The following is a 288,358-nucleotide window of genomic DNA, read 5'->3' as shown; positions in this document are numbered from 1 at the left end:
AAAGGCGCTTGAGGACCATAAGTTGTTACAGCCTCTTTCAGCTGCTTCACAGTTTTGAAATCTAAAGCATGGTAAATTTGCTGCCCTCCTGCCTCCTCAAACACAGGGCATGCCAATCTTTGAGGTCCTGTCTCAGGATCCCATCTATAAAATATGGGGGTTGAGGGCCACCCAGCATATGTTGTCTCCATAGTGGAGCTGTTGGTTGAATACCCTCTGGTGATAGAAAGGGGTTAGTAGCAACCTCCCATTGTAATTTTTCCCCTGATAGCCCTTCCTTCTCTAAACTTTCTTCTCCTGTCTGATTAACTTGAGAGACTTCTTCTTTTACTTGATTTAAAATGTCCTCTCCCTGACTAAGCAAACAAGATTGTATCAACATCCATAATGGTAATGTGCCAACTGGCAAAGTTCCTGGGCTTTTCTTTTTTATCTTTTTTAAATATTCACCATGATGGTTTCATTGTGATGTTTAACAACTCCTCCTTAAGAAGACATGGGCTACATTTTTGTATCGTATCAACGTATGCCCTAACTGTTCTTGGTTTTACTGGGGTGCCTCCTTCCTCTAGCAATTTACTTAATACTCTTTTGGTTTGTTTTTTAGTAATTTATGATCCTATATTTCTGCTACAAAGATAATGCAACCCAACAAGATAGCATAAAATGAAACCGAAACAAAATGAGACAAAAACGGAACAAAAATTCATTGTTTCAATTTTTCTATCTTGACAGGTGCATCCAAGGTCTATCTCTATCTCTTCCTCAGGGGTGACAACTTTTCTCCCATCCTATTTATTTCTAGGGACAGGCAGCTTGAAACAAAAAGGAAACAAAATGAAAGAAGATTACACTGTTTTTTGAATGGCGAGCAGTTTACCTTATCACTTACCCTCAGGCGTTCCCCGTACAGGCCACCATATGCCATAGTCCAGCTGGGCTGCCTAAGTCCGGCTGGGCAAAATAACTGAGAGGTGACAAGCAACTTGAAGGTTGAAGCACGAACTACTTTATTGCAAGTGAACTCAGCAGGAACTGAGTGAGAACTCAAAGTAGCGGGCACCCAAGGTAGCAGGAGCCGCTTATCTGTGGGACAGCAGAGGTACATATACCCAACTAATTACACACAGCTTAACTTAATTAACATCCTCTAGATACAGCAGTCAGTCATTAAGGAATCCTCATCATCTTAATGGCTCGCTGGCATTACTTCACAAATCACTCCTCCTGGCAAAGTGCCAGGCGCCATCTTGACTTGATTTGCATCCCCTACAAACCTCATTTATTTTTTCCAAATATTATTCATACTCAGCCAAAGGCTGGGGCAGTGAAAGTATTCACTGGTAGCTCCAGTTCATGAAAAGCAGGTTTTTATAGCCATGCTCACACTGGCATGGTACAAACTTCCTATACTCCTGCCCAGTGAGCAGAGCATCAAGATCTCATTTGTGCCTTACTTCATTTTGCTAATGAACCAGTTAATATTTATAGTGGCAGTGCATATAAGTAGTGGGAATCCATCCAGTATTTACTAGTGATACTAATATAATGGGAGGTTTTGCAATCACATTACACCTATTCATGTAACTGGATTTAATTATACTGGTAATAGTGGGAATCTACCTATATGTTGATCCCATGATAAACATGCTGGCTATTTTAAAATAACCTTAGAGAAAAAGATAGCATATGGGTGATCCAGAACAGCTAATCATACTGGCCCCTGGGACTTAAAATCATATGTCTGGGTTATGAAAATGGAGCTTTTCTATAACAAGCCATTCATTCCCAAGCCCATCTACAAATGTATATTGTCCTAATCATTCTGCAATAGAATTTATATATTTCCTAAATAGATGGAATGTGAAAATGTCTTGTCAGTGCAGTATAAAGTCTCTAGAAGTGGTGGAGCATATATTTTGGATTGGTCTCCAAGAATTCATAAGAGACAGCTACATCAGAATTCCATGACTAATGGAGGAATTTTTTTGTAATGTCCTGACTTTCAGTCATGGTGGCATGTAGAAAGATCTGTGGCATTGAATAGCTGCCTTGGATTTTAGCCATTGTACATATGGTCCTGTACCTGACATTAGAGACAGGAACTGCAAAGAGGGTTCCTGCTATGGTCTATGGGCCTCTGTTCTATCTCCTTGTGTTTTAATTTCCAGAAATTTAAGAGTAAAAGAAATCAGAGAAAAATATCATATAACTTGCACAAGATGTAATCTGATCAATTGCATCACCAGATATAATAAAGAGAATGGGTACTCATTCTTTATCAACCTCCTTTGTTTTACTCCCAGCTAACATTTCAGGGACATGGTATGCTGATAATGGAGTTCAAGTATTACAAGAGATGCATGCCCAGTTAAGCAGACCCTAGAGCACTGTTGGACTTATTGTACTTAGAGTAGTTGCTTTAATATCTTTTTTGGCTTCTACAATGACAGCTTCTGTGGTATTATCTAAAAATATTCAAAGTGCTCATTTTCTTAATAATTTGGCTCAATATACTTCCAAAGCCCTACACCATCAGGTAAATATTGATAAAAAGATTGAAACTAAATTAAATGTTTTGAAAGCTAATGTCATAAATATTGGAAATGAACCTGCCACTCTCAAATTTTAGCAAAGGCTTAGGTGCCATGCAAGCTATAAATATGTCTGTATTATTGTGGCCAAATATAATGCTTCCCAGTGGGATTGGGAAAAAGTCAAAAATCACTTCATGGGCATTTGGTATAGTAATAATAATAGTCTGGAACTTATGGAGTTGCATCATCACCTCCAGGACATTCAGGAAAGCAGGATCAATCTCATACATCCTGCATCACTTGCTGAATAGATACTTTATGATTTAAATGGCTTTAATACTGGAAATATGTTGAATCATTCCATATGGTATATTTTTGGAATAATAGCTGTGCTACTAATTCTATTTGGGGTTATAAGAATAGGTTGCAGTACATTCTGAGAAGAAATTCAGGAATTCCAAGTATCAACACATCATTTGCACTTAAAAAATAAAAAGAGGTCAGAAATGTTAAGAGTGGAAAATAAATCATTGCTTTGAACTCCATAGCCAAGCACAGCAAGATGCCACTTCTGAGAATCTTTTAGTATCTGTGTGCTGAAAGATTTGCAGGTGACCACTGTTAATGGGGCAGATTCCATGCCTGGCACAGAAATTATGGGTTCCAAATCAGACCAATACCAAGTCTGATTCTCCAACAGGACCCACTTTTTTGTTTACATTTGAGTCTTTGTGTTTATTTCTGAGTAAGTCTTATAATTTCTAGTTTTCCTAATCAGACCCAATACCTGCATTGTAACACTGTTCAGTAGCCATACTGGTCATGGGGACACAGGGGTAATGTATAGAAAGAGATCCTGTAGGTCCAAGCATTTCTGGAGTTGCATGATAAGGATTTGTAAAAGTCAGGAACTAAGTTGAGAGTGCCAAAAGGTAATGCCTCTGGTGTTCAAGGATAGACACCAGAAGAAAGGGTGTAAAATGATTTAAATCTTTAAAACAAACCAGCACTGTTTCTCAGACTGGCCCAAGGCAGCTTTAGATCATCTCACTGTGAGTCAAGGACATTAGCCCTATGATGGGGGAAAAAATTCCCAAAAAAGCTGCCCGGACTGTAGAAAAATGGCCAAAGAGAACTGGCCTCTGCCCTACCTTCCAGCTCCTTTTGCTTATGGGGGATGGGGGATGCTGGCAACAAAGGAGGTAGCAGTGGGTCCCCATCAATGTTGGGGACCTGGGGACAGGAATAGGCTCTCTTTTAAGATCCAACAGACACCCCATGTGGCCAGTGGTGGCCAAATTATACATGTTATATAAATACACACACACACACACACACATATATAACTTTGTGTTGCTCTTTAAACTGAAATAGAAATCTAAATGTATCTTTGAAAAGTAATGAGTATTAAGTCCTTGCTTAGCATCTGTATGACCATATTAAGTGACACCTGCCATTTTAAGGAAACAGTCTTACTTTCCCACCCAAGGACATTTCTGAGAAAGGCTTCACTCCCTCATAAAAACTCAATCCTTAATCACCCACATTAGGACCCACCTGGCTCTGGTTCCTGAGCCTACCCCATAAAAGTCCCAAAACTCAAGCCTGCTTTACCTTTCTCTCCTATAAAGAGATGGCCTTTATTTGTCAGCTATGACAAATAAACTCTCATATGTATCTCTGCCTGGCCTCCATCTTTCATTTCTCACTTTCCCTTTAATGAGAGAGCTGATCTGTTTAAAGATGACATTGTAAAACATGGAAATATTTTGCCATTTCATCCACAAACAGAAAGTTAGAAGGTATCATAGCCTTTGTTTGATTTATCTTTCAAAATTAATGTTGTATTGTGTTATTTGTCAAGAGCCCCACCTTATCCAAAATAAGACTCTGCCTCTCACCTTACTCCATGATTAAATGGCTCCAAAATAGGCTAGATTTCAGCTCATTTAATGTTGTGTTCAAAAGATCGATTTTTGTTATAAAAATTACTGTTATCTCCAAATTACAGGGGATATAATATAGAACTAAGTAAAGTTCAGGATTATAGAAATCTTTTTTTTCATTCATAGATATTACACAACTTGAATTTTTCTCTTTTAATTTTACTTGTATTTCCCTTGTAAATTTTATGACTGTTGCTTGTTAGTGTTTTGCAGTGTTTTGTTTGTAATGTTTCTAATAAAACAACTTGAGTTAATTTAAGATAGTAATTCATCACCTAAAGGACAGATAGTATGCAATGCTGACTTTCAGTACTATCATTAACCCCAATGAAATAAAAGGAGCAACTGTAAACTTATAGATATTGAAGTTATAACCTGTATTCCCACTTTAAAACTGGTGACACTGGCCTGCCAGATGTTTGAAACAAAAAACTTAGAGCCCAAAGTCAAGGAAGTAAAAGGTGCAAGGAAAAAAGCAGCCAACGTTTTGACCCTTGCTTCTAAGATCAGCTACCCAGAGAACAACAGGACCCTCTCTGGGCCCTGCTACTCTTGTGAGTCACTCAATCTGCTTATCTGGGAAATCAAGAGGACCCTAGAGAAGAGGAAGAGGAGTGAACATTATGCAAAGAGAAGGAACACAGGAGAGGGAAATGTCCCTGATGCTTCCAAGAGAAGCCAAATATGGTCAGCAAAACCCTGACCCATCCTGGCAGATGGCACCATGGTACAGGAAAAATCTAAAGGAGCCAAGAGGCTTTACACCATCCCAAAGAAGGATCTGTGAGGAATCTCAGCTGACACTCACTAAGCAGTAAATAGGAACATGGTTGGTTTTGACCAACTTGGTCTTAAACACATGGCAGGAGAGTATAGCCTAAGCACAGTCCTACATTAATATTTAAAAGGAAAAACAATGGTTTTATAAAGTGTAACTTAAGATGTACACTTGTGTTATCCATACCAAATTTAAGTTAAGCTATAAAGGAAATGTTCTTGTATATAAGTGCCTAATAATAATCACAAAGGACACTAGAATCACAAGTTTGTCCTGAGTTAATTTGAGCTTGATCCCATAGACCTACAAATCTCCCTAACTCCTATATTGATAAACTTGATCTGTTTTTCACTGACACAGTTATGACTTAGGTCTTTGTGATTTTCAGATACTTGCTGAAATTCTAATTGCTTTTGTACTAATTGTTGACAAAAAAGTAATGTTTTTCTGTCTCATGCATTATTGTCTAGCATGATCCCTGCCCTTTATATGCCATGTCTAGTCACTTACCATCCAGCATGGTGGAAGTCTTGGACTACTCTGATACTGAATACATAAAACTATCCACATCCCACCTGATAGAGAATGAGGACTTTCAGTTTCTTCACCTATCTTCCCACTCTTTCAGTAAGAAGCATCTTGGAGATGTATTCACCCATTTATCCATAGAAATGGAATGTAGGAACTGACAGTGGGGAACTATAACAGTGGTCCACTTTATGCTTTGAATATAGCCCTTGCTGCTCTGCTACTGCAACTTATTTTTTAAATGGACACGATTCTTTCTCTTACTCTCTCCCTACTCCTCTTTAATCTCTGTCCCATGCCAATCTTGGGGTAAATGGGATAACTTTTCTTCCCCAGTTTAGGCAGATTTATCTGTTCTTGAGTACATAGCCACCATAGGAACAAAGTAATCCACACTTTGAGAATGGCACCAGAAGATCTCCGAAACTACTCTCTCCCAAATTAGCAAGTGAATTACAAGTGCAACAGAGAACATTTGAAATGTAGTCTTTGAATCACCTCTTTAAAAGCCCCCTTTTTCTGCTGATGGGCAGCATCACAGCCTCTGGGACAGGAGTCCACTACGGTTCTCCTTTGGTAGCAAAGCAATAAAACTTTTTCCTTTTTCTCAGTACCATGTCCTCATTATTGGATTGACATTGGGAACAAGGATGAAGCTTTTGGTAAAGCAAGAGTAGATGTCTTTGTCTTCTCTTGTGCTTACAAATCAAATTTCAATATTCTGCTATTGAAAATGTTGTTAGCTATGGACTCCTCATAAAGGACCTTTATTGTATTGAGTTTCATTTCATCCACACCTAAATTGTTGAGAGTAAACAGTGATTTTAAAAAGATGTTCATTTTTGTAGGATATTGATTTTGCACCTGTAGAGATGATGAAATGGCTTTTGTTCTTCCTTCATTAACATGATATATCACATTGATTGATTTGTGGATATTCACTATTCTTGCATTCCAGGGATATATCCCACATGACTAGAGTGAATGGTAATTTTAATGTGCTGCTGAATGTGGTTTGCTAGTATTTCGTTGAGGATTTTTGAATCTATGTTTGCCAGAGGAATTGACCTGTACTTTTCTTTTCTTGTTGTGTTCTTTCCTGAAATTGGTATTAGGGTAGTTGTTGGAATAACTTTCAGTTTATAGCTAGCAGCTAGCAGCTAGCAGCTGTGAGCAGCTCAGAGTGCTTGAAGAATCTACACTTGTTCAGGCCTGATAGGAATGCCTGCAGGATGGGATGCTCTGCTCTAGCGAGCCGTCAGTGAAACCACATCCTTAGCACTTGTGGTTAGCATTGCCAAGCTGCCAGGCCAGGAAACTGAGAGCCAGGAGCTTCAACATGGAACTTCTAACTTAGAAACCCCCTCCTCTAGGGACAAAGACCCTTCCTGATGATAGCAATATTTAGAACATCCTCATAGTGTGGTTACATTAGGCATAAGATGATTGGCTTATGGACACTATCTTGCTTGTGTATCATTAATGGGCACGCCCCACTGGAACCTTATAACAATTGTATGTATTCCAAAAATAAACTGAGCTACTGGACAACGACTGAGGTGGGTCTCCAGCCAGTTCTCTCACCAGCTCCCAAAGTCTGTGTGTTGATTCCGCATCTCTACCCCGCCCACCCCAACACACACACACACCCTGTGACAAGGTAGCCGAGCAACTAGTTGACCAGAACCACAGCAATTTGGCGCCTCAACATGCCTGCTCGCACCCTCACACCTCGGGACTGGCCATTCCATTGATTTCAGGTAAGGATTCAGGTAGGATTTTGGGTAGTAGACCCCATTTGTGTTTGTGTGCTGTTGATTCCTTGAAGGTGAGCAAGGAACCCCCTCCTCTACCCCCTTTCCTTGTCCTTGTCATACCGTTGTTACCCCGAGTTGAGGCACACACTGTCATAAGGTTTGGCATCACCTTATGACCCTTCTTTCCCCCTGGTTCACCTGGCAAATTCACATAATGGACTGGTCCTTGTGTGAAGGACAGTTTTCTCTGTTAAAGGGAACACCACTCTGGAGACACCCTGTGGGCATATGGCCTTGATCTAACAAGTCAAGGAAGTCTCCCACTAAGCACAACACATTGGACCCTAAACACACTCTTATTTGTCCTACTTAGGGACTTCCATGTCTGATCCGTTGCCCCTGCATGTGTGCTGGGCCCCTACTTGGGGCATCTTCCTCCTTATTAGTGCTTGGCTTAGTGTGATTTTGTTCATCCTTGAGAGACTTCAGGAGGCCTCTGATAGGTCCACCAATCAGTCATGGGCAACCTTCCCCCCATTCAATGAGACCCTCAATTAGCTGCACTGAAAGCACTGCTTTCTCAGCTTTTGGTTTCAAAGTGAAACCTAAAGACTTTGATTAATTCTGGCAGGAAGCTGTCCTTTTAGCACCCTAGATTGGCCCTGAAAACATATGGGATCCACAAATTTGAATAAGAGTCTTATACTCTGCAAGAAAGAAGGAGATGCATGAGGGACACATTCCCCCTGCCTCCTTCATCCCGATCCTTCTTGCCATCATTGCCAGCCTTCATGGCTCTTCTGCAGAAGAAGTCATCAAAAAGCATAATGAGTCTTTGGAGGACAAAGAAATGACTCTTCTGGCCTCTGCCTCAAGTGTCATTGATTCAGATGAGGACAATAATTTGAATGAGGATGAGCCTGATGCTTTACATTGGGAAGCACACCCTATAAGACCCTCAGTTCCTTAGCACCCCTCTGCCGAGGAGGCATACCTGTAAGGTACTCTGCTCCTTGTCAACCCCCATGTTCTCCTCATAACACTTTACTCACCTTTCCGGTGAGTAAAGCTTCTGATGCAGAAAGTAGATCCTGGGTGCCTACTCCCTTACCATATCTGGCATTACTGAGGAAAGCTTCTCAGGAGTCTGGGCCTGACTCTCCTTACTTTGAGGAGATATTAAGACAATGGTCAAGTCAATTACAAACCTCCTATGATTGGATGAACCTTCTCAAGGCATGCTTAACTCACCCACAATTTTTCCAATGGAAAGCTTCCTTTGAGGAGGAAGCAGAGCAAATGGTGAGGAATAATCTCTCCTGTGGCATTGCCATCACTTTAGATATATTGCTGGGTCATGGTGCCTATGTGAGCCCACAGGAACAATCAAAGATTAGCAATCTCATTTACTTTGACCAAGTTAGAGATATTGCCATGAAAAGTCTTAAAAATATTACACCTCCAAAATATGAAGAACTCTTCAGAAACCTGATCCAAAGTCCCCAGGAATGGTTCCCTGACTTTTTGTCCCAAGTTACTGAGGCAGTTGGGAAGTGTATCCAGCCTGGCCCGATCCAAGATTCAATGGTGAAGCAATTGGCATGGGAGGGAGCCAATGCTGAAACTAGGGCTGCAATTGCCCCAATACACAGTGAATCCCTCTCTAAATGGATCATTGCTACAAAGGAGCTAGCTCCCTCTACAGGACCCATCCAGGCATTGACAGCTGCCATTCGCACACTAGAACTAACAAAAATAATGAACCTTCATGGCAAAGGTCTGATATCATTTGCTTTGGCTGCAATCAACCAGGTCACATCAGAAGATTCTGCCCCAGGAATAATAGTCCCCCAGACCCCCCGCATCCCAAGACTCTTTGTCCTATATGTAAAAAAGGGTTATCACTGGGCAAGAGATTGCAGAGTCAGGCCTTTAAACTCCCATCGAGGCAACACTTAGCCCCACCAGTAAGAGGGAAGAAACATCCTCAAATCCATTGGACTCTGCCCATTTTGGACACCAAGCCCAGAATGACTCTTATGCTTGATGATGTCCCTATTAAAGGCATAGTGGACACAGGGGCTGATGTTTCTATAATAGATTCCAACTCAGCATCCAAGATTATGAAGTGAAGGACAGTACTGGGTCCCCAAATTCAGGGTGTTAGTGGGTTACAAACCACCAGGAGAGTCGTCTCCCCTGTTATCTGGCAGGACACTGATGGAGAGAAAGGTGCCTTTTATCCTTTAATTGCAGAAGTCCCTAACACCTTATGGGAAAGGATGCTGTCCATATTGGAGGAAATGGATGCTGTCATAACTACTGATGATAAAGCCCTTTATGATGAAATTATGATACATGACAAAATAGGACTGTCAGGGAGGCCAGTGCCCCCCCAATTCTAGGGTCCACTGTTCCGCTGACCACTAAGGCAGATCCCATCCCCCTGGAATGGGACACCACAGATCACATTTTGGTGGAACAGTGTCCTATCCTAGAACCCAAATTAACAATTCTTAGGCAACTAGTTCAGGAGCAATTAGATCTTGGGCATATTGAACCCTCCACCAGCCCTCACAACATGCCTATCTTTGTAATCCCCAAGAAAAATGGGAAACATAGGTTACTTCAAGATTTAAGGCCAATAAATAACCATATGAAAAAGATAGATTCATTTCAATCAGGTATTCCTCATCCAGCCAGCATCCCAAGCAACTATTTTATTGTTGCCATAGACCTCAAGGATTGCTTCCTTTCCATACCTATAGCACATCAGGACAGACCCTTTTTTGCATTTACAGTGTGGGAGCCTAACACCATGATACCTGCCCAGAGATATCACTGGACAGTCCTCCCACAAGGGATGAAAAATCGCCCTCTAATATGTCATTTCTTTGTTTCTCATGCGGCCAGGCCTCTTACACAGCATTGCCTGGTCATACATTATAGGATGACATATTACTTGCTCATGCAGATTCTGATAAATTGCAAGTCTGTCTTAAGAAGTTGAGGTCTAACCTTGACACTTTGGGCCCTCACATAGCCACTAATAAAGTGGAACATTCTGCCACATATGAGTTTTTGGGCTACAGAATTGCTGCAAGAATACAACCCCTTAGACCTAATTTGACTATTAGACCTCAATACTTACTCAATGAGTTGCAACAGTTATGTGGTCAAATCAATTGGCTCAAGCCTTTTCTTTGTTTGCCTCTGGATGCACTAATGCCTCTGTTTGACTTGCTTAAAAAAGGGAAGGATCCTTCCTCCAAGATAAGGCTCACTCGCAAGCAGAGACAACTGTTCAAATGATCAATGACAGTCTCCCGAGGTTAAAGACCCATAGATATGACCAGTCAAAACCCCTGTTAGGAATAATACTAATGACTTCTGGAGCACCACTTGGCATTATATGGCAAGCCCAGGGACCTCTATATTGGGTGCATCTGGCCTGGAATGAATGTCTTAAAATCAGGTAGGCTAGAAAGTATAATTCTTGTGGGGCTAAAAGTAAAATATTACTGTAACAAGATTTTTCACACAGAGCCAGACACCTTGGTGTTACCATTAACACACATGAAGGTCTCAACACTCCTACAGAATAATACTCTGTTTCAGACTTTACTGTCTGACTTCCCTAGACAAATTGATATTCACCTCCCTCCTGATAAGATGCTCCAAACACTGCAAAACATGGAGATTACAACTCTTAAGCATGCATTCCCTGCATCTCAGCCCATACTTTAGCACCATGTGTGTTTACCAATGCAAACAAACACACCTTTGGTATTATTCTGAAAATTCCCAATAAACAGGACATCTCCCTGAGTGGTGCTCAGGCTCAGTGCAACTGGGAGAACTTAGGGCAATTGCCGCAGTCTGGCTGGGCACAAAATCACGAGCCACTCACAGCTTTGTAGATTCAAACAGCAATTCTTTATTCCCGAACTCACACCGGCACTCTACAAACACGTTCTGGGGGAATTCACGTTCCGGGCCCCAATCATGTTCTGGGCAAAATCCCAAATACTCTCTGAATCCCCCGAGAACTCAAAGGGAACTCAACGGGAACTCAACGAGCAGGCGTGCCTGAGGCAGCAGGATACGCCCTATTCCCAGCAGGGTACATCTTAAACCTGGAACCGCCCTAAACCCAGATTGTCCTAAACCGGGAACGCCCTAAACCCCGATCCACCCTAAACCCGGATCTGCCCTGGTCCTTGAGCAAGGTCACCTTACATGCAATGACACTGCAAATGACCTGGGTCATGCCATGCGTCATTCTTACTTAGCAATGGCCCTCAGCAGGCAATCATACAGGCACTCCTTGTGAGTGCAGACACTGCCATCAATATTTTTTTCAGATAGTAAGTACTCTGTCCATGTGGTAAAAGCAATTCTCTGTGCAATTTTTAGACCCACAGGTAAGCCTATTGATCAAGCTCTCCAGACCCTTAAGGATCTTACGGAAAACAGGAAACATCCATGGTTCATCTCACATGTGAGATCCTCCATACTGGGTTGCCTGGATTCATTGCTACAGGCAACTCTCAAATGGACAAACTCATCTCCAATGGGTCTAATGATGCTGTACTGCAGGAAACTGATGCATTTATTTCCTGCTGTCCTGTGTCATTAGACTTGCTGGAGCAAGCCCGCATCCTCCACACTAAGTTTCATCTGTCTGCAAATAATTTGAAGGCCTTGTTTCCTGACCTTACAATGACACAATGCAAGCATCTAGTCCAGGCTTGCAAGAATTGCACCCCTCTGGTGCCACTTGGACCTCTGCAACCACAAGGAATAAATCCTTGAGGCCTCTCCCCTAATAAAGTTTGGCAAATGGATGTCACTCACATCCCCTCCTTTGGTAAGCTCAAGTATGTCCATGTTATAGTGGACACTTACACCAAATGTACACAGCTTCAAATGCCATAAAGGCAATGAAAGCAGCAATGTTAATGCTTGGGGTGCCTTGGTCTCTAAGAACAGACAATGGACCAGCCAATACCTCACAGGAGTTCCAAAATTTCCTGGTGTCCTGGAAGATTTCTCACACAACAGGCATTCCTTATAACCCACAAGGGCAAGCTATACCGGAAAGGACTAACCAGACACTTAAGGAAACATTGCAGAACAAAAGAATGCTCATATATTAGATCCTCACCTTGCATTGATGCATGCTCTCTTTGCCCTCAATTTTCTTACCTTTGACTCAAGTGGGATAAGCCCTGCATACAAGAACTGGGGCTCCTTTCCCTCCCTGACTCTAGTCCCCCTGGTATGGTGGAAAGATCCACTCACTAATGCATGGAAAGGGCCACACCCTTTGATTACCCAGGGTAGAGGCTTCACCTGCATTTTTCCAGAGGAAGCCTCTCACCCCATTTGGGTACCAACAAGAAATGTCAGACCAGCCACCAATAGGCAGGCCTTGGAAACCGAGCCAAAAGGAGAAGAAAAGATCATCACAACCTCCCCACCTGAGGGATCACAAGATAACCTGGGGTGATATCAAAGCCCTATCAGATCAAGCTCAGACCATGTCACCCTCCGGAGACCAGAGCCCTGGTACTCTCTTCTTGCTTATGTGTGCAGTTATAACCTGCAACTCACAGGTAAACCACACAGGTAAGTATGGAGGAAGAAAGGCTCTGCCTCATAACTCAAGGCCCTATGCTGGCCTGTCCAAGAAAAGTGGACACACTTCAAAGTATGTCCCATGAGGGAAAAATTGCTTTGCAGATAGCTATAACTCATGAATGGCTGTCTGTGGAACAGTTCTCTAGTGGAGAACCTCTAGCACCATCTAGTGGCAAAAACCCTTCAGTGAGTAAAATACTACGCCACTGCAATTTAAAAAACATGAGAGCAATCCACGCTCAAGTAATCGTGATCAGGATGTTGTACATACTTCTCTCTCAAATCTTGCAGAATGCATCCCAAGGACAAAACTCAGGAGGACAACTGGAGCCCCCCGGATCAACATCATCATAAGGCTGTGGTCCTCACAGCCACAAATGCAATTGCCGCTCTCGTCAGCTCTTCTGCACTCAACCAGAAGGATCTCACTCAATCGACTGGAAACAACTTAGGCTGTTGCTGGGACTTTAATTGGACTTTCCCCTTCTTTTGCATCAACACAGAAAAGGACCCCCTTTATGCTATTGTGCAACATTTTGTCATTCAGCCCACAAGTACATGCTTGGTAGATGGGGACACCATCTCCCAGGATTCTTTTACCTGTTGGTTTGGATGATACTGATATTGCCTTTCTTGTTTGCTACTAATGTTTCCTCGCGATGTCCAGTTACATCTGACCCAATAGCAAGGCACCCTTTGAATATGTCACTCTCACTTGATCATTCATGGGCCTTTACTATATTAAGGGATGTGTATAAGGCACAGAGTTTGTGTCAGTCTACAATTTGCCTTCACAATGATATTCTTTGGGAGCCAGGAATAGGAGGCATTATAGGTGTTTGGCCACTCTCCTTAGAATGAGAATCAAAAGTCATCTCTGTCAGTGATCTGCATGTGGCATGACCATGCCCCCTCATGTTAGAGACCCACGTTATTGGCCCCAACCCTTTCTGCAGAGATGTCCACGGAAAAATTTTAAGGACATCAATGAAGGTATATCTCTAAGAGCTATATCTTGGAGAGATTGTCTCTCCCTTTCCAGACCCTATTTCATTTCTGATGAGCTTATTAGTTGGTCCAGACCCTATATAAAAGGTGGACAGAGAATGGGATTTTCAACAGAAACAAATACATTAATATTTAAATATCATACTGATTGGATAACAAATGCTCAAAATACAACAGAAAGACAGGAGACTTTTTGCAATTAGGCAAACAATTGTTATGTGGTGCTTACAAATGTATAGACATCAGTCCTATTGTCACCATGGATGCCATTTGGTTTAACAGTTCTTTTGAGAAACCCTCATCTAAACATGCTACTAACATGTATGTGTTAAGCCACCCTTCTTCTTTGTAACTTCCACTCAAAATCACAAAAATGGTCGTCTTAATTGTGATGATTCCCAGTGTGAGTTAACCAATTGTTGGAATTCTTCTGTTAAGACAGTAGTGCTAATGAGAACACCCTCCATGTTATGGTTTCCAATGAAGGATGACTCCTCCATTCAAGAGGTTCACTTTACAAAATACATTTCCCTTCCCAGAGGTAAGCGAGATTTGGGGATTATTGCTACCATTATAGCTGCCTCCCTCACTGTGGTCACAGCAGCTACCACTGCTGGTGTAGCTTTGACCCAGTCCACAGCAAATGCTGTAACAATTAATCAGGTAGTGCAGTGCTCCACTAAAGCCCTGACCACCCAGGAGCGACTAAACCAGCACTTGTGAGGAGGTATCTTAATGTTACAACAACAGATTGACCTAATTAATGAAAAAATTTATATGCTTCAATTGAATGTTAGAGTACCCTGCAGTCCTCAATTTCTGTATGTTTGTCAAACCCCTGTCTCCGTAAGAAATGTAACAGAAGCTTGGCTTGAACTAGCAAATAGACTTAAGAGACCTTGGGATATGACTTTTAGAAATTTCACTATGACACTGCATGCTCAGATACTCAGCCTAAATGAAACCAGAGCAGAGATAATTCTTAACCCCTCAATCTTAAAGCGACTATGGGATAAATTGTCAGCTTTAATTGACCCTATTAATTGGATCCTCACTGTTTTGGCATAGTTTTTCTTGTTTTAGTACATATTATTTTAAAATGTTTCCAAAAAAGGCTCAACAAAGTAGAAACAAAACAAGCTATGGTAGTTCATGCATATAAGGAAAATAATGATTCCCCCACAACTGTATGGATGGTGGCTATGGATAGGATCTAAGTAGTACCAACTAAGGGCCAGTTTTCTATGAGGGATCATGCCCTGAGTCTTAGCACTGCTATCCTTTTCACCTGTATCTCTCAGCTCTGTCACTATATTACTGTTTGTCTGTCTATGGCCTTTTTCCTTCCTTCCTGAATGCAGCCTCACCAGCCCAGTGCTGTGAGCTGGGACCTCCATGGAGAAGAAACCTGAGTTTCCTGATCCTAAGGTAAATGCTGGCATGGAAGCCATGAGGGCATTATCTACCTAGGAGACAGAGAACCCTCTCGAGGGCAATGCCTTGCACACTCCACATCACCCTGTTTGGACTCGGTTAGTCAAAGATGGATAAGATTCTTCAAGGGAGGAACAACCTAAGACAGGCACAGCCACAGAGGTGCCATCAGGAGAAAACTTGGGGGCCAACAGAGGTGAGGCCCAGAACCCCACCCCCCACCTGTGCAAAGGCCTAAGTCTTCACCCCTTCTGAGAGAGGTCTCCTGCCCCATGGCTGCTTTGCTCCCCATGCCCAGCTCAGATCGTGACCCAAGTGAAAGAGACCTAATCAGCAGCGGCTGCCCTCTCAGCACAGCAGGAAACAACTGCAGCTACAGGAATGGGCCAGGTTGGAATCTTTCCCCTTTTCTTTTTCTTGGTTATTTTCCCTTTTTCTATGCTTTTCCCTCTTCCTTTCTTCTCTCATCATGGTTCTCCTTCAGCAACAAATTTAATAAAAAGGGAGCAAATGTTGGAATAACTTTCCGTTTACAGCTAGCAGCTAGCAGCTATGAGCAGCTCGGAGTGCTTGGAGAATCTGCACTCATTCAGGCCTGATAGGAAGGCTTGCAGGATGGGATGCTCTGCTCTAGCGAGCCGTCAGTGAAACCACATCCTTAGCACTTGTGGTTAGCATTGCCAAGCTGCCAGGCCAGGAAACTGATAGCCAGGAGCTTTAGGAATGGAACTTCTAACTTAGAAACCCCTTCCCCTAGGGACAAAGACCCTTCCTGATGTTAGCAATACTTAGAACATCCTCATAGTGTGGTTACATTAGGCAAAAGATGATTGGCTTACGGATACTATCTTGCTTGTGTATCATTGATGGGCACGCCCCACTTGAACCCTATAACAATTGTATGCATTCCAAAAATAAACTGAGCTACTGGACAATGACCTGAGGTGGGTCTCCAGCCAGTTCTCTCACCAGCTTCCAGAGTCTGTGTGTTGATTCCGCGTCTCTACCCCACCCCACCCACCCCCCGTGACAAGGTAGCCGAGGAACTACTTGACCAGAACCACAGCAGGTAGTGCTGGCCTCATAAGATGATTTTGTTAGAATTTCCTCCTGTTCAATTTCTGAGAGAGTTTAAGACAATTGGTATATAAGTTGGGCTTTAAATGCTTGGTAGAATTCAGTAGTAATGACATCTGGGTCTTGCTTTTTATATGGGAAGCTTTAATTACTGATCAGTGTTCTTACTTGTCATTGGTTTATTCGGAGTTTCTATTTCTTTGTGAGTTAGTCTTGGTACATTGCATGTGCCTAGAAACTGATGCATTTCCTCTAGGTTGCCCCCTTTGTTGTCATGTAATTACTCATAATATTCTCTTTGCATTTCTGTGATATCAGTGGTAATCTGTCCTCTTTCATTTGTATTTGTTTATTTGTGTCTTCTATATTTATTCCTAGTTGAACTAAAGGATTTTCAATTGTGTTTATCTTCCAAAAAGCTAACTCTTAGGTTTTTTTTTTTCCTATAGTTTTTTCATGCTCTATTCTACTTATTTCTGCTTTTGTCTTGTTTCTTTCCTTCTCCTCACTTAGGTGTGGTTTTGTTAGGTAGGAGCTCAGGAACAGCAAGATGGCAGAGATGGGTTATTAGAAAGAAACTACTGGAGGAAGAGACAAGGAGATGAGTCTTTTCCCAATTTACAATAAATCCCATTACCATAACAACATCAATCACAGGTTCAGTATATTTTAATATGACCAAAGAGTTTAAAGTGAGCCATATTTTAATCAGGTTTTCTAAATAAACCAATGAGGGATGTGTTTCACAATATCCTAATCAGGTATCATAAAGTAACCAGTGGGAGCCAATGGCATGAGGTCTCCAATCAGGTCTATGTAGGGAAGAGAATGCCTGACAGCTAAGTATATAAGACACAAATTTCCAGAGATTGGGGCCTGGAGCTCCTCTCCCCTTTTTGGTTCACTTCACTCTGCCTAATGAAGTGCTACTTCCACCTTCACCTTCAATAAATCTGTACTTTATTACTTTTATATGTCTTTCTCAGTTCTTTGTTTGGGACACTAAGGACCTGGACTGACATGGACACCCTGACAATAATATTTTGACCAGGATGTAAGCCCCTTTCTGGTGACACCCCATTGCAGCCACATAAGTCTACCTATCTTTTCTATCAGGATTTCTGATAGTATCACATGCAGACTGAGGAGCAATGGATGACCCCCAGGGATGCTCTTGATGAGAAATCACCCCCTTCAGAACATTGGGAACTCGATATCCTAGAGGTGTGGAGATGCTGTGACCTTGCCAAACTCTACAGTACTGCTCAGTCTCTCACATATGCTTAACCTGGCCTTTTGGGATTTGGAGCTTTATCATTTGTGGTTTTTAATCTCATGGTGAGCCTGTATGCTCTCCCTCCAATTCTAAACCACTTTCTTGCTTATAATGTCATGTCAGAGCTCTTGGTTCTTTGCCACACTCTCAGTGGGCATGGGTCAGGCAAGGTAAAAGCCAGTAGAGTGCCTGTCACCTGAAGATCCCATGATAAAACAATTAGTAGTGAGCTGCAGTTAGACTGAATCTGTGCTGGACACAAGGAAAAGCTCACCAAGGCAGGAACACTGTACAATCATCCAATTACCCCAACTTCATGCCATTTCCAAAAGGAGATTAGGTGATTCAGAACTCAACATGGCACTGTCTCCACCTCTTCTCCTTCCCAATATTCGGATCCTTCCCAAACTTCTCCTGCCTCCTGTGGAATTTTGCTCCTTCTCTGTCAATCACTTCTCCTTGATTGTGGGCATCACCTCCTCCATAATACCTATTGCCTTTTCTTTACATGTTTATCAGAAATTTACTATAGGGGATGAGTGTTAGCTGTGAGTGTTACTCATTTCTTTCACTATGAGACAAAAAGAACAGACCAAGATAAACCAAGTCTTTTTCCCCTGTGTTTAATAAAACTACAAAAGGTAGGATAGGGACAGTTCGAATACCATTTAGTGACCCCTCACAAATAAGTTTACTTTTTTGGCATCTGTATGAAGACTAACACCACTGGAAAAGAAAGAAAAATTATCAAGGTGAAAGAAGCAGAGAAAAACACAGGAAAGTTACATGGCCTGTGGAAAGGGGTCACATTAAATCAAAAGCATATATTCAAAGAGAAATGTTGTGTCCCCTCAAATTGGTAGAGGGTACTTTACTCCTGGACATAGGAATTCAAAAAAAAGTATTGCACACCCAACATAAGGGCCAGAGTTATTTGGCCAGTAATGTTAGTGTGGTATTTCTATGGGGATACCTGGGAAATAACCAATGTGAGTTCCCTAATGCCCCAGAAAAATGCTTTGGGTGGAATTCAGGGCCTAAATTATAGAACATAAGAACACTTTTCTAGGGCTAAGAGACTAACTTTGAGGTACAGTACGGGCTTCACATACACAAAGCCTAGGTTCAATCCCCAGCACCACCCAAAACAAATCAACCAAAAAACAAAACCCCTCTTCTCTTCCAGAATAGCCAATATTTGGAAAACCACCTCCATTTCACAGAAATCCCTGCTTGGACATATCCTCTGTCACTGGAAATGATTCAACTATAACAATTTGAAAAAACAATTCCTTTTTAAAAATTAATGTGTGCTGCAAAATGCATTAGGGCCTACAGATCAAGGGCCTCTGAATGAAAGCCAAAATTATACATCATACTACAACTAGACCTCTATTTCAGGAGATAAAGTGAGTGGTAAGAAGTCCTCTGCATCCAACCTTTTATAGCCCTACACACAAATCTACTCCTATGCAATGACAGGATATCACGTGGGGCCCCTATGACAGCTTCCACAAATCCCGATGTCCTGGATGAACAAAACCAAGCTCCTATTTCTCGGGGGGAACATCTATGACAACCTCATCAATCTCTTTTGGTCAGGGTTCCTTATTTTATGGTCTTTGACTCTCAGGCTCAAAATGGCAGCTTTCCTTACTGCTTAACTTTCTACCAGATATCTGTCTCTCCAAGGCTTTCATCTGAAATGTAAGCTGCATAGGGCAATTGTCCAAAATTGGTTTGGGTACAGAGGAAAAGAAGTGTCACTTTTAAATTCAAGCTGCTGTGTAATCTAAATGGCCATCGTATCTTGTACTCTGTGATTTTGCTCTCAATTTCCTACCAAAACATTATAGGGAGGGAATTTGGAAAGATCTCATGTGTTTAAGTGTTTTTTACCTTAAGAACATTTACCTGAGGATTTCAAGGGCTCCAACATTCTTTCAATATAGACTGACTCTACTTTGATCCAAAATTGCACTCTTGTCTGATAAAGATGTTCCACATGCAACTTTACTAGAATAATTATAGCTATGTCAATTTTTCCCCAAAATGTTTGTAATTGCTTTTTTAGCTCATGTTTTTGTGATGAATTCACATTTGAATCCTGTACACCTAAATTAATATATTTTGTTTTTTTCAGTCTTATTTATACAACCATAGTTTTTTTTTTTTTTCTCTACTGTTTTCCCTCTTGCTATCTTTACTCAGAGGTCAATTATTCAAGAGAAAGCTCAAAAATTCTTGTTTTCTTTTGTATTTTATGTACATTTATGCACAGTTATGTATGGTCTGGGTGTCTATATATATATATATATATATATATATATATATATATATGTTTTTGTCCAAATATCACTTACATAGTACCAAAATTGGAATGTAGATAAATGTCATTAAAAGGGAATAGATACAAATACCTTTTAGTTCATGTGACTTAAACCTTCTAGAAAAGGGGTTTATTTAAAATTGTTTAGGTCTTTAAAATTACACACAAGGTTTCTTAGGTGGTCAAGCAATTAAAAGATTGTTGATTTCTATAAAATATTGGAAGTGTAGTATCCATGTCTTCTAAGATTTTTTTCAGCAGGGATTGGATGGCTAATAGTGGCAACTATGCCTCTCTGATATCTTGGATTTTACCATTAAAACTGAATAAATTAGATTCAACATAAGTGGGATTAATCTTCATTAATGTGTTTTTTCAAGGAGACATCTGATTAAGTTGCAAAATCAAAGTGCTAAATCATTAACTGATACATATAAAATCAAACACCTTGAGTTCTTAAATTCCAAAAGGTAATAATATATATTTTGATTTATTAGATTTGACTTTACAAATTGGTAAATGAAAACATGTTTAAGATTGCTTTTTTTCTGGATCTTCACTAAGAGTAAGGTTACTTAAAATTCTAACAGGTGTAATTCTATATGCAAAGAGTACAAAAATATTTCATTTGTGTTTCTTTTAATGTATTGTAAATGACATAAAGTATTTCATCTTATTAGAGGAGTAATTTTAAAATTATTGAATTTCATAAAAATTGTTTCAGAATATAAATTTAAGATAAGGTCAGCAACTAGGAGAGAGATATAAGAAAGTTCTAGATATAGAAATATATTTAAGTATAGAAACTAAAAGAAATGTTTCTGAATGAGAATGTATTTTGCATGGTGAAATGAATAGGTTATAGTGGGTCTAAGTAAGTTGCACAAGATTTGTGGAGGGTAAATTTCAAAAAGGCTTGTGTGTCATTAAGTTGGATATAATTATCACAATCAGTTGAAGTTATTTAAGGTTTTTTAAGGTCAAATGCATGAATATAAACAAAAATTTAATACCCTATGTGTTGAAGTAACAAGGTTTTCTTAAAACATTAATCTGCTCGAGCCATGTCAGATCAGGCATCCCTGACAGGGTTGAGCCTCACTCTCCTGGTCTGTTGTATATAGCTTTTTCACTACTGTGAGTGGAAGATCTGACAAGAACAATTTTAGAAGAGAAAAAAATTATTTGGGGGAGATCTGAGATAGTAAACTAGACAAGGTTACATTTCTGGGTTCACTGTGGAACACAAAGAAAGCACACAGGCAGCTTTTCCACAAGATGGGTGAACAAAAAATAATGAGGGTGGAGTACCTTACTTGAGCCTAAAACTAGATTTTCAAACCTGAACAGAGGCATAGGAGATTGGATATAATAAAACATGGAAAAAACTCCCCAGTGGCAGATCAGAGGCCACAGCCAGGTCAGAAGTACCAGCCAGAAAACTAGAGAAGGAAGGAATTTTACTAAAGGAGCATAGTAGAGGGATAAGTGAATTAAAGGAACCTGCATTTTGGGGAGGCCAAAGGCATGTCTGGATATGAAGTATTTAGAGATCAAAGACATTGCCCAACAAACCTGAAGGATGCACTGCACAACATTTGTGTGTTAGTAAAGAAGTTACCAACTCTCCAGGCAGCATGTGGTTGACAAGGGAAGAAAATATTTTGCAGCTGCAGTGTAGGAGCCAGTAACTGAGGAAAACAATTCCTGGAAAACCCGAGTTTGGTCTGAAATACTAAACACACACTGCACAACATAGGGTGTGCTTCAGTGACCAGAATAAAATCAATCATGGAGAGGGGTTTACACAGGGGACCACTGGTCATAGAAATCCACCTAGCTCTACCCCTCTCACTCAAATATGGTGCTTGCAGGACCACCTTGGAGAGACACATCAGACTGAGAACTCAAAATTTTGTCAGTTGGAGAGATTAGAGACTGAACATAAGACCTCGAAATGTGGGGTCCATATGTGGTGTAGGAGACCAAGAATTGGCTACTCCATCACAAAAGTTGGACACAGGGGAGCACTGGGGTAAAGTCTTCCAACATGGACCAGCAAGTACTGGGAAGTGGAGTTGCACTTATTTATAATCTCCAGACCAATTGGCATTCAACAAAGAGCATAGAGCCCACCTGAACCTAAGCTCTGCCTTCAGGAACTCCACTTATAAGATTACCTCTCTCACACCAGCAATCCAGAATGTGAAACATAGCACTTCAGAAGACCCCACCTAAAACTGCTGAGAACAGAAGCTGAAAACATTTTGAATTCCAATGCAAAATGAATTTTTTAACTTTTCATTATTGTATTTTTTGTTTCTTCCTTTTTAAAAAAATTTCTTTCTTCAGTTTAATTGTGTCCTTGATGATACATGATATTTAAACATTTTCATATTTGTTTTGTTTTCATTTCTAGCATTTTTGAAGCCAGGTGTTTTACATAAATTAGTTTTTTTGGTTTTTTTATTTTAACTCTTTGTATATATTTTATTATCATGCCTGTTTCCCTTAAATTTCTCTTTTCTTCTGCTAATAGCCAGTCTGTATTGTTCTGTCACTCTTCCTTTAATCTTTTACTTCTGTCTTCTCTCCTTCTCCCTCATAATCATCACATCCTATATCAATTTTGTTCTTTTCCAGTCTACCATTTGAAATTGTAAACCCTTTTTGCAAACTTGCAATTTTTATTGTAGGCAATAACAGATCATGTCATATGTGTTTTATATTAATTAACATTATAGATGTCATAATAAAAACTATTTGGTTTAATGCTATATACTGTTTGCATTGGTTGTTGCTATTATTTGTCTCTCTCTAAAAAGTGAGGTACAGGAATCATTCAGGGACACTGTAAGTCCATAGGGTAGAAACTCTACTACCTGTTATCTATACTGTAAGATGATTAGATGCAAAAACAACATGAAAGAGAAAGAAAACAAATCTCCCCAAACAAACCAAGATACAACAATAATGAAGTCCATTGACACCACAGTGGAAGAAATGTCAGAAAAGGAGTTTAAAATGAACATAGTTAAACTAATCTGTGATGTGAAGGATGATATAAATGAACAAATACAGGTACCAAAAGATTACTTCACTAAAAGGGCAGAGATTTTGAAAAATAAACCAAAGGGAAATCCTCAAAATGAAGAAAACAATAAACTAAATTAAAAATTTAATATAAAGCATCACCATCAGACCAGACCACTTGAATGACAAAAATTCAGGCAATGAGGACAAAATATATAACCTTGAAAATAGAGTTGACCATGGAGAGAAGGTGTTAAGAAACCATGAACAGACTTCCAAGAACTATGGGATAACATGAAATGACCAAATTTAAGATTTACAGGATAGATGAAGGCACATATATACAAACCAAAGGAATGCACAATATTTTCAATGAAATAATATCATGAAATTTCCCAAATCCAAAGAATGAAATGTAAAATCAAATTTGAGAGGCTTACAGGACACCAAATGTGCATAATTTAAACAGACTTATTTCAAAGCATATTATCATGAAAATACATAGCACACAGAATAAGGATAAAATTTTAAGGCTGTGAGAGAAAAACATCAGATTACACGTGAGGGGAAACAAATAAGGATCTCAGCTGATTCCTCAATCCAGACCCTCAAAATTAGCAGGACCTGCAAGAAGATGGACGTCAAACAAGAATCCTACAAGAATCCAGTGAAATTAAGCTTCTGATTTGAAGATGAAATAAAAACCTTCCATGAAAAAAAATATTAAAAAGAATTCACAACCAGAAAGCCTGCAATACAGAATATTCTCAACAAAATATTCCATGAAGATTAAATGAGAAAAAAAAGTGAAAACTAGTGAAGGAAGGAATTTTACTAAGGGAATAGTCAACCAAAGGAGAAAATAAATCAAATTAAAAACTAAAAATTAATCATAATGACTAGGAACATAAATCATATCTCAATAATAACCTTGAACATGAATGGCAGGTTTCATTAAAAAGCAAGACACAACAATGCTATCTCAAAGAGACTCATGTTATAGGCAAAAATATCCAGACTGAGTGTGAAAAGATGGGAAAAACATACCATTGACATGGATTGCATAAACAATCAGGAGTTTCTATCCTCATATCAGAAAAAGTGGACTTCAAGTCAAAGTTAATCAGAAAGGACAAAGAAGAGCATCTCATACTGCTTAATGGAATAATACATCAACAAGACATAATGATCATAAATATTTATGCCCCAAACAATGGAGTATCTGGGTGCACCAAACAAATCCTTTTCGACTTCAAGTATCAGATAGAACAAAACACAAAAATATTGGGTGGCTTTAACACACCTCTCTCACTACTGGATAAATCCTCCAAACAAAGTAAACAAACTATAGAACTAAATAATCCAATTATTAATTTAGACTTAACATACGTAGACTATTTCATCCATCAATGAGGAAATGTATATTCTTCTCAGCAGCACACAGGTCCTTTTCTAAAAAAGACCATATCTTATGCTATAAAGCATAAAGGTATAATTCTATATGCAAATAGTACAAAAAGATCTCAGTTGTATTTCAATTAATGTATTGTAAATGATATAAAGTATTTTATCTTATTAGAGGAGTAATTTAAAAATTCTTGAATTTCATAGGATTGTTTCAGAATACAAATTTAAGAAAGGGTCAGCAACTAGGAGAGAGATATAAGAAAGTTCTAGGTATGTGATATATTTTAGTATAGAAACTAGAAGAAAAAATATTTCTGGATGAGAATGTATTTTGCATGGTAAATGAACAGGTTATAGTGTATCTAAATAAGTTGCACAAGGTTTGTGGAGGGTAAATCTCAAAAAGGCTTGTGTGTGATTAACTTGTCTATAATTAACAAAATCAGTTGAAGTTATTTAAGGTTTTCTAAGGTCAAATATTATTGCATGGATATAAACCAAAATTTAATTCTCTATGTTTTGAAGTAACAAGGTTTTCTTAAAACATTAATCTGCTCCAGCCATGCCTGACCAGGCATCCCTGGCAGGATTGAACCTCACTCTCCTGATCTGTTGTTGTGCACAGATTTTTTTACTACTTTGACTGGAAGATCTTATAAGAACAATTTTAGAGGAGAAAAATTTATTTGGGGGAGATGCAAGATGGTGAAATAGAGGAGGTCACATTCCTGGGTGCTCTGTGGCACATAAAGAAAGCACACAGGAAACTTCTCCACAAGGTGGGTGAACAAAAAAAAAGGGAAGAAGAATACCTTACTGTAACCTAAAACTAGATTTTCAAAGCAGAACAAGGACATAAGAGGTTGGATATAATAAAACATGGGGAAAAAAATCCCCACTGGCAGAGCAGATGTCACAACTAGGCCAGAAATACCAGTCATAGAGGTTCCTTAATAAGCATAGTAGAGGAATAAGTGAATTAAAGGAATCTGAATTTTTGGGAGGCCCAAGACATGTCTGGATATGTAGCATTTAGAGATCAAAGACATTGCCCAACAAACCTGAAGGATGTACTGCACAATATCTACGTGTGAGGACAGAAGCTACCAATTCTTCAGGCAGCATGCATAAAAGGACAAGGAAATGAACCATTTTGCAGCTGCAGTGAGGGGCCAGGAACTGAGGAAGCCAATTCCTGGAAAACACAAGTTTGGCCCAGTAAACACACACTGCACAACATAGAGTGTGCTTCAGTGACCAGAAAAAAAAGTTGTACATGGAGAGAGGTTTATACAGGGGACAACTGGTCATAGAAATTCACCTAGCTCTACCCCTCTTACTCCAATCCAGTGCTTGCAGTACCACCTTGGAGAGATGCATCAGGCTAGGAACCCAACATGGTGGCAGTTGGAGAGATTGGATACTGAACACAAGACCTGGGAACATGAGATCCACAGATGGTATAGGGGACTAAGAAGTGCCTACTCCACCCCAAAAGTGGAAACGAGGAAAGCTCTGGAGTACAGTCCTCCATCATGGACCAGCAAGTACTGGGCACTGGAGTTGCACTGATTTATAATCTCCAGGCAAATTCACATTCAATAAAGAGCCTGGAGCCCAACTGAACCTAAACCTGGAGCCCAATTAAACTTAAATCCTGCCTCAAAGACAGGATTAAATCTGCCTATAAGTTTACTTCTCTCACACCAAGAATCCAGAATATGAAGCATAGCACTCCAGAAGACCCCACCTAAAACTACTGAGAACAGAAAATGAGAATATTTTTAACTCAAACACAAAGAATTCTTTAACTTTTCATCATCATATTTTTTTGTTTCTTCTTTTTTAATTCCCCACCTCAGTTTAATTGTGAACTTGATACATGGAAATTTATATATTTTCATATTTTTTCTCATTTCTAGCATTTCACATGTTTTACATGAATTAGTTCTTTTTTAAACTAGACTGCTTGATTAGTATATTTTAGTTTTGTTTTGTATTTTTTGTTTTTTAAATTTTAACTTTTTTATTGTTGGTTGTTCAAAACATTACATAGTTCTTGACATATCATATTTCACACTTTGATTCAAGCGGGTTATGAACTCCCATTTTTACCCCATATACAGATTGCAGAATCACATCGGTTACACATCCACTGATTTACATATTGCCATACTAGTGTCTGTTGTATTCTGCTGCCTTTCCTATCCTCTACTATCCCCACTCCCCTCCCCTCCCCTCCCCTCTTCTCTCTCTACCCCATCTACTGTAATTCATTTCTCCCCCTTGTTTTTTCCCCTTTCCCCTCACTTCCTCTTGTATATAATTTTGTATAACACTGAGGGTCTCCTTCCATTTCCATGCAATTTCCCTTCTCTCTCCCTTTCCCTCCCACCTCTCATCCCTGTTTAATGTTAATCTTCTTCTCATGCTCTTCCTCCCTACTCTGTTCTTAGTTACTCTCCTTATATCAAAGAAGATATTTGGCATTTGTTTTTTAGGGATTGGCTAGCTTCACTTAGCATAATCTGCTCTAATGCCATCCATTTCCCTGCAAATTCTATGATTTTGTCATTTTTTTAGTGCCGAGTAATACTCCATTGTGTATAAATGCCACATTTTTTTATCCTTTCGTCTATTGAAGGGCATCTAGGTTGGTTCCACAGTCTTGCTATTGTGAATTGTGCTGCTATGAACATTGATGTAGCAGTGTCCCTGTAGTATGCTCTTTTTAGGTCTTTAGGGAATAGACCAAGAAGAGGAATAGCTGGGTCAAATGGTGGTTCCATTCCCAGCTTTCCAAGAAATCTCCATACTGCTTTCCAAATTGGCCACACCAATTTGCAGTCCCACCAACAATGTACAAGTGTACCCTTTTCCCCACATCCTTGCCAGCACTAGTTGTTGTTTGACTTCATAATGGCTGCCAATCATACTGGAGTGAGATGGTATCTTAGGGTGGTTTTGATTTGCATTTCTCTGACTGCTAGAGATGGTGAGCATTTTTTCATGTACTTGTTGATTGATTGTATGTCCTCCTCTGAGAAGTCTCTGTTCAGGTCCTTGGCACATTTGTTGATTGGGTTATTTGTTTTCTTATTGTTTAATTTTTTGAGTTCTTTGTATACTCTTGATATTAGGGCTCTATCTGAAGTGTGAGGAGTAAAGATTTGTTCCCAGGATGTAGGCTCCCTATTTACCTCTCTTATTGTTTCTTTTGCTGAGAAAAAACGTTTTAGTTTGAGTAAGTCCCATTTGTTGATTCTAGTTATTAACTCTTGTGCTATGGGTGTCCTTTTGAGGAATTTGGAGCCAGACCCCACAGAATGTAGATCGTAGCCAACTTTTTCTTCTATCAGACGCTGTGTCTCTGATTTGATATCAAGCTCCTTGATCCATTTTGAGTTAACTTTTGTGCATGGCGAGAGAAAGGGATTCAGTTTCATTTTGTTGCATATGGATTTCCAGTTTTCCCAGCACCATTTGTTGAAGATGCTATCCTTCCTCCATTGCATGCTTTTAGCCCCTTTATCAAATATAAGATAGTTGTAATTTTGTGGATTGGTTTCTGTGTCCTCTATTCTGTACCATTGGTCCACCCTCCTGTTTTGGTACCAGTACCATGCTGTTTTTGTTACTATTGCTCTGTAGTATAGTTTGAAGTCTGGTATCGCTATACCGCCTGATTCACACTTCCTGCTTACAGTTGTTTTTGCTATTCTGGGTCTTTTATTTTTCCATATGAATTTCATGATTGCTTTATCTATTTCTACAAGAAATGCCATTGGGATTTTGATTGGCATTGCATTAAGCCTATAGAGAACTTTTGGTAATATCACCATTTTGATGATGTTAGTTCTGCCTATCCATGAACAGGGTATATTTTTCCATCTTCTAAGATCTTCTTCTATTTCTCTCTTTAGGGTTCTGTAGTTTTCATTGTATAAGTCTTTCACCTCTTTTGTTAGGTTGATTCCCAAGTATTTTATTTTTTTTGAGGATATTGTGAATGGAGTGGTTGTCCTCATTTCCATTTCAGAGGATTTGTCACTGATATACAGGAATGCCTTTGATTTATGCGTGTTGATTTTATATCCTGCCACTTTGTTGAATTCATTTATTAGCTCTAATAGTTTCTTTGTAGACCCTTTTGGGTCTGCTAGGTATAGAATCATGTCATCTGCAAATAGTGATAATTTAAGTTCTTCTTTTCCTATTTTTATGCCTTTAATTTTTTTCATCTGTCTAATTGCTCTGGCCAGTGATTCGAGAACAATGTTGAACAGAAGTGGTGAGAGAGGGCATCCCTGTCTTGTTTCAGATTTTAGAGGGAATGCCTTCAATTTTTCTCCATTCAGAATGATGCTAGCCTGAGGTTTAGCATAGATAGCTTTTACAATATTGAGGTATGTTCCTGTTATCCCTAGTTTTTCTAGAGTTTTGAACATGAAGGGATGCTGTACTTTGTTGAATGCTTTTTCTGCATCTATCAAGATGATCACATGGTCTTATCTTTAAGTCTATTGATGTGGTGAATAACATTTATTGATTTCCATATATTGAACCAGCCTTGCATCCCAGGGATGAATCCTATTTGATCATGGTGCACAATTTTTTTTTATGTTTTTGTATCCAATTTGCCAGAATTTTATTGAGGATTTTTTCATCTAGGTTCATTAGAGATATTGGTCTGTAGTTTTCTTTCTTTGAAGTGTCTTTGTCTGGTTTAGGAATCAAGGTGATGTTGACCTCGTAGAATGAATTTGGAAGTTATGCCTCTTTCTCTATTTCCTGGAATAGCTTGAAAAGTACTGGTATTAGTTCTTCTTTAAAGGTTTTGTAAAACTCTGCTGTACACCCATCCAGTCCTGGGCTTTTCTTCGTTGGTAGTCTTTTGATGGCTTTTTCTATTTCCTCAATTGATATTGGTCTTTTTAGGTTGTCTATATCCTCCTGACTCAATCTGGGTAGATCATATGACTTAAGAAATTTATCGATGCCTTCATTATCTTCTATTTTATTGGAGTATAAGGATTCAAAATTATTTCTAATTATCTTCTGTGTTTCTGAAGTGTCTGTTGTGATATTGCCTTTTTCATCCCATATGCTAGTAATTTGAGTTCTCTCTCCTCTTCGTTAGCATGGCTAAGGGTCTGTCGAGCTTATGTATTTTTTCAAAGAACCAACTTTTAGTTTTGTCAATTTTTTCAATTGTTTCTTTTGTTTTGATTTCATTAATTTCAGCTCTGATTTTAATTATTTCTTGCCTTCTACTTCTTTTGCTGTTGTTTTGCTCTTCTTTTTCTAGGATTTTGAGATGAAGTGTGAGATCATTTATTTGTTGATTTTTTCTTTTTTTAAGGAATGAACTCCAGGCAATGAATTTTCCTCTTAGAACTGCTTTCATTGTGTCCCATAGATTCCAATATGTTGTGTCTGTGTTTTCATTTATCTCTAATAATTTTTCAATTTCCTCCTTGATGTCTTCTATAACCCATTGATCATTCAGTAACCTATTGTTCATTCTCCAGTGATGCATGATTTTTCCTTCCTTCTTTTATCGTTGATTTCCAGTTTCATTCCATTATGATCAGATAAGATGCATGGTATTATCTCTACTCCTTTATAATGTCTAAGAGTTGCCCTGTGACATAATATATGATCTATTTTTGAGAAGGATCCATGTGCTGCTGAGAAAAAAGTGTAACTGCTTGATGTTGGGTGGTATATTCTATATATGTCAATTAAGTCTAAGTTATTAATTGTATTATTGAGTTCTATAGTTTCTTTATTCAACTTTTGTTTGGAAGATCTGTCCAGTGGTGAGAGAGGTGTGTTGAAGTCTCCCATAATTATTGTATGGTGGTCTATTAGATTCTTGAACTTGAGAAGAGTTTGTTTGATGAACATAGCTGCACCATTGTTTGGAGCATATATATTTATGATTGTTATGTCTTGTTGGTGTATGGTTCCCTTGAGCAATATGTAGTGTCCCTCTTTATCCCTTTTGATTAACTTGGGCTTGAAATCTATTTTATTTAATATGAGTATGGACACTCCTGCTTGTTTCCGAAGTCCATATGAGTGATATGATTTTTCCTAAACTTTCACCTTCAGTCTATGTATGTCTTTTCCTATCAAATGCGTCTCCTGTAGGCAGCATATTGTTGGATCTTTTTTTTATCCATTCTACTAGCCTGTGTCTCTTAATTGGTGAGTTTAAGCCATTAATATTTTGGGTTATTATTGAGATATGGATTGTTCTTCCAGCCATATTTGTTTATTTATGTTACTTAACATGGTTTGTTTTTCCTCTTTGATTATTTTTTCCCTTTCCTGTACTACCTCCCACTGTTGGTTTTCATTGTTATTTTCCATTTCCTCTTCCTGTAATGTTTTGCCGAGGATGTTTTGAAGAGATGGTTTTCTAGCTGCAAATTCTTTTAACTTTTGTTTATCGTGGAAGGTTTTAATTTCATCTTCCATCCTGAAGCTTAATTTCGCTGGACACACAATTCTTGGTTGGAACCCATTTTCTTCAGCATTTGGAATATGTTGTTCCAGGATCTTCTAGCTTTCAGAGTCTGTGTTGAAAGATCAGCTGTTATCCTGATTGGTTTACCCCTAAATGTAATCTGCTTCCTTTCTCTTGAAGCTTTTAAAATTCTCTCCTTATTCTGTATGTTGGGCATCTTCATTATAATGTGTCTAGTTGTGGATCTCTTATGATATTGCACATTCAGCGTCCTGTAGGCTTCTAGGATTTGGGATTCTGTCTCATTCTTCAAGTCTGGGAAGTTTTCTCATATTATTTCATTGAACAGATTGCTCATTCCTTTGGTTTGGAGTTCTGTACCTTCCTGTATCCCAATGACTCTTAAGTTTGGTCTCTTTATGTTATCCCATATTTCTTGGATGTTCTGCTCATGGTTTCTTAACAGTCTCACTGAGCTCTCTATGTTCTTTTCAAGTTGAAATACTTTGTCTTCATTGTCTGATGTTCTATCTTCTAAGTGTTCTACTCTGCTGGTAGTATTCTCATTCGAGTTTTTAAGTTGGTTTATTGCTTCCTGCATTTCTAGGATTTCTGTTTGTTTTTTTATAACCTCTATCTCCCTGTATAGTTGATCTTTTGCTTCTTGGATTTGTTTATGTAATTCATTATCGAAGTGATCTTTCATTGTCTGCTTTTGCTGTCTAATGTCTTCCTTGAGACTCCAGATCATCTGAAGCATGTAAATCCTGAATTCTTTATCTGATATTCCATCTGCTGCAGCTATTACCTCTTCTAAAGTTGAGTTGAACTGCATTGCTTGTGGTCCTTTCTTTCCTTGTCTTTTCATACTGCTCGCGTTTCTTTCTGCTTGGTGAAACTGTTCTGTTATTGAATTTTCCCCCTATATATTTATATTGCTCTTGTATAGTTGCAAAGTCTCCCTTGCAGGGGCGGGCGGCGGCTGTGCTCCTCCTCCAATTGGGGTGATCTGTCTATCACGCCGGCTGGCCACTGGGCCCCTTCTCCAGGTCGTGTGGTCTGCCTACCTTGCAGGCAATGGCTGGGCCCCTCCTCCAATAGGGATGATCTCTCTACCATGCTGGCGGGCTACTGGGCCTGTTCTCCAAGTTGCAGGTCTGCCTACCCTGCAGGCGCAGGTGGCGGCTGTGCCCCTCCTCCAATTGGGGTGATCTTTCAACTAGGCCAGCGGGCCGCTGGGCCCCTTCTCCAGGACACGCGGTCTGCCTACCTTGTGGGTGGCAGCTGGGCTCTTCCTCCAATTGGGGTGATGTGTCTACCACGCCGGCGAGCCGCTGGGCCTGCTCCGCCAGTCGGTCTCAGGTCTGCCTACCTTGCAGGCACGGGCAGCGGCTCTGCTCTGCCCCTCCTCCAATTGGGGTGATGTGTCTACCATGCTGGCGAGCCGCTCAATTTTAATTTTTTGCCTGTTTCCCTTGAATCTCTTTTATTCTGCAAACAGCCAATCTCTATTGTTCTATCACTCTTCCTTTAATCTTTTAATCCTGACTTCTGTCCTCCTCCTCATAATCATCACATCCTATATCAATTCTGTTCTCTCCCTGTCTACCATTTGAAATTGTAAACCCTTTGGCAAACTTGCATTTTTTATTGTAGGCAATAACAGATCATATCATTTCTGTTTATTGTGTTAATTAACATTATAGATGTCATAATAGAAACTATTTGGTTTAATACTATATACTGTTTGCATTGGTTGTTGCTATTATTTGTCTCTCCCTAAAAAAATGAGGTACAGAAAGTATTCAAGGACACTATAAGTCTATAGGGTAGAAACTTTACTGCCTCTCATCTATACTGGTAGATGATTAGACAAAAAAAAACAACATGGAAGAGCAAGGAAAAAAATCTCCCCAAACAAACCAAGATACAACAATAAATGATGTCCATTGACACCACAGTGGAAGAAACATCAAAAAAGGAGTTTAGAATGAACATAGTTAAACTGATCTGTGAAGTAAAGGATGATGTAAATGAGCAAATATAGGTACCAAAAGGTCACTTCGATAAAGAGAAAGAGATTCTGAAAAATAAGGCAAAGGGAAATCCTCAAAATGAAGAAAACAAAAACCAAATTAAAAATTCAATATAAAGCATCACCAACAGACTAGACAACTTGGAAGACAGAATCTCATTCAATGAAGACAAAATATATAATCTTAAAAATAGAGTTTACCATGGATAGAAGATGTTAAGAAACCATGAATAGACTTCCAAAAACTATGGGTTAGTATGAAAACGCCAAATCTAAGATTTATCAGAATTGATGAAGGCACCAAGATACAAACCAAAGGAATGCACAATCTTTTCAATGAAATAATATCAGAAAATTTCCCAAATCTAAATAATGGCATGGAAAATCAAATTCAAGAGGTTTACAGAACACCAAATGTGCATAATTTAAACAGACAAATACCAAGGCACATTATCATGAAAATGCATAGCACACTGAATAAGGATAAAATTTTAAGGCTGAGAGAAAAATATCAGATTACATATGAGGAAAAAATACAATAATGATCTCAGCTTATTTCTCAACCCAGACCCTCAAATAAAGGAGGACCTGAAAGAAGATTGATGCCAAACAAGAATCCTACATTCAGTGAAATTAAGCTTCTGATTTGAAGATGGAATGGAAATCTTCCTTGACAAAAAAAAATTCACAATCAGAAAGCCTGCAGTACAGAATATTCTCAATGAAATATTCCATGAAGATGAAATGAAAAAATAAAAGTGAAAACAAGTAAAGGGAGGAATTATACTAAAGGAATACTCAATCAAATGAGAAAATAAATCAAATTTAAAACTAGAAATGAATCATAATGACTGGGAACATAAATCATATTGCAATAATAACCTTGAACATAAATGGCCTAATCTCATCAATCAAAATACATAGATTAGCAGATTGAATTAAAAAGCAAGACAACAGGGCTGGGGATGTGCCTCAAGTGGTAGTGTGCTCGCCTGGCATGCATATGGCCTGGGTTCGATCCTCAGCACCACATACAAATAAAGATGTTGTATCCTCTGAAAACTAAATAAATAAATAAATAAATATTTTTAAAAATTCTCTCTCTCTCTCTCTCTCTCTCTCTGTCTCTCTCTCTCTCTCTCTCTCTTAAAAAAAGCAAGACAATAATATGCTATCTCAAAGAGACTCACATTATAGGCAAAAACATCAACAGACTGAGAGTAAAAGGATGGGAAAAAATATATTACTGACATAGATTGCATAAACAACCAGGGATTTCTATCTTCATATCAGAAAAAGTAGACTTCAAGTCAAAGTTAATCAAAAGGGACAAAGAAGAACATTTCATACTGTTTAATGGAATAGTATATTAACAAGACATAACAATCATCAATATTTATGCCCCAAACAATGGATTATCTGTGTACTAAAAACAAACCTTCCTCAACTTCAAGAATCAAATGGACCACAATACAAAAATACTTGGTGGCTTTAACATATCTCTCTCACTACTGAATAGAACCTATAAGCCTATAAGGTAAAAACTGTAACACATGGGGGGAAAGGTACACTCATACACTGCTGGTGGGACTGCAAATTGGTGCAGCCAATATGGAAAGAAATATAGAGATTTCTTGGAAAATGGTAATGGAACCACAATTTGACCCAGATATCCCTGTCCTCAGTCTACACCCAAAGGATTCAAAAACAGCATACTAGAGGGACATAGTCACATCAATGTTTACAGCAGCACAATTCACAATAGCTAAACTGTAGAACCAACCTAGATGCCCTTTAATAGATAAATGGATAAAAAATGTGGCATATGTACACAATGGAATATTACTCGGCAATAAAAGAGAATAAATCATGGCATTTGCAGGTAAATGGATGGAGTTAGAGAAGAAAATGCTAAGTGAAGTTAGCCAATCCCAATAAACCAAATGCTGAACGTTTTCTTTGATATAAGGAGGCTGACTCATAGTGGGATAGGGAGGGGTTGCACTGGAGGAATGGACAAACTCTAGATAGGGCATAGAGGTGGGAGGGAAATGGAGGGAGCATGGCGTTACAAATGATGATGGAATGTGATTGATATTATATCCAAAGTACATGTATGAAGACATAAATTGGTGTAAATATACTTAGTATAAAACCAGGGATATAAAATATTGTGCTGTATATGTGTAATAAGAATTGTAATGCATTCTGCTGTCATATATAAATAAAAAAAATTTAAAAAAAAGAAAGTTTGAAATATATATATATATATAAATTTTAAAAAAAAACTGTAACTCAACAGATCCACAGTGCTATAAGGGAAGACATATGGACAGCATGAAAAAACAAGTTTATTTGGGAAGAAAGTGCCCCAAATAAACCAAGATACTATATTATTAGAATCCATGGCCAGAACAACAGAAGAAATCACAGAGAAGGAGTTCAGAATGTACATAATTAAAATGTTCTGTGAATTAAAGTATAATACAAGAAAGCAAATATGTACAGCAAAATATCATTTCAATAAAGAGCTACATAAACAAATACAGGAAGCAAAAGATTACTTCAATGTGGAGATAGAGGTTCTAGGGTAAAAATGAACAAAAACACTTGAAATGATAAAAACAATAAACCAAATTAAAAACTCAATAGAAAGTACCACCAACAGATTAGGTCCCTTGGATTAGATCACTAGAAAATGAAGACGAAACATATAATCTTGAAAAGAATGTTGACCACACAAGGGAGATAATAAGAAACTATAAAGAAAACACTTAAGAATTATGGAATAACATAAGAAAACCAGATGTAAGAATTATTGGGATAGAGAAATACATAGAGGCATTAAAGAAGATGGCCGCTGCATACGGGGGTTGCTGAAGTGCTGAGCGTGGTGCTCAAAGCAGCGGCTTTAATAGAGATTTCGCACAGTCTGTTAGAGCTTCTTTCACCATTAATCTGTAGCGGACCACTTTGCCAAGGAGCAGGAAGAACAAAGAAATCGAAAAAGAGACGCTTGGCTGCTCAGAGCCGCGGGCGCTTTGCTCCCATCTGCTTCCTCTTTCGCTTTGCTCCGGGCAGAGAAGCTGAATATGTAATCAGCAGTGGATTGTAAGTACCCGAGGCAAAGAAAGCTCAGTGCGCCCCGCCCTTTTTTTTTTCTTTTTTTTTTTTTTTTTTTTTTTTTGAATATTTTTTATACAGGGAGAGTTTGTGGATTGGAATTGTTGGCGGGGCTGTGGTTTCTGTGCCTAAAATCCACTCCGCTGGAGCCGCCATTTGCTTTCTGCTTGCTGTCTTGATGGCTCTGTATACACTGTCCGGCAGCCGCACCTAGAGGTTGGAGCTGGGCTGCGTGCCGAGCCCTGTCCTCCGAAGGCTGGACTGCAGCCTCGAGCGTCTCGGTGGCCTGTTTGCCGCTGCACCTTCGGGCAGAGCCTGCTCTGGGGTCGTTCGGCACCCCACTGCCAGGGGACCCATGCTCCGGAGGAGGGGGACGGAGAGCCGCGGCGGCAGCCACTTGGGCCCCTGGGGCCGGGCACCGGGCTGAAGAGCTGCGGAGGCCAGGGCGGCTCTGCTACAGTCGCAGACAAGCGCGGCGCTCGTGAGCGCGGCCCAGAGACGGAGGCGACGGCGGCAGGGTTTCATTTCTAGAAATCTGGACTGGAAACAGAAGCAGCAGTTTGTATAATCCCAAGAACTTGCTTATACCAGGAAGCTGTAAGGGCAACATGAACATCATTGATGAGATGTAACATGGTGGCAGACGCAGAGAGATCAAGTCTCTGACATCTTCAACTGCGCGGGCATAGGGAGCCGTAAACTGTCTAAGTGCTGTTTGCTCAGGATCACTAGGCAATGCTGTGCTGACGTGGATCTGGGGTGTACAGGCTGGGCCCCTCAGAACACACACACAGAGCCCGAATCGAAGGCAATTAAGCTCCGGTTCGCCTGCTTCGTGTGACTCAGCACTAACAATCCCGCTGAAATAATTGGCCGGCCCTTAGGAACTTACAGAGGTAAAAGCCAACCGAGCCTTCATAGGCAGTGGCCACAGGACTGAAACGGGGATTGGGAGAGACAGTCAGGACCCACCCGTTGCATTGGTCACCCGGCAAAGGGAACAAACGGTCACCATTTGCATGGGATATCACCATGGCAGAGAAATGGCGTCACGGGCGGAGGAGATAACTGCATTGAAACCAGCGCAACAGGTGTGTAATCCCCTAGTCATCTCTCTCCACACAGCAGGGAAAACTTAAGGGCCACTCCCAGCTCTCCTGTGAACGCAATAACCAGACCAAGGGAATCAGGAGTGGCGTGGGACTCGCGGCGCGGAACTCCCGGCTACCGCTCCCACCAGTGCTGACAACTGAGGTCTCTTGCACCAGCTACCGGGGGCGTGGCTACAGGAGGGCAAGCAAATTCGCTGGGGGATCTCAGCCCCAAGCTCTACAAACTTAGGGTCTGAGGGAGGCAAACAGGGAGAGTGAGCCCAGGTGTTCATGAAAACAGTGCTCCCAGGAGCAGCAGACCTGGCATGCAGCCAGTATTGTGGTGAGCGCCACAGGTGAGCACGGCCTGGCTTAAGGAAACACAAGACAAGGCCCTAGACACTCAGGATTGGAGACCCGCCCAGTCTAGGAGAAAGAGCTGCTGCACAGTGAATGGTTCCCACCTATTGAGAGGAGAAGCTTGGCCCAGTGGGCACAGCTCCACCTACTGGAAGAGAAGTTAATAGAACTCTAGGACTGCATTTATTATTATTATTATTATCATTTTTTTCTTTTTGTTTTTTTTCTTCTTTTTCTTTCATTTTCAATTTTTATTTGTTGTTGTTCTTTAACTTTTTTCAATGTTTCTAATTTTTTTAAAATTTTTTTATTTTATTATTATTATTATTATTATTATTTAAATATTAATTTTCATTTTTTTATTATCATTATTATTTTTGTTAAAAAAAATTTTTTTTCGTCTTTTCTTTCTTTCTTTCTTATCTAATCTTTGTTATTTTTGTTTCTTTTGTCTTTTCATTTCTTTTCAATTTTCTTATTCCCCCTTCCTTGAATTCTACCTGCCTACTCTCATTCTCTTTAGTGACTTCTTCCCTTCTCTTCTAATATCTTTCCTCCCAAGCATCAAATAAATTTATAAGAGTAAACAGTAACTCAGCAGTCAAACAGAACAAGAAGTAACATGAGCAGCCTAAAAAAGCAAGGAAGAAAAGGAGTACAAACAATGAAGGACAGCCTAAATATTCAGGAGGACCTAGAGTCAGCAGAAAAATGGTCATATAAAGAACTCAAGGAATACCTTAGACAGATGGAATGGAACCTTAAAGAAGATACGAGACAGCAAATCCAAACAGTGAAAGAACACTTTGAAAATGAATTACATAGACAGATAAAAGAAGAAGTTAAGCATCTTTATCAGGAGATTGAGATTATAAAAAAAAAAACCAAACAATAATTCTAGAAATGAAGGAAACGATAAACCAAATTAAAAACTCAATTGAGAGTATCACTAACAGAGTGGAGCAAGTAGAAGACAGAACATCAGATAATGAAGACAAAATATATCATCTTGAAAAGAGCCTAGCCAACTCAGAAAGGCTGGTTAAAAACCACGAGAAAAACATCCAAAAGATATGGGATAACATAAAGAAACCAAACCTACGAGTCATCGGGATAGAAGAAGGTACAGAGATTCAAACCAAGGGAATGAGTAACCTGCTGAAAGAAATAATTACAGAAAACTTTCCAGATATAAAAAAGGAAACGGATATACAAATTGTAGATGCATACAGGACACCGAGCACACAAAAATCACAGTAGACCAACGCCAAGACACATTGTTATGAAGATATCCAATATACAGAACAAAGAGAAAATACTAAAAGCTACAAGAGAAAGGAGGCAGATTACATTCAGGGGTAAACCAATAAGGTTAACAACGGATTTTTCATCACAGACGCTGAAAGCGAGAAGATCCTGGAACAACGTATTTCAAACACTGAAAGACAATGGATGCCAACCAAGAATTCTGTATCCAGCAAAATTAAGCTTCAGGTACAATAACGAAACAAAAATCTTTCATGATAAACAAAAGCTAAAAGAATTTGCAGCCAGAAAACCAGCATTGCAAAGCATCTTGAGCAAAACACTACACGAGGAAGAAATGAAAAACAATAACCAAAACCATCAGTGGGAAGTGCCTCTATAAAGACAGAGGGCGGGGGGAAAGCCAACCATGGAGAAACAAACTAAATTAAAAAAAAAAAAAAAGAAGAAGAAGAAGATAAATAATCAAACATGGCTGGAAGTACAAACCATATATCAATAGTAACTCTAAACATTAATGGCTTAAACTCTCCAATAAAGCGACATAGGCTGGTAACATGGATTAAAAAAACAAATCCAACAATATGCTGCCTCCAGGAGACACATCTGATTGGAAAAGACATACACAGGCTGAAGGTGAAAGGTTGGGAAAAAATATACCACGCACACGGTCCTCGTAAGCAAGCAGGGGTGGCCATCCTCGTATCGAATAAAATTGACTTCAAGACTAAATTAATCAAAAGGGATAAGGAAGGACATTATATACTGTTAAAAGGAACCATTCACCAACAAGACATAACAATTATCAATATTTATGCACCAAATAATGGTGCTGCGACATTCATAAAACAAATTCTCCTCAAGTTCAAGAATCAAATAGACCACAACACAATAATTATGGGTGACTTCAACACACCTCTCTCACAATTGGACAGATCCTCCAAACAAAAGCTGAATAAAGAAACTATAGAACTCAATATCACAATCAACAACCTAGACTTAACTGACATATATAGAATATATCAACCATCATCAAGTGGATATACTTTTTTCTCAGCAGCACATGGATTCTCCTCAAAAATAGACCATATATTATGCCATAGGGCAACCCTCAGTAAATATACAGGGATGGAGATAATACCATGCATTTTATCTGATCATAATGGAATGAAACTGGAAATCAATGATAAAAGAAGGAAGGAAAAATCCTACATCACATGGAAAATGAACAATATGTTACTGAATGATCAATGGGTTACAGAAGACATAAAGGAAGAAATCAAAAAATTCTTAGAGATAAATGAAAATACAGACACAACATATCGGAATCTATGGGACACAATGAAAGCAGTTTTAAGAGGGAAATTCATCGCCTGGAGGTCATTCCTCAAAAAAAAGAAAAAACCAACAAATAAATGAGCTCACACTTCATCTCAAAGCCCTAGAAAAGGAAGAGCAAAACAACAGCAAATGTAGCAGAAGGCAAGAAATAATTAAAATCAGAGCGGAAATCAATGAAATTGAAACAAAAGAAACTATTGAAAAAATTAACAAAACTAAAAGTTGGTTCTTTGAAAAAATAAATAAGATCGACAGACCCTTAGCCATGCTAACGAAGAGAAGAAGAGAGAGAACTCAAATCACTAACATACGGGATGAAAAAGGCAATATCACAACAGATACTACGGAAATACAGAAGACAATTCGAAATTATTTTGAAAACCTATATTCCAATAAAATAGAAGATAGTGAAGACATCGATAAATTCCTTAAGTCATATGATTTGCCCAGACTGAGTCAGGAGGATACTCACAACTTAAACAGACCAATAACAATAGATGAAATAGAAGAAGCAATCAAAAGACTTCCAACCAAGAAAAGCCCAGGACCGGATGGGTATACAGCGGAGTTTTACAAAACCTTTAAGGAAGAATTAATACCAATACTTTTCAAGTTATTTCAGGAAATAGAAAAAGAAGGAGCTCTGCCAAATTCATTCTATGAGGCCAACATCACCCTGATTCCGAAACCAGACAAAGACACCTCAAAGAAAGAAAACTACAGACCAATATCTCTGATGAACCTAGATGCAAAAATCCTCAATAAAATTCTGGCGAATCGGATACAAAGGCACATCAAAAAAATTGTGCACCATGATCAAGTAGGATTCATCCCTGGGATGAAAGGATGGTTCAATATACGGAAATCAATAAATGTTATTCACCACATCAATAGACTTAAAAATAAGAACCATATGATGATCTCAATAGACGCAGAAAAAGCATTAGACAAAGTACAACATCCCTTTATGTTCAAAACATTAGAAAAACTAGGGATAACAGGAACTTACCTCGACATTGTAAAAGCTATCTATGCTAAGCCTCAGGCTAGCATCATTCTCAATGGAGAAAAATTGAAGGCATTCCCCCTAAAATCTGGAACAAGACAGGGATGCCCTCTATCACCACTTCTATTCAATATAGTTCTCGAAACACTGGCCAGAGCAATTAGACGAAAGAAATTAAAGGCATAAAAATAGGAAAGGAAGAACTTAAATTATCACTATTTGCAGATGACATGATTCTATACCTAGAAGACCCAAAGGGGTCTACAAAAAAACTACTAGAACTAATAAATGAATTCAGCAAAGTGGCAGAATATAAAATCAACACGCATAAATCAAAGGCATTTCTGTATATCAGCGACAAAACTTCTGAAATGGAAATGAGGAAAAACACTCCATTCACAATATCCTCAAAAAAAGTAAAATACTTGGGAATCAACCTAACAAAAGAGGTGAAAGATTTATATAATGAAAACTACAAAACCCTAAAAAGAGAAGTAGAAGAAGATCTTAGAAGATGGAAAAATATACCCTGTTCATGGATAGGCAGAACTAACATCATCAAAATGGCGATATTACCAAAAGTTCTCTATAGGTTTAATGCAATGCCAATCAAAATCCCAACGGCATTTCTTGTAGAAATGGATAAAGCAATCATGAAATTCATATGGAAAAATAAAAGACCCAGAATAGCAAAAGCAATTCTAAGCAGGAAGTGCAAATCAGGCGGTATAGCGATACCAGACTTAAAACTATATTACAGAGCAATAGTAACAAAAACAGCATGGTACTGGTACCAAAACAGGAGGGTGGACCAATGGTACAGAATAGAGGACACAGAGACTAATCCACAAAGCTACAACTATCTTATATTTGATAAAGGAGCTAAAAGCATGCAATGGAGGGAGGATAGCATCTTCAACAAATGGTGCTGGGAAAACTGGAAATCCATATGCAACAAAATGAAACTGAATCCCCTCCTCTCGCCATGCACAAAAGGTAACTCAAAGTGGATCAAGGAGCTAGATATCAAATCAGAGACTCTGCGTCTGATAGAAGAAAAAGTTGGCTCTGATCTACATATTGTAGGGTCGGGCTCCAAATTCTTTAATAGGACACCCATAGCACAAAAGTTGATAACAAAAATCAACAAATGGGACTTACTTAAACTGAAAAGTTTTCTCTCAGCAAGAGAAACAATAAAAGAGGTAAATAGGGAGCCTACATCATGGGAACAAATTTTTACTCCTCACACTTCAGATAGAGCCCTAATATCCAGAGTATACAAAGAACTCAAAAAATTAAACAATAAGAAAACAAATAACCCAATCAACAAATGGGCCAAAGACCTGAACAGACACTTCTCAGAGGAGGACATACAATCAATCAACAAGTACATGAAAAAATGCTCACCATCTCTAGCAGTCAGAGAAATGCAAATCAAAACCACCCTAAGATACCATCTCACTCCAGTAAGATTGGCAGCCATTATGAAGTCAAACAACAACAAGTGCTGGAGAGGATGTGGGGAAAAGGGTACTCTTGTACATTGCTGGTGGGACTGCAAACTGGTGCGGCCAATCTGGAAAGCAGTATGGAGACTCCTGGGAAAGCTGGGAATGGAACCACCATTTAACCCAGCTATTGCCCTTCTTGGACTTTTCCCTGAAGACCTTAAAAGAGCATACTACAGGGATACTGCTACATCGATGTTCATAGCAGCACAATTCACAATTGCTAGACTGTGGAACCAACCCAGATGCCCTTCAATAGATGAATGGATAAAAAAAAAATGTGGCATTTATACACCATGGAGTATTACGCAGCACTAAAAAATGACAAAATCATGGCATTTGCAGGGAAATGGATGGCACTAGAGCAGATTATGCTTAGTGAAGCTAGCCAATCCCTAAAAAACAAATACCAAATGTCTTCTTTGATATAATGAGAGCAACTAAGAACAGAGCAGGGAGGAAGAGCAGGAAGAAAAGATTAACATTAAACAGATACATGAGGTGGGATGGAAAGGGAGAGAAAAGGGAAATTGCATGGTAATGGAGGGAGACCCTCATTGTTATACAAAATTACATATAAGAGGTTGTGAGGGGAATGGGAAAATAAACAAGGAGAGAGAAGAATTACAGTGGATGGGGTAGAGAGAGAAGATGGGAGGGGAAGGAGGGGGGATGGTAGAGGATAGGAAAGGTAGCAGAATACAACAGTTACTAATAGGGCATTATGTAAAAATGTGGATGTGTAACCGATGTGATTCTGCAATCTGTATTTGGGGTAAAATTGGGAGTTCATAACCAACTTGAATCTAATGTATGAAATATGATATGTCAAGAGCTTTATAATGTTTTGAACAACCAATAAAAAAAATTCAAAAAAAAAAAGAGAAATACATAGAGTTACAAACCAAAGGAATGAACAATCTATTCAATGAAATAACATCAGAAATTTTTCCAAACATGAAGAATGAATAGGAATATCAAATACAAGAGGCTTGCAGGACATCAAACATATGAAATTACAAAAGATCCACATCAAGGCACATTTAATGAAAATGCCTAGCATACAGAATAATGAGAATTTTTTTTATTTTTTAGTTTTGGTGGACACAAAATCTTTATTTTTTTATTTTTATGTGGTTCTGAGGATCGAACCCAGAGCCCTGCACATGCCAGGCAAGTATGCTACCACTTGAGCCACATCCTCAGCCCAAGGAGAGAATTTTAACAGCCATGAGAGAAAGGATTCAGATTACATATAGGGGAACAAATTAGGATATCTGCAGATTTTTCAACCTAGACCCTGAAAGCTAGAAGATCCTGGAACAACATACACCAAGCTCTGAAAGCAAATGGATGCCAACTAAGAATCTTATATCCAGCAAATTTAAGCTTTAGATTTGATGACTGTAGAGAATCAGATGTGACTGCGTTACTATTACTGCCCTTGATGGAGTCTGCCTGCAAATGGGATATTCTGTCAAGGTATAGATAGGTAACAGCGGACATGCTTGAAAACGAGGTGTCTGCTGTCCTTGGGAGGACTTGCCTGCAAATGGGATGTTCTGCCAAGTGGGCTAGGAGGGCGCTGAGAAAAATTTTATTATCTGTTCTTAACAAAGAGCAGAACTCAACATACTCCGGGCTGAGAATAGATTAGCCATGAGAAGCGGGTCACTTCTGATTAGAAAGTAAAACTTCTGTATGCTATGTTTAATTAGCTGAAAGACCTGATTTATTGATGTTGGAAGGCTGCTTCTTTGTTCACAATACTATAAAAAGATTGCTTGTACACAATAAAGGACTTTTTTCTGCTGCTGCTGCTGCTGCTTAGCTTGCTCTGCTTCTTCTTTCTTTTCCCATGCTGACCTGCAAGTGAATTACTGCAACAGATGACAAAATAAAAACCTTCCATAATAAACAAAAGGTAGAAGAATTTACAACTAGAAAGCCTGAAATTCAGAACATCCTGGCAAAATATTCTATGAGGAGGAAATGAAAAACAACAATGAAAATCAGCAAAGGGAGGTACTACAAAAAAAGAAAACCCAATCAAATGAGAAGCCAAGTCTGCCACGCAACCAGCACTGGCTTCATGAAAGAGGGTTCAATTCATGATTAAACACTAGGGAGTTTTAAATTAAAGAGACAAGACTCTTATTATCTTTAATATAAGCTCCGGGATGGCTTCTCCTAGCTCCTGCCTCCAGCTACCTAATGTGGTATCAAGGTTTACAGAAGAAACTAGCGAGAGAGAGACAACATGCTGGAGTGAGCTTTTATTGGGGAACAAAAAATTCAAGGGAAAAATCCCATCCAATGAAGGTTAAGGGGGCAGCATCCCAAGGTCAGGGGTGACAATTGGGTCTTCAGGACAGTGGCCAGGCATGCCTCTGCACAGACAAGCCCTAGGACCTGGAAAAGAGTGGGGAAAAGCTCTGACACAGCTGTGTCTAAGCGCCTCTCACCCAGCCAGGGAGGTAACTCAAATCACATGTGAGAATGGCCTCCCACATATTTCCCCTTTTTTCTTTTAAAAAGCAGGCAATGATTTACTCTCTTTTTTTTTTAAAGAGAGAGAGAGAGAATTTTAATATTATTTATTTATTTTTAGTTTTCGGCAGACACAACATCCCTGTTTGTATGTGGTGCTGAGGATTGAACCCAGGCCGCACGCATGCCAGGTGACCACGCTACCACTTGAGCCACATCCCTAGCCCTGATTTACTCTCTTGAGTCTCTGCACTCTCACTCTGAAGACTCGCCATCCTATAATTACAACACAAAAAACAATTAACAGCAAAGAGAACAATCCAATAATGTACCAGGCCAAGTGTTTAAGAATATTTCCAGGGCTAAATCCATTTAATTCCTTCAATATTTGATTAGCCAAAGAAGAAGGATCTGAGAAATCAGCTGTATTATTTTGAATATTTTGGATATGATGATCGAGTTCCAAAAGATCCAAGCTATTATTATTATTTTGCCAAATACCCAACAAATGGTTCTTAACCTTCTCCCAATCCCAGAGAGAAGCATTGTACTTGGCAACTGTAACACACATATTTATAACTTGTGTGGCACTTAAGCCTTTCTTTAAACTTTAAAGCCAAAAGTTCATTACCTATATTTATAACAGTCACCTCTAAGGTGTTTAATTTAGTCTCAATCCTTTCATCAATATGTATTTGATTGTGCAGAACCTTGGAAGTATTTGGGGCTAAATTATTAAGAAATTTTGCATATTGAATATTTTGAAATAAAGTTATCGAGGCTGTGACAGTGGATGCAATCAAAGAAACCAAGGCCAAAACTCCCACAATTATAATTCCAATGGCACATCTAGGTCTCGCTAGCTGGGTATGAATTCACTGTAAGATGTGAAAACCAGCATCAGCATACCATGGCTCTGAAATATTAGCAGGCAATAAAACAAAAGAGGGCTGATGAAGTACCAGCACTCCTTTTCTTTTATTATATCTAGTAATACAATTGGTTAGGTTACATTTGTTACATGTTACAACATATCTGTCATCTATCCATTTAACTTTTACATTTCCAATGATTAAAATGTAAGGAGACTGGACACAGGCTAATAAGCCATACCAAGATCCTTCCTTACAGCTCTTGCCAACAAAATTTGGTAAAGGCTTATCTGTAAAATGAATTCTGAGGCAGCAATTAAGCACCAAACATCTTTTTGAATATCACCCTCACTGTAAGTCAAAATATTGCTTACAAATCCTGCAGGTGTCATAGCAGAATTTTTTTTCATAATTGTCTCATCAATTTTTTGGAGACTAGTCTAAAATATACTCATACCTTTAGACACCTTATGTTGAACAGGAAAAGTATTTACACAATCTATCCATCTAGGAAAGGTGCCAATCTCACTTGTAGAACTATTTGGACAATGAGGTATTCATGGAGGTTTTGCAGAAATGACTAGTTTGTTATGGGAAAGTCCCATTTTAATAACTGATCTAGTATAAGGTTATAAGTCTCCATAAATAGTATGATAGTCAGTCTAGGTCTTCCAACCACTGTCTTTTCCTCAAATGATACTCATTTGAGTACTTTCATCGTGGGACCAACACAAAGGTAATTGGGCACTGTAGCCAGAATAATTAAATCTAGTCACATGATTGGGAGTAATATGAGTATCTGTAAATCCTCCCATCATGAATGAGTCAATAGTAAACACTGGAATAGATACTTCAGTCCACACTGCTGGATGTACCAGGGGTGGTTCTGGGAAATACATACAGTAAGTGTCTGCTTGACTCCCTTTTACCTAACAGCTCAACAGAGCAATCACTGTAACTACGGAGGCGTTTCAGCACTGCCAGATACCGTGTGCGGCGTAGAGACCCTTTGAAAAGGTTGCTAACCAAGCCTTCATGAAATAGTGGACCAGAACTGAAACCAAGTCTGGGACAGACCAGAGACAGGCCAGACCCACCCCTCCCATCGGACACTCCAGCAAGGAGTCTGGGGCCCACCATAGCAGAGAGCTGACATCACCAGAGTTTGGCAGATGGGATCCCTTCCCAGTGAAATCGCTTCAACAGGTGTGTGACTCCCATCCCCACCAGATGCATACAGCTGGGAAACCTCAAAAATCTCGCCCCAGAGCTCCGTGGGTGTAACTGTAGGGGCCAAGGGAAGCAGAGGGGACTCCCAACACTCAACTCCCCCTACCACCAGCGGTGACACCCAAGGCCTTAGCCACCAGTTCCTAGGGGCATGGCCACCGAAGGGGTCCAGACAAATTAAACTGATGGTTCCCAGATCACCTGCTCCACAACCTTGGGGTCTGGATGAATGACAAACAGAGAGAGTGCTCAGTCGTTCAGGAAATAGGGCACTCAGGGGGGCTGCAAGTGTAACTAGATCTGTGGAGATCGCCTCCAGTGAGCGGGGCCTGGCTGGCTGGCAGGAGGAAGGGGGAGAGGGGCCAGAGAAGAGAAATGGCTCTGGACTAACAGGATTGGAGAGATGCCCAGTAGGGGAAGAGGAGCCGCCTTACAGGGATTGCTGCCAGCACATAGAGGGCAGAAGCTCGGCTGGGAGGGCACAGCTCTGCCTACTGGAAGACAAGAAAATAGAACTCTAAGACTTCATTTATCATTTTTTTCTTTTCCCTTTTCAATTTTTATTGTTCTTTCCATTCTGCTTTATTCTACCTATTTTTCTCTCCCTCTTTCTCTTTAAGGACTCCTTCCTTCCCCTTCCCCCTAACTTTCATCCCAAGCATTATGACTTTTCATTACATGTAATTTTCTAAATGTAAATAGGTGAATGTTCCAAGACTGTCTATAGGGCTCCTAAGTACCTAGCTATTACCAAATACCCTGATCCATTCACCTATTAATATCCCCCTTTGGTAGAGCAATCTTCCAAAGGAGACAAGACATACTAACCTTCACACCATCATAGCACCCAACGTAAACATAAAGTCCTAAGACCAAACAACAGATCACTATATGCCTACAGAATCCATAAGCCTTTTATGAATTGAATGAATCAGCTTTAAATTACAATAAAGCCCAACATCTCTAGATATAGTCTCCCACCTCAAAGGAGAGACCACAGAGATATACAAAACCAAAACAAATTTATAGGAGAAAACAGAAACACTGTAGTTACATAGAGTTGGAAAGTAACATGAACACCATGAAAAAACAAGGGGAAAGGATTACAAACAATGCAGGACAACTTAAATTTACAGGAGAACCTAGAGGCATCAGTAAAATGGACAGAGAAGAAACTCAAGGCATGCCTGACTCAGATAGAATGGAATCGTAAAGAAGTCATTAGACAGAAAGTCCAAACAATGAAAGAATACTTTGAAAATGAATTACATAAGCAGATTCAAGAAGCAAAAAATGAACTCTACCAGGAGATAGAGATTTTTTTAAAAAATCAAACAGTAATCCTAGAATTGCAGGAAACCATAAACCAAATCAAAAACTCAAATGAGAATATTACAAATAGACTAGATCAAATAGAAGTCAGAACATCAGATAATGAAGACAAAGTTTATCAATTCGAAAAGACTATAGTCAATGCAGAAAGGCTGGTAAGAAACAACAAGCAAAACATCCAAGAGATATGGGATGTCATAAAAAAAAACAAACTTAAGAGTCATTGGCATAGAGGAAGGTATAGAGGTCCAAACCAAAGGAATGAGCAATCTGTTGAATGAAATAATTTTAGAAAACTTTCCAGACATGAAAGATGGAATGGATTGCCAAATCCTGGAAGCCTACAGGACCCCAAACATACAAAACCATAATAGACCAACTCCAAGACACATTATTATGAAGATATCCAACATACAGAACAAGGAGAGAATATTAAAAGCTACAAAAGAACAGAGGCAGATTACATTCAGGGGTAAACCAATTAGGTTAACAGCTGATTTTTCATCACAGAGGTTGAAAGCAAGAAGATCCTGGAACAACGTATTTCAAACGCTGAAAAATAATGGATTCCAACCAAGAATATTTTATCTAGCAAAATTAAGCTTCAGGTTTGACAACGAAATTAAAATATTTCAGGATAAACAAAAGTTAAAAGAATTTGCAGCCAGAAAACCAGTACTGCAAAGCATTTTGAGCAAAACACTTCAAGAAGAGGAAATGAAAAACAACACCCAAAACCAACAGTGGGAGGTAACTCAGTAAAGGGGGGTGGAATAACCAAAGAGGAAAAACAAGCCAAATTAAAATAAATAAATAAATAAACATGACTGGAAGTACAAACCATATATCAATAGTAACCCTAAACGTTAATGGCTTAAACTCACCAATCAACTGACATAGGCTAGTAACTTGGATTAAAAAAACAGATCCAACAATATGCTGCCTTCAGGAGACTCATATGATAGGAAAAGACATACACAGGCTGAAAGTGAAACATTGGGAAAAATCATACCACTCACATGGGCCTCGGAAGCAAGCAGGAGTGGCCATACTAATATCAAATAAAATCAACTTCAAGCCTAAGTTAATCAAAAGATATAAAGAAGGACACTATATACTGTTAAAAGGAACCATTTACCAACAAGACATAACAATTATCAATATGTATGCACCAAATAAAAGTGCTGCAATGTTCATAAAACAAACTCTCCTCAAGTTCAAGAATCAAATAGACAACAACACAATAATTATGGGGGACTTCAACACACCGCTCTCACAATTGGACAGATCCTCCAAACAAAATTTGAATAAAGAAACTACAGAACTCAATAACACAATCAATAACCTAGACTTAACTGACATATATAGAATATATCAACCATCATCAAGTGGATATACATTCTTCTCAGCAGCACATGGATCCTTCTCAAAGATAGACCATATATTATGCCACAGGGTAACCCTTAGTAAATATAAAGGTGTAGAGATAATACCATGCATCTTATCTGATCATAAAGGAATGAAACTGGAAATCAATGATAAAAGAAGGAAGGAAAAATCCTGCAACACCTGGAAAATGAACAATATGTTACTGAATGATCAATGGGTTACAGAAGACATAAAGGAGGAAATCAAAAAATCCTTAGAGATAAATGAAAATACAGACACAACATATCAGGATCTATGGGACACAATGAAAGCAGTTTTAAGAGGGAAATTCATTGCCTGGAGTTCATTTCTCAAAAAAAGAAAAAACCAACAAATAAATGAGATCACACTTCATCTCAAAAACCTAGAAAAGGAAGAAAAAACAACAGCAAATGTAGCAGAAGGCAAGAAATAATTAACATCCAGAGCGGAAATCAATGAAATTGAAACAAAAGAAACCATTGAAAAAATTGACAAAACTAAAAGTTGGTTCTTTGAAAGAATAAATAAGATCAACAGACCCTTAGCCATACTAATGAAGAGAAGAAGAGAGAGAACTCAAATTACTAAAATACGGGATGAAAAAGGCAATATCACAACAGACACTACAGAAATACAGAAGATAATTAGAAATTATTTTGAAACCCTATATTCCAATAAAATAGAAGATAGTGAAGGCATTGATAAATTTCTTAAGTCATATGATTTGCCCAGATTGAGTCAGGAAGATACACACAATTTAAACAGACCAATAACAAAGGAGGAAATAGAAGAAGCCATCAAAAGGCTACCAACCAAGAAAAGCCCTGGACCGGATGGGTATACAGCGGAGTTTTACAAAACCTTTAAAGAAGAATTAATACCAGTACTTTTCAAGTTATTTCAGGAAATAGAAAAAGAAGGAGCTCTTTCAAATTCATTCTATGAGGCCAACATCACCCTGATCCCAAAACCAGACAAAGACACTTCAAAGAAAGAAAACTACAGACCAATATCTCTAATGAACCTAGATGAAAAAATCCTCAATAAAATTCTGGTGAATCAGATACAAAAACATATCAAAAAAAATTGTGCACTATGATCAAGTAGGATTCATCCCTGGGATGCAAGTCTCGTTCAATATACGGAAATCAATAAATGTTATTCACCACATCAATAGACTTAAAGATAAGAACCATATGATCATCTCGATAGACACAGAAAAAGCATTCAACAAAGTACAGCATCCCTTTATGTTCAAAACACTAGAAAAACTAGGGATAGCAGGAACTTACCTCAACATTGTAAAAGCTATATATGCTAAGCCTCAGGCTAGCATCATTCTAAATGGAGAAAAATTGAAGGCATTCCCTCTAAAGTCTGGAACAAGACAGGGATGCCCTATCTCACCACTTCTATTCAATATAGTTCTCAAAATACTGGCCAGAGCAATTAAACAGACAAAAGAAATTAAAGGCATAAAAATAGGAAAAGAAGAACTTAAACTATCACTATTTGTGATTGACATGATTCTATACCTAGCAGACCCAAAAGGGTCTACAAAGAAACTACTAGAGCTAATAAATGAATTCACCAAAGTGGCAGGATATATAAAATCAACACGCATAAATAAAAGGCATTCCTGTATATCAGTGACAAATCTTCTGAAATGGAAATGAGGGGAACCACCCCATTCACAATATCCTCAAAAAAGAAAATAAAATACTTGGGAATCAACCTAACAAAAGAGGTGAAAGATTTATACAATGAAAACTGCAGAACCCTAAAGAGAGAAATAGAAGAAGATCTTAGAAGATGGGAAAATATACCCTGTTCATGGATAGTCAGAACTAACATCATCAAAATGGCGATTTTACCAAAATTTCTCTATAGGTTTAACACAATGCCAATCAATATCCCAACGGCATTTCTTGTAGAAATAGATAAAGCAATCATGAAATTCATATGGAAAAATAAAAGACCCAGAATAGCAAAAGCAATTCTAAGCAGGAAGAGTGAATCAGGCGGTAGAGCAATACCAGACTTCAAACTATACTACAGAACAATAGTAACAAAAACAGCATGGTACTGGTACCAAAACAGGCGGGTGGACCAATGGTACAGAATAGAGGACACAGAGACCAATCCACAAAATTACAACTATCTTATTTTTGACAAAGGGGCTAAAAGCATGCAATGGAGGAAGGATAGCATCTTCAACAAATGGTGCTGGGAAATCTGAAAATCCATATGCAACAAAATGAATCTGAATCCCTTTCTCTTGCCATGCACAAAAGTTAACTCAAAATGGATCAAAGACCTTGATATCAAAACAGAGACCCTGCATCTGATAGAAGAAAAAGTTGGCTCCGATCTACATACTGTAGGGTCAGGCTCCAAATTCCTTAATAGGATACCCATAGCACAAGAGTTAAAAACAAAAATCAACAAATGGGACTCACTCAAACTAAAAAGTTTTTTCTCAGCAAGAGAAACAATAAGAGAGGTAAATAGGGAGCCTATATCCTGGGTACAAATCTTTACTCCTCACACTTCAGATAGAGCCCTAATATCCAGAGTATACAAAGAACTCAAAAAATTAAACAATAAGAAAACAAATAACCCAATCAATAAATGGGCCAAGGACCTGAACAGACACTTCTCAGAGGAGGACATACAAAGAATCAACAAGTACATGAAAAAATGCTCACCATCTCTAGCAGTCAGAGAAATGCAAATCAAAACCACCCTAAGATACCATCTCACTCCAGTAAGATTGGCAGCCATTATGAAGTCAAACAACAACAAGTGCTGGCAAGGATGTGGGGGAAAGGGTACACTTGTACACTGCTGGTGGGACTGCAAATTGGTGCGGCCAATTTGGAAAGCAGTATGGAGATTCCTCAGAAAGCTGGGAATGGAACCACCATTTGACCCAGCTATTCCCCTTCTCGGACTATTCCCTAAACACCTTAAAAGAGCATATTATAGGGATACTGCTACATCTATGTTCATAGCAGCACAATTCACAATAGCTAGACTGTGGAACTAACCTAGATGCCCTTCAATAAATGAATGGATAAAAAAATGTGGCATTTATACACAATGGAGTATTACTCAGCACTAAAAAATGACAAAATCATGGCATTTGCAGGGAAATGGATGGCACTAGAGCAGATTATGCTAAGTGAAGCTAGCCAATCCCTAAAAAACAAATGCCAAATGTCTTCTTTGATATAAGGAGAGCAACTAAGAACAGAGCAGGGAGGAAGAGCATGAGAAGTAGATTAACATTAAACAGGGATGAGAGGTGGGAGGGAAAGGGAGAGAGAAGGGAAATTGCATGGAAATGGAAGGAGACCCTCATCATTATACAAAATTACATATAAGAGGAAGTGAGGGGAAAGGGGAAAAATCAAGGGAGAGAAATGAATTACAGTAGATGGGGTAGAGAGAGAAGATGGGAGGGGAAGTGTGGGGAGGGGGGATAGTAGAGGATAGGAAAGGCAGCAGAATACAACAGACACTAGTATGGCAGTATGTAAAAACATGGATGTGTAACCGATGTGATTCTGCAATCTGTACACAGGGTAAAAATGGGAGTTCATAACCCACTTGAATCAAATATATGAAATATGATATGTCAAGAGCTATGTAATGTTTTGAACAACTAATAATATTAAAAAATCACTGTAACTACCATCATCAATGGAGACTTTTCCTTCCTAGGAGTCAAATTATTCGTGAAGTGTGTGTTGTCAGCTTCTTCATGTCTTCCCATGAGATCAGCTTTTCAGCTGGGTCATGTTGATTCCTCTTCATTCTTCTTCAATATCTCTTCCTTTTGAGTGGAGTCATCTCCGGGTCAATTTTTAGTCTCTTGAATATCGTTCTATCTCTTCCATGTTTGATTGCACATTCAGACACCCAGATAGAACAGAAAGCACCTTCTGGAAAAATACAAGCATGACCTCTGCCCCACATAATCACGGGATCTGGGCCTTTCCATTGACCAGTCTGGTGCATTATCTGTTTTAATCTGTAAAGGACATCCTAACACAACAAAGGCTGCTAGGCAGTGAGAAATTACATGGTGAGTATTTTCTTTTGTACATGCTGTGGCAAAAATAATTCTGGAATGTGTATCAACTATTACATGAACATAACATTGCTTACCAAATTGAGGTATATGAGTTACATCCATTTTCCATATTTGATTTGGTTTTAATCCACGGGGATTTACCCCTGATGGCAGACATGGAGTGTGAATAACACACTTAAGGCAGTGACTTACAATTTGACGAGCTTGTTCTCTGGTAATATTAATTTTTTACATAAGCTAGAAGCATTTTGATGATGCAAGGAATGTGAAGCTTGTGCACAATCATATGGAGACATCTGTTGACAAACAGCTACCAATTTATCAACCTTGTCATTACCTGAAGTTAAAGGCCCTGGAAGATTAGTGTGAGCTCATATGTGTCCTATAAAACATGGGTATTTTTGGTTTTGCACTGCCTTTTATAGATTATGAAATAATTTAAATAGCTCTTGTGATGAGGTATAACCAATAACTGAAGTTTCAATATTTTTGGTAATTCCAACTGCATATAAGCTGTCAGAATAAATATAAATAGGCTCATTTGTAAAGTAATTTAAGGCACCAATGAGAGCTTGTAGCTCTGTTCATTGGGCAGAAGTATATGAGGTTATATTACCTCTGTGTGAACATGGCTATAAAAACCTGCTTTACCTGAGATTGAACCATCAGTGAACACCGTAGGGCTCCATCTATGGACTGGGCACATACAATCTTTGGAAAAATAAGTGGAGTTATTGATGCAAATTGAATAATTTTTCAGGAGGGTAATGACTTTCTATCTGACCAGGAAAATCAGCAAAAGCTATTTGCCATAAACTAGAAGCTTGAAAAAGCCAATTATCTTGTTGAACAGAAAATGGAATAATTATAATATCAGGTTTAGATTCAATTAATTGTAAAACTTTCATTCTACCTTTAATTACTAATTGAGCAATAGAGTCATGAAAAGGAATTAATGTCTTTTGGGGAGAGTGGTGTAGAGAATCAGATGTAACTGCGTTACTATTACTGTCCTTGATGGAGTCTGCCTGCAAACAGGATATTCTGTCAAGGTATAGATAGGTAACAGCGGACATGCTTGAAAACAAGGTGTCTGCTGTCCTTGGGAGGGCCTACTTGCAAATGAGAGGCTCCTTCAAGGTTTAGATAAGGTAACAGCAGACATGCTTGAAAACAAGGTGTCTGCTGTCCCTGGGAGGACTTGCCTGCAAACGGGATGTTCTGCCAAGTGGGCTAGGAGGGCGCTGAGAAAATTTTTATTATCTGTTCTTAACAAAGAGCAGAGCTCAACATACTCTGGGCCAAGAATAGATTAGCCATGAGAAGCGGGTCACTTCTGATTAGAAAGTAAAACTTCTGTATGCTATGTTTAATTAGCTAAAAGACCTGATTTATTGATGTTGGAAGGCTGCCTTCTTTGTTCACAATACTATAAAAAGATTGCTTGTACACAATAAAGGACTTTTTTTCTGCTGCTGCTTTGCTTGCTCTGCTTCTTCTTTCTTTTCCCATGCTGACCTGCAAGTGAATTACTGCTACAGAGTGGGCTAAATGAATCCTCTCAATAACTCCCAATCTTTGCTATATGGCTCCTGTTGGGGTATGCACAGTTGCAAATATTAATAAATATACTAGTTCATTAGGTTTAATCCTAGTAAGCTGTACATTTTTAATTGCACTTTAAACCTTTTTTAAAGCTGCTCTAGCCTCTATTGTCAGCTAATGTGGAGAAGGATCTCCTTGCAATATCTGAAATAAAGGACTTAAATCAGAAGTAGTTAGTTTTAAGGATGGCCTCAGCCAATTAATATCTCCTAATAATTTTTGAAAGTCATTAAGGGTATGTAACTCCTTAATTTTTATCTGTAGATTTTGAGGATGGATTGTATGTCCTTGAATTATCTGACCTAAATATTGAAAGGGAGGCACCTTTTGTATCTTTTGAGGAGCAATGCACAAACCCATTGCTGTAAATGAAGCCTCTAACTGAGTAAAAATTTCTAAAAGTACTTCTGATTAGCATGAGCCAATAATATATCATCCATAAAACAATAATATATTCATCAGGAAAATTATCTCTTATAGGAGCTATCGCTTGACCCACAAATTTTTGACATAAAGTTGGACTATTACACTCCCCTTGAGGCAAACCCTTCCAGCAATATCTTTTAACAGGTTCTTTAAAATTAATTGCTGGGACACTAAAAGCAAATTTTTCACAATCATCAGGATGCCATCTTATTGAGAAAAAACAATCTTTTAGATCTATTACCATTAAGCTATAATTTAAAGGAATTGCTGTGGGGGAAGGAAGTCTGGGCTGCAATGATTACATAGGCTGAATTGCATGGTTTATTGCCCTTAAATTCTGTAATAACCTCCAATTACCTGACTTTTTCTTAATAACAAAAATGGGGGTGTTCCAAGGACTAAGCACTGATTCTATATGACCAGCCTGAATTTGTTCCTCAACTAACATATGAATTATCTTAAGTTTTTCCCTGAGATGGGCCACTGAGAAATCCATTTAGGCTCTTCTGTGAGCCAGGTGATCTGTTCTGCTGTCTTCTGAATCGGGGAGACACTCAGGGCCCCTAGTAAAAATTTTGGTTTGGAGTATTTACTAATCTCTGTCGAGAAGACTGGTTTGTAAGCAGATACTCTCCCTGATAAGTTCCCTCATTATCTCCAGGAAGAAGCCCTTGATTAATTTCCTCAAATGATCTCATAGAATTTGAAATTACTAATAATAATTTTATTTTGTTTAATATATTTCTTCCCCATAGGTTTACTGGTAAGGACTCTAACACATAAGGTTTAAAAACTCCACTGTTTCCATCAGGATCCTCCCAATGGAGATAATTTGCACTTTGAGCAGGCTGTGAGACTTGTCCAATTCCCTTTAGGTTAGCTGGTGTTATATGTAAGGCCAATTTTTAGGCCAGACGTGACTAGACAGGACTGATATATAGGCTCCTGTGTCCACTATGCCTTTGAACTTTTTATGATTAATTTTAAGTTCCAGTAGAGGGCACTCCTGCCACACTAATTGAGACCAGTACACTCTGGCGGTTTGGAAACTGAATTTACTTGTGGGTGTCCATCTGAATTACAAGGTAATAAAATTAATTGAGCAAATGTATTTTTTGGAGTAAGCCAAAGGGCATAATTTGATTTTACAATAACATTTAATTCTCCTTCAAAATAAGAATCTATTAATCCAGGTATTAAATTGATGGCCCCTTTTAAATTGTTACGTCCCAAAATTAACCCTATACTTTTTCTAGGGAGTGGCCTGAAAATCCCAGTAGGGATTTGTTGTGGCCCTAATTCAGGATTTAATTCAATTGTCATTGAGGGTCATAAAGAAACTGTCTGTGAGATTCGCTCCAGTAAAAATGGAGGCTCCCCATGGTCAGCGGTGATGAAATTAAATTGTGCGAACTTCCATCTAGTTCCCTTGTTTTTTCAGCCCGGGGATGGGCCGACCAGAAGTTTTTTGTCTTCCTACCAGGCAGAAGTGAGCGCAAGAAGGCAGGCTGATCAAGGCCATCTTGGTCGGCCATGTGGTCTTCAACCCTGTAATATTTACTTCCAACAGAAGAGGGAGCCCTGAGCTTAAAATTACAGGCATTACAATTTAGCAAGTAATGGCCATTCCTTTCACAATGAAAGCATCTCCCACCGGGTCTGAGTACTAATTCTTGGAGCTGCAGAGTTTATTTTAAACCCGCAGCGAGCATAATTGTTTGTAAATGGGCTGGATCAATATCAGAACACAAGCAAGTAAATTCTGAAACTGTGCCCTTTTTTCTATGGGGTCTGAGAACATCCTGACAATATTTACTTGCATTTTCAAATGCCAATTGTTTAACAATAAACTCACAAGCACCAGGATCTCCAATGGAATGGTTTGCAGTTTGATAAAGTTGCGCTACAAAATCAGAATAAAACTCATTGGCACCTTTTTTAACTTTAGTCAGAACTAAGCTAGATTAGTCCCTGGAGGTAATCTGTCTCCAGGCATACTTTGCACAGGCTGTAATCTTATCAGACACTGCAAATTCATAATTTAGCTGCCTTTCCAAATCAATAAATTCACCCATTCCTTAAAACATCTCCCCCCCACTCAAGCAAGCCCTAGAGATGGAAATCCAGTCACTCAGTGGGAGCAGTTGAGAGCAAATAGTCTCAAGCAAGCTCTGCATGAATGGTGAATTTGGACCATAGACCTTGAAGGTGTTTTTTAACTCTTTAATAGTTTTAAAAGGAATTACCATGTGGACGCAAACATGCTGGTCTTGATCATTAACCTGCTCAAAAACTGGGAAGAGCTGAAATTTGCTAGTATCTTTCCGAGCTTCCTGTGCCTTTCTAATTCCCCGCTGGAACAGAGTAAGAAAGTCATTGCCAGCTCAGAGTATATGTTAAAAATTGTCCTTTTAACAGACAATGGCCAAATTTGAATGGCCAGGGCAGGTGCTGTTAAACACAGCCTGTTGAAATTCCCTGGTAAATCCTGGATTTCATTGTTGAATCCTCTCCTTCAGATTGCGATTCCACTGTAGATTCTCCCCTGTTGCCATGTTGAATCTGGGACTTTCTATCTCTCTATGTATCTCTTCCAGATTTTCTTCTCTGGGAGAAAGAACTTCTATCCCCCCAGAGGCTTCCTCTCTATGATCTCCCTTTCTATGGTCTTCCTCCAGACTACTCTGGTTTGGTGCAAGGCTAGGTTTTTACTTTCAGTTTTGCCCTGAGGTTTTTTGTTTGAATATAATGTGTCTTAGTTTTTTGCTGGCTTAGAGGAAAAGACATTTCCTTAGCCTCAGGCAATTTTTCCATTTGAATAGACTTAATGGCTCTCTGAACACCTTTCAATAGATCTTGGGGTGGGGGGGGGGCATGGACTATGGCCCATGTAATCACAAAGACAGATCTTTAATGCAGTCCAAACCTTTTGAATATTCTCAAAGTTTCTGGGTAATTCATTAGAAAGGCAAATTTTATGTAATTTCCTTTCTAATTTGTCCCATGTATGTGAATTTGGTAAATCTTGGTCACAAAACCAAGGGCAAAATTCACCTACAACCTTTAAGAATTGGAGAAACTGAGTCTTTTTTAACTTGCTTTCCCTTCTGATTAATTATTGTCTCTACAATAGTCAAATACATGTCTTTATCAGTAGAAGTTGAATTCCCCATTATTAAAAATTTTTAACGTCTTTTAGCTCCAAAAACTGCCTGGTACTTCCATGACCCTAAAAATGTCACAAATTCTGTATTTCTATAGCACGTTCCCTAACTCAACCTAGTCAATTTAACCCAAGAGCCCCACGTTGGGTGCCACTTCTGCCACGCGACCAGCGCTGGCTTTATGAAAGAAGGTTTTATTCATGAGTAAATGCTAGGGAGTTTTAAATTAAAGAGACAAGACTCTTATTACCTTTAATACCAGCTCTGGGACAGCTTCTCCTAGCTCCTGCCTCCAGCCACCTAATTCGATAGCGAGGTTTACAAAAGAGACTAGCAAGAGAGAGAGAACATGCCAGGGAGTGGGCTTTTATTGGGGAACAAAAAATTCAAGAGAAAAATCCCATCCAATGAAGGTTAAGGGGTGCAGCATCCCCAGGTCAGGGGCGACAATTGGGTCTTCGGGACAGTGGCCAGGCACGCCTCTGCACGGACAAGCCCTTTGACCTGGAAAAGGGTGGGGAATAGCTCTGACACAGCTGTGTCTAGGCACCTCTCACCCAGCCAGGGAGGTAACTCAAATCATGTGCAAGGATGGCCTTCCACAGCCAAGTCAAGTTAAATACCAAAAATAAACAAAAATGGCTGGGAATACAAATAATGTCTCAATAATAACCCTAAATGTTAATGGCCTTAACTCACCAATCAAAAGACATTAACTGTCAGGTTGGAATTTTTTTTAAAAAAAGACCCAATAATATGCTGCCTTCAAGAGACTCATTTCATAGGAAAAGACATCCACAGACTAAAGATGAAAGGTTAGGAAAAAACATACCACTCACATGGACTCCAGAAAAAAGCAGGAGTTTCCATCCTCATATCAAATAAAGTAGACTTCAATCCAAAGGATAAATAAGGACATTTCATACTGCTAAAGGGAACCATACATCAACAAGACATAACAATTATAAATATATATGCCACAAACAATGGAGCATCTACATTCATCAAACAAACTTTTCCCAAGTCCAAGAATTAAATAGACCACAACACAATAATTCAGGGTGACTTTAGCACACTTCTTTCACCACTGGATTGATCTTCCAAACAAAAGAAACTATGGAATTCAATAATACAATCAATAACTTAGACTTAACAGACATATATAGAATATTTCATTCATCAACAAGTGAACACACTTTCTTCTCAGCAGCACATGAATCCTTCTCTAAAATAAACCATGTATTATGCCACAAAGCAGCTCTTGATAAATACAAAAAAAAAAAAAGCAGAGATACTACCCTGCATTCTATAATATCATAATGGAATGAAATTAGAAATCAATGATAAAATAAAAAATAGAAGCTACTCCAACACCTGGAGACTTAAAAATGTGCTACTGGATGAACAATGGGTTGCAAAGGATATCAAAGAGAAGATTAAAAAATTCTTTGAGAACACTGATACAACATATCGAAATATCTGGAACACTATGAGTGCAGTATTAAGAGAAAACTTTATTGCATGGGGTTCATTCCTTAAAAAATGAAAAAGTCAACAAATAAACCTAAAATTACATCTCAAAGCCCTAGAAAAAGAACAAATCAACACCAAAAGCAGTAAAAGACAGGAAATAATTAAAATCAGAGGTGAAATCAATGAAATTGGGCTGGGGATGTGGCTCAAGCGGTAGCGCGCTTGCCTGGCATGCGTGCGGCCCGGGTTCGATCCTCAGCACCACATACAAACAAAGATGTTGTGTCCGCCGAAAACTAAAAAATAAATATTAAAATTCTCTCTCTTTAAAAAAAAAAAAAGAAAAAGAAATCAATGAAATTGAAATAAAAGAAATGCTTGAAAAAATTGATCAAAAAAAGTTGGTTCTTTGGAAAAAATGAATAAAATTTATAAATCTTTAGCCATGCTAACAAAGAAAAGGAGAGAGAAAACTCAAATTATTAACACCCATGATGAAAAAGGAAGTATCAGGATGGACACTAGAGAAATACAGAAGATAATTAGAAATTATTTTGATAATTTGTACTCCAATAAAATAGAAATTATTGGAGGCACTGACAAATTTCTAGAGTCATAAGATTTGCCCAGACTTAATTAGGATGATATACACAAGTTAAACTGATCAATTTCAATCAATGAAATAGAAGCCTACCAACCAAGAAAAGCCCCGGACCAGGTGGATACAAAGCTGAGTTCTACAAGACCTTCAAAGAATAAATAATACCAATACCCCTCAAGTTATTTCATGAAATATAAAAAGAGGGAACACTTCCAAACTCATTCTATGAGGCCAATATCACCCTGATTCCAAAATCATGCAAAGACACATCAAAGAAAGAAAACCCCAGACCAATATTTTTAATGAACATAGATGCAAAAAATTCTCAATAAAATTCGCACAAATCAAATACAAAAACATTCAAAAAGATAGTGCACCACAATTAAGAGGGGTTCATTCCAGGAATGCAAGGTTGGTTCAACATATGGAAATCAATAAATGTAATTCATCAAATAAATAGTCTTAAAGAATCATATGATCATCTTAATAGATGCAGAAAAAGCATTCAACAAAATTCAGCACCATTTCATATTCAAAACACTAGAAAAACTAGCAATGACTGGAACATATCTCAACATTGGAAAAGCTATCTATGCTAAGCCCCAGGCCAGCATTATTCTAAAAGGAGAAAAATTGAAAGCATTCCTCTAAACACTGGAACAAGACAGGGATGCCCTCTTTCACCACTTCTATTTAACATAATTTTTGATACTCTAGCCAGAGCAATTATACAGATGAAAGAAATTACAGGGGTATGGATAGGAAAAGAAGAACTCAAACACTGTTTGCCACTGACAAGATTTTATACCTAGAGGATCCAAAGAATTCAACCAGAAAACTTCCAGGACTAATAAACTAATTCAGCAAAGTAGCAGGATACAAAATCAACATCCATAAATCAAAGGCATTTCTGTACATCAGTGACAAATCCTCTGAAAGAGAAACTAGGAAAACTATCCTATTTACAATAGTCTCAAAAAAATAAAATACTTTGGAATCAACTTAATGAAAGAGGTGAAAGACCTCTACAGTGAAAACTACAGAACACTAAAGAAAGAAATTAAAGAAGACCTTAGACAATGGAAAGATCTACCTTGTTCTTGGATAGGCAGAATTAATATTGTTAAAATGACCATACTACCAAAATCATTATACAGATTTAATGCAATTCCAATCAAAATTCCAATGACATTCCTCACAGAAATAGAAAAGACAGTCATGAAATTCATTTGGAAAAATAAGAGACCCAGAATAGCTAAAGCAATCCTTAGCAAGAAGAGTGAAGCAGGTGGCATCACTATGCTACAGAACAATAGTAACAAGGGCTGGGGCTGTAGCACAGTGGTAGAGCAACCGCCTCACACATGTGAGGCACTGGGTTCGATCCTCAGCACCACATAAAAATAAATAAAGATAATGTGTCCAACTGCAACTAAAAAAATATTTTAAAAAAATAACAATAGTAACAAAAATGGCATGGTATTGGCACCAAAATAGACTTGTAGACCAATGGCATAGAACGTAGGACACAGAAACAAACCCACATAAATACAGTTATCTCATATTAGACAAAGGCACCAAAAACATATATTGGGGGGAGGAATAGATTCATGAAAAAGCAAGGGAAACAAACCAGATACTCCAATAAAAGGATCCATTGACACCACCATGAAAGAAATGTTAGAGAAGGTATTTAGAATGTACATGGTTAAAATGATTTGTGAAGTAAGGACAATGTATGGAGTGAATTCAGAGAGAAAATAAAGAAAATGAAAGATCACTTTGATAAAGAGATAGGGATTCTGAAAAGAAATGCAGAAATCCTCAAAATTAAGGAATAAAAAAATTAAAAATTCAATGGAAAGCATCAACAGACTACATCACTTGGAAGCTCACATTTCAGGTAAGGAAGACAAAATATGTAATCTTGAAAATAAAATTTACTTTGGAGAAAAGAAGGGACCATGAACATAATGTCTAAGAAACAAGGGATAACCTGAAAAGTTAAATTTAGGATTCATCAGGATACATGAAGGCTTGAAGATACAAACCAAATGAATTCACATCTTTTCAATCAAATAATATCAAAAAATTTTCCAAGCCTAAAAAAATGAAATGGAAAATTAAATACAGGAGGCTTATAGGACCCCAAATATACAAAATTGTAACAGACCCACATTAAGGCAAATTATTATGAAAATATATAACATACAGAATAAGAATAGAAAGTTAAAGACTGCCAGAGAGAAACAACAGGTGACATTTAGAGGGAAACCAATCTGGATCTCAGCTGATTTCTCAACCCAGACCCTCAAAGCTAGTAGTTCTTGGAATCATATACACCACCCACTGGAAAAAAAAATGAATGCCAGCCAAGAATACTATACCCAGCAAAATTAGGCTTCATAATTGACAAAGAAATTAAGCTTTCCATGATAAACACAAGTTAAAAGTTTTCACAACTAGAAAGTCTGCACTACAAAACACTCAATAAGATATCTCATAAAGAGGAAATGAAACATAAAAGTGAAAAACAACAAAGGGAGGGACTACAATAGAATAGTCAACCAAAAAACTAATTCAAATTAAAAACCAGAAAAAGGTCAAATAACAGGGAATAAAAATTATTTCTCAATAATGACATTGATTGTAAATGGCATACACTCACCAATCAAAAGACATAGACTGTATGATAGGATTTAAAATCAAGACTCAACAATATGCTGTCTCCAAGAGACTCACCTCATAGACAAAGATATCAACAGACTGAAGGTAAAAAAGATGGGGAAAAGGACTGGGCTGTAGCTCAGTGGTAAAGCCCTTACCTCACACATATTAGGCACTAGTCTGATCCTCAGCATCACATAAAAACAGGTGAATAAATAAAGATATTGTGTCCATCTACAACTAAAAATATATTTTTTAAATATGGAAAAAAACTTATCATGCACATGGATCTCATAAACAATTGGGGTTCCAATCCTCATATCTGATGAAGTGGATATCAAATCAAAGATAATCAGAAGGGACAAAGAAGGTCATTTCATACTGCTTAAGAGAATCATATATCAATAAGACATAATGATCTTAAATATTTTTGTCCCAGTCAATGCAGCATCTAAGGGCATCAAACAAACCCTTCTCAATTTCAAGAATTGAATAGACCACAGCACAATAATACTAAGTGACTTTAACACACCTCTCTCACCTAGATGGATGCTCTAAATAAAAACTAAATAAAGAAGCTATAGAACCAAAAAAAATTCAATGAAAAATTTAGACTTCACAGACATATATACAATATTTTATTCAACGATGACTAAATACACTTTCTTCTCAACAGCACAAGAATCCTTCTCTAAAATGGACTATATCTTAGTCCACAAAGCAACTCTTAGCAAATAAAAAGTAGAGATAATACTTTCATTCTATCAGATCATAATGGAATGATATTAGAAATCAATAGTAAAATAAAAAATTAAAGATACTCTAATACCTGGAAAGATCAATATGTTATTGAATGATCTCTGGAAAGCAGAAAAAAATCAGGGATAAAATTAAAAACACTTAAAGGTAAGTATATATACTTACCTTTAAGTATTATATATATATATATATATATATATATATATATATATATATATATATGATATATTTGGTTGTTATTTAATGAAAATAACAACCAAATGTATCAAAATATCTGGGACAGTCTAAAGGCAGAACTAAAAAGAAAATACACTGCATTCAGTTCATTTGTTAAAAGAATAGAAAGTCAACAAATAAATAAACTAACATCACATCTCAAAGCCCTAGTAAAATAAGAACAAATCAACAACAAAATCAGGAGAAGACAGGAAATAATTAAAATCAGAGCTGAAAACAATGAAATTGAAACAAAAAAAATCATAAAATCGATGATGCAAAAGTTGTTTTGTTGAAAAACTAAATAAAAGACCCCAAAAATTCCACCAGAAAAATTCAAGAACTCATAAATAAATTCAGCAAAGTAACAGGATATAAAATTAACACCCATAAATCAATTGTGTTTCCATATATTAGTGATGAATCAACTTCAAGAGAAATTTAAAAAATAATCCCATTCACAATAGCATCAAAAAAATTGGGAATCAATATAACAAAAAAGGTAAAAGACTTTACAATGAAAACTATAGAACAGTAAAGGAAGAAATTGAAGAAGGCTTTAGAAGATGAAAACATCTCTCATGTTTTTGGATAAGCAGAATTAATACAACCAAAGCCACTATACAGATTTGGTGCAATTAAATCAAAGGAGAAACTAATTCAAATTAAAAACTCGAAATAAATCATAATGACTGAGAATACAAATCATATCTCAATAATAATATTGACTCTGAATGCCCTAAACTCACCAATCAAAAGACATAGACTAGCAGATTGGCTTTAAAAATAAGACCCAACAATATGCTGTCTCCAAGAGTCTCACAACATAAACAAATATATCCACAGAGTGAAGATGAAAGGATGAGAAAAAAACGTATCACTCACATGGATCACGTAAACAAGAAGGAGTTTCTATCCTCCCATCAGATGAACCAGATTCAAGACAAAGTTAAACAGAAGGAACAAAGAACATTTCATACTGCTTAAGAGAATTATACATCAACAAGACATAACAATCATAAATATTTATGCCCCAAGGAATGCAGCATCTATACACATCAACAAACCCTTCTCAATTTCAAGCTTCAAACAGACCACACACAACAGTACTGGGTGACATTACCACACCTCTCTCACTAATGGATAGATCCTCCAAACAAAAACTAATGAAGCGTCTGGGGTTGTGGCTCAGTGGTAGAGCACTTGCCTAGCATATGTGAGGCACTGGGTTCGATCCTCAGCACCACATAAAAATGAATAAATAAAATAAAGATATTGTGTTATCTACAACTAAAAAATTTAAAAACTAATTAAGAATCTATAGAACTAAATAATACAATCAATAACTTAGTCTTGAGATGTACAGAATTTTCATCCATCAACAAGTGAGCACACTTTCTTCTCAGCAGCACATGGATCCTTCTCTAAAATAGATCATGTCTTATGCCACAAAACAACTCTTAGCAAATACAAAAAAAATACACATAATACCCTGTATTTTATCAGATCACAATAGGATAAAATTAGAAATCAATGATAAGCAAAAAACTAAAAGCTATTCAAACACATGGAGAGACTAAACAATATGCTATTGAATAATGAATGGACGGACAACAGAAGAAATCAGGAGGAAATAAAAATTACTTAGAGGTAAATGAGAATATTCATACAACATATAAAATCTCTAAAACACTACAAAGGCAGTGATAAGAGGATAGTTCAACATTACATCTCAAAGCCCTAGAAAAAGAAGATCAAATCAACATGAAAAGCAGGAGAGAACAGGAAATAATTAAAATCAGAGCTGAAACCAATGAAATTGAAACAAAATAAACAATTCAAAAACTTGACAAAACAAAAAGTTAGTTAATTGAAAAAAATGAAAAATTGATAATCCCTTACCCACACTGATGAAGAGAAAGAGAAAACTCAAATTACTAAAATTTATGAAGAAAAAGGAAATGTCACAATGCACACTACTGAAATACAGAAGATAATCAGAAACTATATTGAATATGCCAATAAAATAGAAAATCTTGAAGATATCAATATATTTCTAGAGGTATATGACCTACACTAATTGAATTAGGAGGACATAGAAAATTTAACAGATCAATTCCAAGCAATGCAATTGATGATAATGCCATCAAAAGTCTATGTAGAGGGCTGGGGATGTAGCTCAAGTGGTAACGCGCTCACCTGGCATGCACAGGGCGCTGGGTTCGATCCTCAGCACCACATAAAAATAAAATAAAGATGTTGTGTCCACTGAAAACTGAAAAATAAATATTAAAAATTCTCTCTCTCCCTCTCCCTCTCCCTCTCCCTCTCCCTCTCCCTCTCCCTCTCCCTCTCCCTCTCCCTCTCCCTCTCCCTCTCTAAAAAAAGGTCTATGTAGAAAGAAAAGCCCAGGACTAGATGTATTCTCATCAGGTTCTACCAGCCTTCAAAGAAGAACTTACACCAATACCCCTCAAATTATTCCATTAAATAGAAAAAGAACCCCCACCAAAGTCATTCTATAAAGCCATTATCACCCTGATACCAAAACCAGATAAATACACATCAAGGAAAGAAAAATTCAGACCAATATCGCTGATGAACATAGTTGCAAAAATTCTCAATAAAATATACCATTGCATACAAAAACATATTAAAAAGATAGTGCACTATGATCAAGTTGGGTTCATCCCAGAGTTGCCAGAGGGTTCATCATATGGAAATCAATAAATGTAATTACCACATCAGTAGACTTAAAGACAAGAATAAAATAATCATCTCATTAGATACAGAGAAAGCATTTGATAAAATACAGCACCACTTCATGTTTAAAACACTAGAAAATCTAGGGATAGTAGGAACATACCTCAACATTCTAAAGGTTATGTATTCTAAACCAACATCATTCTAAATGGAGAAAAATTGAAAGCATTCCCTCTAAAAACTGGAACAAGACAAGGATGCCCTCTTTCATGACTTTTGTTCACCATCATCCTTGAAACTCTAGCCAGAGCAATTAGAAGAATGTAATTAAAGGGGTACAAATAGGAAGAGAAAAACTCAAACTATCACTATTTGCAGAAAATAAGATTCTAAATTTAGGAAATCAAAAGAAATCTACCATAAAACTTCTAGAAGTAATAAGTGAATTCAGCAAAGAAACAGGATATAAAATCAATACTCACAAATTAAATGCATTCCTATATATCAGTGATGAATACACTGAAATAGAAATTGGAAAATCTATCCCATTCACAATAAAATTGCCCCCCCAAAAAAATTTGGGAATCAATCTAACAAAAGAGGTAAAAGACCCCTACAAGGAACACTAAGGAACACTAAAGAAAGAAATTGAGGAAGACTTTAGAAGATGGAAAGATCTCCCATGCTCTTGGATAGGCCGAGTTAATATTGTCAAAATGGACATACTACTAAAGATGCTATACAGATTTAATTCAATTTCTATTAATATCCCAATGATGTTCTTCATAGAAATAGAAAAAGCCATCAGAAAATCCATCTGGAAAAATAAGAGACAACCCAAATAAATACAGTTCTCCCATACTAGAAAAAGGTGCCATAAACCTACATTGGAGAAAATATAGCCTCCACATCAAATGATGCTGGCATAACTGATATACATATGTAGCAAAATAAAATTAGACCCCTATTGCTCACTCAAAACTCAAAGTGGATCAAGGATGTAGGCACTAGAACAGATCCTGCACCTAACATAAGAAAAAGTAGGTTCTAATCTCTACCATGTGGAGCTCAGAAATTAACTTCCATTACAAGACTCCTAAAGCACAAGAAGTAAAATCAAGAATCAATAAATGGGATGCAGTTAAACTAAAAGACTTCTTCACAGTGAAGGAAACAATCAATAATGTGAAGAGAGAGCCTACAGAATGGGAGAAAATCTTTACCATCTGCAACTTAGATAGAGCTTTAATCTCCAGGATATATAAAGAACACAAAAAATATAACACCAAAAAAAACCAAATAACCCTATAAATTATGGACTAAGGAACTGAACAGACACTTCACAGAAGAAGAAATACAATTGATCAACAATATGAAATTAGAAAAATGCATATCAAAACTTCACTGAGGGGCTGGGGTTGTGGCTCAGTGGCAGAGCACTTACATAGCAGTGTCAGGCCCTGGGTTCAATCATCAGCACCAAATAAAAATAAATGAATAAAATAAAGCTATTTTAAAAACTACACTGAGATTCCATCTCACTCTAGTCGAATGGCAATTATCAAAAGTACAAGTAACAATAATTATTGACAAGGATGCTGGGGAAAAGGTTCACTCATAGATTCTCATGGGACTGAATTTGGTGCAACCAATCTGAAAAGCAGTATGGAGATTCCATAGAAAACTTGGAATGGAACGACCATTTGACCCAGTCATACCACACATAAGTTTATACCCAAACAACTTAAAATCAGCATTCTACAGTGACACTGTCACATCAATGTTTATAGAAGCTTAATTCACATAGCTAAACTATGGAACTAACCTAGGTGCCCTTCAACAGATGAATAAATTCTAAAAAGTGTGGTATATATACATGATGGAATATTACTCACCCTCAAAAATGAAATTATGGCATTTTTATGGTAAATGGATGGACTGGAGAATTGCATTCTAAGTGAAATAAGCCAATCCCAAAGAATCAAAGACCAAATATTTCTCTGATATGTGGAAGCTAATGCACAATAAGAGGGATGGGGAAAATGGAAATACTTTGGATTAGACAGAGGGGAGTGAAGGGAGGGAAGCAGGATGGGGGATAGGAAGGATAGTAGAATTAATCAGACATTACTGCCCTATGTGCATATGCAATTACACAACCTGTGTAACTCTACATCATGTACAACCAGAAGAATGAGAATTATACTCCATTTATGTATGATGTGTCTAAAGGAATTCTACTGTAACATGTAATTAATTAGAACAAATTTTTTTAAAAAAAGAAAACTTGGAATGGAACCACATTTGACCCAGTTATCCCACTCCTCAACATATAAATGACTTAAAATCAGCATGCTATAGTGATGTCAGCCACATCAATGTTTTTGGCAGCTCAATTCCCAATAGCTAAGCTATGGAATAAACCTAGTGACCTTCAATACATGGCATATATACACTATGGAATATTACTGAGCCATAAAGAAGAACGAAATTATGGCATTAGCCAGTGAATGAATGGAACTGCAGATTATCATGTTAAGTGAAATAAGCCAATCCCCAAAAACCAAAGGCCTAACATACTCTCTGATATGTGGATGCTTAACCATAATGGGGGTGGGGTGGGGGGGAGAAACAGCAGTTCACCGGACTAGACAAAGGGGAAAGAAGGGAAGGGAGGGGAGGCGGAAATAGCAAAGAGTGTTGAATGAATCAGTGATATCTTTGCTGTGTTCACATATGAATACATGTCCAGGGTAACTCCACATCTTGTACAACCACAAAAATGGGAAGTCATATTCTATGTATATATGATATGTCTAAAAAGAACAAATAAAAACATTTTAAAAAGATAGTTGTTCTTTTGTTTTGTTTTGGTTTGGTTTTGTTGTTTTGCTTTGTTTTAAACAATCATTCTTTTAATGTAATTTAACATGTACACTTGTGTCAGAACCACCCACAGTAAGCAAAGCTGGAGGCTATAAAGGAAGGATTCTTAGTCAGGAGGGCCTGATAACTAACAAAAGAGACTGTCAGAGTCACAAGCTTCTTTAAATTAATTTGAGACCTGCAAATCTTCATGACATTTTAGATAGGCAGGGCTGAACTGTTTCTGTGCTTGCTACAATGATTATCTAGCCCTGCTATTTATCCCTCATATCGGTCTAGAAGATGCAATGTGGCACATAAAAGACCTAGCTAACTTTACCAAGAAAGCCCCAAGTGACAGAGATAAAGGGATCTCTATTAAACCCAGAGATAATGCCAATGGAAAGGTATTTTTAAAATAATCAGATGGGAATAGATATCTTAACTGTACCTCACGGGGACATCTATGACACTATAAAAACTAAGTGTTGTGTAAGTATATCTAACAATTCTGCTAATGTGTCTAAAACCTTAAATGGTCATGTGGGACTCCACCTTAAGCTTCAAGGGGTTGTTGTATTCATGGTTTTCAAAGACTGACCATTAATACTGATTGCCTTTGTGCCTACTGATTGCAAGAAAATTATGCTTTGTTGTCCTATGTGTTGTTCTAGCATGATCCTGGCCCTATGTACACCTCACCCAGTGGCCTGCCAGCTGCTGCCAAGGGACTCTGACTCCCTGATGCTGAATGCCCTTGAGTGTCCATGCCTCACCTGATAGAAAAGCATTGACAATCTAGGGAATTAAGCTATAAACCCATTCCATAAGTGGACCCAGACACTGCACTGTCTCATCTTGACCAGACAGGGTGGGTTCTGTGAATTCCAAATAACAGGGACAACAGTCCATTATCTATCTGAAGCAGTCACAAGAAGATGAGACCTTCACCCCCTCAGCCACCCAAAAAGAATTTGGGGATCAAGTCTCCCATGGAGAAATGTTAGGTAGGTGTTCAGGGACACCAAGATGGCAGAGTCAGGGTATTAGGAAGAAGTCACCGGATTGCAGCAGCTCAGGAGGCAGAAACAGGAGGATCACCTGCTCAAAGCCAGCCTCGGCGACTTAATGAGGCCCTAAGCAACTCAGCAAGATTCTGTCTCAAAATAAAAAATAAAAAGGGCTGGGGTGTAGATCACTGGTTAAGCACCCCTGGGTTCAATCCACAGTACCAAAAAAATCAAAAAAGGTGCTGGAGGACGACAAGGAGACGAGTCCTGTCCCTGTTTGTGATAACCTCCATCACTGTGACAACTCCCACCACAGCTTCAATGCTCTAAAATAACCAATGGGGGGAAATTGGGCAACATTCCAATTAGATATCATAAAGTGACTAATGGGAGCAGTGGGTTCATATTGGGAAAAGAACTCCTCGAAGGTCAGCATGTCAGATACCAACTTCCGGAAATCCAGGCTTGGGCTTCTCTCTCCTGCTGGCCCACTCCACTCTACCTAAAGGAGTCTTACTTCCACCTTCAGTAAATCCGTGCTCTGCCTGTTACTTGTGTGTCTTGGTCAATTCTTTCTTGCGGACACCAAGACCTGGACCCCATCTGCCCTAATGATAATACTGATGATAACAATCTCTTCTTTCTCTATCCTGTGAGGTATCCTGTGAATGTGCTCATTTGGGAGATATCTCTCTCTCTCTCTCTCTCTCTCTCTCTCTCTCTCTCTCTCTCTCTCTAATATACAGGCATTTATTACTATAAACTTCCCTCTTTTGCCTGCTTTTGCTGTGTTCTGTAAGTTATGTTGTCCTGTGTTTCCATCTTAATTCGTTTCAAAATATTTGTAAATTTCTCCTTTGACTTACTGTTTGTGTAAGAGAGTGATGTTTAATTTCCACATATTTGTGAATTTCCTGAAGTTCTTCCTCTATCAGTTTCTTGTTTCATACCTTTGGGCTCAGAGAAGATATTGGATAGGACCTTGTACATTTGCTGACTTGTTTTGGAGTCTACATAGACCTGCCCTGGAGCACGTCTGTGTGGACCTGATTGTTGACAGTTTGTGTTTCTTGTGCTAATCTTGTCTGGGGTGAATCTTACTGGAGATCTTACATCTTTCTGTACCTGGATATTTAAAATTTTTCCCAGGTTTGGAAAATTTTTTCTCTTTTTCTTCCTTTCTTCCTTCCTTTCTTTCTTTCTTTCTCTCCTCCTTTCTCTGGTAATGGGAGTTTCCCTCAGGGCTCTGCGTGTGTTAGGTAAGTGCTCTAACAGGAGCTATACCCCCGTCTCTAATTTTTTTATTGTTTTAACTTTTAGGACTTGGTCTAAATTGCCCTGGCTTCCATCAAACTTGCGATCCTTCTGCTTCAGCCTCCTGAATAGATGCCATTACAAGCATGTGCCCCCTAGCCTGGCTTGGTATTGTTTTTTCTTTTATGCTTTTTAAACATTTTGTTAGTCTATTACACTGACACATAACAGTGGGCTTCATTTTGACCTATTCGTAAGTGTTGTAATATGATTTGCTCCGTTTCAATCCCCAGTGCCCCTGATTTCCCTCCCTGTCCCTTGCCCTGCTCTCTTTCCTCCCCTCTACTGGTCTGTCTTCTATTCATTTATTTTTTGGTTGGAGCTGTATACATATACACAAGTGTCGAGTACAGTGTGATGGATTCATACACGCACACGCATCACTCACTCAATTTCATTCTGAAGTTCTCCCCTCTGCCATACCTCCTCCCTCTGCCCCCTCCTTCATCTACTCCCCTGTTCTCCCTTAAGTTCGTGGGATTCCTCCCTTTTAGAAATCCCTTATTTCTCTCTAGCTATGAGAGAAAACATCCACCCGTTGACTTTCTGTGTCTGACTTAGTTTACTTAGTATGATGTCCTCCAGTTCCGTCCATTGACCAGTAAATAACATAACTTAATTCTTCTTTGGGGCAGAGTGAGACTCCACTGTGTGTATAGCACCTTGTCTTTACGGGATGATCTCACTGCACAACTGGGCTGGTTCTTTGATCTGGCTATCATGAGTCGAGCTTGTCCTCTTCCAATTCTTAGAGAAAAAGGTTTAAAATTTCCACAATCGAGCATGACATGTGAAGTGAGCTTTTTATTCATGACTTTATGACACTGTGTGTGTAATTTGTTGTGAGATATATCTATATATATAAACTGTTTATTCATTGTAAACAGCAACACAGACACAGGCCATAGAAACCCAAAGGCAGAGGTGGGGGTCGTGGGGACGCTGCTCACTTTGGATGGGAGGCGCCTTACCACACCAGGTTCTGAGCAGGGTGTGGGCGGGTGTGGGCGGGTGTGGGCGGGAGGGACAGGGGCGGCTCTGAACGCGAAGCAGGCTGCATCCGAGCAAAGGAACTGGCTCCTGGGGGCTTACCCAAGTATAAGAGTTGATCATGTCACAGCAGCTGAAATACTGGCGTCAATGTTAAAATGAAAGCAAGTTTCACACAACATCAAAAACACAAAACACTGAAGGAGGAGACCCTGAGTGAAAAACTGGGGCAACCCGGCGCCTGGAGAAAATGGGAGGGTCCGCCCCACCCTCCCGGCCACCGGTACCTGCACGAGCGACTTGAGATTTGCAAAAGGTGTGACCAGCTCTTCCAGGTCGCCGTCCACGAGGGTGCAACGTCTGGGCCTGGGCTCGGACCTTCTCCCTGCTCCACCTGCTGCGGCAGGTCACCGTGGGGCCTCGCGGAGCCGGGTCGTTTAGTCCCTTATTCCTAACACGGTCTGCCCGACGGGTCCTCGTCCCCTCCAGGACGCACAGACACGGCCCGGGAAGGGGCCCCCGTGAGCCAGCGGGAACCAGCAGGGGCTCCAATGGGAGGACCCCCTTTGAGGAGCATCCGCGGCTTGAACAAGCTCCTTCCCACGGTCCCCTCCTCTCCTGGGACGGCACATGCCCAGCTCAGAGGTCCCTCCTGCCCTCGGGGTCTTGGTTGGGACAGCCACAAGCCAGGGGGACGGTCCTGCCTCCGGCTCTTCTCTCCCTGGGTCTGCTGTGAGATTTTAACACGAAGTGACATTGAACTTTGTAAAGTGACTTTTCTGTGCTTTTGAGATAGTTGTTATTCTATGGTTTTTATTATGATACACCACATTTATTTTATTTTTATTGAATATTTTTTAGTTACACATGACAACAGGATTCATTTTGACACGATTATATACGCATGGGATATAATTCGTTCTAATTCAGTCCCCAGTACTTCTGCTTCCCGGGGCCTCCTCCCTCCCCCGTTCCCTTTCCTATACTCTTCTGATTTCTCTGGCATTTACTGTTTGTTTGTTTGTTTGTTTTTCAAAAATATTAGTGGCTTGTGGATGAACATCCCAGTGAGATTCACTGAGATATACTCCCAAATTTACATAGAAGGATTAGGTCAGATTCATCCCACTGACCTTCCCTATCCCTCTCTCCCTCCCTTCCCTTCACTCTCCTTTGTCTAATTCACTGATCTTTCTAACCCCCATTATTTTGTATTAGCTTCCACTTATCAGAGAAAACATTCAACCTTTGACTATTTGGGACTGGTCTATTTCAATTAGCATAATAGTCTCCAGGTTCATCCTTTTACTAGCAAATGTCATAAAATCATTCTTCTTTATGGCTGACTAATACTCCATTGTGTGTATAAACCACATTTTCTTTATTCATTCATCTGTGACAGCCACCTGTAGGTTCCATAGCTTAGCTATTGTGAATTGTGCTTAGCTATAAACATGAATGTGGCTGTGTCACTGAAGTATGCTGATCTTAAGTTCTTTGGATATATACCAAGCAGTGGAATACCAGGGTCATTTGGTAGTTCCAATCCTAGTTTCTTGAGGAATCTCCCTACTGCTTTCCAAAGTGGTTGCACTGTTTGCAATTACACCAACAATGTATGAATGTACATTTTTCCCCACATCCACACCAACATTTATTGTTACTTGTATCTTTTTTTTATTTGTTCTTTTTAGTTATACATGAAAGTAAAATGTATTTTGGAATATTATACGTACATGGAGTATAACTTATTCAAATTAGGAACCTATTCTTGGGGTGATACACAATGCAGAGTTAACCTGGTTGTGTATTCAAATATAAGGCTAGGAAAATTATGTCTGATTAATTCTATTTCCCTTCCTATTCTCCTTCCTTCTCCTTTCCATTTGATTCTCTTTGTCTAATCCAATGGACTTCTATTCTCCCCTCCCCACACTGCCTTGTTGTGGGTTACATATCAGAGAGAACATTTGTCCCTTGGATCTTGTGGACTGGCTTATTTCATTTAGCATATTCTCCCGTTCCATCCATTTACTGGCAAATGCCATAATTGCTTTCTTATTGATAGTTGAGTAGCATTCCATTGTGTATATATACCATATTTTCTTTACCATTCATCCATTGAAGGACACCTAGGTTGTTTCCATAGCTTGGCTATTGGGAATTGAGCTGATATCAACCTTGATGTGGCTGTATCACTGTAGTATGCTGATTTTAAGTCCATTGGGTATACACCAAGGAGTGGTATAATTGGATCAAATGGTGGTTCCATTCCAAATTTTCTAAGAAATACCTATACTGCTTTGCAGAGTAGTTGCACCAATTTGCAGTCCCACCAGCAATGTATGAGAGTACCTGTCTCCCCAATCCTCACCAATATATATTGTTACTTGTATTTCTGATAATTGCCATTTTTACTGGACTAATATGGAATCTCAGTGTTGTTTTAATATGCTTTTCTGTAATTGCTAAAGATGGTGAACATTTTCTCACATATTTCTTGTCCACTTGTGTTTCTTCTTCTGTGAAGTGTGGTGGGACTAAGATATGTCAAACTGCATTCTACTACAGTGAGATGAAATCTAAGTTTTCATTTTAATTTCTCTAATTGCTAAAGATGTTGAACATTTTTTCATATGCTTGTTAATATATTGTACTTCCTCTGTGAAGTGTCTGTTCAATTCCTTAGTACATTTATAGATTGGGTTATTTGGTTTTGTTTTGGTTGTTGTTGTTGTTGTTTGGTGTTAAGTTTTTTTAATTCTGTACATATCCTGCAGTTTAATGCTCTATCTGAGGTGCAGGTAGTAAAGATTTTCTCCCATTATGTAGGCTCTCTCTTCCCATTTTTGTTTCCTTTGCTGTAAAGAAGATTTTATTTGATACCATCCCATTTATTAATTCTTGATTCTACTTCATGCACTTTCAGTGTCTTGTTGAGGAAGTCAGTTCCTAAGCCAATGATAATGGAGTGTTGGGCACACTTTTTCTTCAAGAACAGAGTATCTGGTCTAATGCCTAGGTCCATGATCAGCTTTGAGTTTTGTGCAAGGTGAGAGAAAGAGGTTCAATATCGTTTGCTACTATGAATTTCCAGTTTTCCCAGAACCATTTGTTGAATTGGTTAGTTTTTCTCCAATTTGTGTTTATGTCACTTTTCTCTAGTATGAGGTAACTGTATTTATGTGAGTGTGTCTCTGTGTCTTCTATTCTGTACCATGGTCTATGTATCTGTTTTAGTGTCGGTACCATGCTGTTTTTGTTACTATAGCTCTGTAGTATAATTTATGGTCTGGTATTGTGATGCCACCTGCTTCACATTTCTTTTGGAGAATTGCTTTGGCTATTCTGGGCCTCCGGTTTTTCCAAATGAGTTTCATGATTGCCTTTTCTGTTTCTATGAGGAATGTCATTAGTATTTTAATGAGAATGGCATTAACTCTGTATAGCACTTTTGGTAGTATGTCCATTTTGAGAATATTAATTCTGCCTATCTGGGAACATGGAAGTTCTTTAAATTTTCTGAGGTCTTCTTCAAAATCTTCCTTGAATGTTATGTAGTTTTTATTGTAGAGGTCTTTGACCTCTTTTATTAGATTGATTCCCAATATTTGGGGGGTGAGTATTATGAAAGGGATAGTTGTCTTGATTTCTTTCAGCTTGATATGTTACTGGTGTATAGGAATGCAATTGACCTATTGCTGTTGACTTTATATCCTGCAACTTTGCTGAGTTTGTTTACGAGTTCTATAAGCTTTCTGGAGAAGTTTTGGGAGTCTTCTAAACATAGAATTATGTCATCAGCAAATAGGGATAGTTTGAGTTGTTTTCTTATTCATATCCCTCTAATTTCTTTCTTTCTTCCTTCCTTCCTTTCTTTCTTTCTTTAATTGCTCTCACTAGAGTTTCAAGGGCTATGTTGAATAGGAATGGTTAAAGAGTGCATACTTGTCTTCTCGCAGTTATTAGAAGGAATGCTTTCAATTTTTCTGCATTTAGAATGATGTTGGCCTTGGATTTAGCATATATAGTTTTTAAAATGTTGAGGTATGTTCTTACTACTCATAGTGTGTCTAGTGGCTTGAACATGAAGGGATGCTATACTGGGTCAAATGCTTTTTCTGCAGATGTTGAGATAGTCATGTGACTTATATCTTTAAGTCTGTTGATGTGGTAAATTACATTTATTGATTTCCATATGTTGAACCAATTTTGCATCCCTGGAATGAACCCCAATCCTGGAAAAGTTTGTGTGTAATCTTCCAGTATTTTATTGATAATTTTTGCATCTATATTTATCTCAGGGATATTGGCCTGAAGTTTTCATTCCTTGATGTGTCTTTGTCTGGTTTTGGTATCATTCATAGAATGAATTTGGTGGGGTTCCATCCTTTCTCATTTAGTGGAATAATTTGGGGCGGGGGGGAATTGATGTTAATTCTTCTTTGAAGACCTAGGAGAGCCCAGTGAGAATCCATCTGGCCTTGCGCTTTTTTTGTTGTTGTTGTTGGTAGGCTTTTAATGGCATCTTCTATTTCATGCTTGAAATTGGTCTGTTTAAATTTTCTATGTCCTCCTGATTCAATTAGAATAGGTCACATGTCTCTAGAAATTTGTTCATGTCTTCAAGATTTTCTATTTTACTGCAGTATAAATTTTCAAAGTAGTTTCTGATTATCATCTGTTTCTCAGTAGTGTCAATGTTGATATTTCCTTTGTCATCATGAATTTTAGTAACTTGAGATTTGTCTCTCTTTTCTTCATTAGCTTGTCTGCGTCATTGTTTTTTTTAATATTTACTTTTTAGTTATAGTTGAACACAATATCTTTATTTTATTTATTTATTTTATGTGGTGCTGAGGATTGAACCCAGGACCTCGCACGTGCTACGGGAGCTCTCTACCGCTGAGCCACAATCCTAGCCCCTGCATCAGTTATTATATATCTACTCCTAAACTGGGAGATGTTATAAATCTTCAGGGACATTATAATTCTATAAAGTAGACACCCTACTTCCTCAAAACCAACTGTTAGATGGGTAGACATACAAAAAAAAAAAACATGAAAAAGCAAGGGAATAATTCACCTCAAACAAACCAAAATATATTAAAAACAGAATCCATAGACACCACAATGGAAGAAATGTTAGAGAAGGAGTTGAGAATGTTCATAGTTAGAATGATATGTGAGGTAAAGGATGATGTAAGGGAGAAAATACAAGATGCAAAAGATCACTTCAATGAAGAGAGAGAAATTCTGGAATAAAAAAGAAGTCCTCAAAATGAGGGAATCAATAAAACAAATCAAAAATCATTGGATGGTGTTACCAACAGACCATTGGAAGACAGAGTCTCAGGCAATGAAGACAAAACATATAACCTTGAAAATAAAGTTGACCACAGAGAAGTTAAGAGACCATGAACAGAACTTCCAAGAAATATGGGATAACATGGAAAGACCAAACTTTAGATCTATCAGGGTAGACAAACTCTATAGATAGATAGTCTATCCTGAGATAGTCTATCCAGAGATACAAACCAAAGGAATGCATAATCTTTTCGATAAAGTAATGACTGAAAATTTCACAAACCTAAAGAAGGAAATGGAAATCAAATACAGGAAGCATGCAGGACCCCAATATTCAAAACTACAACAGACCCACAATAAGCACATTCTTATGAAATTGCCTAACAGAGAAAATAAGTATAGAATTCTAAAGACCGCCAGAGAGAATGTCATATCATGTTTAGAGGGAAACTAATTTACATCTCAGCTGATTTTTCAACCCAGATCCCTAAGGCTAGAGGGTCTTGGAATAACATATCAAGCTCTGAAAGAAAATGGAGGCCAACCAAGAATACTTTACCCTGCAAAACTAAGGTTCAGATTTGAGGAAATAGAAACCTTCTGTGATTAAAAAAAAAACTTAAAAGAATTCACAACTGAAAAGCCTACACTACAATATATCTCATTAAGAAAAAATTAAAAATTAAAATTAAAACCAGAGAAGGGAGGAACTACACTAGAAGAATAGTCAATCAAAAGATTAAAAATTTTAAGATAAAATATTTACCTCAAGAAATAATTCAAAATGACAGAGAATAATTATAATAATAAATAATAAAAATTATTTTATTATTATTATCTCAATAATAACATTGAATGCAAACGGCCTAAATTCATCAATCAAAAGACATAGACCGGTAGATTGGATTAAAAAACAAGACCCAACAATATGCTGTCTCCAAGAGACTCACCTCATAGGCAAAGACATCCACAGAATGAAGGTAAAATGATTGAAAAAAAAAACTACAATTCACATGCATCACCCAAACAAGAATGTTTTTATCATCATAGCTGATAAAGTTGCAGGCTACAAAACATAAAAATCAGCAGCATTTATATACCCTAGCAACAAACTATCTGAAAAACAAGATCAGTAAAACAAACCTATGCATAATAATTACAAAGAAATAAAGGAATAACTATAACCAAGGAAGTGAAAGATCTCCACAGTGAAAATATGAAGCACTCATGAAAGGAATTAAAGTCAAAAATAAATGAGAATATATACCATGTTCACGAATTTAAAGAATTAATTGATGTTCTTTAAAATGTCCATATGAGCCAGATGCAGTGGAATATGTCTATAATCCCAGCAACTTGGGAGTCTGAGGCAGGAGGATCCCAAGTTTAAGGTGAGCCTCAGTAACTTAGCAAGACCCTGTAGTTCGGTGGTAGAGTACCCCAGGTTTATTCCCAGTACCTAAAAAAAAGTCCACACTTCCCAGAGCAATCTACAGATTTAATGCAATCCCCTCAAACTTGTGGTATTTTTTTCATATAAATAGAAAAAATCCTAAAATTATGGAACCACACAAGATAAAAACAGTCAAAGCAATATTGAGCAAAATAAAACAAAGCCAAAGCATCATACTACCTGATTTAAATACTATTACAAAGTTCTAGTAATCAAATAGGGTAGTACTTCATAAAAACAAACCCCTAGACCAATGCATCAGAGCAGAGTTCAAAAATAAATCCATGCACTAACAGTCAGTGATTTTTCAAGAAAGATGCCAAGAACATACCATGGAAATGACAGTCTCTTCAATAAGTGGTGCTGAAAAACCCTGGATGTCCACATACAGAAGAAAGAAATTGGACCCTCATCTCCCACTATATACAAAACAATTCAAAATGGATTGCTAGAAACATAAATGTCAGTCCTGAGACTGTAAAACTGCTAGAAGGAAACAGAAGCAATGCTACAGGGCATTGGTCTGGGTCGATGAGTGTTTTTGATGTGACCCAAAAGCACAGGCAACACAAGCAAAAATAAATAAGTCATCTGCATCAAACAAAAGGCTTCTCCACAGCAAAGCATGCATCAACAGAGTGAGGAGACAACCTACAGAGGGTGTATATTTGCAAATTCTACATCTGATTAGGGGTTAATATCCAAAATACAAGGAAATCAGAAAACTCAATACCAAGAAAACAAAAACTCCAATTAACAAATGGACCCAGAACCTGCCAATTCATCTTCCAAAAGAAGTCATGCACATGCCCCAGAGGAATATGGGGAAATGCTCAACATCACCAGCCAGAGAAATGCAAACTAAAACCACAGTGAGAAATCACATCATGCCTGTCAGGATGGCAATTACCAAAAGATGAAAGAATAACAAGGGTTGAAGAGGATGCAGAGACAAGGGAACCCTAGCACACTGCTGGTGGGAATGTGAATTAGTAAAGCAGCATTACCCGCTACCTGAACCTAAGAAGGACACAACAAAAAGAAAAATACAGATGAATATCCTGCATGAATACTGATGCAAAAATCCTCAATAAAATACTTGAAAATCAAATTCCACATCACATTTAAAAAATCATACACCATTATCAAGTTATTTTGACCCAGGGATGCAAGGTTGGTTCAACATGTAAATTAATAAATGAAATACATCACATAAATAGAATCAAGGATTAAATTGCATGATCATCTCAAGGAATGCATTAAAAGCATTGATAAAATGCAACACCCTCTCAAAATAAAAACCCTGAATAAATTGGTTATAGAAGAAAAAAACGTCAACACAATACAATAAGCCCATTGCCAACATCCCGCTAAATGGGGAAAAACTGAAAACATTTCCTCTACAATATGGACTATGACAAGAGTACCCACTCCCACCATCTTGTTCAACATAGTGTAGAAGCTTTAGCAGGGCATTCAGACAAGAGAAAGAAATAAGAAGGTACACATAGGAAAAAATAAAGACAAATTCCCTCTATTTTCATTTGATATTATTTAAATACCTTGAAAAAAGTAATAAGTCCACCAAAAACCTCTTAGAACTGACAAATTCAGCAAAGTAATAGGCTACAGAATCGATATACAAAAATCAGTAACTTTCCTGTATGTCATCAATGAACTCACTGAGAAGGAAATCATGAAAACAATCCCATTCATAAAAGCCTGAAAAAAAAAAAATAAGATAAAAGGCCTAGAAATAAGCCTAAGGAGGTGAAAGAGCTAGCTGTGCAATGAAGGGAAAAACTGAACATTCAAGAAGAGGGGAAGACATCCCATGTTCATGGACGGGGAGAATTAACAAGGCCAAGATGACCCTACTACTGGAAGCAATCTGCAGATTCACTGCAATCACCATCAAAATACCAGTGATATCCTATACATAACAGAAAAAAACTATCCTAAAATTCATATGGAACCATAAAAGGCCCCAAATTGCCAAACCAACCCTGAGCAAAAATGAACATTGCCAACTGCAGCCCAATGCCCAATTTCAAAATATACTCTAGAGCCATGGTAACAAAACAGTATGGCATCGGCATGAAAGTAGACAGATCAGTGAAACAGATTAGAGGACCCAGGAATAACCCCACACATCTGCAGCCATCCAATTCTCAACAAAAGAACCAAACACATACATTGGAGAAAAGACAGCCTCTTCGGCAAACGGTGCTGGGAAAACTGGACCTCCACTGTGGAAGATTGAAACTAGATCCCTGTCTCTCACCCTGCGCAAAAATCAACACAAAATGGATCAAGACCTGAAATTCTGAAACTCCTAGAGGAAAACACATAAGGATACAGGTATAGGTAATGATTTCCTAAATGGGACTCTGATAGCTCAGGAAATAATAGCAAGTATTGATAGATTCTTTTTTAAAAAATATTTTTTTAGTTGTAGTTGGACAGTCCTCAGAATGCAAGGAAAGCTTTTCCAGATGTCCCTCTGGAAGCGGATTAATATCCAGAGTACATAAAGAATTCAAAAATTCAACAACAGTAATCCTGTTAATAAATGGGGGAAACAGCTGAACAGACACTTCTCAAAAGAAGAAGTACAAATGGCCACTAAATGTACAAAAAAATGCACAATATCTTAGCCATCAGGGAAATGCACATAAAAACTACATTGAGATTCCCTCTCATCCCCATAGAATGGCTGTTATCAAGAAAACAAGCTGGATATGGTGGCGCAGACCATAATTCCAGGGATTTGGAGGCTGAGGCAGGAGGATCTCAGGTTCGAGGTCAGCCTCAGCAACTTAGAGAGGCTCTAAGAAACTCAGTAAAACCCTATCTAAAAATTTAAAATTTCTAAAATGGGCTGGGGATGTGGTTCAGTTGTTAAGCGCCCTTGAGTTCAACCCCTAGTACCAAAAAGAAAAGAAAAAAAATAACAAATTCTGGAGAGTACTGCCCCCCGCCAGCGCAGGCAGCCAACTAAGGGTCACTTGAGTGAATTTCCTAAGGTACCAAAATAAAACACAGACACACAATTTACCTTTAATACAAGCCCCAGGACGGCTCCTCTGCCCTCAGCCTCAAGTTCCCCAAAAGGGAGAGCGAGGAATGTCACAAGAGGCTGGAGAGAGAGAGAGAGAAATGCGAGTGAGAATGCTAGCACATTCAGGAGTGGTCTTTTATTGGGGGGACTCTCATTCTTCAGAAATTTCCACCTAATAAAGGTCAAGAGGGGCGGAGTTACAAGGACAGGTAAGTGCCGCAGTCTGGCTGGGCACAATCAGGAGCCACTTGTCAAAAGAAACTAACTTTATTTTTAGAACCACACACGCCAAACAAAACAGCCTCTCAGGAAAAACCCTCAGAGCCTCAACTGCCACCACCGGCTTTCAACAAGCCTCTCTCTCCCCCACAAGCTTCTCCCCACCTCCCACAATCCTCCTGCTCTTGAGGCCCATTGGCTGGGTCACGTGGGCGGAGCCAAAAAAGTCCCCCAATGAGCAGCTCCGTGGTCTGAAAGGGCAGGGAAACAGTCCAATGAGCATCACCGCAGAGGAGCCAATCAGCTAGATGTTGCTGGGGCCGCTGTGAGCCAATCATCAGCTGGCAGCTGGAAGTTTGCTGGCAGCTGGAAGTTTGCTGGGGCCCCTTCGGCTGTGGCTCTCAACATCTCCCCCTCTCTGTTTAAACAACAAGCATGTGGCTTAGGGACCGTGTCTGTTAGGCAGTCCAATTCAACATATGGTCCTTACCCGTCATCGGATGAACTGACCTCTAGGCTTCAGCCTCCTGTCTTAGGTTGGTACCACTGCAATTGGATCATACCCGTCACTGACTACCGGTCCAGCATACAGCTATACTTGTGGATAGGCCTTTGCACCAGTGGGGGGGTGAGGTTCTTTGCCTCACCTCTGTTGGCCCCCAAATTTTAGACCATCACTAGTAGAGGAGGATGCAAAATGCCATGACATTAAGCCAATTGAGGGCTCCTTTGAAAAATTGTACCACCGGTGACATCATCAGCAAAAATACCCCAACACTACCACAAGTCGCTGCACCAACAGATAGTTCAGAATGCATACAGGTGAGTTCACAATGTGTCCAGGCAAGTTCTGCAAGCAGTTCAGTGATGGCTATTGCAGAAGCTGTAGATTGGTTTTATCTTTGACTTCACCAGCACTGGGATGAAGATAGGAATTCTGGCAATAATGGCTAAAGAAAAAATTATGTAACATTACAGAAGGCACTAAAAGAAAACAATTTTCTTAACAATTTACATTGTCTTCACCGGCACTGGGATGAAGATAGGAATTCTGGCAATAATGGCTAAAGAAAAAATTATGTAACATTACAGAAGGCACTAAAAGAAAACAATTGGTATAAGTTTGCCTTTATTATTTATTGTACTACCAACAAAAAATATTCCTACAGGAGTATTTTGGCAAGAAGGTCCATTATTATGGATACATTTATCTTATTCTCCTAACACTATTCTTACTAGGTATCCTGAGGCTGTAGGACAATTAATACTCAAAGGAATAAAAGCAGCAAAGGGAGTGTTTGGAATTTCTCCCAATAAAATTATTACTCCATATACTATGAATCAAATTGATGAGTTAGCTAATGAGTTAAATACTTGGGCAATAATCATGTGCAAATCTAATGTTTCATTTGATAACCACTTACCATCTAATCCTTTATTGTCTTTTTGGTCATTGCATCCTGTAATTTTTCCAAAAATGACAAGAAAAACACCTATCATGAATGCTCCAAATATATTCACTGATGGGTCAAATAATGGTACAGCAGCAGTAGTTACCCCTGATCAAACTTTTACATTTTTAGTACCCAAACAATCAGCTCAAAAGGTAGAGCTTAATGCAGTTTTACAAGCTTTTGTGATGTTTAAAGATTCTGCATTTAATTTATTTTCTGATAGTCAGTATGTAGTTAATGCTATAGTATCTCTTGAAGATGCTGGTAGGATTTCCCCTTCTTCTACTGTTTTCTCTTTGCTTTCCACTATACAAAGTCTAATCTGGGACAGAAAAGATCCATTCTTTATAGGACATATCAGGGCACATACAGGATTGCCTGGAGCCCTTAGTTTGGGCAATGATTTAGCAGATAAAACTACACATGACATACATATTTTCTCTACACTAGAAGAAGCTATAAATTTTCATAAAAAGTTCCATGTCAATGCTAATACTTTACAAAAGCATTTTAAAATAACTAAGGAACAAGCTAGACAAATAATAAAACAATGTCAAAATTGTGTGACCTTTTTACCACAAGTTAATCTTGGAGTCAATCCTAGAGGATTGATACCTAACCATATTTGGCAGATGGATGTCACACACTTACCAGAATTTGGAAAATTAAAATATTTGCATGTTACAGTTGATACTTCTTCTGGATTTTTGATGGGCTCCCTTCATGCCGGAGAAAAAACTAAAGATGTTATAGCTCATTGCTTACAGAATTTTGCCACTGTGGGTGTTCCAAAACAGTTAAAAACAGATAATGCCCCTGGTTATACTTCTACCTCTTTTAAACAATTTTGCTCAACATTTGGCATTACTCATATAACAGGAATCCCATACAATCCACAGGGACAAGGCATAGTTGAAAGAGCTCATCAAACTATTAAAATGTACTTATTAAAGCAAAAAGAAGGAATTGGGAAGGGGTATATATTCCCCGTACGGGCCACCAAATGCCGCAGTCTGGCTGGGCACAATCAGGAGCCACTTGTCAAAAGAAACTAACTTTATTTTTAGAACCACACACGCCAAACAAAACAGCCTCTCAGGAAAAACCCTCAGAGCCTCAACCCTTCGGCTGTGGCTCTCAACAGGTAAGGTCACTCGACCCCTGGCGCCGTAGGAAGGCAATCCCACACATGAAGACACATTTTGAGACATTTTTACGACTTCCAAGATTGCAGCCACTGTCTAGGGCCACTTTAATGTGGCCAGATCACAGGAAGTGACCGGCAGAGCCTCACCAATCAGGGAAGGTAAGTGCTGGTCACATGGCGTGGTGACCTCCCACAGGAGAGGATATGGAGAGAAAGGAACCTCACGCACAGTTGGAGGGAATGTAAATGAGTGCAGCCACTATGGAAAGCAACATTAAGGTTCCTCAAAAATCCCAAATAGAGGGCTGGGGTTGTGGCTCAGCGGTAGAGCACTCACCTAGCACCTGCAAGGCCCTGGGTTCCATCCTCAGCACCACATATAAAAAATAAATAAATAAAATAAAAGTACTTTTAAAAATCACAGATAGATCTACCAAACAGTCCAGCTATACTAGTCCTGGGTGTGTATCCTCAGGAAACAAGGTGAGCATAGTATGGAGACACCTGCATGCCCTTCATTACTGCAGCACTAGTCACAACAGCCAAGTGGGATACCCATCCGTGGATGAATGGATAAAGAAAAGGCAGTCCATGATGGAATATTATTCTGCCATAATGAAGAACAAAATTGTGTCCGTTGCAGGAAAACAAATGAAACTGGAGATCATCATGTCAAGCAGAGTAAGTTGGACTCAGAAAGACAAGGGTCACATGTTTTCTCTCCTATGTGGAACCTAGAAAGAAAACAAAGACAACATGGAAGTGGAAAGGGGGCCATTCGGAAAGGGGAAGGGATCCGGGGAGGGAAGAGGCAGGCTCCCATCAAAGCTCATTGTGTGCATGTGTGGAACCGCCACAATGAGACCCGCTGTTTGTACAATTAATATGCGATAATAATCATAATTTTAATTGTATTGATACCTTATCAATTTTATTGATAAACACCTGCATCCTCAGTGACATTCCACAACAGGGAGAGAGAAGGGAGGGCCCCTTGTGAAAGAAGCTGATTCACGTAAAGCAATGGTGGGCTCAGGCCCCACTCTGGTCCCCAACTGGTGAGGTGCTCAGGGAGTGACCAGGCCTCGGGGTGACAGTGCTTGAGTGTGGCAGACGTCATCCACGTCCCACCATCTGCCTTACTCAAGCTCATGGGCTTTCTGACCAGGCCCAGGCAAGCCGGCAAGCCAGGGATGTGGGGGTCTCAGCAACCCCCCAAATCGCCCACCACAGTGACCCACAAAGGTTGGTGCATGAACAGCTGGACTCTCCTGGCACCTCAAGTGACACCGTCCCAAGGCCTGTGTTTGACACCGCTTCCTGGAGACCCCTGCAGTGCCTGTGGTCACTGGCTTCTTAACACACTGCTATGACTGTGTCCCCTCCAGGTGCCACTTCACTCCCTTCCCACAGGCAGTTCTGCTCTCAGGTGCTCAGGACCAGCTGTAGGAGGACCACAGCCAACAGTAGTGGTGCCAGGAGCAGTCCCCAAAAACAGGTGCTCTGAGGGGATTCTGCACAGACCACCAGCCACAGGACATGGTGTGAGTGGGACAGGCATTCCCTATAGCCCCTCACAGTGTCACGGTCTCTAGGGCTGTCACCTGTGAGAGGCAGGTGAGGGGCATGAAATAGCTCAGCTATTCACATAAAGAAAAAAGACAGCGCTGGCAGCCAGCCACTAACCTGGGGCAGCTGTGACGGTGCCAAGGTGGCCCCATCTCCTACAGCTGCAGGGCAGGAGCTGAGGGAGGGTGGGGACTGCAGGCAGCCTCACTTCCCAGCCCAGCAAACCTCCTCAGATACCTTCAGGGCTCTGCCTGGAGGACGAGGGTCTGAACCCTGATGTGGTCATCTGGTGTGTACATGTGGTGAAGCTGGACAGTCCCCTGTGCCCGCTGGGCCATCAGGGACAGCACATACACATGTCACAGGGAATGGGTTCCCTTCCCCTTTGTACAGACCCTAAGAGCCCCTGCTGAGGCTCCTCAGGATTTAGACCCTACTCACTGCCCCCCACCTCAGGTCCTAGGACAATAAAGAGAATATGACCTCTGAAATAAATAGGTGGACACCACAAAATATGTAGTGCATATTGTTTTGTACAATTAATATGCAGTAATAATTATAATATTTATGTATTTAAATAAAAATACTTTATATTAGAGTCCCTTTATAATAAAGTAAATAGGCTGTAATCCAGGCTGAGCTTGGCTGGCAGTGGCCAGGTCTGCGGTTAAAAAAAAAAAAAACAGCAAGGACACGGTGGTCACAGGAGGCTTTAGTAAGGACTATCCTGGGGCCTTGACAACAGCTTCACTGAGTCCCAGAGCTTCTCTGTGGGAAGCTGAGTTAACCAAAATGCTGCAAAGCCGAGTCTCCTTCAGTCTCATGGTGCCTGGGTGACAGAGGCCCTTGGGGCTCCTGGGGACAGGTGCAGGCTGGAGTCCCCAGGAGCATCAGTTGACAGGAGCCACTGCTGCGTTTCCTTGGGACACTTGGGCTGATGAATAATGACAGTTTCTGACAAAGACCCCGAGGGAACCTGTCCCCAGGGAGTCCAGATTACAACAAGTCACAGTCCTTCAGGTGGAAGGAAGCCCTCCTGACCCAAGCTCATGAGGGCAGGTGGGAGGGAGGAGGCTGGAGCTCACCTGTGGTTAAACCTATGGCAGCGCTGACCACCCAGCAGAGCCGGCAGGGTCATGCCGAGCTTGGCACACAGGCATAGAAGGGGAATCTGTCCCAAAAGAGAAGCAGGATGCAGCCAAAGACCCCCTCACGTCCAGCTCCCCTGGGAAATGAAAGAAAGAAAAATGCATCCCCGGGTGCCAGGAGTCAGGCAATGTGTGTTGGACCAGACGGACATCCAGTGCAAATCACAGGACAGCAAGAAACATGTGGCACAACCAGAGTGGGAGGAGATGAACAATGTCAAACACTGAGAGGCCAAGGGGAGGACAGAGGTCAGGAGGAGGCGGGTAAGACCCAAAGCCAAGGACGACCTGAGAGGAGTGAGCCTGGCTACATCAGCAAGGGCCAGAAACATGTTCCGATCACCAGGATAGAAACACAGACACAGCTGTGAGTCCAATATGAGATCACCAGAGGGTGAGAGCCAAGGGATGGGAAGAGGAATAGGAAGCAAAGTGAGCAAGGCAGATGCACCCACACCCACACCGGAAGGGGTCCAAGGTCAGGCAGGAGATGTTACCTGGAAAAGGCAGCAAAGGAGTTACCCCAAAAAACAGTGCACACCCTAACTCCAGGTGCACTTGGTAAGGTGGCCTGGGGACCATTGTGCAACAGTGACACGATTAGCAGGAAAACAGACAAATCCATTGTTAAAGTATGGTATCTTAAAACTTCTCTTCTCCTCTCCCTCAACCCCTCTCTCTCTGTTTTTGTTTTTTGGGTGTTTGGGGACTGGGGTTGAACCCTGGGATGCTTACCCACTGAGCCACATCCCGACCACATGGTGGTTGTTGTTTTGAGATAGGGTCTTGCTAACTTGTGTAGGGCCTCTCTAAGTAGCCCATGCTGGCCTTGAACTTGGGATCCTTCTGCCTCAGCCTCTTGAGATGCTGGGATTACAGGCATGAGACACCAGCCAAAAATTTCTGTAACTAATAAAAGAGACAAAAATTATCTGTAAAGATTTGAAAGATCTAAACACAAAATTGACAAATTTGACATGGTCACATATGTAAAACACTGTGCATTAGCTCTATTAACTGGACCCTGAACAAATGTCCACCTGCAGATAGGCGAATCAGTCAGCAGTGCTCTGTCAGGGTTGGGCCACATTAAGAACAAAACCAGCTACACAAAATCCTATGCAGGAATCTCAAAGTAATGACCGTGAGAGCAGCAGCCAGACACAGGGGCCAGAGCACATGATGCTATGCAAACACCAAGCTCGTCTGCAGTGATAGACATCTGCACAGAGGCCACCACCTTCTTTGGGGGTAGGGGTTTAAAACCCAGAAGATGGCACAGAAAAGCCCCGGAGGCTTGGCCCTGGTAGCTTGATCTGCATGCTGGTTCCAGAAGGTTAGTGAGCATCCCTCCAAGTGTGCACTTGTGACCTGCAGAGCACTGTGTGTGTGACACTTGAACCAAGCTCTGTTAAAGGGTGGTGTCCCACTATAACTAAAAAATATATATTATAATGTCTAGGACACTTCTTTGCAAAGGGCAATGTCTTCGGGAGAGGCTGGCGTGGTGGCAGCTCTCACCCTGCACACCTGGCCCTGTGCCTGTGGGCTCTCCAACACTGCCTGGCTTGCTCTTTTCACCTTGAGGGTTTTGGGTCGCTTCACCTATTGTTTGAAGGGCTGGGCTGGCTGTCCTGAATGCTGCCTGGCACCTGTGTGCTATTGTTAAAGGACGGTCCCTCCCACCAACAGTCTGGATGCTCCCAGCAGGGAAAGGTGCCATCTTCCAGACTCCATGGTGCTGACCCAGAAAGCAGGCCAGTGTCCACGAGCCATGGGGTCATCCATTCATTCCCAGACACTGACCATGTGGTGTTCATCATGCACTGGACGAGGTGCTGGCAAGCTATGGCTACACAAGTCAAGCACAGTAAAAGGTGAACATTCCCATTTGGTTTATTTTTGTTTTCTTGGTTTTGGGGGGTTTTCCCCTAGGGAAAAAACAAGCTAATGCAGTTCTGAAGACCTTGTTGTCCCAATATATAATTTTTTAAAAAGTCTTAAAATTAAATTTAAACTAGGAGCTGAGGTTGTGGCTCAGAGGTAGATCACTCGCCTAGCATGCGTGAAGCACTGAACTCAATCCTCAGCACCACATAAAAATAAAATAAAAATAAAATATTTTTATAACTAAAAAATATATATTTTAAAAAATTAATATTAAACTATAATTAAAATGATTTCTATCAAAAGTTTTGTTAATATCAGAAAAAGTAGCACTTAGAATGAATAGAATTAAATGCATTTAAGAAAGACTGTCAATTAATGAGCTAGGTCTCCATGGTAAAAAGATAGAAAAAAAACCTCAGAATAAATGTAAATAAAATTTTAAAAAGTAATAAACATAAAAGATGAGATTAATATATAAAAAAGAGAAAAAAGCCAAAATTCATGCTTTAAGCAAACTAAATAAGATACACCTCTGGTGAAACCAACATGAAATAAAGAATGCACAAATAAAAAATACTTAAAATATTAAAAAGGCCAAACTAAATGAAAAGGAAATTGCATCACATCAAAATTAGTAGGATATTGGCCAATACAGTATTGAAAGAAACTTGAGAGTATTGTGTTATTATACTAGAAAAAATAAAGGTCTCAAATTAATAATCTTTATTTTGTTTATTTTTTTAATGTGGTGCTAGACATCGAACCCAGTGCCTCACGCGTGCGAGACAAGCCCTCTACCACTGAGCCCAGCCCCAGACCCTCAGTCAATAATCTAAGCCTCTATTTAACAAACTAGAAAAGTAAAAGCAAGAATAAGCCAAAAAAACACAAAAAGGAGGAAAACAGAAGAGCAGAAATCAATTAAGTTGAAAACAGAAAAATCAATGGAGATGAATTAATGAAATTGGAAGCTGATGCTTTGAAAAGATGGATAAATTGACAGAATACCAGTCAGACCGACAGACAGGAAAGAAACTATTACAGAAATAAGGAACATAAAGGACAGAAGTTACTGATTTCAGAAATAAAAGAGGGGCTGGCTGCAGTCCCCACAACCACGGCAGGGCCAGGGAGGACCGAGCACAGCTCTGCCCACGGGCTCCACCGTGGAGGTGAAATGGCATCCCCAGGGGGCACCACCTACCCAAGCTCACCCAGGGAAAACGGGCAACTGCCAACCTCATGTATAGGAAAGAAATTGAACTTACAGCTTAAAATCTTCTGAAAAGAGAACATCATGCCAAGATGGTTTCAATAGCGAGTTTTACCAAATGGCTATTAAAAAAAAAAAGAAAGAAAAGAGAAAAGAAATCAGGTCTACACAATCCCTTCCAGAAATTAGACAGAAGGGAATGCTTTTAAGTTCATTTGATAGGCTAGTGATTTCCCTGATACAAAAGAAGGAAGGAGGGAGGGTGGGGAAGAGACAAAGTCAGTACAAGAAAAAAAAAATTTATAAACCAATAGTCCTTGTGAATATAGGCAAAAAATCCACAACATAAAATTGTGAAATAGTTCAGCAATATACAAAAGAACGACACATAAAAACCAAGTGAGTTTTATCCCAGAAATGCAAGGCTGCTTCAGAACTGAAATCCATCAGGTAATCCACCCTATTAACAAAAGACAGAAAACTATGTGATTAGAGCAATAGATGCAGAAAAAGCACTTAACAACATGAGCCCATGCACATGCTGAACCTCAGAACCAGCATACAAAGCAGTAATTTCACATGTAAATTTAAAATTAATAAAGTCAAACTAAAAATAAGGCTCCAAAAATCAGATGGAACTAATTTAGAGTGTATTCTCCAACCACCATGAATTTAAGGTAGAAATAAATGACATTAAAAAAATTTAGAAAATGTTCAATTATAAGTGATACATTTTTAAATAATTGTTTGGTCAAATAAGATATCCAAATAGAAATTAGACAATGTTATTGAACTAAATTATAAAAAAATAGGACATTTTCTAATTTGGGGAATGTGCTAAAACAATGTTTAGAAATAAATTTGTAGATTTAATTGCAAAAGGTTTACAAAATTTTAAAAGGCCTAAAAAACAATCAATTACTTAAGCCTTCATCTCAAAAGGATAGAAAAAGAAAAGTTAATAAATTGAAGGAAAGTAGAAAATATGAGCAGAAATTAATAAAATACAAAACACCCATTTAATTGAGAAATTAATGATATTGAAGTTGATTCTTTCAAAAAAATGAATGAAATTTTAAGCCCTAACAAGAATGATAGAGATAAAACAAAGACAAAATCAAAATTGTTTATATCAATTTTTAAAATATAGTTGTAGATGGACACAATAACTTTATTTTATTTATTTATTTATTTTTATGTGGTGCTGAGGATCAAACCCAGTGCCTCATGCATGCTAGGCAAGCGCTCTACCACTGAGCCACAACCCCAGCCACCCCCCATGTCAATGTTTTGAAAAGGAACAACTCTTCATACCCCACAGATGTCAAAAACAATGGTGAATACATAAACACAATATACCCATAAATTTGACAATCTGGATTAAATATACAAATTCTTCAAATAATACACCCTATCAAGCTGACAGAATAAAATTAAAATATGAGTAGTCCAATAAAGTAATTGAATTTGTCTAATCTTCTGATAAAGAAAAACTCAGAACCAGGTGGCTCTGCTTGTGGATTCTCCCAATTCGGTATGAAATGACACTAATATTGCCCAATTTATTCCTGGGAATAGAGAAAGAAGAAATATTTTCTAACTCTTTTTATGAGGCCAGCATAATCTTGACAAAGCTATTACAGGAATATTTTTAAAATATATAGACCAATTAGTCTCATAAACAGATATGCAAAAATATTATAAGCAAGACTAATTTAACCAATCAAATTCAGTAACAAATGTTAAGGGAGAAACACACAATTGACCTGTATGGGAAAATACCTAACAATGAACCAGGATTTATTCCAAGAATGCAAAAGTGCTTCAACCCTTTTTTTTAAAGCAGAATAATTCTCTACTTGTAATGATTAATTTTATGGGTCAGCTTGATTAAGTCACAGGGTGCCCAGACATTCAACCAAACATAATTTTGGGACTGTCTCTGAGGGTATTTCTGAATGAGATTAAAACTTGAACCAGTGAACTCAGTGAAACCGATTGCCCTCCCAAAAGTTGGTGGGCCTCATACAATCACTTGAAGACTGCAACAGAATAAAAAGATCAAGTTAAGAGGGAACTCTTCCTGCCTGCCTACCTGTGCTGAGAGAGTGTATATGTTTACACACATATGTGCTGTATATGTATATTCTTAGTATACATATAGTATATTATACATAATTCTGTGAGTATGTTATATAGTAATATATTATACATTATATAGTAATATACATAAAATAATTATATATTAATATATTATATTATTATATTAACATAAGTGACATTGTATATCAATATATTTATATATTATAAATATGATGAACATAATTATATAATATGCTGTATATTAATATTTATACATAAATGTAATTTTATATATGATATACCATATGTACTCTCAGCTCTGTCTTTCTGGAGAACCCTGACTAATAAAATTCATCAACAGGAAAAAATTTTTTTTAAAAATCCCATGACCACTTAACAGATGAAGGAAAAGTATTTAACAGAATGAATGATTAAAAACCTTTAGAACACTTAGAATGAAACATTCATCATCTGATAAATGATCTGCAGAAATCCCACACAAATTGGCAAAATATTGAGAGTCTAGCTCCTGAAATCCAGAACAAGACAAGAATATCCACTCTGATCATGCCATTCAACAGTCCTGAGGGTCGCAGTCAGGATGGTAGAGCCAAGGAAAGAGGTAAACAGGATCAGGATTCTAAGACTGTCCCTATTTGCAGATAACAACTATGTATTAGAAAATCCAAGTGAATCACCGACAGTCTAGCACAGGCAAGGCCATTGATTGGATCCTCAGCATCACTAAATAAATAAATAAGACTTTCTGATTTCCTTCTTCCTGAGTGCTTTGAATTTAGCAATGTTGTTGGATATAAGAGCAATATAAAAAAATCAATTTCATTTCTATAAGCCATCAATAAGCCAGAATATGAAATGTTAGAAACCATACCGTTTACCAAACCATTAAAAAAATATAAAACCCATAAGAACAAATGCACAGGATCTCTACACTGAAAGCTAAGGAGCACTGTTAAGAGAAATTAAAGACTTAAATAAACAGAATATCCCTGCTGGTTGGTTGGAAGTCTCAGTATTTTGAGGTCAATTCTGCCCCCAACTCATCTAAAGATGTGGTACAATGAGAATGCAGAGAAGACAATGATCCATGGGACCTTCAAAAAGGAGATGGTGGAGGATGAAGGTTCAGAGGAACTAGAGGTAAGGAAGGCCGTGATGTGGGTGCAAAATCAGAGAAACCAACCAGCCAACAAGCACTGAGAAACACTCACACATACTCAGTCACCTGGACTGTGACATGGTGACCCAAGAGCACAGCAATCTGACTTACCACTAAATGGTGCTGGGTTAATGGATGTTTATCTAAAAAAATAAAATTATTGTCACCCACTAATCCAAACAGGCCATGCACAACTGTGAAGCTGTGAAGTCCAGACAGATTGCAGGGTTGTTTAGTTTGGGTTTGGGTTTGGGTTTGGTTTGGGTACCAGGGATTGAACCCAGGGACGCTTAACCAGTGAGCCACGTTCCCAGCCATTTTTATGTTTTATTTGAAGACAGGGTCTGGCTAAATTGCCTAGGTTGGTCTTGAAATTGCAATCCTGCTGCCTCAACCTCCTGTGGTGCTGGGATGACAGGTGAGCTCCATCAGTCCCAGCAGACGATGGACCTAAACGATAAAGGTCAAACACTAAAGCTTTTTTCTAAAAAAAGATTTTCTCTTATTTTTTTCCATATTCAATTTAACTGGTCACTACTCTTACATTTGTGATTGCCTGGCTGGGGTGCAGCTCAGTGGGAGCCGCCTGTCTAGCACAGGCAAGGCCATGGATTGGATCCTCAGCATCACTAAATAAATAAATAAGACTTTCTGATTTCCTTCTTTCTGAGTGCTTTGAATTTGTTTGCTCTTCTTCTGGTTTCTTAATGTACATAGACTGTTGGTGTGGGAACTTGCTTGGTTTCTTGCATACAACTTCAATGCTACAAATGCTTAGCCAGAACTTCATAGAGATGAAGTGTGCCTGTGACTACAAATTACCTTCAAAGGGTTCCAGAAAAATATGCCTACATAAAAAGACTGAGAGAAAACAAATGTGGCAAAAGGTTATCAACTTTGAACAATTACAAAAGAATTTTTTTGGCATGCTGGGCATGGTGCTGTATGCCTATAATCTCAGCACCTCAGGAGGCTAAGGCAGAAAGATTGAAAGTTCAAGGCCAGCACCAGCAACTTAGCAAGGCCCTCGGGGGACGTAGCGAGACCCTGTCTCAAAGTAAAATTTTAAAAGGGCTGGGGGTGTGGCTCAGTGGTAGAGCACCCCTCGGTTCAATCCTAGGACCAAAAGCAAAAACTATTTTGGCCTCCCATCTTTCTGTGGATTTGGATATTTTGTCTAGTCCCCAATCCTAACAGTGTGGTGTCACACCTGTCCCAAGCACAGTTACCTGTGACCTTCTCAACTACAGGGAAGAAGCCTGCAGGGAAGAAGGGACACCAGGAGGGGCATGCTCAGTGAGGACCTCAGGCTGCTCCCTGCGGCCTCGGGAGTGTGGAGTCCTCCCATGGCCCATCCACCTGTTGCTGCATGGCCCAGGCACCTCTGGGTTCCACAGCACTGTCTCTGAGGTGACCTGTTCATGTAGAACTCAGTCCCACCAGGGGATCTCCCCACACTGTGCACACACACATTCACACACGCCCTCACCCCACCAGCACCACCTGCAGTTGCTCCATTAGACACTATTCCTTTTTCTTCAATGGTCAACGCCTACTAAGAGCATCTGTCCTCGGGATGGCCACCCTGAAGGCCATCACTGTGAAGCAGTGTGGGAAGGTGAGGAAACCAAGCAGAAGATGCCCTCTTAGGGGCACGGGAGCTCAGGGCAGCTCCAGGCATGGAATTTCAGAATTTGCCCCTGTCCCTGGGAAGGGGAAAGGAAGCCCAAGGACCTGGGGGCCACAGTCAGATCAGGTTCCCAGGCACAGGTACTTGGGCTCCTACACCCAGAGGGTGGTTCATGGGGAGGGCGACCCCACCTCCCAAGAGGCAGAGCATGTGTGCTCCTGTGCAGACCATAGGGACCCAGTGTTGGGTGGGGGTCTTGCCCTGTCATCTGGACCAGGGGCAGGGGCAAATTCTAAAACAGCCCCTGCTGCCTCCCAGGACCAGCAACTGTCACCAACTGTCATCCACCTGGGCAGAGGGGACACATCAATCACATGACTGGGCCACTTACCCAGCCAGTCCCAGGCACAGGCACTTCATTGAAGGGAGACCTTCTACACCCTCATGGGGTTCACAGCTTGATCCTATAGTGCTTGGACTCATGCTCTCCCCCAACCCCTAGTGTCCCCAATCAGCCCTGGACTCTCTGTCCTCAGCCAAGACCCTGGAGGTTTCTCTCCACCGGCCCCCCCGACCTTAGCCTTCGGTCTCTCCTTCTGGCCACATTGCAGCAGCCCCTGCCTGACCCCCCACCCGGGGGGACCTGATGACTCAGCCTACACCTCCCCTGGCCCAGGGAGAAACCTGACCTGTCGGAAGGACCTGAAGGTCAGGGATGGAGAGTCCTGGCCCCCTTCAGCCTGGGATGGCCTCCTACACCCGGTAGCATCCCTGTGGAATTGGGATCTATTGGGCTCCCAAACTTGTGAGTCTGGGCCAGCAAGGCAGCCCTCCTGACTCAGCAAATGTTCACTGACAGCTCCTGGGAGCCAGGCCCTGGGCTAGGCACTGGGACACAGGGGAGGGACAGACATTTCTCACCCTTACCCAAGATCAGAGCCTGGGAGGAGGCTGCCCTGGAGAGAGATCAGGCAGGTTGTCCTAAGGAGGACCCTCCCAGACCAGGCAGGATGGCAGAGATTCCGTCAAGACTGTGTTAGGGGTCCTTGAGCAGAGGGCTTCAGGGCACAGCTGTAGCCCATCCTCCCAGTGACACTTCAGGGCAAGGTCACTGCCCCATTTTTCCAGGGAAAAGACCCTTGGTGTGGTGGGGACCAGGCACAGAGCTGTGGGGAAGGATGATGAGTGGTGGCAGGAGAAAGAGGAGGAGGGGAGCTGGAGGGGAGCAGACCCCTGCTGCCCTGCGGCTGGGACAAGGGTGGCTGCTGGGGACACACAAAGGGGCTTCAGGAAAGATCTGCCCTCCCCCTCCCCCTGCAAGCAGTAAGGAGGTGAGTGGTCTCCAGAGGGTTCAAAAACAATAAGAAATGGGCTGAAAGCTCCATCGAATTCTAAACATCAGTGATAAAATAGTCCTTCCCCGCTCCAGCCGCCAGCCGCAGACCACGCCGAGGGAGCGACAGATGCACATGTAGAATTAACAGCCCTTCTGTTTTCAGTGTCTCCATCTTTAGCTACCTTTGGTTTCCGGCAAGGGACACAACTCATCTCCGTTTCCAGCCTTGATATAAACGTTGTTTTTACAAGCTGGACTCCGAGTCCCCCCAACAAGAGGACTGGCGGACGGCACGTGGGGCGCACTCCCCTTGGCCCGTGGACTTGACCTCCCTGGGTCACCGGACCCTGAGGACCTCGAGCGCCCACGGTGCAGAGCGCAGGGGAAAGAGCAGGGAGAGGCCGGCTTTGCCACCTGCAAGACCACACGGAAATGCCCCGCAAGCCCAGGGGAGGAGGGGGGGCTGGAGCGAGCGGTGGGACCGAGATGAGGAAGCCCTGGGGTACGGCTCAACAGCCTCCCCCAAGCACTGAGCGCCCCCCAGCAGCAGCCCAGGTCCCTGCTGCAAGTACTGACACGCCTGCCTCCCCGCCTTGTTAGCCGCCAGGAGCACCGGGGACGAGCGCCATTCTGAAGCGCCCAGGGTACGGTATCAGCGCAGCGTCCTGAGGAGGCTGCTAAGCAAGGTCCTAGGGGCTGGCCCACAGCAGTTAACCACCAGCTGCTGGCTGCAGTGAGGAATCACCCAGATGGGCACAATCTGGGGTGTAATGGCAGACTTATGGCCACCAGATGGCGCTAAATGATCAGCTTTGCTTTCAGTATCTCAGCCTGCAGAAAATCTCAGCACGCGCCAGCCACTCACTGGTGCAAGCTTATTGCTTGTATTAACACACTCCTCACTCCACAACCACTGTATAAGAAGTTTGTTGCCATTTTACTAATTAAGTTCAGAGAATTGCAGTAACTTGCCTGAGGTCACACAGCAGTGACACTCGGAGGCAGGTTCAGACCCTGGCCTTGTTTCCAGAGACTGTACTCTGCACCCACTATATTGCTTCCTGTTTGACCTGTGTGCTATCTTATACAGTTCATGTTCTAGCATATTCTCTTGTCTGTGATGGCAAATATTAACTTGAAATGATGAACAGGGCACATACAGCTCAGGGAAAAGTCTGTGAGTCATGGGGTACAAGCTGTGCCCCCGAGGCTCCCTCATCCCCACCAGTGTCCAAGCGTCCTCAGCACCATGGATGGCCACCATGGGCCATCCCAAGCCATCATGCAGGCTGTTTCAGAGGGAAACCTACCCAGGAGTCCACCTCTGAGCTGGTGAAAGTTACATTTCCAGCTGGGCCCACAGAGCAGGCTCAGCAAACATGGCCCATGGTCCAAGACCCAGGAAGTCCTGGCCAGGTCTAGAGGCTTCTGTAACATTGTCAGCTGAGGAGGGGCCACGCGGCATCAGCTGAAGATCCCTCCCTATTCCCCCTAATCTGCAGCTTCAGATGGTCCTGGAGACCCAGCTCTGAGAGAACTCCAGCTCTGCATGGCAGGGGCCACATCCTCACCCCCAGCTCTGCAAAGCCCCAACAGGGAGTGATGTTCCCCACGAATAGTCAGAGGGAAGGAGCAGGGAGGAGAGAGGGCAGAACGCAGGGAAGGGAGTATCCGGCAAAGGACCGCAGGTACACAGCCAGCCTGGTCCACTTGACAATCTGCAGGGGTTCCATGTGCCTGCTGAGGACGGTGAGTGTGGACAGAGAAGAGCCACCTGTGTGAGCTGGGAAGGACTTGGGCCTTACCCTAAGTGATTCCGTGTGTCCAGCTCACATGAGCAGTTACATTTTGGAAATGTTTTTGCAGATTGGCTTTTTAAGCACAAGCATTATTTAAAAAAATAAGTTATATATATTTTTAAAAGGTAGTGAATGCAATTAATCCGTCTTTATTATTTCTCTGTGTTATCGCCCCTGCTGTTGAGACTATGTCCATCTGGGGTCTCTGTACGGTGGAGACCCTGTAGCACTGTGAGCTGTGTCTCTTCCTGCCCCACACACATTATAACTGCAGGTTGCTTTGAATTTGGCCCCAGAAGGCATATTTAAACCATGGAAACCTCAAATGCTCCGAATGAGGGCTCTTTGTCCAGAGTCGGCTGTTAAACATTCACGTGTAAGCAACCCACTGCTGTCTGTTGGGATCAATGTGTGCAGACTGTAACTTTTAAAAGATCTTGAGAGCAGGAGAGCCAGGAAATGTGGCTCAAGTACAAGCATGAAGTGGCAGGACCAGGTCGCATCTGAAATCCCAAGGGCTTTGAGAGCAGCTGCTGGCTGGGGCCTGGCAGAGACCAAGCCACCCCCAGTCAAGGCCTCTCGCTTGCACCACGAGGCAGAGTTTAGACCTCTGGTCCAACTTCTCCACAGATAGAGGAAGTTGCCTGCCAAGCACAGCCCCCACGCTGGGCCCCAGCCTGCTCTGGGGTGTATGTCTCTTGCTCCCCACTTCTTGCTGGGAGGGCCTCTCTGCCAGGGCCTTTTGCTGCCCAGGAGGAGGGTAGGGGTGGCTGTGCTGGTCAGCAAGCTGGAGTCACCACCCAGGCCTCTCATTGTCAGAGATGAGGAGGCTGCAGAGAAAGAGGGCAGGGCCGAGGTGGGGAAGCCCAGGGCAGGTGAAGTTCCAGACTCCAGTCACACTGAGTCCAAAGCCAGGGCGGCAGGAGAGGCGAACTTGGGCATGGTTGGCTGATAGATGAGACCTCCAGGGATAAGCAAGGTAGACAAATAAAAGGGTTGAGGGGAAGAGAAGGAGCTGAGGACGTGGGGCGGGGCCCTGACAGAGACAAAGGGCCCCTGCAAAGAGCTCACGCCCAGGCTGGAGAAGTGCCTGCTGCAACCATGTCACCCCACTGCCTTTGCTAGTCCAGCTGAGCTGCAGACATCACGGCCTGAGTGAGGAGACAGAGGACACATCTGCCCCAGATGTATCTTAGGTGACCTGGCTCCTCAGACCTGCCCTTGGCCCTCAGGATGGACTGTCCATCAGCACAAGGGTCCAGGAGGTGGGAAGTGGAAAGGTGATACCTTTTATGCAGTGGCCACATCCACGGACCACACCTGCTGACCACACCTGCTGCCTCATGTGCCCCTACCAGTGGCTGCAGTTGTCATTCATTCCCCCAGGGGTGGCACTGTAGGGGATAGGCGGGGAGGCTCAAAGGTGAGCTGTGGTCAAGAAGCCCTCCTCCCCAACCAATATCACAGGTGAGGCCCAACACTACAGAGACAGAAGCAGAGCTGCCCCAGCTGAGGGGGTGTGGGCAGAGTCCACCTGGTCAGCAGTTTCCTCACTAGGAACACTGGGGTTCACAACCTCAGGCATTGCTGGGAGCCCACTCAATCCTTAAAACCATCTGTGAGGCCAGTACCAACACTCTCTGCCCAGAAGACTGGGGTTTCAAGAGGCCCACCAACAGTCCAAGAGCACACATGCAGGAGCAGGCCAGGCCCTGCCCAGCCACCCCACCACGCTCCCCGTTCCCTCTCTGCCCTCTTAGCTCTTAAGTGGACAGTATGCCAGGCCCTGCCCAGCCACCCCACGGTGTGCAGAACAGGTCACCAGGCTGGAGACCTTGTAAAGCAGCAGTTTGAGCTGTTGCATTCTGAGTACTGGTGCCAAGTCTGAGCCAGTTTGCACCTTGTTTGCCCAAGTGAACACCCACAGCTCCACCACAGGCACAGGGTGATAAACAACTTAAATATGCCAACTCAAACTAAGCCAGGAGCACCTGGACATGCAGACATCCCAGATCACATCTCACTCCTATCAGAATGGCAATCATCAAGAATATAAGTAACCATAAGTGTTGGTAAGAATGCACAGAAAAAGGTATACTCATACATTGCTGGTAGCACTGCAAGTTGGTGCAACCACATAGAAAGCAGTATAGAGAGTCCTTAGAAAACTTGCAATGAAACCACCATTTGACCCAGTTATTCCACTCCTTGGCATACACCCAAAGGACTTAAAATCAGCACACATTAATGCTCATAGCAGCTCAATTCACAATAGCTAAGTTATGGAACCAACCTAGATGCCCTTCAACAGATGAATGGTTAAAGAAAATATGGTATGTATACACAGTGGAATATTACTTAGCCTTACAGAAGAATCAACTTACAGCTGTGCTGGTAAATGGATGGAACTGGACACTATCATGCTGAGTGAAATAAGCCAATCCCAAAAAACCAAAGGCTGAATGTTCTCTCTGATATGCAGATGCTGACTCAAAATAGAAGGTGGGAAAGGAGGAGTGTCACCAGATTGGACAGTGGAAAGTTGGGGAAAGTGAGGGGGGATGGGCAGAGGAAAGACAGTTGAGTGAACTGGACATCACTTTCCTATGTTCATATATGAATACATGACCAATGTAACTCCACATTCTGTACAATCACAAGAATGGGAAGTTATAATCTATGTATGTATAAAATGTCAAAATACATTCTACTGTCATGTATATCTTAAAAGAACAAATAGGAAAAAAAAATCATTGTTCGACAGCCTACAATGACTCTTTGACCCTTTGCATTCATATCTTTCTCTGCCTGCACTCGGCACATCGTCATGGAACCCTGTGGCCATCTTAACCCTTTTTAAGTCTTTCTGTGATACACACATGTGTATGTGTGAGTGGGTCGGTGTGGGTGTGAGGTATGATATGTGACTTGAATATTATAGATATAGAAATTAAGATGGGAATAAAAGGACTTGTGTTTGCCTGGCTCATGATCACAGACGGCCCTCCAGTGTCCTGTGGATGCCATTGCTCAAAGTGGGACAGCCTGTGATTGACTGGTATTCAGTACACAAAGGCACTTGGTCCGAGTTCATGGTGTAACTTGCTCACACCATACAGCTTTTGGGTGGCGGCCTTGTGGATGGTCTTCACTGGGCTCATTCTGGTTTCCCTGTGACCTTCGCCTCTGGCACGTGTGACTCTGCCTGCGAGGCTCAAAGCTGCTTCCATCTAATTATTTGTCTTTTCATTTTATATTTAGCACCAAGAACCTGGAGCCATCAGGGTGCCCACTGGAAGTTACTGCCCGGTTTTGGATGCCAGGCACGGGGCTGGGAAAGGCACCCCCAGTAAATCAGCACCACCGGCCTCATCAGCTCCTGCAGTCTTTGGATTTCTGTCATCAGGGCCTGCCGGGCTCTCTCCAAACAAAACAAAATAAAACATGTAGGGAGCCAACCAGAAGACACCAGCAACTCAAAGGACCAAAGGGCAGAGGGTGCCACAGTCCGGGTGTCAGCATCCCCCAGAAAGTGAAGTGTTGGCATCCTAGCCATCACAGCAACGGCCTTCGGGGAACTTGACACCGAGGAGTCGGAGCTGCTGTGACAAATACCTAAGCAGCTTTGGAACCGGGTAACGACTGGGGACTAGAAGAATTTGGAAGTGCCTAACCTGAAAAAGCTTCCCCGCTTGAACAATCTGAGGCGATCCTGGAGAGGGCCCAGGAAGAAAAGCAGAGGCTGCTGGGAAAGCCCCCTGTTCCTCGAGGGGCCACAGGATCCTGAGGAGGCCCTGCAGAGGAGGGGGCAGCGGAGGCCACGCCTGGGCTCGAAGGCAGTGAGGCAGCTGTGGCAGTGCAACAGGAAGAACTTCCCTGCTGGAAAGCCAGAGGACCTGCCGGGTGGAATTGTGTCCCGGGGAGCCGAGCCCGGGAGAGGTGAGCCAGCTGGGTGTGTGGCCGAGGAGCTTCCAGGAGATGCTGAAGGAGCACCTGGTTCCCCTTGACTGCTTCTTAAGCAGGTGCTCATCAAAGGGACTCGGGACAAAGGTTCGCAAGACCCTCAGCTTTCCCTGCATGGTGAAGAGTGAGGGGCACTTTCAGAAGGAAGTGGAGGTGTGGCCAAATGACCTGAGGCTGGGAGACTCCCCAGCCACCTCAACAGCACCAGAACCTGCTATTGTTCAAGACATGGACCAGCCCCACAAAGGTCAGGGCCGGCCTCTCAGAGCACCAATCTCAGAGAGTGAGCGGCCACCACATACAGCCCCGGGTCGGGCATACTCAGCGGTGCCAGAGGGGCCACATGGCCCCAGACTGATAGAGCCACCAGCGGGGATCCCTGCATGACCCGGCACAGATCCACCATGGAGCTGGGGCCACCACAGAGAACTGCCCTGGATCAAGGCTTGGAACGGAGCTGCTGCAGGGCAGAGCTGCCAACCTGGAGGTTCCAAACCCTCGCTGGCAAAGCCACGGAGGCAGGATCTTGGCCTCCGAGCCTCTGGACGTGGATCCTCACCCCCTCACCCGCCGTGTGTGTGCAGAAGGTCCCTGCCCTGCGCAAGCAGAACCGCCAGCCCAAGAGGATCTCCCTCAGCCTCAGAGTTGAGGGGGTTCGCCCCCCAGGCGCTGGACTAGCTCGCTCCCTTCTTTGCGAAGTCCCTTTTGCATGGGAACGCCAACCCCATGCCTGACCTACGTGTGTTTTGGAAGCTTGTGACTTGTCACAGGTTCAGAGTCGGAGAGCCGTTTGCCTCAGGGAGCACCGTACCCTGAGCCTCACTGAATCTGATTTGGGTGATATTTAGATGATACTTTGATCTTTAGACTTTGGAGATGATGCTAGAACAAGTTGAAACTGTGGTGCTGTTGCAATGGAGTTTTGCAAGGAAGAAGAATATGGACTTGGGGAGCCCAGGGAAAAATGTTCAGGTCTGAATGTTTGTGTGGCACCAGACACGCGTGTTGAACTGTGTTGAACCGCTGACCTCCAAGGCCGTGGTGCCTGGAGGCAACGCCCTTGGGGTGATGACATCACGAGTGTGAGGCCTCAAATGGGAATCAACACCTCTGTGAAAGGAACCCCAGGGCCTCCAATCTCTCCTGCCCGTGAGGACACAGCCACGGAAAGCCAGCTGCAGATGAGCCAGTGAGTGGGCCGAGCAGCTGGGCCCCATGTGAGTCAGAGCCAAGCAGTGACTCTCTCTGGTGGGTCACAGAACACGCTGGAACATCAGGACTGAGAATGAAATGAAATCTCAGAAAGAATCCAGTGAAGACCCAGGAGCCCACGGAACCAGCTCCCAATGGCCAAAGCTGGGACCATTTGAGCAATAAATAAATAGCAAAGCACTGGATTATAACCCAAAGCACAAAACAAACACCCACCCAGCCCCACTGACAAACAGACGATCAGATAAATAACTGAATGGGGAAGAGAGGAACCTGCCTGCACAATTCCAGACCGCTACACAGAAACACTCCCTGAGGAGGCGGAGCCTGGCCCCTCTCCTCCAAGGCACCTACACACTGAGTGTCCTACAGTGAAGACCCGGAAAGGCAAGGGGGACCAGGGGAGGAGTGGCTTTTATTTTATTTTATTTTATTTGTCATTTTGTCAGGAAAAACTTGATAAGCATTATCTCAGCCCGGTGGTCAAGGACAACATCAACAGTGATAAATCGCGTTGATAATATTTCTTGTTGATATGATGTGATAGAATGGCTTCTACTTCTGCGGACCTCCCTGTACCCAAAACCCCAGTCAATTATGAGAGAAACAGAAGACAGGTCCCTGCAGAAGGATGTCCTACAAGGGGCTCCACCAATGCCCTCAAAAACATCAAGGTCAAACAACGGACAGTGAAAGAGACAGGCTCACCAAGCGGAGCCTCGGAGCCCTGATGCGTGATGATGGGCAACGTGGTGTCCCAGATGGGGTCCTGGAACCGGCAGGGAGTCATGAGAACTCAGGAAATGCGAATGGATTTCTTTGCCTTGGGGTGAACGGGAACCCTCTTGCCACCTGCACAGTGACTCTGAGGCTATAAAACTGTCCAAAAGGAAAGACTTTTTTTAAAAAATGCGAGTTGGTAAATATTTGAGTAACCTTGAAACAAGGAAGTTCTTCCTACGTGTTGCTCCAAAGGGAAAACACACGAGAGAGCTTGACTTCATGATAAAACACCTAGTGTGGCCAAGAGGAAGAAACCACTCTCCACAAACTCTCTGTCCTGCTCACTGCACCCAGGCACTGCTGTCACCTCACTAACCCAATTAACCCCACGACACACCTAGGGAGTAGTCATTGTATCCCAAATTATAGATGAAAAGTTAAGGTCCCTGTAGGAGAAGCAATCTGGCACAGGTAGGTGTTGGCAGGGAGTGTGACTCCAGCTGCACCCTTAACCGCAAACACAGAGGACACACCACAACCGGAAGACTTCGGAAACCATATGTAAAAAGCAAAGATTGTTTTTTTGTTTTTTTTTTTTTTTTGTAGTTGTAGATGGACAGAATGCCTTTATTTTATTTGTCTATTTTTATGTGGTGCTGAGGGTTGAACCCAGTGCCTCACGCATGCTGGACAAGCGCTCTGCCACCGAGCCCCAGCCCCAGCCCCCGCCCCCGCCCCAAGATTGCTATCTTTATGACAGTAATGAATGTGTGCACTCTCACCAACAGGAGAAAGACAAGCCACTCAACAGAAAGGCAGGCGGAGGAAGTTACACTTCAATCCACCCAGGAAGTCGTGGAGGAGATTGACCTTGCCCGCTAGCAAAGAAAGGCCAATTGAAAGGAGCACCTCCCACCGATGCTCATTTTAAGGTTCCAAGGGTTTAACAACTGACTCGGGCCAACCATCCCCAGGCAGCAAGCCCTGCAGGTGGGTCTTGGGAAGCAGTGAGCAGGCAGCAGGAGTCTGTGAGGAACGTGCCTGAGCATCAACAGCTGTGGAAAGAGGGCAGAAGCAGGAGTGCATGGAGGAAAGCTCATACAGACCCACCACAGCCCTGGGGATCCCACAGGGAGAAACTGGGTGGGACTGGTCCAGGGAGCCTTGTCCAGAGTTGGCAGAGATGACCCCCACATTGATGTGTCACTCAGTGAGGATGCCCAGGGATGGGCAGGACCTTGGGAAGGGTGCTTTGCAGCACGTCCTGAGGGATTGACAGCTGAATCACCCCAAGAAGCTGAGGTGGCAAGTCCTTCCTGGACAAGAAGTCTGCAAGACTCACCACAGTGACAATATAGAAATATTAAATTGTGGAAGCCCGGCTCAGTGGTATGTGCCTAGCCACTTGGGAGGCTGAGGCAGGAGGTTTGCTTGGGCCCGGGAGTTCAAGATCAGCTGGACAGCATAGCAGTACCCCGTCTCAAAGAAAGAGCTGTTTATATTAGAGGAATGCAAATCAAAACTACAGTGAGCTTTGAGTGCACTGGTATTATTACTGAAAAAAGAAAATAATAAGTGTTAGTGAGGATGTAGAAAAGTTGGAACTTGGACACTGATGGTGAGAATGTGGTCTAGACACTGTGGAAAACAGCATCAGGATTCATCAAAAAAATCGAAAATAAAATCACCATATGGCACAGCAATTTTACTTGTGGGTATATAGAAACTAAAAAAAAAAAAAATGAAAGCAAGGTCAAAGAGCTATTTGTACAGCCACATTCATTGTAGCATCATTCACAATAGCTAAATGGAAAGCAACCCAAGTGCCTGTGGATGGACGAATGGATACCATGGAATATTTTTCCACCTTGAAAGAGAAGGAGATTCTGCAGTATGCAGGAAGAACCTTGAGGACATCATGCTAAGTGAAAAAAACCCGACACACAAAAATGCAACTGTAGGCTGTGCTTGCACCAGCTCCCAGGGGGTGCAAACAGAGAGAGAAAGAAGAAGGGTGGTCTTAGCATCTAATAGGGAGAGAATTTCAGTTTTCAAGGTGAAAGTGCTATAGAGACAGTCGGCAGTGGGGTGGTTGCACATTACGAAGATACTTAAAATGGTTGGGATGGTAAACTCTATGTCATATGTATTTTAGCACAGGAAAAAAAAAATCTGAAAAACATAAGTCACTGAGATGTGCAACCCAGAGTCTCTATGCTCTGTGACAGAGGTTGCAAGGGGGTTACAGCTCTGAGTGACTGTGACAAGACCCCAGACCCCTCCCCAGCCTGCCGCCCTCTCTTACCTCACTCCACACCCTCTGCTTTAGAGACCACTGGTGCCTACCCAGTGGGCCTCAAGCCGGTGGTCTGCTGCTGGAGCTGGCTTGTAGCCGCTTGCAAGAGCTGATTGCCAAAAAATTAGGTTTTGTGCAAGCCAGTTATTACACCACTGAAACCTTAAAATGGTGTGAGCAGTCACCCCACAAAATCAGCACACACTGCCAGAGAGGCCACGGAGTGGGGCTGACTAAGCCTGTAGCACACAGCTGATCTCCTTCACCAGACACCCAGGACACACACGCCCTCCACACCAGCCCCTAATCCCCATCAGGCTGTGCTCATTCCCAGCCCAACTTCATCCTCCTCCTTTCTCTGTTTCCAAGGACCCTCGATGGCCCTGCAGAGCAGAAGTGCCTTTCCTGCCCTTTCTCTGGGCCTTCTTGCTCTGCCAGCACCCAGCTCCCTGCAGTGCCCTCCTTGCCTCTCAGGGGTATCTCCAGGTGGCCAATGCCCTTTGCTTCCCCAAACCCTCCAGCTTTGAAGCTCATACCATGGAAAGATAGATACCCTTCCCGGCGTCACTCCCCTGCAGAACCTAGCCTGCTGCCCTTGTTCCTAGAAGAACAAGGCTGGCTCCTTGTCACTCTGGCTGGGCCAGTCCCATCCTGATTCTTGGTGGTTCAAATCCCCATGAAGAGGACCTCTTTGTTCCTTGACCTTCTTCCACCAGTGAACTTGTCTTCCACCCCATCTCGGCCACTTCCCTCCCAAGGTCATTCTCTAGCCCTGTGCTATCCAATGCAGTGGCCCCAAGCCACCTGAAATATGGCTCTTCAAAAATGAGCTTCACTGTCAGGGTTTCAAACATGACGGTTTTTCAAAGACTTCATACGGGGAAAATGTAAAGCACTTCTGTAACTTTTGATGTTGACGACATGCTGGGATGATGACATCTGGGACATATTTAGGCTCACATGAAATATATTCTCTAAATTAATTTTGCCTGCTGCTTCTTACTCTTTTAATGTAGCTCCTAGAAAATTTTTAAATCATGCAGGTGGGATTCGGAACGCGTGCCTCCCGTGCTGTTTCTATGAACAGCTCCTCTCTAGGCCTTTGCAGTATCCACCATCCACCCATAGCCTGGGTTCAAGCCCACCATGTTCTGACCACCAGCTCCTGTCTTTCCAGTCCACTGCCCCAGTCCCCCAGGCTAAAATCTCTTCAAGCCACTGGGACCTATCAGCTATTAATTAGTCCTTCCACTTCTTTTTTTTTTTTTTGGTACCAGAGATTGAACTCAGGGCATATAACCACTGAGTCACTTCCCCAGCCCTATTTTGTATTTTATTTAGAGACAGGGTTTTACTGAGCTGCTTAGCAGCCTTGCTTATGCTGCGGCTGGCTTTGAACTCACCATCCTCCTGCCTCAGCCTCCCAAGACACTAGAATTACAGGCATGTGCCACCAAAACAAAGACAACTTCAGACAAATGAATCTTAAAGAATTCATCACCAGCAGTCCTGCACACAGGAAATGTTAAAGGACACCCATAATGCAGAAAGAAAATGGTACCAGGTAGAAATATGGATCTATACAATAAAGAACACAGAAAATGGTGACTTCATGGTTACTAGTTATCTTAAAAATTTTCCTTAAATTTCTTTAAAATATAATGTACTCTTTAAACAAACTAAAAATAATGTGTGGTGAGGTTTTATGACATATATAAAATAAAATGTATCATAGTAGCATATATGAAAAGAGAGGTTATACCATGGAGGTATATTACTGTATGGTTCTTTAAAATTTTTTATTTGTTCTTTTTAGTTATACAGGACACTGGAGAGTGGTTTGACATATCACACATACGTGGACTATAAGTTGCCATTTTTGTGGTTGCATATTATAGGATTCTTATATGTGAAGTGATATAACATCATGAAGGTAGACTAAGTTAAATATGCATATCATAACCCTAAGCAGCCACTAAAATAACAAAGATTTATAGCTTGAAATCAACAAAGGAATAAAATGGAATCATAAAAGTTACTCAATAAAACAGAAAGCAGAAAGGAGAAAAAAAATAAAGAATAAATGGGACAGATAAAAATAGCAACATGATAGTCTTAAATGTAACCATATTGATAATCACATGAAATGTGCTCTAAACACCCCAATTTAAAGGTAGAGATTCTCAGATTGAAGTTTTATTGGTTTTTTTTAAAGCAGTATTCAACCATGTACTACCTACAAGAATTGCAATTTAAATATAAAGCTATTGACCAACTAAAAGTAAAAGAAAATGACATAGTATACTAACACTAATCAAAAGAAAGATGGTGTGATTCTATTAATGCAACACAAAATAGCCAGATGTGGTGGTACATACCTATAACCCCAGTGACTTAGGAGGTTGAGGCAGGAGGATGGCAAGTTTGAGACCAGCCTTAGCTATTTAGCAAAAGCCTCAGCAACTTAGTGAGACCCTGTCTCAAATTTTAAAAATAAAAAGCGCTTGGGATATAGCTCAGTGCCAAACCACTCGTAAATTCAGTCCCTAGTACCAATAAAACAAAACTATATATAAATATTTATATCAATATAAATATCAATCAATATATTTATTAATATATTTCTATTTACATATAGATATATAGTTATTTTCATATGTAGTTATCGCACACAAAATCAATTTCAAATTAAAAAAAAATGTTTCAGGGAGAATGAAGATAGTTCCCCAATGATAAAAATGTTGATTCATCAAAAGGACTTAACAATCCTAAACACTTTTGCACTTAAAGTCAGAACTTCAAAATACATGAAGGAAGAATTATTAGAATTGCAAAAAGAAATAGATAAATTCACAGTTATAGTCAGAGATTTCAGAAGGTTTTGTTTTTTTTTTTTTCAAAAGTTTATAGGACAAGTAGACAGAAAACCAGTAAGGATACAGCAAAAGTTGAACACCATCAATCAACTTGAGCTAATTGACATCTATAGACACTCATCCCACAACATCCAAATATACCTTCTTTTCAAGTGCACGTGGAACATTTATTAAGATAGATAATATTCTGGGCTAGAAAACAAGTATCAATACGTTTAAAGGATTCATAGAATTCAAAGTAAGTTTTCAGCTAAAAACAGCAGAGAACCCAATGAAGCCAAAGCTGGATCTCTGAGATCAGTCAGATGGATATGGCAGATGGATCAGAAAGCAGGGAGAAGCCACAAGTCACCAAAACCAGGAGTGGAAGGCATAACATCACACAGACAACACGTCCCAAAGGATGATAAGGTGATATTCTGAGCAGCTTTGTGCCTACACTGTAGACAGTTGAGATCAAAAACTGAAGTGCCTTACTTGATGTGAACAATCCAAATTTTCTCAAGAAAAGAAATAGATAACTCCAATAGGTTTACCTATTATTTATTTATTATCTACCTATTATCTTTATTAATTAAATAAACATTTATAGCTATAAAATTCCACTCAGATGTCTTCACAGTATGAATCCTAATTGACAAAAAAAAAAAGCTCCTTCCAGAAAATTGAAAAAAAAAAAAAAGTGAACATTTCCCAATTTACATGAGTCCAGGATGACCCTCATACTAAAACCAGGAATGATACTACAAAAAGAAAAGAAGGAAGAGAGGGAGGGAGGGTAGAAGAAAGACAACCACAGACCAAGTCTCCTTGTGCACAGGCACAGAATGCCAAACAAAATTACGGCAAATAGAACCAGTGACACATGCAAAAGGACGCCATCGCCGATTCAGGTCTGTGCTGGAATGCAAGGTTGAGTTACTGACACACACTGCTAGAGTGATGAGTCTCAAAATAATAACACGGAGTGAAAGACAGACAAGAACACATATCACATGACTGACTACCTCTATGCAAACTTTTAGAAATCCTGTATTATACACAGTAATAGAAAGCTGGTCAGTGTTTGCCTGGGGTAGAGGGGACATGGAGGAGTATGGGTGGACTCCAAAAGACCTGGAAGAACCCCACACATGAGAAGGGGCTTGTTCTTCCCTTGTCAAAAACCTGCTTTCCTATCTGCTGGGCTCTTCTCCTTCTTCTGCAGTACTGGGATTGAACACAGGTGTGCTACTGAGCTACATCCCCAGCAGTTTTTATTTTGAGTCACAGCCTCACTAAATTGCTGAGTCTGGCCTTGAACTTGTAATTCTCTTGCCTCAGCCTCTGGAGTTGCCGGGATTACAGGCGTGTGCCACTGCACCTGGCTTCAGTTGTGCTCTGGAATGACCAGGCTGGACGCTGAGAGCCCTGAGGCGTGCCTGCTGTCCCCAAGCTCAGAGTGGGGAAGGGGCATGGGAGGGGTACTTGGGGCCCACTGTAGTTTGGTTTAGGTCAGAGTTACTTATTTCAAAGAGGGCCAAACCTGAGTTGTCCTTGGGCATACTGTGCATTATTCTGCAGTTTCTGGTGATTTTCAACTTCCTCCCAGAGATAGCAACTGTGCAGGTACCTAGGAGTATGGGTGAAACTACCAAAAAAAAAAAAGAAAAAGAAAAAAGAAAGAAAGAAAGAAACTAGTGCTTGATGCTTTTAGCAATCTCTCAGATCAGGGGTTTGCAAACTTTGGTGTCTGCATCAAAGTATGAGGAAGCCTTGCTAAAAACGCAGGTGTCTAGTCCCACCACAGCCTACAGAATAAAAGCTCTTTAGAAGGTTCTAGCTCCCCCTCCCCCAGCCCAAGAGATTCAAACACTCACAGGCGTTCGCAGAACTCTCACTTGGGACCTGAATGACCCAAACTCTGAGCACAGAGTTGTCCCTGATCACATGTGGGAATAACGTCCCTTCACTCTCTCCTACATGGTAGCTGAGAGGAGGAGAGGAGGGCGACACCGGGAAGACTGGGGCTGCTGGAGGCATTTGAAGCAGAGCTGTGGGCTGGAGCGGTGGAAGGAGCAACATGGGCTTCCCAGAATCCTTGGTGCAGGGCACAGCAGGGCTGGTGACAGAGCCCCGGGAGCCAGAGCCAGCTGCTGAGAAAGGGCCACCTGTCAATAGCAGAACCTTCATGCTTCCCTGCCTCCATCTCTTAAATCCTTCCAGGTATGGAAGGAGGTGACTAGAGGCTGGAATGAACAGCCTTTGCCCCCTCTGAAAGCTCATCACCAGCAAGGGAAGAGCAGGGAGGAGGACTTAGAGGAGCCACAAGCCACCCTGCTTAGCGTATGCTGAGAGGAAGTCCTGCCCCGGCCGGGACCGGAGGTGAGTCATCCACTGTGTCCTCAGCAGCGAGACTGTCCTCATCAGACCAGAAGACTGTCACGTAGCAGAAAGACCTTGGACTTTGCCCCCAGCAGTCGTGGGTTCAAACTCCAGCTTTATCATTTACAAGTCCTTGGGAGCTACACCCACACTGCACAGCCCCTCCCAAAGCTTCAGCCTCATTTAATATTCATAATTTTGCATTCTTTCTTCCAGGGGCATCCCAAATATAAAATCTTTAAGCCCTACAGGATCTGAATCACCCACTTGATGGGCAGGATCTCCCCTACCAGAGGATTCTAATCACCACTGGGGACCAAGAAGACGGAGAGCAACGTGTCACACACCCAGAAGACATCCAGGCCCGGTGCCTGATGTTACTACCCAAACACCATCACATTGACCACAAGGACATGCATCCCTGAATTTTTTCCTAAAGCTTGAGGCTTGGGATAAAAGCCCATTGCAGGGCTTCCTGAGCCAGTGTATCTTAATAGCTCCTGCAACCAAAGCATTTCAATATTTAGACACTGCACTTTTCTGATTGGTGCTGGGATCAAAATAACAAAAATTCAGTCCAGAAAGGCAGGATACAAACCTCAGATTTATTATTTCACAGGCTGTTCTTCCCAGGTAATCACACCTAATAATATCTGCTTAATTAATGAACAGCATTGTCTGTGAGGCCCTAGCTCCAAGGATGTTCTGCATCTCTTAGCAGCCTCCACCCACCCATCTCAGACAGCCTGGCTGATAGTTAAGTGGGGCAGATGAAATTGTGCATCCAGTAGGCAATATCACGTGCACACACTGAAGCATGCCATGTGCAGACGGCCAGGCAGCATCGCCCGTGCCCATGCGGTCAGCTCGTGTCCTACAGGCCCACTTATATGCTGTTCCAGCACTTGTTGCTGTCTTATGAATCATCCCCAAACAAAGTGGCTTCAACAGCAAGAAGCCTTTTACGATGGCATGCTCCATCTGGGCGCTCCTGCAGCCGCAGCCGGCTGGGCTGGGGTCCTCTGAAGGCCTGCTCACTGGCACAGCTGTGGGGGATCCGCTGGGCCCTCGGCATGTGACTGTGCTTCCTGCTAGCAGGGAGGCTGGGCCCTGAGCCCCAAAGTCCAGAGAGGGGCTGGAGGAAGCTGTGTCACCGATTACGGCCTGACCTCAGCAGTTACATAGGCTACATCAGCCATGGTCCTAGGCCTGCCAGTTTCAAGGTCAGGGAGCACAAACCCCAACTCTTGACATCATAAGAAGAGCAAGTGGGATGGGAGACCTCGTTCAGCCACCCTGGGAATGGTGACCCGTCATACACACTTAAGCACGAAGAGTAAAGAGTGAATCATGCTTCTCTGGTGTTCAGCCTCTGACGAGGCCTGGAGGATGTGCTCTGAATCTAGTTGCCATCACTGTCCACGTGATGAATTTACGATTAATGAGGAGTGCGGTCCCTTGAATAATGAAAATCCATGACTCAGTTTCCCTGCTCACATCAATCTCTCCACTTCTCCATAAGAGTGGTTCCACTCTATTTTCTGGGAGGATCCGTCTCCTGAGTGGCTCTTGCGACTCCCAAGGCCAAGCAGGGGTCTCTCTCTCTCTCTCTCTCTCTCTCTCTCTCTCTCTCTCTCTCTCTCTCCACATTAATATAGTATATCTGTATTTATATGTATACATATGTATATATTATGTGAATATAATCACACACACACATACACACACACACACACGAGAAGGCCTTCCCAGACACTTGGGTTCCATTTCGCCCCTCTCCCTTTTGGCTTGGGGACAGACCACTTTGTGTCCCCCACCCCAAAGGCCTTGCAGGCAGTGGCCTTGGGCGGTTGGAAAGCCATGTCTGCAGATGCAGAGAAGAAGTGTCAAAGGAAGGAGGAGAGCTCACTTGCCTTCAAAGCCACTCTGGACAGGAGCTGCGCCAAATGCAGAGAGCAGCAAAGGTTCTCTCTGGGTGACAAGTTCAAGAGGCACAGCCCAGAATGACGCTGAATGTCTCACAACCAGACTGGGTTCCATGCCAAGGCCATTTGCTCCCATGGGAAACTCACGGAGCTCATTTTAAAAGCTGGTTTGTTTGGCAGCTGGGCTGTGTTAGAGGCAATGTGTTGCGTCACTGGGGGCCTCAGCACTTAGGGGCCACTCCTAGATTCTGGAAGAGCTCTGTACTAAGCTCCGGTTAAGGAAGTGGCCAGACACAGCTGGCCCTCAGGTTCCCAGTGGGGTGCACAAGTTTCTCCCTGTAGGGAGACAGGCCACATGGGTAAGAGGGCTAAGGGAGCCCCAGAACAGTTCCCTGGCCCCAGAGTGAGCCAGACGGTGGAGAAGGAAGCCCCAGGAGAGGTAGTTAGCCAGGGGAAAAGAGGGGCCGGAGGAGCTTTGGGAATCCCAGGAAGAAAGTGCAGAGTCGCAGAGTTGCGTGAGCCCTTCAAGAGCTCCAGGCCAAGCCCAGGGGTGGAGTTCATCCTGAAGGGAGATAACAGGACCAGATTTGGGGTTTTAATGTGTGGTTCTGGCTGCTGGGTGCAATGGGATTGGAGGGAAAGGGCTGGACTCTGAGGTAGGCTGATGGGCACTTTGGAAGCTGCAGATTCTGAGTTTGAGAAGCCCCACAAACACTAGATCCAACTTGTTTAAAATGCACTCACAATCTACACTTGAAATATATAATTCCTCTGTGCTAGAAGACATATTTGGAAGATTTTTAAATATTTTACTTTTGAAATTCTTTGACCGTGAATTGCTTCTCATGCAGTCATTCATCAACTCTTACTGTGCATACCAGCAGACTCCCTCCTCACCTCCACGAGACTGGGGCAAAAGGACAGATGGAGGCCCATCCCACACCTACCCAGGTCTCACATGTGTGGCTGCTGAGATTCCAGCCTTCACATCAAGCTCCCTGTACCCTGCCTCTTAAACAGCCTGGGGACTAGAAGGCCAGCTGTCTATGCTTGGGAGAAATGGAGGAGAGCTCTGCACGTTCCAGGGGAAAAGCCTGGGGTTTGGGAGTAAGGAATTTCAGGATCCCGAGTACGGGAGGGAGGGGGCTTTAGGTGAGGCCCTTGTTCCTCCCAGGTAAATGGGCTTGCTGGAGATGGTGGGCCAGGGTGGAGCCTGGTCAGAGACCCCGGGCGTCCATCCTTATGGCTGCACTTTGTCTTCGGGAAGCCTTGGGAAGCCAGAAGCCCTAGCGCTGCCATGGCTCTCAAGAAGCTTTGTGGTCTTGCTCGCTGTAACCACTGAAATTGGCATGACCCCAACTTGCCTCTTTGTGTTTTTCTGGCCCCTGAGACACTGGTCCTTGCCTAGTAAGTGTGGTGGCCTGGCTGGGACACCAAGGCGGCTGCTGCTGTCCCTGTGAGGGGTGGAGGTAGGGACCCAGCAGCCCCGAGGCTTTGCCAAATGCTGCTGGGAACCCTGTGTGTGCCACACGGTCTGCTCTCCTCCGGGCTCCAGCCTTCTGCAAGAAGATGTGGCCTGCTGTGGGGAGAGCCCAGCCCTGCTCCGGGGTGGCCGGCTGCTCCTGGCTGGTAGCCCATCTGGAGCCAGGGACGCAGCCCGGCAACCGTCACTCAGCCTGCCTCGCCTTCCTAGAGGGAAGTGATTCATTCCCTGCTCAGGCTGGGGTCCTCTTTCTCTCTGGTTTCCTCACCTCTGGGAAACCTCTCCCAGCAGCCCAGATGCACGACTTTGAACTTCTCTAAGACTCCAGCGCTGAAGCTCAGAGCGTGACCTATTTTCTCAATATGCGGCTCCCTCGCCCTCCGGATCCTAGTCACTCCCTCCCCGACCTTTCCCCTTCCCTTGAACTGCCCAGGTCTTCTCTTCCCCCTCCAAATCACACCTTTACAACGTGATGCGAAGGAGTTCATCCTTGAAAGAAGCCATCCCAACAATCTTGACCTCAGCGCAAGCTCATCAGGAAGCTCCTTAGGAGCTGCTGGCGGCAGCTCAGGCTCCCTCCAGGCACAGCTCTGACCCCCGACCCCTCCACCCACACCTGTCCACCCGCCTCCCCAGCACTTGCTGCCTCTTGGCTGGTCCCCAGGCAGAGGCTCCTGGGACAGAGGGGAAAGCAGAAGATCCCGATGTCAAACTAGATACACTTTCAGCTCTCTAGGACCCCAGGCCATAAGGTGACCTCTCCTGTCGTGAGTAGAATTAATTGTGTCCCCCTCAAAAAACACACTGAAGTCTCAACATCTAGTGCCTTAGAAAGAGACTCCATTTGGTTATGGGGTCTTTATCTATAAGGTCTTTATTAAGGAAAGGTAAGGTCATTAGGATAGATCCTAACACCGCACAGTTGGTGGGCCTATGAGGAGGGAGTGTGAGCCCGAAACAGGCACAGAGGGAAGAGGTGTAAAGAGACAGGGAGAAGGTGGCCATTCACGAGCCAAAGAGGGACCTGGAATAGATGGTCTCCTCACTGCCTTCCAAAGGAACGGACCCTGCCAGTGTGGCACACACCTAGAGTCCCAAGTACTCAGGAGGCTGAGACAAGAGGGTCACAAACTGGAAGCCAGCTTCATCACCTTAGCAAGACCCTGACTCAAAATTAAACGTAAACCAGGGCTCGGAACTGGGGTGCAGCTCAGAGGTAGAGTATCCCTGCATTCAAACCTCAGCACCAACAAAGAAGGAGGAGGAGGGAGAAGAATCCAGCCCTGCCCAGGTTTTGACCTCAGACTTCCAGTGTCTAGAACTTTAAGACAAAAAATTGGTCATTGTCACACACATCTGTGGGGCTTTGTGACAGCAGCAGCAGCCTGGGGGCAAACTCACCTGCCTGTTGAATTTCCACAGTGAAACAGACACGTAGAGCTGCTGTGTAAGGGGGAAGACCACTGAGTCCGTGTCCCATGAGCTGTCACTGAGCGTGGACAGTGTGCCCGGGGCCACAGCTGGGTGCAAGGAGTTGGCACAACCAACTCTGATAAAGCCTTTCACCTGTTTCCTCTACAGGAGTCTTTTGCCAGGCCTCTGTAGAGGTGGGGTCCGCCTGAGTGGGTGACGGTCCTCACAGCTCCCTGTGAATCATTAAGCACATGGCATGTGCTTCATGAATGCCTAAAGAATTGGCTTCCTATGGATTTGAAATAATTGCAAGGTTTTCTGTGTGTAGGTCTGTGCGTGGGTGTGGGTGCTGGATATTTTACAGTCTACAGCAACATCCAGAAAAACAAACCACAGCTTGGGATCAAAACTGCCTCATCTTGCACTATGACAGGCCTGCCCTGTTGTGTAGGGCACAGGACAATGAGCCCAAAGTGACAGCATGCTGCCTGCCTTCACAGCCCCATCCTGTCTTGCAGAGTGTGAATGGTGGCTCTGGAGAGTGTCTGGGGTGAGACCACGTTTTCCGCATGAAGCTGCCTGTGGATTCATTTAAGCATCTGTGTCTGTCACTTCAAACTGGTCTTTCGGAAGCTCTGTACTATTCAAGGGTGTGTGGAGGGAAGACAGGAGGAAGGAAGGCAGACAGATATCTGGGGCAAAATCAGTGTGGACATCACATGATACCTGGCAGAAGGGTCCTCAGCACAAGACAAGGAGGCCAAACGCATCCATCCCGGTGCTGTCTTTCTCTGGCCATGATTATAGGAGCCAAGTGCCTCAGGGTGCTATGGCACCCTGGGGCCATCACATCACTTTTCTTTGCTCCTCTGGGGTCCAGAGAACTCAGCATGACTTAGCACCTGGCCACAGCACCCTGACCTGGGAGAAATGAATGAGAGCCTGCTTTCAAGATGTGTTCAGAACACATTTCCCGAGTGCCCAGGTCCTGTGGGAACCCAGGCAGGCCTAATGTGTGGCATGGCCTGCCAGTTCAGCCCCACAGTCATTTATTGAGTGACTACTGCTTACCAGGCACAGTGCTGGTTCAGGGGTGGAGGCACAAGATGAAGCTTTCATGATTCTGGCCCCCAAGGGATCATAGATCAACGGAGAAAGGTTCATAAGGGTCACTTATTTTCTCTTTCATTCTCATAGCAGAGGCACGATGACTTCACATATGTGGCAAATGCCCTGAGGAGTCTGGGCAAGGACCTAGCACAGCTCCCTGTGCTGGGCTAACAGAATGGGTGAAAGACCAGGGGATGGGCTGGTAAGCAGCCCATGAGGATGCAGGAGAGGGCAAAGACTGCCTCCTAGAGGTCCTCAGACAGTGTCCTTGGAACTAAGAGGGGAGAGACTGCAACAGGGACACTGGGAGAGGTGTCTGACTTGGGGTGGGATTTGAGCTGAGTTTGGAAATCCAGCTGATGTGAGGACCTCAGGGAAGCCATGTCCACCTGCCCAAAGACCAAGAGGAGGCTGGGAAGAGGCAGAAGACAGGCCTGACAGCCAGAAGGTGGCAGTCCTCCGCTGACTGTTCTCGCAACACAGAGGGCTGCCAGGAGGTGACTTTCAAGAGCTCAGCAGAGAGAGACAGAGGGAGGCAGGCAGGGGACGTGGAAGGTGACTGTGCCTCTGCTCCAGGGCACCAGGGTGAAGACAACCTCCCCAGCAGGAGCACCCAGAGAAGCCCCACAGGAGCAGCATTGTCTTTGGAGAAGTCAATCACAAAACTGTAGGTTAGTGTGGTCACAATTGAGTCAACGAGGAAAATACCTAAGCATAGAAAAAAAAAAAAAACAATAAAAAAAGATGGACACAAAACACGAACCACGATTGTCTTCAGGCGGTGGGGATTATGGTATTTTAAAGCTTTTCCTTCTCTTGTTCAGTGGGCTTGCTAAGACCCATGCAGTGCGTATTTTACTTGTGGAGTGAGCCGAGTGTTGCAGAAAGGAGACCGATGGTACAAGAAGCCATTCCTGGTCGTGTCAGAACTGATTCTAACAGCAGTTTGTGAACATGGTGTCACCAGGCTGGTTGGTGTCACAGCAATAGCACAGTGAGCCCCAGAGTGACAAAAGTGTGACATTATCAAATACTTTTTTTCTGTACAATCGAGGTGATCCTCTTTGTTCTGAAATCGTGCTGGAGTACATTGATTGACTTTTATTCCAGGAATAAATTCCCCTTGGTCCTGGGGTATAATCCTTGGAGTAGCTGTTGAATTCTGCTTGTCAGTATTTTGTTGAGCATTGTTGCACTGATATTTATCAGAGATACTGGTGTGCAGGTTTTTTGTGTATCTAAGTTTAGTAGCACGCTATTATTGTTTGGATCTAAGATTATTCCCCAAAGGCTCATGTTTAAAGATTGGTCCCCAATGCAGTGATGTTCAGAGGTGGGACTATTTGGAAGTGATTGGATCATGAGATTTCTGACCTTGTCAGTGGATTGTCATTGATGTGTTCATAATCTGATGGCATTATTGGGAAGAGGTGGGAACTGTGGCAGTGGGGCATGGTTGGAGGAGTTGGATTACTGGCGATATTCCCTGGAAGGGTATATCCTGTCCCCTGCCCCTTCCTCCCTCTCCTCTCTGCTTCCCAGCAGCCATCAAATGAGCAGATCTCCTCCACCACACCTTCCTGCCATGATGTTCTGCCTCACCTCAGGCCCAGAGAAATGGAGATGGCAGACCATGGAATGAAACCTTGAACCCCAATAAATCTTTCCTCCTTTAAGTTGTTTTTCTCAGGTATTTTGTCTCAGTGACCAAAAGCTGCCTAACACCTATACTAACCTTAAAGAATGAGTTTGTGTTTCTTACTATTCAATTTCTTGGAAGATTTTGAGGAGCACTGGTGTGAATTTTTCTTTAAATACTTCATAGAATTCCCCAGTGCAGCAATTCAATACTGATTCCATGACATTGCCTTTAGAATGAATTTTATAATTTTTACATCCCCCAAAAACTTCTGTCAGAGGAATAGTTCATAACTTTGGGAGGTGACTTTTTATAGTAATGTGATTTTCTCAGAAGATTATTAGAACATCTTGTTGAAATAGTGAGTTTTGATTACTTCACTGCCATAATTTCTATTTCTTAAGTATCATAATTTGTTTTCTTCTTAAACAACCCCCATCCCCCTAAAAAAAAAAAATCAAGTAAAACCAGTCAGTAGCCTTGACCTTACCCAACGTGGCACACATGACCTTTGGCTTTTTGGGTTATCCAATCCACACTCAGAAAATAAAGATTTGCTACCATTCCAGGTACATACTAGAATGTGCCAAAGGCTGTGGATGAGCTCTAATTCACAGAACATGAATTTACAACTGACGACAGATGGTTCCTTTGCATGGCAAGTTCTTAGGAAGGGCTGTCCACAGGCCTTGGCAGCCCTGATTTCACGGCAAGAACAGAGAGTGCAAGACGTCCTGCATGGATATGGCTTCGGCCACGTGCTGCCCGTGCTGTCTTGAGCAGCCTTGCAGAGCTGATTTTCTGTGGTTTCTCAGAGCAGTGCTAGCCTGGGAATAAAGCCATTAGCTCTGGCCCAGTGACAGTTAGCATCCTTGGGGTGTCCCTTAATGTGAACTTGTGGACTAGTGACAAGAACACTGACTTTGAAGTTAAAGCCACTGTCATTCATCCAACCACCCATATATTCATTTATCCATTTATTCTTTTCACTAAGTCCCCAGAAGTACACTTGTTCACTTAATTGCCTTGGGGCTCAGCTTCCTCATCAGTTCAATGGTGATAAGAGTACCCCCCCCCCGCCACGGGCTTTGTAAGATGAAGTTCCCGGCAAGTGTGCAGTTGGGGTTGGTTTCGTGGACCTGAGACGTGTGCAGTCAATCAGGGCATCGTGCATAGGAGGGCCCTCTCTTTACTTACTGCTCAAATATTACCATCCTGAAATTCTTCAGTTTCTTGAACGAGGGGTGCTGTGTACACTTTTCCTGTTGGGCCCTTCCATCACCTAGCACGTGAAAGCTGCCTTGGTGCTGGAGGGAGTCCTCATGACAATAGTCTCTAGACCACCTGGTAGCTGCTCATACTTTTCCCCACCTCTTTTCTCTGGGCTTTCTGAATCCTGAGAAGCTTCTGGGAGGCACCCAAGGAGGGCATCTTCAGCATGTACCTTAACTGCCATGGTCTACAACCTCACTCTGAGCCATGACGTGCATATGCAGGTGTTGGATGTCAGCAGGGGCCCTCTCTGTATTGCTCTACTTCCCAGTTTCAGGGCAATGTAGCCTCTCTGCCTTGGGCTCTATACTAGTCCTTTTTTTTTTTTTTTTTCTATAACCAAGTACCTGAGGCAGGGTACATTATTAAAAAAAGATATTCATTTACTCTACAGTTTTGAAGACTGAAAGTCCAAGATCATGTGGCCCTATCGATCTAGCCTCTGGTGGGGGCCTCCATGGCAGATGGCATCACAGTGGTAGAGGTGCCTGTGAGGGTGATCACACAGTGAGGCAGGAAGCCTGAAGTGGAGAGTGGCCAGTCTTGCTCTTTTATAACAATTTGCTCTAATGAGAGGTGAGTCAGGGTCCTGTGAGAACTACCCTCTTGAGGGTGCTCCAGTAACCTAATTACCTTTCACTAAGCCCCACCACTTAAAGGTTCCACCACTACCCAGCACTGGGATGAAAATAAACATTTCCGCCAGTTGTGTTCTGTGGGCCACAGGCAGGAGCCCCCGGGAGCACATGCTCCAACTACAGGTTACATGAAAGCTGGGCCTCCTGCGCACAGACAAGATGGAAGCACTCGTAGCCAACACTCAGACCTCTGTAAGTCTTGGGGATACATGGCAACGCCTCTGGGCAGAGCATTGGAAAAGCACTCTGGATAGCAGTGCACAGCAACTGAGGGGCGTGTGTACGTGTGTGCATCCAAGGCTCACATCAAAACAAGACAGAAACGTGAAAGCCAGGTACTGTTTAACCCATCAAAGCCACATGTGAACATCTCATCTATTTTTTCTTTATATTTATTTAGAAATGATTTTCAAAATTTACAAATATAAAAATAGTATGAAGAACATCCATATACCCCATACTCAGATTGACCTATTAACATTTACCTTGTTTGCTTGACCTCTTTCTATCATCTGTTTGTTTGTTTGTTATTTTGTGGTGCTGGGGATGGAATCCCAGGGCTTCACACATGCTGGGCAGGCACTCTACCATGGAGCCACATCCCCAGTGGTGCAGCCCATTTCCCTCCCAGGACCTGAGTTTTCATTCCCTGAGATTGGGGCTGCTCTCACACGGACTCAGTCCATAAATTTGTATCAACTTAATGCTTTAATCTATTGCCCTCCTTCCCCTTTCATCAGTTGACCTAATATCAGCTTTTATGACATGTTTTTGCCCTCCAGTACAGGACCCAACCTAATGTCAGGCATCGCATTAAATGTTGACGTCTCCTTAACCTCTTCCACCTGGAGCATCCTCACAGCCTCTCTGTGTCTCTTGTGATATTGACATTTTTAAGGAGTACAGCCCTCCCCCTCTAAAGGAGAACTCCTCATTTTTATATTTCCTTTGATTCACTTATGTTTATCCATTCCTCCCTTTTTATTTTATCGTGTGTGTGTGTGTGTGTGTGTGTGTGTGTGGCACTAGGCATTGACTCCAGAGATGCTCTACCACTGAGCTATTCCCCTAGTCCTTTATTTTTCTTTGGGGGACAAATTCTTGCTAATTTACTAAGGCTGGCCTCAAACTTGCCATTCTCTTGTCTCAGACTTATGAGGCTCTAAGCAACTTAATGAGACCCTGACTCTAAATAAAATATTAAAAATGGCTGGGATATGGCTCAGTGGTTAAGTGCCCTTGGGTTTAATCCCCTGTTCCACGCTCCCCCCCCAAAAAAAAAAACCCATAAAACTCTTGGAAGGCAGCCTAGAGGAATAGCTTCAGGACATTGGATTTGGCAATGATCTTTTGGATATGACAGCAAAGCAAAGACAACAAAAGTAAAAATATAAACAGTGCTACATCAAAATTGAAAACTTCTGTGCATCAAAGGACACAACTGACTGAAAGGCAACCCAGGGGATGGGAGGAAATACATGAAAATCATATAAGTAATAAGGAATTAATGTCCAGAATACATAAAGAATTCTTACACCTCAACAACACCCAAATAACCCAATTTTAAATGGGCAAAGCACGTGAATAGATGTTTCTCCAAAGAGTCTACGGTACAATATCTGACATGTTCAGCATCACTAATCATTGGGGAAATGCGAATCAAAACCACAAGGATGTGCCATCCTCACACCTATTAGGATGGCTGTGATTAAAGAAAGAAGAAGAAAGGGAGGGAAAAGAAAAACAAAGTGTTGGAGAGGATGTGGAGAGATTGGAATGTATGTGCATTGTCAGTGGTAACATAAAATGGTGCAGGATCTATGAAAAACAGGAGGGTATTTCTTCAAACAAATAAAACTAGAATTCCATATCTGGGTGCATATCGAAAGAATTGAAAGGACCTCAATTCTTGTTCATAGCAGCATTACTCACAACAACCAAGAGATGGCAGCACCATCCATGGAGAGAATTAGAAAAAACAATTGTGGTGTATACATACAATGCAACATCATTGCACTTTAAAATATGAGGGAAATGCTGGCAGATGCTGTAGCATGGGTCAACCTCAGGACAAAGCCAGCCACAAAAGGATGGACATTGTACAATTCTATTGCATGAAGTCCTTTGAACGACCCTTCAGAGACAGAATGGTGGTTCACGAGGGACCAGGGCGAAGGGCTGCAGAGTTGTTTACTGGGGATAGACTTCAGTTTGGGAAGATTTAAAAAAAAAAAAAAAGTTCTGGAGATGGATGGTGGTGGTGACAGCACAACAGTGCAACAGCATGACCAGCATGAGGGTACTTAGTGCCACTCAAGCGTGCACTGAACAATGGTCAAGGTGATGCACGTTATGTGGTATGGGTTTTGCACGACAAGCAGGTGGACCTGGAAGATACTCCCCTGGCTGGGGCACCAGCTGCTCTCATCTGTCTGAGGCACGTTCAAGGTTTCTCTTCCTCCACACAAAAGGCCACACAGAAGACAATTGTGCAGGGTGTGACGTGAAAAGCTCCATTGGGTGAAGAATGTCTTCTCACAGGACATCGGAGGGCACAGTCGGACTTTGGCCACTGTCCTCTGAGATACCGTGGGCCTGTGAGGGGCGGGCAAGTAGCCACCCCCACTCTCCCTGAGTCTAGCCAGCTTTCTTCCCTTCAGTGCTGCTGACTTAGGGGGCTGGAGGGTCCCTGCAGTAGGGGCCACTCTGCACCTTGTGGATGTTGCGTGAAATCCCTGCCTCTACCCACTAGATGCTGATAGCACTCCCCACCCACCCAGTGGGGACAACCAATGCCCTGTCCCCGGGGGAGGGAGGGAGACTACCCTGTGTGAGTACTTTCCTTTTCAGTATTTGAGACTCACAGTCCACATAAACCACATCTGCTAATTCCAAGGGTCCCATTTCGCCACAGCCAGGGTGCTCTCCATCTGAAGTGCCCTCGAGAGCCACGGCCTCTCTCAGCCCTGCTCCCAGCCCTGGAGCCCATGCCCAGGGCACACCCCCACTGGGCTCCCTGACCCTCTGGCTCCAGGTTGGGACAGGGGAGCACTGATGTGAAAGGAGGGTGGTACAATAGCTGCCCACCCTGCCCCACTAGCTGCACCCCAGGATTCTGACAGCTGCTCCTGACAGGCCCTGGCAGCATCTTTGCCTCCCTCTGACCAGGCAAGTTGCCACCCCAGGACACTGGTGCCACTAGCCCCATGCACTTGGCTCTCTCTAGTCTCTCTCTCTCTGACCCTTGCCTGTCTCCAAACACACACCACTTTTTAAATTATTTCCAATTAACCCCCATTGATGGTGCCATCTGTTTCCTGCCTGTCAAAACCAACAACCCCAAACTTAGGACAAGAACTAAAATCCGAGGCTTGAACACACTGTGGCTCTTTATCAAAGCCTCTCCTCGCAGCACACGGCACCGCCCACATTGGAGTGTGCCTGCCTCTCCCTGAAACCTCCAGATCTGGGTCTCTAATGCTCTTAAGGTATTCTGTCTCCACCTCGGGTTATTTCCGTACCTTCTTATCTCCTCTGCTGGACTTAGGGATTTGTGAGGAAAGAAGAAAGGGATTGTATTTCACCCTATTTATCTAAAAATGAATTATTTGTGTGTTGTTGCCCATTTTTCTTCAATTCTTGGAGATAAAATTTTATTAGTTTCTAGAACATTTCATGAAACTTACAATTTTTAGAAGTTTATGGATTCTCCCATTTGGTGTTCACAGGGTTAGTAAGTAGCCTGCACGTGTTACCACAAGGCCAGAGGGTATCTATACCCAGCCATGGGGCTGACTGGTCCTTGGTGTCCACAGAAGCTCCTCAGGAGCCAAGCAGAAGACTTGCTTAGCCTAACAGAGCTCTCTGGGTATCCTTGGGCCTTAGAGGTATGGCTTTTGGGTTTTCCTTGGAGTCCTCAGAACCCAAAGGCACCTCATGTCAAATCACTGTGCTCTTGTTGGCAACTGGATTTACTGAGAGCTTGATAGGTGCCTGGCACTGGGATCCACAGTCTGTATGTGTGGATAATTAATTTAAAAGTAATCCCACTTGTATCTACTCCCCACCCCTCTGCCCCAAATCTGCAAGCAACTTTGTAGTGGAAGGAGTTGGGTGTGTGAATTCATAGATCCAAACTCAATAAAAAAAAATGATTATGAATGACATTTCAGTGGAAATGAAGTGAGCACAAGGCAGGGGTTGAACTTCTAGTTTGGTCCTTGCTTAGCATCTGGATAGCCATCTTAAGTGATAGCCACCAACTTAAGAAAAAGTTTTGCTTTCCGCCCAAGGACGGTTCTGATGTTTCTGAGAAAGGCTCACTACTCCCTCATACCAACCCCACCCTTATCCACCCACATTAGGACCCATTGGGCTCTAATCCCTGAAAAGTCCGGAACCCAAGCCTGTATTGCCTCTCTCCATCTATGGAGACATAGCCTTTATTTGTCAGCTCTGACAAATAAATTCTTGTATGTATCTCTGCCTGGTCTCTGTCTTTCATTTCTCACTCGCCTGACTCTTTGTTTTCCTTTCAGCCTTAGAGAAGTAACTGTTCAATACAGACAGTCCCTGGCTTGGAAGGGTGAGGAGGGTCTGGATACTGGGGCTGGTGACGTGGACAAGGCTGGGGGAGACAATAGCACAAAGAAAGGTGGCGTAAGGTTACAGAACATATCTCAGACATGGGGTCAAACCACAATAAGCAGTAGACTCAGTTTCCCCCAAAGCTGAGTACATGGGTAACAAAGACCCGAACACTGCCCCTAGGAAGCTCAGCCAGAAATCTAAGCATGTCCCAGGCATGTTGGCCCTGGCCTGTAATCCCAGCAACTTAGGGGCTGAGGCAGGAGGACAAGTTCAAGGACAGCCTCAGCAACTTAGTGATAGTCTGTCTAAAAAATAAAAAGGGCTGGAGAGGCAGCTCAGTGGTAAAGCACACGGGGTTCAATCCCCAGTACAAAACAAAACAACACACACACACACACACACACACACAGAAATCCAAGTATGCAAGATTGCTTTGACATCCAGAACACCTGGCTGGGCAGCAATGACATGAAGGAAGCCCCACAAGAAGTGACTTCCTGGGGCAGTAAGGTTACCGCTGCAGCAGGTGAGGCAACACAGCTTCACACCACCTTAGAGGCAGCAAACCTGCAGCAGGTCAGGTGCAGGACCAGCACCTGAGCAGACAAGATAGCAGGATGGGAGGCCAGCACAGCTGAGTGTGGGCAGGGGTCGACCCTCCTCCTGCTCTGCACTGCCCCTGCTCCCCAGGGTGCGCAGGACTCTGCAGGTCCTTGCCTGACGGGGGGTCACCTGGGAACCTCTCTGACCCTCCAGAGGGATGTTGGGGGTGTAAGTGAAACCATCCACCATTTATCCCCTCCTGTAGTAGCTGGTCATGGAGAAAGTACACCCAGGTTACCTGGCTCCTCCTTGAAGTGTCCCCAAAAGGTGGGGGCCTGAAGAAAAGGAGTTTTGTGTGATATGGGATATGCCTTTATGAACATAGAAAAGTGGGGCTGACCTGGAAGAGGTGCCACTCAGGCACACTCACACCCTTACACACACATGTGCACACACACGCACGCACACACATTCACACTGCGGCTGTATCCCCTGGTGACAGCCTATTCTGAACCCGTCTTTTGAGAGCAGGAACTACATCTATCATTGGCGTTCCTGTGAAGGCCACAATATGCAGTACACTGCACAATACCCAGGATCCTCTGTGAGTGGCCAAAAACTCTCAGTTAATATTGGTCATGGAATTGCACCCTCTAATGTGGGCCCATGAAAACCAGTTCAGTGTGCCACTGACACGTGTGTCAGGTGACAGTGTTGAGTCAGATTTCTCCAGTTACTATGGTTTCAAGGTCACTGGGTGTAACTAGGCAGCTTTTCTATTATTGCTATGCTTTCCCTGGAACTCAAAATTGACCTGACAAATACCCAACTTGACAAGCAGCTAGACCTCTCTGCTTTGTTTCCAACTGCCACTTGGACCCTCAGTATTTTGCACACATAGTTCAAACTCAACATGTCCCAAACCCAAATCACCGTGTTCTCTCACAGCTTGCTCTCTATTTGCATCCCCTCATCACTGTTATGCAAATGGAAAACACAGCTCTACTCTTTTATCTGTCACCCTACCTCTACTGCCTCAGCCACATCCTGGGCATCTGTAAGCCTGCCTCCTGTCACTGCAGAGGATGAGCCTCACACCTGGACAGTTCCTGCCTCCTGTGGGCTCTTTGCCTCCTGACTTCGCCAACTCTAAGCTCCTTCCCACACTCCCACCACAGATGCCTCCTAAAGTGCAATTGTGAGCACACCATACATCACTCTCCAATTTAATTATTTAGGAGATCAGCAACCCTACATTGCATTCAGAAACAAATCCAATGCTTTGGCAAACCAAATCAAGTCTCAATCCAGAGCCTTTGTACATACATCTCCTCTCTGGCCACAAGAAAACATCCTGTGCAGTATTTCTTCATGCTTCCAAGTTCGGTCACCCTCACTCCAGTCCTTGAAGACTTGACATATGTCAAGACTTCTGAGAGGGTTTTCTTGTTTCCATCCAAGCATGTGAATTGCCAGAGAACAAGAATAGTGTAGAACCTCTTGCATCGTGCTTTACACATGGTGGATATCCAAAAACTGTCTGTTAAATCCAAGAATGATGTGCAAAACTGGATCAGAGGCTGTGATACAAGGATGTTAGTGGCACAGACTTATCTTGGAGAACCCCTCAAGCCTCCTTAGAGTTCAGCAGTCAAAACCCAATAATTTTAGTTACTCCTATTGATATGGATTTATGATAGTGTTTTATTTTCAAAATGTCATTAAATTAACTACAGACAATGTTCTAGCCTCTCACGTTTTTAGCTATTTATTTTGGGGAAACTATTAAAGAGCAGTTTCTTTTCCAGAGATAGCTGTTTGGGACTCTTCTGCTTACCTGCAGACAGTCCTCTGCGAGCACAGAGGCACCTGCAGGCAACAATTAATCTCAGAACCCCCCACAACAGCCCTCATTTTAGATCTTTTCCTTTTTTTCTTCTTTTCACTTTTCTGTTGTAGGGCAACAGAGAACATCCAAAAATGCTTTGCTTGGCAACTTTCAGGAACAAAACGGGGGCTGAGAGGATTTGTAAGTGCCCAGTCAAGATGCTGCTCCTTAATGTTCAAAGCCCCCAATGCCTTTCACGCTTGAAATCCGTTCACTCCCAATCTTCCTACCTAATGCATTTCCGAAATCTCGGATATCTATCATTAACACCTCCAAATTGCTTGGGGGCTCCAACCGGACTGCGGAAGAAGTGTAGTAAAAAGTTAAGTTTTTTCCCTTGAAAAATTCATCTCCCCGGGTCTGTTAGTGAGGCAAGAGAAATTAAGTGGCTCCCGGTCATCGTGCAGAAATTTTCTCACGCGCCTTAAGATAGAACCACAGCAAAAAAAAAAAAAAAAGAAAAAAGAAAAACAAGAAATAAACCCCCTTGGAACAGCACCGCCCAGTTTGAGGGCGGAGCCAGCGAGGGAAGGGTGGGTGGGGCTGGTCAGGTGGGCGGGGCCTGGAGAGGCCCTGCGAAACCGCCGCTCCCGGACTTCCTCGGTCACCCACGTGTACCGCGTGGGGACCCCCTCGTTTTGCAAGAGCCGGAAGGACGAGGCCGGAAGGCCGCCGTTCGCGCCCCTCCGGCTGCAGAAATTATTGTCACACATTTCAAACGTACAATTTCCATGCCTCGCTCGTCCCCGGCTCTCTCGGTCCGGCACCTTCACAGCCGGCAACGGCCCTGTCACCAGTCACCACAGTAGCTGCCGCACCCCCAGTCCCGGCCGGGTTCCCCAAGGCCGGCCGCCCGCCCACCTCAGACCCCGGCCCCCCAGAGCCTGACGCTAGCCGAGCGGTGCGAAGGGGGCGGGGATAGGCCGCGCAGGGGGCGGGACGGCGCGGCAGAGCGTTAGGGCACGTGAGGGCGCATCGCCCAATGGCAGGGCGCCGTTGAGGGCGGCGGGGCGGGGCTTGAGGCGGCTTGAGGCGGCGCCTGGCGGGCCGGGGCGGGCCGGGGGAGGGGCGGAGAGACGCCGCCGCCGCTGCCGCCGCAGCCGCCGCCGCCGCCGCGGCTGCTGCAGCCTCTGAGAGCCTGGAAAAGGGGAAGCGAGAGCGAGCGAACGACTCAGTCCCCGGGCGGCGGCGGCGGCAGTGGCGGCGGCGGCAGCCGGGGCGGCGCGACGGCCGGGGCGGGGGCGCTGCTGCGGCGGGGTCAGGCGGCGGCAGGGGCAGGAGCGGTGGCGGCGGCCCGCACTAGCCATGCCGAATAAAACCAAGAAGGAGAAAGTGAGTGGGGCCGGGGCCGCCGGGACGGGCCGCGGCGCGGGGGGCGGGCGGTCTGGGGCGCAGGTGCGGCGGGCCGGCCGCCAGCCTCGCGGCCGGGAGGGACGCCGAGCCGGGCGGCGAGCGGAGCGGACCCGCGACGCCTGCAGAACTGCGTGCGCGGGAGCGACGGCGGGGCTCCGGGCTGGGCTCCGGGGCTCGGCTCGCGCTGCTGGCGCGGCGGCTTGCGCTCTCGGCGGCCTGGGTGCGCTGCCTCAGGTGGAGCTGGAGCGTGTCAGGGTGGCCCCAGAAATCCTCGCTCCCAGGTGCGGGTGGGCACGAAAGGGCTGCGAGGTGGTCCTTTGGAAACGCCAGGAGCACTGGATGGACTTGGGCTTCTCTGTCGCTGCTTAAAGTTTTCAACCCGAATACTGACGAAGGAAACCAGAGAATCCGAATTTGGGTGGGTGGGGTGTAGTATCGCAGTACTGTATCTTTAAACAGTATGACGTAAATTTCCTGACGGTGTGGATTAAAACCACCAGAACCTCTGGTTAAATTATATAAATCAGTTTTGAAACTGCATGTAGTTTATCTGATGTTTAACAGTCTAAAGACTGAGAAAATTAATTGCTTTTGTTTGATGTTTCCCAGGAACCACCAAAACCAGGGAAGAGTGGGAAAAGTTCAAAAGAAGGACAAGACACAGTAGAATCAGAGGTAATGGTCTTCAGATATTCACTTGAGTTTTTCGTGAACAGCTTTTAATTTAAAATATGAAAACTGGGAGTGAGCCTCCTGCCATGGCACACACTTATAATCCCTGATCCAGGGGCTGGGGTGGGGGACTGAGGCAAGATTGCAAGTCAAGGCCAGCCTCCGTAAATTAGTGTATCCTGTCTCCAAAATAAATAAATAAATAAATAAATAAATAAGGGGTGGGAATGTAGCTCAGTGGTTCAGTAGGACCCTTGGGTTCAATTTGAAGTATTACCCCCCCCCCCAAAAAAAAAAAAAACCGAGCATAATAAAAACCAGGGTTTTCAACAAAAGTTGTTTATCTGTGGAACTGGTATTTTTTAGTTCATTTTCCACCTCAACCCTAGCAGCCCTCCTGTGAAGGGGGTGCCTTTGACTGGAATTCCTTTTGGCCTTGGGGATCCCCCCTACCCGCCCTCCACCTTTGCAAGCTGCCAGGTGGCTTTCTGAGGGGCTTCTGTCACCCTTGTTCTTCTTGGTGCAGTCTCTGCTCCTGGTGTTCTGGGAAAGCTTCCTTTTTGTGTTATTGGCTGGTTGCTTAGCCTTTTTCAACCCAGTAGCAGTGGTATTTTTTATATACCTAGTTTGGGTATTTTTGTAGATTCTTGTATTTCTCCTCTCCTCCCTCCCCCACCTTTTTTGGTGAGTTGACTTTTTTTTTTTTTTTTTTGGCTTATGGTCTTCGGTCCCATTTAACAGTTGGAACCTTTATGTCTACCTGCTGAAGTCTGTGTTCCTTGACATGGTTGTGCCTTGAGAGGATTTTCAGAGTCACCACTTTCCTTTGCCTTTTCTTCCTTGTGACTAATTGTCAGGAACTAGAACACGTAGGGCCAAGGGTCCAAGAGACATATAGGCCCAGACAGAGCTGGTAGGTCCTTTTGAATGCATGCGTAGTGTCAGTTCTCCAGGCCTGGATCATGGAGGTCCCTGGTCTTAGCGTAGATGACATTAACTTTGTGAGCATCAGACCCTTTCCTATAAACTAAATTAGTATTTAAGTTCTGCCTGGGAAGTACAGTAGACTTTTTTTTAGCCCCAGGTTATCTTTTCTCTGTCATTTGGTATATGCTAAGCCTCCCTCCTCAGCAGCAGGTGGTTCATTCTAGCAAATCTGTTGCCCTGCCTAGAGCAAATAGTAGAACTGGAAAATGTTCCTTAAGTACCAATAGTTCAGATTATTTGTGCCAGTCTTTCCCTAGCCTTTCTTTACAGCAATCAAGTTTTACTGTGGCCTGCTTGGATTTGACTTGCTTACTTCCTGTGCCACCCTTATTAGAGTGTAGATCATATAGTTGCTCTGCAGGGGTGCATGTAGCATGCTTTCTTTTTCAGTGTGTTGCTTTCATTAAAACTGCTAAGACTTCCTACTGTTCCCTAAATCTTTCTTGCTAATATACCTGTCTTCCCTTGCTGTTAGGATCACAAAGAAATATCAATCTGCACATTTATTTTATTCCCATTTTAGTGGAAAGAACTTGGCTATAAAAATGAATAATGTTAAGTTTGAACCTGAAAAATCCATCAGTAATTCAAAGATGCCAAAACTGCTGCTGTGTGTGTTTGTGAGATGAACTGGGTTTTTGGGCTGTCAGTTGAGTAGACTAGAGTGGCCTGCAGTGTCTGAGTGTGATGCCCCACTTGTCTTTTTGTATTTTTTCTAGTGCTACTGTCTAGGAGCTGGAGCCACAGAGTTGAAATTACCACTGAAAAACCCTGAAATATTGGGTCCTTCACTACTTCCTCATAAGGAGACCAGAGGCAGCATGGCACATTAAGCATGACACTGTGTCGTTATCTTGCAGGAGTACAAACTGAGGCTCTTCAGTTCATGTGAACTTTGAGTTGACTCTGTTTGATTGTTGCTTCCCCCCCTCAGCTCACTGCTTCACTTCTAGTTCCACCCACTTACCAAATATGATTGACTCATGCAGGTGAATTGAACCATTTCTGCACACATTTCTCCTCTTATGTCTCTCAGTGTTACTCTGGATTTGAATATTTTAACCAGAACAATTTAAATAGGTTTGATATTCCCATGTTGCTTTTCAAGCCTTTCTGATATCACATCACCTTCACAAGCACTCCTGGAGGCACATGCAAGAGTCCCCTTCCAGGGCAGACCAGCCAGGTTTGGGAAATATTTCCAGCAGACAAAATATTCCAAGATCTTGGCCTGTGGCTGACTTAATGTGCTACCTCTAGTATGTAAAGCGTCCTTGTGCTTTGGAATCCTGGCTGGCTGTCTTCTAGCCTCACAGCAGACCAGGTAACACCTGGCTTATGTTGCAGAAGGCCTTTTGGTTAGAACAAGAGAACATTAGATGGCATGGGTGTTTCATAAGATGAAGTGTGGGAGAGAGAATAGAGTAGGACAGTGACAGTGTTTCAGCCTGGGGGTTAGAAAATTAAAAAAAAAAAAAATGCCGTAAGTGACACTGCTTAACTTTTGTGACCCAGTTGAGTAGGTTTTGCTTTTCTTCAGAAATTCCTCTGACAAGATGTACAGCAGGATATATCTTTCGGGGTGACAAAACATTAAAGGTCATACTGGCTTCTGAGCAACTTTTGCTCATTGTAGAAATTTCTACTTAAGTGACATTGGTATATCCCCCTCCCCGCCCATCTTTCAATAGAATGTTTAAATTTGACTTGTTACTTATCCACAATTTCTGGAAATAAAAGTTTCTGTCTTGCACTTGCTCTTGGTTTATTTTATAGCACACCTTTAAGGAATGGGGCCATAACTGTGTTCCTTGGTCACTTGAAGTTGGAAAATGTTGTGGATATAGACAGAGGGAACATGTTTTTGAGCAGCTGATCTCAGGAACATTTGCCTCAAGAAAAGCATGACTAGGCACATTTTATGAACATATCAAATCTTCAGAAATTCCTCTGAGATCCTCAAGTTCATTTTATAGGGTCAGACCAGAGGATGTTGTTGCTGCATTGTTTTGTTTTTTCATTTGTATACTGGGTCCAGAGTTGCATTTTCAGAAGTGTTAATGCTTTTTCTGAAGTACTTTGCTTTCTGCTCACTAAAGGTGTTTTGGTACTGTCCCCTGGTCATGTGTTTTGCTTGTCTGAACAGTCCTTTCCAACCAGGGAGCTTATTTGGACACTTACCTTTAGGAATGACTTCTTTCTCTGTATAATTTGTGCTTTTTACATTCCATTGCCACCACACCCTGGCTTTCCAGAGATAGGGAGTCAGACTTGCCTGAGGTTATATGGTTCTAGGTAGTAATTTTAATTTTATAAATTAAAATTGAAATTTTAAAATTTGTTAACTAATAATATACCCATTACATGTTATGTATCTTTTCAAAATGCTTTTTGACTTTCCCTTCATTGCTTCTGTAGCAGGAGTTTTCTCTTGAGTTGTGAGATGAAGGCCGTAAGAGTCATTTGGGGAAAGTGGTATGGTGGTGTAGCTGCCTCCAGGGAGATTCCCCTCCATGAAAAACCAAAGCCACCATCTGTAGACTGGGTCCTGAGCTTCAGGCTTCCACTGGGGTCTCCTGTACCTCATTTCCATCACTCTTTCCAGCATTTTTCCATACAACTCTCAACTGAAATCCGGAGAGGACCAAAAGAAGTCCTCTTAGTACTTGAAAAATCCCTTTTGAGAGTCCTGTGTAATAATTATGTAGGAATGGAATTCCCCACTCCTAATTGTCATGCCTAGGTTCGATCTTCCCAGCCTCCCACCATTCTTGCCCAGAGCCCAGGTATGTAGGAAGGTAGAGGCTATGCAGTGGATCATCAGTGCAAGTGTAGAGCTTGGGAGTTAGGAGGTTCTGCCCTGAGCTTGCTGCCCTTGGGACCTCCAAGAAGCAGTTGGATCTACTGTGAGCCCTGGCTTCTGCTCCTGTTCATGTATAAGCTGCACAGCTGGTAGACACCCAGTGCCCTGTGGGATCACCACAGCTCCAGACAAAGGGTCTCAGTGTCTACACTGGACATGTGGGACCATCCTGGGGTTCTGTGTTTTGTTGAAGGTTCATAGTCTCCTGGCTTACCCACTAGGTGTCAGTAGCAGGCAAAAATGCATCTAGGCATTGCTGTCTCCAGGAGGACAGTCCCCCTGCTGAGCTGCTGCAGGAGAAAACCCTTCCTTCACACAGTGTGTGTGTTTGCCTGCAAAGCAGGACTGGCACACTCACCTGGTTATGCTGGCTCCTGGAGAATAGCAGTGTCCAAGCAGAGGGAGAGCATTCCTTACACTCTTCAATTGTTGAAAACCCCACAGAGTTTTTGTTTAGTTGGGTTATATCTGTCTATTGATATTTTTCAAATTAGAACTAGGTTTTTAAATGTTAATTCATCTAATGATAACTCCCATTACACAATAACAAATGTAACATTTGTATGAAAAACAACTTGAAAAATTTGAGAAGAGTCATTGCTCTGGTTTTGCAAATCTACGTTGATATCACATACGTAGCCTGTGAAAAGTTCTATATCATGGTGGCTCAAAGGACGAGTCAGGTCCTAGTGTTATGAAAACAATTTTGACCTCTTGGACTCTGGAAAATACCTAAGGGGACCACACTGAGAGAGCTTCAGACCATGCTTTGAGGACCTCTGTTTTAGAATACTTTTTCCATCTTCTATTCCTGAACGCTTTATCTTTTTAGCTCCAACTTGAACTCATCTATTCTGAAACTTAAGGGATGCTTTTTTTGTTTTTATGTGGTGGGGATGTAGCTCAGTGGCAAGTGCTTGCCTGGCATGTGCTAAAGCCCAGGGTTCATTCCCCGGTACTACCAAAAAGGGGGCTGAGTTTCTATCTTAGACCATGTTTTTTTTTTTTTTTTTTTTTTTGGTCTTCTAAACTTGGGTAGTAATTATTTGCTGCATTAATTGTAATTCATGTTGGCTTCAACCACCTTTATTTACCCATAACTTGCCTCCTTAACTAGAGGAAACCATGATTCCTCTTTACACTTGCCATGTATACTAGGCTATGGAGTTAAGAAATATTTGGTTGGTGGATTTTAAAAACGTTCAGGAAAAAGGAGAACTTCAAATCAATTAGGTTGCTGATTTTTCTGATGCTATAAATTGGCAAAAAAAAAAAAATCTTTTGTTTAAAAGGTTTTTTCCTTGGGCCGGGGTTGTGGCTCAGTGGTAGGACACTTGCCTAGCATGCGCAAGGCACTGGTTCGATCCCCGGCACCACATAAAAATAAAAACAGATAAAATAAAGATATTATATCCATCTACAACTAAAAAAAAATTTTAAAAAGGTTTATTTCTTTATTACCTTTTTGATAGCCTAAGGGAATTTCAGTGCAGACTGTTCATTTATTGTTATTTGTTTTAAATAAACAACATTGGGGCTGAGGATGTGGCCCAGTGGTAGAGCACTTGCCCGGCATGTGTGAGGCACTGGGTTCGATCCTCAGCACCAAATGTAAATAAATACATAAATAAATGAAAGAAAAGATCCATTGATAACTAAAAAAATTAATAAATAAGAACATTATACTAATGCAGAAAATTGTGATACTTAAAACTTTTTCTAATGTCTTGTGACAGTTTTAAGAAAGAGTATTTTTAGTTTGCTTTTACATACTTTGTAGAAAAAGAGTAGTCTTATAAGATCTTGCTAATATGGTCTCATAAGCTATTTAATTTAAAACATTTCAAAAGAGGATATCCATTGAAATATATTTCCTAATTTAAATTCATTTGGGGATTGTTTCTTAGTGGAATGTATTTTTAGTATGTTTTGTGAGGTGGATAGAGTGAGATACGGCTTTGTTTTGAGCATCTCTGGCCCTGCGCAGGTCTGTATTGAGGATCTGTGAGGATCAAAACAATACACACAGTCCTGACCTGCTAAGAACTTAAGTTGACTGTTGCATTATTTGTGACATGTGACACCTGTTGCCTCTGGATGTAAGTGTACTTGGGAGTAACTTGACCCCCACCCCCATTCAGTGAGACTGTCATCACTGAATGGATGGGACAGGATGGCACCCATCCCATGGAAGTAGCCCACTGGAGCTTTGGGTAAGAACCTCAGGTGCTTGAAAGCACCTAAGCAGACACAGGCTCTGTGCTGAGCTGTGGCATTCAGAGAGCGCTTTGTGTGGTGGGTCAGGCTGCAGACACAACCACTCAACACTCCTCTTCCCCTCAGCAGCCTAGGAGGAGATCATGGAGAGGAGGGTAGGAAGCAGTCTTCAGTTGTCTTGGTGGTGAGGAAGCTAAGAGTTCCTGTAGTCAGGCAGCCGCTGAGCCCTGCCTTGCAGCAATGGGGACGTTTCCACCTGCCCTTGTGGAGTTGCTGGCTGTCAGCCAGCCACCAGCATGGATCCTGGCAGTGTCTTCCTAAGGCAGGGGGAATTTGTCTGCAAGAACTCAGTCGTGAGAAGAGTCTCCAGTGTTTCCTTGAATGTTGGGAACCTGCCCAAGTCAGGCTTGGCACCATGCTGTATTTAATCTCCATGAATTTTCCTATCAGGGAGTTGTGATAAGCCAAGACTTTCCTGTACCCTTCTTGATCAGGTTTCAGATGTGTTGTAGTGAAGTGGTGCCTCCAGGTCCAAATAGGGTTGTCGTTTTTGTTTTATCCACTTGGGGGAGGCAGAGAACAAGCATAGAATTTAAACTTCAGGGAGAAAATGCTTTAATTTGAGGACACCTAGGATTTTTCTTCATCTTCTGCATGTTGGGGGCGTGCATACACGTTTTAAGATGAGGTTTATGGTCACTGCCTTAAAAAGAGTGGGTTTTAGACACCTGGAGCCTGCAGGTGTTAGTTAGTACTGATCAAATGCTGGGTTTTTGCCCAGCAAAAGTTTATATCTAAGTAATGTCAAAGTACCTCAAAGCTTTGAAGGTGTTAGAATGCTCCAGAAAAGTATTAGACATTCTTTTTAGCTATTTTATTTAAATATAAACTAGTGAAAATGAAATTAAAAGTTTAGTTACTTAGGGCACTAGGCACATGTCAAGTGTTCAGTAGCCACACGTGGCTAGTGGCTGTTTTGATAGCCCACAAATATAGAACATTTCCAGCTTTCCAGAAAGTTCTCCGGGACAGAGCTGCCTTGGGACCCTAACAAGTTCTCCAAAACCAATTCTAACATGAGCGTCTTTAACTTATCTATTGTTAGCATTATTTGTAATATTAAATACCAAATTTCAGGTTAAATTTAAAGCAAAAGAAGACAAATAAATTGGCAGAAGAGGAGGAAGTAGATAAAATTCAGAAAAGGAGGAAGGCAAGGAGTAAAGGGGGCACCTCGATGAGGAAGGGAGCTGCATCTGCCTTTTGGTTCATGGCAGCCTGCCCAGAGCCACACATGAGGAAGACTCCAAGTCAGGTTCCAGGGAGCCCAGGAGGCCTCACTTTCTTCCAGTTATTCTCAAAGACAGTTTCTCTTATGTATTTGTTTTTGGGTCAGAAATCACACATGGCTAATAATAGCACAGTACAGAGGTATGTGGCTCCCCCTGCCCCTGCCCAGGTGCTTCAGGTGGTCCAGGTGTCTCACCAAGGAGGCCACATTCCTAGTGGGGCCTGAATGCCCAGGGTCTCTTTGGACTATTTTGCTTAGCTCAGGGGAAGCAGCACCATGGCTGGGGGCAGCTCTGGATCAGACACCTGTTGCTCCCTCAGGGTTCTCTCCTGGTATGTTTTCTTTCCTTTGTCTTGGCCATTCTCTAACTTTGCCTCCCTCCAGTGACCCAGAAGGTACTTCTGGGGTTCAGCCCCCAAGACAACACATCCCTGCATGATGGAGTCACCCTCAGTGAGGCACAAAAACTGAGTACTGTGAAGCAGGAATGTTCTGAGTGTGCTTATTACATTCGGCCTAAGCAGTGGCCCTTGGGCTCTCATCACCTCAGTTACAGCTAAATCCGTCCTCATGAGTCTTCAGGCCCCCTGATAGGTAGGGCCACCCTTGGCAACCTGTGTGCGGAGAGCAGAGGCTGCTCAGGTAGGTAGAATGGTCTTGACATGGGCACAGTGTTAAAGGTTGGAGTGGAATCTTAAGGACCCCGTGGCGCAAAGAACACATTCTAGCCCAGGGCAGCAGCTAGTGCAAACGTCCTAAGGTAGAGTGAGCTTGGCATGTCCACTGGAAAGTCTGTGTGGCTGAAGAGAAAGTGATGGGAAGGGTGTGGGAGGATGGAGGAGAGGTGGGTTCAGCAGACTGGAGCAGGATCTTGCAAGCAATTCTGGAAGGGTTTGGGGGTTTTGTGCTGAAGGTGATGGGCAGCCATCAGGTGTTTGGAACAGGGAGGTAGAATGCTGTGATTTCAGTATGTACAGATGTCTTGCAGGCTGCTCTGTGGGGCAGCTGCAGAAGTAGAACAGGGCCACAAGCTTGAGGACTGAGTGGTTCTTCCTTCATAGGAGAGTGAGGTACTGGCACCATAGCCAAAGGCTCTGGACTTGGTGGACTTGTCAGCTGACCACTTGTTTTAGAGATTTTGGCAGGAGCTGGCTCTCAGGCTTTTGACCCTCAAGGGCCAGAATGTGGAGACTTTTCCCTGAGGAGCCAGCTCCAACACTGGCAGCCTCAGTTTTCCTAGTCAGTTTGCTTCTGTGGAGACTATTTTTTTCCAGTTCTGAGTTCTGTAAAGATGCTGCAGGAGAAGAAGATGCTATGGGAAGATTAGTATCAGATGTAAAGTGAATCTCCTGCTCTGTACTCCTCCTCTGCTCTGCCAGGTTTCCACATCCTAGACTCTGGGGATGCCTGGAATCAGATCAGTCTCCCCTGGGTGACTTCCAGGTCAAAGCCACATCTGTGGAGTTAATTTATCTTGTTGCACCGGTGTTCCTGGAGGTCATAGCTCTCTTGAGCCTTCCTTATCACTAGGAATGAGGCTCAGAGTTGTGTTGATACTTGTAAGCTCTTCGAAGACCTTAATCAAGGACAGTGCTCCTGTTCTTTCTCTGCGTCTGCCTTTCAGCTAGGAATTGATGGCCTAGAAAAAACTATTCTGTGAAGAGCCAGAGAGTGAAAATTCTAAGCTCTGTGAGCCTGTAACATCAGTCTCTGAGCAACTACTCAGCTCTGTTGTTGTTTCGAGGAAGCAGCTTTAGTCAGTGGTAAACAAATAAGTGCCATGTTCTAATAAAACTTATTTTCAGAACAGGAGGGAGTCAGATGTAGCCCAGGGGCTACAAACTACAGGAATGCAGGTAAGGGTCATCATTGACAAAGTGTCTGGCAAGAGAGTGGTCTTACTGTCACCCTGAGAGTCTGTCCTAGGACCCTTCTCTGAAATCAGTGCTAGTTACTTCAGTGAAAGAAGTATCTTTTGAATTTGGCTTCATTTGCCACCTAGAAGCTGTTGAGAGACCAATGATTGGATCCTGCCTCCATTGAACAATAAACACCTTACAACTTGTTGTGAATTTTTAGAATTTCGAGTTTGAATGAAGGGAAGGAGCTGCTTGTGTAGTGTAGTGATCCCTTATATGGTAAAATGTCTGGTAGTGAGGCTTTGTCATAAAGCCAGTTGCCTGATGTGCTGTTTGAATGAATAATTTCAAGGTGTAGAAACTAGCAAACACCCGTGTAATCTGCTGCCTAGATATTATTATTATTTTTTTTACTCCAACTTATATGAAACTGTAGACATCTGTCTACAGAGGAGCCTTGTGGGGAGTCCAGTGACCTCCGGGTACCTAAACATTCAGGCATGATATGTTTCATGTTAGAAGCTTTTCCTGAGGGTGAGGGAATCCTCTAACATCTTGTTCCTGTCCTCAGGTAGCTTTGCCCCATGGCTGTCGGAAACGCTTGGGGAGTAAGCCTTGTACTCCTGACGCAAGCAGTGCGCAACGGGGACCACAGGGCAATGAGCTAACTCCTCGGGCTGCCTGAGCCCAAACATAGGGTCATGGGTCTGCCTGGGTAGTACCTTGCCCTACCTCACCACAGGACCAGCTGTTCCACTTTCCCTTTTCTCAAGACCCCTCCCCATTCATGTGACTCCTGCAGCCCTAGGGCCCAGGTGCTTAGTCAGGAGGCCCTGAGAAGGGCAGAGGGTGGAGGCTTCCATTTTATGGTGTAGCTTTCATTGATGTGGCCGCTGAGGACCTCAAATACATCTCAGCATCCCAGAGTTGCCCTTGGTAGCCCAGCAATGCAGCTACTTTGCAGACAGGTGGGGACTGGGGTACTCACCTAGAAACCTCTGGGGCACTCACTGTAATGGCTTCAAGTGAAGGAAGAAGGTCAGCCATTTTGACCTGTGTGATAAATAATACGGCGTTGAGCAGTGGTGCACGCCTGTAATCCCAGCTCCTCGCGAGGCTGAGGCAGGAGGATTGTGGGTTCACAGCCAGCCTCAGCAACAGCAAAGTGATAAGCAACTCAGTGAGTCCCTGTCTCTAAATAAAATAGGGCTTGGGATGTGGCTTAGTGGTCGAGTATCCTGGGTTCAATCCCTGGTACCAAAAATAAATAAATAATACTGCATTGATCAATGATTTTCCAACATTGAGCCAAAGGAAAGGAGCTGAAGTGAATCCTGAGGCTTCTCTCACCTCATGAGTAACAGGTAAAAGCAGAACTACCCATCACTTACATTCCAGCAGAGTGGTAGTAAAGGGAGAATCAGATCTTTTTTAGAATTAGCCCAGTCAGGTAGCACAACAGTGTCATACTTCATGACAAAAATTAATTTTAAGATGGATGCCTAGTTTTTATTTTATGAGGAACTCCTAACCTATAGAAGGTCTTATTGCCACCTTGAGAGTCTGTTCTGGGACCCTTCTCTGAAATCAGTGCTGGTTACTTTAGTGAAAGAATCATCTTCTGTATACTTCATCTGCCATCTGGAAGCTGTTGGGAGGCCAGTGATGGGACCCTGCCCCATGAGCGACCTGCTGTTGCTCACTTAGTGTTCAGCAGGGGAACAGTGGCCCTCCCACCCCCAGGCACCTTGCTGGCACTTATGGCACCCTTGCTGTTTGTGACAGCAGGGCTACAAGAATCCAGAACATGCAAACCCATGCCCATTAAGCAGTCTCTCTTCCTCCCCTGCCCTCAGTCCCTGGCGACCACCAACCTCTCAGTGGCTTTGCGTGCTCTCTGTTTCTTACCAACGGATCATGCACTGTGTGGCCTTCCATGTCTAGCTCCTTCCACTCAGCACTGTGTCCAGGCTCGGCTCTGTTGGGCCCTGTGTCAGGGTTTCATTCCTCCTTGTGGCTGAATCCTGTTCCATGGTAAGGACAGATAGATTTTATTTTATCTGCTGATGAATGTTTGCGTGGTTTGCACCTCTCACCTCCTGTGAACCCTGCTGCTGTGAGCATTGTGTACACACTTTTGTTCGAGCACCTGTTTTTAGTTCTTCGGGGTATATACCTGTAAGTGGATTGCTGGGTCACATGATAATTCTGTGTTTGACTTATTGAAGCCCCCAAACTGTTTTCCACCTGTCTTACAGGAAAAAGTGTGACAAACACCCAAAGCCACCAGCAATGCACAGGGTTCCAGTTTCTCCACAGAGTGCTACAATTATTATTTTCCACTTTTAAAAAACAGTCATGCTGCTATGAAGTAAGGTGCTAGTGTAATTTCCCCGTGGAAGGGTCCTGGCTCATGTCTAACCCACTGACTTGTGTGTCACATCTCACTATTTTGATTAAAGTATTCCACTTATGTATGGTATATGAAAATGCATTCTACTGTGATGTATAACTAGTTAGAACAAAAAAATTCTATCCTTAAAAATTTCTCTTTTTAAAAGTTCTTAATCAACATACAAAAACAGACTTTGGGAGGACAAGCAGTTTGGCATCGTTGGAACCCACATGTGTGCTGTAGTTGGGACAGCCAACTGGGGGACAGATCTAGAGGTAAGAGTCAGGGGGCAGTGTAGTCAGTGTAGTAGTCAGCCAGCCCCACAGCTGGCACCTGAGTACTGCAGAGGAGACCGACGAGACATGGTTCCTGCTCTCGGAAAGCTGGACAGGTCTTTTAGAGGCAGACTGTAACTTGAGGCATGGCATCAGTTCAGGGCAGCACCTTGAGAATGTCAAGGACAACGTGGCTGAGCCTGACTCCTGTGAGGAAGTGTGGGATGTTGAACAGAAGTGGCACTTGAGCCAGGACCGAGGGTTGAGCGTTTCAGAAGCTTTCAGAGAGATGGAAATGTTGGAAGGGGAGGAGGACATTTCATGTAGAAGGACCAGGTGTTGAAACAGGATGTGTTAGAGAACATTCTCGACCCTGAGCTGAGCGTAGCCTGGCATGCCTGAAACAAAGATTCAGCAGGGGACGTCTGGTAGCAGAATATGAATAGGGTTGCGGCAAAGGCTGGGCTGTTCCATTGCACTGGTCTAGTCTAGAGGTGAGGTTTCTCGTATACACAGAAGTGGAGGGAAAAGTGTGACAAACACCCAGGTCCTTGTCACCCATCTTCGTGAGGAGGCCAGCGATACAGCTGGTCCCCCTGCGCTTGCCGCCCATTCCCCTCCTCTGACTGCTGAGGCCCATCTCATCCTGGTCATACCACATCCTTCAACCAGGCCTCTTTATCCTGAACATGCCTTGGCTGTGTGTGTGCTCACGGGGGCCAGCGTGACATTTCAGTACATGCAGCAGGGCCTTGGTCACATTCAGCCTCTCTTTACCCCCTCTAGTGATCCCTCTTCTACATTCAGGCCAGCTTTATTTAACTTCCACAATGAGAGAACATGTGGTACTTGTCTTTCTATATCTGGCTTTTTTTCCAATGTCCTTGTTTCATTCCATGTTGTTGCAAACGATAGGGTTTTATTATTTATGTCTGAATAATATTCCATTGTGTATATGTCATATTTTCTATATCTGTTCATAAGCTTAGGTACCTAGGCTGATTCTGTATCTTAAATTATTGTAAATAGTGCCACAATAATCGTGGGCATGCAGGTATTTCTCTGGTATGCTGATTTCATTTCCTTTGACTTTATACTCAGAAGCGGGATTGCTGGATCCTACAATAGTTCTGTTTTTAGTTTATTGGGGAACCGCTATCCTATCCTCGGTAACAGTGGCACTATTTCCATTCCTACCAAGTGTAGTTCCCTTTTCTCCACATCCTCACCAGCAGTGGTGGTGGTGGTGGTGGTGGTGGCAGGGTTCTTACTAGGGTGAGGTGATATCTCATTGTAATATTTTCATGTATTTGTTGGCCATTTGTATTTATTCTTTTGAGAAGAGTCTATTAAGTCGGTGACCCATTTTTTATTGGATTTCTTGCTCTTTGTTGTTTTTTTACTGTCTTACACATTCTGGATGTTGACCCTCTGTCAATGGACACTTGGCAAATATTTCTTCCCATCTATAGGTTGGCTCTTCTCTTTGTTTAATGTTTCCCTTGCTGTGTAGAACTTTTTAGTTTTATATAATCCCATTTGTCTCTTTTTGCTTTTATTTCGTGTGCTTTTTGCACTCTTAAAACAAAACCAAATCACAATCATCAGACCTAAAAAAAATACTAAAAAGTTAATGATGAATATTGGAATCACTGCTGCCCCTGCCGCCTTCCTTGATCAGCTGTGTATATTATCAGCTGTTATGTGTCCTGCATTTCTCTTTTTAGATCTCTGCTTAGATTTTTTTTTCTTTTCTCGCAGTTTAGTTGTTAAATCAAATTGTTCATACATGTTTGAAGGATGTGATTGTCAACCAAGGGTGATTTCGCCCCCCAGGGCACATTTGGCAGTGTCTGGAGACATTCTTGGTTGTTACAACTTGGGCAGGGGCTGCTTGCTTCTTGTGGGCAGGGGCCAGGACAATGTAAACCTCATACAGTGCAGACTGCAGCCCAAATAACGAAGGATTTCCTGGCCAGATGTTAGCAGCTGCAGTGGAGAGCCTGCCACCACTCCCCATGCCACGCTCTGCAGAGTGGACCCCTGTGCTGGTCAGCATCTTCTCTTTTCCATTCCATAAAGGCTTGATCAGATTCTGGCTGGAAAACACTTCTTAAATGGCATGTCACAGGATATCATATAGTCTCTGGCTTACAGTGATGGTAGTTGGGTCAATCCGTTATCAAATTGCAGAAGGGGAGAATTTTGAGACTGCAGAGCAGAATTGTTCTCCAGTGTGTGGTGTCAGTGGCAGGTGATGAGGCAGTGCTGGGCTCACCCTGGGACGCAAAGTCCATTGATGGAGCAGGGTCCAAGTGTGGTGATACCATGTACTGTGTGCCACTGGTGATCACCCCATACTCTGCATCTCATTTTCCTTGTCTGTGAAATAAGGACACTGCAGGGCATGGGAGTGCCTGCAGATTGTGTGCTGTTCTGGAAGAGCTGCTCCCAGGAGTCTGCCCTGGCCCCACTTCCCTCCAGGTTATGGCATCACCAAACAGGGCCACAACTGTGTCACTCCCAGGGTCCAGCACAGACGTGCACTGGACAGATATTTGCATGGTAAATAGGAGGACTCTGTGTGCATAGTGCTCCCTTGGGGCACTGGCCCTTGCTAGTGTGTTGACCTGATGGGCTGCTTGCTCATAGCTACTCACTTCTCCAGGCACCTTGCCCTTTGTCCTCCACCAGGTGATCCCCTCTGACCTTTTCACTCACTCAGTCTCCTCCCTCCACCTCTTTACAGTAACTGTAGGCAGATGGCTTCATATGGTTCTTTTTTTCCCTCTCTCCCTCTGCCCCTCCCTATACAAAATCATCAGACTGGCAGGTGTCTGTACCTCATACCATCCTTTTCCTCTCCTGCCCTGTTATTCCTGCAGACCCAGGTCCAGGTCTTCCCTGCATAGCCCTTCTCTCAGCTGCAACTCCTTCCTGGGGCCCCATCCCCCCCAGCATCCAGGTACGCCAGCCTTTCTCACCCTAAATTCTTGGAGGCTTTCTCCCCAACCCTCTGCTTCTTCCAGTGCCCTAACTCCTCTTTTCTTTCCAACCAGTTCTTTCAGAAATATTGCTAATCCTCATGGATTCTGCCTTGTCCTCAGTTCTAGTTGCTTCTCCCAGCCCCACTCCAGGAAACCGATCTCTGTCTGCCACAGTCTCTGTGCTGCTGAATCTGGTAGGCGCTTGGCCATTTCTTTTTTTTTTTTTTAAATTTGCCTTAATATTTTAATTTCAGTAGTTTGATAGACAGTACAAGTAAACAACAACAAAAAAAAATGGAAGAAAACGAAACATTAACAGCTTTGAAGGGAGAAATTTATAATCCCCATAATTGGGATTGAACCCAAAGGCTCTCTATCACTCTATCATGCTTCATCCTCAACCATTTTTCTTTAGGGTCTTGCTAAATTGCAAGGCTGGCCTCAAACTTGAGATCCTCCTGCCTCAGCCTCCTGGTGTAGCAGGGATTACAGGCATGGGCCACTGTACCCAGCAGAGGAATTTATAATCTTATAGGAAAAAAAAATGTGTGCAAAGATAATTCTATGCCAGGTGGTAGGTACTGCCTAAGTATTAATTACTACTTGTGCCTACCACAACAGGGGGGTGTGAAAGGTTACGGCCATTTCAAGGCATTGAAATCCATCCATCCTGAAAGGCTCTCTCTGCCTTCTTCAGGAGACCACGCCCCCAGGGTTCTTCCTGCCTTGCAGCTGGCCATGAACTCCTCAGCCCCAGGCTGTCTCTTGCCTCTTTTCTCCCTTGTCATCCTCTGTCTGGGGTGTTCATGCCCAAGACTTCAGGAACCAGTTAGGGACTGTTGACTTCCAAATTTACATCTCCAGCCCAGACGAGATTTCCTGAGTGTTCACTGGGTGGCAGGTAGCACTGCCCTGGACACTGGGACATGGGTGCAAGGGAGGCAGAAGAGATCTTGCTGTCTCTGGAGCAGGGTAGGACAGCCAGCAACCAAGAAAGTAAGCAAAGAGAAATCCTGCTGCTGATTTGTTAATGAGGAAAATAAAATATAATTGGTTCTGGAAGAAGTAGGGAGAAGTACCTTGGCTCCTCACGTATGAGAGCCGGAGTTGCCACAAGGGACTTGAGACTGCACACTCACTGCACCTCTGAGGCCTGTGTGTGCTTGTCTTTCTCTCTTAGCTTTGGCTTGCCACCATGCTGAGCCTTTGGGGGACCCCCAGAGCTCCTTTCCTTGGGGGGGGGGGCTCTTTGGCTTGGTGGGTCCCAAGTCCTCCAAAGAACTGATAGACAGGCCCTGCCCTCCTGGACTCATGGACCTGGTCAGGGAGAAAGGTGTCTATCTCATTGCTGCCAGAGGAGAGTAAAAGTACCACATGCTAGGGATGATGGGTCCACCATGTGACATGACACAGGAGCCGACAGTGCCATGTGGGCCCCATGAAGAATGAGTCTAAACATGGTGGAGGGTGGGGCCTGAAGGAATCAGAGTAGTCACTTGGCAAGAGGACAGAAACATGGTGGTAGGACATGGCTGGGCAGAGGAAGGTAATTTCCCTGAGGCCAGAAGACCTGGGAGCTGCCACAGTGGGTTAAGCTTAGAGTATGGGAGCAGATTTTCTTTTCCGGAAGTTCACTCTGTTGCCTCCTGAGAGAAGGCTCTGGAGGGGGCTGGGTGGGGAGAGTATGGTAGGGTTCAGGGGAGAGGAACCAGTGGGATGGAGTCTGAGTGATTTTTTATTTCCACAGACGTTAGAAACCTTATCTCAACCGGTTCCCTGTGAGGAGCTTCATTTCCTATGGATTTGTTTTGCTCCTGATTTATAAGTTAGCCAGATCACCAGGTTGTAGTCTTACAAGAGTGGCCACATGAGATGCCCAGTTTATTATCCTGTTGGGGTAGAAGCAGCTATGGAACTGTGTTTATCTATTTTCTACCTATTGTTTATCAAGGTCATTATGTGTATAGCACTGGATTGGGCATTATGGAAAAATAAAAATAAAATTTATGATCTCTTGGAACACATATATGTAGCTTGCCATTTAAAACAAGGACAGGTCCTGGAAGTATCTCTGTGACTTTGGAGTAAATGCTAGAGGTTTTTCTAGGGGCATCCCAAGAAAGTTGAGCAGTTAAGTTTTACCTAGGGGAATTCCGAGGAGGACGTGGGTTATAGGTGGTGTTTTTAAGAACAGTATATGTATTCTTTCATAATCTGACAGAAAGAATGATAGATGGTGTATTAGTTGGCCTTCATCACTATAATGAAATGCAAGATATAGGATCTTTACAAAGAAAAAGAGGTTTAATTTGCTCCCAGACTTGGAGGCTCAAAGGCATAGCACCTGCATCAGCTCGGTTCTGGTGAGGACCAAAGGGCAGATGGTAATGGTGGGAGTGTATCCAAGCCAGCAGTCCCATTTCAGATCCAGAGCAGAGAGAGATTAGTGTCCCACAGTCACTCCTGAGGACACACTCCCAGTGATGCATGGGCCTCCCAGTAGGCCCTGCCTTTTAAAGATCCACAGCACCTCCCAGCACCACCATCTTGGAGACCAAGTTCCCATGATATGAACCTTTGAGGGGAACATAAACTATATTCACACCATAGCAGATGTCAAGATCAAAGCCAAGAAAGTACATTTTGACCAGGGAACAGGCTGTGTGAGAGAAGGTAACTTAGGCCTGAACTCCCAGTTCAGAATTCTGTCTGCTGTGTTTTGGGCAGTCTCATCTTGGAAAACTCTTTTCAATTTTTCTTAGGTAAATTATTGAAAAATAAAGCAGCTCTTACTGCTTAGTGAAAATTTTTTTTCAAAAATGAGAACAGATTCGGGGTTGGGGTTGTGATTCAGCGATAGAGTGCTCTCCTAGCATGTGTGAGACCCTGGGTTCGATCCTCCACACCACATAAAAGTAAATTAATAAAAATTAGATATTATGTCCAACTATAATTAAAAAATAAAATATTTTTTAAAAATGAGAACAGGTTTGTTCAGGGCTCAGTTACATTCCTGCTCCCTTAGGCCCTGTACAGCTGGGGAATGGGTTGGGTGGTTGTTGGCTCTAGGTCAGAGCCTCATGGCCTTTGCAAAGTGCATCTGGGCAGAAATGAGCTCCACTGCTTTGGGCAGACAGATGGGGCACAGCGGATATGTTGTGTCAATCCTACAGGCAACGAACTGCTGGGTGCTGGTGGTAACAAACTATCCCAGCTGGTCATTGCCCAGAGAGCCCTCCTGATGGGGGACCCAAGGCCCAGATGATCTTCATGGGGTCACAGTGGAGAGCACATCCCTTTAGGCCTTTGTGGATGACAAGGTCCCTGGTGGCTCTGCTGCATGTTCCCTCTGATTCTCCTCTACTCTGCCCCAGTATTTCACTGGTGTGTTACAGGCCAGCCTCGTGAGTGGGATGGCTCTTATAGTTGTGATGCCATCTGGAGATAAGTGGGAGAGTAGGAGCCTAGAGATAGGCACACAGGAGAAAAGCCAGGAGGAAGAAAAGTTCTAGGTTCAGGGGAGCGCCTTTCTGCAGCCTAGTGAGGGGGCCAGCAGGGAAACCTTTTCTCTTAGGAGGTGCTAGACTGAGTTCACTTCCTGTTGCTTCTGTTACACATGGCCATGAACAAAATGGCTTATGGGAGCACAAAACTTAGCATCTTACAGTTTTGGAGATCCAAAGTCTGAAAGGGGGAAGGGCATGGCTCTGCTGCTTCTGAAGACTTCAGAGGAAGACCTGCCTTCTGGACCTTTCCGGGTTCTAGAGGCCGCCTGTAAAGGGGCTTGTGGTCCCTCTTTGGTCTTCAGCTCTCTCTGACTCTGACTTCTGCTTCCACCTTCTTCCATTGCCCTTCCAACCCTCTGCCTCCTCTGTCTGAACCACCTGCCTCCCTCCTGGAGCCTGAAATGGTGGTGCAGGCCTGTGATCCCAGCTACTCAGGAGGCTGGGGCAGGAGGATTTCAAGTTCTTTAGTGAGACCCTGTCTCAAAATAGAAAGTTTAGAAAACAGCTGGGGGTGTAGCTCAGTGGTAGAGTACCCATGGGTTCCATGCCCAGTACTGTTTTTAAAAAAAGAGACACAATGAGAAAGAAAAGGAGGAAGGAAGGAGAGAGAGAAAGGAGTGAGGTATCTTGTGAGCCTCTGAAGTCCAGCATTACTGGAGGTGGGATGTGAGCCTTGCCCTCCAGCAGCTCCAGGGAATCGCCTGCAGCAGAGCAGAGAACATTGTCCCAGAGCAAGACTTGAGGGGTGTGTGTTTTTTCTATATTTCGTTTGTCCCATAAGCACAGCTGTTTTACATGTTCTGTTTTTATTTGGAAAGCAGATTTCCAGCAGGAAGAACAGCCTTGTGGCTGTCCAGTCTTCAACATCTTCTAAAATAAAGGTACCAGCCCCTCAGCCCATTGTGAAAAAAGACAAGCGGCAGAATTCTTCACGGTTTAGTGCCAGCAATAATAGAGAACTGCAAAAACTACCATCTTTAAAAGGTAATTTTTATTTGTCTTTTAAAAATTAAATGTTTCAATACTTGGGGAAGAAATAATGTTTTGATAGTTGCTGCTTCTTATTCCTTCACTGTGTTTATATTTCTCGGCATCATCTTCTCACTTGAGTTTTTTCTTAAATGGAATGCCATTGATTTATTTACTCAACTAACATTTTAAGTTTCAGAGCTACTAAGATACCAATCCAATAACTAATGTATTATAAGTATTCTACACTAAGAGGAAAAGTTTCACATCTTTTCATAGTAGTTTCAAGTAGGCTAGCCAATTTTTCTTGCAAATTATTCCCTTTTATTAGTCTTTGAACTGTAGCAGTTCAGAAAGGAGTTTCTACAAGTAGAGTAGTTGTAAAAGTTACAGTAGAACCTCTTCATTCTTCTAGTATTAAAGAAATGAAGAAGTAGCTGTGGTACTCCATGGACTTGCTTTGTTATGAATCATTTGGAGATCACCTCCAACCAGGGCTCCTCATGGGATCAGTCAGGGGAAATTGCAGTTCACTTGAAATTTTCCCCCAAATGGCGCAGCTGCCTCTGTCCATTTGAAAGTGCAATTCCTAAAAGTTTCTTTCAGATTTTGAGGTTGAGATTTTGAAAATCTTATCAAGGAAATGGGGTAAGGACCCTAAAGAAAAAATGTGAACCTCTGAAAACCTCTATATTTGCCAATATAAAAGCTGGTACATTAAATTTAAAAAAAAACACTGGGTGTTTTTCGTATCTTAAATTCTATTACTGGGCCTTTTACAGTTAATCTTCATTGGGCTGGAAGGTTGTCTCCTTTATAACTGTATTCCTAGCACTTCCACACCATGGGGCACAGCAGGAGCTCCATGCAAATGTTCAGGGATTGAGGGGAAATGGGTACATGGACAGGTGAGCACATGAGTGGGTGGGTGGTTGGATGGATAGTTGGAGGGATGGAAGTGGGTGGGTGGTTGGATGGATAGATGGAGGGATGGAAGATTTATGCATGAATTTCCTGTCATTTGCTTGCTAGAAATCCAGGTTCTCCACTCACTGCATTCTGCAGAGCCTGTGTTTGGCTTATTCACTTTAGCTTTGTGATTTGATAATAAGGTCACTACATCATTTTTGATGATTCTTCCCCCTCCCAAACAGTCCATGCCTTTCTGGTGCTACTTGTTCCCATTCAGCTGGACACTTAGGGAAGCAGGCCTGTTCTAGATCCTGGGGGTGCAGCATTAAACAAAATGAAACCCCTCTCTGGCACTCAACAGTGGTGACTTAGCAAAAAGAAGGGATGTGTGCATGATACTCCTCCCTTCGATGCAATGCTCTCAGTAGGCCCAGGGTCAGAATGACTTGGATGTCTGGGATGAAAAGGCTGGGCATAGCTATTACTGACCCTTCAAGCACCAAGCCCTGCCCTAGTCCTATCCCAGCTGGCACATTGGGTCTGAGCTGTGCCCCTTTCACACACAGGTCAGAGCCTGGGCAGGCACCAGTGTAGGCTTGAGTGTTCTTCTGGTCTTCCTTCACGTCTTCCAGGGAGTCTGTGTACATGCCTCTTTTTCCAGCCATCACTCTGCCTCTCTGTGCTGCTTTCAACCCCCATTTCTTTCTTTTCTGATTATACCTGTCACACAGTATTCTTCCACTGACACCTAAATTTTCATTGTTCTGCAAAAGTGTAAACTCTACATGGTCTATCCATGTCTAGGAGCATTTCACACTGATCAAGACCTCACAGGAAGCCACGCATGGTGTCACACGCCTGAAATCCCAGCAGCTCGGGAGGCTGAGACAGGAGGATCACAAGTTCAAAGCCAGCCTCAGCAAATTGAGGTACTAAGCAACTCAGTTGAATGCTGTCTCTAAATAAAATACAAAATATAGCTGGGGATGTGGCTCAGTGGTTGAGTGCTCCTGAGTTCAATCCCCAGTACCCCCTCCCCCCCCCCAAAAAAAAAAAAAAAAAAAGCCTCATCAAGCTTGTTTGATAATTCTTTCTCTGGTATTCTAGAACATCAGTAATACTGTCTGGTTCAGAAAACATCAGAATTTATTGGCATTATCTTAAAGTTCTCTATTAATTTGGATAAGAATGATATTTTTTATAACTTTCTCCTTCTGGAAGAAGACCCATTTTTGTGGGTCTTGTTTTCTGCTATGTTTTGGGCTTCTTATAAGCCTTCACCTTTTCATTAAATTTATTTTTAAATACTTTGTAATTTTTGTCACTCTTGTGACTGGATTTATTTTTGTCATTTTGATTTATTTTGATTCTCGTTAAATTCCTAAAAACAATTGGTTTTTAAATGTTTTCTTTTGCCATCACCATACCAAATTTTCTTATTAATTTAAGTAAGTCTTTACTAGAATCTGCTTATATAGCTCTTAGAGCCCTGTCAAAGGTAACTAATCAGGTCTTTTATCTCTGTTTCCTTCCCCTCCCTGCCCCAGTACTGGGAATTTCATGCGGGGCTTTTCACATGCTAAGCAAGTGCTCTACCATTAAGCTACATCCCCAGTCCTCTATTTTGTTTTGTTTTGAGAGTATCTCACTGAGTTAGTTACCCAGGCTGGCTGCAAAGTTACAGTCCTCTTGCCCTAGCCTCCCAAATAGCTGGGATCACAGTGTGTCAGCACTCCTCTCTCTCTCCTAGCATTTATACCAGTACAGGTGAGCACAAGTGGGTGGGTGGTTGGATGTATTCTAATTTTATCTTAACACTGACCAGGACCAGTTAAGCCCAGGTAGTAGGGGATAGCAGGCATCCTGTTTCTCCCATTTTGATGAATAGCTTCAGGATTGCCGCATACAATGTGAAAGTGGCTCTTGGTTCTGAGAAATGATCTTCACTGGGTGGCTGGTGTCCAGGATGTGCACCAGCATGGCCCTGGCTGGCTGTGCAAGCCAGGTGGTGCTGTGCCAGTGCACGTGCTATTACGGAACCAGATTAAATGCTGTGTGATTTTTTTCTCTGCAAGATGTTAATGCAATATTATAATTGCTATCTTGATAGATCTTTCTGGTTTTGCATGATCTTTGTTGGAATAAATCTCAATAATATGCTTCAGCATATTATTGTTTTTATATATTGCCTGATTCCATTTACTTAATTTTCTTAATCTTTGATTTTATAATAAATGCTGGAGAGGATATAAAGAAAAATAACATTTTCACACTTTTGGTGGGATTGCAAATTAGTTCAACCACAATGGAAATCAGTATGGAGGTTCCTGAAAAGAGTAGGCGTGGAACTACCATATGACCCAGCTATACTACTCCTCAGTATTTATCCTGAAGAATTAAGTTGTCACACTACAGTGGTACATGCATTACCCATGTTTAAAGCAGCACCATTCACAGTAGCCAAAGTATGGAAGCAGCCCAGGTGTCCATCAGCAAATGATTGGATAAAGAAATGTGATGTATAAACACAATGGAGTTTTATTCAGCCATAAAGAAAAATGAAATTATGTAAATTTCAGGAAAATGGATGGAACTTGAGAACATTATGTTGAGTGAAATAAGCCAAACTCACAAGGTCAGGGGTAGCAAGTTTTCTTTCGTGGAAACTAAAGAGGGAAGAAAGGTTGAGGGGAGGGAATTTCATGACAGTCCAAGAGAGATGAATAGAATAAAGTGACCAGGGGAGGGAGTAAGTGCAGGGGAGTGATAATTGGCCCAATTATATATATTTTTTCTCTCATGTTGTTTTATGAGTTCCTTGAATTTTTACAACACTACCTTGGGAAAATGTCAACCTGGTGAAGGCAAAATAGCCAAATTTTTGTCTTAAGAGTTGGTTAATCCATGTTAAATCTGTTTGTAGTGACTCTGTCACTGTCAAAGAGGTGATAAAACCGCTAACAGTTACAGCATATAGATGTAAGAAATAACACAGGTTTGAGTGACTATGCTACAGTGTTGGGACAATTAAAGTGGAAACAACTTGGGAATAAGAGAGTATATACTGGGTGTGTGTTTTCCTTTGAGAATAAAGTCCTAGCTGAATTCACAGGAGATGTAAATCTTGAGTTTATAAATTTGTAGGATTGACAGCACACTACTGCAGTAGAATAGTATGTGCAGTTTCTTAAAGCTTTGATGAAGAAGTTTATTTCCTGAATTATTTCCCTTGCTTTTAAAAATATATATATATATATGTATATGTATGTTTGTGTGTGTGTGTGTGTGCATGTATGTATGTATGTATGTATAATGTGGTGCTGAGGATCAAACCCAGTGTCTCATGTGTACTAAGGGAGCGTTTTACCACTGAACCACAAGCCCAGCCCCTCCCTTGACTTTCAAACACAAAATTGAGGAGAAACAAAAAGACAACAAAAGTTGATAGAGATGCTCCAGTTTAAGGATCAAGAATTTAAAAGACAAGGGGTTTGGACACCTTAGATGTATATTTTCAGTTACAAGTAGTTATTTTATTCAAGTAGTTATTTCCCTTGCTTCTAGAATACTTGAAAAAGTATTGCAGCATACTTGAAAAAAGTAAACTTTGTTTATTACAGTAATCTGCAAAAATAAGATGTATTTCCATTAAGCGATTAGTCATGTGATGAAGGTCCAATAAATCTATTACTTGGATGTTCAGGCATTAAAAATACTTTTTAGCATAATTATATATTGTTATATTGTGTGCACATATGAATATGTGTAACAACGAATCCCACCATTAGTACACATATAGTGCACCAATAAAAAAATGGGAAAAAAACAATATTTACTGCTTGAAGCTAGCATGTAGTGTTCTTCCTTTTTGGTACAATCATAGCTTATCAAATCTAGGTGCATTGATACTGGCACTCTGATCTTTCCTGAAGGTGGTCCACAGATAGTTTCTACCCAGCTCCTCATACCGCCATCTCATGGCAAGGATCGATGCATCGACTTCAGAAATAATAAAATTGTCTTCATGAAATAAAGTTAGAAGGTTGCTATAGGACCCAGCTGGGCTGAGTGCTTTTCTCTGTAATAATCCGTAGCTTCCTTTTATAGTGGGTCACATGGGAACTAGTACAAAGTACTGCTTAACAAATCCTTTTGAGGTCCTGGGGATAGAGTCTAGGGCTTCATGCCTGCTGGACTAGAGCTCTATCAGATCTGAGCTATATCCCCACCTCTTTATTATTCCATTTTGAGACAGGGTCTCTAATTTGAAGAGGCTGGCCTCAAACTTGGGATCCTCCTTCCTCAGCCTTCCATCCATACCCAGCTTAATGAATATTTTAATCTCTTCCACCTCTGTGGTTATTATTTCACTTTAGGAGTTCATTTATCCTTTTGACTATTTTGTTTGTGTTCAGTATCATTCATCTCTACTTTTATCTTTAATTATCCTTCTTATTTATTAAGTTGAATTCACTTATCTTTAGCTGGTTTTTAATAATAAAGGAATTTAAAGCCATATATTCCTCTGAGAATAACTTTAGCTCTATCTCATGATTTTTTTTTTAACTTTTCAAGTCACAGATTTTATTAATTTTATTGAGGCATAATTTGCATACCTATTGTGAATGGGAAAGTTGTCTTACTCCATGGGTAGCGTTGTGCATCCATTACTGCACTCCAGTTCTAGAACATTTCCATCTTACCTCATGTGCTCATTTGCCATCAGCACCCACTCCCAGCCCCCTCTGCAGGTGACCATTTCTATGCTTTCTGTCTCTAGATTTGAGATTGTACAAGATGTGGTCTTTTTCTTGTAAAGTTATGTGTTAATAACCTTCTGACTTCTCTCTTCTAGTTTTCTTGATATAAATTAATACCTCTACTATGCACTGGAACACTAGAACTTATTCCTCAAACCTGATTTTATTTTGGCATCCATTTTCTAGCCTCTCATCGTCCCCCAACCCTTATCCTTCTCAGCCTCTAGTAACTACAATTCTATTCTCAGTTTTTCTGAATCCACATTTTTAGCTTCCACATATTAGTGACAACATAATGCATTTGTTTTTCTGACTGATTTATTTCATTTATTTATTTATTTCACATAATGCATTTGTTTTTCTGACTGATTTATTCATTGTATTAGTACAATGTCTTCAAATTACATTCATGTTGCCATATATTACAGGATTTTATTCTATTTATAGCTCAGTAGTATTCCATTGTATGTATACTCCACATTTTCTTTATCCATTCATTCTTGATAGATATTTTGGTTGATTCTACATCTTTGCTATTGCAAACATTGCCACAATAAACATAGGAGTGTGGAGGTCTCTTCAACATACTGATTTCATTTCCTTTGCATATACCCAGAAGTGGGATTTCTGGATCATTTTGGTAGATCTATTTTTAGTTTATTAAGGATTCTCCATAATAGTTGTATTAATTTACATTCCCACCAAAAGTAAGAGCCCCTGTTACTCCACATCCTCATCAGCAGTTGTTATTTCTTGTGTTTTGATAATAGCAATTCTAATTGGAATGAAAAGATACCTCATAGTTTGAATTCATATCTCCTGGTTATTAGGGATATTGAGCATTTTTCACTTACACATTGTGTTTGGATATTTTCTTTTGAGAAATGCCTATTCAGATCATCTGCCCAGTTTAAAATTAAATTATTAGGAGTAATTTCTTGCTGTTGAGTTCTTTATATATTTTGGGTATTCTTCTTGTCAGAAGAATAATTTGCAGATAATTTCTCCCCTTCTGTAAGTTGTCTCCTTGGATCGTTTCCTTTGTTGAACAGAAGCTTCTTAGTATGATATAGTCCCATTTGTCTATTTTTGTTTTTATTGCTTATCCTTTGGGGGTCTTATCCAAACATCTTTGCCCATACCAATGTCTTGAAGTGTTTTCCCTGTTGTTGTTGTTTTTTTAAGTTTCAGATAATTTTAGATAATGGGATTTCTTTCTTGATTTATTTTTCAATAGGTTTGTTGTTATTGTTATTGTGTAGAAAAAATCTGGTATTTTTATATTGAGTCCTGAAACTTTACTGAATTTTTAAAATCAAGATAATTTTTTAAATCATTTAGGTCTTTGATCCATTTTGAGTTTTGTTTTTATATATTGTGAGAGATAAGGGTCTACTTTCATTATCCTTTGGGGGAGGATAATAGTTTCTTGATGGAGTCTTTAGGTTTCTGCATGCATCCATCTGTCCCAGCACCATTTATTGAACACACTGTTCTTTCTCCATTGTATTTCAGCACCTCTGTCAAAAATCAATAGCTGTAGATGTGTGGATTTATTTTCTGTTCCCTTTATCTAGGTGTAGTTTTTATACTATTTACCATGCTATTTGGGTCATTATAGTTTTGTGTAGTTTATTTTGAAGTCATGTATCATAATGACTCCAGCTTAATTCTTTTTACTCCAAGGTTGCTTTGTCTATTTGGGGTCTTTCGTGATTCCATATAGACTTTATGAACTGTTTTTCTATTTCTGTGAAGAATGTCACTGGTACTTTGATAGGAATTACATTGACTCTGTAAATTAAATTACACGGGCTATCTTTCCACTTATGTGTGTCCTCTTCAGTTTTTTTCTCATCAGTGTTGTATAATTTTCATTGTAGAGATCTTTTACTTACCTGTTTATTTTGTTCATAAATATTTTAATTTTTGTGTCTATTGTGAATGGGATTTCTTTCTTGATTTATTTTTCAATAGGTTTGTTGTTAATGTGTAGGAAAAAATCTGATAGTTTTATATTGATTTTGTGTCCTGAAAGTTTACTGAATTTTTAAAATCAATTTTAATAGTTTCTTGGTGGAGTCTTTAGGTTTCTCTCCATATAAGATCATGTTGTCTGCAAGCGGAGATAATTTGATTTTTTTCCTTTCCAATTTGCATGTCCTTCATTTCCTTTCTTGCTTAATTGCTCTGCCTAGGATTTCTAGTATTATATTGAATAAGAGTGATAAAAGTGGACATGCTTGTCTTGTTCAGGATCTTAGAGGAAATGCTTTCAGCTTTTCCCTATTCAGTATATGCAGCCTTTATTTTATCAAGGCATGTTTCTTCTATACCTAATATATAGAGTTTTTTTTCTTCTCATGAAAGAATGTTAATTTCATCAAATGCTTTTTTGTGAGTGTATTGAGATGATCATATGGGTTTTATCCTTTATTCTCTTGATGTGATGTGTTACATCAAGAGAACCAAAAATGCGTCGACCAGTCTTGCCTCCCTAGGATAAATCCTACTTGGTCATGGTATATAATCTTTTTGATGTGTTAATAGATTCAGTTCACTAATATTTTGTTGAGAAGTTCTGCATCTTTTTTCATCAGGGATATTGGCCTATAGTTTTCTTTTTTTCAGTTATGGCCTTGTCAGATTTTTTTTTCCTTATTAGATTTTGGCATCAAGGTAATGAATTTGGAAGGGTTTTTCCTTTTAAATTTTTTTGGAATGGTTTGAGAAGAATTGATGTTAGTTCTTTAAAAGTTTGATAAAATTCATCAGCAAAGGCTTTTCTTTGTTTAGAGATTTTTTTATTCCTGATTCATTCCTGTTTCTTATTATTGGTGCATTTAGGTTTTTGTTTCTTCATGGTTCAGTTTTAATAGGTCATATGGGTTCAGAAATGTATCTTTTTCTTCAGTTTTCCAATTTGTTGGCCTGCAGTTTTTTATAATAGTTCCCAATTATGTGTTTGTGGTTTTATTTCTGAAATATCAGATGTAGTGTCTCCTTTTTCATCTCTGATTCTGTTTGACTCTTCTTTTTTCTGAGTCTAGGTAAAGGTGTGTTGATTTTGTTTCTTTTCAAACTTTCAGTTTTTTGTCTTAACTGATTTTTTTGGTTCTTTTAGTCTCAGTTTTGTTACTTCTCTGATTTTATTATTTATATTCTTCTACTAATTTTCAGTTTGATTTGTTCTTGCTTTTCTAGTTTCTTGAGCTGCATTATTAGTTTGTTTATTTGAATTTTTTTTTTTAATAGAGGCACTTATTGCTATAAACTTCCCTTTTAGTACTGTGTTTGCTGTATCCTGTAGGTTTGGGTATGTTGTGCTCCCATTTTCATTTTTGTCAAGAAATTTTTTTAATTTCCATTTTGATTTCCTTGTAGGTCCATTACTTGTTCAGGAGCATGTTGTTTAATTTCCACGCATTTGTACAATATTTAAAATTCCTCTGATTGATTTCTAGTTTTACTCCATTGTAGCCAGAGAAGACACATGATATATAGTTTTGAGTGTTTTTTGAAATTGTTAGGACTTAGTTTGGGAGTGACATATGGTCTGTCCTAGAGAATAAGTACCATGTGTTGATTAAGAAAGATTTGTATTCTGCAGCTGTTGGATGAAATGTTCTGTAAATATCTTTTAGGCCCATTTGCATCCTCCAATATTTTTGTACTAGCGTCTATCTCTTCCTTCAGATATAATATTTGCTTTGTATATTTGGGTGCTCTGCTGTTGGGGACATAGATATTTGCAATTGTTATATCCTCTTGTTGAGTCGATCCCTTTGGGATCTATGATCCCAAAGTAAGTTTCTTATAGGCAGCATATAGTTGAGTCTTATTTTTTTTTAATCCATTCAGCCAATCTGTTAACTGTAGGATTTGGTCTTTTTACATTCAGGATTATTATTAATTGTTAATAACATATTCCTTTCATTCTATTAATTTTTGTCTTTATGTTTTGCCTATTATTTGTTCCTATATTCTTCTCTTATTGTTTATCTTTGTGGTTTGATAGTTTTCTGTACTGATGTTTGATTCTTTTTCTCTTCTGTATGTCTGCTCTACTGATAAGTTTTCCACTTTTGCATTTATTCATGATCATCTATTTGCTTATACATATAAGAGTCCCTTACATGTTCCTTTTAATGCTGGTTACTGGTAATAAGTTTCCTCCAGTTTTGCTTCTCTGGGAAAGACTTCAGTTCTTTATTTATGAAGGATAGTGTTTTAGGCACGTTTTTCATCACTGTGACCAAAAGACCTGACAAGAACAATTTTAGAGGAGAAAAAGTTTATTTTGGGGCTCTTGGTTTCAGAGGTCTCAGTCCATAGATGGCAGCTCCATTGCTCTGCCTGGGATGAGGCAGATAATCATGGCAGAAGCGTGTGGCTGAAGAAAGCAGCAGGGAACATGGCACCAGGAAGCAGAGAGAAAGAGACTTCTCTCCCCAAGGAAAAAATATATACCCTAAAGGATGCCCTAATGACCCACCTCCTCCAGCCACACCCTGCCTACCTGCAGTTACCACCCAATTTATCCCTACCAGGGGATTAATGCACTGATGAGGTTAAAAATCCCAGCCTAGTCACTTCACCTCTAAGTGTTCTTGAAATGTCTGACATGAGCTTTTGGGGTACACCTCACATCTAAACCACAACAGATAGCTTTGCTGGGTGTAATATTCTTGGTTGGCACAGTACATGATCTTGTATGTCTTGCTTGATAAAGGTTTTGGAGGCTCGTCCCTGTTGAGTAGTTTGTTTCTTTTGTTATTGTGAATATTGCCACTTTTTGTTTGTCCACTGACCAATTAATGGGCATGTGGGTTGGTTTTTTTAAGCTAGTATGAATGATACTGGTGTTATAAGTCTTTGTGTAAACATGAGTTTTCATTTATTTTGTGTCAGTATCTATGAATTGAATTGCTGGCTTATGTGGTAAGTTTCTGTCTAGCTTTTTAAGAAACTGCCATATTATTTTTCAAAGAGGTCCCACCATTGATTCATCACAGTTCCCATGTGTCCCCTTCATTTGCTTGATATAGCCTAGCCACTGGACTGTAGCCTTTCTGTGGGTGTGTGGTGGTTTTCATTTGTATTTCCCTATTGATTGAAAATGGCATCTTTTCATGGGCCTATTGGCTGTTTGTTTATCATTTTTAACGAAATGTATGTTCAAATCCTCTTGTATGTTTTTAAGTTGATTTTCTTATTATTATAACAGTTCTTTATGTATCTTGGATATCAGTCCTTTATTTTATCATTAAGTACAATAAAAATAAATAATTGCAAAAGTGAAATATAAAATACTCCCATAATTTTTTATTATTATAGTTAGCAGACATAAAATTACTGCTAAATTGCTACCAAAGTTTCTAAATCATTGTTCTCAATTTCTACCTGATTGAGAATTTTCAGGTTTGTCTTTATGTGTTTGACCCATTTGTTGACCTTTTAACTTCAGAAATACTTTTTCATGTCTGAAAATTCTATTTGGTTCTTTTTAAAATCTGCAGTGTCATTTTTAAGGCTCTTCCTATTCTTTTGTACATTCCGTGCAACTTTACAGTGAGCATCACTATTCACAGCCTGCATCATAAGACCAGTGTCTGCAGTTTCTGTCACATTTTGTGCATAAATGTCTTGTTTGCTTGTGTTCCTGATCATCATCATCATCTCTGGTGTTGTTATATACTGGTCTTATATTCAAATATTTGAAACCTAGAGTCAGGGTTTTCAACAGGGATTTGTTATCGTTTTAGTAGACACCTGGGGACACCTTTGCCAGAGACTTGCCAGTCTAAACCACAACAGTGACTTATTAAGTTAGCCAGGCCAGTTGTTCTGCCCAGGTGTACCCTATAGATGCTGTAAGTGGAAACCTCTCTTGGCTAGACTACGACAGGGTTGGTGCTGCATAACTCAGCAGATGGTGTCCTCCTTGTGGGAGATACGTAATCTCTGGTTGCCTAAGAAGTGAGGCTCAACTTCACTAACACATGGGAGCAAGGACAGATTGCTCTCTCCATATACAGTTAAATGCTTCCCTTTGCAATTCAAAACCACTAATAATAATCTGTGAGGTATATCCTGACACCCAGCCGATGTTTATTCCCCATCAACCACATTAATCTTTTAAAAAGCTGTTGATAAACCTTTCCTGGATCTACAATTTTACAAGTTAATTTGGCATTCTTTTGGAAATGATTATTTTTCATACCAACTGGATAGTTAGTTATCCTGAAATATGATTCATGATAGAAAAACAGGATCAGCATAATTCCTTTGTCTTTGAGTTTTACTGGTTTCCCTGAAATGGTGACAACTTAAGCTTTTTTCTGACTTCTTTTCTGTGAATATTATTGTGGATTCTAATGTATTGTCTTTTATTTCAGTGTTTTAATCTAAACTCATTATTCTTCCTGTGTTCAAATGCATAATTTCGACCTTGGTGTCCTTTAGGCTAACTCCTATGTATTTTTTAGATCATGTATTTTTGATTTCTTGGTTTTCAGCAGTGAGATTTGCTACAGGCTCATTTTGCACCTTTCCTGCCCCAAACCTGGAATCAGCCAGTTCTCAATAGCCCTGGTTCCTTTCAGTGAGAAATGCTGTAAGAGACCAGAATCTGGATAGCAAAAGTACTCATTACTATAGGACTGAGATTACTTTTAATTGTTTTCAGTGGAGGGAGCTAGAGTATAATTATTTTTATTTTATTTATTTATTTATTTATTTATTTTAGAGAGAGAGAGAGAGAGAATGAATTTTAATATTTATTTTTTAGCTATCGGTGGACACAACATCTTTGTTTGTATGTGGGGCTGAGGAACCTGGGCCGCACACATGCCAGGCGAGCGCGCTACCACTTGAGCCACATCCCCAGCACGAGTATAATTATTTTTAAATCATGCATTTAATTTGATATCTTTAATTAAATTTCATTATTATATAATAGTATTTTCACTTTTTTTCTTGGATTTTCATAGTTTTACCTCTATCTTATATTGAAAATCTTGCTAACATCATCAATGTAATTTTGGCTATATAGTCTACTAAAACAATCCAGCAGTGATTCTACTGTCATTACAGTTGGAACTTCGAATTGGCTCATCTCATTGTAGAAAGAGCTGTTGGCATTTTTGTTGGAATCCTATTAAATTATAAAGTGTCCAAGGAATGGTTTGCATCTTAAGGTGTTTGCCTTCTGTTTTAGGACTGTGCCGTGTTTATTTTCCAAAGCCACTTTTGTTTCCTTTAGGGATATTTTATAGTTTCTCTCATGTGGATTTTACACATTTCTTATTAATACCCAGATAGTCCATTATTGCTGCTGTTGGAAATGGAGTTTTCTCTTACATGTGTCTTCTACATAGTAGTCATTATTTCTGAATGTTGGCCCTTACTTTTGCCTCATGCTTCTTTACTGAATTATCATCTTACTCCTTACAATATTTCTCAGTTGATTCTTTTGAACATTCCAGCTATCTAGATCATCTGCATAAAAAGATAGTTTCACCTCTTTGCTTTGATTCTTACACATTGCATGTCTTTCACTTGAGTTGATTGATAATTCCAGTACAGTGGTTCACAGTGGTGGTAAGAGCGGGCATGCTTGTCTTGTTCCTGACATCAGTGGGAATGGCAGGTGTGATTTCTAACCATTGTTTATTATTTCATTGTGTGGGTACCCCAGATTTTCAGCTGTTATAAACAGTGCTCTTATGTAAATCTATTATTGTCCTGTTCTCATCTCTGCACTTTTCCTTAAGCTGGATTCAAAGTAAAGAAGTAGTGGATCAAAGAAGATAGATTTTCAAAAACTTGCCAGACTCTGCACACATACCATCTGGAGAGAGGGCACCATAAGCTCATACTCCCAGAGCCTGTGGGGTGTCTGCACGGTGGCATTTTTCCGGCACTGTGATAAGTCGGAGGCTTTGGTCATTTGCTAGGTGAAAGACGGTATTTTGTGTTTTAGTTTTTGGTAACAGGTTGAGTATGGTCTTCAGACCTATTCACTGAAAGATTTCTCTAAATCGATCCCATCATTTGGTATATTTAGTTTGAAAGGTAGAAGTGTTAAATGTTAACTGAAGAGATCAATTTTTTAAAGTGACTTACGGGTACAGTAAACTAATCATGTTTCTTGAGGACATTCTCCTTGTTTTAGAAACAAAAGGCCAGGAAGAAGCCAAAGTTATAATGGAATGATGTGGGCTGTAATTTTCAGTTACCTGGAGACCCTGGCACAGGAGACCCTGAGGTTCTGGCCTTCCGTGAAAGCAGTCCTCGCGATGTTGTAGGAGAATGTGCTTGGTTTTCCCAGTTTGGCTTTTGAGTGGCAGTTAACGTTTTATATATCCTGCTCTGCTTTCATCAAAATACAATATTTCACCTCATTCAGAGCAGTTTCTTTTCAATACAGTTAAAAGTTTTGCCATAACAATGCATGTTTTTACTGCTTAAAAATGAATTATGCATATATTTACAGAGGGCTTAGCCTCTTGCCTCTTAGTTGAAGAAACTAAGAATGGGGTGTGAGAAATTTACCAGACTGCTGACTTGCTCTGGTCAGCCTAGAAAGGGCCAAACAGGAAGACTCTGCTCTGATGAGTACTTTCTTTCATCGTGTCTTTGACATGGTGCCTTCTTTTGGTTACCCACAGTCCCTATGCTTGGTGAGGCAGGTCCCAGATCAGAGCAAATATTTGACCATCTGTGTTGGTCAGAGCTGAAGAGGAGCTGGATGATAACCAGATGCCCCTAGCCCTCCAGGCATCACAGAGTCATGGCAGTCCTTGGTCAGCATCTAGGCAGCAGAGGTACAGCCGGTACTGTGCTTGTAAGTAATTGAGAGCTAGCTGCCTATGTGACAGGCCAATCCCTCATCCAGCCCAGACTCATGCTGCAAGTGCTGTCCTCTCCATGCCCCTTGAGCCACAAATGCCCCATTGAGTCACTCAGGTGTCAGCCTCAGACCTCTCTGGGTGAAACCCCAGGGTTTTGGTCTCTAACTTCCAGCTGCATTCACACATTTCACATAAGTATTGAGCTTCGGCCTTCCATGCCGCTCTCAGGCTTCCTCCCCAGTACCTGAAATTCAGCTTATCAACACATACACACTTCCTTGGGCATTTCTCTCTCTGTCCATTCCCTCCAGCTGGAGATCTGGCTCCCTGTTGATGCTCCACCCTCCCCAGAGTCTGTACCCTGCTGCTTCTGCTCCCAGTGTCCCCTGAACTGCCTTGGCTCAAGCCTGCCTTATCTTCTTTTTTCAGTTGTGATGAAATATGCATAGCATATTATTTATCAGTTTAACCATTCATAGTTGTATCTCTCAGGGCATCAGATACATTTACTGTGCTATAGATCTGCAACCAAGACTTTTTCATCAGACCCCATAGAAACTGCCCCCATGACACAGGATGTTCCCCTTCCTCCCGACCCCCTGGAAGCCTGCACTCTACTTTCTATCTCTAGAGCTTGACAACTCCAGAGACCTCATGTAAGTGGAGTCTTATCTGTCCTTCTACCTTAATTGACTTAGCACAACCTTCTCCAGACCCTCTTGCTGGGGTTTAACTCTCCTCAGTTCCTAGGAGGGCTCGTCCTTCCTGGTGGTGAGTAGGAAGAGCTTCACAGAGCGTGGTATCCTGGGTGAGGAAGAGGAAAGTGGGCTACCTCCTCCCCTCCAGTGTTTAGATGGAATCAAAGCAGAAAAGCTGTGGCTGTGAATTAAAAGGACTGTCCTGGTACAACATGAAGAAACCGTAAGAGCAGTGGCTCAGCCTGTCCTGTACCTACACCCCCTGCTTGCGGGCATGGGCTGCCTTCCATGTTGCCCTAGCCTGCTGCCCTGGGGAGCACCTGAGGAATAAAATGGCCATACTCTCTCTGTTGAGTTCTCTGGGATTGGGAAAATGCTGGGGCCTTTGCAGACCTTTGGTTGAACACTGTCCGTGTGGCAGCATGTACTAAAGGTTCAGTTCCTTTCTAAGGCTGTGGCATTCCATGTTGCAGACTTACTACATTTTGTTCATCCATCAATCCCTTGATGGATGCTTGGGCTCAGGACACTCCGACATGCTACTCCACTCTCCATGTTAGCTGCTGTCAGTGCTGTCACCAAGGGCAGGGGCCATAGTACCTGTGTCTGTGGTATCCATGACCACATCTGCCAAGAATCCAGGGAACAGTGCAGCCACACTGCCTGTCCTCTCCCTATCCTTGCAGTTTTCACAGAGACTGCTGTGGCATCACCTCTCAGGGCGGCTAAACCTAGCCTGAACTCACCGCTTCCTTCACATCACTCCACCTCAGGCTTCTTCTTGGAAAACGAGGTTTATCGCTCCGTTGACCTACTGTAGGTTTGGCAAGGGTATGGGCCAATTAAAAAAAAAAAAATTGGTATGATAGTCTTTGACATAAACGGACTTCATCTACTGCATGGGGGCTTCCTGTGCTGTCAGAACAAGGAGCGCTGAGAGCTCTTACCTTCCTGCAAGGCTTCCAGCCCAGTGCAGGGAGTGGTGAGCAGTGATCGAGCCCAGGCTTCACCCAGGAGCCAGGGTGAGGTCTTCGCAGCTCCTCCACCTAGCTGTGCTGAGCTTCCCTGTGGGTGAGCTCAGCCGTGGCTTTCTAATTACTCACAGGACTTAGATCAACAGGGCAGCCAGTGCCTGTCCCTTTGTCCTTGCTGTTGGCAAGCAGAAGTTCCCTGGCAGCCTTTGAGCACAGCTGAATGTTAGGTACCTTTGATCTGTCTAAGGAAAAGGTCTATTTTAAACTGCAAGTGAAGCCAAATTTTTTAGGTTAGATTTCTTACCCAACAATCTATGCTTGTGTGGTTTCCAGTTTTTTGGTTTTGGGGTTTTGTTTAAAAAATAGTGCTGGCCAGCCCAATGCCTCTGCATTATGGCTATAGTGTCACAGATCTCTAGGCTCAAAAAAAATCTGTTAATTACTGTAAAACTTATCTACTAAGATGTGAGCGTATGTAATTTGCCTACAAATGGGCTTGGGGAGATAAAAAGAAAACCTTTGGCTGAATTTAGAAATGAAAGTTTTATTCAGAAATACTACCTAGAAATAAAATCAGTGGGATGTATTTACAGACAGTTTGTTTTTAAACAGAGAAGAAAACAGTGGTGGAGGGATGAGAAAATAAAAGGTAATTCCTTTTCAGAGCTAAGCTGTCATATTGTGCAGATTTTCCACATTCGGCGTTTGCTGGAGGGTGCATTGAGAGCCCAGGTCTTCTTGCCAGTTTCCTAGCGGAAGGTGCACCGTGCTGAGCCAGCCACCAGCCTTGCCTTTTGAGCTCTTCCTGGTGTAGTTGCAGCCAGGAGGGTTATGGAAGCATCGTGGGAGGCCAGCCTAACAGGCGGATGGGGCTGGTCAAGGTGACGATTAGAGGTGTCCACTCCTGGCACCAGAGTGGAACAGGGTCTGTTTCAGGGGCGTGGAAAGTAACTGTTCAGGAGATGATTCAGTACACTGACAGGAACCCCCTGGTGCCAGAGACTGTCCAGCGTCTAAGCCAAGAGAGAAAACCTGTGGCTGGAACTCTTGCTGAACCTAGCAGGAAATAAAAGGAAGATTGCCCAAAGGGATTACCCTAAGTGGAGGTGCCTTGCGTGGCTCAGTGATATCTGTGCACTGCAACCAGGGGTCTTTCCAAAATGCTGTTGATGGGCAATGAGGTTTTTAGAGTGAGGTAATGCACACTGCTTCCTGCATTTGGCCTGTGCTGGCTGGGGCTGCATTTAGTGGCATCCCGCCTGGGTCCTATACTCTCTGCTCCTACCCAGCAAGGGAGTCTACTCCCTGTATGATGTGAGCCCTCTTAACAACATGAGGAATCAGGTATATCCCTTTTCAGGTGAAGACAGAACCAGCGGGGTTCTTCAGGGCAGTCTCTTGCCCCATGCTGATCTTTTCCCTCTGTCCAGTCCCTCCCAGGAAGGTGTCAAAACATGTCCTAGAGTGAGTGACATGGCTGTATTATGAGCCCCTCTGGGTTGCATTTGCCAGTACTTGTTTCATCAGGGCAGAGAGCTTCACTCCAGAGACCACTTGAACCTTGACCACTTAGATGAACCCAGACTCCATGCAAAGGTGACAAACTCATGGTGAGAAACTCAGGCAGTTCATAATTGAGTCTTTGAGACAAAGAGTCATCATCCTTATCTGTTATTTAAATTTTTTATGCCTGATTTCAACAAAGTTTTATGGGTTTTTTTGCACCCATGATCTCATTTATCATCATAATAAAATCTTTGTATCAGACTTCTTGGGTTCCTATCACCATCCTTTCCCTGTTCTTAGCCTGACATTTAAGGGGAAACTGCATTAAAGATTCTTTCTGCTATAACTTAATATATGTCTCCTTTTAAAAATTGTTACTTTTATATCTCATTAAAATAATAATGTAGTTTTCTACAGTGTTAATAAACACAGGGAGTTTCTAAAAGAAAAGGCATCTATAACTCTACCATTCAGTGATGACCATTGTTAATATTTTGAGATTATTTTCTGATCATACTATTTATGAAAAATCATTCTCTGACTTTTTCACTTATATTTCAGTTTTATAAATGTGTAAGTATTTTTTAAATATTTTTTTAGTTGTAGTTAGATATACAATATCTTTATTTATTTTTTGTGGTGCTACCCAATGTCTCACTCATGCGAGGCAAGTGCTTTACCACTGAGCTACAGCCCCAGCCCCTGTATAAGTATTTTTGATGGATGCATAAAATTTTACAGAGTATGTGGGGTAATCCTTTTGACCTTAAGGTAGTTTCCATTATTTTGGAACCATGAGTAGAATGTAATACTCTCAAAAAGAATAAAATATTTAAGCCAGGCATGGTGGTGCATGCTTGTAATTCCAGTGATTTGGGAGGCTGAGACAGGAGGATTGCAACTTCCAGGCCACCCTGGGCAATTTAGCAAGAGCCTGTCCCAAAATAAAATAAAAAGGAGTAGGGGGTGAGCTCAGTAGAGTGCTCCTGGGTTCAGTGTACCAAGTAAATAAATAAATGAAATACTTATCAAGGAATTGAAAGGCTTATTCTCTCCAAATTACAAATGCTCCTGAAAGAAATTAATGAAACCCATAAATGGAACGGCATCTTGTGTTCATAGACTGGAATACCTAATGTTGTTAAGATGTCAGTATTTCCCAAAGTGATCTGGAGAGTCAGTTGTAGTACCTGTAAGAATCCCAGTGTTGGGCTGGGGCTGGGGCTCAGTGGTAGAGCGCTGGCCTAACATGTGTGAGGCACTGGGTTTGATCCTCAATACTATATAAAAGCGGAGAGAGAGAGAGAGAGGAAGATAGGAAGATGTTGTGTCCATCTACAACTAAAATAAAATTAAGAATCCCAATGTAGTTTTTTCCAGAAGTAGAAAAAGTTGGAGGACTCACCATTCCTCATTTAAAAACTTAAAACAAAGCTACAGTAATCAAGACTAGTGTGGTATTGCCACCAAAACAGACATATATAGATGAATGGTATAGAACAGAGCTTGTGCATATGTGGTAAGACTATTCAGTGAGGAAAAGACAGACTTAACAGATGACTCTAGAAACCTGGATATCCACATGAAAAAGTCTGGTGTTAGTTAGACCCTTACCTAACACCGTATACAAAAATGAACTCAGAATGAATCAAATCCTGGATGTTAAGAGCTAAAACTATTAAACTTCATGACATTAGATTTGGCTGTGGTTTCCTGAGTATGACACCAGAAGTGGTACACAACAGAAGTAAAAACAAGTAAACTGGACTGCATCTGATTAAAACAGCACTGAAGGACACAGTCAGCAAGGCGAAAGGCAGCCTACAGAATGAGGAGGTTTCTGTAAGTGCTGTATCTGAGAAGCGATTAATGTCCAGACAAACAACTCTTACTACTCAACAGCAACCAAAAAGTCTTGGTTTTAATAATGTGTAATAAACTTAAGCAAACATTTCTCCAGAGAAATACACAAATGGTCAGCTTGCCTGTGCAGAGGAGCTCAGCATGACTTGTAGTTCGGGACTGCAGCTCAGTGCGCACCCCGAGGAGAGGGTACTGTGCAAAGGCGTGAGTGCTCTGAGGATGTGCAGGGGCCCGGATGTGTTCTTGGGTATGCACTGGTGTGGGGTGTGCAGTGGACAGCCACTGGGATAACAGCATGACAGTTCTTCAGAAATAAAAAAAAGGGTATACCATGTGATCCAACAGTTCCTCCTAGCTGTGTCCCCAAAAGAATTGAAACAAGGACATGAATGTAATTAATGCCACTGAACTGTACTCCTAAAAAGCAGTTTGGATGGTAAATTTTATATCATGTGCTTTATTTTAGCATAATTTCAAAAATAGGTATTTTTTAAAAAAATACTATATTTTTTAAATATACATTTTTTTAAAATGTGGTACTCATTCATGGTTATTACATTTCTAGAATGAATTCCAAGAAGTAAAACAAAAGTTTACTACTTAAACAAAAAAAATCTTGAAACATATTTCCAAATATTTTCTGAAATCATTATCTGAAGTTGCAGTCAGGTACAAATGTTGTATACCCGTAATCCCAGCAACTCAGGATAAACTACCATTAAATGCCATTAATCTGCCATTTTAGGAAAAAATTGACATTAGCATATTTATAGTATTTATGTTTCCAAATCAGAAATATGCCTTGTTTGTTCAAGTCATTATTTCTTATCTATATTTTGTTTTATCAATAATTTCTTGATCTCAGTCTTTAAAGAACTACTTTATATGCATAAGGTTTTTAAAGAGTGTGGAGGGGAATCACTAATAAAGTTGAGATCCTTTGATCTTAGATCATTAGGAAAAATACATGAAAAAGTGTCTTCCTTTTCTGTCCACCATGTGCTTCTCGCTGATGCTCCTGGCGTCTCTGGCACAGGCGCATCTCCCCAGACTATCTCACATGAGTGTTGAATCTGGCTGGAGGTCTCGTCCTGTTGAAAGTGCAGACTGCAGTAAGCACGGGCTTCTGATCCTTCCCAAGCCCCTGAGTACCCTGTTCCCCATGAGTTCCCTGGTGTGGCTCCTGGGGAGGGGAGGTGGCACTGAGTGGAAGTGAGTGCAGCAGTACCTCAGCACTGAGGGCTGGTGGTGGTCCTCTTCTCGAAGCCCCGGGCAGGGGAGAGGTCCTTGGAGACACTTGGACAGACAGAATCTGAGTTCAGGTCACCTGACTCGAGGCTTGGTCTTTTTGTTTAACCGCGTCTGCTGCTCAGGTAGCATTGTTGCCAGGGCAGGCGTGAGGCCAGCAGTGTGCACTCATAGGGAGACAGCCTTGGGGTGGTGTCTGCTCTTGGGGCTCAGGCCCACTGGAAGCTGTTGGACCTGCCATGGAGTCCTGCAGTTCTCAGCCCTGGGGAGAAGGGGTGGATAGGATTCTGGTCACTGCTTTTCTGACCATCACACAGCTGTTGGCACGGTTGCATCTACCCTCTTACTGCAGGGAAGACCAGGAAAGTACCTCCAAATGGGTGCAGTGGTACACTCATCTGCTGAGGTGTGTGGCATCCAGGCCCACAGGTGTCATGGCCACCCAGCAGCAGCACATGTTTCTTTTGCTGCAAATTGTGTTTTGGAGTTACGGGGCTTTTTGGTTCTTATTCACAGGTGGAGCAAATGGGTGAGGTGGGGATTGTGTGGGAAATGATACAAAGGAAAACTTTCTTGTTTGTACAAAGAAGTGAGGAGATAGCTTCTGCTCTGCTGAAGAGGTTTTTCTAGGTTTATTCGTTTTCATTTGGCACTGGTGTCAGCTCTTCTCTCTGTAGGAGTCGTCTCCCTGCCACCTCCAAGCACTCCAGGTCAGAGTGACCTTTCTTCTTGGAGCAACTTTTTCATTAACTTTGTCTGAAGACAGGAAACTAGGATCTGAATGTTGCTTTTAATAATCTCCCATCAAAAGTTAGTGAAATATCAATTTTTAATCTAAACAAAATATCTAAAACCTAAATAAAAGAATCTGATATGTTGACATCTTTAAGCTCCAGAAGAAAGCACCACAGGGGCTGGGATTGTGGCTCAGCGGTAGAGCGTTCGCCTCGCACGTGTGAGGCCCTGGGTTTGATCCTCAGCACCACATAAAAATAAATGAATAAAGGTATTGTGTCCACCTACAACTACAAAGTAAATATTAAAAAAAAAGAAAGCACACATTTTATGTCTGTTTTAGCTCCCACAACCATGTGGAATAAGGACTTTAATTTGTAGCACTTTCTAGCTATTGAATACAAAGCAGCCTTCATTTTTCATATAGTTTTTCAATCTATGTTTTTCAGAGGGTGGGGAAACAACTAGGTCTCAGGGAAAACCAGTGTTTGGGGATTATAAATTCATAACTTGCCCACTTGGTGGTAGCGGAAGTTGAACAAGAGTCTGGACTAATGAATTGGAATTATGTAATATTTAAATAGCCATTGGCTTTAAATCACCGGCTGGCTGTCATGATACATAGGATGTACATGTGAAAGTACAACTAGAAAGGAGAAGATGGACGGGGGACATAAAGTGCCGCTGAATTTGGGGTATCAGGGAAATGCCAAAATGTAAAGTTCCCACAGAACACCTCCTATGCACACACCTTTTTTTCTCTCTCTCTCAGAATCATTTGTTTACAGTCTGGCTGGGGATTGTGGCCTCCAGTCTGTCCCCGGAGAGGTGGGTTTTCTGCCTGAAAGTTACTGAGAAATGAAGACTGCAGAAAGCCGGAAAATGCCCAGGCTCTCAGTGCACACTGACAGCCAAGCAGAACGCTCTTTCCATTTGCAGGTTTTTTTTTTTTTCAGTGTCATTTTAAGTTGCAGCTTCCAGCCAATCAGCGAGCTCCGTGCCTGCTGACATCACTAGCCAGCCAGTTCCCTCCAGCTGCAGAGAGCTTCAGTTTGTCTTTTTTTTAAACTAAAATGGAGGCTGGTTTCTTGCCCTAGGAGTACACTGCCTTCCCCGCAGGAGTCTAGATGTTGACATGTAATAAGGCGGGCAGCGGGATGGTGGTGGATGCGGCCAGCTCCAATGGGCCTTTCCAGCCCGTGGCCCTTCTCCACATTCGAGGTGAGTTATTGTGTGTTCCACTGACCGGAACCTTCCGTGGGTAGTTAATAAATGGCTATTGTGCTTCAGATAGGAAAAGCAGGAAGTCCCTTCAGCAGAATTCACTCCACTTTGCTGCAGGCTTCACGGGAGCAGATGGGGTGTGTCACTGCCATTTGGCATTTTACAAACTACTTACAGAATCTGCCGCTCGAGAGAGGCCTTGCATGCATAGTTCAAAGCTGGTTTTTCTGCTTTCAGCTCTCTCTCCCATCCCCCTTTCGAAGCTGTGCTGATGTCAAAGGATGTGAAGTCACTGCCCGGGGAAGGTATTGGGTGGGGGTAGGAAGGAGAGGCGGGCCCGGCCAAGCCGGGCCAAGTTGCTGTCGGTACGCAGAGTTTCTGTTACATTGGTGTTGCTTAATACTGCAAAGGCTTTGCCGGGGACATATCTAAAAATTAAAGATAAATTGCAATCTGAAAATATGCAGAATTGATCAGAAAAGAGCTTCCTTTAGAAGGACTATCATTCTTGCCATAGAGCGTTTTTAAAAGAAATGTGCTCATGCTTTGAAATCTGAAATCTGTTGGGGGTTGTAATTTTTAAGATGTTAGCATTTTTATGGAGTATTACAAACTATTCAGCATGCATATAGGCTGTGTGTTGCCATTTGGTGTTTAAATTTAAGATGGCAACAAGTTTCTAGGGTGTGCAGACATCATTATTTTAATAATCGCAGTTTGCCTTTTTACAGTTGGTACATATTTGGGGTTTAGAGTTAGCTTAAAAATGCAGTTCCTGTTACTCGTGTTGAATTGTTACCAGGGTAGTACATACTTAGTTGGCATTTTAAGATATTTGTTATGTAAATTTTGCTCGTAACTGGGTGAAAGAGAAAATGGTGTTAAGCCTCACCAGATCACTTTTTAAATATAAGATCACAGCTTTTCCCTCATACAAAACAGTTTTCACTATCAAAATCTCCTTAAGGACCTGTGTGAAGGAAGGGTGGGTGCAGGATCTCTAGGTGACTAACAATCCCTGTGACTAAAATGCTGGGCAGGATTTTTCAGGTCCTAGGGTGTACCCAGGAAGATAGAAGCACGTGAACACCCAGCCTGCTAGAATGAAATGCATGTTGCTTTTCTCCCCAAACCCTCTTTGACAGAGCTGGTGGAAATCAGCTTTCACTATAACCAAATATTTTAGAGTCAGCTATGAATTTATTGTTTGGCTGTGCAGCCAGCCAAGAAACAGGATGACTACAGTTAGCATTAGGTGTTCTAGCTGCAGAACCCAAGTGGTCAAGAGCAAAATGTAAATTGTTTGGATTTCAGTTTGACCTTAAATACTGAATAGTTAGCAGTTAAAAAGAAAAAAAAATTGATTGCATATAAAATTAAGATTTTTCGTTTGTGGGTCTTCTGATTTTTATTAGATACCTAATGTACTCGTTACCTTTTGAATTATGAATTTATTCTGAAATAGAATCATTTGATTTTATTTGTTAAACCACCACTGCTGCTATTGTTAATTCCAAGACCTTGTTTGCTGTTAATTCCAAGATCTCATTTGCCCAGTTTGGATTTTTCCCTGTGGCTGTTCACTGTGTAATTGCAGCAGGGAAACCAGTGAAGTGTATGAACTTGAAAAAGACTTGACTTTTTACAGAGCAACCTTTAGACTAACTACTAATTCAAACAGTGAGGGTATTTCTAATTTTAAAACTCAAAGAATGCTTGATTATTTACTCCTAAGAACTTCTTTTTTTTTTAATTTATTTTTTAGTTTTAGTTGAACACAATACTTTTATTTTATTTATTTACTTTTATGTGGTGCTGAGGATCTAACCCAGGGCCTTGCATATGCTAGGCGAGCGCTGTACTGATGAGCCACAACCCCAGCCCCCCTAAGAACTTCTTAGAGCAAGCTTGTTAATACTAGGTTTCAAAAATGTGTTTTATTTATTGAGCTCTTAGACTCTTAGTTGAACCTTTGATTAGCAGCTGCTGTGTGCCAAAAGTGACTAGGATATAGCCCCTGCCCCAGAGGAGTTTATGGTTCTGTGGGAGAGACCCAGCCATGGGGAAAGGGCACAGGAGGAACTCCCCCTGGGCAGGGTGCTCTGGAGGGAGCAGGGAGCTGGGAAGAAGGCAGCACAGGAGAGGGTTTGGTGCTGAGTTATCTGTTTGCTCATCCATCCCATTTAGGGAGGAGGCGGGTAGCTCACTCAGAATGGAAAATAACTTACCCAAGGTCTCACGGCTGGCCCTTACATGGTGGGCCCAAAATCAAAACCCTGATGGCTTTTTTGTTTGGAATCTTTTTTTTTTTTAAACTTACTTTAAGTAGAAATTCGAGCTGTTTGTAGAACATCTGCTGCAGGGTTACAGAGGTGTATTTACCCACTGCCATATCACCTGTTCAGTTCAGCAGCCTCTTTTCACAGGATGGTTTTGCACCCGGGTTCATTTCTTATTCATTTTACCAATACTGTATGTGTGTCAATATCTATCGTGTGTGCTGGGCAGGGTCCTAACTTGGAATACAAGCAAGCATAATGGCCCAGCTTTCACAGAGTTTACAGTTCACTGGGGATGGAAGGCCGTTAACAAGTAAGTAAAAATGACCACCTGATGACTTGTAGTTCTTGTTGGTTTACAGTTATTGTATACCAAATAGTCTGAAGCTTGTGTTCATTGTAGTGAATAAGCATATCCTAGGAGTTCAAGTGTGAAAGGGATATATTTTAACTCAGTGCAGACCTTTCTAAGGAGAGAGAGTGACCCAGAACTTGATGACTGTAAATTTAGTTTGATGACTTAGATCCTATACTTCCAGCACTGCCCAAGAAAACTGCCTGCAGTGGTGGGAATGTTCTCTGTGCTCTCTTTTGCCTTAGCCACTGGCCACATGTGACTGTTGAGCCAAGAAGCTGGATTTTTAACTTAATTTTAGTTATCTTAAATTTAAAATGTGTCTAGTGGTTACTGTATTGAACCGCACAGTTCTAGACTGGAATTGGCAAACATTTTCGGAAAAGGGCCAGATTGTAGATATTTTTGGCTGTGTGAGCAAACGCAGCCATAGACAGTAAAGGAATAGGCATGTCTATGGTCCAATAAAGTTTTATTTACAGAAACAGGAGGCAGGCTGGATTCGGCCCCTGGGCCTCAGGCAACTAACCCTGTTCTAGGCTAATCCTTGATTTTTGGTTGCCTGTGAAGACCAGTAAAGCCTGTTTCCTGGAGGTTCCCAGTACTGCCTCTCCTGCCCTTGATGGCCAGGCCAGGTGGAGGTGGGCTGGGATTTGGTGGCCATTTCCTCCTCCCACCCATTCAAGAGCTAGGTTTAAGGCAGTGAGAGCCAGGCCAGAACAAGGTTAGTGGCCAGGGAAACCATGAGAAGCCCGGCATCTCTTCCAGCTGGCCTCTGTCCGGGCCTCCAGGGACTGCTCTCACCTGTCCTAGTCCGTGGGGGAGGCTTTGCAAACCCTGTGGAACCTGGAGAGCAAATCATTCTTTTTGAGGAAGATACTTCTGGAAGTGGACGTCTACTCAGGGGAACCTGTGGTTTCTCACAAGTACATGCTGAGTTGCCAGCCCAGTGGTCTTCACCTTTCTCAGAAAGACACACAGGAAGCACGTGAAGAAGCCAAACCCTGGTTTTCATTTCCTGCCACACTGAATCTCATGACTTACTCAGCGTTAACAATAATGATACGCAGGTTGCTGAATGATACGCAGGTTGCATGGCACCATCAGTAAGCACTGGTGAGCGTGCAACCTGTTACCCATGTTACCAAAATTAAGAAGGAGAAATATTTGAATGACAAAAACAAAAGACCCTTCAAAAGAAGAGCAAAGCAGTGAGTGATTCTTTCTCTCTGAAGAGTGTCTCAACTCAAGATCCCAACTTCATAGATGCCTAATTACTGTGTAGCTGCAGTTAGTTGTCTGTGAAGTAACTGTTCAGAAACACACCTATACACCTGAACACGGGTGAGCCTGTATACAAAGGTGTTTTTTTTTTTTAATGTCCCTGGGGTGGAAGGTAACCTTAGTAACAGACAGCCCTCTGGGAGGTGGTTGTGTAAAGTGCACACCTTTTGATAATTAGTCTTGCCCTTGAACTTGGGCGTAACATCTACTCATGGGGTTTCTTTATAGTAGAAGCTGCTGCCTAGAACTTCTTCACTGAGATGTGTTAAATCATGTAGAGAAAGATACAAGTTATTAGTCAAGTTTTTAAATCTAGGAAGAGGACAAATGGAAACTCAGATCTGGTTTGGGGCACATCCTGCTTCCGGTTGCTTGTGTCAGATGTGATTGTAACTTGTTCATCCTGTAGCATTTGGCCAATCCCAGCAAGCTTTTGTGAGCACCAATGTACTCGCTCCTGTGTGCAGGATGAGCAGGACAAATTCAGGTGTGTCTTCTCCCCAGAGTCACCCAGCCTGAGATCCTCAGTAAAGGACTACTGCCCCAGAAGCTGCTACTGGTGATTGTCCTGGAGGGAGGAGAGCATCGATTGAGCACCTTCAGTGTGCTGGGCCAGAGTTCCTTCTGTCTGTCCTCTCCTTGAATCTGCCCAGCACTGTGAGGCATTGTTTATGATTTTTGTTGCTGTTTTTGTTTTCCTGGAAGAAAAAGGAGAGCCCCTTGCCCAGGGCCACACAGAATGTTGAGAGCCTGGCACAGTCTGAGCTCAGCACAGCTCCCATCCCCCCTCTGCTCCAGGGTAGTTTTCAGTGTGGGGAGGTGGGAAAGTCTCTACCATAGGCGCCTCTTGGTTTGCACTGCTCTCCTCAGAGTGCAGTATACCTTGGAGTGTCTGGAGCTTGGCACCTGGGCTTGCAGGTGTCATTCTTGGTGTGTGGAAGCTCCTTCTTCTCCGCCATCCCACTTCACTTCCCAGGTCTACCAGGCATTACTTTCTGGCTGTTTTCTTCTTTAGAAAATCGTGAGCATCCTAAAGACAGTCATTTGGGTTCCACCTCTCTCATGGGGCATTGAGCATGGTTTCTAAGTCATTGTCAGTGCATTGAAAAGAAAAAAGTTATCTCTTTGAATACTCACTAAGACAATAACTATCCAGTGTATTTCTTGGCCAACTACCTGGTCGTGGGAAGGACCTACCAAGCTCAGGAGATGCTGCCCATTCCTGCCTGGCCTTACTGAGACTAGACCTCCTCTCTCTGGCCCAGGGGAAGGTTGACATATGGAGAACTTTAGCAGGGTAGTTTTATGTCACTAATATGCTTTTTTAAAAAATTATTTTCTTTTTAATCTTATAAAGACATTGGCTCAAGTGCATAGTTGTGTGGACATCCTACCACAGCAAATTAAGGTCTGATTTTATTTTAGGTCCTTGAACTATTTATAAATCAAAACCCTCTAGTTTAAAAATAAAGACTGAAGTGATAAGACAGTGAAATACAACAAGTAAGTCTAGATCAGATCCTTGTAATAAAAAACACAAAATCGAACCTATAGAAGACATTTCGGAACATTTGGGGAGAGCTAAGTACAGAGTGACACTGGCTGCTGTGGGAGTGCTGTGCTTGCCCAGGTGCAGTGCAGGTGGTGTGGTTTTTAAGGAGCTTCTAGTTGTTGGGGAATGTGAGGTGTCTTGTTCTCTGTAACAGACTCAGACCGGAAAGAATAATGTGGCAACAGTTGTTGCTTCTAGGGAAGGAGATACACCAGTGTTCACTCAGCTTCTACATGGATCAGTGTTTGAGGGAAATATCTTTAAGAAGGTTCTGCTTAACACAAAAATGTGCAAATCAAATGCAGTAGTTTGGAAGCTGTTTCAGTGAGCAGCAGTCTTGTGTGGTGGAGATTTTGCCCCCGTCACTGACTCATAGCCCCATGGATGGCCAGCCCTGTCATATCACAGGTGTTTGGGATGTTCACTTTGTTTGCTGTTCACTGGAATTTTTACTGGTCTTAAGAGTAAGGCACACTGGGAGAGAAAACCAAGGTTCCTCTGAAGTTGAGATGCTCATGGTTAGTGGTCAAGGGTAAGAATGAGGTCTGGAGCCTCACCAGAGTTAGACCCCACCCCACACCCTCTTGCTACTGACTAGCTGAGCCGTGGTGGGAAAATGAGGCCCTCTCTGTACCTAGAAATGAATACAGCCTACCTCTTTGGAGTCTGTGAGGTTAAGTAAATAAATACGGGTAAGTTGCTTAAAATGGCGTCTGGAGTGTTATAAGACAGTTCAAGTGTTAGTGGTGGCCATGGTGACCCCTTTTGTAGGTCACATGTGGTACTTCAGAGCTCAGCAGTTTAACCACAGTCTGTTTTAATTTTCTACAGCTGTATTACCTATATTTGTTCATCTTGAAGCTCATCCGTCCATCTATCTGTCTCTCATTTCCGGAGCCTTTTCATCTCTTGCAGTCTAGTTGGCATTTTGCCACTGAAAGCAGTTAGTGTCTTCTATACTCTAGAGGGTGTGAAATCAGCTGCCCAGATGAATCCAGGCGCCACCTCCATGGCCTCTGCCCCGAGTTACTCACTGGTCCCCGTCCATCTTTCTGTCCAGAGGAAAGTAATGACTTGGTACGGACACTGTTAACCCCTGGAGAGAGTTCAGCATAAGGAGGTTTATGTTTAAAAGCCAGAAAAGCATCTGTGACTAATCATAAACAGTGTGACTTCAATGTGTCCTTCCCTTTAGTCGCTATAAATGCAGATGTTGCTCTCTGCTACTTTTAGCCACTTGACTTTCCAAAGGCTCGTCATGTTGTGTCAGACCTCATTGCATTAAACTCTGCCGAATTCCTGATTTGTTCCCACCATCATGGGGTCTCAGTGTGTTATTCAGGCCGTCCTTGAACTCCTGGGCACAAGTAGTCTTCCTGCCTCAGCCTCCATAGTGGCTGGAACTGTAGGCATGTACCACAGCACCTGGCTAGTGCTGTTTTTTTTTTTTTTTTAATTAGATAGATCTGAGCTATAACCCTTGAAATTTTAGTATAGTGGTGGGGGTGAGGTGGTAGAGCACTTGCATAGTATGTGTGAAGCACTGGGTTTGATCCCTGGCACCACATAAAAATAAAAACAAATAAAATGAAGGTATTGTGTCCATCTACAACTAAAAATAATAATTTCTTAACAAAATTTAGTATAGTGATATTTCCAATCAAATTTGAGCTATTAACACTGTTGGATTAGGGAGTTTTTGGCCTCTTCTTTGACATATGGCAACTTTTTTTATCATACAGCTGAATTTTTGTCTGTTGTGTTATTCATAAGCAATGTGTTCTGATCATGGTATTTTAATTTGTAAAATGATGAGATTAGTGATGTGTCACTCTAGGGAGCAAGCCTAATTCTTCTCTACTTTCCCCGCCTTTCACTCTTGGTAGGCTTGAAGGAAGACCTGGGGAAGGGCTGTACCTGTGTGTTTGGAGGCACTTTGTGGACATGGACAGCTAGCGATGGAGTTTTTCCAACCTCGTGGCCTGGGTAGTAGGCCAAGAACATTTGATAGCCACTTCCGCAGAACTCAGACTCTGGGGGTGCCCTCAGTCCACACAGAAGAGCACCTCCAGGGTGGCCTATGGATCTTCAGTTGCTGAGCTGCTTTCAGGGGTCTGCAAGGCCAAGGCTATCGTCACAGAGATTCCACACTGCTGGGTTCCAAGGCAGCAGGGGTAAAACGGTTCCTTCATGAGGGCCGTGGTGTCCAAGGGCAGCCATTCTGCCCTGCACACACCGTCAGACCTGAGGCTGTCCAGGGTGGAGCCTGAAATCACCAGTTCAGCTCCCAGTGCTAATCTCACTCCTGCTGGGATTGGTGGTATTGCTAGCAAAGGGACTTTCCTACATATGGTGGAAGGTCCAATAACTTAGCACACCACTGTGTTTCCAGCGACTAGGATAAATGAAGCCACATAACACACACAGGAAGAGGGCTGTTCAAAGTGTGAGACACACCACTGGATTTTAACATAATTGAACAATTCAGTATGGTTTCACATACCACATTGTAACTTATCTTTAAAAAGCTATCAATTGTTGAACTTTGGTGTAGGATCAGAGAATATCAAAACTTTTTTAGAAGGCCATTGAAGTACTCCCTTTTTCAGAAACATCTCTGTGAGCCTGGATTGGTTTGAGCTTTTTTGATTTCCCATATACTTCAGCCAAAACAATGTATCATGGTACCTTGAATACAGGCTCAGATGGGCAAAGCTACCTGTCATCTGTTGAGTCAGAGGTGAAAGATGTATACCAAAATGCAAAACAGTGCCATTTTTCTCCCTGATTTTTTAAAATAACTTTCATAAAGATGTTATTTAACATGAAATGGACTGATTGCTATTTTAAATGGGTTAATACGTAAATATTTTTTTTAAATTCCCTGTTATAGTCAGTATTACTGGCTATAACCTATGTAAGTAAAGCTCTTTTGGGTCCTCACACTTTCTAAGAGTGTAAATAGGCCCTGACACCACAAAAATTGAAAATGCCAGGCCTAGGAACTCTAGCATGATCTGGAAGTGCCCCCTGACCCTGTGTGTGCCAAACCTCTGTGTTTTCTCTCTTCCTTCTCAAAAAAAAAAAAAAACCAAGTAGGGGCTGGGGCTGGGGCTGAGTGATAGAGCACTTGCCTAGCATGTGTGAGGCACTGGGTTCCATCCTCAGCACCACATAAAAATAAATGAATGAAATAAAGGTCTGTCAACACTAAAAAAATTATTAAAAAAAAAAAAAAAAAAAGTAGGAACAACAACATGAACCCAGTCACCAGCCAGCCTTGTAAATGTGTTTCTAGGGCCATCCAGGTAACAGCAAGCATCCGGGGCCAGCCAACCTGCAACCTCTCCTGCCTTTAGTTGGTTTCCCTTTCTCTTTTCAAATTTTTAATCAATCAATTAATAAAGTAAGTGTAACCTTTTTTATTTTTTTTTTCTTAATTACGTCTGAAACTAAAATTCTCCCTGATCTGCTGATCCTGCAGATTGTCCCCCACATTCCCCATATTTCACAATGACTATTTGGAGTTTGCTGTGTGCTATCCCAGAGGTACCTTGTCCCCACCCTAGAGCATCTCCGTTTATCTGCATAAGTAACGTATTCATTCACAGATAGTACATAGAGAGTGGTTTCTCTTTATTTCTTAAGGGGAAAAAATTTGACAAAACAATTTTTCTTGTTTGTTGAAAGCTCTCTTCAATGGTCAGCTGTTGCCCTGAGCTGTGTTACATCTTATTATCCTGTCTCACATCTTATTATCCTGTCTCGTGCTGTGTGTACATATGTGGCATGGACGTTTTGGTGTGGTTTTTGGTGTGGTCTTCTGCACCTTTCTGTGCATTTGGTTTTCAGACTAGGTACGTGTCTAGAAGGGGAGGCAAGTGCCTGTGACCATCCTTGGAGCTGTCACCAACACTCACCTCCCACAGCCAGCAAACACAGCACTCTGCTCTGCACTCATTTTACAGGTGTCAAAAATGGCAAGGCCAGAGCAAAACCTTGCCTTGCCTGATTTTAGAATGGAGGCCTCATCAGACTGTCGGAAATGTGGGTTTTTATTCCCCTGTTCTTCAGACCTGGTCCTGAGGAAGCATTTTAATTTAGAGAACATCGCTTACCCTTTTAACCCTTGACCTTTATTAGGTGTTGGAAACTTTGAGGTCTTGCTCATCAGAGACCCTTCCCCACATACACATCCTTTCTAGAATTAGCAGCTCAAATCATACAGGAATCCAGAACTGCTGGATCCTGGTTACAGACCCAGCAGTGTAATGGGGTCCACGGTTAGGTAGATGCACCTCGCTGAACCGCCACGGAACTGTGTTCTCGTCAGAAATGCATTTAATTCCTTATTTTCAAGGAAGTTAAAAGAAAGGAACTTCGATTCACATTTCAGTCTGATATTCCCAAGAATAAGAAACACAAAATGAAAATGAAGAGATTTCTTTTTTTATTCGCTCATTATGTAAAAGAAATGTCCTGCCAGTAGACTATCCAATGGGCAGGGGTTTGTTGTTGTTGTTGTTTTAAGAATCTTAACGTTCAGATATCCTTTTTCTTTAAATCACAAATGGCATTTACTAGGCTTGTCATTACTATTAAACAACAGTTAAATTCATACTTTAAGCCAAAGTTAATTTTATATTCTGAAATTTTTTATTTAGCTTACTCTCCTCCCTACTTTCTTTCTTTATGTGTGTGTGTGTATATATATATATATATATATATATATATATATTTAGTTGTTGATGTACATTTATTATTTATTTTTTTATATGTGGTGCTGAGGATTGAACCTAGTGCCTCACACATGTTAGGCAAGCACTCTGCCACTGAGCCAAAAACCCAGCCCCCTACTTCCTTTATTAAGAACTCCATTCTTTTATCTCTTTATTTCCTAGATGAGGCCATCTATCAGGTGTTGAAACCAACCCTTTTTTGTAAAGACAGTTTTAGGCTTTGTTGTTGTTGTTGTTGTTAAAACACAATATTGGTGATCTGAATCTTGCATTTTACTTCTAAATTTTATGCCTCATTTAATTGTCAGCTTTCAATATATATTTTTGCATTTTATGTTTGTGTGAGTTGGAATCATTACCACAGATTGTCCTGCTTACCTACATTGGAAAGTAACTTTTGGTGGGGTGCTTGGGTATGGGCACACAAGGGTTTGTGTAAAGCCAGATACCAGCTTGCCCAGCCGGGCCTGCAGCTTGTTTGGCCAACCCAAGCCTTTGCGGATTTGAGCCTTTTCACTCTTTGTTTCTTAAAAAAGAGGAGGGCCAGAGTGAAGGTGAGCCACACATGAAGCTCCCTGAGTGATTTTTAACATTCCACTTCACATTTAAATGTGAAAAAAATAAAATAAAGGGAAGTTTAAGAAGCATGTTCTGGGAAGAGTTCTTTGGCAGGAAACAGGGACTTATCAGCCAAGTTAATAGCCTCAGCTGAGGCGTCCATAGTAACTAGACATGCCGCCTGGGTAAATATTTACCCAGTTATCCCTGCTGCAGAGCCCAGGCAGCTCCAGTGCAGCCACCAGAGCTGCGTCTTTCCTTTTATCAGGACACCAACGTTCATCTCTTCCAGAGTTTTTCAAGATTGTATAAGAAAAAAAGTTTACTGGGAGCAGTTCCACATGCTTTCGGCAGCTCCCAGATGAGAATAGATAGGCTATTATTGTTTGTCATTAGCACCCAGGAACCTTTTTAATCTTCAAAGCTCCTTACAACTGTTCATTAACCACCGCCCTCTTTCCTGTGAGGTAGTAAACAGGTATTATTAGTCCCACTTTTACAGCTGTGGAAACTAAAGCAGAGAGGTTCCCCAACTTGCCTGAGGACCCAGAGGAGTTGGTGACAGAGACCAAGGATCACTTGGGTTTTCTGACTCAGATTTTGGGCCTGCGCTGCTCTGGATGGGCCTGGGAAGCTGCTCTTGCAGGTTCCTTTATCACAGAGACCCATCTCCGTGGCGCTTTCTGCACTCTGTACAGTGGTGTAGAGTGCAGTGCCACTGAAACCAGGTTAGTTGATCTTATGGTGTCATCTAGAAAAACAAGAGATGCAGATTCTGGGTCATGAAGGTAAGCCTCTTCCTTGGGGGTTTGTGGCTATGGGTGAAGTTAATTCACCAGGCCTTAAATTGTCTAGCTGCACCATGGCCTGGCATGGAGCTCCTGTTGGAAGGGTACAGGCTCACAACTTACCTACCTCTTGAGTCCACAGTCTCGCACATCCTGGGAGGTTCACCTTCCAGCTGCATTTTAAACAGACCTGGCGAGAGTATTTCAGTGTTGAACGTGAATTTTATACTGGTAAAGATGCTCGATGAGTAGTTTTTAGAATCTGGTAAAAAAAAATTAGATATACTTTCTCTTGGTAGTGATAGAGTTTGGAGCTCTTGAGTAGAACAGAGAGGTATTCTTTTTTAAATTATTTTTATGTTTAGTTATAGATGGACACAATACCTTTATTTATTTTTATGTGGTCCTGAGAATTGAACCCAGTGCCTCACAGGCTAGGCACGTGCTCCACCACTGAGCCAAAACCCCAGCCCCAGAGAAGCTTCCCCCCACCTCTGAAAACTGGGTGTTTTGGTTTAGTCATCCAAGGGGCAACAGTAGTAAAGCAGAAATATTCCTCAGTGTATACAATGAGATAATGTTTACATTGTAGTAAAAAAGAATCATGTTCCTGGTTTTAGCAAAGCTCTGCAGAATCCTCCTCATCCCCTGCTCTAGGTACCATGTATGTCCTGTGTTGGTCATGTAGCAGCCCTGCAGCCTTTTGTTGTGTTACGTGAGGGTGGAATTCAGACTAAAAACTTTTAGTTAACCGAGTTTATTTCAAAGGAAGGAGAGCTTCATGGAACATACCTAGCACAAAAAGTAGAACTGAGTTTTAACCTTTGGCCTAAGGCCTACCAGCTGGACAGCGCTCACCAGGCTAGTGTTTAGATAGCAGCAGTGTGGTGCTTGCCCTCTGCGCAAGTGCTGGAGTTGTCAAGAGTGCTGTAGGTGCTTTGAGAGGCACAGAGGGGACAGCCCAGACGTCCTCCTCTGCTCGAGTTTGATAAGCTAATCAGTGGTCCCAGGATATATCTGTGGAGATGGGATTCAGCCTGCTGGAGCATGTGCTGGGGATGGGTTTGGCCAGGGGAAGAGAAAAATCCTGGAAAAGGGTTCAAATGAAGTAACGAGAAAAGCAGCAGCCCTTTATGAACTGATAAAAGGAAAACAGCAGAGAGCCATTAGTGGACGGATAGCAAGACAAAACAGTGGGGTAGTGTGCCACTGTTGTCATTACACAAGGGGAGGTTGGGCTAAGAACACACGCGTTATCTTTCCATGGATGTGAAGGACACTCTCAGCAACACCTGGTGGGTGGTGGTGTAGAATGGTTTGCACCATGGGTGTGTGCATATATGCATGTTTGAATCACACAAACATGTTACCTGTTCGAAAAAAATAAAAGGAAGCAAAAGCCTTATGCGATGGCTGCATCCCAGCGACTCGGGTCTGAAGCAGGAGGATTGCTGGTTTAAGGCCACCCTGGGCAACTTAGCAAAGCCCGAAGAAACCTAGCAAGACACTGTCTCAAGATTTAAAAAAATGAAAAGGGCTAGGGATGTGACTCACTGGCAAAGCACCCCTGGGTTCCATCCCCAGCACCAAAACAAAAGGAAAAGCATAGCATTCAAAGTGGGCGCACAACAACAGTCACTAATATGGCATCATGTAAAAATGTGGATGTGTAACCGATGTGATTCTGCAATCTGTATTTGGGGTAAAAATGGGAGTTCATAACCCACTTGAATCTAATGTATGAAATATGATATGTCAAGAGCTTTGTAATGTTTTGAACAACCAATAAAAAAAAAGAAAAAAGAAAAATAACAAACTTAAAAAAAAAACAAAGTGGGGGCACATGTCAGTAACTGAGTCGGGCAGCACAACCTTTCTCAAGTGAATGCTGTAATGGTAGCCTGTGCTATTGCCCAGGTAGTTCAGTACTGAAAGGCTGCAGTCGTGAGTTTGGATTTAAGACGTGGCTAGAAGTCTATTTTCCCAGTCCTTGTTATAGGGTATGCCCTCTCAGCTTTCCCAACCCTGTGGGAGGGCAGGCTCTTGTCTGCAAGGACACCACAGTATAGGAATGCAGGTAAATGGCACTACTCAGTCACCTCTCAACTTGCTCACCAGGGCCTCATTCAGGTCTTCTCCTGTTCAGCTGATATTTCATTCGTGCATTTCATTCAGTTCAGAATGAACCCAGTGTCGCTATTTTAGATGCTGTCACTAGGTGGTCAGCCCTGTTCACTGCTGGTGAACCAACTCTGGCTAGCAAAACCACCTCTGCTGAAAACCAGAACTTATAGTGTTATCTTTAGCAGGGGTGGTGTCAGAAATTTCTGTTGCAGGAAGGGGAATTTAAGAAGAAAGTTGGGAAGATAGGGCCTTGTGACTTTGATAGGAGGCCTCAGAAGAGAATTTTGAGGACAGAAAAAATAAATGAGACCAAAGATGGTTGGAAATATGGGAGGCCTGAGGGTGTGGCCAGTAGTGGTGCTCATCCCTCCACACAGCCAAGGCCTCTGCTCTGGGTGCCTGTTATGGTTTGGATGTGAGGTGTCCCCCCAAAAGCTCACGTGTCAGGCAGTGCAGGAAAGTTCAGAGAAGAAATGATTGGGTTGTGAGAACCTTAACCCAATCAGTGAATTAATCCTCTGATGGGATTGACTGAGTGGTAACTGGAGGAGGTGGGCGTTGGGGCCGTGGCTTTGGGGTATATATTTGTATCTGGCAAATAGAGATCCCTCTCTCTGCTTCCTGATCACCATGTGAGCTGCTCCACCACGTCCCAAGGAATGGAGCCAGCTTCCTATAGACTAAGACCTCTGAAACTGTGAGCCCTCAAATAAAACTTTCCTCCTCTACAATTGTTCTGGTTGAGTCCTTTGGTCACAGCGGAGAAAGAGCTGACTAAAACAGTGTGGGTCTCTGTCACCTTGTCCTTAGTTCTGTGGGACTTTGTGCTATCTCGATGGTGTCATTTGCAGTACAGACTTCTACTTCGGGCAAGCAGAAACTCTTAACACTCAGCTGAGCCCCAAATTCTTTATCTCACCTCAGAAATGGCTTTTACCAACTTTACACTGAAAAACTAGAAGCTTTGAAGATACACTCACAGATACACTCACAGTCAGCCTGTGCTGAGTGTTGGATAGAAGTTCCGCCATCAGAGATGAAGGCAGCCATTCGCTCCCAGGCTATTAGCCTTGAAGCAAGAGAATGAGATGATTTTAAAAAATTAAAATACCTTCTATGATGTTCAGATAAGTCATTATCCTCGTGACAAGTTCTGTGTACAGCTTTCTTTTTACACTGCTTCTTCCATAGTGCTGTGAGGTGAGAGATGAAGAGGTCACCCAGTTACAGAGTGGAAAGTAAATGTCACCACCAGGGCAGCCTTCATAAGACTGCTGGGCCTTTAGCAGCTTCACACGGGACTGGGGAGATGGAACACGAGACCTGGCAGAGAAAACTGCATGGACAGTGAAGAAACACAGGGAAGCCTAGGGTCATGGTGGGGCAATGGATGTGTGGCTATGTTGAGTACTTAGTGAAATGTGTCCACTCAGCAAATGCTTCTGGTGCCCAGTACCTGCTATAGGCGGCTAGGTGAGCATCCATGTACAAGTACAGCAGTGCCACGAGGCACACACCAGAGGAAAGCTGTTCGGGATTGTGCCAGAGCCCAGAGGAAAAGCAGCTCACTCCGCTTTGGGGGAAAAGGTGTGTGCTGGTCTTAGTATGTTCATTTTGCTGCTTTGGTTGTATCACTGACGAAGCATGATCCTTCTTGATATGTTGGTAACAATGATATGTTGGTATTGTGTCTTAATGTGTAAGACATGCCCTCCTTTTTGTGGGACATTATCATGCTTTTTTTGGCTACTTCCAGGGAAGAATTTGATTTGAATCAGCTTCAACTATTAGAACATCTTCAGAAGTGTATTACATGGGGAAAAACTTGTGAGAATCCAGTTAGAGGAACAATTCACCTTTGAATGGAATTATTCAGCAGTTTCAGAAACTGTTTTAAGCCAACAGGCTGATGGGCATGTCACCTTCTTAAGCTTCCTATGAATTTGTAGCTGCAAATCCATTGCAGATCAGCTCTTCCTGTGTGATTGATAAGGTGGAACATGCCACCTGATTGTATGCAATTCCTTAAGTTAGTAAGTAAAAGAGTTCATCTGTTATTTACACTAGCTAATGTTGTTTAATTTGTCCAAAGACATACTTATTTGAGCAGCAATATTATGATGTATATTTGAAAGCAAAATTTAAAAAGGAACCAGTGGGTAGCTTGGGACCTGGGGAGAGATTCTAACACTGGGCTCCTAAATACTACTTCATTTATAGAACCAAGACTGGCAGGGCCAGTCATCCAGGCTAGAAAGCCCCTCCCTTGCAGTATGCTGAGGGATGCACTGAAAGGCTAAGAGGACATGGTCGGTCTGAAGGGTGGAAAGAACCACCACGGAGGCTAAAATGATTTTCCTTTTCTCATTCAAGATGTTAGTTGGAGACTTCAGATGCAGTTTGCCGAGCAGCAGTCATCGTCAGCTTAGAAGTTGTGCATTAGGTAACAGGGTTTCTTGTCCTATCCTTCACACCATGGGACAGCCCAGGAGTCCTCTGAGTGTGGTCAGCACACAATGCCACTGGCTATACAGGGGACAGGGGCGGGATTTTAAGTCAGAGTTGCACGTCTGTTTAAGCTAAACACCCAGGTAAATGATGGCATGACCACAAAGAAGTGTCAAAAACCTCTAAGGAGCTGGTAAATGGCTGGGGTGTGGGATGCCTGGGACCAGCCACCAGGGGCTCAGGCCTATCCAAAGAGGCCTTCCAGGCTCTTCCCCTTGGCTGCAAGCAGCAGCAGCAGCAGCAGCAGCAGCAGCAGCAGCAGCTTGCCTCTCCCTGGGAATCAGATCAAAGGGAGGGTGTTCAAGACATCACTAGAGAAGGGACCCCAGCAGAGGAGCCTGTCAGAGGAGCCAGCCTTGGGGCCTTGGGTCAGATCCCAGAAGCACAGCTGGCTCCCTGTGTCCTCAGCTTTCCCTCAGGGGCTTGGTACATTTTCTGTTTGTGTGATCTGAAGCAAGTCACCCGTCCTGTTGAGTGTTGTCCATCTGTAAAGTGGGAACAATAGCAGTATCTCCTTCACAAAAGAGCTGTGGCTGTTCAATAAGATTGGGGGTGTGACCACTTGCCCAGGTCTAGAACACACCAAAATCAGTAATACCAGCGCTGACACTAGATCCACCTGCTTCCTCCCGTCTCCAGATTTTAGTTAGTAAAAGCCGCTTGTTGGTAGCTTCAGTTTAGGGGAGACCAGCTTTGACATGGCCTAAACATTGCCTCTGGTCAAGTAGTTTTGTCCAGTCCAGTCTGCATGGGAGTGGGGTCCAGGTGCTAACCAACATGGCAGGCTGGGCCTGCTTTTCTGACTGATAGTGGGTCAGCAGGTGCTGAGCGCTAATGCTCACCCATCTAGTGCCAGGTTTTCCTTGAGTAACAAGGAGGTGGAGCTTCTTGGCCATCCTGAAAATGAGGAATCTTTCCCAGTTGGTCCTGGCCAGCTTTGTCTTATTTGATCAAAAGTTTTAAGAAGGTAGCACTACTAAGGGTCACAAGTTTGGCAAAAGTGTTAGACGATCACAAAGCTACTGAAAGTGACAGATAATTTTAATTAAGTGGCTTGTCACCACCATGGGTGAACCCGTGTGTTAATTCTGCATTTGCTCCTGCTCCCTCCAGTCATCCAGGCTAGAAAGCCCCCTCCCTCCCAGTGTGCTAAGGGATGCACTTCACAGGGCTCCCTGGGAGAGGACAGAGGGTAAGGGGGCAGAAGCACCTGTGTGAGTTCCATTTTCCCCAGTAGTCGCCAAGTCAGGTAACTGGTCCAAAGCTTTTTTTTTTTTTTTTCCCCCAGAATTATGAGAGCCACACGATGTGGTGTTTGCAAATACACTATCTGAAATGTCAAAGTTCTGTTAACATGTTTTTGTCTTCCATTCTCTATTATGGCTCAAAGGTCTTACTTCCCAGCCATCTTTACTGAATCAGAACTTTGAAGGGATCTCCCCTCTGCTTAACCAAACATGGTCCATTCAGGACAGATCATATCCCAAATCAAGTGTTCTCTTGAGAATTTGAGCAGGGGACCTGTCTGGAATAAAAAAAAGACCTTGCCTGGCCCTGTGCTCCTGTCCACTGTGTGTGACAGCGGTACTGAGGCTCTGTGTCTGCAGAGAGTGCTCTTCCAAGCTAAACAAAAAGTCTTCTCAAAGCTGGAAAGAAGGGAGGGCTGGGACTGTGGCTCAGCGGTAGTGCACTGCACTTGCCTGGCATGTGTGAGGCACTGGGTTTGATTCTTAGCACCCCATAGAGATAAATAAATAAATAAATAAATAAATAAATAAAGGTCTATCAATAACTTAAAAAAATGTTTAAAACAAAAACAAGCTGGAAAGAAGGAGAGAGTGGCATAGACTTCTCCCTTTGTTGGGTGTGAGTGGCTGCAGAGGTTCTTGGGTCACTAGCATTTTCCTCCGTATATTGGGCAGCTATTCCAGCAGAAATGGCTCAAGGAGAAATTCCCTTCCCAGACTCAGTGTTTCACAGGTGAAACCTTAAAGGCACATTGCCACCCCTGGTGTCTGCGTCTCTTAAAAATTTGGGCGTGTTATGTGTGCTTACAGCTCCAGGGCCATGAAGTTGATCCAGGACATTTCCTACTAAGAATTTACCCATCAAGACATTAATTTGGTCTTATCAGGAACCTCAGGTGGGATTGGAGAAGTAAATCCTTATTATAGGCTGATAGATCAGAAGTCCACCCTCTTAACAGACCACCACTGCTCTCTTGGCCTGGGATGCAGTGAGAGGAGTCTTAGAGATTGTCTCGGCAGTCAGAATACTTGTTGACGTGAGAATGGGTGTCAGGGAACTGCCCAAGGCCTGGAAGCAGCTTGTGCAGTGCTTCCCTTCCTACCAGATGCCACAGAAGTGGCTCTTACTTCTGGAAGTGTGTTCAGAGCACGTTCACAGTAAGAAGAAGATGCCGCCTGTGTCTGTGGGACTTGGGATCTCTGATCCCAGTTCTGCTGATTACCTACCACCTAGAACTGGGAGGCTGGATATTGGACTTCTCCCGACCAAGTGGAGCACAGCCTGCTTGGATGCAACACCTAAGTAGGGAGGTGTAGGCTGTCTGGCAGATGCAGGGAACAGTGACATGGGGTGAGTGATGGCTGAGGAGCAGGCATTGGTGGAAGGCTGGCCAGTGACTCACCAAGGAACCAAGGAACCTAAACCTCACAGTGCCTTCCAGTGGGACAGTTTCCTGTTGATGAGCATTCTAGAGGACTGAGTAGAGGGAAGGTCCATGACGTGAGTACTTGAGAGGGCTCCTTATACTTGCCCCTCCTTGTACTTGCCCCTCCTCAAGTGTGATGCAGGCTAATGGGGAAACCTACCTGTGTCCAAGTTATATTAGGAAACATTGCTTATAATTCACAGGTGGTTTTCATTGGGAGAATTAAATTCTTAAAAGTATGACCAAATGGCCCTTGGTCATACGTTCAAACACATCACTCTGATTTTTTTTTTTTTTTTCCTCTCACACATTTTACTGCATTTGCTCTACTGTTTCTTGCTCCTGGAGGACAGCTTTGCCTTGACAGCACCTGGGAGATGACAGGGGCGCAGGGAGAAAGAGGCTGCAGTTGAGCACTGTGCAGCACCTGTCCCCACAGGGATCTGCAGACTCTGGAGCCACCCTGCCTGGGCTCGAGTACCAGCTCTGTCACTGCTGAGCCATGTCACCTTAGCCTCTCTGTGAGTCCATCCTCATTTGTGTAATGGGGAAAATAACATGTTATAAAAATTAATGGGCCTAGAAAAGTTTCAGTGATACCTAGCATGTGGAAAATACTCAATGATGATGAGCTTCTGTTTTTCCTTAAAAGAATTAAAAATAGTAGGAAACATTAGTAAGATTAAAATACAAAAATTAAGTGAGAAATTTAATGTTTTTAATTATATAAGGAAATTCTTAAGTTTATAAGCAAAAATAAATAAGAAACTTAGACTTTCCAGAAGCTGAAATGCTTTTTGCAGTTGAGGCTGTAAAGCTGGACAGAGCTATGGACTGAGCGCCAAGGCTAGAAGTCCCCTGGCTTCCAGCTGGAGCCACCCGGGGGAAAGAGATCAAATCAGCTTTCAGGCAGCACAGGAACCTAGACCAAGTGCCAGCACCTCCTCCTTTCTCTGCTCTCCCCCTGCGCGCCTTCAGACCAAAATTACCTGTACTGGAACCATACACTCAGTTGCAGCTAATTTCTGTGACATTGTTCAGTCATCATAAATAACTCATTCTGTTATTTTGGAAATTTATATCTCACACCAGGGGATCTGAAGATAGTTCTTCAAGATGTTGTTTCTAACTAAATCAAATTTTTTTTAAAGTATGATGTCTCAATTTTAAATATCTGGGGCGTTTCATGCATTTTTTCCTAGAATGTGTTGGGCAGATGCAAAAGAAAAACAGGGGTCATGACAGTACTTATTAGGCAAAGTTGAATTCAGGGGAAAAAATAATAATAAATGAGATAAGATGACCTTGTGATGCTGACACATAGGTTTTTGGGGTGATGGAACTGGCATGAACCTAGGTGGCGTGATTGACGTTGAAATATCTGAAGCCAGAACTGTAGAGAATACAAGACAAACTGACGATGGCAGCAGTGGCAGGAAACGGCTGGACTTCAGCCCTGGCGCGTCCTGTGGCAGAGAGAGGTTGTTACTGTGGAGGTTTGATGGCAGAACAACAAGCATTCACAGGAGTGGTTTTTTAAATCTAAAATATGATAACTTACAAAATACCACTACATTGTGTTTCCGAAAGGTGACGTAAGCAGGAACTGTACTCTCCTCGGAGTACAGTAGAGATGGCATCAGATACACAGTTAGCAGTCCCCAGGGCCTAGGGCTAAGGGGCGGTTGCTCACACCCAGCCCTCACTGGCACTGGCTCATTCTTGGTGTTCACATTTTGGTCCTTGGTGTGTCTGTGGGACCACAGACATCTGAAGTGGCCCTTGGTCATACATTCAAACATATCACTCTGATTTTTTTTCTCTCACACATTTTACTGCATTTGCTCTACTGTTTCTTGCATATTTATATTTATATTTGTATTTATATGTATGATGAACAGAGGTTTCACCAGGCCCTTCCCCACCTTCAGGGCCCTGGCCTTGTTTTTTTTTTTTTTTTTTTTTTTTTTTGTCTTATTCACCAAAGAGGCTATAAAAAGCAAAGGGCTTGTGCTTCTCACCACCTGTTCCAGAAGGGCTGAGGCTTAGTGCAGGAGAAGTCTGCTCAGGTGCAGCACTCATCCCGTGTCTTTTCTCTTGGTCTTATAAGTCTTCACTATTTTGCAAGCTTATCGATGCCTTTCAATAGGCTTGGTCTGGTTTGAAGGCTTGCTTTTCGCCATGCAATGGAGTGTTGGCTGTAATGATTCTGATTTCATCAGAGGCAAAAGCCTTACAAGTATAGAAAGCCCCTCATAGCCCCAGGTGAGAGCCCTCTAATTATGTGATCACAGGTGGCATGGGCTCTGGGGGCTTTTGAGTAATTTTTCATGGCTGTCTACCTGCACCCCTCTCCTACAGATCCCTGTGCCATCCTGATCTGGGCCTTTGGGCTTCACCAATGCACATTGGGTTGCTGCTCTACTGTCCCATGGCCACACTGATATCCAGCATCCCCTCTTCCTGGATGCCTGGCTGCCCTGTCTGTCCCCTCCTCTTCAGCGTGGAGTTCCGGGGCCTTGAAGGCACACGCCTTTACAGATGCACTGTCTTCTCAGAGGTTTTAGCAGGGTGCACTGAGCGAGTCTGCTCCCCTCTGTCTGCAGTCATAATGAAAGCATTATCTATGATGACTTTTGCTTAAAAAGAGTAACAGGAGAAAGCTGGTTCAATGTCTTAACTTGTAGTATAATGTACAGTGAGATTTAGACAACTAAAGGTGATATTGATCCCTTTATTGGACATTGGACACCAGGACATGGGATGAGAGGAGTAACAGCAAAAGGGCATGTAGTGCTTGGTCCTGGGGCACATTCATATGACTCTGCCTCACAGGGAGGACCCCTGTGTAAGTGACATCCAGATGGGAACAGCTGAATTTTTCTTTCTTGTCATTTGGATCATTATTTTTTTAATTTTACAGGGAGCCTTTCTTTCTAAAGATAAATTTTTCAAAAATATGTAGTATATGTTTATACGTGATATGTTGGCAGTCAGATACTAAGGTGTTGTTTCACGTAAACACCAGCAGTCAGCTCTCTGCAGGGAGGGGGATTTCATTTATAGATTTATAGGTTCCAGCCCTGGGTCTTTACGTGTAGTACTCCCTGGTAAATTCTTCTGGATTTAAGTACAAATGCACGTACATACACACCTACATCATTCTTTCCAGTTTCTGTTTAGGGCCCTATTGTGTTTTTCTTGTCCTCCTCTAGGATTTTCTGCTAGTGCTTGAGTTCCTGAAAGAACCTGATTTTTTAGTTGTAGAGAATGAGGCCCAAACAGGTCAAACAACTGGTCACACTGGATTGACAGCAGTGTCTTCTGCTGCCTGGTCTACCGAGGAGTACTTTGCAGTTTTTCTTTATCTTCTTACCCATGTGAGCTTCCAACACCCCCCTAAAAAAAACACAAAAACAGAAAGGAAAAAACCCAATTCCACCATAATCATTTTAAACCAGCAAACTTTAAGAATATTTTTCTGTTCAAATCTAGTTATTGCCATATCTTGGTAATACTAACACATTCGTGAACTTGCCAGAGAGATTGGCTCCCTTGACCTAGTGGGCACGTCTGTAATAATTTGATCTGGGGTTCATTCAGTTTGTTAGCCAATGTCTAAGTAGCTGTATTGTGCTGCCCTGCTCTTACAACAAGAAGAGCAGGCCCAGTTTCTGGGCTCTGTTTGCAGGACAGGCACACACTTGTCTTGAACAGAACCAGTCACTGTCCAGTGGGGACTCTGCCTTTTACTAGGTACAAATTAGTTGCTGAGTACAGTGTATTAGTGGCTGGCTTGGAAATGCCTGGAGAGGATGAAAAATGTTGCCTCCCTCAGAAGTGAGTGGTAGAATAGAGTAAGTCACTTGGCCTATGACTAACAAAACAGAACAACCTACATTGACCAAGGGCACACCATTTTAGGGATCACACCAAGCACATTAGTATTTCTTAATTCACTTCATGTATATGTGACAAAATACATCCTACTGTCATGTATAACTAAAAAATAAAATAAAATAATGCATCATATATGAAAGCAAAAAACATACATATCTCCTAATTCACAACAACTCCAGGGAGTACACGTATTCCCATTTTCCAGTTGAGGAAACTGAGACCCACAGAGAGAAAGCTTGCTGGCCAAGATCACTGAGGTCTTAGAGGAGGAGCTGGGATCCAGACTAGGTACTCCCTCTTTCTGCCGGGTTCCTGACTCCTGTGCTACTGCTACCTCATGTCTAAAGATTTGCCAAATGAAGGATTCAGATTTAGAAACAAAGGGGCAACTGTACCATAGGACGGCCTCAAAGTACTTCAGTTACACATTTTACCTAAAATCTGGACTATAAAGGACAAATCTCAGAAAGTATCATATACAGAAACGTGGAACTTAGGAGGCTAGATTGGAAGTTCCACAGAGGTGGCACTGAGGGTCCCCAGATCCATCTGTGGCTTGCAGGGTGGGAGGCTTTAGTTTGAGGCACGTGCCAAACTTCTGTCCTCACCTGAGGAGTGGGGCAAGGAGAAGGGCTGTCCTGACTAATGGGTTTTGCATTTTGTAGTAGAACTGTCTAGTTTTAGAGCAGAAACAGAGGACTGTCCATGGTCCTGGGAGGTAGAGGACAGTGCCTGCCACTGGAGCAGGAGCTGAGCTGGGCAGCTTCAGGAGGCTGGCACCACGCTCCCCCGGACAGCACAGGCGTCTGGGGAGGAGCACACACAGCCTGCTGGGCCTGCCTGTCCTTCCTCACACATTGTGCTAGCCCTTGCCAAGCTCCTGTGAGCAGTTCTGCCGCCCACCCCGTCCCCCTCAGTGCTGCTGCCAGTCAGCCATAGAGTCCACCCTTCTTGCCAGGCAGAAAAAGTGGCTCTGCCCTGGGGGTGCCCTCATACAGCAGGTTTCCCTGGCCTGACCCTGCTGCGTCAGGAGACTAGGAGTTGAGAGGAAGTGCATGTCTGGTCCTGAACACAGTCTCCATTTCCCCTGCAGGTGTGTCAAGGGGGTCAGCTTTGTGACTGGGTATGGCCCTCTGGTGAGGCTTGCCTAGCATGTGTGCGGCCCTGGGTTGCATCCCCAGTGCTGCGAAATAACAAATAAAGGAAGGTTTGATGTCTTTCAGCACATACCTAAGCATTGCCACCAGAATGTCTCTCTTTAACAATAAAAACATCAAATGTTTATTACCACATTGGCAAACTCCTCCAAGGGAAAAATGAGCCCACTGATAGACCCCGGGGACAACGTGCTAACCTGAACCACATTCACAGTTATATCATCCAGGGAGCATGAGGTCACAGCCCCTTTTATAGAGTGGCAAAATGGTGACTTCAGTCGAAGGCCAAGGCTCCTCAGTGCGCACTCGACTTCCTTGAGTCCCCATTGAGAAGGATGAAAGGGCAGAGTACTGATAGGTTCCAGGGTGGCCATTTTGCAGATTGGAGCTGCAACTGAAGTCCTCCAGACAGTGGAGCGAGCAGCGAGCAGCTCTTGGCTCCAGGCAGAATGTGCTCATGTGCTGCTATCCGTGGAGCCACCCAGATGTGCTGGTGACATACTGCAGGGTGTGGCATTGAGGGCTAAGTGCACCACTGACCACCCCTGCCACCTCACTGTCAAGTCCCCTCCCCTCTGTGGGAGCACAGGGCATGGGGAGAGGTGAGCACTGCAGGGCCACTGCTGGTTCTCCCTTTGGGAATTGCCCCTCTAGGCACAAGTCTGTGTCCGGCCCTCCCCCAGGTAACTTGTAGCACCCTCGAGAACAGTGCCATGGCATCCAGTCACACTGTGGGCCCAGACCCCTCAACTTGTAAGGGGCAGTGATGGGAGTTTCCCTGCTGGAGGAAAACCCTTGCTTTTTCTTTGCATGTCTTATTGTATCCAAGCAATCAGTTTGAAGTATTTATTACTTGAGACAGTAACATAACAGGTTTAAGCAGTGTGGAAGCTTTGCCAGGAGAGTTGGTACATGCCTGTAATCCCAGCTCCTGGGAAACTGAGGCCCAAAAATCACAAGTTCAAGGCCAGTCTTGGCAACTGAACAAGGCCCTGTCTCAGAATAACAAAGTGTTAGGGATGTCACTCAGTGGTAGCTCAGGGCTGGGTTCAGTCTCCAGTACTACCAGAAAAGAAAGGAAATGTGGAAGTTTCCATTCACATTATGCTTCAGAATCTGGGTTTGCTTGCTCCTAACGCTGGGCGGTAGCTGCTGCTGGTCACCTGCAAGCCCCCCCCCACACACACACACACACAGAGGAAGAATTTCTGTTCCCCAGGGTATGCCCCTGGTCAGCTTCTCTTAACAGCAGATCAGCTACAGACAGCAGGAGCATGGAATTCATGGGTCGTGAGCACCTGTGGAGTGATCAATATCATTAAGACACTGTTGTCATGTGCCTGTTATTTGTAAACACCAAGCTCGGAGCTGGAGATCTTCAGAAGCTGATGGGCCAGAGTGCAGGATGCATGGTTCTTTCTTGACCACAGTTCTCTCCAGAATTACAGAATGAGATCAAGTTCGGTGTCAGGGATAAGTCAGGTAGTCCCCAGAAATCCTTGTCCAAGTCTCCAAGCAGTGAGTGCAGCATGGGCCACTCTCCACCATCAAAGCTCTGCTGAGCCCTGAAGAACCCTCAGAGATGGAGAGAGCTGCCATGCATCTTCACTGGCTCATAATGTCTCTGATGCATCTCAGCAGTGACAAGGTGATGGCCAGGCGAGATGGAGTTATGTTAACACTAATTGTTTTTAGTGAGTTTTCTTTTCTATGCAGATATTCCTGAGGCTAGGAAATTTATAAAGGAAAGAGGCTTGTTTAGCTCAAAGTTTGGGTTGGCCTATTGTTTCCACCTCTGATGGGGACCTTCTTGCTGACAGAGTCCCAGCTTCACTGAGCATCATATGGCAGAGCAGGGAGGGCAAGCCAAGGTCTGCATGTATTCTGTCTCCCCCTCTTCTTACAGAGACACCAGGATCCAAACAGAGGGCTCTACCCTGACAACCTTATCTAGTCCTAGTCACCTCCCAAAGCCCCGCTCTGAGCACAACAGTGGATAAGTTTTCATCTTCTTAATACTTCACAGCAGGGATTAAACTCCAACACATGAAGCCTGGGGGGACACACTTAAGCCGTGTCCGAACCATAGTAGTGAGTCATTTGCATTTTAGCTATAAGCAGAGACACGCAGTGGGTTTGGGGAGGCAGCTTGCAGGAGGGGCCAGAGCAGTTTGGTGCCCATTTCTCTCTGCCTCATTTCCCCAGAAAAACAAATGCACACTGTTCCTGACTTCATGGTGCCTGGATTGCTTTGTGATTCTGATTCCCAGGTTGTCTTGGTGAGGCTGGAACTGCAGGTGAGAGCCCAGGACCGCAGGTCCTAGTACCCAGACCCTTGAGGTATACTGCATTATGTCCTTCAATGATTCTGCTCCCAGGCCTGGGCCATCAGGTGTGAAGAAGGAGCCCAGAATTCGTAACGAGAGTTTGTGTCCAGAAAGAATCATTCACACCTGGTCTAAGACACAAAGAAAGGAAATAGAGAACATGGAATAGAATCTGAAAAAACACGTATTTGTTGTCAGTATATCCTTCTGACAACACCACACTGATTTGTCTACTGGTAAACATACTGAAAGTTCTGGAATCTCTGTTCATCAGTCTTTCATTAATCAAATATAGTAAAAGCTGTTACTTTTACTAAAACAGTATCTGCCCTTGTTTTTAGGTAAATGATCTACATGTTGCTCGAGCTGCTGGTCTCCAAGTACAACAATATTATTTAATATTTAATGAGTAAAAGACAGAGTGAGAGAGATCCACCCCAGGTGTTGAAAATTTGCTAATTAGAGTGTGTAACTTTGTTCCTCACAACTCAGTTCTGAAATGGGGAATGTGGCCTGCAGTAGCAAATAATGCTGTGTTGGATTCTGGATCATTCCTCAGAATTTGTTTGACCTGTCTTAATCTTTTCCTATTAAAAAAAAAAAAAAGCCAAGTGTCTCTCATGGCTCACACCTGTTGGATTCCTCTCTTCTGGATCAGCTGCACCAAGAGGCAGAGACACATCCTGTATGTGTGTGTGTCCACAGGAGCTTTATCGTTTCAGGAACCTGCAACTTCGGATAACTTCCATGCTCTTTTTCTGCAGAGTCTAGACTAGAAGTTGGCCTGTCTCTTCTGCGCAACTCAAGTCTTCACTACATGTTCACCTAACAGAATTGAAAACTTTCTGAGGAAGCCAGTCTCTCCTGGCGTCCGTCTTATCTCTGACTGACCTTGCTCTACCTCACCTACCCTTCCTCACCCATCTCCTATTCCCTGGGGTGGGCTTGGCTTCCACCACTGCTCTTCTAAGTGAAATTAATTGCTCTTATGAATTTCATGGGAAAGGGAGTTGGGAGTCAGTGATGGCCTGTCGTAGGACAGCAGATCAGACCCTTCTCTTGTACAGCAGCTGAACACAGGCCCAGAATCAGCAAGAACCTCAAAGGGAGGACCCATGTGTCCAAGGCAAGAGCAGTTTAGGTTTGTGGAGGACCCAGATTTGGCCCTGGGTGAGCAGCTCTTCCTGCAGGAAGGAGGCTACAGGCAGGGTGAAAGTGTACGACAAGGAGAAGAAGCCACAGAACTGGGGTATATGAAAAGGTAGCAGCTTGGGAGCAGGGGCTTTGGAGCTGTATGTTGTCTCTATCCAAAAGTCTCAAATAGAATGGCAGTGCAGAAACCACGAGCCCAGCTGCGTTTCCACATGCACACCTGGTTGGCTTAGTAGGCAGGGCTTTTGCTCTACCTGAATCCCACCCATAAGGTATACAGGAAGGACAGTTTCAGGACCATAACGATGGCCTCACTGTGGCTCCTCTTGGAAGACCTCCAAACAAAGTGCAGCTGCGGGTAGACAGAGGGACACACCTAGGATGGTGACAGCACTGTCTGCCTACCTTTACCAGATTACCTGGCGGTTACTTCAGCCCCACTTCTGTCAAGTACTAGAGAACATGAAGAGACGCAGAGACGTTGGCTGCTTTTGAATGAAAAGCTTTTTCTCAGCAAAAGAAACAATAAGAGAGGTAAATAGAGAGCCTACATCCTGGGAACAAATCTTTACTCCTCACACTTCAGATAGAGCCCTAATATCCAGAGTATACAAAGAACTCAAAAAATTAGACAATAAGAGAACAAACAACCCAATCAACAAATGGGCCAAGGACCTGAACAGACACTTCTCAGAGGAGGACATACAATCAATCAACAAGTACATGAAAAAATGCTCACCATCTCTAGCAGTCAGAGAAATGCAAATCAAAACCACCCTAAGATACCATCTCACTCCAGTTAGATTGGCAGCCATTATGAAGTCAAACAACAACAAGTGCTGGCGAGGATGTGGGGAAAAGGGTACACTTGTACATTGCTGGTGGGACTGCAAATTGGTGCAGCCAATTTAGAAAGCAGTATGGAGATTGCTTGGAAAGCTGGGAATGGAGCCACCATTTGACCCAGCTATTCCCCTTCTCGGTCTATTCCCTAAAGACCTAAAAAGAGCATGCTACAGGGACACTGCTACATCGATGTTCATAGCAGCACAATTCACAATAGCAAGACTGTGGAACCAACCTAGATGCCCTTCAATAGATGAATGGATAAAAAAAATGTGGCATTTATACACAATGGAGTATTACTCTGCATTAAAAAATGACAAAATCATAGAATTTACAGGGAAATGGATGGCACTAGAGCAGATTATGCTAAGTGAAGCTAGCCAATCCCTAAAAAACAAATGCCAAATGTCTTCTTTGATATAAGGAGAGTAACTAAGAACAGAGTAGGGTCGAAGAGCATGAGAAGAAGATTAACATTAAACAGGGATGAGAGGTGGGAGGGAAAGGGAGAGAGAAGGGAAATTGCATGGAAATGGAAGGAGACCCTCAGAGTTATATAAAAGTACATACAAGAGGAAGTGAGGGGAAAGGGAAAAATAATACAAGGGGGAAAAATGAATGTCAGTAGAGGGGGCAGAGAGAGAAGAGGGGAGGGGAGGGGAGGGGGGATAGTAGAGGATAGGAAAGGCAGCAGAACACAACAGACACTAGTATGGCAATATGTAAATCAATGGATGTGTAACTGATGTGATTCTGCAATCTGTATATGGGGTAAAAATGGGAGCTCATAACCCACTTGAATCAAAGTGTGAAATATGATATATCAAGAACTATGTAATGTTTTGAACAGCCAACAATAAAAAATTTAAAAAAAATAAAATAAAAAAAAAATATTAACATCCATTCAGAAACCTGAGCGGGGCTGGGGTGTAGCTCAGTGGCAGCGCTGTTGGCCAGCATGGACCAGGCCCTGGATATATGCAGCACTTTAGAAGCACACACCTGAGCCAAAGCACTACCTATATGTGTAGTGAAGCTAGACTACCTTATCTCATCAGACAGTATTTTGAGAATTATCAGGAAAGAGAGTGAAAGATAAAACTTTATTTTAGAATATTTGAAAGAGGACACTTGCACTTTGAAATTAAGAAAGATTTATTATAGGGCTGGGGATATAGCTTAGCTGGTAGAGTGCTTGCCTCACATACACAAAGCCCTGGGTTCGATCCCCAGCACCACATGCCAAAAAAAAAAAAGAAAGAAAAAAGATTCATTGTAAATTTAATTTTGAGAAGATTAATTTAGTTTTGAGATTCCATGTGCCGCTAAGGGTCAAGGTCAAAGTCAGCGATTCACATCACCTTGTACACATTAGTTATGTGTGTTTATTCTGCTCTCACATATTGGAGTTTGGATCTGTAGAGTGATAGGTTATTTTCACCACAGATGACAGCCTGCTGCCAGCACCCAGGAAGCAGATTTTGAGCATTGTGACTGAGTACTTCCAAAGGGGTCTTCCTGCTTCTTGCCCCAGGTCCAGGTGCACCACTCATCTGCTCACAGAGCCTCTGGGGTTCAAGTTCATCCCCACATGGAGCCCTGGCTGCGGAGACCTCAGGGTGGGGAAATGCTGTCAAGAGCATATGGCTTCTCTGGAGCTCTGGATCTTGTCTTAAAGTTCATGTAGACATTGCATTCTACTCTTGATATGTGTGGCGTTATTTTGATGTTAATGTTTTGAATTATGGTACCTCTCAGTTTAACTTGTTTCCCTCAGAGCTACCACTTCATTCAGCAAAAATTTGAGGTCCCACTATGTGGATAAAATGGTGAACAGACAAAGCCATCGCTCCATAGAAACCTGTCATTAAGTAAGTGTGCAGCATGATTAGTCTGGGGCATGTGACACTCACCCAGTATCATCATCAGTCAAGGCAACTGTCTTTCAGGAGCATTGATTTTTTTTTTCCAGAATAGAATTTGTCCTGTAACTCCAGAGCCCCCCGCCCCGATTTGAGTAGTGGGCACCCCTAGATGACCTCTCCCACCTAGTAAGGATGTCAGCACCTCCATGGCCGCTGGTGTTGGCCTCCCTCACCTGCAGCTCCAGTTCTCCCTGGACCTTCGTGCCTCTGAACTGAAAGCAGAATGGCTCTCCTCCTACCCAGTCTCCCTGGTGCCTCCCACCTGGCGGTACTATAGCACTTATCATGGCTCACACATTTTCAGTTGTTTTTCTTTTAGAGCAAGGATTTTGCCTTAACTTTCCTCCATCAGCAGTGCAAGCACAGTGCCTGGAACATAGTGTTGGATCAACTTCTAAATCAGTTCCTAAAGACATGCACTGTGTCCTCAAGATCACCACCTGCTCCACGATGGTTCTCACACCTGTCCATTCACACAGATGCTTTAGGTCCCATAGATAAGCCAAACCACAGTTTTATCTTGTACACTGGGATCCTAAATACTGATGTTTTCTTGAAGAGAGTGAGAGATAATCTTTATGTAAATGGAATCAGAGATCGTTCAGATCCTCATTTTGGTAGGGAAAATTTTTGAACAAAAGAAGGCTGTCTAGAGCCTGGATTCCTCCACACAAAGCTTTGTGTAGAGGAGCATTCGGGTGTGTGGGGACTCCCATGTGGGTGTGCCCCAGTCCCAGGTGGACCTTCAGTTAGTTTAGAGTTTGTGAGTGTTGACTCCTCTCAAGCCCTGTTGAAAGCCACCGATTTGCATATGCCCGCTGGCCTGCCGCACCCTGGACCAAGCAGCAGAGGTTGCCTCTGGGAGAAGAGAGGAGGCCACAGATGGTGTGGAAAGAGGAGTCTCCCACGTCATGGTGTGTTCCTGATGCTTTTGTTTGATCTACATTTATTTATTTATTTTTGCTATGTGCATGCTTTCTTTAGTCTTTTTTATTTGAAATACAAGTCACATGCAAGAGCATATGAAGCAAACGTAAAGTATAGTGAGTGGTTATAAAACAAATACCCATATGACCACCACCCAGGCCGTGTACCCCAAAAGTCCTGTAGGTCCTTCATAATAAAGTTTTAGGTGTGCTAAATAAGGCGAGAGTGAATAGAACCAGTTGGTTGGTGTGTTGCCTCTACTGTGCAACAGCATTTTGTAAGATTCATCCATATCATGTCACCCTTGTAGTTTTGGAATGTTGATAGGCCACAGTGTCTGATCCACCACTAATGGATAGTCTGGGCTGTGAGGACAGTGGTGCTGTGGACACGTGTTGTGGTGCACATGTGCACCTTGTCATGAGGTCTTGTGCCCCGTGTGCAGATGTCTGCTGTACCGCTGGGTAACTCCCAGCTCTGCAGCCCACTAGCATGGTGTGCACTCAGCTCCTCGCACACTGTTGAGTGTGTGCTACTCTCTTGAGTGACTGGTGTGTCTCATTGTGGTTTTAATTTGCATTTCTCTAGTCATTGAGAGGGGCGATCCTGTCCCATGTGATTAACCATGTAGATATATTTGTAAGAGCCTGGTTAAGACTGTATCTACTTCCCTGTTGATGTTCTGTGGGTTTTTGTTTGTTTATTTTTAACTGATTGACTGGAAGAGTTCTATGTTCTGGATCTGAGTCTAGTGGTTACGTGTATTCAAGTAAGTCTATTCTGTGACTTGCCTTTCCATTCTTGATGGTGTCTTGAAAGTGTTTGGTTTTAGAATAGTTCACATGATTGGCTTTTGCTTGTTTGTTTTTATACCTTTATTTATTTGTTTACTTTTATGTGGTGTTGTGGGTCGAACCCAGTGCTTCACACATGCTAGGCAAGTATTCTACCGCAGAACTACAACCCCAGCCTAGTCCAACTGATTGGTTTTGAATGATTACTGGGTTTTGTGTCTAAAGAAGTCCTTTCTGATTCTTTTTTTTTTTTTTTTTTTTGGGGGGGGGGGGGACTGGGGATTGAACTCAGGGGCACTCGACCACTGAGCCACATCCCAAGACCTATTTTGTATTTTATTTAGAGACAGGGTCTCGTTGAGTTGCTTAGCGCCTCAGCCTCCCAAGCTGCTGGGATTACAGTTATGCGCCACCACACCCGGCCCTTTCTGATTGTTCACCTACCCAGATACCTTTCTGTATTATTTTTTAAAGCAATATAGTTTTGCCTTTCAGATCTAAGTCTGTAACCCTCCAGTTTGTTTTATTTTTGTATATAATGATCCATTTTTTCCTTCTTCCTCCTTCTTCCCCGTACCCCATTTTCTGGTCCCTGTGTACTACTTGTCCTAGTGCCATATGTTGAAAGAGTGACCTCTAAACTGTGCCACTCTGACATCCTGTGATGTCAGCTGTGATATTAGTGGCCACTTAGGACTCCTTGACACAAGCCTACAGTGGCTCTTCACTGCTTAGCAATGGTCTCCAGACCCCCTCACATCTGCCCAATCGTAATCTACTGTGTGCTGATTTGTATATGAAATGTTATTACATTAATTTCTTGCTTTTTATAGAAGAAAATATTAGTAGGCACACTGCTGTTTTCTTTCCCTGTCCTGCTAGTCCAGGGCTCACCCTGCCTCAGTGGAGCCAGCTCAGGTCCTTGTGTCTCATTCTGGTGCTGTGCGATGTAAGAACACTGCCCTTCTGCACACTGGCACCAGAGACATTTGCAAATCTAGAAATGGATGTGCCCATCCTACTTCAAGGGTAGCTTCTGTTGAGCATAACTGTGTATCACTCATGAATGACAGGCTTCCCTTCCATAGATAGGCTTTTATATATTGTTCTTATTCCACCATCTTTCTTTTTTATGTGTTTTTATTTGTTTTTCATAGATATACATGACAGTAGAATATATTTGGACATGTTATACATACATAGAATGTAACTCATGCTAATAGGATCTCATTTTTGTGGTTGTACATGATGTGGAGTTACACTGACGTGTATTTATATATGAACGTAGGAAAGTTATGACCAGTTCATTCTACTGTCTTTCCTATTTCCATCCCTTCTCCCTTCCTTTCATTCCCCCTCACCACCATCTTTGTTGACCTCTATTGTTTCAGAGGCCCTAGTATGTATGTTTTTCTCCTGGGTATTCATTGAAGATCTATCCTGAAAAACTGGGTGGTATCTCAAGTTCATAGGAATAAATTAATTAAAACTGGGGGATGCTGAAATAATCTGGGCAGATGTTAGGTGTTTCTAATAATGTTTGCACTGTTAAGAAATCAGCTGGGTGCAGAAGCACATGCCTGTAATCCCAGCAGCTCTGGAGGCTGAGGCAGGAGGATCACAAGTCTGAGGCCAGACTGGGAAATTTGGTGAGACCCTTTCTCAAAACCAAAAGAGTTGGGAATGTAGCTCAGTGAGAAAGAGAACCCCTGGCTTCAATCCCCAGCATTGGGGAAAAATCAGAATCCATTAAGATGTAAAGCCCATTCCTCCACCACCTCCATCCATTTTTATTTCCCTGTGTTACTGTCCTATTAACACAGCAGAAAATAGCCTCTATTTTTTTAAAGATGTTGATCAAATACAATTTTTATTTACTAAAATGTATTGGGTTTAAGATTTTAAAAATGAATGGTGAAACAATACATGGATTGGACTTGAATTAAATACACTGCTACAGTTAACAAATAAAATTGAATTGTGTGCATTATCCTTGAAAAGGGTTGACTTCTGTTTTTCATAAGTCATCATCTTCTGATAATTTGTCACAAAGACTTTCTCAGTTTTAGCATCAGCACTCAGTTTAGGTAGGAACTTCTCAAAATTCGCCTCTTAAAGGTTTCTTGGTAGCCTCACCGCCCTTTTTTTTCCTGAATTTGTCAAGCTTCTTGTCTGTTCTTTGATTTTAGGAGTTTTATTTGTGTTTTGCTTTCCTCTCCTAAAATTCTTTTAGTTCTTTGCAAATTGTCTTTTTACCTCCTTTACAATATCAGTATTTTGGAACAGGTGATGGTTCTTGTGATAGTTCAGTGAGTTTAATCTTGATCTGTTCAGGGACTTTGGAAGTGCCAACTAGCTCATGCATCATAAGACAATATAAAATCAGCGAACTCTTACCTCCAAAATTGAAGAATATGGCGAAACCCTGGCCCATAATGGGACTTTGTTATTGATCTCGAGTCTTCCTTGACTACGGACTTTGCATATGCTCTTGGATTCTTCAAAGTTTTCAGAGGTCTCGGTAGACAGCAGACTCTGTGACTCTGGGTCCAAGGTGAGCAGAACTTCATGGTGTGTGGAAGAGGAAAGCGGCTCAGAACATGGCAGTCCGGAAACAAAGAGGGCTAACTTGCATTTTTTTGAAATGTGAAAATATTTGATATGACCTAAGGATGCAGTTTTTTTTTTTTTTTTTTCATTTCCATGCTAAATTAGATTGTTAAAGATTTTTTAACACTAATATTTTTTAAATGGCCAAATAGAAGTTGAACTGTTCATGAGATTGTAATGACAAATCTATTTGTAGACCATAAACAAAAATATTACAATAACATCTCAACTGCCTGGGATCCTGGGAGAATTAAGATAATTTCTAGAGAGTTGAGACTTACTTGCTTTTTAAAATCATTTTAATAGAAATATTATAGAAAGAAATGGCTTATTCTTCTTTCTTATCATTTATCGCTTTTATCATTTAAAAGCAGTTGATGGTTTCCAGGCATTCTGAGGTCTCTGAAACTTACTGATCTCACCCTGAGTGATCACAGCATCCTTTGGGTTTCCATTCCCAAATACAAGGCGTATCTTATGTGTACCCTTGCCCTGTCACTGAGCAGCACTGGACAAGCTCTTCATCACTCAGCATGTCCCTGTCTCAGATGGGTCTGAGGGTACCATCTCGATACCATCCTTGTCAAGGACTCAGCAAGGAAAACTCCTCAAAGGCAGATCCTGAATGAGGGTGCTGGTGGTCCTTGGGGTGACCGTGGTCTTCTAGGTTCTCTGCACAGTACTGAGAAGATGAGAATGCCAGAGACAGGTTCCAGGTAGACAGGCTGTACCAACAAGTGGGAGCTCACTGAGGGATCCTGGCAAGCTGGAATTGAGCACAGGCGTGGAATAGAGAGGACCACAGCCAGCAGGGAGGCAGTTCAGAAACTCTGTTCTCGCAAAGGCCCTGTGCATTAAAGATGGTCAAACAGTCACTGGAATACGTGGAGTATTTAGGGTCCAGTGTTGGATCTTGGGATTTCTAAAAAGCCAGCGCACTGCCACCCCATGCCTGCTTCTGTGCTGCTCATCTCTGCATGCAGTATAGCAAATAAGGAGGCTGTGGCAGGAGGATTGGGCTTGCGGGCCGTCCAGGTCACAGTGTCTGTGTGCCTGTCAGCCAGGCTCATGCTGGGCATAAGGGATTCCGAGGACTAAAAGCAGTAGGGTCCATGGCGCTCATGGAGCCTGCAGTCAAGGAAGCCACAAGCAAGGTTGCTGTTTAAAGCTGCAGGAGGCAGATCCTCAATGAGGGTATCTCCTTTGTAACTAGGAAGTAAGGAAAGGCCTGTAGAATATACCTAAGCAGAAACTGGCGATCAGTAGGACAGGAAACGGCAAGAGAAGCGGGAGGAACCGTGGCCTGAGAACAAGCACATTTGCTGAGGAAAACTTGGGGGGGTGGGGGGCATTCAACCTGCTGTGGTAGGGCGGTAGATCTCAGGATCCCAAAGCTTCTGTTCATGTGATGTTAGATATCAATATTGACCTTACTTTTCAACAAACCAGAGAAAATTTTAATATATATTTAATAATATGAATTCATTTAAAAGAATAAGCTTACCACGTGTTAACAAGTTAATATTTTTATGAAGATGGACATATTTTCCAAAACAAAACAGCTTGAGTGAGAAGAGTGACATTAGTTTGCTATTTTTCAAGTGTCTGTTCTGTCTGGCTTGCTGGGAATGACTGGATTTTGCTGCCTGCCCCTGCATCCATTCTTGACTATATGTCACTTTGGTGGAGTGTAGGAAGACGTGGTTGGGAAGAGCAGAAGTGTTTTAATGGTCTTTTAAGAAAATATGGCATTTTCTTTGATATTATACTAAAACTTAATAAATGGGCAGTTTCTTAAAGGAAATCTGCAGTGTGGGACCTGAAATCGTGTCTGTACATTTATTGCACTAAAATCTAGTGACTTGCCTTGCACTTCAAATGCTTCTTTTGCCCTTGGATGCTGTTATAACACCATTCTTTATTGTCTTACTGTAAAGGTTAAGTGACAAAAAGTGTGTATTTATATATAAAAGTTTTAGCACAAGCTCTGGCTCAGGTAAGCACTCACTAAATAATTGTTATTGTTCTCATTGCTACTCCTATATTGCTGTCACTAACACCCCCGTCACCACGTGTGACGGGCCGACTCTAGCATAAGGAATGAAATGTGCTCAGGAGCACTAAGGTGCTTGCTGTTATTGGTTGTCTTACTAGTAGTTTGACAGTCTTCAGATTGATGCAAGTGTTTGTCAGTTAGCCAGAATGGACAGCCACCTTTGACCTGCCTGTGGAATTTCAGAACCAGCAGACACACATGAGCAAGCACCCCTGCCTCTGGTCCTCTGCTCACCTGCACCTGCTTTCTGCAGTGGTCACATGGATTAAAGATCCACACCCCTGACAGAGAGAGAGAGAGAGAGAGAATTTTTTTAATATTTATTTTTTAGTTTTCGGCGGACACAACATCTTTGTTTGTATGTGGTGCTGAGGATCGAACCCAGGCCGCACGCATGCCAGGCGAGCACGCTACCGCTTGAGCCACATCCCCAGCCCAGACAGGCTCACCCTTTACCTCTTGTTCTTCCCTCCTAGTCCAGTGCAGTGCCAGGCGTGTGATCACTGGCACTTAGAAAGTATTTGTTGAATAAATGCATTCAGAGGGAATTTATTTTGAACCTTACTTTCAACACAGTTTCAAAAAGTGAAAAACAGCTAGGCACAGTGGCACATATCTGAAATTCCAGCAACTGGGAGACTGAGACAGGAGGATTCAAGTTCAAGGCCAGCCTCAGCCATTTAGCAAGGCTCTAAGCAACTTAGTGAGATCCTGTCTCAAAAGGATGTGGCTTAATGGTTAAAAACTCCTGGTTTCAATCCTTAGTATCAAAAAAAAATTTTTTCTTAATTTTTAAAAATGTGAAAAAAATAGCTGGACATGGTGATGAATGCCTATAATTCCAGCAAGTCTGGAAGCTGAGGCAGGAGGGTCTAAAGTTTGAGGCCAGCCTCCACAACTTAGGGAGACCCTGTCTCAAAATTTAAGATTGTAAAAGGTGCGAGGATGCAGGTTAGTGGTAGATCACTCATGGATTCAATCCCCAGTACCGAAGAAAAAGAAAAATCCTACTTTATCATACAAAACCTGTGATCTGAGCAGTGACTAGCTGGTTGTTTAAGGAATGTTTAACCTCTATTCACCCCACCCTCTCTCCTTCTTCTTGAACCTCTATTAATACAAAATAAGAAGAAACAAGCACTTAGGCATGTCGTAGTACCTTTGGGTTAGGCACTCGAGATCAATGTGCTTTGCCTTCTTCCTTTCAGATGTTCCTCCTGCGGATCAAGAGAAGCTTTTTACCCAGAAGTTACGTCAGTGTTGTGTCCTCTTCGACTTTGTTTCCGACCCACTGAGTGACCTCAAGTGGAAGGAAGTAAAACGAGCTGCTCTAAGTGAAATGGTAGAATACATCACCCACAATCGGAATGTGATCACAGAGCCCATTTACCCTGAAGTAGTCCATATGGTAAGTAACTGCAGCCTGACCAGTGCGTCCCAGCCCTGAGCTGCAGAAGGACCCTGATGTTCTCAGGACAGGCTGGGACATCTGAGCCCAACACAGCACTACCCAGAAAAAGCCTCCTCCTTTTCCAAGATTTGTGCTTGTCCCAGGAAGGATGAAAGTGTTCTTTGTGCTGCACGCCGGATTGTTGTGATGATAGCAGTGAGAGGGCCAGCTGCCTTCTAGCAGGTGTTTTGCATTATTAACTTGTTCAGTCTTCACAATTACCCTGTTGGGTAGAAATACTAGAACTTTTATTCATATTTATTATTTTATCCTCTTTAAATTTTTTGTTTTTAAAAAACATATGTGCTGGGAGCTGTGGTGGACGCCTGTAATCCCAGTGACTCAGGAAGCTGAGACATAAGGATAACAAATTCAAAACTAGCCTCTGCAACTTAGCAAGGCCCTGAGCAACTCAGCAAGACCCTGTCTCTTCAAGTATTGAAAAGGACTAGGGATGTGATTCAGTAGTAAAGTGCCTAGATTCAATCCCTGGTACCAAATAAATAAATATATATATATAACACTAATATACTAGAGCCCTTATGTTGTTTAGAAGTAAGCACACTGTCCCTCCATGTTCTAATGCTGTGACAGAGTTAAAGTGTTGATGGGAACCAAACAGATGTCAGCATGCTGTGTCCAAGCCTGTTGGCTGGGAAGGCCTTCGTCTGTTGGTCCTGAGATCAGGATAGTATCCCAAGTGACTGAGAGAGTCTTGTCCTGCAGCCAGGTCTCTTCTGCAGACCTCCTCCCTGCCTATCTGCAGGTCAGTGGCAGCTCTTACTCCACTCATTGTTACCTCAGCCCTGAGCATTTCACAGGATGGTCACAGAACTGTTGTTTGAGGCTGAACTCCAGTTTTCTGTTGCATTTTTTTTCATTGTTATTATTTTATCTGCCTTTGAAATTAGTCCCCCCAGTTATTGGTAAGTTAACATTGCTTAACAGGGAATTTTAAATCCTAGTTTTCATTGAACTCTCTCTCTTAAGTTACTGATTTTTCCCACCAAAGCTATGTATTTCAGAGTGGACTAGACTTGTTGACCTAAAATACTTTTATTTCTTGCTTTAGTACTTTTGCTTTGGAAAAAGAAGATGAAAGGAATGTTCCTTTTTGTAATTGAGTCTTTTGTCTAAAGATGTGATCAGCTTGATTATTTTCAGTTACTTTTTCTGACCAGCACAGCTGTGCATGGCCAGCCTCAAGGCTACAAGGCTGTGTGGCCCCTCTGCCTGACTCCTGCTTGGAGACGAGTGACAGGTGTGTGCTGAGCAGAAAGTAAATGCTAAAATGTCCCTTGTGTGGACCAAGGAAATGGTGTGTCTTTTTCAACTCTCACTTTCTTTGGAAGGCTACCCCAGCCCCAGAATTGTACAGAAAAAACTCTAATATTTTCTCCTACAACTTAACATAATTTTGTTCTTCACTTCACCTTCCTTTTTTTGTTTTTTGAGGTTCTAAGGACAAAAACTCAGGCCTCACATGAACTAAGCAGGCCTCTCCCCTGAGCCATCCCCAACCCCATGTCACGTTTTTAATACTTATGGGACTTCTTTTATAGTACAGGCTTCATTTTCTCATAGAATTATTGAAAAGTCATTTGTCCCTGCCTCATACATTGAATATGCTATTTCCCCATTTGAAGTGCTTATTGTTAGTTGTCAAGTTATTTCCTTTTTAAATTAATTTCTTGGTACATATTAAGTTTATAGATACATAAACCACCTGTATGAAAGACTGATCCATTTTTAAGGATTTCTGTAACCAGGAGTCCCTGATGTGCCAGGAAGGAAGAGTCTGCAAAGACTGAAGGGACTCTGGTCTTCCTGGTTGGGTTCAGTACCTGTACTTGAACCAAGCATGCTCCTGACTGCCATTCCTCTGCTCCCCACTGTGATTGTTCCCAGCTAGAGTTCCTCCTGTGTCTTCATTTGCCCTGCCCTGAGCATCAGCTAGCTCTTGGGTGCTGCAGCTGGCTCTCGGAAGCGCCTCTGCAGACCTGTCCTGAGCTCCCCTGGAGGAGTGGATTTCATTGCTCTTTGGGTGATGAAATAGAGTTGGGCACAGGTTTCTGCTCTCCCAAAGCTTTCGTTTTTCAGTGGAGTCAAGCATAAAATAAGCCAGCAGTGCTATACTGTATTAGATGATGGTACTTTGCAAGGAGAGTCACCCAGGCCAGGCGGGTGGGCTGCAGTGTGGAGGTGTGCCTTCTGCCCTCCGCCCACATGGGCAGGAAGAAGGTCCAGAGAGAAAATACCTACAGGCCTGTTGCACTGTCCCCTGGAAGATGAGATGTGGAATGGAAGAGAACATGGTGGGGGTGGGACTGTACTGTGTGACCCTCCATCACCAGAGGCCACAGAAGTCTGGCCCCCTCCCTCCCCAGGGCCTCCACCTGCAGGCAGAGTCCTCCTGGCCGGGGGGAAGCTGGACTCTGGCAGGGTCCTTTCTGCTGAGGAGCCCTGCAGCCCGCGGCTCTGCCTGCTGTGCTAGTCACCTAGGCAGCAGTCAGCCGGCTGGTCTGTGTCTCTGTGATGCTTGTGTATATTTTGGTCATAGTGTTTTTAGAGATGTTAATTTCCACTGACTTTGAAGAATTGGAAGCTCTGTAGATGTTGAACTCCTATCGCTGCCACTTTTAAATATATTGTCTGCTAGACTAGACTGCTATGTTGCTTTTTTAACACATTTATTGACATATTACTCACATACCTTAATTCACCTTAAAATATGTACTTCAGTGGCTTTTGGTTTGAATATAAGGCTGTACAGCCATCATCACATCTAATGTTAGGACATTTCTACCACCTACAGGAATTCTTGTCCTTACTGCTGTCACTCCTTTTCCCCCAGCCCCTGCCCTGAGCACCATGGTCTGCTTTCTGTCTCTATGGGTTGCCTACTCAGGACATTTCACGTGCCTGAAATTACCCAGTACAGGGTCTTTTATGACAGGTTCCTTTCACTTAGCTGGAGTTTGGCTCATCCATGTGCTACCATTGTAGCAGGACCTTATTTCTCTCTCTTTTTTTTTTTAACGAAATAATTTTATTACCCTATAATATTCCCTTATTCAACACCATTACATCTTACTTATCACTCATCTGTTGGGTCACCTCGGGGTTGACTGCTGTGCACGATGATACTCTGGACGTTTCTGTGCAGGCTTTTGTGTGACAAACAAAAACCATCCATCTGTTTTTGTTTTTGTTTTAATTAAATTTTCTAGTTAGTTTGCTTCTTAAGCTGGATGTTTTTCTGATAGTCAAAATGTTGGTCAAAAAAACAAATAACAGTATATTTAAGAAATTCAAAGCAATAAAAGTAAAACTGCTTTGATAATAATGTTTAAGGAGTTAAATTCTAGGGTTGGACCCTTTCAAAATCTGAAAAACGGATCTATGTGCCAGTTTTTACCTATGATTTCAGAGCATTTTGGTTCCTTACAGCCTGCAGTAGATCCCAGATTCAGAGCTCTGGAACCTCTCTGTTCGAATCAGTGGATCAGAGGTTCCTGGCCTGTGGACCCTTGCAGAGGGTCTGTGGAGTCGAAATTATTTCCATAATAATGCTAAGACTTGTTTCACTTTATTGACATTTGCATCGATGGTCCAGAAGTGAGAGTAGGTACAGCTTCTGGCACCTTAGCAAGAAGCCAGGCAGTGGCACTAAGGTGACCTAGCATATTAACAGCCACATACTCAGTTTCACTTGATGGCCTGGCTAAAGCAGGCCGATATTCAATATATTACATCCTAGCATTTTAGTCCCCGTCTGCTGAGCTGTGGGGTTTGCGTAAGTACTGGGGCTACAAGGCTTAGTGGAGTTGGGAGGGTAGGGAGGCTCCTGTGCCGTGGTGTCCTGAGTGGAACTGCCACATGTGCAGGGAACACCATTTTTGCCTGGAAAATGACTAATAGACAAATGAGTTATTCAGACTTAAATATTTAACAGGCATTTTCTCAAAACATAAACTAAATGAGAATGTCACTTGAAGGAAAATAACTGTGTTGTCAATGATAAAATTTGAGCTTTTAAGGGAACTTCGGGCTCCCTGGTGATGCAAATGAATGGGATTTTTTTAATAGATACCACGAAATGATTCACCACTTAGAAAGTCTTTGTAACTCAGTGAACCAGTATTTTCCAGATGACCAATAAATGACATTATACAATCATTCATGGGCAAGAGAGCCATGGAGAGGGCAACGTCCATCACTGGGCTTGCATGTAGGAGAGAAGAGGCCCCCTCTTGAGATTCTCCATCCATGTAGCAGCACCCCTGTAACAAACCGCCACACTCCCCTTATGTAGTGTCAAAAACCCACAGTCATCTGGAAGTGCTACCACCTGCTCCTCCCTTCCCAGGTGTCCTGCCTATATTTCAGTCAGAACAACCCTCTGAGCACAGGAGCTCGAGTAATGGTCCTGATCTCACGTTGACGAGATCGGCAGGAATGGAGAACACTCCACTCTCCTCACTACGGTCATTTGTGTTTTGGGAAAAATAGTTATTTCTCATAAATGTATGTTCTGTATATTAAGACATAATAAAGCCGGTGCAGTGGCGCGCGTCTGTTATCCCAGTGGCTCAGGAGGCTGAGGCAGGAGAATTGCAAGTTCAAAGCCAGCCTCAGCAAAAATGAGGTGCTGAGCAACTCAGTGAGACCCTGTCTCTAAATAAAATACAAAATAGGGCTGGGGATGAGGATCTGTGATCAAGTGCCCCTAAGTTGAAGCCTAGTACCCCCAAAAAGAAAAAAGGGAAAAAAAAGATATAATAGTTATTATTGTTAAATTTCTCTGGTTTAATTTCTAATATAGTAAATATCAATAGATATCTCATAAACAAAAATTCTTTGTGGTCCCCAATAATTTTTAGGAGTTTAAAAGGGTCCTGAGACCAAAAAATCTAAGAGCAGCTCTTCTGAAACAGTACTTTTCAAAGGCTGCAGCCTCAGCACCACCTGAAAGCTTGTCTGAGGTCTATGGATTCCTAGGCCCTACCCTAGCCCTGCAGAATCAGACCTTCTGGGTGGGCTGCAGCTCTCGGTGTCTTCACTCATCTTCCAGGTTGATCTTAGCCATGTCAGAAATTTAATAAAAACACCCATCTTTGGATTGTAAAGTTTCTAAGTAATATACACTTGCATTTTTTCCACTGAATTCAGCATTTTTATTTGGTAGAGTTTCTGAATTGACTTGCACACTGAGACTAGTCTTAGTAGGCACAGGTGAGTATAACTGAAGTTCAGAAAGGGAAATGGTGATCAATGTTTGTATGAGTTGGACGATTAGAGGCACTTCACATCAGATGGGCCTCCCTGGAATTACCCATTCAGTTGACTGTGCAGGATTGCTAGATGGAACACTGCCGCTCACTACATCACTCGGAAACGTGTGTACCGCACAATGCTGGATTCCAACACAGGTATTCAGTAACAGTCTTGGCTTTTGCAAAGCCTGCCCTTTCTTGTTTAAGGGATAAAACCAGAAAGCAGATAGGCACAGGGGCTGAGTGCTATGAAGGAGCCTGGAGTGGAGCAGAGGGGAGGGTGCCTCTCAGGGCAGCCCGCCCAAGCCCAAGACCATTGGAAGAGAGAGATTTGGGGATGGAGCACTTAGTGAGGCCAAAGTCTGCTGTGCCTGGAGCCTTGGGCTGCCCCAAATGATCTGGCAGCACAGTGAAGTACACACTGGGGTATGAAGAGATGCAAAGGAACTGGGTTGGGGCTGAGAGAACATTTCAGTGGACGGGGTGGATTGAACCAAGTGGCTATGACGGTGGAGAGAACCAGGCAAACAGATGTTAAGGTAGAAATGAGATTAGTGGCAGATTTGGTTTGAGTTATTTAGGGAGAAGGAACAATGACCCAAGTGTGTGGGACCTGGTGTGAGAGAGGGCAGGTTTGAATCATGGCACACCCCATTCACCACTGTGCATGCTCAAAGGGGAATCTCAGACACAGGGATAGCTCCCACTTGGTCCACAGTATACCCCAGGCCTCCTGCTCTGTGTGCTGTGTTCTCTTTGGTGTGGCTTCCAGGAAGGAATGGTATGCCTGTGTACCTCCTGCCCATCTTTAAACCATTACTGTAGCTGGGGAGGTGGGTTCTGATTGTTACCCACCAAATCACATGGTAGACCTGGGGAGAAAGACGTCCCCAGAGCAAGTGTGTCCATCTCTGTAGCCACTGATGATGTTGCATTGGGCAAGCAGGCTTGAATGGGTGGAGTAAAAAGAGGTTTTGGCAACCATCTGCCTCATAGGAGGAAAGGGGACAGTGTGGAAAACTGGATGGCCCCAAGATAAAGTTGCCACTCAAGCGTCCTTTCCTTTCAGTGGCCTCAGAAATGGCCCAGAAAGCAGCTGACTTCCAAGACTTTTCAGAACTTTCACCAGTGGGTGGCAAAATGCATCCTCCTCCTCAGAGTGGTGTAGGTCTTATTCCTTGATATTACTTTTTTTTTTTTTTTTTTGTTAGGCTGTGCAACTGCCTCATAGAGAGATAGTTAAGTTAGTTTAAATAGTGATTGAAGGATTAAAAACACATGATCTGAAGTGTGATTTCATGTTTGTAGCATAGAAATGAATTCATAAAAGTAAAATTAAATTTGGGGAGAGAAAGCAAGTCTTGAAATGCTACACACAGCACAGCAGCATCATGCACGCCAGAGACTGATTTATTGATGGCACTTTATAAGTGGGTTATAAAAATGAATTTAGAGGAACACAAACTGTAGCTGCTTTTCGATAGTATGATCATGTAAGTTTTCCAACCATACTGTATATTTTAAAAATTTTAACAATGATCATATACCACAGTACATGATCAAAAATCAACAAAGGGGCCTGGCATGGTGGTGCACTCCTGTAATTGCAGCTACTCAGGAGGCTGGGGCAGGAGGATCCCAAGTTCAAGATGAAACAGAGCAACATAGTAGAAAGAACTAGGCAAACAGAGGGACCTCATTTCCAAAAAGAAACAAAATCAGTAAACGTATGTTTTTCATTCTTTGAACAAAACCCAAGAATTAAAATCAGGTAGTTTTTATGAAGTGTAGTGGAAGTGCTGCTAGCATTCATATTAGGTCCCGGGAGCATGAGCTTGTTCCATTCTAGTCCTTCCACTCTGTGAATGAGTAGAGGCTGACTTGGAAGCTGATGGGTGCCATTGCTGTTCCAAGGGTGTGTTGGCCGGGTCCTTGGGGAGGCTCATTCCGGGCCCCAGGAGGGTTGGCTTGTGCTTCACTTTAGAATCCACGTTGGACATCTTCACCCTCTTTCTCACACCTGATACTTGCAGTGGGTTCTGGACAGCCCCCCTTTCTGCCATAAAGCTGATGCTAGTTGGGAAATGGGTGAGAAAAGAGCATCTAATGCTGAAGGGTGTACAGTTACAGGGAAGTTTCCAGTGGTGTGCATCTTGCTTCAGGAGAGGGTTTAGACCAGCTTCCTCATTTTGCTTGGTCATTTTTTGTTTTGCCAAAGTTAAAATAGCATGGGTTAAAGAAGAGCAGACGTCAATGCTGAGCCAAAGGTACATTTAAAAAATATACTTTCTGAAATTCAGAGAATATTTTTTTTTTACTTTAAATAGCAGTGATCCATTTTTAGAGATATGCTCTTACTGTTTTGAGATTTTTCTTTATTTTGTTTGATAGTTTTTAATTACAAAAGGAATGCATGCTTATTTTATAACATATGGAACAAATGTTATTTTCTCAAAAGTCTGTTATGAAGTTTGAGGCTTAGGGAGTGAGTTCATTATCTGATTGTAAAAGGGTTTCACAGGTGCACACATGTGCTAAAAGCATCTAGCCCAGCACCTTGAATATGTGCAGTTAGTTGTATGTCAGTTATGTCTCAGTACAGCCTGGCTTTAGCTGCAGAGTTCTTAAGTATTTCTTTAGTCTTGGGACACAGCGATCACTCAGACATTAAGGACATGGTGAACCAGGAAGCTTTGCAAAGGGACTTCTGGCCTAGTGAATCTTTTTTCTGCAACTTCTTTTAATTTTGTATTTATATTTATATACAGCAAAAGTCACTAGTTTGTGGAGGTTTGATAAATATATGGAGTCCCATAACCACCACACAATAGAGATCTATTATGCTGCTGCTTTGTAGTCAGAACCTTACCCCTGACATCACTAATCTGTCCTCTGTAGCTATCAAGTTGTCATTTTCCAGAATGTCATAGTAGATTTGTGCCTTTGGGTGTATTTTCTCTTGCTTAGCATGATGTGCTCAAGATTCATGCATGTTATCGCACATACCAGGAGTTGATTCATTTTAATTATCATTAGATAGAGGTCGCTGGTTTGTTTATTCATTCCCCAGTTGAGGGACATCTGGGTCATTTCCAGTTAGGGACAGTAAAGCTGCTGTGAATATTCATGTACACGTTCTGGACATAGGTTTCCATTCAACCTGGGTAAACACCCAGCAATGGGATCATCAGAGTAGTGTCACGTCTGACTTCTCAGAAACCGCCATTTGGCCCCTGTCCCAGCAGCGCATGAGCTGAGCCTGCTCACATCCTGTTGCGTTTGCGCTGCCCTAATGACTAGTCATGCTGAGCATGCTTGTCCTCTGTCGTCTTGCTTGGTGAATCTCCTCACACTATTTGCCCTTTTTTAGTTAGATTATTTTCTTTTTGTTGAGTTTTGAGATTTTTTCTTTTTTTTTTAATATTTATTTTTTAGTTGTAGTTGGACACAATACCTTTATTTATTTATTTTTATGTGGTGCTGAGGATCGAACCCAGGGCCTCACACATGCGAGGCGAGCGCTTTACCACTGAGCCACAACCCCAGTCCCGAGATTTCTTTATATACTCTGCATATAGATCCTTTGCAGATATATGATTTGCAATTATTTTTTCTCACTCTGTAGCTTTCTTTTTTACTTTTTAAAGGATCTTTTGCAGAGCAAAGGGTTTTTTTTTGGGGGGGGGGGTTAATACCTTTATTTCACTTATTTATTTTTTATGTGTTACTGAGGATCGAACCCAGGGTCTCGCACGTGCAAGGCAAGTGCTCTACCACTGAGCCACAACCCCAGCCCCCAGAGCAAAGGTTTTTAATTGAGATGAAATTCACTTTACAATTTTACCAGAGCTGCTTTTGGTGTTGTATTAAGGAGCCTGTCCTAACCTAAGCTCAGAAGGGCTTTCTCCTATGTTTTCATCATAGTTTTACATTTTACATGTAGGCTTATGATCCATTTTGACTAAGGTCCTCCTTTGGATGTTAAAGTGTTCTGTTTGTTGAACAGCATTTGTTGAAAAGACTGACCAAGGGGCTGGAGTTGTAGCTCAGTGGGAGAGCACTTGCGTAGCACATATGAGGCACTGGGTTCAATCTCGAGCACCACGTAAAAATAAGTAAATAAAGGTATTTTTTAAAAGTTGAAAAGAAAAGACTGACCCATCTCCATTGAATAGCCTTTCTGTCTTTCTCAAAATCAACCGACCGTATCAGTGAGACTTTTTGCACTCCGCTACCTTCTGTTCATTTTGTCTGTGGATCTCCCTGTTCACCAGTACCTGCTCTCTTCAGTATTGTCACTTTGTAGTAAATCTTGAGATCAGGTTGTGTTAATCCTCTTTGTTTTTTTCCTCAAGTATTTTGGCTATTCTAGTTATTTTCCATTTGTGTTTTAAAATCAGTTTGTCAGCCAAGAATGATGGTGCGTTCCTGTAACTCCAGCTACTCTGGAGGCAGAGGCAGGAGGATTGCAAATTCAATGGTAGCCTCAGGAACTTAGCGAGGCCCTGTCTGGTTAGGGGGAGAAAACATTAAAAGTCTTCATCTACCAGATGCCCTTTCAGGGTTTAGTTGGAATCTCTTTGACTGTGTGGATATGGAGGGAATTGGCATCTTAACAGTATGAGCCTTGAAAGCAAGAGCATAAGTGTCTCCCATTTTGGTCTTCTTCATTTTGTGTCTCTCAGCTTACAAATTCTTTTCCTGTTTCTTAGGCTCCTCAATCAGCATTTCATTTTTTGGTGCTATTGTAAATAGGGATGTTCTTTATTGGTTGGTTGGTTGGTTGGTGGCCCTGGGAACCAAACCCATGGCCTGGTGCCTGCTAGACAAGTGCTCTACCAACTGAGCTACAGCCCAGCCTCTGTTTCTTTGTTTTCTATTTGTAAGTCTTGTCCTTTTCTGTCCTGCAGTCCTGTCGCGTCTTGCTTCCTGTGGTTTGGTGCATACCTTGTAGTGTGTGTTTTCTTGTAGGTTGCTCCCTTACCACCACCCCTGTTGTATCATGTGCCCTGGGAGCTACTCATACAGACCCTCCACCCTCTTTTCCTTTTGGTCAGTTTGTATCTTTGTGCTCAGAGTGGCTTGTTGTGGATGGTATATAGTTGGTTTTTGCTTTTTTATTCAATCAGATAATCTCTGCCTTTTGATTGGAGTGTTCAGATAACTTACTTTTAATGTGATTATTGATATACTGGGCTTAAATTTACTATCTGGGCTCAGATGTAGCTCACAGCAAAGCATGTGGTAAGCATGCATAAGGCCCTAGGTTCAATCCTCAGACAATATTAAAAAACAAACAAACAAAAAAAAAAAAACCTACCACTGTGCTGTTTTTTCCTGTTTGTCCCATCTCTCCTCCATTCCACTTTCCTTTTTTTCTGCTTTCTTTTGGGTCAGTTCTGTGCTGCTTATGACTGCATTCTATCTCCTCTCAGCTTTTTTTTTTTTTTAATATTTATTTTTTAGTTGTAGTTGGATACAATATTGTTAATTAATTAATTTATTTTTTTAATGTGGTGCTGAGGGTCAAACCCAGGGCCTCACCTAAACTCGGCAAGCGCTCTGCCACTGAGCCACAACCCCAGCCCCTCCTCTGTCAGCTTTTTAACTTCAACTCTGTCATTTGATTTTGTTATTCTGATTAGTTATCCATGACAGTAGAATGCACTTTGACACATCCTACATAGATAGAGTGTAACTTCTCATCCTTCTGGTTGTACCTGGTGTAGAATCACACCAGTCATATAGTCACATATCACATAGGGTAATAATGTCAGTTTCATTCTTCTATCCTTCCTATCCTCCAACCCTCCCCTCCCTTCACTCTGCTCTGCCTAATCCAAAGTAACTCTGTTCTTCCCTGTCCCCCTGCCTTTTTGTGAATTAGCATCTGCATGTCAGAGAAAACATTTGGCCTTTGGTATTGGGGGATTGGCTTATTTCACTTAGCACAATATTCTCCAGCTCCTTGCATTTACCAGCAAATGCCATCATTTCATTCTTCTTTAAGGCTGAGTAATATTCCATTATTTAAATGAACTTCATTTTCTTTATCCATTCATTTATTGAAGGGCACCTAGGTTGGTTTCACAGTTTAGCTATTGTAAGTTGAGCTGCTATAAACCTCAATGTGGCTACAATACTATAGTGTGCCAATTTTAAGTCCATTAAGTATAAACCTAGGAGTGGGATAACTGGGTCAAATGAGGGTTCCATTCCAAGTGTTCTGAGGAATCTCCATACTGATTTCCATAGTAGTTCCACCAATTTGCAGTTTCATCAGCAATGTATGAGTGTACTTTTTTCCCCACATTCTCGCCAACATTTATTTTTGCTAATATTCTTGGTCTTAAGTGTTTATTTAGCTTTTCTAGAATCCATCTTTAATAATATCACAGTCTGCCTTAGGTTACAATGCCATGTGGAGTGTAAGAAAAACCTCAACAGTGGTCCTGTTTCTTCCCTCCCAGTCTTTCTGCTGCTGTTGCCACACATTTTACTTCATGTTGCAAACCCCATGATCCATTATTAGTTTTGTTCTAAGTGGTTGTCTTTTAAAGAGATTTTATAATTTGTAACATCTTTTGCAGATATTTTCCAGTTTCCAGTGATCTCCATTCCACTGTGGAAGTCCAGGTCCAGAGGCCCATCTGCTCTTGGTGTCCTGGCTAAGGGGCTTCCTTGCACGTTTCTGTAGTGTGGGTCTCCTGATGGTGATATGGACTGTTTCAACTTAAATGTGTCTGAAGGTCTTTCTTGGACTTCAGTGCTCATCTGGCTGTCTTGTTTGCATTGTTTGTGATGAGAAATCTGTGGTCATTACATTGTTCCTCTGGATATAAAATATTTCCCCCTTTTGCTACTTGCAAGATTTTCTCATTCATTGCTCTTTTCAAACCATTTGATGGTGATGTGCTGTGGCATGGTTCCCTTTATCTTGTGTCTAGAGTTTATCTGTAGTTTTCATCAAATTTGAAAAACTGGCCATTAACTTTTTTTTCTTTATTCTTTTTCCCCCCTTGCTATTATCTTTTCAAAAACATTTTTTTGCTGGGCATGGTGGCACATGCCTGTAATCCAGTGATTCAAGAGGCAGAGGCAAGAGAATCACAAGTTCAAGACCAGCCTGGGCAACTTAGTGAGACCTTGTCTCAAAATAATATAAAAAGGGCTGGAGGCGTAGCTTGGTGGTAGAGAGGCCCTGGTTCAATTACTCGAACCACATATACAAAAAAATTCTATCCCCTGCCCTTTATCAGAACCACTTTAGGGACCTCAGTGATGCGTGTGTGAGGGTTCTTAGTCATCCCGCAGCTCGCTGGTGCTGTTTCTTTTCTCTTCACAGTGCTGGGGGGTAGACCCAGAGCCTGTGCGTGCTGGCACTCTCTGCCACTGAGCCACACCGATTGTGCGATTCTTTTCACCCCCCATGTTTTATTTGCATAATTTTCTGTCCTCAAGTTCACTGATCTTTTCTGTAGTGTCCCATCTGTTTTTAATTCCATCTACCACGTTTCTCATCTCACATGTCTCACGCATATCGAATAGTTTGATGTGTCTGTTCTTACATCTTCCACATCTACACGTAACTTTTTCAATACATAGAATTAATATCCTCACTGCTAATTCTGATACCCATGGCAGTTCTAATTGAGCTCAAGTGACTGGTTTTTTCTGGTTATTGTAAAGCATATCTTCCTGCTTCTTTGACCTTTTTGTGTGTGGGTGGGGCTAACCAGGGATTGAACTGAGAAGCACTCAACCACTGAGCCACACCCCCAGCCCTATTTTGTATTTCATTTAGAGACAGGATCTCACTGAGTTGCTTAGTGCCTCACCATTGCTGAGGCTGGCTTTGAACTCTCAATCCTCCTGTATGTGTGGTCATGAGATGTCTGACGTTGTGAATTTTGCCTTGTTGAGTGCTGCACACTTAGGTATTTCTGTTAATGTTCTTGAGACTTGTTTGTGAGTGTAATTAAGGCACTTCTTTTTGTTCTTGTGTTAGGTAAGATTCGAGCCATATTGATTTGAGGGCTCATTGCTTGCTACTGAGACAAGAGCTTTCTGATGATGAATCCGAGGTTCCATGAATTATGAGTTTCTCCAGTCTGCTTGGTGGGAGAAGGGACTATTCCCAGTGCTGGGCTGGTATAATCAACCCTCGGTTTCTGTGGGGGTTGGCTTCAGGACCCCTCACAGAGGCATGTTCCGTACAAACAAAACATTTTTCAACCTTGGTTGGTTTAATCCAAGGATTTGAAACATGGATATGGAGGTCCAGGCTGTTCTGGGTTCTCACTAAGCCTTTGGGTGGTTTTTCCCCCAACTCTGGTAGTTTCTCATACACATTTGTGGATTGGCCTTCTGCTGTTTGACAGGGGACTCCGCAGACCTCTGGGTCAGTGTCTCCTGTGTGAAACCCTACCTTGTGAATCTTAGCCCCTGGCTGCTGTCTCCACCTGGGTTCTGTCTCCAGGCCCTGCATCCTGCAGATCTGTCAGGACTGTAGCTGAGGTGATTGTAGGGCTTACTGTTTCTCAGGGATCGCTAACCTTCATTACCTGAAATTCATTGTCTGCAAAACTATTCCATGTAATTTTGCCTAGTTTCTTGGTCACTGCAGGGAGTAGAATAAACCCCATCCCAGTTACTCCATCTTGCTAGAAGCGTAAGTCTCTGCTTCATTTTTAACATATTCTCAGTAAACAGTTCTGTCCACACAGATGATCCAGCAATAATTGTAAAAAATGTAGTGAGGATGTAGCTCAGTGGTAGAAAGTTGCCTAACATGCACAGGGCCCTGGGTTCAATCCCTGTATACTACCAAAAAAATTAAAAATAAAATAAAAATCACAGACTACTTCATCTCTCTTTTTAAAATATATTGATCCAGCTATGTGCATCAACTAGAATTCTGGGTTTGGGGGTCAGGGGATGTAGTGTGAAGTTGGTTGGCTCTACACATGTGACTGAGAAGTGACAAGCCCTGTAGTTCTCAATGTCCCAAATCACTTTACTTATAGCATGTGGGAGCAGACTATATTCCTCTGGATTCAATCCCTGTACCCCCCCCCCCAAAAAAAAAAGCCTACACTGAGATTTCATCTCAGACCAGTCAGAATGGCAGTCATCAAGAATACAGATAACAATAAATGCTAGAGAGGATGTGGAGAAAAAGGACCACTTTTTACACTGTTCTTGGGACTGTAGATTAGTACCACCACTATGGAAACCAGTAGTTTCTCAAAAAGTTCCTCAAAACGCTAGGCATGGAACCACCGTACAACCCAGCTCTACCACCCCTTGGTATTTATCCTAAAGGATTAAAGTCATCATATTACAGTGTTTTTTTCAGATTTTTCACCTCTGTGACTAAAAGTTCTAAAGTATTCTAAACCTCCTCACATTTTATTTTTAAAACTTATTTTATGATAAAGCAAATTATTAGAATGTTGATGGCAAAATCTAGGTGGCAGCCATTCACTATACAGTTCTTCCAACATTTTTGGAAATTGGTCATTAAAAAATGTTGGGATGCATTATTTAGAATCTATATAAAACTAACCTTTCTCCCACAGTTAAGTTACAATAAACTTCCAAAGCCATTGATATTCTTAAATGACAGTAATTAAACTGGATTACAAATATTAAGAATTATTACTTATCATGTATAGATTTTCTGTTCTTAAACTTGAAAAACAAAAATTTTAAAGTAAATGGCCAACAAATATATGAAAAAAATGTTTAACATCATTAGCAATTAGGTAAATGCATATCAAAACTACACTGAAGCTGGGCACAGTGGTCAGCTGTAATCCCAGCAGCTCAGGGGGCTAAGGCAGGAGGATTGCAAGTTCAAATTCAGCCTCAACAACTTAACAAGACCCTAAGCAACTTTGCAAGACCACATCTCAGTAAAATATAAAGGAGGGCTGGAGATGTGGCTCAGTGGTTAAGTTCCCCTGGATTCAATCCCAGTACCCAAAAAAAAAAAAAAAACTACATTGAGATTTCATCTCAGACCAGTCAGAATGGCAGTCATCAAGAATACAGATAACAATAAATGCTGGAGAGGATGTAGGGAAAAAGGACCACTTTATACACTGTTCTTGGGACTATAAATTAGTATAACCATTATGGAAACCAGTTTGACGGTTCCTCAAAAGGCTAGGCATGGAACCACCATACAACCAGCTCTACCACCCCTTGGTATTTATCCTAAAGGATTAAAGTCATCATATTACAGTGTTTTGTCAGCTTTTCACCACTGTGACTAAAAGCCCTGACCAGAACAATTGTAGAGAAGGAAAAGTTTATTGAAGGCCCACAGTTTCAGAGGTCTTAGTCCATAGAAAGTGAGGCAGAACATCATGGTGGCCAAGTGTGGCAGAGGGAAGTAGTTCACATGATGATCAGTAAGCAGAAAAAGAAACTGCACTTGCCAAATACAACTATATACCCGGAAGCCATGCCCCCATGCCCCACCTCCTCCTGCCACACCCCACCGACCTTCAGTTACTACTCAGTTAATCTCATCAGGTGATTAATTAACTGATTGGATTTAGGCCCTTGTGACCCGATCATTTATTTTATGAACCTTCTTGCATTGTCTCACACATGAGCTTTTGGGGGATGCCTCACATGCATACCCATGTTTATAGCAGCACAATTCACAGTAGCCAAACTAGGGAACCAGCCTAGGTATCCATCAACAGATGAATGAATAAAGAAAATGTGGTGTATGTACACAATGGAATTTTATTCAACCATAAAGAAAAATGAAATTATGGCATTTACAGGAAAATGGATGAAACCGGATATCATAATGTCAAGCAAAATAAGACTCAGAAGGTCAGGGTCATATGTTTTCTGTCATAGGCAGAAGCTAGCAAGGAAAAAGGAAGAGAAAGATGGGGGTGGATCTCATGAAAATCAAGGAGAGAGCAGTAAAGGGAAGGGAACAAGGGGTGGAAGGTGGGGAGGGAGCGGGGAGTGATATCAGGCAAATTATATTGTTATATTACATATAGTGTGCATGAACGTATATGTAACAATAAATCCCATCAGTATGTACAACCATAATGCACCAATGGAAAAGGGGAGGGCGGATTTTAAGTAAACTCAAGCCAAAGCTGGGCACACTGATGCACGCCTGTGATCCCAGCTACTTGGGAGGCTGCAGCAGGAGAATTACAAGTTCCAGGCCAGACATCATAGCAAGACCCTATCCCAAAGTAAAATAAAAAGGGCTGGAGATGGAGCTCAGTGGTAGAGATCTTGCCTGACATGCTCATGGTCCTGGTTTCTGTCTCCACTACAGCAAACACAAACAAACTCAAGTCAGGTGGGTGGTAAAAGCCTGCAGCCCAGCTACCAGGAGGATCACTTGAGTACACAAGTTTGAGATCGGTCTAGACAACATAATGAGAACCCTAACTCAAAAAAATAAAATAAACTACATTCATACACATAATTGTGGCTATCATATTTTCATGCTTATCTGAAGTAAGGTCTTGTACATTCAGTTATAAAATACTTATAAAAATTATTCATTGTTGGGCTGGAGCTGTGGCTCAGTGGTAGGGTGTTTGCCTTCCATGAGTGGGGCACTGGGGTTCGATCCACAGCACCACATAAATAAAATGAAGGTATTGTGTTCATCTAAAAATTTAAAAGATATTTTTAAAAACTTATTCATTGTTTCAATAGTTGTAGTTAAATGTCCTTTATTAGTATTGTACAAAGATTCTGTAGGTTTTTGTTTCCATGCTTTCACATTTTATTTAAGAACATATAGTTGGAGCATCTAGTCTGAAAACTGAAATCTAAAATATTCCAAAATCTCTAACATTTTGAGCATCAGCATGACAAGTGGAAAATTGCACATCCAACTTTATGTGAGTAGTCACAGTCAAAATGCAGGCATCTAAAAATATTGTATAAAATTATTGTCAGGCTTCAAAAAAAAAAGCTAAAGTACAAAAAATAATTAAGTGAAAAAGGATTTTTAGATTTACCTTCAGGCTATATATATATGTAAGGTGCATATGAAAACTAAATTTCCTGTGTATACTTGGATCTCATCCCTAAGATATCTCATTATGTAAATATTTCAGAATCCAAAAAAATCCAAAACTCTTCTGATCCCCAGCATTTCAGATAAAGTATATTCAACCTATATTTGAGTAGATGATGAAAATAGCAAGCTATTCAAAATCAGAGTTTTAAATATAGCTTTCTTTCCTTAAATAGTATATTCTGGCATCTGTTTTAGAGGGAAGATTGCATTCTTTTAAAGCAGCTGTGGCCATAGAGAAAGTGGCAACAGGACTGTTTTTGTTCTCCTGGAGAATGTGCTGAGTACCTGTGCTGTCGCCGGTGGGGCAGGAAGAGGACACCCCAGAACCCCCTGTTCTCTGGTTACATTTGAGAAAAGTGTCAGGAGAAAACATACGCCTGAGTAGGAGAGCATGCAGTCAAGGACCCACATGGGACTGTCATCACGATACAGTCGAGAGCTGTCTGATCTGGCAATTTCACAGTTCTCAGGTGTTACTGGGTGTCACAGTTCAAAGATGACTGATGTGTGCTTGTCCCAGAGGATCCAGTTGCTCTCAGAAAGTACTTGAGGACCTCCTAGGTGCCAACGCTTGAGTCTGAGCAGTGTGTGACTTGGGCTTTCATTTCCAAGTTCTGGCACCATGACAGCCAACTAGAAATCACTAGACTGGTGAGGAAAGGGGCCGTTTAAGTTCCTTGAGTTCATAAAAACTTCAGCTAAACTTGTTTAAAGGTTGCGTTCAACCAGGGTACTGTGGTGCGCACCTATGATTCTAGCTACTCTGGAGGGTGAGGCAGGAGGGTCGCATGTGCCAGGCCAGCATGGGCAGCTTAGTAAGCCCCTGCCTCAGAATAAAAAGTGAAAAGGGATGGGATGTTGCTCAATCCCCACAAAAAAAAAAAAAACAACCACCACCACTTTGCATTCCTCTTGTGAATTGCTGTATGAGCCCGCTGTTGTGGATGGCAGCTTCTCCCTTTCCTCAGGTCTTCCTGAGGCTCTTATCAGAGGCTCTACTCACTCCACTGAGGCCCTCTGACTTGGGAAGTTATCTCCTAGGCATTGAGAGTATTGGTTGGGAGGGAGGGGGTGCGGTCTTCCTATCTGGTACACTTCCTCATTGCTTTGATAGAAGAGAGTTCTACTGTCAGCTTTGTGCTTTGGTTTTTGCAGCTGGTTGTGGACCATCCAGCTGTGATGTTTTCTAACAAATGACAGCTTTGTGAGTTTTTCTTGTTGTTATTTAGGGTTTTTTATTTTTTTCTTGTTGTAGTTTGGTTGGTTGGTTGGTTATGGTACCTGAGATTGAACCTAGGGGTTCTTAGCCACTGAGCCACATCCTCAGCCCTTTTTTGTGTTTTTAGAGACAGGTCTCGCTGAGTTGCTTAGGTCCTCGCTAAGTTGCTGAGGCTGGCTTTGATCCTCCTGCCTCAGCTTCCCAAGCTGCTGGTGTCACAAGTGTGTGTACCACCATGCTCTGCCACGGTTTTGTATTTAAAAAGCTAATGTTGGGCTGGGGATGTGGCTCAAGCAGTATCGCGCTTACCTGATAGGTGCGGGGCGCTAGGTTCAATCCTCAGCACCACATAAAAATAAAATAAAAGATGTGTCCACCGAAAACTAAAAAATACATATATTAAAAAATTCTCTCTCTCTCTCTCTCTCTCTCTCTCTCTCTCTCTCTCTCTCTCTCTCTCTCTCTCTCAAAAAAAAAGATAATATTGCCAGGCACAGTGGCACACACCGGTAATCCCAGCAGCTTGGGAGGCTGAGGCAGAATGATCTCGAGTTCAAAGCCAGCCTCAGCAAAAAACAAGGCGCTAAGCAACTCGGTGAGACCCTGTCTTTACATAAAATACAAAGTTTAGGGCTGGGGATGTGGCTCAGTGGTCGAGTGCCTCTGAGTTCAATCCCCCATATCCCCTCCCCAAAAAAAACTAGTGCTAAAGGGACTTACCCCCTTTCCCAGGAATGTATCTCCTAGCAGCCCAACTCTCAGAACCTAATGTTCAGTGTGTGCGTGGAAGAGAGAGGCCACTATTCTTCTAGTGGACTCACCTGTTATAAATTCTTTTCAAGCCGGGTGCAGTGACACACACCTCCCAGCCACTCTGGAGGCTGAGGCAGGAGGATCGTGAGTTCAAAGCCAGCCTCAGCAACTTAGCAAGGCAATAAGCAACTCAGTGAGATCCTGTCTCAAAATAAAATACAAAATAGGGCTGGGGATGGGGCTCAGTGGTTGAGTGCCCCTGAGTTCAATCCACGATACCAAAAAAAAGAAAGGTGGGTAGGAGTTACAAGTAGACTTTTTTTTTTCTTACACAAGAGAAATACTTCCTTTTTTTTTTTTTAATTTTTAATTCTTTTTTTTTTTTATTGGTTGTTCAAAACATTACATAGTTCTTGATATATCATCTTTCACACTTTGCTTCAAGTGGGTTATGAACTCCCATTTTTAGCCCATATACAGATTGCAGAATCACATCAATTACACATCCATTGATTTACATATTGCCATACTAGTGACTGTCGTGTTCTGCTACCTTTCCTATCCTCTACTATCCCCCCTCCCCTCCCCTCCCCTCCCCTCTTCTCTCTCTACCCCCTCTACTGACCTTCATTTCTCCCCCTTGTATTATTTTTCCCTTTCCCCTCATTTCCTCTTGTATGTTCTTTTGTATAACCCTGAGGGTCTCCTTCCATTTCCATGCAATTTCCCTTTTCTCTCCCTTTCCCTCCCACCTCTCATCCCTGTTTAATGTTAATCTTCATGGAGTATTACTCTGCATTAAAAAATGACAAAATCATAGAATTTGCAGGGAAATGGATGGCATTAGGGCAGATTATGCTAAGTGAAGCTAGCCAATCCCTAAAAAACAAATGCCAAATGTCTTATTTGATATAAGGAGAGTAACTAAGAACAGAGTAGGGACGAAGAGCATGAGAAGAGAAATACTTCTAATCAACAGAGTGGCTCTAGGAGGGTCATTGTCAAGGATGCCAGAACTGAAGATTACAGGATGCTGGCCTGACCTGTGGGCATCCGTTTCTCTCTAAGATCAAGGTGCTGGCAGGGCTCCAGCTTGCAGAGGATGGCTTTATCCTCACGAGGCCTTTCCTCTCAGCAAGTGCAACTGGGTGGGGGAAGTCTGATCTCCCCTAAGATCAGAACCCACCCTTAAGGACCTCACTTTCCAGTTACTGCCTGCATGCTCCATCTCCAGCTACAGCCACGGGGGGTTAAGGGCTTCAGTGTCTGAAGGAGGGGTGCAAACATTCCATACTGAAAGAGGGCCCATGGGTCACAACAAGGTGTTGTGTTCACCAGGCAAGCACCTATCCAGCACATGGTCAGTGAACATGGCCTGTGGGCCTGGGCTGAGCACTGCAGGGGGCTTCAACTTGAAACTGCAGTTACTACAGCACAACCAGTTCACTAAGAAACCCCAGCTAACTGGCGTTCAGTCAGGATTTTACCCGAGAAAGAGAAAGAGCTGGGGAGAGAGAGGGTTTTCAAGCAGCAGGAGGCAAGTGGGTGGAAAGCAGGCAGCTCTGGGCTGGCGAGAGGTGGGATCTCTTCTCCCTTCAGGAAGCCATAGCTTTGATCTTAAAGGCCTTTGACTGATTGGATGAGGGCCACCCACACCATGGAGGGTCATCTCTTTTTTTTTTTTTTTTTATTGGTTGTTCAAAACATTACAAAGCTCATGACATATCATCTTTCATACATTTGATTCAAGTGAGTTATGAACTCCCATTTTTACCCCAGATACAAATTGCGGAATCACATCAGTTACACATTCACATTTTTACATAATGCCATATTCGTGACTGTTGTATTCTGCTGCCTTTCCTATCCCCTACTATCCCCCCTCCCCTCCCCTCCCATCTTCCCTCTCTACCTCATCTGTTGGAGGGTCATCTCTATTCAAAGTTCACTGATCATAGATGCGAACCACATTTACAAACACCTCCACAGGACACCCAGTCAGTGTCTTCTTGAATAAACCGAATTCCAGCCTAGCCTGGTTGGCATGAGGTGAACTGTCACACTGGGGAACCTGTGCCTCTTTAACTCTTGCCTTTAACTGTGATCAGTCACATCACACCCTCCTGCCCTGGGTACATCTTGAGCAGAAGGCTTAGCTTTCTAGTCATCTCTAGCTACAGGGCCCCCTTGAGCTTAAAGCTGTCTTTTCAGACTTGCCCAGTCTCACCCAACCCCATCCCCACGGGCAGCCAGCTCCCTGAGGGACTTGAAGTGGGGGTGGGAGAGGCTGCCCCTCTGCTCCCCCTGAGCCGAGCTGGAAGGCAGTTGCCCATTTGTGCCTTTGCTCTCTGTGGCCTCCACAATGTGGTGGTTCCTCCCTGTGTGGTGCGCCTGGGTCTCCAGGTGGTGCTCAGCCTCTGGGAGGACAGCACCACCCCTTCCTCCACACTCCAGCCTCCCTGCTGCGTGAGCCATCTGTCCCATGGTGGTCTCCTTGGCGGCCCCGTACACCACTCTGCCATCTGCTTCTGCCTCTGGCCAGGTGCCATCCTGGTCCCCAGAGGCCTTTGCTCCCAAGTGGGCACCTAGCTGGCCCTGCAGCACCCACTCACTGAAGAGCCAAGTGCCCCTCCTGTTCTGAAGGCAGCCCTTGACCCCTCCCCTACTGTTTGCTTTGAGGGGAGCCCAGACAGCCGCAGGTTAGGAGGGCTGGAGACTCGTTTCTTGCTCTCCTCTCAGCACTTCCACAGCCCCAGGAGGCACAGAGCTAGAGAGGGGGGTTGGCGATGACAGATGCCATTCTTTGACCCCCTTTACAAGCCCTGGAGGAGACAGTGGCCCCCACAGACCGTGTGGCCTCCTCAGTGGCTATGCTCCTTGTTCCTCCTTGCCTTGTCCCTGGGCTCTCGGAGCAGGGGGCACGAAAAGCCCTCCCTGCCTTCTGCTGAGGGCCTGCGGGCTGGTGACGAAGAGCGTCCTGCCTACCAGTCTCTGGATTCACTGCTGGAGGTCTGGGAGGACTCACTGGGCCTGGGCACACACCTGGTTCACAGAGGGGAACATCGCTGGAGACACACCCCAGCAGCAGCCAGAGCTGCTCAGGGTTAAATTCCAAGTTTTTTCCCTTTCTACTGCAATCTTAGGAAAATCACTCCTGTATTTTCACTAAAAGATTTTTTTTTTAATTAGTTGTGGGCTTCTGGTCATTTTTTCCTCCTCCATTCCTGTACCACCTGCACCCACTGCAGCTGCCCTTCACGTCAACACCCCACAGATGACACACACTGAGCACTGGTGCTCTGGCCTTGGTAGCTGATGACTTCACAAGTTGGGTATCAATAACTGTAAAGAAAAGAAGAAATGGGCAGCAGCGAGCGCTCACTGACCTTGACCAGAGGGGACATCTCAGCCTGCTTGCTGGGCTCCCTGTTGGCATCTCCTTGTCCCTGTCCTGCAGCTGGATTTTATCTTTATGTCAGATATTTGATTTGCACATTTGAAGATGCTCACCACGGGCTGGGGATGTGGCTCAAGCGGTAGCACGCTCGCCTGGCATGCGTGCGGCCCCGGGTTCAATCCTCAGCACCACATTCAAAGATGTTGTGTCCGCGGAAAACTAAAAAAAAAAAAAAAAATAGATATTTAAAAAAATTCTCTCTCTCTCTCTCTCTCTCTCTCTCTCTCTCTCTCTCAAATAAATAAATAAAGTGATTAAGTGCTAAAAGCCTCACCATTAATACACAGTAGAACTGATGCCACTCTATGGGAATAAATAAAAAATTTAAAAAAAAAAAGAAGATGCTCACCAGTAAGCCAGGCTCCAGAGCACAGAGCTGTAAAAGGCCCTCGTTGGGCTCACAGATCGGCAAGGTAACAAGTCACATTTAGACTTGGTACAAGAGAAAAATAGGCTGGAAGTTGATACAGAAAAACTAAACTTTGATGCTTACATCACTGACCTGTCAATGTGTATTGTGCAAGTCCAAACGGACTGCGGAGTTTAACCAGCCAGTCCCTAGGGATATCGTGTGTGACACTGCTGCTTCTCGTCGTGACAGGAGCAGTGACAGGGCAGTGTGGTGCAGCCTTGGCTGGTTTTCAGCCTCTACTCTGCCACACTAGAACATTCTCCTTGCTTTCCCACCCACTGATGGGACAGGACCTCAGAAGTTACCACTGCCCTCTCAGCATTCGTTGGCATCGTGTCTTTGAAAGTGTGACAGTTAAAAGGCAAGATGTCTCTGGGGGTCAGCTTGATGTTCACCTGCCTGAGGTGGCCGATTTCCTGCTGCACTTTTGACCCAGGCTCCTTTTGGGGACCCACACTACTTCTGAATTTTGAGGCTAACGACAGGTCACTTTACCATGAGAAGCAACTATCATTAAGATTACTAATGTGTTTTAAATGCTCTTGGTAAATATTTTAAACTTCCTGGTTGTAATCATAGACTATGTGGATTTTAGTTTGCAGTTAACATGTTTCGAACATTGCCGCCTTCCTCCAATCCCACGGGAGCAGAGTTTGACCCAGAGGAGGACGAACCAACATTAGAAGCAGCCTGGCCTCATCTGCAGGTGCTGGACTGGGGGGATGGCAGGCCTGAATAGGAGGGTGCCAGCCACATGTGTGTGTGTGTTCCCCCAGCTCAGTAGAGGCCTGGCTTCAGCTGCTGGCCAGTGCACATCGGGTCTTTAGTGGCACAGACCTTACAAAACTATAGATAAAAGAAAAATGTTTTAGCAGAGAGGTGTATGTGCACACTTGATACTGACTGTAAAGACATGGAATCACTGATAAGTCTTCTGTGGCAGTGCCCTGTTGGTGGTTAACCATTGAGTTCAAGCCTAGAGGACTTGGGCGGGTATGTTTCCAGCCTTCAGTACCTGGATTTAACTGTGCCACTGTGTTCCCAGGCTCCTGAGCTGACTGACCCCTTTTTATGATGTATATGTGAAACACAAGATTGTTAGGTTAAGAGGCACCAAGGCCAGCATGAGCAAAGCAGGGTCAGGCGTGAGGATAGGGAGGGCACATCACCCCTAAGGCAGAAGAGAAAGAGCTGGGAAAACGAGGAAGGAACCAGACAGTGGGACACATGGGGAGGGTTCCTTGGAAGCCAGGCCCTCCCCTCTCAGCACTTGGCTTCCACATGTGCTCCTGACAGGCAGGCCACACAATGATGCCCTGTACACTCACCAAGGGGAATCATAGCAGCTGCCATTGAGGGTCTCGTCTTTGTGCCTGTCTTCCCTAGCAGACCCAGAGTTCCTGTCAGCTTGGCTCTGTGCCTCAGCACTGCAGGACACTTACAGGTGACAGGTTGCAGATCCCACCTGGAGTTTGGTCATGACCTGAACTGTGCACCGTGGGCTCTGAGCAGTTACTTAAGCATGGGTGACATAGGCCATGGAAAGCATTCTACTGAAGTGCCATTTAAGGGAAGTCTCAGTTCTCACTAAAAAAATAATAACCATCCCTAGTTATTATGTGCAAGACCACGGCGCATTCCCCAGCACAGAACAGAGCCCAGTCCTGACTATCCAGCTGTCGCCATTCTGTAGAGATGTGGCTTTTTGTAAAAATCTAATGTTTTCAGGACATTAAAGATTCAGCTAAGCATATTTTCATCTCTTGATGAAATTCCATGATGTTTGACTCACTGTTGTTTTTTTCCTCCTAGCTTGTTTATGAGTTTTTCTTAAGATTTTTAGAGTCTCCAGATTTCCAGCCTAATATAGCGAAGAAATATATTGATCAGAAATTTGTATTGCAGGTAAGGTCACAGATTAACTGAAATTTCAGGAGCCCTGATCTGCAGAGTGTACATGTCACTGAGTATCTTTTTTTCTTGAAGCTTTTAGAGCTCTTTGACAGCGAGGATCCTCGGGAGAGAGATTTTCTAAAAACCACCCTTCACAGAATTTATGGAAAGTTCTTAGGCCTGAGAGCGTACATCAGAAAACAGATAAATAATATATTTTATAGGTAAGTCTCTGCATGGGTGGCGTTCCTCCTTGTGCATGGTGTGTTCATTTTCACATTTGACGCCAGCGTCTCCCTGGCCTGGGTGAGTACAGCAAAGGAAGGCTACAGCAGCGTGGTACTACAGGCTCAGTGACACAGTGTCAGTGGGCCAGGCTGCTCCTCCTTCCTTCCCTCCATTCCCTGACCCTCTCTCTGCATGCTCCAGGGCCTGCTGTATAGGTGGCTTCCCTCCTTTGCTCCATTTCTGCTGAATTGTCCGGTTGTCCAAAAATGTGGATAGATTAACTGTCTGAACCCACTTGTTCCCTCTACCCGTGTGCTACCTCATTCTTTTCCTGTTGGATCTCAGTATGGAAGAGGAATGAGCAGGGAAGTAACTAGCCTTAACCTGGCAACATCTGTGAACACAGACCCAGGAGAGGAAGCACGCTGGGCACAGTAGGCAGAGCAGGACAGCTTTCCAACGCTGCACCCATGCCTGGGCCTGCAGGACCCTGGGGAGCAATCGCAGACAGCCCGCAGTGCAGAAGGAGTGCTCCAGGTGGCCCCAATTGCAGGGTGCGCCATAACGTCCTCACACAGCCCTGCCTCCCCAGCCCTGTTCACATCTCTGGCCAGGCCTCGTGGATTCTAATGTCCCTCAAACTGCTAACAAGCTTCTGCTGCTGCCCGCATCCCCCACACGCCCACCCTTCTCTGGATGGTGGGGTGCAGCCTCCTAGTCTTCTGCTTGCGTCCAGCTATCCGTGCCAGGGCCTTGCCGCCTTTGTCACCCTCCCAGCTTACCCTCTTCTTCTAGCTCTTGGTTCCCTGAGCTCTCCAGGCTTCCCGAGGATCCTCTTCCCTGGAAACCCACCTGACAGTGTCTCTGTCCTATCGCATCCTGTGCTCTGTTGTGTCCCCAGGCCCAGCACCAGCTTCATGGGCTGCCTGCAGTGGCACAAAATGAATGCCTGATGGAGAACACGGTTCCTGTGGTTCCTCATCTGTCCCTGGAAGGCTTACCAAATAAGCAGTTTATTCTGTAATTTTAGTTGCTCAAGTAGCTTGCCTTTCTATGATATCTGACTATAGGAAGTGACAAATCCTAGTGATGATGGGAACACTGTAACAGTGTCCCTTCATGAGATAAGAAAGTGGGGGAGTTCCATGTAGTCTAGCCACAGGGCCAGGCCCTGGTCATTGTCCAAAGAAGGAGCCCAAGATGCCAGCCACAGTAACACGCAGGCCTGGCAGGTCCTCCCTGCATCACAGTGACTGGGCAAGGGAAGAGGAGGCAGGGGCTGAGACAGGCTCATGGAGCAGCAGCCCTCCTTCACCCGTCCCTCCCTTCTGACCTTTGGGCACCCAGTGGTTGGAGACATGAGCCGCGTCTGTGCCCTTGTCTGCACCCTGATGGCATTTTGGCACTGGTGCTCATTGTGTATGTGGCTTTCCTTTGAACTCCTTCCAAGTTCCCCAGGTCCCGTTTGTATCATGGAGCCCACAGCTGAACAGAGCCCAGTCCTTACTCCAGCTGTAGTCAGAGAATGACGTCATTCTCCTAAATGTCATGTTCCTGTTTTATGTTTCTTGGTACTGCACTTCCTTTTTAACAAGATCATTACTTGCCTGCTGTGAGTATCTATCAGAACAAATACACACTATTTGAATAGCATCGAACAGGTGCGACTTAAATCCCAGCCTTTTAATCCTAAAATTAAAGCTTTGCTTCCAGTGGTTCTGTTTCCTCAACAGTAGTGGGTTTGCTCAGATAGCAGAACCACAAATGCATTGAGCACCTGCACTGAGCAGAAGGTGGGACTGGTGTGCTGCTTGCTGGTGGAGCACCTGCACAGCACGTGCAAGGCCATGGTGCATTCCCCAGCACCACAAGATCAGTAGGCAAGTAGATCTCAGACCCAAGGGAAACTGGATAGCCAAAATACTTAGCTTATTGAAAAGTTATTGCACATAACTTAGTTCTTTTTTCATCAAAGGGTTAGTGCTAGAGTATCGTATTTTTGTGTTTTTTTCCTCTAATCTTTTCTGTAATTATTTTGGAATATACAGTCAAAAGGGAACATGTTATTTAGATTCTGTGATTGGCTTGGTCCTTCATTATTATTTCAGGTGAGCTTTTGAGAGATGTATTCAGCTTACCTAAGTTCTGTGTCATACAGGTTGAGCATCCCTGATCTAAAATCCAAAACACTCCAAACTCCAGAACTTTTTGAACCGGGTGCAGTGGCACATGCTTATAATCCCAGCAGCTCCAGAGTCTGAGGCAGGAGGATCACAAGTTCAAGACCAGCCTCAGCAACTTAGTGAGGCTCTAAGCAAATGAGGAAGACCCAGACTCAAAACATAAAAAGGGCTGGAATGTGGCTCAGTAGTAAAGTGCCCCTGGGTTCAATCCCAGGTACCAAAAAAAAACCTTTTGAGCGTTGACATGATGCCACAGGTGGAAAATTTCACACATGACCTCATATGATAGGTCACAGTCGAAATGCAAGCATGGCGTAGCCAAGTGTAGTACTCCACTCCTTAAGTCCCAGCTACTCAGGAGGCTGAAGCAGGAGGATCACTTGAGCCCAGGAGTTCAGGGCAGCACAGTGAGATATTGTCACAAAATTCTTTTTAATTTAAAAAAAATAAATGACAGGAATACTAAAACCATTGTATGAAATTACTTTGAGGCTATGTATAAAAGATGTATATGAAATATAAATGAATTTCAGGTTTCAACTTGGGTCCTATCCTCAAGATTGCTCATTTTATGTATATGTAAATGTCATAAAAACTGAAGAAAATTTGACATCCAAAACTGTTTTAGGTAAGGGATTCTCAACCTATACAACTGCCTCTTATAAGAAAAGTATTTCAAACCTATTTCATTCAACTTCTTGAAAATATTAATACAACCAAGCACAGTGGCACACGCCTATAATCCCATCAGCTCGGGAGGCTGAGGCAGGAGGATCACGAGTTCAAAGCCAGCCTCTGCGACTTGAGCCAGGTGCAGTGATGCATGCTCATAATCCCAGCTAGGCCCTAAGCACCATAGTGAGACCCTGTCTCAAAATATAAAAAGGGCTAGAATGTAGCTCAGTGGTTAAGAACCCCTGGATTCAATCTCTGGTACCCAAAAAAAAAAGAAAAGAAAAGAAAATGTTAATATACAGTTCATGCTCATGACATCCCATTGTAGTCAGTTTACTTTGGATACCTCTGGGTGCTCTGCGTGGCAGGTGGTGGATCCAAGGTTAGGTGGGCAGGGCAGAGCAGGGGGCTCTTCTCATTTGCTGCACCACCCCACAGCCTAGTAGCCTAAGTCACCATCTGTCATTCCTCACAGTGCTATCGTCTAAACTGGACTCAGCAGGACTGCTCTGCTCCACATGGCATCTGCTAGGGCTGGAATGTCCAAGGTGGCTCCTCACTTGTGTCTGGTGGCTCTGCTGGAGTGGCACGCATGGCAGGGGCTGCTGCACGTCTCTGTCCACATGGCCTCTCTGGGTGACATGCTAGAGCTGCCACAGTTGCTGCTAGGAGAAAAGATGCAAAAGCTGCCGGTTTCCTAAAGGCTTGTTCCAGAACTGGTGTGAAGTACATCTGCCCTTTGTATTGTAGAGGCGGTCACAAGGACAGCCCAGATTGACAAGAGGGGAAACAGCCACCTCTTCCTCTAAGGCAGGAACACATCGCACAGGAGGAGAGGAAGTGGTGCTGTCCATCTTGGAGACCTCTCCACAAGCAAGTTCTAGCCTAGATCTTAGGATTCTTTTCTGCTAAAGAATGAGAAACACTTCGCTTGCTCTAAAGGATTTCTATGACTTCTCCCATTCTCTCTCCTCTGGAAAAATAAGGACGAGAACTAGCTTCATTTTCTCATTATCCTCTTCAAATTGAATTAAGATAATTAGAAATTAAGGATTGTTTAATAAGAATATAGTAATGTCAGCAGAGTGTGGTAGCGCACACCTATAATCTCAGAAATTTAGCAAGACACTGTCTCAAAATGACTGAGGATATAAGGATGTAGCTCAGTGGTAGAGCATCCCTGGGTTCAATCCCTAGCACCTCCCCAAAAAAAAAAAAATGTCCTGCTGGTTTAGGAAAGCCAGATGGCTCAGGGCTGAGGGCCATTCCCATGTAAATGCATACAGTGGGGGAGATGACCAGAAGCAGCACCCAAGGGGTCCCCTGCTCTGGCTCACCTCTCAGCTGCATGGATGCACTGTCCACAGAACTTCAGCCTCGTGCATTTAAACCATTATAAGTATTTCAAATAAAATAAGTAAAGGGGAGCCTTCAGGTTGAGTTTTAGAAATCGTGCTTTTCCACATGGATGCATGCAGAAAACGGACTGTGGTTTGGTAATGCTGCGTGCTCTCAGGATAGAAGCTAGAAAGAGGTGGGAGAGGCAGATGTGACCGCAGCACCAACTCCTGAGCACAGGCCAAGATTTTCTGGGCACCCTCTTGCCATGCTTTCAGACCACAGCCAAGTGCATCTTCCTGTTTCTGTGTTTGGCTGCCCAGTCCTGCTGCTTCTGGGGTTAGATCTCTGTCACCGAGTGGCCATGGAGCCTTCCTCACTGCCTTCCTACCTCTCACCCTGCCTCCCAGACCTATGTTCTTTCCCACTCCACACCCCATCTTTGTGAATCTGTCAGAAACCCTCTTTTGGAGCTCAGATCAGGCCCCGTCCCTCATAATCCTGGCCATCTGGGAGTACAGAAACATCAAGACCCATGTTCAGGCATATTTCCTATATCTAGGTGTTTGCCTGTTCTTCACCTTAAGGTCAGTAGTCCCTTTGTTTCAAATGAAGACAGTGAAACTTCTTTTTTTTTTTTTAATCTTCACAAAGATTACAAAGTTTGGCTTAAAGCAATCTCTGAATGAAAGGTTTCATCTGCTAGGCAGGGACCTTTTCAACACCTCTCACTTCATGCTGATCCTGTGCATGTATTGGTGTAAACCATCGCCAGGTGAGCCTAGGTTGGGGGCAGTAGTGGGCCTTCTGCTCCTGTGAGAGTCCCTTGGGTGAGAACTTTTCCTGTTCTCTCTTCGTATCCCCAGTTCATTTAGCAGATTTAGGCATTAAACAGATTCCAAGATTGGTCCTCGAACTGGGAGCAAAGTAGCTAGAAGTCCTTGTCCCTGCCTGGAGGGAGACAAGCTGGGGAGGCTGGGGCATGTGGTCTAGGAGCTCCTCCAGAGGCTCACGCAGGGAGCACGACAAGCAGAGGCTGCTCAGAGAAGGGACCCAGGGCTGCAGCAAACTCACTCACATTGGTACTTTGGAAAAATTGCCCTTGACACGGCTCAGAGGAAGTGCAGGATGTCAGCAGGGAAGTAGACGACGTAATCCAAGAGCCGTTCAGGAAAGAGCTTGTTCCTGTTGCAGCGACTGTGCTGAGTAATAGAGGCCATACCAGTGAACAAGACATCCACTGTGTTGAAATGCAACAAAAATTAAGATGGATTAATGAGTGGATAGAGGGACAAACGGGTGTTCGTGTGACAAAGCAAAGAGAGCCCCTCATCAGCGGCTAGATCTGGGTGGTTGACATGTAGGTAGTCCCTCTGAAGTTCTAATTTTTCAAAATAAAATATTGAGAAGAAATCTGAGCAAGAAGAGCCCTTTACATTCAAGACATTGACGTCCCCAGGCTTTGTGAAGCTCTTTGGATTCTTCAAGGGCCACTTGGGCAGGGAGCCTCTACCCCGGAAAGTGTTCACAGATGCACCAGCCTCTTGCCACCTGGTTCCCTGGCTTCCTTCTGCAAGCTTTATTTTTTCAGAGGATTTTAGTCTTTCCAGCTGTTGTTTAGATTCTGATTCTAACTGGCAAAATGTTTTTTCTAGATTTATTTATGAAACAGAGCATCACAATGGCATAGCAGAATTGCTGGAAATATTGGGGAGGTAAGTCTCTGTGACTGGCAGCAAAGGATGGTGGGTGGAGTGTGTGCCAGAATGACCCAGCTCATGGAGCTCAGCTGTCTCCCTCCCTGAGCGAGATAGCTTATCCACTCTGAGAGAAGGGACTTGGAGCCGGTGAGCTCTTGGGTTAGAGCACGCCAGATGGAGGCTCCATCTAGGCTTTTGGTTGTATCCAGGTTCCGTTTCATACACCTCAGTGTCGATACTGGAACTGCATTTCTGCGGGAGCAATGTAATTACCTGAAGCAGGGTGCAATGGTGCACGCCTGTAATCCCAGGGGCTCGGGGGGCTGAGGCAGGAAGATCGTGAGTTCAAAGCCAACCACAGCAAAAGCAAGGCACTAAGCAACTCACTGAATAAAATACAAAATAGGGCTGGAGATGAGGCTCACTGGTCAAGTGCTCCTGAGTTCAGTTACCTGAGGTTTATATTAGATGCTTATTAGAAGGTTTACACTTGGGGTATTGCGTATTAATGTACGCAATATCTCAAATTGTTTTGATTTTGTGGATCTTTCATAAATATATATATATATATATATATATATACACACACACACACACACACACACCTGTAAAGTAATTGCCATTTCAACTTTTCATCATCTTAATCCAGATAAAGTTCTCCATTACTGTCATTCTTTTAAAATCCGTAGTCTGTAGATTTTATATTAGGCCTCCAAATCCACCGTTGCAGAGTTCCTCAGGGTTCCAAGGTAAATGGCTTGGGAGTGCTTTTCCACTCTGCCTTTGATGTGCAGGACGGCTTGGGGTTCTGAGGAGCCTGCAGCAAAGAAACCTGTTCTCATACTGAATCCAGTGGTCCCCACAGCATTTGAACACAGAATCTCGTCTCACAGACACTGTTGTCTGGTCCTGAGCAAGAGTTCTGAGAAAAACTTGGCTTCTGTTTTGGATGTGGTTTGAAAAAGCTCAGTCCCCATTGGGAGTTCTCTTAGGTTAGTGTCCACATGCTGGACAGGGTCTCTCAAAGCATGGCATAATGTGGTTGAGGATTGTTCCTTCCCAGTTGCACAACCTGGGACAAGTTCCTTCTTTCAAGTGGGAAGGATGATCACGTTCCCAGTCAGGTGCCACAGAGAGGGCATGTGCTTTGCAGGTGTGAAGGCCGCTGTGCTGCTCTCACTCCTGCCATCTGGTTTTTATCCTGGGGGTTTGCCCAGGGGTTTTCCCATGTGAACAAGCTTAGGGCCCCAGCAGGTACCCACTGCACCCTAAGCTCGTGGATTGTGGAGGAGCATGTTAGAATTGCTGTAACTGCTCTGTAACTCTCAAACATTTATCTGCATTTGCCTAGTTATAAGAATAAATAATTAAACCAGTTGATGCTTGAGACTAAAACTTGAGTTTGGAGACCTTTGCCCTTTCCTTGCACAAGGGAGCAGCTTTCTAACTGATTTTTGACCAGCCATTGTGCCCACACCTGGATTCTGTGGCCAACACTACAGTGAGCCTGGATACTCCAGGGACACCTTCCCAAAAGAGAGATGCAGCCCAAAAGAAGAGCTGGGACCCCTCAGCTGTGCAGACTTTCTTCCCCCAGGACCCCTGTAGTACAGCCAGTTTCCTGCTCCTGAGCCACTCCCTATAAACCCAACTTAATCATTACCTTGTAATCACAAGGATAAAAATGGTTATACTTCATCAAATATATTTATTTTATATTCTGCTGATTCATATGAAATATATGAAATACATATTTTGTCTACTAGATTTTCATGCTAGAAAGAAAAATACAATATTTGATTGTAATCTGAAATTTGTAAATATTTAAACTTTGAATAAATTCTTTCTTCACAGTATAATTAATGGATTTGCCTTACCACTAAAAGAAGAGCACAAGATTTTCCTGTTGAAGGTGTTGCTACCTTTGCACAAAGTGAAATCTCTGAGTGTCTACCATCCACAGGTAAGGGGGCAGGCATGAAGACATGCCATCATCAGAACCCAGGGCAAGGATCCAGCCTGTTCCCAGCGTGTTTTCTTTCTCATGTCACCACCTTCTGTAATAAGGCCCTCGCAGTAATCGAATAAGAAGCAAAGAGAGATTGCCTTTAAAATATTCAGGAAAATCTCTGAAATACAGAATAATACGATTCACTTTTAGCATAGAAAAGGGAGTAGCTGCCTCTGCAAAAGGAGGCGAAGAGGACTACCAGACGACAGCTGTCTGTCGCAAAGTCTAGTAAGACAAAAAGAAGACTGGATTTCTAAGATACAGATCTGACCAGAGAGTGCTGCAAGATCAGCCAGCAAGTGGTTCCATCTGGTTAGGTAGCTCTGTTGGCCTGGGAGACTAAGTCTCCTCCGCTCTGTGACCTCAGTGCTGGCGGTTCAGGAGGGCTCCGCCTTGAGCAGCAGGCCACTGCACGTGCATCCTTGGCGGTCACCACTGTTAGTTCCACCAGTCAGTTGCTGCTAACTGGGGTATTTTTACATTCAGTTTGTTGTTGTATTAATTGTACAAAAGGAATTAATAGTTCAGAGATTTCAGATGGAACCAGATTTTAATTTGTTCCCAGCTGTTTGATTTCTTGTTCACACTAATCTCCAAAAGGAAAGCCCATCGTACTGGGTCATCGTCATCTTGGTCACCTTGGTGGGTGGGTAGTGTAAAAGGTGCTCTTTTTTTTTTTTTTTTTTTTTGCTTTCAGATCATTACCAACTAATTGGGAAAGAGCAGGGGTCCTGGGGTCCCTCCCTGAGCATCCCACTCAGAGCCCTTGGGGTGGGTGAACACCCTGGGGCAGCCGCTCAGCCACATCAAGCTGTCTTGTCAGAGAAGGGTGTGAAGGGGACATTTCCACACTGCAGCCAGGTGCTCACTCTCTCTCATCCCTTTTCAGCTGGCGTACTGCGTCGTGCAGTTTTTAGAGAAGGACAGCACCCTCACTGAACCAGTAAGTGTGCTCTCTCAGGCCCGACCGCCTTGCCTGCTCTCCTCCTCCCCTCGAAGCACCCCCGCCTCACCAGCGTGTGGATTAATTCACTCTAGTAACCTACAAGCTGGTCTCATTTGAGCTTGACAGGTTTTCAGAGTGCGGTTGTTTTCTCTGCGAGGTCCTTTACTGTGTGGTTCTGCTACGTGATGAGCTTGCCCTGCCCACGCTGTGCTTCACACCTGTGAGAGCAGAGCACTGAGCAGCTACAGCCCCCAGCCGTGCATGCTCAGGCCTTCACATCAGTGCAGACCTACAGCATGTCCCGACTCCAGTTGGAGGTGGCTTAGTGAGAGTGTGAAATGCTTGTTTTATACAAGAGGTTGTATTATCCTGAAGATTCTTTCCAAGTTAGGGTGTAGCTGTTCTGTGAGCTTTGAATTACAACTCAAAACTAGATGGATGCCATTCAGTTTTGGATTTCTAATTTTCTTGGCATTTTATCTTCATTAAAAAATAAAAAAGGCTATTGTAGCCAAGATTAATAGAATCAGGCGTGTCAAATGATAGTTTCAGGATTTGAAACAGCTTTGTTAAGATATAATTCACTTACCATACATTCACTTACCATTTAAAGTGTACAAAGATTTTTGGTATATTACAATACTGATTTTTTTATTGTGGTAAAAGATATACATCTGGAACATAAAATGTTGCCTTTTCAACTACTTGAAGTGTACAGTTCAGTGTCAACAAGTATTATGCAACCACCACCAGTGTGTTTCCAAAACTTTGCCATGCTACCAAACAGGAACTCTGTCCCTGGTCCATGATGACTTCCCACCCCTCTCCCAGCACCTGCTCCCTGAATCAGTCTCTCCTGAAGCTGACTGCTCGGGTTTCTCAGGAGAGTGGAGCCTGCTGTACTCCTCCTCTCCCATGGTGCAGTGCCTCACAGGCTTCGCCCATGTTGTAGAACATCGCTCCTTGTTGTGGCCGCATAGTGCTCTATTGTCTGCACAGACCACACTTTACTCCCCGTCTACCCATCAGTGGACACTGGTGGCCCTTCCTCTGGCTGTCATGAATGATGCTGCGTGAACAGGGTGTCGACTGTCTGCTCCAGCCCTGCTTTCAGTTCCTCAGGGTGGGCTCCTGGGGTGGGACTGCTGGTTACATGGGGACTGTCTGTTTTTCTGAGGCTACCCTGTTTTGCACTTGGGGTAGCAGCTATGGAAAATAGCATGGCAAGGATGCAGGTGCTCCACGTGCTCATCAGTGCTTGTTTTCCTTTTTGTTTTTTGTTTTGTTTTGTTTTTAATTTTTAGTTGTTGATGGATCTTTATTTTATTTGTTGTTTGTGGTGCTGAGAATCAAACCCAGTGCCTCACACATGCTAAGCAAGCACTCTACCACTGAGCCACATCCCAGCCCCCTTCTTTTTGTTTTTAATTGTCACTCCAGCCATCCTGGTGGATGAGAGGTGGCACCTGTTATGACTTTGGTTGGTACTCCTCTACCAACTAATGGCTTGGGCTGTCTTTTCATATTCCTCAGCCATCTCTGGAGAAATGTCTGTTTCAAATGCATTGCACTTTTTAAAAACCAAGTTGTTATTCCTTATTGAAGAGCCAAGAAAGGAGCATCAGGTGCCAGTTTAAATATTTGAGTCCTCTTTTTCTAAAAAGCTTCTGTTAGAATTGAAAAGATAGATACTACAATTCCTGAGTCCTTAGTCCTATTAGCTATTCTTCACGGTTTCCTTGTGAGATTATAGTTTTTCTAATAAAAATGAGTGAGAAATTCTTCACAAATTCCCAAGTTACACTGACTTTTGGTCACTGCCTCCACGTTATTAAATTCTATATGTAATCCACCCCCAACCCCAGCTGTCCCATGAAATTCAGGAAAAGCTCTCATTCTGCAGATTTCAGAGGCAACAGGCTGCAGTGCTGCATGCCAGACCTGCCAGCAGCCCTCACGGGTGCCCTGTCCTGGCCCTCTTCTCCCCTGGTCTCCAGATACCTCTGCCTCTCCTCTAAATGAGGTTCAGGAAGACCACAAGGAATATGCCAGATCATATCAGACTTCAGAAGAAGCATGGTTAAGATTCTTAGTCAAATTTTCTGTGAGGATGTTATTTTTATCCTCTTCACTGGACTGCAATCATGTTAGGTAGAGAAGAGAAAAAAGAAAGTGTTATTAATTTAAAAACGTGGGTAGAGCACCTGCCTAGTGTGTGCCAAGGCTGTGGGTTTGGTCACACAGCACCACCCACTGGTGGGTGGCAGGGGGCTATAGTATTTTTCCCCCTGGTTATATGCCCTAATCCTCCATCTATTTGATGTTTTTCCTGAAGAAAGTAACATGCAAAGAAGTTCCACCAGCCCCACCCCATTCTTCCATTCAAACCAAAGGAAAAGAAAGATATAGGAGAGGAAAAAGTACACAAAGTATTGTGATTTTTCTTTGTACACTTTTCTCATACTCTTTTTTTAACTGTGCTTTGAAAACATTCTTTACCATAGCATGCACCTTAGTAGGAAAGATGGGGAAATTCACAGTTCACTCTTTTATTTGCTTTTGAAAAGATCTTCAGAATACAGCTAGTAAGTGATTGTTGAGTGACACATACTCTTATCAAGCAAATCTTGTCCCTTAGTGGTAATCCATGGGAGTAGGAAGAGATGAAAATGATTTCCATTCTTATATCCTTAAAATGTGCTTTTTTTTTTTATTCTAATTTGTTATATGACAGCAGAATGCATTTCAGTTTCTCATACTCTTTAATGGCTAAAGAACTCACCAAATGTCTCACCCCATTTACTACAGCCTGAAACTTCTCCCACCCGTCACCTCCCACAACACCCTGCCTGCCAGCCGCTGTCGCCTGAAGCCCTGGCCGCTGGAGCTCAGTGTGCAGGCTCCACCCTATCCCCTCCCACCTGGGAGTTGGTGTAAGCTGATGAAGTTTGTAAATGACTTTAATTCCCACTTATATAGGAAGTAATCAAGCACATGACACGTGGCAGAGCGAGAGCTTGACTGCCACAGTCTTGAAGAAGGCAGGAGCCATGTGGCCTCGCTTCTAAGCTGTCATGCTGAGCTCTGGCTCAGCATCAGCACAGACAAGCCACAGACCCAGTCCCTGGCATGTCCACCCAGGACCACTTCGTTTCTTAATTCTGCTGCACAGATAATGTAACAGTACTCTCCTGCCTACGTAAAGCAGATTTAATTTTCTATATATTAAAAACATTCAGATCCTCACCTCAATGAATTTCTTCCTTTGAAATTAATGATTTAGGAAAATACAAAGGCCATTGTGTCTGACTTCAGCAGTAGAAACTAACCAGGAATGCAGTCCAGTCGTGGACTCTGAAGGTGTGCCTCCACTTGAGTACCTAGAGCTACCTTTCCAGGCTCAAGAATACTTTTTTGAAGTATGGTCCACTCGAATATTACAATTTTATAAAGGAGATTTGTCCTGTTTGTAACCTACAGTTAATGTCATCTCATTTCACATGGTAGGCCATGCTCACAAGCTTCTGGGCACATTAAACCTATTTATCATTGTAAGAATAAAGGCTCATTAGAGAGTTTACAGACAAGTATTATGCCTGTTTTCACCCACCTGCCTCTTGGCTAATCGAGTTTTACTACACGGCCTGGTGCAGCTCTTTTGCCTGAGTGCACCAGGACAGGGAGCTTCCTAGGGCTTGAGGCCATGCCCAGAGCCATACTCACCAGGACTGCTCACCCTCCAGAGGGCAGGTAGTCCATTGGGTTTCCAAGGAAGCTCAGTGCCCAGAACTGTAGGCAAGTAGCCTTTTGCCCAGGATTAGCAGTCCGTGAGCGGATACCTCCTCTACAAAATCCCAGCATGTTCAGGAGCAGCTGAGATGGCTGAGTACTGATCACAGGGGTTTCAAGAAGCAGGAGGAATAAGTCCAGTGCGTGAACCTGATTGTACAACTAATATCTTTTCCAGTGAAATAAATAGCTAAATCAGTTGTTTTGTGTAACTCAAAAATTAATATATTTCTCATTATAATATTCCATTGGCAGACATAAAGGCTTATGAAGTGATTTGTAATCAGCGTCTTCGTAACAATAATTCCAGCATGCAGAATAGGTAGTTAATAAATATCTACTAAACAATTTTGAGCTACAAGTAGAAGGTAAATGATTAAATGATGCACTTTTAGAAATAATTCCTTTAAGACAGTTTTGTTGTTGTGAATTTTTATGTCAGACTTCAAAACTAGGAACACTTTTTTTTTTTTTTTTTTTTTTTTTTTTCAGTACTGGGGCTGGGACCAGGGCCTTGTGCATGCCAGGCAAGCACTCTGCCACTAAGCTATAACCTCAATACAAAGAGCACTTTTTTAAATAAAGGCTGAAGTTTCATGAAACATAATATTATAAACAATTACCCAGGAACCTAAGTGCTAAAAGCATCACACAGAATTATTCTAGGTGTGCACTGTGGGGCACTCCTGTAATCCCAGGAACTCAGGAGGATCTAGGAGGATTACAAGTTCAAGGCCAACCTGGGCAACTTAGCAAGACCCTATCTCAAAATATAAAACAAAAGGGTCTGGATTATGGCTCAGTGATAGAGTGCCTCTGGGTTCAGTTTTCAGTACCACAGAAAGGAAGGGAGAGAGGGAGAAGAAGTGAGAAGGAAGAAAAGCTTCCCCTGCAGAATCCCTTTCTAGCTGTCTAACTTGAGCGAGGAACAACATCCACAAATCAGGAACCCCTGTGGTCTGATTGGGTGGGGCTCCAGGCCAGAGTCACTACTGCCACATGCTCCTGCTGGCTGAGGGCCCACAGGCAAGCAGTGGAGCCAGCGAGGACCCTGCCCAGGTCTGCCACGCACCCTGGGTGAGTTGGCATCTGCTTGGTTCACTGCACTCTTCTTGATGCTTTTTAACACAGTTACAAACTGTTCCACATGCATACATGTGTGGGTGTGCATAAATACATCAAGTGTTCAGTTAATCTGAGAAGTGGATTGCACGTGCCTGGACATGTTGGCAATAGTTTCATATCTGGCCACTTCCACCCCAGAATGCACAGATGAAGGCATATGCTCTGCAAGGTCTCCTCTAGTCTTTGACAGAATTCTCCTAACTGCTAGCAGGTTTTGTTTTTTGTTTTGTGTCTTTTTTTTTTTTTTTTTAATTAAAGGAACTGACTTACTGAGATGGTGGTTGATCAGAGAGTGGGTCACATAAATTAAAACTGTGAGTCTGAAGTAAAATTAGGCCTGTTTATCAAATTATAAAATACTTCTTGTGAATTACTGAGTCTGATCGTCCCACCAGAGGCCAACACCACCTCTGTGCTGCTCTGCAGTGGGGGGCCCCTGACTAGACAGAGACTCTGCCTGCCCAGGTGTGGCAGCTTAGGGGCGTCACTTCCCATCATGTCATTTCTTTTATAGGTGGTAATGGCACTTCTCAAATACTGGCCAAAGACCCATAGTCCAAAAGAAGTAATGTTCTTAAATGAATTAGAAGAAATTTTAGATGTCATTGAACCCTCGGAGTTTGTGAAGATCATGGAGCCTCTCTTCCGGCAGTTAGCCAAGTGCGTTTCCAGCCCACACTTCCAGGTATGTGGGTTTCGGAGAAAGATAATTAGATGATTTCAGAATGTTACTTTTGGAAATAAAACATTCCAGTTTATAACTGTGGTTTGCTTCTCATATAATTTTAAGGTAAAATTCAAGTTTTTACTTTAATCATACTTCAAAAATAAGGTGAAAAAAACTTTATTTCTAAAAACTGTATCCTAGAACCTTGTCCTCACCACTGAAAGCATTTTTCTCAATAAGAGCTATGAAAAGCAGCTTCTCTGTGAAAGTGTCATCAAGCTCCGAGTCCCCCAGACCACCTGACCTTGTTTCCACAGCTGACTGATCAGTAGTGATAGATGATGTGATGTTCAGAATCTCCAGGTCTGAAATTCTTTTTCCCTGTAAGTTTATTTCTGACATCATATGTCTCCCCTTACACTTAAAAAATTAATAATAATGTTTCTAGTCAGGAGTGGAAGTGCACACCTGTAATCCCAACAACTCAGGAGGCTGAGGCAGGAGGATTGCAGGTTCAAGGCTGGGCTGGGCAACTCAATGAGTCCCTGTCTCAAAATAAAAAATAAAGAAGAAGCTGGGCACAGTGGCACACACCTGTAATCCCAGTGGCTCAGGAGGCTGAGGCAGGAGGATCTCGAGTTTGAAGCCAGCCTCAGCAACAGTGAGGTGGTAAGCAACTCAGTGAGACCCTGTCTCTAAATAAAAATACAAAATAGAGCTGGCAATGTAGCTCAGTGGTCGAGTGCCCGCGAGTTCACTCCCCAGTACCAGGAAGGAAGGAGGGAGGGAAGGAAGGAAGGAAGGAGGGAGAGCAAGGAAGGAGGGAGAGCACTTGCCTAACATGGCGATGGTCCTGGGTTCCATCCCTGGTACTACTATTACTACTAATACTAATAATAAATTGCTGATGTTAAAAACTGAAGAATAATTCAAAATTTAAGCCATTAAGCATCTCAAACTTCTACTTTCAAATTTAGACTTAAAATATTACCACAAATATATTTATGGATGTATGGGTGTTTTTTAAAACTCAAAGTATCCAACTCTTAAATAGGAATGATCCTAGAAGCTACTGATGCTGTCCTGATTCCTTTATAAATTAATGCTCTCTGTTCTCAAACATCTTTCCCTCCCCTTCATCATATTCACCCAGATTCTGAAAAGCTCACCCACCTGGCTTTCTCTGAGAAATCACCCCTGATTCTTGAGCCCTCCACAGGCCTCACCCACCATACCCTCAGCATCTGCCTGCACCAGCACACATGAACTCACAATCTCTAGGTTTCTGGTGACAGAAATGCCATCTCTGCTTTGCTCTGAGCTTCTGAGGACTGCTGCCAGATCTGCACACTGAGATGTGATGTTGGGAAGTAGTTATGGAGGCGGGTCGACTCTACCTAGGGAAGCACATGCCAAGTCAGGGATGGGCCACGTGTCCTAGTGGCTCCCACACACTCTGACTCGGATGGTTCTGCAGGATGTGCATGGGTGTGGCTGTCAACTACAGCCGGACAGCAAGGAGGGCCAAGGGGCACAGCCACAGTCCTAGGTGCAGGGATGTGGGTGCTCATACAGCTTTGTGTGTTGGAAGTTTTTAGTAATGAATATTACTCAATAATAATAATGGGCCCTCCCACAGCTTCCTTCTCACCAGAGTGTGGGCTCTGAAATGCTGCTTTGGGGTCTTAGCTCCCCGTCCCCCTTGCTGGTTCCTCCCCTACTCCTTCCTCCTCACTCTTAGGACCTGCCCTCCCCCAGGGCCTGGCTCACATGTCACCTTCTCCATGCTGAAGTCCCACCCACAACCCACTCGCCTGCCCTTCCCTGCTGCCTTTCTCCATGACTCATCATTTCTAGCAAATCAAATAATCACTGTCCTTTGTCTGCTCCCCTCCAGAACGTAAGCTCTGCAGAGTCAAGCATTTCTGCCTGCCTTCATCCACTGCCGTATGCTCAAGCGGAACACATGTCATATACTAGCAACTAATGATGTTGGTGGGGGAATGGAGAGATAGATAGGTGGATGGGTGAATGGATGGATGGATGAGTAGAATGAACTTATTTGCTTTGTATCCTGAGCATCTAACCTAATATCTAGCATAAATTGAATAAATGGAGAGGTGAATGACGACGTTCTTCATTTCTTCATAATAAGAAATTATCTGCTGCCCCATTGTTGTAGGCTCTTTAAGGTTACAGTCTAGAATATTTTGAAATAATTAATTTTCTGATGCATTGTAACTCGTTATCCTGTTTATAGGTTAACAGTGAGGATATTTGCCTCCTGTGCTGGAGCATGAACACCAAGGACACTAACGCATCCTGTCTTCCAGGTGGCAGAGCGAGCACTGTATTACTGGAATAATGAATACATTATGAGTTTAATTAGTGACAATGCAGCAAAGATTCTGCCCATCATGTTTCCATCCTTGTACCGCAACTCAAAGACCCATTGGAACAAGTAAGAAAGAATGGGCTCTCTCTCTTTCCTGCATATTTTTAAATGTTTATGTTTTTCTGTTACTGCAATAAGAATGTAAATCCAAATTTTAATATCAGTTTAAAATTATGTTGATTTCTTTGAGGTTTTTAAGTTACACATGTAGAGTGTCTGCATTGGCTTTTGTTTTGCTTCCTTACTCCTATTTCAAGCCAAAACAGAGGACCCTGTGTCTGCACCCTGCTGGTTTCAGTAGCTGCACCTTCCACACATTTCCTGAGTGCCCCCAGGGGAGTTGAAGGTCACTGCAGAGCTTGGGCTCAGTGCTGTGAGAAGCACAGGGGCCAACCTGCTGACAGACCCCCTGGAGCCCCTCTGTGAGACCGGGAGCCATCCTGCTGTGGTCACTGCCTGGAGGGCCAGAGGGAAGAGCAGGCATCTTTAACACACCTGAGGAACTGAGAATATCTACTTCTCTCCTTCATCTTTTCACTTAATGAAGGTGAAGAAATGGAGTCTCCCAGTGACAGCCTTCTGAGACCTTAAAAGGAAACTATCCATGTGGGTGCTGCATTAGGATTAATACTGAACTTAATATTCGTGTTATTCAAATAAATGTGGGTACCAGAGTTTTTCTTTCTCCATCTTTTTTTCTTTTTGTGTTATCATAAATTAGAATTTAAATCAGGGCCAGGCACAGTGGCACACACCTGTAATCCCAGTGACTCAGGTGTACTGCTATAATCCCAGCCACTCAGCAGACTGAGACAAGAGGATCACAAATTCAAGGCCAGCCTGGGCAATGTAGTGAGACCCTATATCAGAAATTGAAAGGGCCTGGGATACAGACAGCTTCAAGCTGTACACCTGGGTTCAATCCCCAGTACAAAAAAAAAAAAAAAGAAGAAGAAAGAATTTAAAGCAATAAGGGCAGAGCTGTGATAGCTAGATTCCTGCTTGTCCTGTAGACAGGAAAGCAAACTGGAAGGGACCACACACGATCCTGTAGTCCTAAAGCTGGTCAGCAGCTCCCTGGCTCCAGGGTGGTCTCCTAACCCGCAGTGTCTGCCATGTAGTGCTCCTACTTCCCATGTCCAACCCTCTGCGGAGCTCTGTCCTGCCCACTTGAGGCTGCAGGCCACATGGCTTCTTTCCCAGAGTAAGCCCAGGGCAGCAGGCTTTCTCTGTGTTTTTCTGCCTGACACTCTGGGGCAGCAGGGGCCATCCAAGTGGTGAGCAGAGAGCAGGCAGGTCAGAAGCAAGCTCCACCTGGGCAAGGTGAACCTCTAGGTCTTCCCCAGCCACGTTTCCTCAACTGAAAAATAGAGAAAATACTGACACTCACCACATTGTTTTGCTGTTTAAGGTAATGCCTGTATATATTAAGTGTTTGTTTTGTGGCCCCCTTTGCCTGCTTGAAGACTTCCTAAAGCCAATATACATAAAATGCCTGGCATGAACAGGCCTCCAGTGCATGTGGCCCTAGCTTTGCAGTTGCAGGTTTAGCCAGGTGCGGGCCTCCTGTCATGGGAGTTGTAGTGTTGAGCCCAGGGGTATTTTCCCCACTTTACCACTCGTCACATCGCCAGCCCTTTTTATTTTTATTTTGAAACAGGACTCACTGAGTCACTGAAGCTAGTCTCAGACTTGAGACCTTCCTGTCTCAGCCTCCCAAGCCCCTGGGGTGGCAGCATCCTTCATCCAGTCCAGCAGGATAGTGACTTCCAGTGGCCTTTGTTTTGAAGCACTTAGGGTTTTTACTGAGCACAGCGGGTGATGGCAGAGCCCCAGTCTGGCCATACTCCTGCACATGTGTGCAGCATGACGCCAGAGCAAAGCTGGTGGCTCCATCCTGCTTTTGCAAAGAAGGAAGCATTTTCTAAGATAAAGGAGTTTCATTATGAAGATTAAAAAGTGGTTATGGTTTGGCACTCAGTCCTCTTCATTTTGTTTGCTATTGCTGCTCACAACTGTGGGTCAGTGGTGCTCTGCTGGGCAGTTTCCTTGCTCTTCTCAGGGCTCTGCATAGATTCAGCGACAGCTGGGCCCCTCCTCCTCCATGTGCATCAGGCCAGAGAGCTAAGCTTTGATCGAGCTCTTTTATGGTCTGCTTCCACATTATTTTTGGTTTTCTTTTTGTTATTTGTTGACTTTGAGGTTTCTTTTTGTTTTATTTATTGTTATTTGGGGGCAGGGTTGCAGTGCCTGAAATTAAACCCAGGACCTCATACGTGCTTAGGCAAGTGCTGTACCACTGAGCCACACCCCAGCTCCTGGCATCGTCAAAATTATCCTCAATGAATAAGATTGAAAGGAAACTGACATTTATAGACATTTACTTCTGTATTGTATTGTCTTCATTATATTTCTTGGGGTTTCAACATTTTTAAATCAGTTTCCAAGCAAGATGGCTTTGGCTGCTGGTAGCCAGGTGGTGAGCTGAGTGGCCTGTGTGGGGGGCTCCTAGACTGAGTAGCAGACCCCAGGACAGATGGGAGTCAGACCACAGGCCTCCCCTGTTGAGGACTAGGAAGATGGGAGTGGGACTGTTGAAGTCCACAGTAGCCTGAGAAGTCTGAAAGAGGAAAGTGGGGAGGGAGAGTGACCAAAAGGTCCAATGTTGCGTCTCACTGTGTAATCTTCTCTGCAGGACGATACATGGCTTGATATACAATGCCCTGAAACTCTTCATGGAAATGAACCAAAAATTGTTTGATGACTGCACACAACAGTTTAAAGCAGAGAAACTGAAGTAAGTTGTTCCTTTTGCAAGTTGCTGTTTCCAGGGTTCTGGAATAATACTGAATAAGCCTCCACCATTGTTCCATTCTAAAAAAGTCGTTCTTAGCTTTAGATCAGTACTGGTCCTCTCATATGTGGAAAGCAAACTAAAAGTTAGTTAAGGTGAGTTATTTTCAAGGAATACAGGTTAAAAAGTTGGCCGTCCTCCCTTCTGTGGTTCGTCAGTCATCTTTGCCGATGAGAGTGTGTATGTGATCAGGAATCTAGCATTTGGGGTGGCTGTCAGGTGTAGTCATTTGTCATGCTTATAAGGCAGGAATTAGAATCGCATCCTGAAGGGTTTATGAGAGAGCAAGAACCCACACTTCAGCATAGCTTTTTCTAATTTAATCATCTCCATAACGTGGGCATCCTCAGGAACCTTCTGTCCTTGACAAAGTTAGGGTTCTGCTTTTGTGCCTTTGAGAACTTCAGAGCTCACATCTGCCCAGGGACAGCCTGGGTGACAAGGTGCTCTATCCCTAGGCCAAGCTCAAAATCATGTGGTTGGTTAGTAATTGAAAGTCACTCTTCAGAGTCGAGTGCAGACTGTTGGCAGATTTTATTCTTTCCTTGGCACTTAAAACTGGCTAGGGTAGATAAACTTTGAATTTCTGTAATTCACATTACAAAATGTCTGTGTGGCCAACTTATTCATTCTCTAGACAGATGTGTGAGTGTAACATGTACTGCAGACTCTGTTTTAGTTTCTAACAATACGGCCGTGAATACAACAAATGAAATCATTGCTGTGACAGAATTTGTATTTTACGTAAAGAAAGTAAAAGAGAACAAAATACAAAAAAAGTGAAGTATAAGGTATGTGAGATGACAGCAAAATAAAGGCACCAGGCCATAAGGAGGCACAGTGACCCTCTTCCAGCCTTCCAGCCTGTGCTCCTCCTTATCTGAGGGCTGAGGTTGCATGCAGGTAGGGAGTTTCTAAGCATCATGGCTTCTCTAGTGGCACATCCTCCCTTCAGGGAATCAGTACTCTGAAAAAAGGCCTTCAAGCTCCTCCTAGTACATTTTTCTGCATTTAAAAAAAAGTAGACAAATTCATTGTCTTCCAGAAGGTCTTATGATTCTTAACAGCAAAATCAGACAAGAAGCCAGGTCTCCTGGCTCCCAGGACTATTCCCTGGTGACCCATTAGTACTGGAATGCCGACTCTTGCCAGCTTGCTTCCTTCCAATCTGTGATGGAGTCTGGTTCTCAGTGAATGAGTAAGCTCCTCATTAGAGTAGTCTAGGTCCTCTGAAGAAGCACCTGACCCCAAGAATGCGAATATCACACTTGAATGAGTGAAGAATTTAAATTCTCAGACTTATTAAATTTTTAGCATTTTTCATTGTTTAATCTTCTAAATCTCAGCCAGTTTTTAATTTCATTGTTCACATTATGCACCTCTTGAGAAGCACTGTGAGGCGTGTGGACTAAGACCCAAATAACAAGAAGAAACAGTGGTGTCACGGCTCTCTCCCTGCTTTCCCTCCTGTGTGTCGTCTTCAGTATCAACCATCTCTAATACAAATAATGTTTTACTATTTTTCAGAGAGAAGCTAAAAATGAAAGAGCGAGAAGAAGCATGGGTTAAAATAGAAAATCTAGCCAAAGCGAATCCCCAGGTACTAAAAAAGAGAGTAACATGAAAATGTCAAGGGTGTTGCTTGAATGCCTTATCAGATAGGGGCGTGGCTGGGCATGGGAATTGGCTCTCACCGACATTGTATGTGGAAGTGTCTGCAATAAAGGAATAATTTTCACCTTCATGACCCTCCTCTTGTACAAGTACTTATTTTGCCCCATAACGTTTTACCACAGAAATGACATTTTTCTACTTTTAAAAGAAGATATCAATCTTATGAAACATACTGTGGTAAAAAGAAAATCAGGATACAGCCTCTACTCCAGGATGTGGTTTGTTTTCTCATATGTCTTATGTGCAATAGCTCAAACCATGTTTCCCTTTTTTTTTTAATATTAAATTAATTCTAGAAGTAAGAAAATTGAATTGAAATAGATACAGTGGGAAGATGATGTCCTCTTTCCTGAAATAAGATTTCTATAAGCTTGGTATTTTGTTGTTAAAAATTAACCAAATTCTGCCTTTTAGCACTAACCCTCCTCTTACCCCAGCCAGGAGCCATGCGCTGGTGTCTTCGGAACCCCCCAGTCCAGCATTGTCTCCTGCAGCATCAGCCCCTGGGTGGGCTCCAGGGCTGCTGTGGTCCTGGAGGTGCTCACAGTCATTGCCTTTGGGTTTGGCGTGCACTAGTCTAAGTAATTGGCAAGAGGTGGCTGTAAATGGTCCCCCTTGCCCTCTGCCTTTCTGTATAACAGTGCCACTTAATGAAAATCACTAGGAACTCCTAGGCCATCTCAATTCCCCAAAGAAAATACCTTATTAAACAATGTATTTCTTTTGGTGAGGAAGATACATGATCATTCTCTAAATTGGGATGTAGGTTTTTAACTCTTGACATTTGATACAGGAATATAAAGTTTGCAGTAGGTATTTTACCTATATAAAAACAAGTTGACCTATATTCCCTTTGATAAAACTGTAATCAAGAGACAGCAAACCATGGGAAACTGAATGACATTCTCAGTCATGTGTCCTTGATTCTACCTAAACCAGTAGCCAGCATTTTTCTAAAAGTATTTTATCCACGTTCTTACAGAGAAAAATGCTCTTTTGAGACTACTTTGAGAAACTTAACTGAGGTAGATAACTGTAGTTATCTGCTTTAGTAAATAGAGTTTATGTTCCAAGTGAAATTCAGTAAGTCTGGGGCAAGTTTAGGTGGTTCAACCCTGCCTGGTGTATGCCCTGAGAGCCTCAATTTGTTCTGAAGGGCCCAGGCTGAAGGAGTGTGGACAGGTGTTCACACCATCCAAATCAGCAGCCTTGAAAAACTTGCAAAATATGTATGAATCAGAGCATCTGGTTGTTTTGTTGTTGTTTGTTTGTTTTGCTTTGCTTTACCTGGAATATAGAAATAACCCATTGAACAAGCTGCATAAAACTTTTGTGTTGCAAATGAAGATCCTGTGGCTGCGCCAGCGCCAGCGTAGTGGCCTGTGTGCTCTGCTGAGCTGTGCTGCTGCAGGGGAGGCCTCAGCATTCCCTTCCCCAGTTTGCTCGGGTGGCTTGCTTATTTCCTTGGTTCCTGTTGACACTGTGACAATCACTAACAGTGCCGAGTTTGGCCTTAGCACTCTGGTGATCTCCCTGTTCCTCCATCCTCACCCCCCATCTCTGTGTGACCCATCATGAGTCCCTCGTGCATGCCTTAGCTCCATGACATTGTCTCCAAGTGGAAAATACTTCATGAGCTAAATGTCAGAACTGAAAATGCAGCCTCAGAACTCACTTTTCAGTGAGAAAAAGCCTTCCTAAACGCGGGTCGCTGCCTGCCTCGCGGCGCGGTAGAGTCTGGTGGATAACACAGTATGTGTCTTATTTCTCTAAGAAAGATGGTTGGGTTTTGAAGCTCGATTCCTTCTCCATCTGCCTTGGTGAGAGTTGGTTTGCTGGCTTCACTTTCTGAAGGTAGATCCTGTCATTCACAATCTGCTCGCTCTCCCTGGTGCTCACCTCCATGTTTCACAAACCAGGATCTTGTCCCCTCAGACAACATGGAGCACCTGGCTGACAGGGCTTTGGAGCTATTGCACCTCCGGAGTTTTATCCCGTTGTCTTAGCAGTTGTGGTAGCTTCACTGGAGTTTCTTAACGTCGCACATGATTTAACTTTTGAAATCCTAAAACACTGAAGACTTCTAATTTAAATGTGCTTCTCCTAAGCCCCAAGAGAGGTCAGTGCCTTCTAACCACTCACATCCCTGGCTTTGGTGGGAACCGTGTATATGAAGAGAGTACTTCTGTGTACTTCAGGTGTGGCCGTGCGAGCGTCTGGGCTGGCGCCTCTGCTAATAGAGGCTCCAGTGGGTCGTGTGTGGAGGCCAGCACTCCCTGTGAGCCACCACACACTGTGGTGTCTGGTGTGCTACAAGCCTTGTGCAGTGTCCCTGAGCTCCTTTCCATCTGATGCCAGGAGGGCGAGAGCCTGTGCTGAGCACTGGTTGCTGGCACGTTCCACAGAAAGCACTGGCTGTTTTTCTTAGAGAAGCCAAATATTGAAAGGTTGGTTTAAAAACAGTCCCTGGCACATCTCATGACTGCTGCAGTGGTTTCTGCTTCTCGGTCTCCCCACCTAATGGTGAACCCCTTGAACACAAGGTGGGAATTCCCAGGTAGATGGAGCTGAGAGCAGGACACAGCCCTGGTGTCATGGAGACTGTGGTCCATTAAGGGAGCCAGTTGGACACAGCTTACACACTTTTGAGTGATGTGCCAGAGATAGTTGACGTCTTCAAAGAAACCCTGAAAGAAACAAGGCAGGTGTGGACAGGCCACAGCTGCGGGCCCAGGGCACCAGGAGCAATCACAGGGCAAGTAAGGGACCCACTTGCATTGGCACCCAAAATTGTACAGATGTGAAAGGGCCAGGACGGACTGAGTGGCCCAGGCAGAATTGTAGTTTTGGAAGCTTCTCTGGTGACAGCAGGAACAGAGTGCCAGGAGGAAGCAGGCCCAGAGAGGAACTTGGAATGTGTAGAAAGGGTGCTCACGGCAGAGCAGGTGACATGAGGGGCAGGGGGCACTGAGCGGACCAGGGACTCATTGGTAGTAGAAGAAAGAATCTGAGCCCAGGGTGTGGCTCTAGCAAGGTAGCCGCTGATTTTCAAAGACTGTTGGAGAGACGTGGACAGCCAAGGGGCCCATACTTGAGAGGACTAGACCATGGATGGACAGGGAGGACTGAAGGCCATGGGGTGTGAGATCCTTAGAAATGGTAAGCGACTGTCATCCAAGGAATAGGCAGAGAAAGGGGGACCTAAGACGGGCCTCAGAGGGAGGAGAGAAGCCAGGAAGGAAGGACTGTGTCACAGAAACCGGGGGGAAGGCTCCAGGGGATGACTGTTGGTACTTCGTGCCACAAAGAGCCCCTGTAAGGTGAAGCCAGATGTGGGAGGGCATCCAAGAGGTAGCCCTCGTACCAGCAGCTCCAGGCTAGAGGCTGGGGCCCAGATGGACAGTGGCCTAAGGTCAAGCCTTGGACAAGCTACTGTGTCCCTTCCCACCTCAGTCCCTCCAGCATTCATGTCACCCATTGCCTCAGCTCCAGGAAAGCCTGAGCCTGGACCCGCCTGCCGCAGACACAGACTCCCCTCTCCCCTCTCCCTGCCTCACAGGGAGAGTAGATGCCACACGCTAATCAGCCATGCTTCCACAGCCTCTGGCCGGGAACACCAGACCCGCAGGCTGGGTACCGCTAGGGGCAGCTGCCAGCAGTTCCACCTGCTCAGCCCCCCCCCCCCCCAGAACACAGGAGGGTAGGGGAGGGAGTCGGGGCCTGCAGCTGAGTTGAGGGGCCCCCAGCACTCCCACAGCTCCATGGCAGATTGGCAGTGCAAAGGAGGCTGCGTTTGTTTTGGTAGCAAGAAAGACACTGGGGGAGAAGGTCTAAGCTAAACTTAGGAAAAGCCAACAAAGTGAGTGGAAGGGAGATGGCTTGAGGTCCCCTGCAGTGGTGCGTGCAGGGAGGAGGACTGAGGTCAGCAGACTGTGCACAGATAGGAGGTGGGGGAGGTGTCTGCTGGAACAGCCTGTCTGCCCCTCTGTGGTGGCCCTTATGGAATCAGTGTCAGAGACGGTAGGCTGGGTGTGGGCTGGCTGTCCATCAGACACAAGAGACCTAGGATGGGTGTGGAAGTGACCTTGGGTCTAGCAGGAGGCCACCCATGGCCTGGACTACAGGAGGTTGAACAGCTTTGTGGTGTGCAGCAGGCACCAGGGCCCAGGGGGAGGGCAGCAGGGAAGACATGTCCCCTGTCAATTGAGACCCTGGAGCACAGAACCCAGCGCCTAACAGAGAGTGATTCCACACTTTGCATTGCAGTATGCAGTGTATAGTCCAGCCAGCACCGTGAGCTTGCCAGTTGCCATGGAGACAGATGGGCCTCTGTTTGAAGATGTGCAGATGCTGAGAAAGACAGTGACCGAGGAGGCTCGTCAGGTAACAGTGCCCTGAGCACTGAGCTCAGCAGGGAAGCGCCCACTACAGATTTGCTTAAGAAATGAGAGTCATAGCCAGGTGGATCCAGCCACTCAGGAGGCTGAGGCAGGAGGATCACAAGTTCAAGGCCAACCTGGGCAACTTAACGAGATCCTGTTTCAAAATAAAAAATAAAAAGGGCTGGGATGTGGCCCCTGAATTCATTCTCCAGTACCAAAAAAAAAAAAAAGAAAGAAATGTGTGTGATTTTAGTAGGTATCATGATATATACATCAGGGCCTTCTGTTTAAGCCAAACTTTATAAGTTAAATTTTGGTAATCTTTTTTTTAAATACCTTTATTTTTATTTGTTTTTATTTTTATGTGGTGCTGAGGATCGAACCCAGCACCCCACACATGCTAGGCAAGCACTCTACTGCTGAGCCATAACCTCAGCCCCAAATTTTGGTAATCTTTCAGGAAACATTTTATCTATAGGTCTTAGTGATCAAATCATATTAACTTGAGCAAAACCAAAATCTTTGCAGTAATATCTGGCCACTGCTTTCCCTTTCCCCTTCCCCCTCTGGCTTCTGCTCTGGCCCAGAGATGTTCCCTTTCAGTTCTTCATAACAGGGTACTAACCCCACCCCCACTCAGGACACCAGGCCAGGGCTCTGCCAGGTACACGTCTGGTAATACCCACAGCCCGATGGCTTCTTTTCCACTGTGGGAATAAACATTGTGATCACCTCTAATCCAAAGAGGGCCTCTTACCACTAAGTTGGGAACATACACAGCCTCAAGAGCAGCCCACTGAGCACCTGCTTGGGTCTGAGGAGCCTTGTGCCACTGTGCTCCCTGACCTAGTGTCGGCAGGATGTCCTAATGGACTTGAGGACCGCAGCTCCAGGCTCTTTGACCTGTGAGACAGTTCCTGAAGACAGCAGCACTAGAAGCTCACAGGTGAAAGGAGTGGCTGGAGTGACCCCTGCTGCATACTGTTCACTGTGCACATGGCTTGTCAGTGCCCGTGTCATTCAAGGCTCAATTAAGTCATCGGTTGCCATTTTGATGTTAGAGTTTGTCAGAAACCAAGCAGCAGGCCCCCGGACACTTATGTGCAGAAGCTTGGAAAGAAATCAGAATGTTACCTATTTTGGTTCATTTCCCACAAAACAGGGTGTTTTACAGACAGCCCAGCACCCCATGCTTATCCCCACAGCAGCATGAAGCCCCATGAGACACGAGCACTTGAAAGGGGCCCAGGATTAGGTGTAAAGACAGCAGCGCTCCAAGGCTTAGTGTGTAAAGGGGGGTGCGACATCCCATTCATGATTTTTTTCTTTTCACTCATGGTTTTTATTATTGATCATGTGTTGAAATGATTACATTTTTGATATGTTGGGTTAAATGAAATATAATGTTGAGATTAATGGGACCCATTTCTCTGTACTGTGGCTACTAAAGGGCTTGAAGGTGCAGGCATGGCTGGAGCTGTGCTTCAGCTGGACAGCTGCAGCCCTGGCTCCCACTAATGGGCTCTGAAAAGAGAGAGCCTTTTTCTTGCCCAATTAGACCCTCTACTTAGTTTCAAGTCCAAAATAGGTGAACAAGTACTTCTTTCAGCTCACCAGAGCTTGAAAGTACCGTTAACACAGTAGGAGCTCCGCTACCACTCCCTGGACGCAGGAACTAGTTTTGCGTCTGATGCAGGTGTGTTTCGTCCTTCCCTCAGTGATTAATCTCACCAGTGAGTAGTTTTCATCAAAAACGTGAAAACCCATATATTTGATTCTGTCTGTGGAGTGTACATTTCCCTCCTTGGTCTTTTTTTTAATTTGGAAAAAAAATCAAGGAAACGTTTTATTATTACCATTTGAGTTTACAGCTTTGAGTTTGCCAAAGGCAGGCCAGCCAGCCCCCTCACCTGCAGACCCTCAGAAGGAAATCATAATGCTGTCTGTGGGGAAACCTGCATGGGAATTTGTAACCTCGTGGGGTTTTTTTTGTTTTGTTTTGTTTGATTTTTTGTAGTTGCAGATGGACAAAATGCCTTTATTGTATATCTGTATGTATTTATTATGTATTTTATATACTGAGGGTCAAACCCAGTACCTTACACATGCAAGGCAAGTGCTCTACCACTGAGCTACAATCCCAGCCCCTCGGGTCATTTTTAAAACACTTGGGCCATACAGAATCAAAAGGAAATTGATGATTTGGGAACAATACTTCACACAATAAATATTTGAGGGTTGAAGGAAGTTTTCTTCTTGGTACATCCTTCAACTTAAGCCAGAATCAAAACTAGAAACAGTCATAAACTTGCCTGAATGTAATGAAGCTAAGACATATTTACAGTTTATGTCCTACTCTATAGTAGACCAAGAGCCTGGTTCAGAACACAGACCAAAATAGCATCTGGAGTGAAAGTGCTCTTGAGAGTGGGCTCTGGTGTCGGCAGGAGCCCCGCTGGCTGCTGGGTCCTGCTGTTCCAGGAGGGCCCCAGGCGATGGGCCAGGCCTGCAGTCCGAGGCAGTCTAGTCTCAGTGGAGGCCCAGACAGGAGTTTCTGGGAAATGGCCAGGGCACGTTGGTGTCCTTGCTGGCTTTCGTGGTCCTCGATACTAGAGGGATAGCTGAGTCTCCCTGGCCTTTCCTGGGTCTCATTCCCAGGTCAGAAGACTCAGATGCCCCGGGGATAAGTCTGTTCTACCCACATTCTTGTGTTCTCAACTAGAATCCCAGCAGGCTTTTTTCTTTTTTCCCTCCCTTCCCCTTCCTTAAGCAGTTGACAAACTGACTCTAAAATCCCTGTGGGAACGCAGAGGACCCAGAGTAGACAGACAGACTGAAAAAAAAAAAAGAGAATGGAGGACCACCACCACCCAGCGCCCAGCCTTATCATAGCTTTCTATGTGCTAATTGATTCAGTGAATCCATTAAATTCAGTCGAATCTCATCCTATAGATGAAGGTACTTATGAAGTGTGGAATCTTAGGTATGATATTTGAAATGATAGAGTCATAATTTGAAAATGTTTGGAACCATCTTCCTGAAATTCTCTGAAGCACTGTTATAGCAAGGAGGAGTTACAAAGGTACAGGAAAGGGCATGTGCACAGTTTGGTGACCAAATTGACATAAGAAGTTACACTGAAAATTAATGGTTGGGTTTTTTAATAGAGTAATTTGAATATTTTCAGTGCCCCTTTGAGTTTATTTTCAGCTATTTTTCCAAAACAATTCCACGTTTCTTTAAGCTGATTTGAATGCTGGGTTAGGACAGGGAGGGAGGCAAGTGAGGTACGCAGAAGACCATCACACTAAGGGAGACACTCGGTTTGATCTTTATGGAGAAATTCAATGATGTATTTGCCTGTCAGAGCCATTATCTGACTTTTCCTTGAGAAACTCATGCAAACCTATACAGAATATGCAAAGAAAACTAGTAAGTTTCTCATGAATGACAATGATACAGAGGCTTAAAATGTTTGCAATTCTCATTTTTGACAGTTGGTCGGGAGGAAATCAATGTCAACCACGCAAGTAAGGAAGGTGTAGAGACTAAGGTAGGCAGTACAGGTATTTGCTGTTAAATATGTAGAGTATGCTTAATAAGGCTTTTATCTACAAAAAGATTTGACAAACTAACATCGTGTACATGAAGTATTTTCCCTTTTCCATGTCATTACAGCCTGTGATGGTCAAGACAAAGCTAAAGAAATTTAGTCCCTTAAGAAATTTTGATCAGTCCTACCCTAAATTAAGTAGTAAAGTTTAAACCCATGCCTCTATGAAAGGAAGGAAATTTTCAAAATGGTGTGCACCCAGCCTTCGTACCCACACCACATACCATTTAGTTCTCCTGGCACACCAGAGCAGAGGCCACGGAGATGCCCCACCAGAGCTTTCCCACCTGCCCTGTCCTCCTGCCCATGCCAGCATGCTTGCCTGCACGTGTCTCCACCAGGACCACCACGTCGCACATCTCATTTCTTCTCACCTCCTGCGTCTCTCATTTCCCCCTTGTGGTTTCTAAAGTCATCCTCTGCTTCCTTTGTGGATCTGAAATACATGTGCAGAAAGGCCCAGGTGTGTTCGTCAGCTCTTTGTCCTTCCAGAAGCTCTGGGGTCAAGTGGGTTCTCAGTTTGCCTCACTGGTTCTAGCTGCAAGTGTTTTGACGATTGCCTTCCTCTGTTAAAATGTGTCTTCTCTTTGCCTTTTTTAACAATAATTACATAGTTTACGATTGCCTTCCTCTGTTAAAATGTGTCTTCTCTTAGAAGTGCCTTTTTCAACAATAATCACATACTTTATGTGCATAAAACTCTTGGTTTTTGCTTTGCTTTATTTTATGTACAGATCAACATATAATGGGCATAAAATTCAGGGTAGAATTTCACCTTTGAGTTTCTGATGGGTTGAGGCAAACCTGCTTTACAAAGCTAGAATGTTCTCACAGGTACACTGAGTGGTGTCAGAGTTCTAGGGGGACATGACCTTCACCATCTCCTGATGTGGCTCTCCTAACACCATCTCACACTAGCCCCAGGGGAAAAAGACAAAAGTCTTGCCTTCCCATGATGAATTTAATGTTCAGGTAACATTTTTAGAAGTAATTCTAAAATGATATCACACCAGGTTCCTTCTAGACCTTGACGTCATTGCTGTTTCATAGATAGATTTGCAGAGAACTCTGTTAGAAGCTACTTGGCTCTGCAGAATGGTGGCCTTTTCCCTTATAACCGTGCAGGCCCTCAAATCTCCAAAAGCAAAAAGAGGCATATTCTACACACCAGGCTGAAGTCAGTTTATCTGGGAACTCTGAGAAGTTGTCATTCTTTTTGTTGTGAGATTAACTTTAAACAGCTTTTTTCTAGTAGATGCACCACAGAAGTAACTTACTTGGATACTGTCTATTTTTTGATGGAGACACTGAACAGAAAGGGAGGCAATTCTGGTTAGGGAATTCCTATCCGACATAGTTGCTATCTAATTGGCAATCTTCCAGCATATGCATTGCATTGGGCTGGTGTAAATGGTTTCTTGTTTTGTTTCAAGGCCCAGGTATTATACAGCAGTGGTCCTCCTTTAGAACTGAATTCTCACAGAAGTAGATGCTTTGATACATGAATGCTCCAAGTCAGGCTCCCTTCCTTTGCAGACAGTTCTAAACCCTTCTGCAAAAATGGCATTCATTTAACTTTTAAAAGAGTAAAACCAACATTTTCTGAACTTCAGAAAGAGAATGGAATAACAGAGGAGAGTCTTTTGGTTTTTACCCTTAATATCTGGAACGTTTATGTAAATAAATACGGTTTTTCTAAATGCTAGAGGTGCTTTTTTTTTTTTTACCCCATGTCCCATTTAATGCCTATTCTCTTAAATCTTTTTAAATTTGATAGTAGATTTCATGTGTGTGTGTGTGTGTGTGTGTGTGTACATATACTTTTAGTTGCCAGTGGACCTCTACTTTATTTAATTTCCCTCCAAAGGGAATTTCTCATCTGGAGTCCGTCTGTAATGGACACAGTCATGAAGTGGCTTTGGTAGCACTTTATGAACTAGGCAGGTATTCACTAGGGTGGGTGAATTCTACAAAGCCAGCCCCGCAACATTTCCCCATGCTGCTTGTCAGATTGTTTTCATCAGACAAGATGTTTTTTGGGAATGACCACAAGAAGAACTATGCCCTGTCCCCGAAGCCAAGAGCCTTGGCAATGGGAGGTACACATAGGCCCCATGATTCTTCTTTGAATTCTAACTTGGAAGTGAGCTGCTGCTTGGGTGGCTTAGTTTATAGCCAACTCCATTGCATTTTTGATTGCAGGCACAGAAAGATCTGAAGAAGGACCGTCCTCTTGCGCGCCGCAAGTCCGAGCTGCCTCAGGACCCCCACACCAAGAAAGCCTTGGACGCCCACTGCAGAGCTGATGAGCTGGTCTCCCAGGACGGGCGCTAGCCAGGCCAGCAGCCGCCACGCCAGTGCACTTCTGGGTTCTGTAGAAAATCCACACTGTCTGTGCCATACCAATCAGTTACTCAAGGCAAAGCTTCCTCCACCCGTTCTGTAGGCAAAGGCGCTCGCCTGCCTCAGCTCAAGATTAGGAGTTCAAACAATGGTGGCTTCTCAGACCTGCTGGCCAGCCGGGCTGATTACGGTGTCCTCACAGCGTCATCCCCACCCCTGCATAGCCTAGGTCAGACTGACAGTCCGAGCTGTAGGAAAGCACCCTGGTCATCATCTTCATGTTCTGCCCACACAGAATCAGGGAGCCTTTAAAATAGGCGCTCCTGTGATGATGTTTTCAAATTAAAGGAATACTTTTAAAGGTATCACCTGTTTTTTGAGACTTTGACCTCTGCAATTGTTTCCACCTGACGGTTAGGCCAGCAGTTTTTGTTTGCTTATTCTCACAGAAATGGCTCTTGCTTTCACGTCCTAACAGCCTACTGGGAGAGTGACACGACAATCCTCCGCCGCGGGCACCTCTGGGCGTTCCTTTTCTTTGGTCAGCGGCATGTACACCCTGTCCTCCTCGTATGTCTACTGAAAGCCATATTCCCAAGCCTGTGGGACAGCACCAGGATTCCAGGGGTGAGCTCATACAAGAAGTTTATTTCGAAAGAGCTTTCTGGTGTCTACCTTAACTGGAATTGAAACTTTAAAATTATGTGTTCGTATTTTTATTTGCAGAATCAGTTTTTCACCTATTTACACATTGTTGCCCTTCAACAAAGCTCTCAAATTAATAGAATCATATTGTCTAGGAGTCCCACATTCTATAGAGAGTTAGGATGAGACCCATTTGAGTTAAGCCCGCTCTTGGCCCAGTGCAGACGGCAGCGCCTTTGGCGTTAAGTAACACAGTGGTCAGTGTGGCCAGCCCACTGCTGTGACATGGTCCTCAGAGCCCAGAGGAAGCACCAGTCACGGTGGCGCTGGGTGAGCCTCCTCTGGGGAAGAGCACACATCACCATCCCGTAAGGAAAGGACAGTGTCTGAGTTTCCATCGGTCTTCAATGCTGCTGTGTGTTCCCCAGACTTCTTGCATGGAGTACACTTTTGTCTAGATGGAACAGCACGAGAAGGAGAACCTTTGACTTAGTGCTTTGTCTCTTCTTTATTTCTCTCAGGGTGGCCAGTATTTTGACTTGTTTATCCTGCTTGAAAGCTACTTGAGATGTGTGCTGCTCTTCTAAACAGTGGCTCTAGTTTTTTTTGTTTGTTTGTTTTGTTTTTGTCTCTGGCATATATAACTTAACGTTAACTGTCTTGATGCATAAGATAAGAGATAAAGTGTGGCTTCTTTTAGGATCTGTTTTTTTAATCGTGGTCTCTGGTATCCATGGAAAGACTGTGGAAATTAGACATGGGTCCTGTGTGGCTGCAGTGCCTGCTGCCCGGGTTCCTTTACGCCCACTGACAACGCTGATGTCCTGGTGTCTTGAGGGAAAATCATCTGGGGGAGGGGATTCCTCATGTTGAGAGCAAGCACAGCATGAAAGGAAAAGATGGCCCCAGCCGAAAGTGGACAGGTCAGTCCACTTGGCGAGAACACTTCCTGAAAAACTTGACAAATATCTATCCATTTTACCATTATGAAATCTATAATTTAAAAAAAAAAAAAGTTTAGATGCCTTCTCCTTTTGAGGGAAAAAGGGTGCTTTTATTGTATAAAGCAACGTCCTACATATTTTGATATACCATTGTTTGAACTTCTGTCTTTAGCTGATAGGTTCACACATCCCTTATCTTGGATGTTTGGTATGTTTGAGAGAAAGGTTTCTGGGAAGACTCTCCTTCTGCCCTAGGGAAAAAGCAAAATATCATTGTCTGGCTGATTGTGTAAAGCTCAATGTGTAAGAACATCTTTTGGTCTAGGTTTTATTTTGGCTCTTTATTGAAGACAAACATTCACCAATAAGTGGGGGGTGGGTTGAGAAAAACTAATTTTATTTGACAAGAGTATTACTTAATATTTTGGCCTATGGAAGTTTCCCTAGTTAGTACTCGGATTCCCTGTGCTAATTGTTCAACTTATATATTATAAATTATATAGAGACACTGTTTATTCTGTACCAAACTGATTTCAGAAGTACTGCGTTGAAAATAAACTGGTGACTGTTTTTCTTCATAAAGCTCCGTGTGGCATCTTCACTCTCCACAACGCACCTGTGCACCAGAAGTGTCCTGGTCCGAGTGTCTGTTCCATGTGGCTGTAGTATGGCTTCCTTTTAATATTGTACATACATTGTATCTTTGTTTTATGGTAATAAGTAATAAAAATGTAGACTTCATATTTTGTACAAAATGTCCTATGTACAGAATAAAAAAGTTCATAGAAACAGCAAAAGTAGGTAAGTGGCACAATTATTTTTCTTTAGAAAATATCTGTAACTTTATGCTTTAGTGAAATGTTAAGTACCTACATATTTTTTAACATTTTGTAATTCAAAACTTTTTTGTTTTGACATTGTTTATGAAGATAAACTTCATACACTTGCCATTTAATATGCTCTTTTACCTAATTTTAAAAATCTCTAAAAACGGTGTATTATATGGACTAAATAAAGAACATGTGAATTTTATTGCTCATCATGAAACTAAATCTGGCCGTGGCCTTGGGCAGCCTGGTTCTGAGGCTGTCAGGCTGCTGTCAGGTGCAGGGACGGCACTGCAGGGACGCTGGCCTGAGGCTGGGAAGCTGTCCCTGGCGCAGCCCCACAGGGTCCCCCAACGCCAGCTCCCATGCACGCTTTCCAGAGCTGATCCCCACACTGATGACGCACCTCTTTAAGGGAAAGGCAGAAGTGACTGCATAGACATCTCGTTTATTGAGGAGGCAAATGTAAATCAGAATGCAACCTATAGAAATTGAATTCTTTCCAGTTCTGGGTTTTCAGAAATTTGTGAAGAAATTAAGCAATTAGATGGAGAACTAGAGCAGAACTGGTGAAGACAAGTTTGGAGCCTGGTTAACCGGCCTCGTCCTCTGCAGACAGATCGCCATCCTCACTGACATGGTTTCTGAAGCCCGCAGGAACAGTGCCAGGGTGAGGTGGCATTTCCTCTAGGCATTCAGGAAACTCCCTTCTACTGGCTTGAGCCCAGTCCATGTGCCTGGGGTGGGTGACCCTTGCCCTGGAGTTCCTCACCTACCGTCTGGTCTTCCCTATTCAGTGGCTTCTCCCAGGACCAGGTGTTCACTGCGGCCAAGCCCCAGGCAGAGAGGCCTTGGGCTGCCCCAAGTTCTTGGGCCCAAGTAGCAGTGAGTTGGGTATTTTGGAAACCACCGGTACCCCCGCCCACCAGGAGCAGGTCAGAAGACCGAGTAGATCTGGGGCTGCGACTGAGACCAGAGGGTCACCCTCTGTGTCTCTTCTTCTTCATGTGGGAGAAGCTGTCCTGTCAAGTAGCACACATGGCAGGATCCCTGTGAGGGCCGACTGGACAGGAGCATGCTCGAGTGCTTTGCAGCAAGCAGCCCTGATGCAGGTCTGCCCTGGTGCTTGGTCCCCTTCATGGGAATTGGCATCACCCAGTCAGCAGGGAACACAGGGAAGGCTGCCTTCTCTTCAGCTTGTATCAGGACCCATCACAGGCACCTCATGTCCCTGACTGGTTTACTTAATTTTCAGAACTCTCCTGAGTATTTGCCACACATACCATCATTCACAAATGAGACAAGCACATAAAGGTTAAGTCACTTGCCCAAGGTCACACAGCACTGGGTAGAACTAGGTTTTGACCCAGGCAGTGTGGCCCTGGGGCGCAAGCCCCTGGCCACCCTGTTAGTGGGTAGAAACACCCTCTACATAGACCACACAGGTGGCAGTGACACAAGTGAGGCCCCCATCTCTGTCACCATCATGCCAGACTGTAGATGCACCCAAGTGGGCAGTGTGATGAGAACTCTAGGCAAAGGCTCCATGTCTGGTCTCCACTGGGTCACGCTGTGGGAAACCCCTAAGGTGAACAGGTGGAGGGCCCCCCATCAGCTCTGTTCACAGCCGTGTTGCCCATCCAAACCCTACACTGTGCCCACTGGGAAATCTGCCTGAAACTGTCGAGGGACAGCATGGACTCGGGAGCATGTGGACAGTGCACTACTTCTAGAACCAGAAGAATGCGGAAGTCCAGCCTAGTGGTGCACTCCCGTCTAAAGAAGCCACTGTTGTCATGTAAATTTTAATTTTATAGCATTTTAACTTCTAAAAAACTCTGTGTTTTAATGAGCGTTTTCACTGCTATGACTTAAAGACTCAACCAGAACAATTGTAGAGGAGGAAAAGTTTATTTAAGGGATCACGGCTTCAGAGGTCTTAGTCCATATATAGTCAGCTCCATCATGGAGGAAGAGTGTGACAGAGGGAAGCAGCTCACATGGTGATCGGAAAACAGAGACTCCACTTGCCAGATACAAATACATAGCCAGAGCCATGCCCCCAATTCCCACCTCCTCCAGCCACACCCCACCACCTCAGCTACTAGTCAGTTAATCCCTATCAGGGGATTAATTCACTGATTGGGTTAAGACTCAACCCAATCACTTCTCCTCTGAACCTTCTTGTACTATCTCACATGTGAGCTTTTGGGGGATGCCTCACATCCAAACCATAACACTCTGAAAATATACAAAATTTCAGCACTTTAGAGACCAATACATGGACCTCTATTCTCATAACTTTGTTATGAACATCAATCTATAGAGTTAACTAGAAATGTAGCTCTTAAATGGTTTCTCACAAGATTTGATGGGAAAAATGGGTTCTATTACCAAAAAGTATGAAATCCACGAACCATAATTTAAGCCTTTTTTTTTTTTTTTTCCTCACAAGAGAAGAAGCCATTCTATACCTTGATGGGATGGGGCAGGTCAAAAACGAGGAAGGAATCATCTTTCTCTGTCCCTAGGTTTCCTGATTGTATCCAGCTCAGGGTCAAGTTAGCCTGCTTTGTTTACTTCTATGGCAATTTTACAACTATACCACTAAATACAGGCCATGCTGAGCTGAGTATTACGGTTTGTGTATTTTTTTTAAATACATATTTTTAGTTATTGATGACCTTTATTTATTTATTTATATGCAATGCTGAGAATTGGACCCAGTGCCTCACATTTTAGGCAGCTGCTCTACACTGAGCCCCAGCCCCAGGCCCAATTTAAAGGAAGATGTGCAACAAGTTGGTTGCTAGTCCACCCAAGAGTTTTTTTTTCCTGTAGTAAAAGCAGCCAGTAACAGCCAGATACTGTGGTGGACATTCAGCACCATGTGATGGGAAAATGGCAACGGAGGAAAAGCAAGGAGCTGCAGGAAAGCAAGTGGCCCCTCAGTGCGCCTTCTGCAGCCGCTGAGTAGCCTCCTCAGCTCTCCATGGTGACACATCAGTCATCTGTCTTCAGAGCACTCCTTAGAGGGGTCTGCCTCTGAGGATTTGCAGGTTGGAAGGCACCGTGCAGCCAGTGTCTGCACCCCTGTTGGTGTCTGTGCTGAGCCTCCTGCTCAATCCTTTCCTGCAGGATTCTCTCCAGGAGCCCCGAGTTCCACCCTGTGGGGTGTTACGAGCCACAGCTTCCACTCCAGCTTGAGGCAAACAACAGACCTTGGTGCCCTTCATCACAGGCTTCCATTAGTGCTGAGAAGTCTGTTGAAAGTGGGTCCCCAACCAGGTGAGCCCCTCAGAGTGGGCACGCTGCCTGAAGGTTAGAGCCAGAGCAGGGTCTCCAACTGCTCCTCCTTTGGCAACTCCTGCAAACCAAAACCTTGAGCCCCACAGAGCCCACCCAATCCCACTGCCCTGTGATTGCATCAAGTGACTGGTCTTAAGCTGAAAGTAAGGACTCTTGTGTAAACTACTGAATGAATCCAGACCACTTTTTTTTTTTCCCCGAAGTTCATATGATTCCATGGTGAATTTCTTTGCTATGAAATCCAGAGTTTTCTTCTTTCAGAATGGTTTATCTTGGGTTTCAAAAAGACATGTTATGAAACCCTCCATGTAGAATGAAATATCTGTTAAGCTCCCGAAGCTTCTCAAGAGCAGGTTGGTGTGAGACCCACATGCCTGGCAGAGATGCCACCCGCACCAGGAGCCCACTCTGCGCCCAGGCGTTACAGACTGCGGTGTTGCTGTTGCAAAGTTCAGGAAGTCCCACCCTCCCTCAGGCTCAAGAACTCCCAGCAGGGCTCACCAAGGTTAGTAAAGCTACCTACTCACTGTTAACACTTGTGACACGGAAAGGACACATTCAGGTCAACAGGAAGAGAGGCACAGGGCAGGGGACTTGGAGCTCAGGGCTGCTAGTTGTCCTCTGCCAGCAATGTGCCAAGACCACACACTTGGCATACTGCCAGCCTGGGATGCTCGCCTGCACCTCAGTGCACATGGTTGTACTGGGGTTAATCGTGTTTCCATGCTAGCCTCAGTGTCCAGCCCCTCCAGATGTTGAGCCTCTGCCCTGCGGCCCAAGACCCCCACCATAAACCACAGTGTTAGCAGGAGCATCCCACATGGCCCAAGGCCCCATGTAGACAAAACACTCTAACCAGGCAGGATGTCCCCAGGGCACAGTGGCTACCTGGGGAGATGGGGACTCAGGAAAGCTGATCCATTACCAAGGAGCCCTCCTCGCCAGAAAAGGAGCTGGAGCACAGGTCCATGAACCTGGCCAAGCAGCTGATAGACAGGAGCAGTACAGGGAGGCCAGGGTCCTCACGCCAACCTCCACAACCCAAAGCTCTTCCCACCGCCAGCCAGGGGCAGCCAGCAGGAGAACTTCTAAGCTCGAGTGTGAGGCCAGCCCTCCAGTTTACCTGGAAAGGAGAGGACCCCAGAGACCCTTACAGTGACAGCTGAAGAGCTTGCTGGGTAGGAGAGGAGCAGCAGGGCCTGGGGATGTGGCCTCTCAGCTCTGTGATTTTTGTTTCTTCCTGCTTATTTCTAAACATCCAGGAACAAAAGCAGGTGAATAAATAGAATCTAAATGGTGGGCGCTTGGGGACTTAGCTCAGTGGCAGAAGGCTTGCCTAGCACATGCAAGGCCCTGGGCTCAGTCCTCAGCCCTGGGGGGGGGGGGGGAGCTAATAAATGAGTGGGCACAGGATGGCCAGTTCCAAAGCCAGCAGGGCGGTCATCGCCACCTATGAAAAGCTCTGGCCTCCATTATCTTCGGATGATCTCTCTGTTTGTTACTTAGGTTGACAGAAGGTAGAGCCATGAACGTCTGTCTTCAGTTCTCACCACCACAGAAAACTGACCCCTCCCCACGTCCAGACATAGAACGAACAGGAGACATGGAGCAGAACCTAAGTGGCCAGGCACATCCTACAGCTACAGACGAAACTCAAAACAGATAACACTGCTCGCCAAATCCACCTGCAGCATTTATGAAAACTGGTCATATACCAGGCCACAAAAATCCAAAATTCCAGAACAATACAGCAGCACTCTGACTGCAGTAAAACTGGAAGTTAAGAGGGAAAAAAAAAGGTAAGGTTCTTTCACCTGAACATTTTTAAGCCACAAAAAAAAAAAGACTCTAAGATGAAAAGGGGAGGAGGAGGAAGGAGTTTTTTGTTTGTTTGGTTTTGTTTTGTACCAGGGGTTGAGCCCAGGGGTGCTTTACCACTCAGCCACATCCCCGGCCCTTTTCAGGGTCTCATTAAGTCACTCAAGACCTCACTAAGGTCCTAAAGCTGGCTTTGAATTTCCAATCCTCCAATCCTCCTGCCTCAGTCTCCTGAGTTGCTGGGATTACAGGTGTGCATCACCTCGCCTGGAGGGAGATTTCTTTTAAGGAATTGGCTCATGCATTAGGGAAGCTGGCAAGTCAAAACCTACAGGATGGACCGGAAGACCAGGGGCCCAAGGAAGAGCCAGCACTGCAGTTCAAGTCTGAAGGTGTTTGCTGCAGAAGTCCCTCTTGCCAAGGGGAGGTCAGGCTTAATCTATTTAGACATTTATCTGATTGGATATGACCCACCCACGTGGAGTGTAATCTGCTTTTCTTAATATCAACTGATTTACGAGTTACAATCATCCTGCAATGCACTAGCCCTTTCCCCTGAAGAGGATGCAAAGTCCTTGGATGGTTTTTATTCTTCTTGACATCCCATAACTAAAATGCTATGATGCAAAGTTAACAATATAAATGCTATGATATAAAGTCAGTATATCTATGTTACACGATAAGGATTAAGAAAAAATAAAGATTACATATACTTATGTACATGAATATGTATATATGTACACAAACATAACAAAATTAAAAAGAAATAGTCATGGGCTGGGGTTGTGGCTCAGCAGTAGAGTTCCTAGCATGGGTGAGGCCCTGGGTTCAATCCTCAGCACCACATAAAAATAAATTAACTAACTAAAGATATTGTGTCCAACTACAACTAAAAAATAAAAATATTTTTTTTTTAAAAGAGGGGCTGGGGTTGTGGCTCAGTGGTAGAGTGTTTGCCTCCCACGTGTGAGGCATTGTGTTCGATCCTTAGCACCACATAAAAATAAATAAGCAAAATAAAAATATAAAAAAAAACACATTTGTCTTTTAAAAAAAAAGAAAGAAAGAAAAGAAAAAGAAATAGTCATATGACAATTACATATCCCAGAAGGTTTCACAGGTAAATCTATCCAAACTTTTTTCTCAGTCCATTTCGTATTACTGTTACAAAACAGCTGAGTCTGAGTACTTTAGAAAGAAAAGATGTTTGGCTCACAATTCTGGTGACCAAAAGGTTGCTCAGCGACTTTAATTCCATCTACACCTTCATTTCCATTTTCCAAGGTCCACAGAGCATGGCACCAGCATCCTGGCAAGTGATCTGTGGCTGTGTCAAAATATGGCAGAGAGCTGGAGACGTGGCTCAGTGGTAGAGCACTTGCCTAGCCTGTGTGAGGCCCTGGGTTCCATCCTGACACCACATTCACAAGTGGCAGAGAAGGAAAACAAACGAGGCAAGTCCTAGAGGGCTTTGTGTCCAGAATCAATTTTGAGACCCCGGCACAAGGAAGGGAGAACCCGAGCAGAGGCAGATGGGTTTAGTGAGCTGATGAGACAGGGAGCCGAGGAAGGCTGAGGTGGCAGAGTGCGTGAGGTCAAATGCCTCACTGCAGAAGATACACAGGGTTCCAGAAATTCATACAGGAACGCGTAGGGTAGAGGACCCTGGGAACAGATCAAAAGCAATTTAGGGACAAAGCAATCACCAGAGAGCTGCTCACCACATGACTTCCAGAGTTCCCGGGTGTTGCCACCAGCTAGAGCAGGGGGGATTTGGTGGGTACAGACGGGGGCAGCAGTAGCAACCCACGAAGTCAAGTTTCAGCAGCAGCTAAACTGTCCCCAGGAAGGACACCTGTGGACCCACACCAAAGATGCAAAGGGGCCAAACTGACCTGCAGGAACTTAACTGCCTTCCAGAACAAAGCCAAACACCATTAAATGAAGGCCACGACATGGAACTCATGAAAATTCAAAAAAAGTATTAGACACGCAAAAGCCAGAATACAAGTCCCATAACCAAGGGGATGTGTGTGTGTGTGTGTATTAAAAGTATATAAATTTATTTTAAAGTCAGTATCCAAAATATATACTTATAAAATATGCTCAAACGTATGAAGAAAAAACATTACGGGAAGAAAGGGATAGGGAACATATTGAAATTGAAGGGCTAGCAAGAGACTCCCCACAATGAAAAACAGGCCAAAAAAATGTAAAGAGCATCACATCAGTAAGCTGTAGGGCAATTTTTGGTGGCCCGGTATACCAGAGTGGGAAGGCAGAAAATACACTGAGAAATACAGAAAATTTTGAAACTTAATGAAAGTTATAAACTCAGATCCAAGAAGGCCAATGAAGCCCAAGCACAAGAAATAAGAAGAAAACATCAGTTACATCTCTCCCTGATTCTCCTGACCTGCCTCCCTCGTCCATTGTGATGACATTGGGCCATTGGGATGGCACACAATCATCTCCCTATTTTTAAAAAATATTTGTTTTTTAGTTATAGGTGGACACAACATCTTTATTTTTATTTTTATGTGGTATTGAGGATTGAACCCTGTGCCTCACGCATGCTAGGCAAGCGCTCTACCTCTGAGCCACAACCCCAGCCCAATCTCCATATTTTAAAGTCAGTTGCTCAGCAACTTTAATTCCATCTACACCTTCATTTCCATTTGCCAAGTAACAGCATATTCACAGGATCCAAGTATTAAGATCATGCTTAGCTCTCACACACTCCTGTTATTAGGTATAGTCATATTGGATAACAAAGCATGACCCAACTGTATGCTACCTACAAGAAACCTCATCTAAACATAAAAGAATAGAAAATGCATGCCACATGGTAGTAGCTAATCAAAAGAAATATCACAGCAATAAGGCCGTTAAATATTGCTGAAGAGCTTGGTTCATCGAGAAGACAGTGGGAGGTGGGAATGTGAATGCGACAAGCAGTGGTAACAGAAGGATTGAGGTTATATGAGCAACCAAGGAAATGACTGTGATGGCTGATTTTTCCTCCCTTAATAGTGAGGATTGAACCTAGGGGGTACTGTACCACTGAACCATACCCCAGCCCTTTTATTTGTTATTTTGAGACAAGGTCAGCAGTGCTGAATTGCCCAGGCTGGCTTTGAACTTACGATCCACCTGCCTCAGGTATTACTGAGGATTACTGGTATATGCCACCACACCCAGCTGTGGTTGCTAATTCTATGTGTCAATTTGACTATCCTAAGGGGTTCCCAGATAGCCAATAGAATCTGTTTCTGGGTGTGAATGTGAAGATGTTTCCAAAAAAGATTAACATTTGAATAAGTAAAGAAGATCTGCCTTTGGCATTGTGGGTGGGTGTCATCCAATCTGTGAAGGGCTTGGAGAGAACAAAAATGTGACTGGCAAGTTTACTGTTTCTGTGCTGGGACATCCATCCTCTGCCCTCAGACATCAGAACTCCTGGTTCCTTAGCCTTCAGACTCCAAGCGTTGTGCAGGTGGCCCAAGTCCCATCCCTTGGGCTAGAAGGTACACTGTAGGCTCTCTTGGTCCCCCGGCCTTTGGACTCAGACTAAATTGCACCTTCGGCTTTCCTGGGTCCCCAGCTTGCAGATGGCAGATCGTGGAACTTTTCGGCCTTCATTACCATGTGAGCCAATTCTTGTAATAAATCTCTACTTAAGCAAAGAAATAGATATATTCAGGAATATGAATGTCAGATTTCTCACTATTTGAGAGGATTTTCAAACATGGAAAGAAGAAAGCTAGCCAGACATAGTGGCACCCTCCTGTAATCCCAGCAACTCAGGAGGCTGAGGCAGGAGGATTACAAATTCAAGGCCAGTCTCAGCAATTTAGTGAGGCCCTAAGCAACTTAGAAGAACCTTTCTCAAAATAAAAGGGTCTGGGGATGTGTCTCAGCAGTAAATCTCTGGATTCAATCACCAGTACCAAATAAACAAACAAACAAAATAAAATAACAATTGAAAAAAAAGAAGGAAGCTAGAAAGGGTCCTAAGGGAGGCTGAATCCGAAGTGTCAGTGTGAGGGCTGGAGTCATGGCCCAGTGGCAGAGTACTTGCCTAACACATGTGAGGCACTGGGTTTGATTCTCAGTACTGCATATACATAAATAAAACAAAGGTCCATCAAAAACTAAAAAAAGTATCAATGTGAGCTGACCACAATGGCACCTACACCTCTAATCCCACTTACTCTGGTGGCTGAGGCAGGAGGATGGCAAGTTCCAGGTCACCTCAGCAGCTTAGCAAGACCTTATCTCAAAACAAAAAATAAAAAGGGCCTGAGATGTAGCTCAGTGGTAGGCACCCCTGGGTTCAATCTCTAATACAAAAAAAAAAAAATTATATGATTTCAGGATGTATACATGCACGTTCAGACATATGTACAGACATACATTACAAAATAATTGTGGGCCTGTTTCCTACCCATTTGCTGAGAGGATCTAGAAATAATGATGTGCAACAGTGAGCATGCCAAGTGCCAGCACCTTGTTCTCTAAAATCTGTATAATTCTCTACTCCACCAAAAGGAAACAGTTCCTTGGAGAAATGGCCAAGTCTATCAACAGTCTGGAACATCTTTGTGTACCCCAAAGTAAGGAAGTGCTCAAAGAATGATGCAGACACGTTAAAAGAACACAAGAGCCAACTGGAAGGGCATTTCACTGTTCAAATCTAGGACAACTTGAGCATCAATATAAATAATTATCAGGTGACAATCCACTGAATAAAATAGTATTCATGCATCCATAGTAATAAATAAATGGAAAAAATAAACGATACAGAGGAGAAGGGAAAGCCCTTCTTTACAGCAGAAGGCCAGTTAGTAAATATGGAAGGATAGCGGAGACAGACAGGATCTGGCACGGCACCTGTAAGGGAGGCAGTTGACGGAGGTAGGGGTTCTCAGTGGATGCCAAGACTGGTGCTACGGTTTGGATGTGAGGTGTCCCCCAAAAGCTCATGTGTGAGACTGCAAGAAGGTTTAGAGGAGAAGTGATGGGGTTACTGAGTGGAAGCTCCAGGCAGGGAGGGTGTGGCTGGAGGAAGTGGGACTGGGGCATGGCTTTGGGGTGTATATTTGTATCTGGCAAGTAGAGTCTCTGCTTCCTGATCACCATGTGAGCTGCTTCCCTCCACCACACTCCCCCGCCATGATGTCCTGCCTCACCTTGAGTCCCAAGGAATGGAGCCAGCTGACCATGAACTGAGACCTCTGAAACCAGGAGCCCCCCAATAACAGCTGGAGTCAGCCTCACCCACTTTTTTTATTTTTTAAGTTGTAGATGGACACATCCTCCTCAACAATTGTTCTGGCCAGGTCTTTTAGTTACAGCAGCAAAAAAAAAAAAAAAAGCTGATTAAAAGGACTGGCAAGTGGACATTTGATGAGAAACCCAATATTGGTGTAATGGTGGAACATCTCTCCAAAAAATGCTAACCAAATATAAAGTAGGAAATGGTGACTTCATGGTGGACACTGGCAGTACACGTTGACCAGGTGGTTCAGTTAAAGCAGGACGCTCTGAAGCTCCAGGTGTGATAACCAAGAGGAACACCTCAGCTCTGTCATTGTCTTGCCAAGAAGGTTGCCTGAATCTGGTCCTGAGGACACATGGCCAGGACCCAGGTTGACTGTCATCCCACAGAAGATGACTTGTATTCTGTAAGACTGTGGTCTCATTGGAGTGTTTGTATCCCCTCCAAAACTCATGTTGACTGAGTCCACAGTGCAACAGTATTGGGAGGTATGGCCCTGAGAGGTACTGAGTCCTGGGGGATTCACCCTCAAAAGCTGATATACTGAGTCCAGAGGGATTCACCCTCACGAGCAGGTGAATAAGAAAATGCATCAACAGGGGCTGGGGCTGGGGCTCAGTGGTAGAGCACTTGCCTAGCACACGTGAGCCATCTTCAGTACCACATAAAAACATAAATACATAAACTAAAGGTATCATGTCCATCTACAACTTAAAAAAAAATGGATCAACAAAGGGAGTTCAAACCTTTTTCCTCCTGCCATGCAAGAATTCCTCCCCTCCAGAAGACGCAGCATTCAAGGGGCCATCTTGGAAACAGAGACTGGGCCTCACCAGACAACAAAACCTCTAGCACCCTGATTCTGGACTTCTCAGCCCCCAGACTTTGAAAAATCAAATCTGTTCTTTATAAATTACCCAGTCTGTGGCATTTTGTTACAGCAGCACAAACAGACCAAGATAGACTGCTGAAGAATACTGGAGATAGATAGGAAGAGGTTGAGGAACTGTTCCAGACCAAAGGAGGTGGCTGTGACATGACAACTCACTGCAATGCCATTCTTGGAGAGAACTGGACCAGAAAGGAAGAGACCAGCAAAAGTGGGTGAGGTTGGGCTGGGGCTGGGGCTCAGTGGTAGAGCGCTCACCTCGCATGTACGAAGCACTGGGTTCGATCATCAGCATCACATAAAAATAAATAAAGTTATTGTGTCCATCGACAAAGAAAAAGTGGGTGAGGCTGACTCCAGCTGTTAACAGTGTTGATTTCCTGATGGGAGGAGGTCCCTGGATTCTGGACTACGGTCAGTGAGTTCAGGGGTCTTGGGTATTAAAGAAGGCAGTATAAATACACCTATGTGAGAAAAAGTGGGGAAGGAAATACGACAAAATGTCCCCAAGGGGAATTTGGGTGCGGGGGTATATGGTCAAGAGGTAGGAGGAAAATCAGGGGACTTGTGTCACTGAAGCTAGAACACATGTTTCAAAGCCCAGGGAGTGAGGAGGCAGCGAGGGGGGCCCAGAGGCCAAGTGCAACCAGGCAGAGTCAGGACTGCTGGGTTACACGACAAGGTCACTACTGACCTGGGAAAGAAATCTCCATGCCATGGCAGAGTTTGGATGCACACTGGAGGGTGACAACGTGCACACGGACTGTCTGGGCATCTTAGTAGACACTGTGGCGTTTAGCAAACAAAACACATGGCGTTGGCAAGTGCTGGAGGAGAGGGGAGGAGGGGTCAGCCTGGGCAGGAGATCCATTGTAAGAGGAGGGAGAATTTATAAAGGGGCAAGGAGGAGATCCTTCAGGCAAGCATACCCATGTGGGGTTTCTCAGCAATTATAAATGTACAAAGGAGGCCATGGTCACGAAATTTAAAGTGAAACCAATGATGAACTTCTCTCCGGCCATGTGGGGCAGGGGCGAGGACTGGAATTTCTCCCCACCGGCATGCCCTTCCCCAGGAGAGGTTTTCCTTAAGCCTGGTTAGGGGCCTGTTCCACTTGCACCTGCCCTTTCAGAGTGGCACTGGGCGATAGCCCAGAATCCAGGAGGTAGCTAGCACTTCACTCCCTAATGGAAGGGAAAGCCCCCTTTCCTCCAACCGGCCCCAGGAGAGCATTCCTCTGAACTGTGAAGAGACCTCAAACAGATCATTACCATGCTGCTCACTAAAGCTGTAAAAGCAGAAGTCCCCAGTGCTGGGAACATGGCATCCCTGCAGCACTCCAGTCTGACCTCCAAGGTGGGCTCTAGAAGGCCAGCTCTGTCCTCATCTCCCTGAAATGGAAGTGGCAATTCCTTCCATGTGGGTGCTGAAGAATTGGAGAGATTTGTTCACAGCAGGCGGAGGAGGCTCCGGGCGACACCTGCTGTGATGAGTGTAACTGTCCTATCCCCATTTCACATGAGAAAACAGAGGCCTCAGAGGGAAAGAAATTCCAGTGACAGTGTGGAGCATGGGAGGAGATGATTCATGCCACCCTTAGGAAGGGCAACTAGGTAATGTTTAAAATATCGGGTGTTGAACCTACTTAAGACGTCATGCACGCTAGGCGTGGTGGTACACACCTGTCATCCCAGCAGCTCAGGAGACTGAGGCAGGAGGATTGTGAATTCAAAGCCAGCCTCAGCAATTTAGTGAAGCCCTAAGAAACTCAGCGAGAACCTATCTCTAAATAATATAAAAAATGGCTAGGGATGTGGCTTGGTGGTTAAGCATCCTGGGTTCAATTCCCTGTATTTAAAAAGAAAGAAAAGAAAAAGGGAGGGAGGGAGGGAGGAAGGAAGGAAGGAAGGAAGGAAGGGGAAGGGAAGGGAAGGGAGGAAGAAAGGAAGGAATGAAGGGGAAAGGAAGGAAGGAAGGAAAAGATAACATACTTGTGAGCCTGCAGTCCTGCTTCTAGGGATTTCAGCAGTGAGCCCAGAGGGCTAACTACAGCACCATTTTCCAAAAAGCAATAGAAACCACAGGAGCCCATCAATAAATAAATAAAAGTGTATCCTGAGAACTACAGAGCTCTGACACATTGACTCCTTCCACATCCCTGCACTAAGAGATAACCAAGCTTAGTATATGTCCCTCAAGATGATCCCTGTCCCCCAGGAAAACGCCTGCCTGACAAAGACTAATGATGCCAGAACTGTTTTAGCCAAGACCAGATGCTATGGTTTGAATGTGTCCCCCAAATTTCACGTGTTGAGAACCTGGTCCCCAATGCAGTAGTGTTGAGAAGCAGGGACAGAGTCCTTCCTCATGATCGGATAAATTCACCTGTGGATTAACAGGCTGCCACAGGCGCGTCTGCTGTGTGAGCAGGAGCTCTCTTGCAGGACATGCTTGCTAGGTCTCCCCATCCACCAAGGCATGACCCAGCAGGAGGCCTTTACCACAGGCTCACAGATGTTGGCACCATGCCCTGGGACATCCAGCTTCCAGACCTATGAGCTAAAGAATCTTCTAGTCTTCATAAATTACCCAGTCTGTGATATGCAGTCATAGCAACAGAAAATGAACCAAATCAAAAAATGATAGGCCCTTGACCTCAGAGCATTTACCAAAAATGCCTTACAAATAAGAATCCTTCTGTCTCTTTGAGATGCATATGTGTCTCTACAACTCAAAGAGTGTCTTTCTCAAGGACCTGAAAGGTATTCCTTATATCACTTGGCCAGGCATGGTGGCACATACCTGTAATCCCAGAGGCTTGGGAGACTGAGGCAGGAGGATCACAAGTTCAAAGCCAGCCTCAGCAAAGAGCAAGGCGCTAAGCAACTCAGTGACACCCTCTCTCTAAATAAAATACAAAATAGGGCTGGGGATGTGACTCAGTGGTTGAGTACCCTGAGTTCAATCCCCAGCACTCCCCACCCCCCAAAAAAATAAGTCTCTAACTTCCATAATTGCAAGCAGACAAACACAGATGGCTGAATCACTGTGACTACGGTGCCCCTTTGTAATGTTTCACTGGAACCCATTCCTTCCCTACACACACACATTATCCTTTGTCACCTCTGCACAAGTTAGAATGAAACCCTCTCTTTCCCTTACTGCCAGTAATTATTGAATACAATGTTTCCACCACTTTAATGTCCAGCTCTATTATCTTTGAGGTGGAGAGAATGTTCCTTTTAAAGAACTGCTTTGTGAAAAGCTCTGAAAGTAGTGCCTGGTGCATTAGCTATTATTATCATCATTATTATTAAATTTTCATCTGTTGGGAAAATGCATTATGGGTGCATACATATATGAAAATTCATTGACCTGTAGGTTTAAAATTAGCCTGTTTATGACTGTATTTGTCCACTAAAATGCTTTTTTTTTTTAATTGGAGAATGTGTTAAAACTGTACAGGCTCATATGGAAAGTTATCTGTCATGTTCCATGACTAAACACTTAAGGTCACTTCAGGTGAACTGGGCTGGCACAAAATAACCACACAGAGACAGAGAAATACCTTTTACTTTGGGTCCTGTGTTGGCTCCTCTGACCTTAGGGGTCTGTAGAAAGAGAAATACGGGAGCACATGCTGAACCCTTTTTATTGGGGAGAAGCCATTCAAATGAGGCAAGGGGTAGGATTACAAAGGAGTAGGTGAGTATAGCTCAACCCCTGTGGGTGATACCTACACCTGAAGCCATGCCTTGCTATCCAAGCTGGGACAATGCCTGAGTCACCACAAAATGTAGTGATTGGTCAGAGCCTTGGGCTTCAGGACTGGAAGGCATGATCATTCAGAGTGGCTCCCACAGTTATCCAAGATAAACAAGCAAATTACAAAACAGCATATTAGAAACATCTCATGCAAACACATACAGTCACCTAAGATCTAGCATATATCATATACTGTGTGTTAGTGTGTGCACAAAATTAGATGCGTATCCCAGCACTGTCTCTCTAAATGCCCTGCACAGCATGCACTGCCTTTCTAGGAGATCGTGCCCAGTGCCTCGTCTTACCACCCTGAGCCACCAGGTCCTGCTCACCTTGCAGGCAATCACACTGCTTCAGAGGTGCACTTGGTAACTCACCAGGGGGTAAGAGGCCGCCACCAATTCTCCCACCACCCAGCAGCGTGTGGAATGCCTGTAAAAATCCTCCACTCTGCTAACTGCTGTCAACTGAACTCAGCTTTGTGACATTTCCCCAGTTTTACACGTTCTAAAAACCTCTGAATGAAATTAAACTTGAGATGAAAGAGGTAAACATCAGTTGGTCACATATCTCCAGCGTAACCATGATAGGCTCTTCAAAGCCAAAAGCAGAGAAAGAATGGCAGTCCCTTTCACTGGGCTCCTGCAACATGCTGGGCTGGCCCTGTGCACGCACTTGTCTTCTCTCATCACATCCCTCACTACTGAATTGGTCTTGCTGAGATTCTGAGGGGTTATGTACTCACACCAGCTCATCAGTGAGTCCAGACACAGGCCCACACTGTCCTAGTATATTGTTTTGCCCTCTATAAAACCTTCACTTGTCCCAAACATATGAAGAAGCTAAAACCCAGTATGTTTTGGTGTCACGCTCTCAATAAAACTCAGGTGCCCAGGAACCTAGAACATGTCCTTGTTAATACTCCATCTGCCTTCCAATCTTACTAAATTTGATAAGATACATAAGTGTAAAAACAAGAAGTCCCGACATCTCTGAATTGCCATGTTGCTGATAATTTAAAAAAAAAAAAAAAAAGTAAAAAAAATTTTCTTTCCAATTCTCTCTGTCCCCCAAACCCCAACAAATACACCAAACATTCAG

At 43.0% G+C, this 288,358-nt stretch overlaps 1 protein-coding gene and 1 long non-coding RNA gene across 12 annotated transcripts; both read left to right on the top strand.

Moving 5' to 3' along the window:
* Window positions 1-131,713: 131,713 nt before the first annotated feature.
* On the top strand, window positions 131,714-272,165 carry Ppp2r5c (protein phosphatase 2 regulatory subunit B'gamma). Of its 11 annotated transcripts, none has more exons than XR_011706508.1 (17): window positions 131,714-131,942; window positions 132,573-132,638; window positions 151,834-151,999; window positions 212,523-212,722; window positions 236,559-236,669; window positions 237,776-237,868; window positions 237,950-238,080; window positions 243,936-243,995; window positions 245,835-245,943; window positions 246,881-246,934; window positions 252,366-252,536; window positions 254,852-254,979; window positions 257,609-257,710; window positions 259,295-259,367; window positions 263,708-263,824; window positions 269,639-270,406; window positions 271,952-272,165. XR_011706508.1 is itself a non-coding variant. In XM_071607530.1 (17 exons), the coding sequence occupies exons 1-16, from the start codon at window positions 131,916-131,918 to the stop codon at window positions 267,366-267,368; spliced, it is 1,656 nt and encodes a 551-aa protein (XP_071463631.1). In that variant the 5' UTR covers window positions 131,715-131,915; the 3' UTR covers window positions 267,369-267,376; window positions 269,639-269,727. The 11 variants fall into 11 exon arrangements, 10 of the variants coding, with proteins under 10 accessions (XP_071463630.1, XP_071463629.1, XP_071463631.1 ...); XM_071607530.1 differs by lacking the exon at window positions 271,952-272,165 and adding an exon at window positions 267,321-267,376 and having other exon boundaries at window positions 131,715-131,942; window positions 269,639-269,727; XM_071607529.1 differs by having other exon boundaries at window positions 151,837-151,999; window positions 269,639-272,165.
* A 1,029-nt stretch (window positions 272,166-273,194) lies between these two features.
* LOC114101526 (uncharacterized) lies at window positions 273,195-283,811 on the top strand. Its single transcript, XR_003584339.3, has 3 exons — window positions 273,195-276,009; window positions 277,011-277,303; window positions 283,545-283,811. It is a non-coding gene; the product is annotated as an uncharacterized lncRNA (long non-coding RNA).
* The last annotated feature ends 4,547 nt before the right edge of the window (window positions 283,812-288,358 follow it).

The sequence above is a fragment of the Marmota flaviventris genome, chromosome 2 (genome assembly GCF_047511675.1).
Source record: "Marmota flaviventris isolate mMarFla1 chromosome 2, mMarFla1.hap1, whole genome shotgun sequence".
Lineage (NCBI taxonomy): Eukaryota > Metazoa > Chordata > Mammalia > Rodentia > Sciuridae > Marmota > Marmota flaviventris.
Note: the sequence above shows the minus strand (reverse complement) of the source record. Positions and strands in the feature narration are given on the sequence as shown.

Coding starts and splice junctions, on each gene's coding strand:
- Ppp2r5c (XM_071607528.1), top strand. CDS start 131,916: ATGCCGAATAAAACCAAGAAGGAGAAA. Junction 246,935..252,365: donor ACAGCACCCTCACTGAACCA/GTAAGTGTGCTC, acceptor TTTCTTTTATAG/GTGGTAATGGCACTTCTCAA. Junction 257,711..259,294: donor TTTAAAGCAGAGAAACTGAA/GTAAGTTGTTCC, acceptor ACTATTTTTCAG/AGAGAAGCTAAAAATGAAAG.